Genomic DNA, 255,052 nt, shown 5'->3' on the forward strand with positions numbered 1-255,052 from the left:
ACCACATGGTGGCTCACAACCATCTGATTCCCTCTTCTGGCAAGTAGGAATACATCACTGTGTACATAATAAATCTTAAAAAAAAAAAAAAAGTGCCAACACAGTCAGCAAGCCTAGTTATGATGATATTTTGCAAGCAGACACAGCTGATTTTATGAAGATGACAGTTGATTTACTCATATGATAAGGCTGTAGAAAATCTTAATGCTTTTTTTGTTTGTTTTTTGAGACAGAGCTTCTCTGTGTAGCCCTGGATGTCCTGGAACTCACTGTGTAAACCAGGCTGGCCTTGAATTCAGAGATCTGCCTGCCTCTGCTTCTGCCTCCTAAGATAAAAATTGGGATTACACCATGTGGTAGGCAGAGGCAGGATGATCTCTGTTGCTGGAGTTTTCTTTCTGCCAGGTCCCTCTGCTGCTTTTCAGCCCCAAATAAATACACGGACCCTATATTAGTTATAAAATGGTTGGCCGATGACTAGGGCTTCTTATTGGCTAGCTCTGTCTTAATTATTAAACCATGACTACTAATCTAGAGAATGCCTGGTGTGTCCTATCTCCCCGATCTCTACGTGGCATCTCTTTGTAGTCCCTCTGGCTGCCTTTCCCAGAATTCTCCTAGTCTCCTAGTCCCGCCTATTTTCCTGTCTCTATTGTCCAAACTGTTTTATTCATCAACCAATAAGAGGAACATATATACAAAAGGACATCCCCTATCAAATCTCTGTGAGTTCAAGGCCATCGGTCTACAAATCGAGTTACATGACAGTCAGGATTACAAAGAGAAACCCTGTCTCAAAAAACAAACAAACAAACAAAAAACCAAACCAACCAAACAAACAACAAAAAACCCAAAACCAAAAAAAGAAAGAAAGAAAGAAAGAAAGAAAGAAAGAAAGAAAGAAAATGGTATTAAAACTTTGTGTCACTAAGTCTGGCTAATGCATTTTTTTCTTTTAAAGAAACAGCATCACTGCCAGGCTCACATCTGTATTCTCATCATCAGGATGCTGAGGCAGGAGAATCTTGAGTTGAAGGCCACTTAGGGATACATAATGAGTCCATTTCTTTTAAAAATGTTCATTATGTGTGAGTGCATGTCTGATGGCAAAAATGTGGAGGTCAGTTTTTTTCCTTCTATCTTTTATGTGGGTTCCAGGGGTTGAACTGATGTCATCAAGCTTGTATAATAAGCACTTTACCTACTGAGCCAATGTCATTGGCCTGGGATACTATATCTTAAAAGCCAAAAATACCAAGCCAGGCAGAGGTGATGTTTGCCCTTAATCCTAGCACTTGGAGGCAGAGGCAGGTGGATCTCTCTAAGTTTGAAGCCAGCCTAGTCTACAGAGTGGATTCTAGGACATACAAAACAGAGAAACCCTGTTTTGAAAAACCAAAAGCAAGCAAACAAAAAAAGGCCCAAAATACCAACCAGCACCCACATGAGATTTTTATGGAAGGTAATGTATGTTATACATTTGGTTATATATATATATATATATATATATATATATATATATATATATATGCATATATATATATGGTTATATGTAATAATCATTTTATTGGAGAAATAAAAACACATTGTACAATTAAAATATAGACAAGTCTAGCATGGTGGCACACATTTGTAGTCTCAGTACTTGAGAAGTGGAGACAGGAAGTCAGGGGTTCAAGAAAATTTTACAAAGTGAGTTTGATGTCCTACTTTTAGGGGGAAGAAAGATATAGACAATCAAAAATTAATTTAAGTGGCTGGAGAGTATGCTCAATGGTTGAGGACAGTAAGCTATATGGCTAACCTGGGTTTGGTTCTCAGCATCTACATGGCAGCTTACAATCTTTGTGACTCCAATTTCAAGGGATCCAATGCCTGCTTCTGGCCTCCACAGACATCAGGAATGCATATGGTGCACTTACATATATACGGGCAAAATGTTCATACATTTAAAATAAATATTTAAAAAAATTAATTTAAAGCCTGCCAGATTCATTTTCCCAAATGGTACAACATTTTGTCAAACACCCTGGAAGATTTTTGTTTTTATTCTTTTTTCTTTTGGTTTTTTGAAACAGGATTTCTCTGTGTATTCCTAGCTGTCCTAGAACTAGCTCTTGTAGATCAGACTGGCCTCGAACTCACCAAGATCTGCCTGCCTCTGCCTCCTGAGTGCTGGGACTAAAGGTATGCACCACCAACACCCAGCTCCCCTAGAAGATTCTTTAAATATGAGATGTACAGGTGACTGGAGAGTGCATTGCTTTTTCAAGGGACCTGAGTTTAGTTCCCAGAACCCACACAAGAAGCTCACAACTAGCTGCTTGTAACTGCAGCTCTAAGGTGATCTATACCTTCAGTCTTTGTAAGCATCTGCACTCACATGCATGTACACACACATACACACGTACATAATTAAAAATAATAAAAGTTAAGGTTAAAAAATATGTACAGACTACATGACCTGATCATTCTGGTACTTTCCCTGGGTTAATTGAAATTTATGCCGTACTGGGTCTTCCTCCACAGGGAGTCCCTGGCTTGGAATGGCAGTGAGTGTGTGGAGCCTTAAGAGCAAAACCTTTGGCTCTGCCAGCCCCAAAGTTTTGGGCCACCCTTGCAGATATGGCAATGACAGATGAATATGGGAAAAAGAAGGCAGAGAGAAGAAGATTAATTTAATCTGGTCACAATGGGACAAATAGAGAAAGAGGTTCAGTGATCCCATGTCCACCTTTCCAGTATTGACATGAACATTGGGTGTAAGAAAGGATGAATGGGCAAGGGAAGAGGTGATCATAACTAAACAGTCCTTTCAGGGTGTGTTCTGATTATCAGGTCTCATCGTTTGAGGGGAGCAATCTGGTTCTCATGTGTCTGCTCCAGGGTGTGGCCTCACATGCAGGGAGGGTTACAGCAATGACTTATATTTCGACCTTCACCTTTGCCTGTAAAGAGTCAATGTTCTTTTCAGCAAAAGTGGCGCTGCTGCTTCTTTTTTCTTTTTCTTCTTCTTCTTTTTTTTTTGTGTGTGCTTTTTTTTAGGGGGGGGTTGTGTCTGGCCTGAGATTGATGTCAACACTTCTGCTTCAGTTTCAGTCTCATGTGTATACAACTGTGTGTGCCTGTGTTTGTGGAAGTCAGAACTTGACACCTTAAAGTGTCTAGTGTCCTCCTCAATCACTCTCCACCTTATTTTATGTGTATGTGTGCATGTATGAGAGAGTCACTTTTCTGACTGAAGCACCCTTCCCAGCCTCCACTTGCTGTTTTTAAACTGTCTCTCCACTTGGTCCAAGCAGGAATGTGTATATTTTCCATCCAGTGGTTCTACTTGGACTCACAAGCCATGGAAGCCATAAATATTTTTCTTAGCATTGGCACACAACAGGAACACCTGCTCCTCAGAAATGCCAGCCTTGTGCCTGACTGAGAACACCAAAGACAGATGAATACTTACCACAACATCCCTAAATAGAAAGGCTGACACTCACTGGAAGTGCCTCTGAGAATGTTAGCTGGCCAAAGGCAGTTCCTAGTCCTTGCATTTGATGGAAGTGACTTTATCCTTTGCATGCATTTTCTTTACAGAAGTGTACAGTTCTTACAAGAAAACGAGATTATAGTTTGGAGAGGGAACCATATCACATTCCTTTTCCCAAAGCCAGCAACACAAAGCCTCTTATCATGCTGGGAATTTTGCCATGGGGATGACTCAGGAGACTGTACACCTGGAAACAGAGTTCAGTTTTTAGCTTTTGCCAAAACTGCTTATGAAACCATACTTATCTATGGAACTCACGAATGTAAAAAGTGGTTCATACTTTCTCCTTGTTCTTGCCCGAATGCACCTCATTGGATCCCATCTGGCCTAGTCTACCGCTATGCACCCCTGACTTTGACTCCTCTGATGACTAAGGCATTGGGTGGCAAACTGGCGATCAGCACTGGATATCAAATTTTAAAACCTGTGTGGAGCAGGTGGGGTCAGTTAGCTTGGGCTACGTGAGTTGCTGTTTCAAAAGGACACCAAACAACAAATGAAAGGAAAACAAAATCTGTGCCTCCGCACCTCACAGTGCGCTCCTGTGGAAGAATGTGTGAGCGCCTCAGATCCTAGCCTTGTCTGGAGTGACTCTGGGCAATTCCTCACCTGGCGCGGCTTCAGAGCGCTCCTATGCTTCTATTTGGTGGTAGCCCTCCCATTAGTATTCTGTTCTGTGCTATCAGCTTGTGAAGGAGTCACACAGGAGAGACTAGCGGTTTCTCTCGGTTATGGGCATATTTGGTTTTCTGTTCAGCAGTGTTTTTCCAAAGCCTATCTTCACGTGCCTTTCCCGCGACATCACACTTCGCTCGCCACACCCGCGCAAGTCAACCTGACCTTCTGAACGGGGGAGATCACTGTCGCCCCTAATTTGCGCCCGCTTCGAACCCACATTTATAGCAACTCATGGGGGGCGTGGTCAGACTACAGGACGTGGTGACGTCACGCGCGACGGAGGGCGGGCCGGCGCCGGCGTACCTCACTGGGTCCCTCAGCTCTGGCTCTCAGGCTTCATCCTTCACTGACCGGCCGGTACCTGTATCCCACCGCCCGCTCCCCGCCGCCGGGTCCTCACATCGTCCGGACCGAGCCGCCGACATGGGCCCGCGCCAGCCGCGCTGCGGGGCCTGGAGCCGCTAAGGCGCGGTGCGAAGATGGGCGAGGGCGGAGCAGGGCCCGAGCGCCAGCGCCAGCAGCCCGGGCGCCCCGCGCGCGCCCGCCCGCGTCGCCGCGGGGATGCCCGCGCCCGCCGCCGCGCCCTGAGCGCCTTTGTCTGCCTCCCGCGCCGCTCGCATCATCCCTAGTTTAGCCGGCGCCGGATCATGGAGCTGAGCCAGCAGACCTCTCTGTCGGACCACAACGAGCCGGCGTCTGGGCCCCATCGCGGGGTCAAGGGGCCGGTGGGGCCCGACGCTCCTCGCGGCTGGTCAGATGAGCCCGAGGAATACGCCCAGCTTCAACGGTGGCCAGAGGGACCCAACGCGCCAATCTGCTGGCTCGAAGAGGTAGAGGAGCCTGACGCTCCTAGCCTCTGGGTCAAAGAGCCCAACGCCCCTCGCTGCTGGTCCCAGGAGCCCGACGTATCCTGCCACTTGTCCAAGGAGCTGGAGGAACCCGACGCCCCTCGCTGCTGGTCCCAAGAGCCAGACGCACCATGTCACTTGTCCAAGGAGCTGGAGGAACCCGACGCCCCTGGTTGCTGGTCCCAGGAGCCCGATTCATCCTGCCACTTGTCCAAGAAGCTGGAGGAACCCGACGCCCCTCGCTGCTGGTCCCAAGAGCCAGACGCACCATGTCACTTGTCCAAGGAGCTGGAGGAACCCGACGCCCCTGGTTGCTGGTCCCAGGAACCCGACGCCCCTGTCTGCTGGCCCCAGGAGCCAGACGCACCATGTCACTTGGCCAAGAAGCTGGAGGAAACCGACGCCCCTGGTTGCTTGTTCCAGGAGCCCGATGCCCCTGTCTGCTGGCCTCAGGAGCCAGACGCACAGTGCCACTTGGCCAAGGAGCTAGAGGAGCCCGGCGCCCCTGGCTGCTGGTCCCAGGAGCCCGACGCCCCTGTCTGCTGGCCTCAGGAGCCAGACGCACAGTGCCACTTGGCCAAGGAGCTAGAGGAGCCCGACGCCCCTCGCTGCTGGCCCCAGGAGCCCGACGTACCTTGCATCTTAGCCAAGGAGTGGGAGGAATCCGAATCACCGCGTCTCTTGGCAGAGGAACTGGAAGAGCCTGACGCCCTTCACTGCTGGCCTCAGGATCCCGATGCACCGTGCTTTTTGGCTGTGGAGCTGGAAGAGCCTGACGCCCTTCACTGCTCCTCCCAGGAGGCGAACGCAGGGTGTCTCTTGGCCGAGAAGCCGGCGGAGCCTGACGCCCCTCACCTGTGGCCTGGGGAACCCGATGTACCGTGCCTCTTGGTCAAGGAACCAGAGGACCCCGGTATACCTCGCTGCTGGCCCGAGGAGCCCTATGAACCAGATACACCCAGCTCACCGTGTTTCTGGGGCAACGAACCAGAGGAGTCCGATGCATCTTGTTGTAGGTCGGAGGAGCCCCAGGTGCTGTGCCTCTGGCCGGAGGAGCAGAACGCAACGCGCTGTTGGCAGGAGGAGCCCGATGCATCTTGCTTCTGGCCAAATGATGGAGAGGAACCCAAAGTTCCGTGTCTCCAGTTTACAGAACCAGAGAAGCCCAAAGTCCCGTGCAGCTGGCCGGAGGAGCTGGAAGACTGCTGCGCTACGCGGGGCCTACCCTTAGAGCATTTGCCCTCCGAGAGCGAGCTGCTGCAGGCATGTCCCGGACCACCCTCGGACCCAGGCCAGGCGTTGTCGCTGTCCAGCGAGCCTGGGACAGCCCAGGAGGAGGGTGCGCGCCTTAGGACGGTATTTGACGCCCTGGACAGGGATGGGGATGGCTTCGTCCGCATCGAGGATTTCATACAGTTCGCCATGGTCTACGGGGCGGAGCAGGTAACCAACTGACTACGGTTCTGGTCCGGAGAGGTGTTGCTGATTTCTGTTTAGGGTAGTTTTCCGGAATCCCCTCTTCCCTCTTAGAGGAAGGTATACCCACGTGTCAGGTGCCCCCTCCTCTAGCGTTATACTTGCTGCTTATTTCTTAGAACCAGGAGTGGGACACCCTCTTCAGTGCCTCGCTTCTGCCACCCATGTTAGGACATCAGAGGCGAGGCTTGTAGATGCCTCTTGAGTAGTTAGCTTACTATGTATTTCCCATTTGTTGTACTAGGGTTTTGTTTGAGAGATAGTGCAGTTAGAGGTCAGAAGTACATAGGAATTAAAAATGGCTGGAGATGTAGATGAGTGGAAAAAAGATTTGCTTCATGCTTGCGACCTGGAGCTCAGGATTTCTGCTCTACAGTAAAGTGAAGTCAACAAGCACAAAATAAATCTTAAGCTGGACATGGTGGTGCATTCTTGTAGTCCCAGCATTTCGAAGGCAGAGATAAGAAAGGATTGATGCAAGTTCAAGACCAGCTTAGTGCTCTACATAGTGAGTTCAAGACTAATCCGGACTACAGAGTAACACTCAGAACACACAGATGCATGCACACACTAGAATATACGAGTTCTGTACTATGATCAAGAAAAGGGAGCCCAAGAGTTTCATGGCACATGCCTAATCTAGCTGAGCCATCGGGGCCTTCACTTTTACAGGAGAGGTGAGATGCATTGCAAGGTAACAGAGGCACAATTCATGTGCAATGGTCCCACACATCTACTACAGCTCCTGGGGAAGCTGTTCCAAGACCAAGTCCTTGTCCCCTTCAGCCCTTAATTGTTTGTGTTGAAGATGACAGCAGGGCTGTTTGCTCTGCTAGTAACCCAGAAGGCATCAACTAGGTTATGTGATCCCCTTTATATATTGGTTGGAAGTCTCTGAGAAGACATCAGCTAGGCTACATGTTCCCCTTTATTTTACTTATTGGTTGGATGTCTCTAATTTTCATCTGTTTGTTCTCATGTTATTCATGCAAACATTTGTTAAGTGGGTGTTCAAGTACATTTGCATGTTTGAACTTAATGGTCTCTAAGAAAAGAGATAAAAATAAGCTGGATGTGGCACACACATCTGTAGTCCTTGCATTCAGCATTCAGGAGGCTGAGGCAGGTGAATGTCAAAATTGAGGTCAACCTGGATACTTAGCAAGGCTGTCTCCAAAAACCAAGGGGGAGAAAAAAGCAAAGTTGATATATTTCTGTTAGTCATAATATTAAAACTTCTCTACTGTTCTCTCCATAGAGCAGTTGGAAAGAACTGGGCACTGGTTAACTCAGGGCTCCCTACTAAGGACACCTGGGGCCAGCCAGCTTCCTGCAGGCATTTTAACATTGAGCTCTCTTGCTGGCCTTAATCCATAGAGCTTAGTTTTTGTAGTACTTCCCTTCTTGTTCCTGGCCTGGAGAAGTCTTTCCAGTGCTTGGCAGTTGTTTACTGGTGTGCTGTATCTTCGCTTTAAACTTATTCTTGCCTCTAGATCCAGTCCTACTGAGAAGGCTATGCCAGGCCAGAGCTGCATATGCTCCTTGCCATGACCCTACTATTATGTTTTCCCTGTATCATTGCTATAGTCCTTTGAGGTGGTAATTAGGCAAGCAGTTTTCACCCTTATTTTAAAGGTAAGAAGCTAGAAGCTGGGAAAGGCTGTATAGCTTACCCAGGCCTCACTAGACTAGGGCTGGGGAGTCTTTCTTTTTTAGCTCTTAACCCACAGATGGCTAGGTGTAAAGGTTTGGGGTATTTCTGCCTAATTTCAGTTTAGTGAATTGCATACAATTCTCTTTGAGAAATATCTTTGGTCATCACCTCCCCAACTTGATTACTTTGGGAAAAACTTGGCTACACTTCTTGCCCCTCCCTTAATCCTCCTCCTTAAAGGGCCTCACCTTGTAATTCTGGCTGTCTTGGAACTCACTACGTAGGCCAGGCTGTCCTCAAGCTCACAGAGATGTACCCGTCTCTGCCTCCAGAGTGCTGGGATTAAAGGCGTGAGTCACCATTCCCAGGGCTGCACATTCTTGAATACAGACTAGAAATGGGTTAGAAATGGGTGGAATTTGCAGTTTGGGAAGTCCTGATGGCCAAGGGTTTGTTGGGATAGAGAGTGGAGGGAAATATTCTAGGTCCTTTTGTCTTTTTAGCAGCTCATGAGGAAGAGATGTTAGGTTGCCTTTGCCTCCTGGGGTTGTGGAGGAGAGTTCTTGCTTTCTGTGAGTGGTCTTACTGTTTGGAGCAGATAACACATAAAGGCATGAAAGTTAATCTTTACGTCAGTGTAAAATGAGGTCTGTAGCTTTCATGACTTGCTGAATACGTTGCAGAGGAGCAAAGACAGGAATATTAACCAATAATGCAGAAGTTTAGAGAAAAGCAAAGCTAGCAGTCCCTCAGTATCTGTGTTTTGAAAATTTTAAGATAAAAAAAAATCTTGAATATACATAGTAGAGAGAGCTGGTGAGTATTGCCTCTTGAGATGCCCCCTAGAGTTCTCACTCAAGGCCCAGTAGCGTTAGGATTCAACTTACCTGTGAATGTCCCTCCACTTCTTTTTAAAAGATTTACTTTATTATTTACTTATTTGTGTGTCTGTGTGAGACATACATGCAGGTGCCTGCAAACCTGGAGTTCCAGGGGCCTGTGAGCCACACTTGACATGGGTGCTGGAGAGTGAACTGAGTCTGTGGAAAAGCAACAAGCCTGAACCATCTCTCCAGCTCCTCTCTTTATCTGTGAATGAGTCTGTATTTATCTAAATAAGGATTTTTTTTTTTTTTTTTTGGTAGGAGTGGAAACAGGGTCTCACTCTATAGCTTTGCCTGGCCTGGAACTCATAGATTTACCTGTCTCTGCCTCCCAGGTGCTGGATTAAAGGTGCTTGCTTTCATGCCTAACCTAAGCTATGGGTTTTTGTTTTGTTTTTTCTCTTTTATGTTTATTTAGGGAGTGAATGAACTAGTATGCCAAGTGCTTGTGTGAAGGTCAGAGGACAACATTCAGGAGTTTGGTTATTTCCTATATTTGTTGTCAGGTCATCAGGTTTGGCAGTAAGCACCTTTACCAGCTGAATTGTCTCACTACCCTATTTTTATTTTTTATTTTATTTTTATTTTAATTTCTTTTGAGACAGGGTCTCAGTGATAGAGGAGGGCGACCTTGAGCTTCTAATCCATCTGCCTCTATCTCCCAAGTATTGGGGTTACAGGTGTGAGCCACTGAGCTGGGCTCCAATGTCTTTTATGTAATTTGTGTATGAAGGTAGCACTTTTAATTATTAAGCAGGTTGTCTGAATTTTTAATAGGTGCACTCCCATTTATAATAGAGGTGGCTGTCATGTCCTTCCCTGTCATGGTGTGTGTGTCTGGATCTGATTACCTCACCTGGTGGCAGATCAGGTGTGGTGTAATACCATCCAGTGTCATTTACAGGGATCTGAAGGTGGGAGGATGGGGGCACGGTAGGACATATAGCTTATAGCTTCGTCTCTTTTTTTTCTTTTTCGTATTTATTTATTTATTTATTTTTTATTTTAGGAAGGGTCTTAGGTATCCTAGACTCTCCTTCAGCAATCTTTGTAGTAGAAGATAATCTTCAACTTCTGATCCTCCTGCCTCCATCTCCTGAATGCTGGGATTCTAGGTGCGCGTGCCATCACACCCGGTTTTATGGGATGCTGGTGTTGAACTCAGGGCTTCTGAATTGTGAGAAGGTATTGCCCCCCCCCCCCCCCTTTTTCATTTTTGTTTTTCTTTTGGCTTTTAAGATAGGGTTTCTCTGTGTAACAGCCCTGGCTGTTCTGGAACTCCCTCTGTAGACCAGGCTGGCTTCAAACTCACAGAGATCTGCCTGCCCCTGCCTCCCCCCCATCCCCGAGAGCTGGGACTAAGGTGTGCACCACTGCCATCCCACTCTCAGCATCTACTTTTTAACAACCACTGATCCTTTCCAGAAAACACTACTGGTTGGAGCCATGAGTACTCTGATTTTGGAAGGCATGGTCTGCCCTCCATAGCACTTGCAGAAGAAGATGGAGAAGTGAACTTATTTCTGCAGTGTTCCTGCACTTTTGCCAGTGGAATTTGAAGGCCTTTGGGGTGTTTGACACCATGGTTAATTGCTCCCCTGTTCTTCCTGGTCTCTGTCCTAGCCTTGGATTTAAGTGTATGTGTAGGAATGAAAATGGGCTTGTGTGGCTCGACTTGATGGCCTGCACCTTTAATCCTATCATTGGGGAGGCAGAGGCAGATGTATCTCTGAGTTTGAGGGCAGCCTGGTCTACATAGCATGTTCTAGATCAGCTAGGGCTACATAGTGAGATCCTGTCCCAAAAAGGAAAGAAAGAAAATGGGCATGTGTGAGCTTGGATATGTGTGGAAGCGTTTCTGTGTCGGAGTGAGCTATATGTGTGAGTGACTATGAGTGCTTGGGGAAATGTGTACTTCTGGGTCTGTGTAGACTGAATTGCTAAAATCAGATGAAGTTCCTGTTTGTTCTTGGATAACAGATAGCTTTGTTAGCATCTAAAAAAAGAACTGGCTTGTATTCTAAAAGTAACACATGCTTATTATTAAACAAAGCTCAGGAAAACAGTGCTGTAAAATATAAGACAGTTTGGGCATGGTGGTGTACACCTTTAATCCCAGCACTTAGGAAGCAGAGGCAGAGGCAGGTGGATCTCTTGAGTTTGAGGCCAGCCTGGTCTATAGAGCAAGTTCTAGGACAGCCAGTGTAGTCAGGGTTACACAGAGAAACCCTGTCTCAAAAACAAAACAAAAAGTGTTATTTGGGGCTGGAGAGATGGTTCACTAGTTAAGTACACACACCACTCTTTCGGAGGACCCAGGTTTGGTTCCCCATACCCAAACTGAGTGCCTCACAACTGCCTGTAACTCCAGGTGCAATGCCTCTGGCCTTCACAGGTACTGGAACATACATGTACATACCCACACACAGACACTTAATAAGTAATACAGAAGCCAGGTGTGGTGGCTTTTTGATGTAATACCAACGTTAGGGAGTCTAAGACAGGAAAACTGATGTGAGTTCAAGGCCAACTTTAGTTAGAGTGAGACCCTGTTTCAGTCCCCACCAAAGGGAGAGGGACCCCAAATATAACTGAATGTGTGACCAGTCTTCCCTACCCTGAGATTATTACATATGAACACATTTCCTTTCTAAATTTTTTAAATGAAAATTTATTTTATTTTTGAAGCTGTGAGACAGTGTCTCTCTGTGGATTGATGGCCTTGAACTCATGATCCTCCTGTCTCCTTCCTGAGTGCTAGGAGTATAGGCATGTGTTACCATGTTAATTTTTCCTGTTTTTTTGAAACTGAAGTTTACTGATGTCTGGTGTGTGTGTGTGTGTGTGGGTGGGTGTGGGTGTGGGTGTGTATGTGTGTGTTTAAGTGGTTTTTTTTTTTGTCTGTTTTTTTATTTATTTAGTTTATGTGCATTGATGTTTTGCCTGCATGTATGTTTGTGTGAGAGTGCCAGATCTTTTGGAACTGGAGTTATAGACAGTTGTGAGCTCCCATGTGGGTGCTGGGAATTGAACTTGGGACCTCTGGAAGATCAGCCACTGCTCTTAACCACTGAGCCCCATAAGTTTTATTTATTATTTTATGTATATGGGTATTTTGATCTCCTAAGCTTCTTGCCTCTGCCTTCCAATATGTATTATGAGATAAAGTACATATACTGCACATATATATGCTATAATATAGATACGAGGCATATGCTATAATAATCATAGGCATGTGCTACCATGCCTTGCCATCTCATTGTATTTTGCTGTGATAGGTATCATTAGATAGTCAGACTTCTTGTTGAGTCTTCTGGCTTATTCTCCTACCTTTGATACCTCTGTAGGCTTGTAAAGAGGTGAAATCCTTCACTATTGTCATTGACCTAATAAGTGGAACACTGTTCCTAAGGGAATTTTGTTTTTGTTTTTTTTTTTTTTTTTTTGATTCATGTTAGCTTTTATTTCTTTTTTTTTTAATTTATTTTTATATAACAAAGTCCATTTAAATGAAAACAAACATTTATAGACAATATTTGAGAATTTGGGCGTTGTTCTTTCTAAACTACTTCCTGATGGTAAGGGGCGCTGTCCTAAGAGAATTTTGTAGCTGTTTAGGTTACAGTAAGCAGCCTGCCAGTAAACTGATTACTCAAACTTTTTAAAGTTAATGGTAATTTTAATTTTCTAACTGATTCAGCACCAATAAAGTAGACAAAAAATGTCCAGAAAGATTAACATTTCCTCTGAAAGAAAACCAGCCAACAAGATCATCTTTCTCACCAGTGGTGGTGGCAGGAGGCAGAGGCAGGCGGATCTCTGAATTCTAGGCCTGCTTGATGTACAAAGTGAGTTCCAGGACAGCCAGAGGTGTTACACAGAGAAACACTGTCTCAAAAAAAAAAAAAAAAAAAAAAAAAAAAAAAAAACCCAAAAGATCACCTTTCTTACTTAAGTTCAGGTTGTGGGAGAGAGAACAGAGAAAGCTGACTTTCTGCTTCTCCGCACAGGCTGGAGTTACCACCTCCTACTTCAGCCTCCCAAGTGCTGGGATCCTAAGCCTGGGCCACAGTGTTTGGTTTTTCAATGCTTTCTTGATGCTCATTGGCCCTGTTGAGTCTGATCCCTGATTATGTTAGTGGAGGAACTTCAGATCTTTTGTTTAGTTGACTTTGCACCTAGGATGGAACTCAGGACCTCATATTGAGACAGGGTTTCTCTGTGTTGTTTTGGAGCCTGTCCTGGAATTGCTCTGTAGACCAGGCTGGCCTCAAACTCACAGAGATCTGCTTGCCTCTGCCTCCCTAGTGCTGGGATTAAAGGTGTGGACCATCACTGCCCACTGTATTTGCCTTTTGTTTTTTGAACAAAAATTTTTTCCTTTTAACATTTTTTACAGATTTATTTATTTATTATGTGTACAGTATTCTGCTTGCATGTATGCCTGCATACCAAAAGAGGGCATCAGATCTCATAGATGGCTGTGAGCCACCATGTAGTTGCTGGGACTTGAACTTAGGAATCTAGAGACGAGCAGTCAGAACTCAACCTCTGAACCATCTCTCCAGCCCTGAACAAAAATTTTAAGAGATTTATATTGTTTTCAAATATGTGTGTAAGTCTGTGTGTAGTTATATGCATGTGAATGCTAATGCCCAAGACCAGAGTCATAGCGTACCCCTAGAGTGACAGTTATAGAGTTATAGGCTGTTATGAGCCACCTGACAATGGTGGTGGGAATCAAACTCTGGTCCACTGTAAGAACAGTAAACACCCAGACAAGCTTTCTCTGTGTGACAGTTCTGGCTGTCCTGGAACTCACTCTGTAGACCATGCTGGCCTTGAACTCACAGAGGTCCGCCTTCCTCTGCTTCCCCAGTGCTGAGGTTAAAGGCATATACATCACCATCCAGGTCCCCCCCCCCATTAACACTTTTTAACCACTGAGATGTCTCTCCACCTCTACCTCCTCTTTTAAGATTTACTTTATTTATTATTTATTTAAAATGTGTTTGTATGTGTCTTCCTCACTGATGTCAGAGGGGTCAAATTCCCTTGGGCTGGAGTTGTAGATGGTTAGAACAACTGATATGGGTGGGAACTGAATTCAGTTCCTTTGCAAAAGCAGTGCAGTCTCTTAATTGCTGGGCTATCTCTCCAGACCCATTAGTATATTTTGTCTCTGTGTATGTGTGTTTTCAGTAGTGCTGAAAAAAAAAAATGGCCAGTTTTGTTTATCATAGGAGAAATGCAAATTAAAATCTCTTTGAGGGCTGGGGAGATGGCTCAACAATTAAGAACACCAGCTACTCTTCCAGAGGATATGGGTTCAACTCCTAGCAAACCTATGGTAGCATACAACTGTCTGTAATTGTAGTTCCAGGATTTTAGACATCCTCTTCTGGCCCCTTTGAGCATTAGGCACACAAGTGGTGCATAAGCATATATGCAAGCAAAACACTTATAAGGTAAATAAAATTTTAGCCGGGCAGTGGTGGTGTTTCCCTTTAATCCCAGCACTCAGGAGGCAGAGGCAGGCAGATCTCTGTGAGTTTGAGGCCAACCTGGTCTACAGAGTGAGTGCCAGGACAGGTTCTGAAGCTACAGAGAAACCCTGTCTCTAAAAACAAAACAAAAAAGACAAATAAAATTTTAAAAAGAAGTTAAGGAGAAATGGTTGATGGTTAAGAGCACTGGCTGCTCTTCATGGTGGCTCATAACCGTCTTTATCTCTAGTTCAGAAGATCTGATGCCCTCTTCTAGCTTGTATAGGCACCAGGTAGGCAGGTGGTACACAGACATACATGCAGAAAAAGCATCCATACACATAAAATAAATAAGTACACAGACATAGCCAGGTGATGGTGGTGTACACCATTAATCCCAGCACTCAGGAGGCAGAAGCAGGCAGATCTCACTAAGTTCAGTGCCAGCCTGGTCTACAGAACAAGTTCCAGAACAGCCAGTGCCACATAATGAAATCTTAAACAAACAAACAAAAAAACCCTCAACAAAACCCAAAAAACAGACACATAAAGTAAATACATTTTAAAAAATTCCTTGAGATGCCATTTTCCATCTGTCATGTTATCAAAAGTTTAAATCTTGGAATGAAGCAGTGCCTTGGCCATTAAGGGCTCTTCTTGCTGTCCCAGCGCACTGGCCACAACTACCTGTCAGTCCAGCTCCAGAGAATCAGCTGCCCTCCGCCTCCACATGTATTGCACTCATGTGCATATACCCTCCCATGTACACAGAGCAGCAATTATCTTTTTTTTTGGGGGGGGGGTTTCGAGACAGGGTTTCTCTGTGGCTTTGGAGGCTGTCCTGGAACTAGCTCTTGTAGACCAGGTTGGTCTCGAACTCACAGAGATCTGCCTGCCTCTGCTTCCTGAGTGCTGGGATTAAAGGCATGGGCCACCACTGCCTGGCTGCAGCAATTATCTTTTAAAATGTAAAGATTGCATCTGTCCTGAAGCTGGCACCTTTCCATTGGCACATGCTCATGTGGCACAGGCCCACTGAGCAGAACCTAGCATCTACTCTGCAACCCAGCACTGCCATGTCTAATGACTTACCTAAGTGATTGTCCACAGCTTTAAATCTATTATAAGATAAAGGGGGAAAAAAGGAAATCTAAGAATCTACCTACCCAAGGGAGAGCTCTGCAGCTGCAAACTCTCAGGAGAATTCTTGTGAACAGGTAGAGAGGAAGTTTGTTTATTTTTGGAGGCAGGGTCTCATTTAGTCCAGTTAGTCTCAAACTTGTTATGTAGTTGAGGATGATCTTGAACTTCTGATCCACCTGCCTCTACTTCTGAGTGCTGGCATTTCAGGCATGTATCACCATGCCTGTGTCAGTTTACATGGTGTTGAGGCTCAAATCTAGGGCTTCCTCCATGCTAGGCAAAGTGCTGTGCCAACTGAGCTACTTAACCAGTCCTAGAAAGTGATTTGTAGGATCTGTTGGTAGAGAAGAAAATGTAAGTTGGTATGTGAGTATAAGGCCTGAAGGATTCTTCTTGTCAGAGGTACCCAGAGCAGCTGCATTGTAGAGACACAGTAGGATAGCTTGCCAGGGGTTCCTTGAGGGGTTTGAGGTAGAGATGGGGTGGTTTATTGGGGATAGAGTTCAGTTGGGGAAGATAGGTGTGAATGGTCCTTGCATAGAGTGCACCAGACTTTGGTTCAGTTCTTGCACTGCAAAACAAACACACAAACCAACCTCCCACCATATGTCAGCATAAATGGCTTTATAATTTTTGTTTTAGGTTTTGAGAGAGAGAGAGAGAGAGAGAGAGAGAGAGAGAGAGAGAGAGAGAGAGAGAGAGAGAAATAGGGTCACAGATAGCCCAGGCTAGCCTCAGATTTACTCTGTGGCTGAGAATAACCTTGGACCTTGATTCTCTTGTTTCTACCTCCCATGTCTGGTTTATGTGGTGTTGGGGAGCAAACTCAGGGCTTTGTGCATGCTAGGAAAGCTCTCTACCAACTGAACTACTTTCTGGCCCTATAAATGGCATTTTTACCACCCCCCCCAAAAAAAAGTGAAAAGAATGCTTTTTCAATAAGAGCTGGGCAGGAGCTGGGTAGTGGCAACGTACCTTTAATCCCAGCACTTGGGAAGCAGAGGCAGCTGGATCTCTGAGTCTGAGTTCCAGGACAGCTAGGGTTATACAGAGAGATCCTGGTCTCAAAAACAAAAGACAAAACAAAACAAATCAAAGAGAAACAAGAGCTGAGTTGGCAGGTTTCTGATTGTGTAGGCAATCTAGTGCCATTTCACTTCTGGAAACCTAAACTTCCTGGAAAAAAAAAAAAAAAGAAAAAAAAAAAAAAGCAAAGAATCTGAATAGTCTGTGATTCTGATCTTATACCTCCCCACCCCACCCCCCACTACACCCCACCCCCAGCCCCAGCATACCAGGAGCACTGGAGGAACCACTGTCACCCTGCAGGGCACTCCTGCAGGAATATGGGCTTGGCTTTTGTGTGACAGGTCCACATAGGGATCCTTTGGGACTGCTGGGCCATGGGGTAGGTGGGAGTGTTGGGGATGGGGAGACTTAGCCAGTCTGAGCAGGCAGCTCCCTAACCATGCTGCTGTGCCTTCTTGGGCTAGCTTTGAAATACCTATGTAAAGCTTTGAATACATTTGTTCTTTGTAGGTCCTTCCACCATGTACTATTTTAACAGCCCCCCGCCCACAGTGTATTTATTCCAGTGCTCACAAGTAAAGAACCCTTCCCTTAGCCCCACAGACTCAGGTTGTAGTGGTACCCTCTGTCCTCACTGTACGGAGACCCCACAGTCCAGACCTTATGTCCACTTGCATGCCCATTTGTCCCAATGGGGTTTTTGCTACTCTCTGGCCTGGGCTTGCCACCACTTCTCTCTCTCTCTCTCTCTCTCTCTCTCTCTCTCTCTCTCTCTCTCTCTCTCTCTCTCTCTCTCCCTCCCTCCCCCCCTTCCTTCCTTTCTTTTTTTCTTTAGGTTTTTCTGAGACAGGGTTTCTTTGTGTAGCCCCTGGCTGTCCTGGAACTCACTGTGTGGACCAGGCTGGCTTCAGCTGCCTCCTGAGTGCAGAGATTAAAAGCATGTGCCATCACTGCCCCAGCTTATATTTCATTTTAATTTAATCGTGTCAGGTGATATACTTCACATGGCAGTTAAGAGCACTTGCTGCTTTTGCAGGGGCTTCAATTTGATTCCAGCACTCATGTTGGGCAGTTCACAACTGCCTATAACTCAAGGTCCAGGGGGTCTGATTCCCTTTTGAGGCCTCTGTGGCCAGCTATCCATAGACAGACACACATACACATAATTGTAAAAAGAGCCCAAATCCAGTGAGGGCTATATCATAAGACTCCTGTCTGTAAAAAAACTAAAGCTCAGTGACAGCCAAGTGGAATTATGAATTAGTCTGGGGCTACAAAACCTAACTTGATAATGTGAAATGATAAGATGAAAAATATCCAGTAAACACAAATATAAAATGAGAAGTGACCTCACCACTGGCCTGAGACTAGAAAGGATGGAGGGAGTCTGCTTCTTGCCTAGCTATTTTCCAGTATCTGACTAATGGGATCCAATGGGGGAAGGACACATGTTCCTATAACCATTGGGACAGAGGTGAATGGGACATAGAGAACGTGTTCAGAAGAACTTGAATGATGTAAGCCAACAGCCTCTGGAAAACTCCAGAGAACCTCAGCATTATGGAAGATGAAGAGGACTGGGCAGATGGGCTCTCAGAGTAAAGAACATGGGTGTATAAAGCCACAAAGTTGAGTCTATCAGAAAAAACACAGGTCCAGCTGGGCATTTGTGGGGTCCTTAGGAGGCAGAGGCAGATCTCTTGAGTTTCAGGACAGTCAGGGCTACACACAGAGAAACCCCACCTTGAAAAGTCCCCCCCCCAAAAAAAAAAAAAAGAAAAGAAAAGAAAACCATAGGTTCAGCACAGTTGATGAAGCCACTGAGTATCACATCTTACAGAGCAGAGGCTTCAGACAACCAGGGGTGCTCCCAAATAGGACACTGGACATAGGAGCTAAGCAAACACAGGACCAGGAGCACAAGGTAAATCTACTAGCCTTTAAGCAGTATCTAGGAAGAGCTACTACGGCTGTACTTCTTTAGAAGGTACCATCTGTTTGAGAACAAGCTTCTTGGGTGGCTTCAAAGTAAACTGAGATGTGAGGCTGGCTGCTGTACCTGCTCCCCCGATGGTGGATGGTGCAGCAGAGCTGTGCCACCTGGCCAGCTTCTCTGCATGAGCTGCTCTGTATGGAGCTGATACCAGCAGGTGTCTGTGATGTAGTGCCCTTTCGTGTGTAGATGCAAGAACCATTCTTCCTGTGTACAAAGTGGGTGTTAAATTTAAGGAAACAAAATCCCAAGTCTCTCTGACCTTGGGAAAGGCCTGGGCTTTATCAGCTCTGCAGCTGCTGCTTCCTTCACATGGTGTCTTTATGTCTGTGGGACATTCAGCAGTGTCCTATGTAGGGTAGTGAGTAAGACTGCCCGGTCCCTTTTCTTTAGGCAGCAGGCAGGTTATCGTAATGCTGGAAGTTGGAGGTAATTTGGAGGTTGTATAACTGGGAACCTGACCTACTTAGGAAAGCTCCTTTCTACAGGGGAGCAAGTGCTTTGCTTTTTATTTCTGAGGCGAGAAAGGGTCTTGTAGTTCTTGCTGCCTCTGAGTTTCCCTGTAGCAGAGTCGATGTTGAACTCTTGACCTCCCTAGCACTTGGAATCCCAGCATGCACCACCACACCCTGGAGGCAACTTGTGAACTTAAATTTGAGAGCTAAGTAGTGTTAGTAAGGCAAGAGTGAGAGGGGAAGGAGTCTGTCACCGTGGAGCTGCTGCAGCTGTGTAAAAGGGGGTCTCTGTGGACATGCAGGGCAGTAAGCTGAGGGAGGCCTTCTCTGTGAGGCAATCTTCTCTTGCCTCACCTCTACCTGCCACAGGAGTTTAGACACCTGGGTTGAGTGAGGTGCCACAGTTGGCAGTGTCACATTCCCCAGCATGCTCTAGGTGGTTGGGTTATAGGAACTCTGTTGCTGAACCAGAATTGTGTCCTGTGGCTTTAGTCAGTCAGTTCTCAGTTCCCTGGAGACAGCATCTCTACAGTCTTGTCCTGCAGATGAAGTTGCTGGGCAGGTCCTGCCCCTGTGTAGCTTAGGCTCAGTTAGTTCAAAGCATTCTCAATAAGAAATGTTGGGGGCTGGTGAGAGTGCTCAGTAGATAAAGGCAGTCTGAGTTCAATCCTTGGTACTCAGATAGTAGATGGAAGAGCTGATTCCAGCAAGTGGTGTCCACACTCACACTGTAGCAAGAATTCACCCCCTCAAGTGAATAAATAATGTGATGTTAAAACATTAAGAAAAACCAGAATGTATCCCTGGTGCACAAAAGGACTTTGGGAGCACACTCCCCATGGAGGGATATTCCTTTAGCCTAGAGACAGGAGGGAGGGCCTAGACCCTACTCCAAATGACTTGACAGAGTTTGGTGATCCCTCCTGGAAGGCATCACCCTCCCTGTGGAGTGGGGGGGGATGGTGGTATGGGAGGGAGGGAGAGGGAACTGGGATCGATAGGTAAAAAAATAAACAAACAAAAACAAACAAAAAAAAAGTTAAGAAAAGTTAATCCCAGCACTCAGGAGGCAGAGACAAGTGGATCTCTGTGAGTTCGAGGCCAGTTTGGTCTACAGAGCTGGATTCAATTCCCAGGACCCATAATACTCTCATGGTAGTTCACAACCATCTGTAACACCAGTGGATTCAACACCCTCTTCCGGCCTCCACAGACACCAAGCACACACTTGATACACAGACATGCAGGTAAAACACAAATAATAATAATATTATATCTTAGCCAGGCATTGGTGGCTCATGCCTTTAATTCCAGCACTTGGGAAGCAGAGATAGGCAGATCTCTATGAGTTCGAAGCCAGCATGGTCTAAAGGGCTAGTTCCAGGACAGGCTCCAAAACAATACAGGGAAACCCTGTCTCAAAAAAACCAAAAAAGAAAAAAAAAGTGGCTGCATGTGCTTTGACTTGGAGAAAATATTTTCTCCTCTCTTTGGAGCTTTTCCTAACTCACAAAGGGTGTGGTATCAAAAGGAGCTGAAGATTGCTACAGAAGGGTGAACTCTGCCCTGATGGGTGGTCTGCTTCTTGTTTCCCTTCCTCCAGGCCTTAGGACTCAGGTATCTGGGTGCCTCTGTGGGCTTCTTCAGTGGGAGGTAGCATGCCATGACAGTCAGGGAGCCATGAGAACTTCTCTTCTGTGTCACTGGGTTTTCCAGGTGACAGCATTTGCTAGACTGTCCTCAGGCAGAGATGAGATCTGCCGAAGGTATTTTGTGTTTGTGCTTAGAATGCCTGAATCTCTGCCTTCGTTTTGTCTTTCCTTTACTGTGGGTCACCTGATCACTTCTGCACCTTAGGCATGTTAATCATTTAAGGAGTGTCTGTCTAACCTATTCATCCTCCTTTGACTTGAAGGCGCAGTAAACAAGTCATTGTTCTAAACTTGTAGTCAGCATGGATTTCAGGAAGAACAGAATCTTAGATCTCCTATCCCCCAATGAGGGCTGTTGTCTATAAGAAACAAATGATACACCTTCATGAGGACAACTGTATGTACCCTTGAGCAGAAGTGATCAGGGTTTCCCATCTAGAGATTAACAGTTTATCAGGACTAGACCACCTTGGAGGATCTGAGCAAAGACAATGATGGGCCAAAGATAGATGGAGATTTGACTAACTGCTTAGTTATTCCTACCTCCTGGCCTCTATTTAAGCCTAAATTTCATGTTAATCCCCTGCAGATGGAGTCACTGAATGCTTTTATTCTTCCTCCCAGTGTGCCCATATTAAATAAATCTCCACTTTTCACCATTACTAGTCTCTTTCATTGGGACATGAGGGCAAAGTATTTGAGCCCAGATTGTGGCTGACCCAGCTGAGACTTTGACCCTAAAAACTCTGATCATGTCTATGAGTGGCCTCTGGGCAGTGGCTCAGATTTCCCCTGCTGTTCCTTCAGGTGGCCTTCCTACACAAGAGAACAGTCATGATCTTTCTTTGTTGGGCTTTCCCCAGAGAACCCCTTTCTCCACCCACATTCTGATCCCTTATTCTTCTCTTGTTTACTGAGTTAATGTCATCCTAGTTCAAGTTGATCCACTTTATACTAGAGTCTAAAGAGAAAGGCTGAGGTTTTCTGTTGTGACGTATCTACCAGAGAAGACTGCTCTGACATGGGTTTAAGCTAATAGAAATTCTTTATTAGCCACCAAGTGACCACACTGGGTATTTGTGATCCCATTGTAGCCCCTAACATTTCTCAGAATAAGCTTTTCAGAACGAAAAACACTCTGAGGTGACATACTTCAGTTAACAAGAACAGCTAGCCAGAACCAGACTTACAGGAGCCAGAAAGCAAGGTTAGTGCATTTAGAGACTTTCCCAGAGCTATGGACTTTGGTGGATTAGGTCTTTGTTTTCATTTTGGCAGGTGGTGCTACACGATGAGTTTTACGGCCTGGTTGGCACTTCCATCATGGAGTCAGTTGTGCTAAGGTCTGGGGATCCTTTATATTTTCTGTTCTTGGAATGAAAAGCCCTTTATGAAGTAGTCACTCTATCTTTATAGCTCATTGACTGCTGAGGAAATTAACTAGCTACCTGGTGCCTGGATGTTCTTGGTGCCTTAGTTCTTTTTTTGTATTTTGTTTTGTTTGAGAGAGGATCTCATGTAGCCCATACTCACATGTAGCCTGTGCTCCTGATCTTTAGTCTCTGCTTCCTGAGTGCTGAGAGCCACTTTCTCTGGCTCTGGTGCCTTTCTCTTCCTTTTAAAAGACATTATTATTATTATTATTATTATTATTATTATTATTATTATTATATGGTTTTTCTAGATAGGGTTTCTCTGTATTGCTTTGGAGTCTGTCCTGGAACTAGCCCTTTAGACCATGCTGGCTTCGAACTCATAGAGATCTGCCTGTCTCTGCTTCCCAAGTGCTGGAATTAAAGGCATGAGCCACCAATGCCTGGCTAAGATATAATATTATTATTATTTGTGTTTTACCTGCATGTCTGTGTATCAAGTGTATGCTTGGTGTCTGTGGAGGCCGGAAGAGGGTGTTGAATCCACTGGTGTTACAGATGGTTGTGAACTACCATGAGAGTACTTTGGATCCTGGGAATTGAATCCAGGTTCTCTGGAAGAGTAACTAATGCTTTCTCTTCTCTTCTCTTTTCATGACAGGGTTTCTCTGTATATCCCTTGATGACCTGGAATTCATTCTGTAGACCAGGCTGGCCTCAAACTCATAGAGATCTGTCTGCCCCTGCTTCTCGAGTGCAGGGATTAAAGGTGTATACCACCAATGCCTGGCTATTTTCTATTTTATTATTTATTTATTGGGTTTTAGAGACATGGTTTCTCTGTGTAACAGCTCTAGCTGTTCTGAATTTGCTCTGTAGTCCAGGCTGGTCTCAAACTCAGAGATCTGCCTGCCTCTGCCTCCCAAGTGCTGGGATTAAAGGTGTTCGTTACCACCACCTGACTTATTATTTTTTTTTAACAATTTTATCTTATTTCTGAGTTTTGCTTGCATGTATTATGTGAATTGTGTGCATATATTGGATCCCATGGAACTGGAGTTACAGACAGTTGGGAATTGCCATGTAGGCACTGCAAACCCAGATCCTCTGGAAGAGCAGCAGGTTATTTTTAACAACTGAGCCTCTATCCAGTCCCTAAAAAATATAGATATATATCTTTATTTCTGTCTTTCTATTTAATCATTTGTCTGTCCATCCATCCATCCATCCATCCATCCATCCATCCATCCATCCATCCATCCATGTGTTTGTCTGTCTGTCCATGGGTCTATGCTATGCTATGTGAGTGAAAGTGTCATTAAAGGCCAGAGGGGCATGGATCCTACAGAGGGAGAACAGAAGGTGGGGTGGCACAGTAGCTCAGTGGTAATGGCGCTTGCTGCTAGGCCTGACAGAGTTTGATCTCCAGAACCCAGATAGTGGAAGGAGGTAACCGATTTCTAAGTCTCTAGCATTCACGTGGTGCTGTGGCATATATGTGTACTCACAAGATGTAATTTTAAAAGTGAAGACTTAAAGGAGGTGTTAGATGATACCTTTAGCTGCATTTCAAGTCTTGTTGGTAAGAGAAACCCCATTTGCTATTTTAGGGCAAGTAGTGATTGCTTTGTAGCTAGTTCTGCTGAAGGACAGGGACAGCTGGGGACCCTTCACCTGGGTGTAGATGGGTTCTCCAATATGATTAGCCTCTTTTCAGGCTCTTGGAGTGGCGTTTTTCCATGTAAGACAGTGTTTTACCCTTACAAAGCCTGGTAAGTTCATCCTCAAGGCAGTTGGCATGGTGTGTCCCTGCCCAGTGATCCAGGGAGCTATTTTTGTACTGAGAGAAGCTGAGCTGCAAATGAGCACATTCAAGTGTTGGAAACCTTCTGGCATTTAACATACCTGTCTCACTTTCAAGTTTAAGTTTAGGAATAAGCACGTATTGCCTTTAAGTTGCCAAGAAAGTAGATTTGCTCTAATGATGTCATTTTCCCTAGTAACACTTGGTAACCAGTTTGGTTAGTTGTCTTTGTTTTGTGTTTACAGAGCCTGCCATTTTTATTACAATTCATTTTATTTATTGTGCATGTTGATGCACATGTGTGTAGAGGTAAGAGGATACTTTCTAGGAGTTTGTCCTTCCACTGTGTGGGGTTTAGGGACTGAACTGTGCCTGTCCTGTTTGGAGTCAAGCACCCTACCTGCTGAGCCACCAGGCTGGTGCCTAATTAAGATTTCTGTTTGTTTTGGTTGTTTCAAGACAGAGTTTCTCTGTGTAGCCCTGGAATTCTCTCTGTAGACCAGGCTGGTCTTGAACTCAGAGATCTTGTGGTACCACTGCATAGATCTGCTCTGTATGTAGCCTTGGAATTTGAGTGAGTCTTCATGTGCTGGCTAGTTTTATGTCAGCTTGACACAAATTGCAGTCAATTGGGAAGAGGGCCTCCCAGTTGAGGAAATGCTTCCATAAGATTGGTCTGTAGGCAAGTCTGTAACATATTTTCCTGGGTACTGTAGGAAAGCAGACTGAGCAAGCGGTGGAGAGTAAACTAGTGAGCAGCACTCCTCCATGCCCTCTGCTTCAGTTCCTTCCCTGAATTCCCTGGATGATGGAATTGAGCCTTCAAACCAAGTTGGTTTTGGTCATGGAGTTCATCACAGCAGTAGAAACCTAACTAAGACACTTACTAGCTTAGTCGCCTTAGTACCAGGATGACAGACATATCACTCTGCTCAGCCAAGAGACAAGTGTTTTTTGAAAAATACTAAGTAGACCTCAAAACCCACACAATTCTTCAATGACCTTGAAAGGATAATAATCAACTATATGGTAAAACAAAAGACCCAGGATAGCCAAAACAACCCTGTACAATAAAAGAACTTCAGGAGGCATCACCATCCCTGACTTTAAACTCTACTACAGAGCTATAGTTCCGAAAACAGCCTGGCATTGGCACAAAGATAGACAGGTAGAGTAATGGAATCTAATCAAAATTCCTGATATTAACCCACACATCTATGAACACCTGATTTTCGACAAAACAGCTAAAAGAATACAATGGGGGGAAGAAAGCGTCTTCAACAAATGGTGATGGCACAATTGGATGATGGTGTGTACAAGACTGCAGATAGACCCATGTCTGTCGCCATGCACAAAACTCAAGTCCAAATGGATTAAAGACCTCAACATCAATCCAGCCACATTGACCCTCTTAGAAGAGAAAGTAGGAGGTACCCTTGAACAAATTGGTATAGGAGACCGCTTCCTGAACATAACTCCAGTAGCACAGACACTGAGATCAACAATTAATAAATGGGACCTCCTCAAACTTAGAAGCTTCTGTAAGGCAAAGGACACAGTGGGCAAGGCCAAATGGCAGCCCATAGACTAGGAAAATATTTTTACCAATCCTACAACTGACAAAGGGTTGATCTCCAAAATATACAAAGAACTCAAGAAACTGGCCAACAAAACACCAAATAACCCTATTAAAAAATGGGGTACAGAACTGAAGAAAGAATTCTCAATAGAGGAAATCAAAAAGGCTAAAGACACTTAAAAAAGTGCCTAACATCCTTAGCTATCAGGGAAATGCAAATCAAAACAACTTTGAGATACCATCTTACTCCTGCCAGAATGACTGAAATTAGAACCACCAATGACAACTTATGCTGGAAAGGATGTGGAGAAAGGGGAACACTCCTCCACTGCTGGTGGGAGTGCAAACTCGTACGGCCATTTTGGAGATCAGTATGGCGGTTCCTCAAAAAAAAAAAAAAAAAAAAAAAAAAAAAAAATGGGAATTAGTTTACCACAGGACCTGGCAATCCCCCTCTTAGGCATATACCCAAATGATCCACATCCATGCAACAAAGACATGTGCTCAACTATGTTCACAGTAGCGTTATTTGTAATAGCAAGAACCTGGAAGCAACCTAAATGCCCCTTAACTGAAGAATGGATAAAGAAGATGTGGCACATCTACACAATGGAATAGTACTATTCCATAATGAAAATTCGCATGAAAGTAGATGGAACTTGAAGAAACCATCCTGAATGAGGTAACCCCGTCACAAAAAGAGGAACATGGTATGTACTCACTCATATACAGATTTTAGAGCAAAGGATCACCAGCCTATAATTCACACCACCAGAGGAACTAGGATACAAGGTGTATTCTAAGAGATTCATATACAATCCCTCACAGAAGCGGGAAGGGACAAGTTCCCTTCCCAGAGCACAGGGGAGGAGAGGGGGGCAGTGAATGGAGAGAGAACTAGGAGAAAGAGAAGGGGAGGAGAGGAAAGCACATGCAACTAGGAAGATTGAGGATTGAGTCAGGGTAGGAATAGAAGACAGAGAGAGAGAGAGAGAGAGAGAGAGAGAGAGAGAGAGAGAGAGAGAGAGAGAGAATATAAAAGAGGGAGCCATTATTGGTTTGAAGAGAAAACTGAACCTAAAGAAAGGTCTAGAGACCTACATGACTGACTCCAACTAACAATTTGTGCAACTGTGGAAAGGCTACCATAAATGCCCTGATAATGAGATCGACAACTAACTTATCCACCATCATGGAGCCCTCATCTAGTACCTGTTGGAAACAGAAGCAAACCACCCATAACTAAACTAGAATCCAGATGCAGAGAGAGAGGACAAGACCAGGTTGCAGAAACACATAGAGACAGCTGACCTGAATAAGGAGCTAACGGGCCCCCAGACTGATAGCTGGGAATCCAGCATGGGACTGACTCAGACCCCCTGAATATGGGTCTCAGCTAGAAGGACTGAGCAGTCTAAGGGACCTCAGACAGTGGAACCAGGATGTATTCCTGGTGTACAAAAGAACCTTGTGGACACATCTCCCATGGAGGGACACTCCCTTAACCTAGAGACAGGAGAGAAGTCCTAGTTCCTATTTCAAATGACCTGACAGATTTTCATGACCCTATCAGGATGACATTGCACTACATGTGGAATTGGGGTGGGGGGATGGGGGGAGGATGGTCAGGGTGCATGTGAGGGGGGAGAGAGGTTAAGAGGGAGGGAGGGAGAGGGAACTGGGATCGACATGTAAAATAAAAAAAAAAAACAAAAACAAAAACAAACAAACAAAAAAACCCCACAGCCCCAGCATCTGAAGGAAGGCTGACAAGGAGGATTCTGAATTCCAGGGAAGCCTGGGCTGTATAGTATGATAACATCTCAGAATACTAACCAAGTCTGAAAGGCTTTTTTTTTTTGTACTCATGGCTCCAAAATTCATGGAAGTAGTAAGTCTGTCCTTGCTCCATCTCCTTTTCCCTTGTTTAATGTTTAAGAGATGAATGAATTAGTTACTTTTCTGTTGCTGCTGAAAATAGCATGACCAGGGCATCTTAGAGAAGCGAGTGTTTATTTGGGCTTACGATTGCAGAGGGTTTGATGGCAGAGTGACAGCCTGACAGCAGGAATAGGAAGCCGACAGCTACTATCTTTTACTGAATGCACAAAGCAGAAAGTACTGGGGTGATGTGAGGCTTTAAAACATCAAAGTCTGTCCACATGACCTACGTTCTCCAGCAAGACCCTACCTCCTAAAATCTATCCACCAATAGCTGGTCACCAGGTATCCAAGCATCCAAGTCTGTGGGGGACATCCTCACTCAAAGCATCATAAAAGATAACATTTTTACACCTATGCGCCTATCCTTTCAGCCCCTTGGTGGCAGAGTGTACTGGACAGAAATGCTGGGTAGGTTGTTTAATAGCTGGTGAGAATTGGCGTAAAACCGAGAAGCAGCAGGGCTCTGTTGTTATCGGCCTCTTCAGGTAGGAGCAGTTCCCAAGGAGGGAAGCTGGACTGGCCCTCTCACCTCTTTCCTGCAGCTTGTCTGAACTCAACAAAAGGCTTTCATGCCGCTTGAGGAGTGTTACTTTGGAACTGAGTTTTTACCCGGCAGACAAACTATCAATAAACTACACCAGGGGAGCAGTGACCTTAAAGTAACCAACAGATATGAGATCTGATGTGATCAGGAGGTCTTAGGTGTGCTAGTGCCTTCTGGCCCTTGGTGGATACCAGGTTGGCGCAGCACAAGGTGCCTGTGGTGAACAGCAGAGGTCTGCTGTGTGCATGCTGTGCTACTTTGGCAGCTTGTTAGAAGGAATGGTGGGTGTAATGAGATGGGCTGGCTGCAGGCTTTGGTGTGTGTGTGTGTGTGTGTGTGTGTGTGTGTGTGTGTGTGTGTTTAGATTCACTTTTTAGCCAAGGATGGCCTTGAACTTCCTGATCTTCCTTCTTTCTTCTTTTCTTTCTTCCTTCCTTCCTTCCTTCCTTCCTTCCTTCCTTCCTTCCTTTCTTTCTTTCTTTCTTTCTTTCTTCCTTTCTTTGTTTCTTTCTTTCTTTCATACAGGGTTTCTCTGTGTAACAGTCCTGCCTGTCCTGGAATTCACTTTGTATTTGTAGACCAGGCTGGCCTCAAACTCACTGAGATCCACCAGCCTCTGCCTCCCAAGTGCTGAGATTAAATGCATGTGTCACCACTGCCTGGCTGCAGTGAGTTTTCCTTAGAGAGCTCTAGCATCCAGAAAACTGGCTAGTGTATTTGTTGTCCGTTTATTTTCAGATTAGTGAGTTGTATGTAGCCTCTGTAGTAGAAATGGTATAAGTTCTGTTATTTTCCTTTTTGGAACAGTGGCTTTCTGTCTTACAGAGTCTGTGATTATCTTGTTTGGGGTGCTGCGTTTTATTTTTTTTCCTTCTTTTGTATTGATTATTTTTTGAGAGTCTCACATCATGTACTGTAGTACCTATGACCTCCCCTCCTCTCAAAAAAAAAAAAAAAAAAAAAAAAAAAATGGAAAAAGAAAAAAAAAAAGGAAAACCAAACAAAAACCCTCAAGGAAAAGTATGTCTTTCTACACCTGTTCCCCCACCAGATGCCATCATCTGTGAAGCTATGTAGTGGCTGGTGAGGGGCTGGCTAGCCTTCCTGCTCCTAGGTCTCTGAGGGGCCAGCACTCCCTCAAGCCTGCTCCATGTCCATGCTGTTGAGGGAAGGGGCCAGCTCTCCTGTACCAAGGCTGATCCAGTGCCAGTTTTCCTGCACCCAAACCACAGCTGGTTCTGGCCTACTAGAGGAGGGGCCAGTCTCCTGAGGGGCAGGGCCAACTCAGGACAGCCCAGGGACATCACCTTTGCTTTAGTAAGCAGCCCAGATCACATATATCCACATGGCCTTTGGTGGTAATACTGGCTACAGACTTCAACATGGCCCCTGGCTGCATCCACTCTTGAACCTCAGTGGCTGCTTGACCCATGGGCCTCAACATGACCTCCAGTGACTATACATGCCTCTCACATCCAGAAGGCACCCTGAGGCAACAAAGCTTGAGGACGTCACCAGGGCATCAGGTAGTGGCAGACTGTATATGTCTACAAGGAACTTAGGCTTCCTTGTGACCTGGGGCAGCAACATGGACCACAGACACCAACATAGTCTCCAGTGGCACCACGTACTGTGGTGGACCTTTGAGGAGGTCTAATGCAGAATGTGAAACCTTTCCTCATCTTGGGACTTTATGGTTACCCAAAGCTCCTAGTTAATGATTTCCTTAAAAGTGTTTGGCTAGGGCTTCAGAATGAACACTAGAGTACTTGGTGTTCTGTTAGTAGCTTTGCTTTGATATTCTTGGATTTTTCAAGGACAGAGTGGCCAGTGTGGTTCTGGATTGGATAGCCCTTCAGGAAACAGCAGGGTTCTGCAGACTTCTGTGCTTAGGAAGTCTTGAAGTAAGAAGGGAGATATTTGTATCCAAGAAATCAGCTTTTGGGACTAGAGAGATGGCTCAGCAGTTAAGAATACTGCCTGCTCTTCCAGGAGACCCAGGTTCAGTTCCCAGGCTCACATCGTAGCTTATGACAGTCTGTAAATTTCAGGCCAAATAGCCATATATATACTTTAAAGATTGTTTTTTGTTTTTGTTTTTGTTTTGTTTTTAACTCAGTTGGTAAATAGACCATGAAGCTCAATATCAACACTGAGCCCCATGGGTACCATTGTGGAGGTAACTTGGTCTCTGGCTTACGAGCCTTGCACTGTTGGGGTTAGTCACTCTATTTTGAGTCTGACTTGAATTTGCATGTGATATGGTGGCTGGCCTGATTTGTTTAGGGTCTCTTCTCTGGTGCCTGCAAGTCTAGATTCTTGAAATAGTGTCCTGCCTTTTGGGTCTGGGGCATGTGATGGACTATTGAATACTCTGTGTCCTGCTGGAGTCCTCAGAGGTAGTTGTGTCTTTGCTACTGTCTGCCTTCTTTTTCTTCTTTTCCCACATGCCTGCCCTTCCGAGTTCTGCCACTGTCTCCCTACTGGGCACCCTCCCATCTGCACTTAGACCATCAGTCCTTGCATTTGTAGCACTGCCATTGGTTGTGAGCTCTGACTATCCTTGGTGCTGGCTTTGTTGTCCTGCTCCTGCATCTTGTGTCCCTATGGGGCAGGTAAACTCTGTTCTTGCTCTCCTGTTTTCAGCTGTCTAGTGACTTGACATTCCTGTTCTTTTTGTTTGGTTGGTTGGCTTTTTTTGAGACAGATTTCTCTGTGTAGCCCTGACTGTCCTGGAACTCACTCTGTAGACCAGGCTAGCCTCCAACTCAGAGATCCGCCTGCCTCTGCCTCCTGAGTACTGGGATTAAAGGTGCGAGCCACCAACACCACCACCCAGCTGACACTCCTGTTCTTATTTGGCTCACCTAAGGTCCCCTAGATGCAGCCTTGAGGGAGAGGTATGAGGAGGAGCAAAGATGATGCTTGGTGTTTGTTGGAAGTGCCACGTGTGGTGTCATTACCCTATCCTCCCAGGCCTTGCCCCACCTCCCTAACAGTCTGTGTAGTGTCCTCTCCTTGCCCTGGTTGGCAATAGAATCTAGTTTCCCTGCTACTCTCTTGGGCAGGGCTTCTGTGAGATATGCTGGTGGCTCACTGCTTTGCCTTGTGTGTCAGCCACCTCACAGAGGAGGCACTGTCACTGTCTAGGCTTTGGATTGATGGGGATGGCTTCAGCCAGAACCAGTGCAGCTACAGGGTTAAAACACACTTATTCATCCCTAATTCATATGTTAGTGTTGGTCACTGTTATATTGCTGTGAAGAGACACCATGACTCTTATACAAGAAAGCTTTTAATTGGGAACTTGCTTACAGTTTTAGAGGTTTAGTCCATTATCATGGTGGGGAGCATGGCAGCATGCAGGCAGGTGCTAGAGAAGTAGCTGAGAGTAGGGAGAGGGAGAGAGAGACTGACTGACTGGGTCTGAAATGGGCTTCTGAAACCTCAAAGCCCATCCCAGTGACACATCCCCTCCAACAAGGTCACACCTATATGAGAAGGGGGGCATTCTTATTCAAACCACAACTATCTACCATCCTAGAGGCTTCCTTTATTGTCCTTCCTCCACTAGTGTTTCTTTAGTCAGGGTTCTACCCTCCATCTTGTCCCCTTCCTGCATTTTTAAGCATTTCTTTATGGAAGAATACATACCCAGATAAAGTGGGGAGAGCAGTGGCCCCCCCCGCTCCTGCTTTCGTAACCTAGTCATGTAAATTCAGTTTTGTCTGTACTCGTCCCACATATATGTAATTTAATATTTAATGCTACATATTTATTTAATATAATATATATCTGTTCTAATTATTATTAAGTTAATATTAGTATTGATAAATAATATCTAATGTATTAAATATAGACATTGAATATAAAATATGTTTATAAATATAATCTATATTTGTTTAACTTTGAGATTCAAGGTCTCATATATCCCAGACTGGCCTCAACTCACTATGTAGCCCTGGATGACCTTGTATTCCTCCTGATCCTCCTGCCTCCACTTCCCAAGTGCTGCCTTTAAAGGTATGTCCTACCACTCCTGGCTGGGCATGAAACCCAGGCTTGCAGAATGCTAGACAAGCACTCTACCAATTAAGGCACAATCGCAGCTCCAGCATTTTGAAGTATCTCCAGATATATCAGCAAGTATATGTAGAAACCAGTACTCTAAAATATTGCCAAATCTGTGAAATTAACAGCAGGTCCATGTCATCCATATTCAGTGAGAACTTAGGTTTCTGCCACCTTTAGGTTTGTGCTTGAGTGGAGGTCCCAGGTTAGCTTTGGGTGTCTCTTTCAATCGCACTCCACCCCCCACCCCCACCCCCCAGTCTCTCTGAACTTAGAGCTTGCTGATGCAGCTGGACTGGCCTGCAATCCCCAGGGTTCCTCTGGTCTCTGATTCTCATGCTGGAATTATAGGTGCATGCTGTTGTGCTCTGCAGTTTTAAAATCTGAGTGTGGGAGAGATCCAATTCAGGTTCTCGTGCTTGCATGTCTAGCCCCCCTGCCGTTTCCTATTGAACCAGCTTGCCTGGTCATCTCTGTGGTTTTGAACTGTTTGGGTCCTTATCCATTAAAGTACCATGCGTCTGTCTTCTTGAAATCAGTTGATTTTCTGTCTCTCATGGGCTGAATTTGCATTCTATTGCTTGGCTGTAATGTCTGGTTCTGAGCCCTAGTCTTGGACTACCTGTTGAGGAATTGGAAGTGGTGCTATTAGGACTCTGGTACTGGTGTCAGTAATTAGGATAGCGCCACCTGCTGCTTGGTGTTGTACTGTGTGCTCAGGGCAGCCGGGCTGCCGCCGCCTTTTGTTTAACTGGTTTTCACAGTGAACGGATTGGCTTGTCTTTTTCCGTAATTATGACCTGAGACTGAAGCATACCTGATGTGTTTGTTGCAGTTGTCATTCTTGTCTGAACTCTTGTTTTGGAAGGTTCTGGAAGGAAGCGTCTTCACAGACTCCCGAGTCCTATAGATGTGCTGCAGCAGTCTTAGATAGCTGCTCTGTGGCAGAGCGCCACACTCAGCTGGCACTTTTCAGCATCACACTGTCGATCTTGCCTCTTTCAGAAACACCACTCTGGGGCGTTTTCTTCCAGTTCTCCTAATGTTCCAGTAGCTTTCTCTCACACAGTGCCTTTGAATGAATTCCAAACCATGACCACAGCTGCAAAAAGTTAGCCACAGTCCCTTCCCTTCCTTTCCTTTCCATTTTCTTCTTTTCAAACAGTCATATAACCCAGACTGGCCTTGAACTTGCTCTATAGCTGAGGGCAACTTTGAACTCCTAGTCCTCCAAGTGCTGGGATTTCAGTCTTTCTCTCCCCATGCCCACAGTTGGTTTTACTTTTTATTTTTTTCCTCTTTTAAAAAAGTATTTATTTATTTATTATGTATACAGTATTCTGTCTGCATGCATCCCTGCAGGCCAGAGAGGGCACCAGATCGCATTACAGATGGTTGTGAGCCATCATATATGGTTGCTGGAAATTGAACTCAGGACCTCTGGAAGAACAAGCAACCAGTGCTCTTAACTTTCTGAGCCATCTTTCTAGTTCCTTGATTTTTTTTTAATTATTTTGTTTTGTTTTTATGATACTGGGGATTGAACTCAGGGGCCTTGAACATGCTGGTCAAGTACTCTACCACTAAGCCATACTCCTAGACTTTTATTTATTTGCTTGTTTGTTTTTTTTTGAGACAGATTTTCTCTGTGTAGCCTTGACAGTCCTGGAACTTGTTCTATAGACCAGGCTAACCTCAAAATCACACAGAAATCCACCTGCCTCTGTGCGCCACCATGCCTGTACCATCTTTTAATTCTTTCTTAAAGGATTCCAGCTTTTAGAAGCACTTAGAAATAAATGCCTGTTACTTGACACTGCTCTCCAAAAGCTTAGTGGTAATCCAGCTTTCTCCCTTAGGGAGTCACTTGATTTTTATGTAATGTTTAAATGATTTTTTTTTCTTTTGAAGTCCAAAAATTTCACAGACTAAAAAGTCTTGAAGTAGGTCTTTGATGTCTTTAAGTACCTAGGATTGTACTTTCAACACATAATTAATTTAAAAAGATCTTATTTTTAAGATTATGTATTTGACTGGGCAGAGGGATCTTTGAGAGTTCAAGGCCAGCCTGATCTATAGAACGAGTTCCAGGACAGCCAGGGCTACTTAGAGAAACCCTGTCTCGAAAAATAAAATAAAGATTATGTATTTGTATGTATAGCCATATGTATGTGGGTGGATGCCCCTCAGAGGACAGAAGGCATCAGATCCCTTAGAGATGGAGTTACTGGTGGCTGTGATCTACTTGATATGGGTGCTGGGAATTAAGCTCAGCTTCTTGGAGCAAGGAGCACTCTTAACTATTGTGCCATTTCTCCAGCCCTTCAGTCTTAATTTTTAATTACACATATTTGTGTGTGTGTCAGTGTGGTTAAATGCATGTGAGTGTAGGTGCTGGCAGAGGCTAGCAGGCAACAGATCCCCTGGAGCTAGTGTTACATGGGACAAATTTACATCTCCTACAAGAGCAGTATGCTCTTGTAAACACTGATTCATCTCTCCAGCCCTAATTGTCTTTTGTTTTTTGAGACAGGGTTTCTCTGTGTATCCCTGGCTGTTCTGGAACTTGCTATGTAGACCAGGCTGGCTTTGAATTCAGGGATCTGCCATCCAAGTGTTGTGGGCTTTTTTGTTTGTTTGTTTGTTTGTTTGTTTGTTTTTTAATCTTAGGGAGTTTTCCTTGAGTATTTTTAGTTTTTGTTCTGTTTCTTTGCTTTAATTTTCTTCTCTGGGACTTCTGTTGGATCTTGTTTGCCTCACTTCAAGATTTATCTTAAAATAATAAAAAAAATGTTGTTGTATATTGTGTCTGCATGTGTTTCCATATGTGTGTGTGCAGGCTTGTGTGTGCCATGGCATGTATGTGGAGGTCAGAACAACTTGAGGGAGTTGATTCTGCTTTTGCACCGTGGAGCTTAAACTCAGGCTATCAGGCTTGGTTACAAACGTTTTTACCTATTGAGCCTTCTTGCTGGCATATTTGTCTTTTTCTTTTGATGCTTTTTTAGATCCTTTATTATTTCTAAGAGCTTTGGAATAGCATTTGTATACCATGAAATTGCCAACGTTCTATGTGCAGTCAGTAAGACAGGTGCAGCTGTTGGCATAGTGTAGTTTTTATACTTTTACATCCCAGCAAATGCCTCCCAGTTGTTAGACTCTTCATCATTTTGCAGATCTTCCAATTGCACTCATTCTAGAGGGCAACATCTTGCATTTTTAATTCTCATCCTCTGCATGACTAAGAATGTTAAATGTCTTTTTATGTGCTTATCAGCCATTTGTATGTGTGTGCATGTACAGTTGTGTATGTATTTTTAAGACAGGTTTCATTGTGTTGTCTAGCCCAACTTAGATCTCCTGGACTCAAGTAGTTATTCTGCCTCAACTTCCCTCAACTGGGACTATAGGTGTGTGTTTCCACACCTAGATTATGTGTTGCTAATTTTTTTTGTGTGTGTAGGTGTTTGTATGTGCATGTGTATATGTGGTTACATATGTGTATGGAGGCCAGAGGTTGTTGTTGGGTACCTTCCTTAATCACTCTCTTCCTTATTCCCTCCCCAACTCTCTCTTTCTCTCTCTCTCTCACTCTCTCTCTCTCTGATGTGTATCTGATGCCTGTGTGTATGTTGTTGTGTATGCACATATATGAATGTGGAGGCCAGAGAAGGACTTTGGGTGTTCAATGTCCTGCCTATGACTCTTCACCTAGACCCTTGAGGCAGAGCCTGTCCCTGAATCTGGAGTTAGTCTGGTGCCAACAGACCCCAGTGATACTCCTGTCTCTGCTCTTCCAAAGCACTGGGGTTACAGGTGTGTGCAGTCATGTCCCAACTTTTTACATGGATGCTTGGGATTTAAATCCACGTCCTCATGCCTGCTTAGTATTTGTGCCTGTGGAGCCATCTTCCTGGCTCTACCACATCAAGTTTCTGAGACAGGGTCTTTCACTGAACCTGGAGCTCACCAATTTGGCTAGATTGGCCAGTGAGCCCCAGGATCCCTGTTTCTGCTTCCCCAGTACTGGGATTGCAGCTGCGCACTATTGCACCTTACTTTGTATGTGGGCGCTGGGTGCTGGTATGGAACTCAAGTCCTCATGCTTCCATGGCAAGCACTTCACCAACTGAGTCATCTTTTCACCTCTGTTTGTAGAAGTCTCACTATTTATGTTTTCTTTTTCCTTTTCAATTAGGATTCATTTGTATATTCTAGATTCAAGTCCTTTATACATGATTTGTAAATATTTTTACTTCGTCTTTGCCATTTCTTTTTATTTTATTAATGTTGTATTTGAAGCAAGCAGTCCCCCCCCCCTTCTTTGATTTGGGTCTTTTTATAGCCCAGCTTGTTGTGTAGCCCAGGCTGGCATTGGTTTTAAGTAGCCCTCCACTATTCCCTCTGTAGTGCTATATCCTGCTTGCCAAAGTTTTGTGTTTTGATGAGATTCCACTGATCCTTGACAATATAATCATGTCTTCTTTCCAAAAAGCTGTGTCCATTGTAGCATGCATGTGTGAGTTATCTTCCTTTTGAGAGAATGATGTCAAGGGTCTGTCTGCCTCGGTTATTTTCCACAAAGGCACTGCTACTGTTCAGAAAGCTCATGTGAGTAAGAACATGCTAGACAGTCCCTAAAATGTCCAACTCCTAATTTTCCCAGCAGGGGAGCTCAGTTGTCGTCTTTCTGAGAACCAGGGTGTTTTTCCCAAGGTTAAGAATACTCACAACTCCTGGCAGATTCCTTCAGGATGGTCTCTCGCCTGTGGCTGGAGCACTTGCAGTGGCTGCCTCTGCTTCCTTGCTCAGAAGTGTCAGTGTCTCTTGAGCGCTGAACTGTGTGAGCAAGCTGCTTTGTAAATGGTGAAAGAGGTCAGTGCCCTTTGTCCCCTGCCAACTGTGGAGGCTGTGGGTAACACATTCTCATTTGCCCATTGCAGGTGAAGGACTTAACTCAATACCTGGACCCCAGTGGGCTTGGTGTGATCAGTTTTGAAGACTTCCACCAAGGGATTGTGGCCATCAGAAATGGAGGTAGGTCAGTTGGCCTTCACTGTACCTCACCTTTCTCCTCTGTGTTCTGTAACTATCCATTCTTCCCTAGCTACTGTGTAACTCTATGTGGGCTGATCTGAACTCACAGACCCACCTGCCTCTGCTTCCCAACTGCTGGGATTAAAGATGTGGGCCATAAGGCCTGTCTCAGGCTATTATTCTCGGACTCCCAAAACATTTGGTATTCAAGATGTTCTCTTCCCTGTGTTCTTGAAACCCTGCCCTCCGCCATTGAAAGGCTCCCAACTGCTTATTTACAGTGTGGAAAGCTACTTTCCTTTCCCAACATTTCATGAGGAAAAATTTAAAAACAAAACAAAACTGAAAAAGGGTATAATTATTATATTCCCCACCCATTCGGTACTGAGAACAGCTTGCTGTGTGTGGTGTGTGTGGTGTGTGCCCCATTCATCCCTCCATCCATTGTCTACAGTCCATCTTTTCAGTGGCATGCATTCAGCTCATTATATTATGCTCTTCCCACTAATGCATCCTGACCATCATCTAAAGTTTAGCATTTGTTCAGAGGCTTTTGTTTTAAAGCAAAAATGTACCTACTGTGAAATGTACAAATCTTAAATGTAGCAGTTTGAGTTGTGACAGTTTCCTGAGCTTGATTCTTAAATCTCTGATAAGACTGTCATGCCAAATTCCTCCCACCTTTTTTTTTTAAGACTTATTTTATTTTTATGTGCATTTGGTGTTTTGCCTGCATGTATGTATGTGTGAGGATGCCAGTCCCCTTGAACTGGAGTTATAGACAGTTATGAGCTGTCATGTGGGAGCTGGAAATTGAACCCTGGTCCTCTGGAAGAGCAGCCAGTATTGTTAACCACTAAGCCATCTCTCCAGCCCTTCCACCTTTTTATCAGCCCTATGCTGTTTTCTGCTTCTGTACATTAATTCTTTAGTTTTCACAAAAATGTGTCCTGTATATGTGTGTATTTCTTTTCCTCGGTATGCCTCTTAGATCCACCTGTAGTTTGCATGTGCCCTGGCTGTTTCCTGATGTGGAATGGTGGGCTATTGTGATGAGGCATCTCACTTATATAACTTTTGGGATGTTTGAGTAGGGTTTTGCAAAATGTCTGTGTACAAGCTTTTGTGTAGATACATGTTTTCCTTGTGTCCTGTGCTTAGGCTCTGGGTGTTTGGCCATGTGCTGGGTATGTATCTTTAGTGTCTTCACAGTGGATATGCCATTTTACACTCACCAGTTAGTCCATCTATTGTGTTTTTGACTCAGATTCTGCAACTATGAAAAGAGCTTTTCAGCTGAGTAGCCCGCACTTTTAATCCCAGCACTTGGAAGGCAGGTGGATCTTTGTGAGTTAGAGGCCAACCTGGTATACAGAGAGAGTTCCAGGACAGCCAAGGCTACACAGAGAAACTCTGTGTCTTAAAAAAAAAAATAAAGCAAACGTGAAAGTAAAGAGCTTTTCATTTCTCCATCACTTGCCATAAGGTATGGGGTTGGTGGTGCTGGGGTATATTAGCTGCAGGCTTGTGCTGCCCCCTTGCACATCAGGTCTTGCCTCAGAGGGTCTATAGTCACCAGATGAGATCAGCTCTGAAGATGTCCTTGGACCTCAGTTCTTAGCAGCTGTCTTGTCTGTTACCACCCCAAATTATTACTGACAGTGTGACTTAGGACTGGCTTTCTAAAATACTGAGTCCTCAAATGGTTCCAGAGAAGTTGTTGTGTTTTGTCACCTGTGTTTCTCACCCATAAATCTGTTATGGAGCCAGCCCCTAGGGATAATGTGAGCCAGCATCAAAGTAAGACCAGTGGATGGTGACAAGGCAGACAGATGAAGCACCACAGTTGTCTAGGCAGTAGGCAGAAGCGTAGACTACCATACAGGCCAGCCTCTCTAGGGAGGAGCAGGAGAGAGAAGGAAAGCATGAGTACCAGGTGAGGCCCCGATCCAGCTCAGCAGTGAGCCAGCCTGTGATGGGAGGAATGAACCAGGAAGCAGGGCCATAGTGAAGGTCCAGTGACTTTCCCAGTGGATAGGACTTGGGGAGGGGTAGGCAAGTAAATGAGCAGAGTTGAGAGCAGGGACCTTGCTAGGGAGTGAGGGATGAGATAGAGAACACCCAGTATAAATGTAGTCCCCAGTCCCCAGACTGAGCCCTTTGAGCTGACTATTGGCCCAAGTGATAAATGACAAGTCATTAGATTTTCTTTTCTTTTAAGATTTTTTTCAGTTATATGTGTTTATGTGTATGAGTGTAGGTATATATCTGTGAGTTCAGGGACCCACGGTAGCCAGAAGAGGATGTCAGAACCCCCGAAATCCCTTCATGATTTTTTTTTTTTGAGGGAGGTGGGGGGTGGAATGGTCCAAAATAACTTTATTTATTTTTAGTTACTTCTTTTTTTATCCATCAGTTTTTTTTTTTTTTTTTTTAAATCTTGATTTTTTAACTTTTTTTTTTTTTTTTTTTAAATCTTGGCATTAAACCAGGAATGGTGGCAACTGCCTGTAATCTGAGTATTTGGTAGGCTGAGGCAGGATGATTGCCAAGAGCTTGAGGCAAGCTACATAGTGATGTATGTAGTGAGTTTTTCATAGTGGATTACAGTGTGTGTGACTTTGCTTCAAAGACACCCCCCCCCATACCCTGAAACTCATGGGAAGTGTTTGGGAATGTGGTGTGAAGTGAGACAGCAGAGTATTGGGCTATTTGTCACCATCAGCCTTTCACATGGGTCCTCTAGCCACATGAAACATGTAACAGCTGTCTCTCTCTCTCTGAATGTTTTGTTGGAAATGGGCAATTCTTTGTCATGACTGCCATCTTATTATAGATATGTTGCATAATGTCATGTTTCCTTTGGAACCACAGAGGTGCAGAACACTTAAGCTGATCAGTGTTACCCAGTCTCTGCTTGTCAGGCTCTGAAGTTTGCTTTTTACCATCTAACCAGTATTCCTAGTCCTGTCTCCACAGGTGGAAGGGAGGTATTTTGTTTGTACTCTCTGCCCCAGGCTGCTCTCAGTACTGTCGGGGTGAACCAAGGGAGAGTTGGCTGGTTTGCTCAGATTCTGGTAGTTGACTGCACAAACCTCTTTGAGCCGAGAGGAACGGCAACTGGGGCTATGGGTAGGTGGGAAGACTCTACATAATAAGAGATGTCTGTGTGGTATGATTCCTCCATGGCTGCTAGTTAGTATGATCTGCTGGACCTCAGTTAATGTGGTGAGCTTTCTGCTGTGGGTATCCTTGTATCTTGATTTGGAAGGTCTCGCCTCCATCTTCTGGCCTAGTATGCTCTTCAGGGTCAGCTTCTCGCTGTATGAGGGCTTGCTAGCTGGTGACCATGACTCTTCTGAGTGCCCAGGTCTCAGTTTAATGACTAAAGGAGCATGTAGATGTTTTTTAATCTCTGGTGACAGCAAACAATAGTCTGAGAATGGCTTATCACCCCAATCCTAGCCCCAGTATGTCCGATGAGACTCATTCCTGAACTTACCGTGTCCCCCTGCTTTTCCTGTGCTGATTAGAACAACCGTGGTGCCCTGTGTCCTTTCCACCGGGAACCTTGGAGGTACTTCTTGGCTCCTGCCTGAGAAGGCAGCAAACTGGGCTCAGTGAATCTGCCTCTTCCCAGCCCACTCTCTTCTCCTGCCTTCTGTGAGGAGCCATTTCCTGGCCTATCTTTTGGTAGACCCTACTGGTTAACCCAGCCCTGCCCACCCTTGTGCTGCTTCAGTCCATTTTCCTGGGATTCTGTTTTGTTACTGCTTTGGTTTCCTTTTCATTGTTTTTTGAGACAGTATCTCACTGTCTCAGGTTGGCCTGAAACTTGCTATGCAGAGCAGTCTGGCCTTGAATTCACAGAGATCCATCTCTTCTACTTCCTGAATGCTAGAATTAAATGTTGGTGAGGTTTTGAGACCAGTTCTGTAGCCCAGATTGGGCTCAGACTTGCTATATAGCCAGGGATGACCTTGCACTTTTGGTTCTTCTGTTTCCATCTGCCAGATGTTAGAATTACAGTTGCGCTTTACCACTCCCACCTAGGCTGTGTTGTTTGAGACAGTCTTACTCTGCAGCCTTGGCTGGCTTGTTTATTCACTGTGTAGCTCATGGTGGCCATGAATTCACAGCGAGTCTACTTACCCTCCAAAGGGTGGAGTGACAGGTGTGGCACACCCACCTCTGAAAACATTACTTTGTAGAGTTGTAGCAGATAAATAGAACACAATTGTAGGCAAGTAATACAATCCCTGAAGCAGGGAATAAGTAAGTGTGTGTGTAGTCCCAGCATTCAGGACTGGGGTGTGTGTGTTTGTTTTTGAGACAGGGTTTCTCTGTTTTAGCCCTAGCTGTACTTGCTTTATAGACCAGGCTGGCCTCAAATTCAGAGATCTGCCTGCCTCTGTGAGCCTTCTCCCCCTGCTGAGATTAAAGGCATATGCCACCATCACCCAGCTTTGGGGTTCATTTTTTTATTTCATCATTTTTGCATTCTTTTTTCACTTTGATTTAATTAGGAATATAAATCTCCCAGCTAGTTGTTAGAAATAGTTTGTCAGGTTTCAGCTTGATACCACATGGGGGGACATTGCCTTGAGTTCAGCTTGTACAGAACAGTCGCTGGATCTGGAGGCTGGTCTGGGCCTTCCGGGTGGAGTCCTTATGGGAGGTGGGCTGTGGGGAGCTGCAGAGACTAGGGTAAATGAGGCAGACCTGGTTAAATCTTCTAGAGACCAGAACGGAGTCCTTTGCCTTTGGTGCTGGCTTTTTTATGGGAAATAGACAGATGATAAGGTGGGAGACTAGGGGGTGTGGGAGTGAGTCAGGGGTGACACCAGGCAGGGGGTATGTACCTGATATGTTTGGTGCTGTAGGGGAACTGAGGTCAGAAGTAGAGGAATGAGCAATGGAGATATCAGCCGTCCAATGGTGTAGTGGCAGGACTTGGCCTTTTCTGTGACAGCAAACTTTATGATTCTCCCCCAGCCTAGGCCATGGGAAGTGCTCAGTGGGACAGTTCCCTGCCTCAGCCATGCCACCAGGACACTGAGGGAACTACCCAGTACACCTCCTGATTAGAGCGGAGGCCTTACTTTTCTGCCTTTGTAATTTTGGGGTTTCGTTTACATTTGATTAGGAAGATACAGAATAGAATAAAAGAAGAAGTCAGAGATTATTTTGAATTATGTCATAGCATTTAGAAGAAAGGGAGTCATGCTTATCTGAACTACTTTTCCAGTGAAGTTCACTTCAGGTCTTACTGTAATGTACTGGTGTAGCTATGGACCGCCTGTATTGCCTGTCAGCCTCATTCTACATTGGGGAACAGCATAGTAAACCACACAGTATATTGACCCAGTTTGCAGGGAAGCACAAGGCACCTGCTGTCACAGCCACAAGCACTATTCCAGGAATAGAATGAGACAGGGAACTGTTACAAATAGGCCAAGGCCTAGCTCATACATTCCTAGCTCTGGAAGGAGAAGATAAATGCACATTAAAAATTTCCACTTAACAGCTAGCTGTGGTGATGCACACCTTTAATACCAGCACTTCGGAAGCACAGGCAGGTGGATCTCTATGGGTTCGAGGCCAGCCTGGTCTATATAACAAGTTCTAAACCAGCCAGAGCTACATAGTGACACCCTTTCTCAAAACAAAAAATTTCCACATAAGGAGACTAAGGCAGGAAGATCTCAAGTTAAGGCCTACCTCAACAACTTAGTGAAACCCTGTTTCAAAGTAAAAATGAAGGGCTAGGCCAGACAGTGCACACCTTTAATCCCAGGCATCCATAATCCCAGGATTTAGGAGTCAGAGGCAGTCTGAGTTGGAGGCCAGCCTCATAATGTACAGAACTAGCTTCAGGACAACCAAAGCTACACAAAGAAACACAGTCTTGAAAAACTTTTGAAAGGGTGTGTATTGGGGGGGGGGGTGCTGTAAGATGGCTTAGTGGTTAGGAGCATTGCCCTCGGACGCTCACTGTGCTTCTTCAGTGTGTCCTGTCCTCAGTTACCCACGTCTGTTAGTGTCCCCCTCTTAGAACCTGTTGGAGTTTTATGGTCTACATCAAAATGTGAGCCGTCTCTGATCTTCTGTGGCCTGTTTAGAGGAAGCCAGTGCTAGTCATTCGAAAGCATTTCTTCAGGATCGTCTGGGGAAGGTTGACTCATACCTGTAACCCAGTGCTTGAGTATGGACACAGGAGGCTACATGAGCCTAGGTTTCATGAGACCTTGCCTCAAAAACAAAAGGGGGGTGAGATTTTTTTTCCTTTTATATTTTATTTATTTATTTAGTTCTGTTTTGTTTCAGGACATTGTTTCTCTGTGTATAGTCCTAGCTGTCCTGGAACTCCTTTGTAGACCAGGCTGGCCTCAGGCTCACAGATCTGCCTGTCTCTGCCTCTCAAGAGGTGTGGGGCACCACCGTCTGGCTATGTTAAAGATATTAAATAACCAAACTGTAAGTCAGTACACTCCATGTAACAAATTACATAATAATGGGATGTTGGTATAGGTGTCCTTCTGTATCCCTTGCTGGGCACAGTGCCCCTGAGCATCTTGGAGACCATAGGTGTTGGCACCTCTTTCCACAGAGGGAGATTCAGGTGTTTTGGAATTGAAGTATTTAGAAAATGTCTCTGACATTGAGTTAGGTAGTTGGTGCTCTTTAAAATTTATTTTCTTATTCTGGGCATTGGTGCACGCCTTTAATCCCAGCATTCGGGGAGGCAGAGGCAGGTGGGGAGGCAGAGGCAGGTGGAACTCTGTGAGTTCAAGATCAGCCTGATCTACAGATCAAGTTCCAGGCTCCAAAGCTGCAGCGAGGGGCTGGAGTGATGACTTAGCGATTAAGAGCACTGGCTGCTCTTCCAGATTTCCTGAGTTCAATTCCCAGCCATCACATGGTGGTTCACAACTATACAACCATCTGGTGCCCTCTTCTGGTCTGTAGGTACACATGCAGGCAGAACACTGTGTACATAATAAATAAATAAATCTTTAATGATTAAAAACAAAAGCTACAGAGAAACCCTGTCCCCCCCAAAAAAAAAACAAACCTAAATAAATAAATAAATAAATAAATAAGATTTACTTTCTTAGGTGCTGGAGAGATGGCTTAACAGCTAAGAGACTAGCTGCAGAGGACCTGGATTGGATCCTAGCACCTACATGGAAATTATAGCCATCAACAGTGCTAGTTCCAGAGGACCTCATGCCCTGTTCTGGTTTCCACAGGCACCAGGGATGCATATGGTGTTACAAATATTCAAGCAAACAATAGATTTAGAACCATAAAAAAATATATCTTTTTTAAAATGTGTCTTATTTAAAAAAATAAAAATGAATACAACTTGCTGGGGCATACACCTTTCATCAAAGTACTCTGGAGGTGGAGGCAAGCAGATCTCTGAGTTCAAAGCCAGCCTGGTCTATATATCAAAATCTAGGCCAATGAGTGCTATACAGTAAGATTCTGTCTTGGAAACAAACAATAGCAGCAGCAACAGCTCATGGGGGCTAGAGAGGCGAATCAGCAGTTAAGAACATTTGTTGTCCCTCCAGAGGGCCCGAGATTGGTTCCAGCATCCATTCCAGATGATTTATAACTGCCTATAACTCTTTAGGAAAATCTAATCCCCTCTTCTGCCCTCTATGGGCATCCACACACCATATTATACACATAAATAATAAAAAAAGTATGGGCATGGTATTACATACCCTTAATTTCAGCACTCAGGAGGCAGAAGTAGTGGATGGATTTCTGTGAATTCAAGGCCAACCTGGTCTACAGAGCAAGTTCCAGGGCTACACAGAGAAACTCTGTTTCAAAAATAAAGACTTAAACCAAACCTCATATTTTGAAATAGTCTCACTATATTATTTATTGGGCATGAGCATGCATACATGTATGAACATATACATGTTATGGCATGCATCTGGAAGTTAGAGAATAACATTTGGGACTTGATTTTATATTTTGACTATGGGTTCCAGGGATCAAACTCAGTTTGTCAGGCTTGGTGGCAAGTATCTTTTTTTTTTTTTTTTTTTAAACACAGGATAAACAGAGGAAAATAAAACTGGTGAGTGTAATACCTGGACACTGCATTGCTCAGTGTTTCACCAGACAAGATGTTGGTAATGTTGAGTGGGGTTTTATGTAGCCACTTTTCAAGGCTGTATGCTTTTGCAGAACTTAGTATCTTGCACTTTTCCTTTCAATGTTGTTTCTTTAATTTAAAAAAAAAAATGTACACACCAACTTCTCATCACCCTAGCGACACAGTTGTCTATCCCGGGGATGTGGTTCTGTGCTCCCCCTCTGCCTCCTCCCCTGGAATCCTCAGCTTGAGGTACACTCCCTCCCTTAGTTGCTGTGACTCCCCTCCACCCGTCTCATGGCAGCTCAGCCTTGGAAGTGTTCTTCCTTAGGAGTCCTAGTCACACACTGTACCTCCTCCTCGGACCCTCCTGGACAGCTATGGGTGGCCTGCTGAGGCCGGGTCTTCTCTCCACAGATCCTGCCGGCCAGCCATATAATGTGGAGCCTGTTCAAGATGAAGAGCCCCCCGCCTGCGCCGATGAGTTTGACGACTTTGTCACCTACGAGGCAAGTGCTCCCCTGACTCTGACCTCCCCTTCTCCCTCCTGTGTGGTGCGGTGCGGCTTCTGCTCCCTGGGCAGCCACAGCTGCTTTCACAGGGTACTGTGCCTTGAGCATGTGGGTGGGGGCTGTGGGGGAGCTTGGCTGTGGCAGAAACCACAGACTACCAGGCTCTAAATGTTCAAAAGTCATCTGTTGGGCAAGTTATGGAATAGAGGTTTGTGGGTAGTTAGGCTCTGTGGTGTCCGTACTGTCACCTTCTACCAGGCAGAAGTAGAGCAGAAGACCTTGAAAGTTTCTCTTTGTGAACTAAAAACAAACAAACAAACACAGTTGTCTGTATTTGGGAACATTGACTAATCTGTCTCCTGCCCTGTTTCCCTTACTGTCTACTCCTAGGGAAAACTAGGGTTGTGCTGTGTGGTGTCTCTTGTGACTGAGTTTCTTGTCATCTAGCTGAGGATAAAGTCACAGCCAAGAAAGGCAGACCACTGTAACTGCCCAGCAGACTGGAGAGAGCTTAATCTCCTTTCTTATGGCTGATCTACAGGATTTTCTTTACAAATACACGCAGCTGTTGTCCTGGTGTTCAGGGTGGCTGAGAGACAAGGTCCTTGAGCCCAGGAGTCCAGGCTGCCCTGACAATTCAATTAGACCAATTTGAAAACATGAGTTATATCTGAGCCCCTGATGTGCTGATAGCAGTGGCAGCTGCCAGCATTTCAACCTTCTAAGTGCTATAGGCTGGTGAGATTGAAGGTTCTTGGTATCAAGTTCTCAGAATATTTGCTCCTTTGTCACATGAGGGGCGGGACCCTGCAATGTCTAATAAATTCCTTTTGAGGACTAATGTACCACAAAAGTCAGACTTTTTAAATTCTAATTTCTTTTAAAGACTTATTTTTAAGTGTGTGTGTGTGTGTGTGTGTGTGTGTGTGTGTGTGTAAGTGCACATGAGTGCAGATGCCTTTGGAGGCCAGAGACATCGGCTTCCCTGGAGCTGAGTTAAAGGCAGTGGTAAGCCACACAGTGTGGGTTCTGGGAATCAAACTGTGTTGTGTAAAAGAGCAGTAAGCACGCTTACTTCTCTCTGAGCACTCCAATTTCTATTTTAGATGGAAGAAAGATTTCTACTTTTTTGTTTACTTTTTAAAAATTGAATGATTTCGTTTTTTTTTTTTTTTTTTTTGTTTTGTTTTTTGTTTTTTGTTTTTTTGGAAGGTTTTGAGTTTTCAGTACATGGACCAAATAGTGCAGAGGGTTCTGTATGGTGCCTTGCCACAGAGTTCCCGTTACATGCATGCTCGCACTGGTGGGCCACAGCTGAGGCTTCATTGTTGACAGACATTCTCAGGGTACACACATAGATATGTCTCAGTGACAGCATCACAGACCGTTGTCTCCCACTCACCGTCCCCTGTGCTCTTCAGTGCCGCCTGTGCCCCTGGCTGCCCCTGGGTTTTGCAGGGTTGTGTTTCTGCCTTCCTGGTGCTCTGAGCTACATTTTCATACCCGCTCTTCTCAGCTGTGGTCATGTTTCTTCCATGTCTTGCTTTTCAGAGTTGTAGATATAGCTTTCAGAACTAGATACTGCTATGAACTTACAGAGAGTTTGCCCTTTAAAACAAAACAGCTAGGCATGGTGGTGAAGGCTGCAATCCTAGTGCTTAGGAGGTGGAAGCAGGAGAACCAGATATTCAGGTAATCTTTGGTGACATTGTGAGTTCAAGGCCAGCCTAGACTTTATGATACCCTGTATTTTAAAAAAGTGTCACCAATGGTTGTGGCTCACCCTTTAATCCCAGTACTCAGGAGGAAGAGACAAGCAGATCTCTTGAGTTTGACGTCAGCCTGGTTTACACTGTAAGCCCCAAAACAGCCATAACTGCCTAGTGAGACCATGTTTCAAAAAACAAACAAACAAACATCTTTTTGTTGGTTTGCTAGTTTTCTGAGACAGGGTTTCTTGGCATAGACTTGGCTGTCCTAGAACTTGCTTATATAGACCAAACTGGCCTTTAACTCAGAGAGATCCACCTGCCTATGTCTCCCAAGCGCCGAGATCCCAGCTTCTAACATCTTTGTAAAGTAGAGATTCTATGTGTCAAATCCAGATGCTGTATTTGGTACTTAGAGATGTTAGTCTTTTACTGGTTTGCTTAAAATAGTTCCTGTTAAACCCATGATTCTGGTGGAACTTGGTGTGTGTAAGCACATGCAGGCAGAAGTACATGAGGCATTGCTTGCTCATAAGAGCTTCCTATGAGGGCCTCTTATTAGCTATCCTAGCTCCTACTACCACTTTCTGGAGACCCCTTGTGTGTTTAGCTTGTAACAGGAAACTATTAAGTGAGGGGTAAGAATTAGGGAGCTGAGTTAAGTTGCTGTTGAGAAGAAAGCTCATTGTCCAAGAATCTGAGCAGGCTGAGGGAGGACAGGTGGATAGAGACCACTTATCAGGGTTTCTGGAAGGGCAGTGAGGAAGTCACCCAGAGAACAAGCAGGACCAGATGATAAGGGTGTTCCAGAATTGTTCTGGCTGTGCTTTCTTTGTACCTCCCTCCTCTCCCACTGCTGAGAGCTGAGGAGACCACTCTTCTGCTGAGAATGTGTCTTTTGTACAAACTCTTATCAGGAAGGCTAAAGTGTACAACAAGCCGCTGTGCTTTGTCCCCCGCCTGTTTGTTAAGGCCAGCAAGGACACTTTCCGGACTTTGCTTCTCCCCACCTGGCCAGCAGCAGCCTAGTGGAGCGTGTCTAGGAGCAAGTTAAACTTTCTCTGAGGTGGTGATATGCCTTCAGATGGGCACATGGATTCTGCAGGAACACCAGCATGGCTAACAAACAGGAAGGGGAAAGTCAGTGAAGAGAAGCCAGCGACTTGGTGAGCAGTGACACATGATGAGGTGGTCATCTCCAGCAACACCCTCTTCCCAGAGCCTGAGCTCAGAGACAGGCCTATGAAGGTTCTTGGCCATCATCTGAGGGTAAGGAGAGACCTGAGAGTGTGCTGTGCCTGGATTGTGTCCAAATTCTGTTTTTGTGGAAAGGCAAGCTTGTGGAGGGAGGAAACATAGCTTGGACTGTAGGAGCTGCCAGGCAGTGCTAGCCATACTTAATAGCCTGAACTAAGGATCTCATCTGTCTCTTGGTACCTTAGAGATTAGTTACTTAGTGAATGTAATAGCACTTTGGGACGTTTTCTTAAGGCACTTTGATATTAAAGTAAGTTCATCTTTACTTTGGTAGTATGTAAGATTTTTAGAAGTTGGTAATAGAGTTGTTGTCTTCTGGGCAAAGCTAGGTCCTAACTGACTGGTAGATGTAGCCCAGTGGGTGAGGCTATGACTGCCTGCATTGTGTGTCATGACCTGTGCAGAACTACTGTGCTCTAAGGTGGGATTTTTTTGTGTCTATTTTGGATGGCCTTAGGAAAACAGATTTGCTGCAGGGCCCTTCTCACAGTATGGCTGGCAGAAGACCAGGGTCTCAGAAGTTGGCAGGGGCAGGGTCTGAGCTGGGCACCTGTCCTCCCAGTGCCTTGGAGTCTTCTTTCTTTGTGGCTGACTTACATCTGGTAGACTGTTAGCAAGCTGAGCCTTCCTGTTTGTGTCCCACATTCCACAGAGGATCCTGAGTGTGTTTTACAGTGATTGGGGATGGGACCTCTTGACCTTATTTGTTTACTTTGAAGTTCACACATGAACCGTGTCCCGCTCGCTGACTGGGGTTCTGCAGTTACTCCCCAGTGCTGCAGAAGGGACTGTTCCTTTCGAAATGAGTTGAGATTGTGTTGGACAGTCTCCCCCCAGGATCTGTAGTACAGATGGAGATGCTCACATTTGCCTCTTTGCCCTTGTGTTGGTAGAGTTGATTCTGTTCTGCCATCCTTGACTTGTCTGTGCTCCCATAGACACCACCCTCAGTATCATGAGAATTCCATGTGAGGAGTAGTCTTCAGCCTTCATACTCTTTCCATCCCAGGAGGAAATGTGTTGACTGCACTGAGAACTTGTTACACTTATTTCAAGTGTCAGAGCTGTGCTGGAAAGCTTGGGTGTACATGGCCAGGGAGGAACAGTGAGCACCTGGTGTATGTACTCAGGGGTTGGCTTTAGAAAAACAAATCACTACATTAATGGGGAGTTACAGGTTCTACAGTGCAGGTAAGGAGGTTACCATTTGGGTCCTTGGGATCAAACTCCAGTCATTAGGCTTGATGGCAAGTGCTTTTTACTAGATGAGTCAGTCATCCGTTTTTTGTTTTGTTTTGAGACCAGGCTGGCTTCAAACTCAGAGATCGTCTCCCTCTGCCTCTCAAGTGCTGGGATTAAAGGTATGTGGCACCATCGCTTGAGGATACTTATTTATTTATTTGTTTGTTTGTTTATTTATTTATTTGGCTTTTTGAGACAGGGTTTCTCTGTATTGCTTTGGAGCTTGTCCTGGAACTAGCTCTGTAACCCAGATTGGACTCGAATTCACAGAAATCCACCTGCCTCTGCCTCCCAAGTGCTGGGATTAAAGGCATGCGCCATCAATGCCCAGCAATATTTTTATTTTTTTAACTGAAAATTCATACAATATATTCTGATCATGGTTTCCTCCCCCCCTCATCTCCTACCAGATCCTCCCCACTTCCCTACTCATCCAACTCCAGGTCTGTCTCTCTCTCTCTTCAGAAAACAAATTAAAAAAACAAAACAAAACATGAAAAAGCACAGAAACATACACCCTGAGACACACAGCAAAAAACAAAACCCACAAAAACACAAAATCAGAAACCATAATATACAAGCAAAAGGCCAGTAAAATAAATTTGTACAAAAAAAAGCTATATGAGAAAAAAATCTGCAAAAAAACCCCACCATAGGTTTGCTTTTTAAAACGCTGCCTCAAGGACTAGAGAGATGGGTCAGTGGTTAAGTGCACTGGCTGCTCTTTTGAGGACCTGAGATCAATTCCTAGCACCCACATGGCAGCTCACAACCATCTCTAAAAGAATATGATGCCCTCTTCTGGTCTGCAGACATACATGCAGATTACTCATACATAAATAAATTTTAAAAAATTAAAACCTGGGTAGTGGTAGCTGCACATGCCTTTTATCCCAGTGCTAAGGAGGCAGAGGCAGGTGGATCTCTGTGAGTTCAAGGCCAGCCTGGTCTACAGAACGAGTTTCAGAAAAACTAGGGCTGTTAAACAAAGAAACCCTTGTCTGGGGAAAAGAAAAAGAAAAAAGTAAAAAAACAAAACAAAACAAAACAAAACAAAAAAAAAAAAAAAAAAAAAAAAAAAAAAAAACTTCCTCAAGCTGGAGAGATGGCTCAGCAGTTAGGAGCACTGACTGCTCTTGCATCAGATCTAGGTTCAATTCTCAGAACTCAAATGGTAGCATATAAACATCTCCCAGGATAACCAACAAGCATACATGTTGTGCAAATGCATGCTTGAAGGCAAAACATTCACAGACATAAAACAAAAATATGTCTAAAGCTTATTAAAGTTATCTCAAGGTCACTTTCTGTTATAAGCAGCAACCTACTCTGAGGTCTTCAGAAGGTCCTGCCCATTAGTGTTGGGGCCTTGTTGGCCAGCTCATGGGTCTTGTGCTCCCTTTTTTTAAGATCCACTGAGCATTCTTGTGCACTAGGAACAACATTCATTCTTTTAGAAGTTTTTGCTTACTACTAATGAGCCATGTCTAGTCTTTGTTTCTATTCTTCTTAGAAATCTGCTGGGTTTTCTTAGTGCCTGGGTAAGTGACTCTCAGCTTCCCTTTATGGACCATCAGGAGTCTGTACAGCATGGTGTCCTGTTTGTCCACCATCTCCTGTAGGCCAGGCCTTGTACAGTTGCCTGTACCTTGCCTGCTATGCTAGTCTTTCTGAACTGGCTTCTGCAGGATGGAACCCTGGCCTGCCTCATTCATTCAGGAGAGTGCTGTTTAGGTGCATGGGTAAAACAGAACTAGATTGCAAAGGGCTTTTTTGTTTTGTTTTGTTTTGTTTTTTTTTAAAGACAGGTTCTCACTCTGTCTGCTTTAGCCTGGAGCTTAGTATGTAGATCATGCTGGCCTTGAACTCATAGAGAATTGCCTTTCTGTCTCCTGAGTGCTAAAATTAAACGTGTGTACCACCATTGTTTGGCTTTGGTTTTATATTTTGACTTGGCTGCTTTCTACAAATTACTTAGTATTGATGAATTTTGTACCCTCTGAAGGCTCCTCAGTCTTGTTTCCTTCCTTACTGTAAGAAGTGTCCACCTGCCTGGTGGTGGTGGTGGTGCATGCTTTTAATCCCAGTACTCAGAAGGCAGAGGCAGGTGTATCTCTGTGAGTTCGAGGCCAGTCTGGCCTACATAGCTAGTTCCAGGACAGCCAGAGCTATTACACAGAGAAACCTGTCAGGAAAAACAAACAACAACAACAACAACAAAAAAAATTGTCCACCCATGTCATCCACTGGAATCCTTAAGATGCATCCTTATATCTCTGGTCACATGCTGGTAGTGGTGGTCAAGATTGGAGCTGGCTTCTCATCATCCTAAAGGCTTAGGTCTTCTGAGATGTCTGCTGGCTCAGGTGGGTGCTGTTGCTATTGTCCTCACTCACACTCCTTGGAACACCAGACCTCGGGGATAAAGGTCATCTTTTTCCTGCTAGAACTGCAAGTTTTCTGAAGTCCTATTTACACATTGTTAACCTCAGAATCTTCTGAATATGAAATGTCAGAGACTTGCAACTTTGTTGTAATTAAAATTGAGCTTATAAGTAGAAAATGCCCTCTTAGTTTTAAGTTCATTGATATTATTTAAATTCTGACTGTCTGCCACAAGTTGGGCCCTGTGCTGTGTTCTGTCCATAGGAGAAAACAGGTGTGATTGCAAAAACAGACACTGAACTATAATAGTTGCCTACATGATTGACAAATGAGTATTAGAAATTGTATCTTCATTTCACATTTCAGAGCAGTAGTCTGGCTGGGTGTGGTACATGTCTTTAATCCCAGCACTGGTGAAGCAGAGGCAGGTGGATCTCTGAGTTCAAGGCCAGCCTGATCACAAAGAAAGTTCCAGGAATCTAGGCTACACAAAGAATCCCTGTCTTGAAAAGCCAAAACCACAGAATTAAAAAAAAAAATCCAAAACCAGCAATAGCCTAAATATGATATCTTAATTTGATTTTTATTATATTTATATTGTTATTAATTTTATGTGTGCTTATGGGGGGAGTGTCACTGTGTTTGTGAAGGTCAAGGGACAGTACCATGTATACTGTGTCTTGGGATGGTGCCTTTTTTCTCACTGAGCCATTCTGCCAGCTGGTGACATCTTAATTTCAAAGGCACAGTCTTACACTGTTGTATATTAACTCCTTGACTATAAGTAATACCCATGCTGAAAGCCACATAACAGGTGATTCTGTTGGGAATATTTGTGATTCCGGTATGCTTTGTACCTTTTAGATATATTATTATTCAACTGATTTTAAAATGACTGCACTTTTGTTTTTGAGACAAAGTTTTTCTGTTAGCCCAAGCTGGCCTTGAGTTCATCGTTGTCTTACCTTGCCTTCTGTGTGCCAGGAACATGGGTGGGCTCCACCATGCCCATCTTGTTGCCTATTTTTGTCTTTTCTTTTGTAGTTTAAAAATAAAGGGCTGAGGTTACAGCTAAATGACAGAGCATGTAAGGCACCTGAGAGGCCCTGTGTTTAGTCTGTGTGTATACACATATACTGAATCCTAACATCAAGGTTTAGGGATGTGGTTTTTATTTTTGCTAGTACCATGCCCTCTATGCTATATGGCCTTCCTAGCTGTTCAAGCTAAGTGTTGGTTTTCTTTCCTAGGCCAACGAGGTGACAGACAGCGCATATATGGGGTCTGAGAGTACCTACAGTGAGTGTGAGACTTTCACAGATGAAGACACCAGCACCCTGGTGCACCCTGAGCTTCAGCCTGAAGGGGACGCAGATAGTGCTGGTGGCTCAGCTGTACCCTCAGAGTGTCTAGACACAATGGAGGAGCCTGACCACGGTGCATTGCTGTTGCTCCCAGGCAGGTCTGTACCCATGCTATGTGTGTGTCTATGTCCCCGTGTCTCTGTGTCTCTGTATGTATATCCACATGTCTGTGTGTCTTTTGCATTCCCTAGACTATGCTGTATGCAGTGGTAGAACCATCTGGGCCATATGTAGCTTCCTACTGTCTCTGTGGAGCTACACCTGTCTGGTTTCTAGCCAACTGACATTTCCTTATGCTTCTCCTGCTAGGACACTCCTGAATTTATTGTCCTATCAAATTGGTAGGGCATTATAAGAGAAACTATAAGGGAAATTATAAGGGATAAACCTTAATTCAGTCTTCTGATATTTGGAAGCACAGGTTTTTGTTTTGTTTTGTCTTTTTTAAACAAAGTCTTATAAGCCAGGTGGTAGTGGCATACACCTGTAGTCCCAGCATTTGGGAGACAGAGTTTCTCAACATAGCTCTGGCTGTCCTGGAACTCGCTCTGTAGACCATGCTGGCTTGGAACTCACAAAGATCTGCCTGCCTCTGCCTCCCAAGTGCTGGGATTAAAGGCGTGCACCACCACTGCCTGGCCTTCAATGATGTGGCCCCCAGTTGCTAAGACTGGCCATGTATGTGAGTTCCATGGGTGTCAAACTGGAAATTCCAATCCTGTTGGAGCACTGTGGTCGGCTCTCTTGACCTTACTGGTTGCCCTTGGCATTGTATATCACTTTACTGTCTCCCTTATCCCAGAAGCACAGTTTCTTTGAAGTGATGTAATTTCATATCTGTTATTAAATGGATTAAGTAGCACCATTACTAATCATTTCACCTGTTTCTGGGTCTGTTCTGTTTCATTTTAGCAGTATGGGTCCTCCACTGATGCGACTCGGGCTTATGGCATACTGAATAGTATGCAACCCATCAGATGCCTATGGCAGTGACTAAGAATTGCTTCTGTCTGTCTTTTGTAGAACCCACCCTCACAGCCAGACTGTCGTCATGGTGATTGGCAGTGAGGAACATTTTGAAGATTATGGTGAAGGCAGTGAGGCAGAGCTGTCCCCGGAGACCCTCTGTAATGGCGAGCTGGACTGCGGAGACCCTTCTTTTCTCAGCCCCAGGTGACACCTTGCACTGTGCATGGTCCACTCCTTCTCCATGCCTAGTTATGGGGAAACTTCTCTGTGGGGTCCTGTGTCAGTTTATCTGCTGCTGTGTAGTTGAACATCATGGGGAGGAGTATTGAGTCTGCCCCAGAGTGAAGGCTAGCTGCACCCCCTCTCATCTATTCATTGCAGTATGCTGCAGACCCTGAAGCATCTGCTGAGCCACTGTAACCCTAAGCTGCTGGTCACTGGTCATTTCATGGCCGGTGGCTGGCTTGGAGGGACTGTAGAGTCTTAAACCATGCTCTGCCATGTCCTGATATCCCCCCAAAATTTTCTGAAAAGTTCTAGCTCTGAGTTAACCAAACTATGGCATCTAGTAGACAAGACCTTGGTAGCCCCTGCTGAGCACTCAGTGTGAGGAAACCCAGGCCTGGCTGGTCAGCTCTTTCACACTGACCACATCTCCCTTTTGCTTTCTAGTTCCTCATTTTGTCCACTTCACCCTGGTTGTCATGGCAGCACAGAACTGTGGAGCCAATGCTAGAAGGGCTTTCTGTAGGCTAAGCATGAGCCATTCCTGCTCATATGCCACCTGAAAATGACACTGGCTGTGAAGTGGGCTCTCTGAGTGCATCCTGGGTGCATGGTCCTCCTGGAGAGAGTCCTAGGGACTTTGAGTTAGAGGTAATGGGCTTGGTCCAGAATTTGGCATTTCTGCATCAGTGTCTGTTGGGCATTCTCTCCTGTTTGTTTAGTTTGTCCCATCTCCAACTGGTGTTTCCAATCTAAAGTATAATTTTCACACTACATTTTTATGTATTCCTTTCTACCCTTTTTAAAATTAATCTTCCAGGTTAGTTTTCTACAGTCCGTGGGTCCTTCTCCAGGGATGAAGCTGCTTCCCTGACTTCATGCCCAGGAACAGATATATCATGTTCCACCAGTGAGCTAAGAGCTTGTTGGAATCACAGGAGTTTAGCTAGCATTCCCAGAAGGCTAGACAGAATCCTGAGTTTTTAACACAGATCTCAAAAGCACAAATCTGCTGATGCACCTTTTTGTTTTTTTATTTAGAAACAATCATTTTACATATCAATTCCCTCTCTCTCCCATCCTCCTATGCTCCCCAACCCCCCCCCCCCCCCCCCCCGCTCCTCAAAGATAGTAAGGCCTTCCATGGGGGATTGTCAAAATCTGTTACATCATTTGGGGGAGGGCCTAGGCCCACCTCCATGTATCTGGGCTGAAATAGTATCCCTTCATAGGGATTGGGTTCCCAATGTCCATTTGTGCACTAGGATAAATATTGGTTCCACTGTTAGAGGTGGACTGCCCAGGCCTCCTAACTGATACCCACATTCAGAAACATTACCCTTTACAATAGCCACAAACAACATACAATATCTTGGGGTAACTCTAGCCAAACATATGAAAGACCTGGTTTTTGTCTTTTGAGACAGCAAGATTGTCTCAAAGTAACAACAACAAAAACCTAGCAAATAAACTAACCCTGGTGACACACTTTGCTGTCACATTCATGTGATTTCCATGGGGGAGAAGGCTGGGTGTGCATCTCCCTTCCTGTTAAGGAGAATTTTGTGTTATAGCTCTCACTGCTTGGTTTTATATGCTGCCTGGCATGGGGGAATGTGTGGCGGTCCTGGCTGCTCCAGGTGGTGGATATTCCAGGCTCCTCAGGTGATGTGAGGAAGGGCTCATGGTAGTCCCCAGAGCACAGCCAGCACCCTGGACCATTTGCTGTCTTTCTCTACTTCTGTCCAGCACCTTTCGCTCTCTCCTCCACCTCATGCCTGGCAAAGACAACTTAACAGGGCCTCCTCTCTCCTGACTGGCCCTCTGTCTTTCTAGCTCCAACCCTCTTGCCTCAAAGCTGCGCAACGTCCTCACTGATGAGGTCTTTGAGTTTTACTGTAGCCAGTGCCACAAACAGATCAACCGCCTTGAAGATCTTTCTGCCCGCCTGACTGATCTTGAGATGAATAGGTAATGTGGAGAACCTGGTCTTGCTCTGTGCTCCCAGGGAGACTCCCACTGCAATGCTCCCCATTGGGTGTTACCCAAGGTGCTCTTGCTCTGGTCACCTAGTCTAGCAAGGCACTCAGACTGTGGGACTCTTCTTGCAGACCCTATCCCTGCATGCCTTGACCTAGCTTGCTGCTCATGTCCCTTCTCTGTTATGCATGTAGCAGCCTTATATGCTGCTGTCCCTGAAGGGGGGAAACAGCCTAACATGTAAAAGAGGATACTTGAGCATTTTACCAAAATTTTCTTCAACTGAGTCATGGAGGCAGAGCTGGGGAATTTAAAGATGGTTTTTTGAAAACAAATTTATAAGTAGTTTTCTGGAATGCTAGGTTAGTCATGATCACCTGTGCTCAGGGACCGTCAGTCCTGTAGGGTGGCTGTACATTCAAATGCAGATGACTTGGCATTGCTGCTTTGCTCTTACAGGCCTTGCCTGTTGCTCCTTTGCCTTCTCTTCTGATTATCTCTCATCTCTGCCCTTTGCCCCCTGCATCTCTGTGAGCAGTCCCAGTAGATCCAGCATTCCAGAAAGTTCCCTCTTGCACCTTCACAAACTCATAGGAAACACCTTTGGGTTCTTTGTTCATGTCAGCCTGCCTCGACATCCCATTGGCTCAGTGGTGTGGTGGTGGGGAGCTTGAAGAAGGTCAGCAGAAGAGATGGGCTGCATGTGAAGCTGTGGATGGCAACACTTCCTAAGCAGAGGTGGCAGGTGACCACACAGGCAGAAGTGTTGGCTGAAAGGAAGATAGATCATCCCGGTAGTGTAGCATGCTTAGAAGTCTGTTAGAGGCTGCACCTCTTCTGCCCTGCCACTGCAGGGCTTTAGCCAGGGTAGGTCTACAGCTCTGTGCTATTCGAGCTCCTATCCTGGGGCCCTTGACATGTTATCTTTTTTGTTTTGTGTTCTGTGCAGTATCACAAAGCTAGATAGAAGCCTTTAGCCAACACCCAGTGAAGTAGGGAAAGATCAGAGGGAACCTGGTGGGATCCTGATCACAATGTAGAAGCCAGAAGTATTCTTCAAGGGCATGTCTCTGCAAGACTTGGGGAGGGGAGAATCTGATGTCTGGTGATTCCAGAAACCCTGGTGGCTTCCATTGTAGAGGACACAGCTTTCACTTGCTGGGAACTGATGGTGCCTGCTGTATTCTTCCTGTTGGTGAACTGTCCTCCTACTGATGAGCAGGTGTGATTTATAGAAGATTTTGCTGTGCTAAAAACCTGCCTCTGAGATGGCGATGATCATACCAGTTAGACCATGTAAGGCAGAGGTCAGACTAGTATGTGGCTCAGCATGACTGGCTGGAGTCTTTCATCCTAAAAGGCTCTGCCTAAGTGTACAGACTTTTAGCTTCAGTTAGGACACAGCTGTCAAGTACTAGTATCCCAATACTAGTGAGAGTTGACTTGTGCCTCCTGGCCTGCATGGATTTCCTCAGGATAAGCTTTATGAACTCACCATATAACAATAGGGTTTACATTATGTCTCAGGTATTTGCCTAGTGGGCAACATAGCATTCCTGTAGCTGTTGTTTTCTGTGGGTACCTGGGAGCATCTATAAAAACAATGCATTTTATAGACCAAAAAGTCTTATTCACTCAGAGGTGTAACTTCAAAACTGTAAACTGTTACAGGGTTTGCTAGTCCTGAGACTGACAGGTAGATGGAGCAGTCAGTTCTTAATGTGCAGAGTGTCCATGATACGAAGATAAAAGCAGATTTGTACTAAAATGTACGGTGCTACTCAAGAATCCAGCCAGGAGAGGGAGCCATACAGTAGCTGCAGAAGGACCCAAGCTGTGAGGGTAGGAACACAAGGTGCCACCAGTGCATGACAAGAGCTCTGAGGAGTCATGAATAGTAAGCACCACCCAAGAGATTCAAATCCCACTACCCATCCAAGAGAAGAGCTGTGCCCTTCAGCAGCCCACAGCCCTGTAGAAACAGTGTGGCAAAGACATCTTTAGGGGCTTTGCTATCAGCACCAGCTCAGCTCGCCAATGCCCTCTATTAGCAGAATGTAGCATCACAAATGAAAATGCATCCCAACAGTGAGTGAACTTCCAGAGCCACCTCAAAGTATGATTTTGAACCCAGCTGAAGTAATAAAGGGATGACTCTTGAAGTAGATTGCCCTTGAAAAAGGGAAAGGAAGCTGGTGAGCCTGCTGTAAGCCAAGAGGTGGTCCTTGTGCCTGAACACAGGCCATGTTCTGATTGGCTTGAGAGCCAGAAGAGGCATATTGGGCCTGCTCTTGCTGCTGTAGGTGGTCCATGTTATTGCTGCAGGATGGCTCCTGGAAGGGTCTCTAAATCCTCACCATGTAGATATTTGGAGTGTGAAGTATCAGAACCCAAACAAAAGCGATTACAGGCCCTCCTATCATAGAAGGACCTGTGTGGTAGCCAGTCAACTGGGGTAATGGCTTCAGAAGCACTTGGGAACCTGACAGTAGCCAATGATGTGGACCCAGGTGCTGTCAGCTGGTGGGTTTAAGCATTGGGCTTGGTCTGGTACTGTAGCCTGCTTGGTTTCTTTTGAGGTCTTAGGGACGGAATGATGAGATCTGTGAAGACCTTTATGACAGGGGCTGTGCATGTTCTCTGACTTGCAGAGTGGGCATTCTGTGCATGTGGCTTGTCTGGGACAAGGGCTGCATGCCTGTGCCCTGGTATCTCCCCAGCCCAAGCTTCCTGTTTCCTCTTGTTCTTCAGTCTGCTCCCTGACACTATTTTCCTGTTTGTTTGGTTTTTGCACAGCCCAGCCAAGCGGCTCTCCAGCAGGAAGGTGGCAAGGTAGGCAGAGCCTCGATCACTTGCTAAAAATCTTATGAAATACTCTGGTAGTCATCGTTTCTGAAAAACATTTAGAAAATATTCCTTTCCAGGTTTTTTTTTTTTAATTCAAACTTCCAAGTTATATTTCATGTTTTGGGATAGAAAGTAATTGAGGGGAGAGGTTACAGAAGGGATTTCTAGGTCTGAGGGTTCAGATATAGACCTGAGGCTTATAGCAGCTTCTGATGTTCCCTGTGTCCGTACATACTTCCTGAAGAGCTGCAATGGGCTGCATTCTCCCTGTGGCTGCTCTAGGAGTCAGTCTCGTAGAATTGTCTCTGGGTGGCCGCCTGCCCAGCCTATGGTCTTGTCAGCCCAGTGGCTCACATGAAGAGGAGAGGGGAGGGGTGGAAATGGTCTTGCTAGAGTATTGGGTTTTTTTGGTTTGGGTTTGTTTTGTTCTGCTTTGTTTTCAAGACATGGTCTCTCTGTGTATCCCTGGCTGTCTCAGAATTCACTCTGTAGACCAGGCTGGCCTTGAACTCAGAGATCTACCTGCCTCTGTCTCCCAAGTACTGGGATTAAAGGCGTGTACCATCACTGTCTGGCCTTGCTAGAGTTTTAAAGGCCAGCTTTTGTTTTTGGAGTTTGGCTGCTGTCGGCTTCCTGCTATAAAAGGTGAGTTGTGCTTCTGTCCTCTGGTTGGCCCCTGGACAGTCTTCACTGAAGTCAGTGTTCAGGTTTAACATGCTGATGCCCTCCGTATGGCCAGGCTCAGCCAGTATTACTTCCTCCCTAAGACAAGCCGAGTCACTGATCACCTTCATGCTCTCCCTTGTCTTCTGAGTCTCTAGCCTGTCTTCACCGTTTAGCCCTGTCTTGGGGCCATAGGGGAGCATCCCTCCTGTTTTGCACAGGGTGTCTCCTGGCTTCACAAATAGGGTCTTTGCATGTCTCCCCACACCCTGTGAATTCTTTCTTTCAGAGATTGAGTTCCCAGCCCCAACCTTCCTTCTCCTGACTTACCTCTTTTTGTTTTGCATATCTTCCTGTGGCTTCCTGAGAAGGGAAGGAACAGGGGATGAAATTCAAGACCTTGGGTGGGAGTTTCCTCTGGTTGGTTTGGGTCAGGTTGTGAATTTTCCTTAGATTTTTCTGGAGTCATTGGTCACAGCCTATGGTCCTGAAGTTGCTACTAAATCTAACTTCTTTGTTTCTTTATGACTTTTCTCTCTGTGGAAGCTTTGAAGATGTTTTCTTTGCTTCTCAAGAGACATTTAGCTGGTTCTGGTACTGCATATCTATATTCACAACTACTAAGAGGCTGAGGCAGGAGATTCAACTTAGACTGTATCTCAAAACTTTTTAAAAGCTCTGGGAATGTAGAGTTCATGGCTAACATGTGGGCTTTGAGCTTACTTCCCAAAATCATTTTAAAAAGAAAAGAAAAAGATAATAATTTATTTCATGAATCTTGTTGCAAGCTTTCTTTCATTTATTATGAGTTGCTAAGTAAAGGTGAACCCTCTAACCTGGAAGCTAGCTACTGGCATCTCATAGATTTGTCTTCTGTGCCTTTACATCCCCTCATCCTGGAGCAATGGCCTCCTGGCTGCTTGGGGTCTACGGGGAAACAGTATCTGCACTTCACCTTCTCTGGTTGTCACCTCTTCAAGAAGGGCACTGAGCTCATAGTAACTTCACAGCCACCCAGCTGTACTTCTTTACAGCTCCACAAGCAATGGCTTGGCTGCCCTGCTCATATCCTCCTGAACAAGCAGTGGTTGAAACAGTCAGAGGTGAGCTGCTCAGCCTCCCTTGCTAAGATCCTGACAAGGCCAGGGGCAACTGACAGGCTCTGTGTCTAGAGAAAATCTAGCATCAGAGGTATCTCATGGCTTGGGAAGGCTGGGCAGTGAAATTTGATCCTTTGAAATGGTCTCTGAGAATGTATTTTTCTTGTCTAATGTATTTGTTGCATCAAAAGTCAGCTTTCATGTTCACAGTTAACTTATGAATCAAAAGTACATTCTGTAATGTACTTAAAAATGTCAAAGCATGCATGCAGATTTTTTTGTTTGTTTTTGGAGACAGGTTTTCTCTATGTAGCTCTGGCTGCCTTGGAATTCATTCTGTAGACCAGATTGGTCTCAAACTCACCTGCCTCTGCCTCCCAAGTTCTGGGATTAAAGGCATGCACCACTACTACCCAGTTTACATGTAGATTTTAATCCACTGCCATTGTGCCCATAATTTCATCCCAAGAATTCTCAGGAAACACAAGATGGCTGTTCTGTAATTCATGTTACAAGATGTCCAACCATTTATACATTATGGCTAAGATGGATATTTTGCAGTATCCAGCTGTGACTCTGTGTCCTGGCTGTATCCATGAAGCTGTTCCCTCCCTGTCCCTGTTTATGGAAATGGCTCTTCTCCCTGAAGCACCTGGCACAGAGTTGGCCCAGTGGGATTCACAACAGGGACATGATTTCTGTTCCTTGAGCAAAATGTTCATCTTGTTGGCCACAGTCCCTTCTCCTGGAGGTTCTTGAGTGGAGTTGAAGGAAGAGCTCCTCTTCTTGGTGGGGATTATTAAATAAGCCACACTCCACATTCTAGACAACCTCAGTTTCACCAAGAGGCCACATGCTGGTGCTCAGGGACAGCACATTCCTTTACTTTAGATAGGCCCAGGCTTTGGCCTCTGCCTGAGGTAGCCTCTAGGGTCTAGAGTGGGCAGATTCCTTTCAGGGAGTGGCATGACATTGAGGTCAAAGTCCTGTTGAAGAGCAGTGACTGACCAAGAACGTAGCGCTGATCAACACCCTCTTGAGAATCAGAGGGAAGACTAGAGCAGGCAATAGAAGAAAGTGACTCTGTCAGTGTGCATGGGCTTATAGTCCCCGGGGTAGAGGAGCTTGCTTCCTTTGCCCCCTAAAATATTCATGAGGAAGGGGGGAAAAAAAGGAAATGTGCAAGCTCAGTCAGTGAGAAAGGAAACGGCTCCATTCACTGATAAAATGAAGTGGCCACAGCTGAATCCTCAGTCTGCTGAATCCTCAGTCTGCTGAATCCTCACCAAAGCAATCTATAAAATACCCTTGTTGAAAATGCACAGAAATCCCTTACTTGCCTGTAGATTGTTCCTCATTTCATAAGAGAAGGCCGGTGAGCGTGAATGCGTTCTCAAGGTCACACAGATCTGACCATCAGGCCATCAAGTCTAGAGCCTGACCCCCAAGTGTGGGACAAACTCAACACACTGCTTTACTGCCACTTCTGTACAGGTGCCCTGAAAGGTGTGTGAACTGCTGCTAAATTAGACTTACCACAACTAAGCAAGTTAGTCTGCAACACAGTGTCCATTTGCTCAACACCTGCCCAGGCATCTGCATCTAAAGAGTGGCCCCTGCCAAGAGCACAATGAGGGGCCCTTGGGGTTCCATGAGACTGCAGGATTGGTGCCTGGGTCTAGCCTTGACCACTGGCACTGGTGCCCCAGAGGACTGCACCTGGGTTCTTCCCTAGTTCATCTGTACTAAGTTCCACCTGAGTGACTCACTGGGTTCACAATGCCCTCAGGATCCCTAACTTTCAGTACCACAGAGAGCACACTGGAAACCAACAAAAGGCAGAAGCTGGGTGTGGTGGCACATAACTTCAATCCTAGCAGAGGCAGGTAGATCTCTGAATTTGTGGCTAGCCTTGTCTACATGGTGAATTCCACACTAGTCAATCAACACAGCAAGACATGTCTCAGAGCACAAATAAAATGTGTGTAGAGCTGGGCACCGTGGCCCACAGCAATCAGGAAGCTAAAGCAGGAAGATTTCATATTTGAGCCCAGTCTGTTATATAGCAAGAAAGACCTCTTCTCAAAAGAAAAAGAAAATCATACACATGTAGGTATATTACACAGGAGTCAAGATTCTACATTAACATTTGATGGGCCTCTGGTGGATTTGAGATTATTTCATATCATGGTGAAGAATGATGTGTTTTATTGCATCCTGGTCCAAAGTACCCTGTTGTCCCCTCAGCTGGCAGGGGAAAGGTTATGCTGACAGGCTCCAAAGAGTGCTGGGAGGACTCAAGCTACAGAGCACAATCTGCTTGTTCCTAGCCCCTTGGTAATGCTGCCTGGCCCAGGGACACCCTTTCTTGGAGCTTTGATCAGGAGAACAATACCCCCCCCAGGAGTTGGGGGGGGGGCATGTGCTCCATGATGCTGATGTCTGCCTTTCAGAGATACTTGGAAGTACTCTTGTTGGAAGAGCTTGTTGTTTGTTTTTTTCCATTCTTCCCTCTGCTATTGGTTCTTTTCTGTAGGTATCTGCACCAGTCAGGGACTCTGACCATGGAGGCCCTGGAGGACCCTCCTCCGGAGCCTGTGGAGTGCCCAGAAGAGGATATTGCTGACAAGGTAGGTGCTATGTGCTGAGAACTGGGAAGAGATATTAGCTAGCATTACCAGAACGCAACAGGGGCTGAGGCCTGTCCTGTGTGCTCTGTGAGGTGGTGGGAGGTGCTTGGGAACACCTGGTCTCTTCTTCGCACTTGAAGAATATTGTTGTCACAGCTCAGTGGAAGTGGCAATAATGTCATCTGGTTATTTAAATCCTTTGTTCAGCGTTGGTTCCCTCAAATGCCTATGTCATAAAAGAGAGGTATTTCATAGCATTTGGGCAGAACAAGCCACAAGGAATAGAACCAAACCAGAGCCACAATATTTTATTATATTTATCTATGGTTATATATGTATATGGTTACACTAATGCCACACTAATGTGTGGCAGTCATAGGCGGTTCTCTCCTTCAACCATGTGGGTTGAGGGATAGAACTCAGGTCGTGAGGATTGGTAGCAAGTAGCTTTACCCAGCGAACAATCTCAGCAGATTGCCATTAGTTACTGGGATTAAATTGTGCCAGGTTCCTTCATGTTAGTCATTTCAGGGGAGCACCAAAGAGATTCCAGAGATAGTTTGCTTGGTATTAACAGCTTCAGAAAATAGAGCCCATGACCATCATGGCTAGGAGCATGGCAGCAGGCAGGCTGGCATGATACTAGAGCAGCGACTGAGGGCTCACAACTTGAGAAACAATCATGAGGCACAGTGAGCTAAATGGAAATGGATGGGGCTTTTAAAAACACAGAGTCTGCCCCCCCCCCAGTGACACACCTTCTTCAACAAGACCACACCTCCTAATCCTTCCCAAACATTTCCTTCAGCTGGGGAACAACTATTCAAATATATAAGCCTATAGTGGTCATTCTCATTCAAACCACCACATTTCACTCCTTGGCCCCATAGTTTTGTAGCCATATCATAATGCAAAATGCATTTAGTCCATCTTCAAATGTCCCATCATCTTTCACAGTCTTAATATAATTTTAAAGTTCAAAGCCTCTCTGAGTCTCAAAGTAAGCATTCTCTCTCTCTCTCTCTCTCTCTGTCTCTCTTTCTCTCTCCCTCCCTCCCCCCCCCCCAATCTCTGTTTTTCTAGACAGGGTTTCTCTGTGTAGCTCTGGGTGTCCTGAAACTCACTCTGTAGACCAAGTTGGCCTCGAACTCCCAGATCTGCCTGTCTGTTCCTCTAAGTGATTAAAGTTGTGTGCCACTACCACCTAGCTGTAATCTCTTAATCATAACCCCATATAAACACAAAAAAGAAATTATATACTTCAGCATGGAATAGCACAGAATATATATTACCATCCAGAATAGAGGTATCGGGGTACAATGGGGAAATACTGAACCAAAGCAAGACCAAAACCTAGCAGGGCAAACTCCAAATCCTGTAGCTCCATGTCCAGTGTCAAATGGTTTTGATGACTCCACCCTTCCAACCTTCCTGAGTCAACACACTTCTCTCTCTTGGACTGGTTTCCTCCATCTGCAGCTCTCCCTGGCAGACATCTCATGGCTTTGTCATCTCCAACATCCTAGGTCTCTAATAAAATCCAGGCTTCACCTTCACAGCTTCCCTGCCACATGCCTGGCCTGAGCTGTTCTCCTTAATCTCAGAGTGAAATTCCATAATCCCTTTACTCGTGCATCATTTATAACTAAAGCCAGAAGCATGAAGTTGGGATGGAACCTGGTCTCCTTAAGTCACGTTACCTTTCTGTAAGGTGTACGGTTTTTCCTCTGCCGCTGGTCTGGTCCTGCCGCCGTGCCAGGCGGGACTAGGAGAAGGAGGAAATAGGAAGTAGTAAGGAGAGTCAGGATGGAGTGTCCTGGAGAGAACAGAACTGCCATTCCTCCGCTCTTGGTAAGACCACATGGAAATACATAGAAATGGGTTAATAATTAAGGCAGAGCTAGCCGATAAGAAACAACAAGCCAACAGAATTATATCAAATACAGAGTCTCTGTGTGTTAATTGGGGCTGGTGTGGCGGCAGGACAAGACCAGGCGGAGGTGGGAGGAAACAAAAACCTACTCCTTACACCTTTCCTGTTGCTTTGTAGCAGAAAAGTCCTCAGGCATTTCCTTTTTGCAAGTTGGAAGCATAGCTGGGAAGGGATGTGAGGTCTTGCTCTGAGGTCACCCCTCCCTTTATTCCATTTCTCATCAGGCCTTTCTTTATCTCTCTCAGCACAAGCCCTGGCTCTAATGTTCTAATGTTAAGTTTCCTGATTTTCTTTTCCTCTTACATTTTGTATTTCTTTTTGCCCCATTTTCTCTTTTTCCCTATAGACCTGCATAAGGATGATAGCTAACAACCACACAGTGGAGTCAATATTAGGCTGTCTGAAGTCTCCTCTGCCAAAACAATTAGTTAGTTTTCTATTTAGCCTCAGGCAGATTTTTAGAATATGGGTAAAGGTTGGCCACATTCTTTGCCAAAATACTGTAAGCCCACTTGCTCATATTGTTTCCCTTTGAACCTTGTTGATCTGGGCTTCCATAGTCCACATTGCTTTTAGTATTGCTGTCTTTCAATCTCCTGCTAGGACTGATGCTTAAACTCTGCATATAGCATTCAACACTTTTGGAATCCAGAGTCCTAATGTCTTTGACATTCTTCCAAAAACCCAGCATGGTCAGGCTTATAACAGAAATAGCCTACCCCCGATACCAACTTCTATCTTATTTTTCTACCTGAATAAATTAGGACATGACTGCTCCAAGGTATGGTTGAGAAGAAGGTTTTTATTGTACATACGAGGGAGAGTACAGCCAGAGGACTCTGGAAGAGTGCAGAGCAAGGAGAGAAAGTAGTAGACTGAACATGGCCAGCAGACTGAAGCCAGTTGTCTCAAGTTTATTTTAGACCTGACACTACTACTGTGATAAAAAAAAAAGCATGACCAAGGCAACTTATACAAGAAAGAGTTTATTTGGGGTTTACAGTTCCAGAGGGTTAAAAGTCCATTGCCATAATGGCAGGGAGCATGGTAGCAGGCAGGCAGGCAGGTACTGGAGTAGCAGCTGAGAGCTCACATTGTAAAATAGCCATGAAGGTTCTACAAGGGAACAGAACTTATAGAATGATTCTCCCTCCTCTCCTTTCCTCCCTTGCCCGCCCTCCCTCCCTCCTTAGAATAGTTTACAGTCTGTAATCCAGCTAGTTCAGCAATGACCATCTACCAATAGAAGGTCCAAGAATCCAGTAGTTGTTAAATCCACAAGGCTGGATGTCTTATCTGGTCTTTAGTATAAGCCAGAATCCTGAAAAAGTGGACTGTGATGCCAGTGAAGGATGGACTTGCTGGCAAGTTTGGGGGCAAGCAGGCAAAGCACAAGCTCCCTTCTTCCATGTCCTTACAGAGGCTGCCGGCAGAAGGTATGGCCCAGATTAAATTTGGGTCTTCCCAATTCAGGTGTTTTATTTAAGAAAAAATCCCCAGTGGTGGTACATGCCTTTAATCTCAGCAGTTAGGAGACAGAGGCAGGCCAGCCTGATCTATAAAGCAAGTTCCAGGATAGCCAGGGCTGTTACACAAAGAAACTCTATAGACCAGGCTGGCCTCAGATTCACAAAGATCCACCTGCCTCTACCTCCCAAGTAATGGGATTAAAGGGGTATATCACTATTTCCCAGCTGATGTTTATATTTCATGTAGAGAAATTGGGGAAAGGAAGCATAAATATCTATATAAGCATATTCGTAACAAAATAGGGCAGAAACACTAATTGTTTCTTTAACTGGTCATGTGCCCTTAGCTGGTATTTATAGCTACCTATTTATTTCCTCCACCCTCAGTAAGCAACCTTAGCAGGACATTCCTGAAGGGTCTGTGCTCTTTGCATTCTGCCTGGGCTAGAGTGTTGTAGTTTCTGATTGACTTTAATCCTAGGACATGGTAGCACCACAGACACCCGAAACAATCACCTACACTCCACACATAATCCTTTTTTTTTTTTTTTTTTTGAAGCCAAACCTTATCCAGCTTTATTAAAGATACTTTCCATAAACAATCATGGTATTTCAGGCAGGACATGGGCAGACAATCATTAACAGTTTGCAAGAACTTCCAAACTCCCAGAAAGCCACTATAAAACCCAGTGAAGTCTTCATTCAGTGCTTTGAGTGAGGGTTGACATTTCACATTAAGGATATTGTTTAACAACTTTTCACAAGCTGACCCTGACTTTCAGAAAACGAAATGAAAACGGCAGAATTATCTATCATTCTGAAGATCCACAATCTTGTCTAGAAAAGGAACCGATGCTCCTTTGGGGATAATTATCACTGCAAAGTCCAGATTGCCCAGTAGACCAGCAAAACCAATTTTAGGGGGTCAGGTTCCAGCAGGCTCTGGTTTTAAGGGAGTTAAGTCTATGTTGATGGTACAGGGGGAAGAGGATATAAAACATGAATTTAGTTTTCCCATACAAGCCATTTTGTGCCATGGTGGCCACATATGTCAACACCAGGACGTCTCTCCTGAGCCAAGAGGAGACCTTTAAATTGTCAAGGAGAGATGCTTTCATCAACCATCATCAATCCATCTTAGGAGACATTTTGCTAGTGACAACATGTTCCTCCCCCCCCCCACCACCAAAACAATGAAGTGTTCTGTGTGCTAACAACATAGCCTAAAAAAAAAAAAAGGTAAAACAAGATTCTGCATTTTTATACAACTTGATAAAAAATAGTATTTCAAACTGTACAGTCACCAGAAGTACACAGTTATCAAAATGCACACATCTCACTTGGCATCTCCAGCACCTTCAGCTTTCTGTGCCTGGTCTGTTTTGGCATCTCCATTTTCTGCAGGATTATTTGCATCCTTGCCAGCATCTGCTTTCCCCTTCTTCCCCTTGGGTACCTTCTCTCCCTTCTTTGCAGGGGCCTTTTTAGGCTTGGGCTCTGGCTTTGGAGGAGCAGGTTTAGCAGACAACCTCACGGATCTTTTCTGTGGCTCGTCTTGGCTTTATCTCCTTTAGTATCCCCTTCAGCCTTTCTTTTGGGCATGGCGGTGGCAGGGGACAGCGGCACTCGGGTTTGGTCCAGCCGGGGGTCTCTCTCGCTGCTTCTTCACACTGCTCCCACATAATCCTTCTTACCCCCATTGTGGGGAAGCATTTCGGTTTCCCCTTGGTAATCTGGATCAAACCTCTTCTAACAGTGCTCTTCCTTTTTTAGTCTGTTGGCTTAAGGGCATTGGGGGTCTGCTGGATCACATAATAATAACTGTAGGATGAGTTCAGGGACTCCTTGGACCTGCTGTGAGTCAGGCTTCAGAAAAATTCCATTAATCACCTGACTTCCATAAGCCCCTTCTCTAACTGAAGGGGCCACAATGTTTCTTGGGGTCTCCTGGAAACAGCATCAACTCAGAACCAATATCCAGTAGACCCTGGAAATTCTGATTATTTCCTTTCCCCAGTGTACAGTTACCCTTGTAAAGGGCCATAGGTCCCTCTGGGGAAGGACTAAAGAAAGGCTAACATTAAAACTCTTGGGTATTTTATCAAAGTCCTTCCTCAGGGAACCTGGTCATCTCTTCATTCAAGGGATTCTTGGTCTGCAAATTGGCTCAAGTTTGGAAATTGGTCCACAGGGCTAGATTCACTTTGTCCACAATCTAATGTAACCTTTCATTTGAGAATTTTTTTTGTTTGATCTTTTTAGATCAAACCAAAATGCAGTAGGCTTCTTACCTATTTTCATGCCCGGAAACACCAGGATTGATTAGCCAATACCAAAGCTCTGCATGTGAGTCATGCCACGATAAAAGCCACTTTGTGCTGACCATTACAATAACTAGATCACCTTGCCTTTGGCAATTCATTGCTGCCAGCTGGCCCCTGCTACTTGTGGGCCCAGTTAAACCCATTATATTTAACTCTGCCAAGCTGAGTTCTAGCATAAGGGAAAAGGTGACAACAGAGCTCTTAAAATGTGCCGGGCCCCCTCTCACCGTTATTCAGTTAGTGATGGGCTGTCTTCTGGGCCTTCCCATTAGGTTTTACATAGTGTACACACTCTTAGCATTACAATTTCTCTGAGCCTAAAAATCCCTTCATCAATATTAAGCCAAGGGATATCAGACATCTCCAATTTCTTTTCAGTAGGCCATCTTTTGACAAATGCTTCAGCCAAACATTCAAACACTTTTGACACCTTTTTTTAACTGTGCAAACTTCCATATTAAACCTAGAATTCTCACTCAATGGGACATATCAACAAACAGCCTGATCCAGTTTTATGCTCCTTCTACCATTACCCTATACCCTTAAAATCCATTGCACAAGCTGGGAGGTGGTGGTGCACGCCTTAATCCAGCACTCAGGAAGCAGAGGCAGGCAGATCTCTGTGAGTTCAAGGCCAACCTGGTCTACAAAGCTACACAGAGACACCCTGTCTAAAATAAATAAATGAATGAATAAACAAACAAACAATCCATTCTCATGCATATTTCCCAGACTTGTGAATGAATTAGCAGACTCATTAAGCTCTTTAGTAGTATGATGTACCTCATGGACTACACTCTCTACCTCCCCTCTAGAGCCTTCTTAGCCTTAGGTCTCATTATAGGTCTAGAGGCAACTTTTGGCTGGCCATGGGGGACATCAGTACTGTGCTGTCATTTCCTTCAGACTAAGTCACTGCTGGTTTAGCAGACAGTGAAGGATTAATTTCCTAAGTCAAAGGCAGAATAGGCCATATTTCTGAGTGTTGGGTGGGTGTGCATCTTCTGCTGAGGTGAAGAGAATACTTCCTCAGGGAAGACAAATCCCTGAGAACCCGAGGGCTCAAAGTCCTCCTGCACATCCCCATCCCAAGTTACCCGATCTCACTCTTGACCAATTAATCCCTTACTTTGACCGCTGACACCCCCTGGGCTGGGACTCATAGGTGTGCTCTGCTACTTGGGTTTTAGTTCATTTCAAATGTAGTTAGCTAACAAACAAAAATAGCCATCACACCAGCTATTCAAATACATGAGCCCTTTGAGGCTATTCTCATTGTTAACTCCACAGAGAGAGAACGATACCATGGGCTTGCCTTGTATACATTGCTGCAGCCTAGCCTGGAGCCTCACTGTGGCCATGTCCCTTTGTCAAGGACCAGTCTGAGTCTAGTGGCAGGGTGGCAACAGCAATCCTAACCTGGTTCCTCCTGTACCTGTCTGTGCCTGGCCTTGCCTTCCCCTGTGCCTCATCTCACCATATCTTACCGCTCCCTTCACTTCTACGTACCTCAGTTCACTTCCTTGTACACCTGCCTTTCTTCCTACTGTATTCATATGATTTCCACCTAGGTTTCCCTAGCCACCTGATCTCCTCTTTACTCTGCCTTGCATTCCCCTGTGCCTACTTTGTCTTGGTACCCTACCTGGCCTCCCCATTAAACCTGCCTTGGCTCCTCCTATTTCTGCCAGGCCTCTTCTCTGCCATGCTTCATCTCTCACAGCTCCCAGTCTCACCTTTACTCTCTCCCCTTCTCAGCATCTTCAGGGTCTTACATTGTATTCTGAGGCTAAATCCTTCCTCTGCTTGTCTCCATCCTTCCTCATAATACACTTCCCCCTGAAGGAGGAAAAGACTGAGACATGGACCTTTCTGTCCCTACTGTCTCCAGACATCTGTACCATCTCTATGTGTTTATCTGGCAGTTGAATCTCACAAGTGATTGTTTGGCTGGGTGAGCCTCATGGTTCCATGCACAAGCCAGAAGGTACTCTTGGATTCCCAATGACATTTCCCTTATTCTGTTGAGTCAACTGTGACCCTGTGGGAGCTGCACTGCTGTGGGTTTATGAGATAGTTTGTAAGGACGAGACTGGCTCCCACTCAGCATGTGGTATGGGAGTCCCCATGCTGCCTTGCAGATGTTCCATCGGGGCCCAGCTTCTGCCTCTTTCTGCTTGTTCCTCAAGCCTTCATCTCTCTGCCTAGGTCATCTTCCTGGAGAGACGGGTGTCAGAGCTGGAGAAGGATAGTGCAGCTGCTGGGGAGCAGCATGGCAGGCTGAGGCAAGAGAACCTCCAGCTGGTGCACAGGTGAGTGTGCCTGTGGCCTGGCACTGCCCGTAGCCATCACAGCATCACTCTGGGTCTGTGTATTCTCTTCCTCACCAAGCAGCATCTGCAGAGAACTAGCTCTTACCATTCAGGTACTGGGTGAGTGCCAGGTATGGCCAGAGGACTATGGAAGGTTGACACATGTGACTATGGAGTCGCTGACACATGCATAGACAACACACATGTTCACATGTGCTTGCATATACACAGAGACTTTAAGACTTTAAATTTTTAATACAGGGTGTTGGAGAGATAGCTAAGAGGATCCATGTTTGTTTCCCAGCACTCACATGGCAGCTCACAACCATCTGTAAATCCAGTACCAGGAAATCCAACACCTCGTCTGGCCTCCACAGACACTGCACACATGTGGTGCACAGACATACATACATACATGCATGTAGGCGAAACACCCACATGAAATAAAACAAATCTTTCCAAAAATTAAGCAATAAATAAATCATGGGGAGAGAGGCTCAGCAGAGAAGCATGTGCTGTAGAATGCTCTGTGTTCCAAACAGACCCTCAAAGTGGAAGGGTATGACTGTACCCACAGCTCATAGGTCAGTTTTCTGTTTTGTTTTGTTTTTTTTTCCTTTTGTTTTGCTTTTGTTTGCTTTTCCAGAACAGGGTTTCTTTGTGTAGCCTTGGCTGTCCTGGAATGAACTGTGTAGACCAGGCTGGCCTCAAATTCACAGAGATCCACCTGCCTCTGCCTCCTGAGTGCTGGGATTAAAGGTCAGTTTTCTGAAGTACTTGGTACTCTTCATGAAGCTGACCCAGGGTCCATCTGCAGGCAGTTCATAGTATGGGAGCCTCTGATGACTGTTTTTGAGAACCTACCCTGGGGGAAATATTCCAGCCGTGCCATTGGTCCTGTGTTGAGGCTCTTGAGGCTCTTGCTCCCCTCATTCATCCTTCAGTAACTGTGGGAGGCAGACGCTTTCTCTATTTTCCAGATGAGGAAATGGAGTCAGTGTAGCTTAAATGATTTTCCAGGACCTCACAGGACAGCAGTTAGGGGCAGTGGGGCAGAGGGCAGAGCCCTGTCCTGGGGGAACAGGTAAGGAAGGTCCTGTGCAGGGGCATGGCCTCTGCAGACCTCAGCTAAAAAGTAAACTGAACAGGAAGGCAAGTTGCATGGTTTCCTCACATGGGCAAGGCAGAACGTGGCACCATTGTTGTCTGAATAGAGCAAAAGAAAAGAGTCAGGAATGTAGTAAGTTTGAAGCGAGCCTGGGTCACAGTGACACCCTGTTTCAAAAAACAAGAAGAGGGGGGGGAAAGAAATGAAAAGAAACCAAGGAGATGGAGATGTGGCGTTTGCTCCTCTTACAGAGGACTTGAGTTCGGTTTCCAGCACCTGCGTAGCAGCTCACAGCTGTCTACAACTCCAGCTCCACCATATATTGCCTCATGGACACAAGGCACACATGCATCACAGTTACATACATGCAAGCAAAACACACATGCACATAAACTAAAAATAAATCTTTAAAAAAGAAACAATAAGGAGCCAGGTCTGGGGTTGTGTGCCTGTAATTCCAGCACTTTGGAGGTGGGGGTAAGGGGATCAGGAACCCTTGGAGATGTGTTCCTGAATGTGGCTGACCTTCCTAGGAAGGAGCCTGTGCTGCTGTTCTTTGCATTCCCTGAATGTCTCCAGGTGGGTCTCATAGGCTTTTGTGCTGAGCATCAACTTTCAGTCTTTAACTCTCAGAAGTGGGAGTGTGTGCAGACAGGTGTGTGTGTGTGTGTGTGTACACAGATTGAGGCAGTTGGTTCCTTTTTTTCTACCGTGTGTGTGTGTGTGTGTGTGTGTGTGTGTGTGTGTGTGTGTGTGTGTGTGTGTGTGTACACAGATTGAGGCAGTTGGTTCCTTTTTTTCTACCCTGTGGTTTCTGGGACTCAAACTCAGGTAGTTAGGCTTGGTGACAAGCACCTTTACCTGCAAGCACCTTTACCTGCCAGGCCGTCTTGCCAGCCCTTCAGGGGAACACTAAAGCTCTGTCTACAGACTCTTCTCTTCTGTCTTAACTTCTTTTGGTCATGGTAGATATACTTGAACTTTAATATTCTTCATTTTCATAACCTCTGATGTTATCACTCTGTCCCTTACTGGAGTCAGCTAAGAGTTGTGTATATGCTGAGTTGTTTTTTTGTTTGTTTGTTTTGCTGTTTTGAGGCAAGGTTTTTTGTGTACTCCTGGCTTGCTCAGTAGGCCCCACTGGCCTGGAATTTAGAAATCTGATTGTCTCTGCTGGGACTAAAGGTGTGCCCCTCCACACCTGGCTTTAAGAGTTGTTTTTTAAATATGTTCTTCCCATAGCATGCCACTCTTTGAGTGCCAGAACAGGCTCCAAAGCTACATAGAGAAACCCTGTCTTGAAAAACAAACAAAAAAAGCATGCCACTCTTATTTCCTCACAGCACCAGACATAAGGTTTTCCAAACAATAGATGCCTGTATGATGTGTTTGTCCATGTGTGCTACCAAACCCCTGTGCTGTCTGGTGCTCTTCACTGGTCTTCATTCACAGAGGAGCTAAGGTGTACACGCTGGGACTCTGGCTCCTTTCACAGCTGTGGACGGGGCTGGCAGTACTTCTCTCAGGGATTATCCCTAACCATCCCCCACTTCTGCAGGAAGCTGGGGAAGAGGTCAGAGTCTCAAGCCTTATCAGGGATCTTCTTCAAGTGATCCTGGAGGGAACTAGGCACATAATGAGTCCTCTCAAGGTGCAGCTCCACTACAGCCTTTAGGGTTCACATGTACCAAGCAGCTAGACACCCCTCAAGTGTCACCACACCTAACTGTGCTGCCACTGAAGTCTACACTTTTCTCAGCAGTGTAGACCTGATATCACAGTTGCTTTCTGCACACTGCTGTGGTCCTCAGGCACCAACACTTTCTGGCTCGCTCTTCAGGCCTTACTTGTCTGAGTTTGTAGTGGCCTCCCTGGGACAGCTGCTACCTGGTCAATGCACAGTGCCTCAGAACAAACTTGGTATACCTTACAGATAAGCTCATCTCCTCCCCTTTTCCCTTAGAGCCAATGCCCTAGAAGAGCAGCTGAAGGAACAGGAGCTCAGAGCCCAAGAGAGGGTCCTGGAAGAAACCAGGAAGCAGAAGGAGCTCCTGTGTAAGATGGAACGTGAGAAGAGCATTGAGATCGAGAACCTGCAGGCCAGGTGAGCAAAGCTCTGGAGCAGGCAGCAAAGTCCATCCCTCGGGGAGCTAGAAGGAGAAGCTTCATAACAGAAAGGGGGCATTCACATGGAAGGATGCTTAAAATTTCTTATTTATTTGTTTGTTTTGTTTTGTTTGACATAGGGTTTCCCTGTGTAACAGCCCTAGCTGTTCTGGAACTATCTCTGTAGACCAGGCTGGCCTATACTCACAGAAACCCACCTGCCTCTGCCTCCTGAGCATGGGGATTAAAGGTGTGCACCACCACTGCCCTGACAAAACTTCTTTTTTAATTTTTAAATTACATTAATTCGTTGTGTGTTTGTGTGTATGCATGTACAAGTGTGAAAGTCAAGAGGACAACTTGTGGGAACTGGTTCTCTCCTACCATGTGGGTTTTGGGCATTAAATTCAGGTTCAGTTGAACATAAGACCAGCATGAGAGACCTCATTTCCCCATCTATCCCCAAAATATCAACTTTTATTTTAAGAGAATTTGGCAGAATTACTTTTGTGTTCATTTGGAACTGACACCTTGGGTGTTTGGTACATTAACAGTAATACTCCAGGAGAGACTGATAACGAATATATCCATATACACTTAGACACTGCTGGAACTGTGTCAAAGGGACACTGGAGCCAACTGAAAGAGCTTCCAGTGACCAGAGCTGTGAATGGCAATGGAAACAATCCCATGGGAGGATAGGGTGTAAATGATATGGGCAGGAGTCCTCAGCCACACCGTCAGTCTGTAGGTAGACGACAAGAGTCCTGCTCCCATAGGAATACAAATAGTGCTTGCATACTCCCCTCCAGGAGCTTGTGTGGGGTCCCTCTCTGGAGGTATAAACTGAGGACCACCAGAGATACATACTTAGTAGATATAACTTAACCAAGTGGTCCATGATGGTAGTGGGTGTCAGGAGAGTGTGACAAGGACCTCACTGTGCAAGAATTTTCCCTAGGCATACCTGTCCCCCAAGTCTAAACACCAAAAACTAGTCTGAGATGCATTTTGCAGAATGTATGTTCAAGACCACAGTAAGACAGTCTGGGAGGATAAGGTTAATGTGTGAAGACATAGGATTTGGTGGAATGTATGCACTGATTAATAGTGTGACCCAGCTGAGTACAGCTTGTGATGTGGCACAGTGACAAGTAGGAAAACCAAAACAGACAATCTGCACTGTCTACAGTTTTTAAAGCCATCATGACCAGTGCAAAGTAGCGCACACCTGTACTTCCAACATTTAAGAGGTAGAAGCTAGAGGGTCAGGACTTCAGGGTCATCTGTGTCTACATAGGAAGGTTGAGGCCAACCTGGGCTTCACAATTTTTGTTTCTCAAAGACAAAAACATTCAAGAAAAAAGCTGGGTGGTGGTAAGGACTGGCCATGCATTTGGGATTATTGTGGGTCACAAAACAGCTCCCAGGAAATGAGTATTCCTCTAGAGCTAGGCCTTCCTTGTCTTATGGAGACACATTTTTAGAGGGAACATGTCCTAATCTGTTTTTGTGTCCTAGGTTGCAGCAGCTAGATGAGGAGAACAGTGAGCTGCGGTCCTGCACACCTTGTCTGAAAGCCAACATCGAACGCCTGGAGGAGGTGAGCTGCTGGCCTGGTGCTTGTGAGGAAGTCCCTGCCCAGAATGAATACTGTCCTCTACCCTCTCCCTGACAAATCAGTATGGAGCCAGAACGTGAGGTCATGGTCTTCTAGGGGTAAGGGTGGGGCAGGTTAGTAACTCCTGTTGTGCTCAAATGTGAAGGGGCTGCTGTTAGACATTTGGCCCCACCCAGCCTTTCCACTCTTCCACAGACCTGGGATCTGCAGGCCCAGAGCCCACACTATCTACTCATGTCTGAGTTCACAGGAAGATGGTCTTAACATACCACCAGCAAAGGCAGTCTGTTAATTTCTCTTCTAGTCATTGAAAGAGAGGGCAGCCCTCTAGGCACCCTCATAGGATGCCTCTGGTAAGGTCTGAAACCAGAATATTTCCAGCTGGCTTAGGCTCTGACTCCTCTAAGTCAGAGGAAGAGCGGAACAGGAGCACCTCACAGATACTGGACTAAATCTTGTCCATATGAAGGTCCTCTGGCCCCAAGGTAGGGCAGCTTTGATAGCATGTCAGGGAAGCACAGTCATAGTCCTGTCATGAACTGAAAGTGGGAGCCACAGTATCTGTCACTTGGACTGGGAGATCGATGGTGTAGAGCACAGGTCATTGAGTTAGGCTGCATATACTGGTAAAGCGGTGCCATTGAGTACCTGTCATGCTGGTGTCTGTTTTTGCAGGAGAAGCAGAAGATGCTGGATGAGATTGAAGAGTTGACACAGCGGCTCAGTGAAGAACAGGAGAATAAGAGGAAGATGGGGGACAAGCTGAGCCATGAGCGGCACCAATTCCAGAGAGATAAGGAAGCAACTCAGGAGGTGAGCAGGGCCATTTGTCCTCCCCCATGTCCCCATATTGTCTAATGCTGCCTGCTCCCTGGTAGAGGCCAGGAAACCCTTTTGTTTCCTAATGCTCTGGGCACTGGTATGCAATAGCCTCTCAGAACACAGGTCAACACCCTCCCAGGAGAGGGTGATTAGGCCAGCTATCGGGAGCCCACCTTGTGGTTGCCTCACAGCTGATCGAGGACCTCCGCAAGCAGCTAGAACATCTGCAGCTCCTCAGACTTGAGGCAGAGCAACGACGGGGCCGCAGCAGCAGCCTGGGCCTGCAGGAGTACAATAGCCGTGCACGGGAGACTGAGCTCGAGCAGGAGGTCCGCAGGCTCAAACAGGTGTGTTCTGCCTTTCCACCTACCCTTACAGAGGCTCATAAGAGGGGACACCAAGCTGAGGTCCTTCCTGGCAGCTCCTTGTCCCAGCAAGGAGCATAGCCCAGTGTGACACTGCCATGCCCCCCTAGGACAACCGCAACCTGAAGGAGCAAAATGATGAGTTGAATGGGCAGATCATCACCCTCAGCATCCAGGGTGCCAAGAGCCTCTTCTCCACATCCTTCTCTGAGTCACTGGCTGCCGAGATCAGCTCTGTCTCCCGAGATGAGGTAGTTTGTCCTGCCTTTGTCTGTTTGTTCTGCACAGGTTCCTTCCTCTTGTTGTACTGACCCTTTGCTTTTCTGCAGCTCATGGAAGCAATCCAGAAGCAGGAGGAGATCAATTTCCGCTTGCAAGACTACATTGACAGGATTATTGTGGCCATCCTGGAGACTAACCCATCCATCCTAGAGGTCAAGTAGGACATCTTAGCCCAGTTTGGGCTGGTTATAGACTCCACAGCACCCCAGAGTGGCTGAGCCAAGAGCAGCAGGTCCTCCAGCTTACCAAGCCTAGAGTATACCGGGGCCCTCATGAGGCTGGACTGGGAGAGTAAAGATAGGGGCTGCAGAGAACAGTAAGGAGGAAGACAGGGAAGTCGACAGCAGATGAGGAGTGAGGCTGGGCTCCTTGGATGTCAGGGAGCCAGGGCCTCCCACCACAAGCTGGCCTAGCCAGCAACACCCATGCCTGCTCAGCAGAATGCAAAAGTAGGGATAGTCTCTCAAGCTGGGAGGAGCCCCTCAATGACTCTCTGACAAACCCCTCTTCCTGCTATGCAGCCTGTTAGGAAGAGAGGGAGAAAATGAATCCCACCTCAGTTGCTGCCTCTCACTCATGTTGATATGGTGCCACCCTAGCTTGGCCATTCCCACATGGTATGCAAGCTGAGGACCCACAAGTTGGATATAGACATGGTAGTTCTGGGAAGACAAGCAGGGCAAAGATGGCACATGTGGGATCTGGCCCGGAGCCACAGGCTACCTACTCTCCTTGCGCTGCTCAAGCCTTCTCCGACCAGATGGGCTTCCATTCACCTTTGGACCCAGGGCCTCCAAGCCACAGACATTCTCTGTCTAGACTCTCACACAGTAACTCGTCAGCTCTGGTCCTCTCATGGGGGCTAGGACAGCTAGTTCATGCTGACTGTGGACTCACTTCCTGGACTGGTGAACACCCAGGTGCAGGTGCTGCTTCTCCTCAGGTGTGGCCTACCCTGGCTCCTGGGCCCACACCCTCCTCAGGCTGACTTTACTGCCTTGGGAGAAGTTGACATTACCCAGACAATAGTCTCCGCCTCTGAAACAAAGTTTTCTTCTCTGCTGTTGACTTCAAGTCCCTGGGTGACCCCCGGGAGTCATTTTTCTGGTGGGTAAGTGGGTGGAGTAAACAAGGCTCTACACAGACCCAGAGCCCAAGGAAGGCTTGCTGCTTGCCCCCCCCCCCCGCCCCGCACCAGTCACGGAGTGCACCAGTCACGGAGTGCAGTGTCCATGGGCCTGAGCCTGAGCACTAGCCCAGGAGTGTGGGCACACCGTGTGAGACCACATCATAGGCTGTGTGAGTGTGTGTGTGTCTGTGTGTGTGTGTATACATACGTGTGCATGCATGAGTGTGCACACAAGTGTGAATGTATGTAAGTTGTGCCCACACATGCTGCCCTGCATCCCTTCACTGCCTATCTTCCCCTTGCCTACCTTCTACACTACGGTTTAAGATGTTGCCTCGTATTGTACATTTTGGGGAAAGCCTTGTGTGTAAATCAGTGTAAACTTGGAGGAGAGATTTTTCTATCATGTAGAGTAGGTATTTTTTATAGATTGAAGGTTGATCAATTTTTTAATACTTTCCAGAGAGAAAACTATCTGTGTATACATATGAAAAAAAAATATATATATATGTATAATATATCAATACTGGAGCCCTGCCTTTCTGTGCCCAGGTCCAAGTCCTGTATAAGGGCTTGTTGCCTGTCTCTGCTGTCTGCCCTGCAGTGCTCACTGTAAACATGGGTCTCCAGGAGACACTGGGAAACACACCAATCACCAACTTGCTCACAGCATCTGCTTCAGCTCCCTGAGAAGTAGCTCTTCCTCCAGGGTATGGAAGGATGGGAGGCCAGCAGGATCCTGTCCCATGTGTTAGCCACAACAGATTAAAGCTGTTACTGCACACAGAGGCCGGCTCCTTTCTCCACTGGGGTTGTGGGGTGGGTGGTTATGGGCCTGGCCTTTGTTTCCCTCGGGGTTTCTAGGGAGGTGGCATTGGTCATTTAAGTATAGACCATGGGACACCCTTGATTTTCTGCCTTGATCAGGTTGTGCCCACCCTGAGGACCTAGGGTTGCTCTTCTAGGCTAGGCTACTTCCTGGGCAGAGTCTGGATCCTGAAGGGAGTAGCTCTGCTGAGAGTAACTTCTAAAGGCAAGGCCTCAGTGACCTCCAGGGGCCCTTTACATGTAGGACTGGTGCCCTGAATACAGCCCAGGAGGGCCACAGTGAGCCTCAGTTGAGGTTGGTAAATGGACAGAGCGGGAAGTATATATGTGGATATCACAAATCTCGGGCACAGTGCTCTTACTCCTGGGCTACACATCCTATGTCTGAGAGGAGTTGCTGTGTAGTGTGGTCAAGGATGAAATATTCAGAGCAAAGAGCTATAGAGAGTGGAAGGAGGAATATCCCCAGGAGGGGCCATCACAGAACACCAAAGCAGGCAAGAAAATAGGCAAAAGCCAGCAGGCAAGTGCGGCTCAAAAGTCAGTCTGAAGGGCTAAAGGACTTCTGAAGACTTGTGGCATGTGGTCACTGATACCACCATGGAAGTACTAAAAGGTGTCATCGTAGCAGCCTGTTGCACTCCCACTCAGGTTCTAAGCCACCAGCAAGCCCATCTGTTCCTAGGAGAAGCTAGAAGCAGGGAGGCCAACACCACAGCCTGGTGGGTCTTCAGTTTGACTTCCAATTAAGTGTGGTCTAGTCAAGCCTAGTGGAAGATTCTGAGGGTATTGAACCCCAGAAAGACAGTTCTCCATTTGGGATATGGTGGGAGGTGATCACATGGTTGAAATGGGTTGTTCTTAGAAATATTCCAGAAAGAGCTGCCCAATAATTTCTTGTAGGGGGCCAAATGCCTAGAGGGTAATTCCAGAAGTGGGTACCCTAGCAGGCTCCTCACTATACCTCTATGGAAGAGGGTATAGAGGGAGTGGCCATTGGGGCTTGCCAACTCTTGAGCCTTCAGCAAGCAGAACTCACTTCCCAAGGCAGATTTGTCTCCAGTTGGCTCTTGGAGTTGCTCTTCTCTTTCCAGTGTTGGTCAGTTAGCCATTCAAAATAGCATAAACAGCCAGGTGTAGTGATGCATGCCTTTAATCGCAGCACCCTTGGAGGCAGAGGCAGGCAGATTTCTGTGAGTTTGAGGCCAGCCTGGTCTACAAAATGGGATCCAGGATGGCAGGGCTATTTCACAGAGAAACCCTGTCTCAAAATAAAAACAAAAATGAAGCTTGGCATCTGTAAATTTAAATTGACACCAGCCTCCCTGACCACCCTGGGAATACCCACTATTGGTGAACCCAGAAAGGTGCCTTACTACCTGGTTAGAACCCAGGGCAGCTGCCTAGATCTGTCTGCCCTGCTCTGAACGTGCTGGCATTTTGGAACCCAGAGCACAGCAAGAATTTTAGCCAGGAACCTCCATTTGCTTTTTTTTTTTTTTTTTAATTATTTTTACTTTAAGTGTATTGGTATTTTGCCTGTGTGTATGTCTGTGTGAGTGTGTCAAATCTTGGAGCTATAGATAGTTACCTGCCATGTGGGTGCTTGGAATTGAACCCAGGTCCTCTGGAAGAGCAGTCAGTACTCTTAACCACTGAGCCATCTCTCCAGCCCCTCCATATATGTTTATTATGAGGTTGGTGTTCTGACTTATGTCATATATCACTCGTGGAAGTCAGAAAAACTGAAACCTGAGTTTTAGGCCAGTTGGCTGAGCTGCCAGTCATGCTTAAGCACATGAAGATTCCTGGGTGTTGATCCGTTGGGGATTTCTGACTAATAGCTTCTGAATCTCACTAGACATACTAGGTAAGCACTCTCACTGAACTATATCTGCAACATGCACCTTTATAACCTACCTTTTTTTCTGGGGGAGTGGGGTGAGGAAGGAGAATTGAGACAGTTTCTCTGTGTAGCCCTGGGCTGTTGTGGAACTCTGTAGACCAGGCAGGCCTCAAACTCAAGAGAGATCCATCTGACTCTGCTTCCCAAGTACTGGGATTAAAGGCGTGCACCACCACCACTCAGCTATACCTTTTTGCTTTATTGAGATAGGGTCTTATGTGATTTGTGTTGTCTTCAAACTCACTATGTAACTGAGGATGGCCCTGATCTTCCTGTCTCTACCTCCCAACTTTGGAAATCATAGGTATGTTCCACAGTCTCCCCACCCTGATCCCTGACAGAATCTCACTTTTTAGCCCTGGCTGGCTTCAAACTTACAAAGATCTGCCTGCCTCTGCCTTAATATAAATGCTGTGATTAAAGGAATTGACCATCATGCCTCATCCCTCTACTTTTTGAGACAGCCTATTAATCATGCTAACCTTGAACTTAACTTTCTGGCCTAGGCCAACTTTGAATTTGTGACCCTCCTGTCTCAACCTCCCGAATAAGTCTATGCACCTAGGCCTTTTTGTTTTATTGCTATGTCTCCAAAGCCCAGAACAGTTCAGGGTCACACCTGCTCAAGACTCTGGTTGTTGATCTGTGATTTTTGTCCCTGCAGAGTTTTCTCTGCCCTTTTTGACTCCTATCAGCTGCCCTGTTGTCTAATGACTCATCAGTGTTCTATTTTATGGCCCATACTACACTAGCATAAATCAGAGTTCACCTAACAACCTGGGATGATCCAAAGTCTCCTGCTGTGTGATCAGTTAATGGGATGCATCATGGCACTGAGGATGATCCATAGTGACCAGAGATGCTGCAAATCCTGACCTGCCATCTTTGCCATTCCTCTAAATCAACCATGAGCCTCACCTTCTGATGAGTTGTCAGTCTAGTCAGTCTTCTGGATGAATGACCTATCTTCCCACGATGATAGGCCTTGCCTCTAGTTTCTCCTTGTCTCCATAATGCCTGACTCGCTAAAGAGGTATTGGAGTAACAGCTCATTGCTGAGTTAGCAGTAACTTCAACCACTGTGTCAGTGGGTTCAACCCCAGCTGCATCTCTTGGAGTGCTCAGATGCCAGATTCTGGTCTAATGTTGCCAAAATGTGCTGTCATCCACATTTAGACACAGGTGTCTCCACGTGCATCTTGGGTTCAGTAGCCTCTCTTTGGCTTGCTGGCTTCTGGAGGATGAATGATTTCCCAGAAACATGACTAAGTACTTATAGGCCCTACCTAGTCAGACTCAGGTGTTTTGAGTGCTGGGGCAAATGTCACCCAATACAGCATCCAGAGTGCAGGGCATCCAGGGGCGGCTTTTTGGTGTCTGTCTGATATGTAGTGCCTTCTCTGCAGCCTGATTCTTAGTGCATCTTGGAGGTTGCAGAGGAAAAGCAGCTAGGAGTAATTCAGTTACTTCTGGTAGCCAAAGGGACAAAAAGAGAAATAGCTTGTGGGCTCTTGTGAACATCACTCAGGGGGCCTGGGAAGATGTTTCTCTAGGAAAAGTAATGTGTTTATCTGGCACACATGAGTAACCAGGGGCCTCGGACCCGAGCAGTTACAGCACGATTATTACTTCATACAAGAAGCCAGAAGTCGCTGAAGGGGTTGGAAGAATGGAGAGCAAACCATGCAGTAAGCCTGGGCTGGATCACCTTCTGACACAGCGCCTCAGACAACTGCCTCAGACCTTGTACAAGCATAACCCAGACTATCAACATCGCCTCTAAAGCACTCAGGCAGTGAGGAGCTTTGCCCAGAAGTCCCTCGCAGAGCATCCTGGGAACTGTAGTCCATTGTTTCCACAGATCCAACTCGCCTCATTAAACAGGCATGGGGTTAACCACCTGAATCGGTGGATTGGGCTGCTCTTGCGGCGTTGGGAGGGCGAGATCTCTGGGAAAGGGGTCAGTGAATACGGCCGTCCGTAAACTACAACTCCCAGCGTGCTTTGAGCGACGTCGCTCTGCCCTGTGGGAAACGTAGTCCCGGCGCGATTCCCAGCGCCGCGTGCGCCCCTGACGCGCCTTAGCCGCGAGCCCCGGCTGGGCGCCACGCTACGGAGGAGGCGTAAGGCGTACCGGGTGGGCCGGGTGGGACGGCGGGCGCTACGGAGGCGGCGTAAGGTTGCCGGGCCGAGACTGGAGCTTCGGGACCGAAACGCGCTAAGCCGGCGGAGCATCGCGGCCGGCGCGAAGGGGCCCTTGGTGCCCTCCGGTAGAAGTTGTGGGTCAACCGACTAAGGGCCGGCACCAGGGCCGCGCCCGTCCAGCCCGACCGCGAGCGCTGAGGAGGTGCCGCCGGCTCGCTAAGGTGAGTTCCACGGTAGGCGGCGGGCCAGCCGGCCTAGGACTCCGAAGAGTTCGACCTCCCAGCATCAACCCGAATTCTCCATGTCTGCCTTGGGAGCAGCAGCCTGGCTTGTGGCACGCTCACGAGGGGAGTGAGGGGTGCTGGTCGTGTGGGTCACTTGAGGCCAGCCCAGGAACCTCAGACGCAGGCGACCCTCAGTGCCTGCCTGTCCTTGAGTGCCCTCTTGTCCGGGACTAAGCGTTGGCCCACACTGTATGAGGATGTACATAGTGGAGGCACGGTCTGCAGAAATCTGCAGCTACCTGGGGCAGCAGCAGAGTAGTGCGCAGGGCATCCTGTGTGTCCTCCCACCCCACACTTCCTTCTGTTTTTGTGGGCCTGTCAGTAGGCCGGGAAAGTTAGAGTGGTCCCTTGACAGCTGTGGGATTTTCTTTCCTTTTTTTTTTTTTTTTTTTTGGTTTGAAAAGGGGACCCTTTTAGTTCTGATCTGGGAACCCTGTTGTGTGACCAGATGGCCCTTGCTGCACTGGCCCTCAGGGTCCCTGGAGTGCCTATAGTTTGTTACTAGACACTGGTAACAGGACCGTGAAACACCTAGACTCTAAAATAGGATAGCTTCCTGAGCTTCAGGACTCTAAACACCCAGGCCCAGAACCTGGGAACCTTCGTGGGTGTTTGGGGCTGGCCCTGCAGCTCAGCAATACATGATCAGAAAGAACCTCTTTGCAGTAAGGAACTGTGAGTTCTGCTCCTCCTGTGGCAGTTTCCCCTGTCTTAGTCTGGAGAGCTGTAAATCACAGATGTGGAGCTTACCTCGAGTGTCTCCTGGCTTCCAGGCTGTCAGGGATGCTTTCAAGACCACTGTTCTGTAGTTTAGGACAATTGTGTCTTGCTGAACAGCAACCTTGTTTCCATGAGGTAGTTCATCCTGCTTCTTTTGAAGTCCTGCTCCAGAGAGATGAGCCCATTTCTTTTCCAACATCTGAGAATCCCTGGAACTGTTGAATGGCAGACAAGTCAGTGACCTCGAGAAATGCAGATTTAAATTTTGTTGGATCCAAGGCTCAGATACTGTACAACTTTATGGTGATTTAGCTATCAAAACCTGTGCTGGTCAATAGTGTCTCAGAGCCAGGCCCTGGCCCCACAGTCTCAGCTTGTCCTCCAGAAGAAATGGGTTCCTTTGCTCTGCATACTTGGATCCAGCTGTGCCCTGGTTCTGACTCTTAGGGTTTGCCTACTCCCAAGCCTTACTGGCCCCTGTTGTACATTGCTCAGGCCTTGGGGCAAAACAGGTAAGCTCCATTTTGCAGATGAGGAAAACTGAGACTGTAGGACATCCGGTTGTCAGGGGAGGGGTAGGTGGAGTTCTGATTCCAGATCACTTCTCCTTCCACACTCACTGGTGGCACTTGAGAGAAGAGCCCTTTTGGTGGTCTAAAAACCTGTATATAAGCTGTTGATGAGCTGATCAGTTAAGAGCCTGAGGAAGGTAGAGTAGTTCTTTGTCCAGCTCTGCTGACTTTAATGTTAGCACTGCCTCTCACTGCCCTAAACAGTTGCTGGGGCTGAAAGGCAAAATTAAATGGAAAACAAAACAAAACAAAAAAGATTAGAAATAAGTGATAAATGAAAAAACCTTGAGCCCTTTAGAAAACACATGTACAGAAACCCAAGATCACTGGTGACTTGTCACATTATTTTGTCCTGGTTTGAACACTGCCTAACTGGGAGACTGGATGTGAGAAACACAGCTATAGTTTTAAGGCTCAGGGCTCAGGCCTAGAAAAGGGACACTTCCTGTTTCCATCCCCACCCCTAGGGATTGTTCTTTTTCCTGGCTGTGCATCTCTTGACTACCCTGTCCTTCTGGTCCCCACTTCATACTGGCTATGTCACCTGACAAGCAGGAGCATCCTGAAGTGCATGAGCTCCTGGTTCCAGAAGCTCTAACTAGTCTGGTAACTCCTCAGGCTGGATGTAGTTTCTGCCATTTGGCCTTTCCACATCCCCAGTATGTGTTGGCTGTCTGGAGCCATTTGACCCCTATACCTCTGATATCATTCTGGCTTATCCCCAGAGGTCTACTGGGGGCACCCCAGCTCCCTGAGTCCCCCCCCTACTCAAGTCGTGTGTGTGTCTTTTTTTTTTTTTTTTTTTTTTTGTTTTTTTTTGTTTTTGTTTTTTTGAGACGGGGTTTCTTGGTAGCTTTGGAGGCTGTCCTAGAACTAGCTCTGAAGACAAGGCTGGCCTCAAACTCACAGAGATTTGCCTGCCTCTGCCTCCTGAGTGCTGGGATTAAAGGCATGCACCACCAAAGCTCGTCCATGTGTGTTATTTCTTGACAGGTCCAACTCAGTCCAGCCCCACACTAAACAGGTAGCCAATGAGCATGCTCAGTTGATTGTTAACTATTGGTAACCTTGGGTCAATTGACCCAAGTTGAAGAGATCTCCTTATCTAAAAGGGCAGCATGTGATCTCTGGGTACAGGCACCTGGCCTCATCTTGTTTCTTAGTCTGAGAAGTAAACTTACCAGCCTATGACCCGTGTATAAGTGTCACTGAAAGGAGGCAGAGGAGGCTGTGGGTTGAGAGTGTGCTTGGAGACCTGCTTAGCCACACGATTATCACATTGTGGGTCATGGCATGGCTGTGTGGAAACCTTGTGACCAGTGGACCAAACAGCATCTTGATGTGGGCAGCATGTTGCCTCCCAGGATGGGCCTACTAGGAAAACAGTTTTTAGGGGTGAGATTATAGGAGAACAGGAGTACTCTGGTACCAAAGTGTGAAAATACAGGAATGATAGTGTAGGACCCTAAGGTAAGTCATCATAAGGTGCTGGACTGTCTGACTATTCTTTTGTACTCTTCTGCACAACTGCCATGTGGGAAACCAGTGATGTAGCCAACCCTCTGTAAGGATTCACCAGGCACCATGACAGGCTTATTCAAGTCTCCATGTTAGGAAACCAAGTGTAATACTTGCATTGGCCTCAACCCTCTTGTATTGACAAATGCATAGTCATGGCTCTGCTACTGCATATCCCATGTCCCAGCTTCCCTGATACTGCTTTCCTCCCTCCCCAGGTGGCTAAGCTGGAGGATGGCCTTGGAGAGAGCTTTGGGATATTGAAAGGAAAACATTTTGATAGTTACTGCTTGAAAATGTCAAGGTGCAGCCATACCAGCTGCTCACAGTCAAGATGGGAAGGCTATAAAGTGCTCCTTGCTACAGAGGGTGCTCCCATGCCTTCCTCCGTGGTTCTTAAAAAGTTGCCCTTTGGGTTTAAAGAACTTGCAGACTTTCTATCCCTTTTTTGATCTTGCTGACCATATACCATTTGATGGGAAAATCATTGAGTTCTACAGCCCCTACTCTTCTGCAGATGTGGAAAGGCCAGAGCTTAGTAGGGAGGGGAGTGCTGAGAGACGTGCTGTGGCCCCTCATGCTCCTAATCCAGAAGTGAGATTGAGGACCCCATATTTCTTGTTCTGCTTGATGTCAAGATCACCAGGTTCCCTTCTACCTTCTCTCTCTCTCTCTCTCTCTTGTTTTTTGAGATGTTTCTCTGTATTGTTTTGGAGCCTGTCCTGAAACTCACTCAGACCAGGCTGACCTCAAACTCAGAGAGATCTGCCGGGCTCTGCCTCCTGAATGCTGGAACTAAAGATGTGTGCCACCACAGCCCAGCTTACCTTTTCTCTTAAAATTGTATCCCACATTAAACAATATTAAACTTGTGAACTAAAAACTGAAATCCTTTCTGGCAGTACCATTTTGAAAAACATAATTTCCCTTTTCATAATGTATAATGAAGGTGGTGTGCAACTGCAGAAACAGAAGGATATTCGGTGACCATTTCCCTGTCCAGAAGGCTAGCATGTAGATGTCTCACACTATCCTTGCCTCAGAGGCCACATGTAAAGTCACAGCCTCAAGAACTGCGATAGTTCACCTCAGTAGGATCAGTGTGTCTCATTTGTTCTGAACAGGCCTACAGCTGGAGGCCCCACTAATGTTCTGAATTTGTGTGTGTGTGTGTGTGTGTGTGTGTGTGCATGCATGCTGAGGCAAGGTTTCTCTTAGTAGCCTGGCTATCCTAGACCTATTTTGTAGACCAGACTGGCCTTGAAATCAGGGATTCACCTGCCTCTGCCTCCAAGTGCTGGAATTAATTATGTACACAGCTATGCCCAGCTCCAGCCTTAGATTTTTACTTCTGTCTGTGAGCTGGAGACCAGGAAGTATTTGGCTAAAATGGAAAAAAATCTAGAAATCAAGGGTTGAGAACTACCTTGTAACATTCTGGCTTCATTTCCCATTTAGGAGAGTGAGAGGGAAGGTTTAGGACAACACCCTTCTTCCTAAGACTTTTTCCTACACTTGGCCCTTAGGTGGATTTTCATTTTCAATAGAACCTCTGCTTCACTTTATGAATTCAGCTTGTACCTGCGCGCAGGTGGAGAGTGATGGCCACTGTCTCCAGAAGTGCAGGATGAGGACACAGGAGTGTCCTGCCTGGCATGGCAGCATCTGCCATAGTAAGCAAGTGCTGAGAGAAGCAGAGCTTTGCAGCTTGAAACAGTGGTTACCTGTTGCAGTTGGAATGACTGAATAGTGCCAGGACCTGAGTCCAAGAAATCTTGGTGGCACTCTGCTGTTCCCCTGAGCCCTACCCCAACCTGGGCACAGTTCCCTGGCAGTACCTAGACAGTCTAGGCTTCTTTGCAACTACTGCTGATCTATGGTCCTGGAGATGAACTCTGCCAAAGGGCAGAGCCAAGTTGAAGAACATCATGACAAGATCTTGAATAAACCCCTCTGTTGTCCTTCCAATGTAGGTAGTCCACAGGCCTGTTGCCATAAGACTGGTTGGTTCCTGTGATGACGGCAGTGAAGAGCCAGCAAACCATGTTGTCCCCTGTGGTCTCTGGCTATGGAACAGACACAGCTTTTTAAAGGAAAGGGCAGCATATGCTTAGGTGGGGCAGTAAATGACGTTCTCCTAGTGGCTCTAACTGGAGCACTGTAGAAGAGGGCAGGGCCTGAGTCACATGGCCAGTCAGACTCATTTGCAGACTTTGATTTATGTGGATAATCCCAAAAGTTGTATTTGCCATTCCTGCCCAGAGTCCAAACCCTGATAGGAGGAGCATGCTGTCTTAGTACTGCAGTGGTCAGCCTGTTCAGAGGCCCTTTCCCAGGGCAGCAACCCAGGTGTGGGCATGCTGGCATCTCATCATCTGGGTGGCCTCAGGTGAGTTAGTTATCGAGTGCTGTGGCTTGTTTGTTGGCTTGTTTGATGGAGCAGCAGGGTTGAAGTGCATATTTAGGTGGGAGAGAGGAATCCCTTTTTCTGGGCCACTGTTCTCTGTTGACCAGCCTGCTGCCATGCTCTACCAGCTGGGTTCTCTGGCTTTGCACAAACTGTTTTTGGGAAAGCTATGCTAGTGGTCTTTGGCCTTGTCACTTGAGCCTCATACCCTCCTGGATGTACCACCTGAGATATCGTGTCTCCCCTATGGCCTGCCAATGACTTCTACATGGAGTTCTTACACTATAGGGTATCTTGGCCAAAAAGAAGCTCAAAGAACTAAAGATGGTCCATTTCTGTGAAGGTACTCCACCTGTCTTCAGGGAATGCTGTTCAGCCAGTTCTCATAGGGTTGAATCCTCTCCTAGGGTAGGTCCTAGCCCAGTTTCTTGAAGGGAGGATTCACTTCCTATCTCCAGGCCATTTCCCCTGGAGCTGGCCTCAATATCAGCTGTCTGTTGACAGAGCTGCTTCCCAACAGTGGTTTATTCTCCGCTTCACATCTGGACTGGCTGCCTCCTGCCCTGGTGGGTACAATGCTAAGGTATGGTGGCTAGCTCTTGGTGCCAGGTGGGGTTAGGACTGCTGCTCTCTCTTGCCATCCAGCGTGTCAAGAGAGAAGTGACATTGGGTACTGCAGCTAAAATGGGAAAGGAAGGCCCTTTGTAAAATTACAAGAGGAGGGGCTTGTGTGGTAGGTACTCAGTTGGTGTGGGAAACCCATTCTACTCTTATTTCACTGGAGTTGGGCACCTTGCTCAGGGCACTCCCAAATGGGGAGACAGGGAGACATTGTACTTCATATACCAAGAGCCCTAGAAACACAAGGTCTCCCTGGCCTTGACTTGGTGATATCCCCAGATTATCCTTCTGGAAATGAGGCATCCCACAAGTCCTGGAGAGCTCTGGGCAAGAAGTACTGACTAGGCTGTGGCAGTGTGGAACAAAAAGACAGGTTATACCAAGGGGCCCTCACAGTGGGTTTGCAGCCCTTAGGTTTGTGAGAACTATGACGGTCCCCACCCAGCCTCCAGCCCTGATCACCCATGAGGAGAAACCACCGGTGGGCCTGTTCTACCTGAGATGTACTGAGTATCTCACCGCCAGGTGGGCTGTCATGGTCAGCACTGCTCACTGGCCCAAGGTGAAGCTGGGGACAGCAGAGAGAGGCTGTTGATCTGAATTTGGCTTCCTGACTGAGAGGATACCCATGTGTGCCTCCATTCAGAATCCATGCGAGTGTCATCCTGTCTCTCGTGTTTGTCCTGGGTGGATATTTTCCAGCTGCCCTCAGCATATACAGAGAACATGTCAGACCAGGGCTGGGGACATGCTAATACATCTTGATAATTAACACTTTGTCTTTCAGAGCAGTGGCAGTCCCACTTCCTTGAGGCCAGATCTAGGCCACTGTCCCATTTAAAAGTAGAACAGTTCCCAAATGCAAATAAGGGAGGAACTGGCTGGTAGGTCTTGGAGTGGGAAAGGCATAAACCCCTGGGCTGAGAGGATGGGCAAACCCATCTCTCAAATCTTGTGATCCATAGTACACCCTGGCCCTTCTGCCTCTTGTTGGAGGCTGGTGTGGTTACACTTAAGCCATGAAGCAGTGAGACAGTGTCTGGGGCAGGGATCTCTGAGAATCACTATTTGCTCTGCCCAACGTCCTCGGACAGCCTGACTTACAGCAGCGGTCAAAGGGTGTTTGCTAAGCACACACTGGAGTAAAATGAGGAGCAAGTGAAGTGCTTTCACCAGTTGGGAGGGGACTTTGTCCACCAACAAGCCCTGTAAGAGAGAAAGGACAGCCCTTGAGGTGCCTCAGGCCTGCCACCCAGAGAAAGAACCATGCTATGTTCTTGTGAAGCCCTCTCCTTCTTGTTCTCTTTGAAGTACAGCCTAGGCAACCAGAATGTGAACAAAGACTAGATCCACCTGTGTTGGCATTCTTCAGTGCCCCTGCCTGTCACCACATGGTAATTATACTGGTATACTCTGGCCTAGATGGGGGAAACCTGGGAGAGGCTAGCCTCATTCACTCAAAGAAGGTCCCAGTGTCCTTGGCAAAGTGGCGTGGGCGTGGTAATTGCTTCTATAGAAGGTTGGCCAAACCAGAGAAACAGTCAGGCTTCTAGCTGGGGCTGCTGCTGGATCCCCCTTCTATCCTTTCAGAGGTCTCTGAGTGCAGTTGTCAGAACCCAGAAGAAAGGCATGTAGAACCTTTTGCACAGCTGCCTATCATACATGTGGAGTTACCAATCACCAGAGCTGCAGAAGGTGCTGGGGCCTACAATTGTGCAGAAAAGCCAGCAGAGGGAAGGTAGGGTTCAAGAGGCACACATGTATAGTTAGGTGTAGTAACACATGCTTATAATCCTACACTTGGGAGACAGTGGCAGGAGGATCAGGGGTAGTTTTAGGCTAGCCTAGGATTAGGAGACCCTGTCTTAAAACAGAGCTAGTTTCAGGACAGTCAGGGCTTGTTACACAGAAAAACACCTTCTCAGGGGCAGGTGGAGATGGGGCTTGGGGGGTGGGGAGGAACCTAATTCTGTAGACCAGGCTGGCCTTGAACCCAGAGATCCACCTGCCTCTGCCTCCCAAGCACTGGGATTAAAGGTATGCATCACCATCACAAGGCTTGTTTTGTTTTCTAGCCATTTCAAGTATGAATTAAAAGCTTTCAAATCTCATCGGGTCACCAAGCCAATAGGGCCAGTCCTTGGCAAAAGCAGCCCCTCACATACTAACTCAGAAGTGGTTGGGAAACACTGCTTCATGAGAGAAACAGCTGGTTCTGATTGAAACCTCATGGTGAGGGGTTGCAGAACTACCTGGCCCCATGGCTGGCTGTGTTGGAGAGGAGTTGGACTTGATGTTGGTGGTTCTCTCAAGTCTCAAGTGCTGACTCAGAGGTACTACCCAGGCTATTACCTATCATGTGGAGCTTTCCCCTGAGCCCGAAGTACTTTGTAGGTGTGTCTCTTGGCTCTTTCTGTCAGTCTCCCTTCATCTACACCCTATTTCCAAGGTCAGTGTTATAGAGGCTTACTCAGAAGCCAGAGAAAGTGCTGTCAGTGGATGATAGGAAACCCAAGGGGTAGGAACTGCCAAAACCAAGACAAGTTTGTGATCTACCTGGTCAGAGGGGACCTGCACACACACCAGTTACCCTGTGTGTGTTGGTCTCCTAACTGCCAAGTCCTCCCCATCCCAAGGATCACCCTCAGATGTATTTGGTTTCATTGCTACCCCCTCCTAGCCGGCAGGCTTGAAATGGTTCTCCCTGCAGCACAAGCAATCTACCCTCCTCCTCCCAGACATGGACAGTTTCTCAGGTTCCCTGGCATTCTCCAGGCCTAGGGTTTGCCTGGTAAGTGTGTGTTTACACAGCCAGCTGCTGCCCTTCTAAAGGCACAGTTTGGCCCTGACCTCTTACATCTTCAAGTACCCGACGTGCCCTCAGGTACTTTGTTTTTTTCCTTTCCTGTGTGCTAAATGTCTCCTTGATAGTTTCTTCTGTAATAAGGTAAAACTGTTTTCCTAATTGAGAAATAAAGCCCCTTTGAAGACTAGAGACAAGTTTGAAAGGGATGATGAGTCTTTCAGATTAGGATGATAACCTGAAACCCTGATAATGATGCAAGTCAGGGAGCTGCTGCTCCATTTGGTACTGGCCTTTGGCCTCTGGCCTATATTCCCTTGTGGGGCTTGTCTATGGGATGTGCCCTAAAGTGCTGAATTCTTTAAAGTCATGCCCAAGTACCTGAACCTCACTTTCCCCTTGTGTACCCCAGGCCACTTGGCATGCTGGGAAGCTTTCCCAGGGCCTAGAGTTTCATCTGTGTAAATCACACTGTTTCTTCTCTCTTTTTATTCTGTTTATTTTTGTTGTTGTGTCACTGACCAGCCGGCTGCCCTGTCTCTGGTGTGGGCACTCTCCTCTCTCCATGCTTCCGTTCGCGTGCCACCGGCCAGAGGTGACCAGGCCCCGCTCTCTACGTGGCCACTGTCAGGGGGGCCATGGGGAGCTCTGCCTCCTCCCTGGCTGCCGAGACGGAGTCAGACCACGGCTTCCCTGGGGGGCCACCCTACCCAGGGCCCCCGGCAGCAGCTGGCTGGTATAGGAGCGGCCCTGGGGAGACTGTCTGGGGAAGTGCTCTGGTCACCAGACAGCACCCACGTCCCCGGGCCCGAAGGTAAGCAGGTGGGGAGGGGAAATCCTGAGGGGTCTTAGGCAGGAGACCTTTTTTTCAATGTCTTCCTCCTTGGCACAGATGCTTACTCAGAACAGGGCTTTCTGTTTATCAGTGCTCTCTAGCAACTCACTAGCTGATCTGATCCGGGGTTATTGCTGCTCTTGGCTGGAAGGTCTGAGACTTCCCTTTGCCTGAGGTTCTGCTATGGCCCACTGTTCAGTAATACTTGTCCAGAGCCTGCTGAATTCCTATGAAAGCTATCTGGAGATCTCCTGCCTGGGAGGTTGATGACTTCAGCCCTTGTAGCTACTATGCATTAAGAGTGCTGGCTTTCTTCACACAGTTGTCAGAATTGAACATTGCCTCCCTTACCCGCCTAAGGTACCTATGCTTCAGTATAGGTTCCTCTAGAGTTGCCATTCTGTCTGTAGGGAACCACAGGGGGTCTGCCTTTACCTGCAAGTCTTTTCTAAGGCATTTATGTCATTAACTTCCTTTTGGAAGATATCTGGAACCCCCTAAACATCCAGTGTTCCACCTCAGAGAAGATGCAGACCTAGTAGCTCTGTTCTAGAATTCCAGGTTAACACTCTGATGTGTTCTTTACCCAGAGACTTCCACAAACAGCTCACTTGCCCATCTATTGGGCATAGGAAGATAACTGGTCATAGAGCGCAGACAAGAGACTGCCCTCTGAGGTGCCTTTAACACTAAGATCTGAGCTGGCAGACAAATAACCTATAGGAAATGCTAGAAGGAGGCACTGAAACTATATGAGTCTGTAGAGCAGAGTCACTATAGTTGGTGGGGGACTCAACCATTGGGAACTCATCTCAAGGTACAGAGATGGGACAAGCAGAATAATGGAAGGGACCTCGAGCAAGTGAAGGTGGTGCACTGTTTCTCATGTGCATGAAGGCATTACAGTGCCTCCTTTCCCCTTAGTACTGCAAGATGCTACAGACAATACCTCCAATGCAAGTTTTAATTCATTTAAGCAGTTTTCTCAGAATATGACTTACACAATGCCTTAGTTTTCTATTGCTGTGATAAAATACCATGGACCAAAATCAAACTAGGGGAGGGGAGAGTTTATTTCAGGTTATAGTTCCACAGCACAGTCCATCACTAAAGGAACACAAGGCAGAAACCTGGAGGCAGGAGCTGATGTAGAAGCCATAGAGGAGTGCTGCTTGCTGGGTTGCTCCTCGTGGCTTGCTCAGCTTGCCTTACAGCATCCAGGACCATCAATACAAGGTGGCATGCCCACAGTAAGCTGGGCCCTCCTATATCTATCATCAACCATGAAACTGTACCACAGGCTTACCCACAGACCAGATAGTGGGGGAATTTTCTCAGTTGAGGATTCCTCTTCCAAAATGACTCCAGCTTGTATCAAGTTGACATAAAACTCCACACACACCATCAAATTCACCTGTTATCAATATATGTTCAGGTCAAACAGTTCATAGCTATGGATAAAATCCTTATGAGGTAGTTTGAACCTGAAAGAGATTCTGTTTGCTGTCATTCTGGCCCCAGGTAGCCACTAACCTGCTTCCTTAGGTACATTTACCTTTTCTAGCAATTTCATATATGCCCTGGGTGTCTGACTGGCATCTTTCACTCAAGCATACTGGCCTCAAGGTTCATCCACATTGCAGCATGGACTGACCTCCCTCCTTTACGTGCTTCAGTGGTATTCTGTTGTAAAAATAAGCTACCTTTGGTGTGTCTGCTCATAAATAGTATGCTCTTTCCACTTAGCTTTTTTGATAGTGCTGTCTATAAACATTCACACTAAGGGTTTTTATGTGGGCATATGTTTAATTGTTTGGGGCATATCCCTGATCTGGAGCTGCTGTGTTTGTGGTGAGTTTGTACAACATCTGAGAAGCACTGCTGTCTCAGGGGTTGGCCCACTCACATTCCTACTAACAGCAGGGTTCTAGTGTCCCTGAATTTAATAATGCTTGCTATCATCTGTCTTTGACTCTAACCATCCTGCAGGGTGTGCAGTGGAGCTTTACTTGATTTAATTTGCATTTTTCTGATGGCTGTTAGTGTTGTCTCATGTTTTCATATGTGTGTGTATGTATGTATGTATGTATGTATGTATGTATGTATGTATGTATCTCCTAAGGAAAAATGTTAAGTAGAATTACTAAGCACACATTTTGGCTTTGTGTGCTGAGGCTATATGTTGGACTTGTTTTCTCAGTCTTGTGTCAGTAAGCAGTGCCCCAGCAGAGAATGTCACCATATGCATGTCACATGGGTGGAGAGCTCTCCTACTTTTATATTTTTCTAAGTTCATGTGTGTAAATGAAAGTTCAGGGTTCATTGTTGTTTGATTTTTAAGTGAGTTGCGGGGGCATGAGTGGTTGCTCAGTATTGTGTATTACACCTCTAGCTGCAGAATTTGGCAAGCTGAGGCAAGAGGCAAATTAAGATTGCTGAGAGTTTGAGGCAGCCTTGTCCATATAGTGGGTTCCAGGGCTGCTGAGTAAGACCCTGTCTCAAAAAACACAAGTAAAGGCACAAGATTTAGGAGGTTATAGAGGGGGCATGGTGGTTAAGAGCACTTAACACTCTTCCAGGGGACCTGGGTTCAGTTCACATTGTAGCTTATAACCATCTGGAACTCTGCTCCTGGGATTCCAGTGCTTCTTCTGACCTCTAGGGCCTGCAGTATGTGCATGGTATATATACATACACTCAGCAGACACACATGCACATGAAATTAATTATATGTATATCACAAGATTTTTGAGGCAGATGGATCTCTGAGCTCAAGGCCAGCCTCAGCCATGGCTACAGAGACCCTTGCTCTAAATAAATAAATCACAAGATTTTTAAATCCAGAACAATGGGCAGGCATGATGGTGCATGCCTATAATTCCAACACTGTAGAGGCAGAAGCAGAAGGATCAGGAGTTCAAGCACAGCTTGGGCTGTGTGAAAAAAAAAAAATGAAGACATCCAACACTGTTTGGCTGGACATGTTCATCTGAGAGAAAATAAGGAGGTGGGATTAAGAGGAGAGAGACTCAAGACTTGAGGATGTGTCTTCACTCCGTATTACTTCAGCTTTCTGCCAGACCTTTCCCCTGAATTGATGTCCCCAATATGTACTAGTTCTCACTAGGTCTAGGACTTAAGTAAGCAGCTGGCATCTAAGTTGAATCAGAAATAAACAGTGTTAATGATCTGGAAGAATTTATACGGATCAAAATTAGAGAGGGGATGGCCATCAGAGGGTTATTGGGCTAGAGAGATGGCAGGAAAACAGGAGGCAACACTACTCTGTGGCCCCTCTTCAGGACTTCTTCCCCACATAGTATGTTTACACTCACAAGAAGCATCACAGCACAAGCATGGGAAACAGGCAGCCTTTTCCCCAGCACTTATAGGGCCGTAGGTGGGAACAGAGAAGCATGGGGAAGAAACTAGCAGCCATAGAGAGGCATGGGGTGTAAACTAGCAGCCACAGCAGCTCCTCACACCCATCAGGACTGCCACGCACCCAGCATAGCTGTTACTCTCCTTTTGGATGGCATTCATTCTGTAGATAAAAAGACAACTCACACCACCTGAGCTTATGTCTAGTCTTAACCTGGCTGGTTAATAAGTAGACAGTTGATTCTGGCTTTAGCTGCCTGGGGACAGACAGGGAGAACACACCCATTCAGAAAGGCTGAGCAGGCCAGGCTGTCATCAGTCCAGGAGAATAGTATGATACATTTTCCTAGAAAGGGAGACACTACTTTTGCCTTTATAGAGGCCCTCAGGACAGTCTACCCTGTGCACCAATTAGGGAAAAGAAACTGGCAAGGGATAAAAGGTACCAAGCCATGTGGCTAAACATAGATAAGAATTATGGGTTAATTTAAGTTGTACAAGTTTGTTAGTAATAAACCTGATCAATAAGCCAAACAGTTTATAATTAATATAAGTTTCTGTGTGTTTATTTGAGACTGAATGGCTGCAGTCTACAGAAAACCAGTATTATTCATAATTTAAAAAATGGCAATAAAAATTTTTTTAGAAAAAAAAAGAAACTGGCATGGGTAAGACATGGAACTGCTCTGTTGGGCAGGGACATCCATCTTTTAGTTTTATTGTTCTTCCTAGTAGTTTTATTGGTTCTTCCTAAGGGAAGAAAGATTTCTGCCAAGTCTACAGCAGGGGCAACAACCTCTCACTCCCTGGGTGCTCATTTCCTGATTACTCAGGTAGACTCTTGTAGCTTTGGAGCCTGTTGCCTCCCTTTGCATGATGTCTGAGTGTTGATAAGCCCAGGAAGCTGAAAACAAAGCCAGTGTTCTGAGTGGACTTCCCTGGCATTGCCTCAGTGTGCTCTCTGTTGTGAGCCGGTGTCTTGAAGAGTTGAAATTCTGTGAGCTCATGTTCCATGATTTAGGAGTGTTTGTGTTGAGAATTCTAGGAAACTAAGTATAAAAACCCTTTATAATTTCTTTTTGCTTCTGGATCTAGGATCTCATGCATGCTGGGTAAGCACTCTGCCACCTAGTGACACTCTAGCCCTCGTGCTGAGAGTTCCTCAGGGGTTTTGCCAAAGTCTGTATACAGATTGCATTGGGTCTTCAGCTCTGCACAGGCTTTTATCTCAGACTCTAGTGGTTTGGCCTTACCTTCAGACTTCAGGTCTTGAGCTCTGGGTCCCTTCCCAGGCTTTGCAGTATAGGGCTGGTCATGGACAATGGGCATTAGCCAAGTGAACCAAGGAGGATGGTAGGTAGGGGTCCTGCCCTGTGAGGTTCACAGCACACAGATGACCAAAGATGACCAGAGCTGCCCTGAGAGTCCTTGGTCTTGACAGGTTTTCAGATTACAGAAGACCCATAGCATGGCCTCTGACAAATTTGTCACTTCCAGGAACAAGTTTATCTTTAGGCATTGTTGTGTCTGCAGCTGTTCTATATTACAGATGGAGTCTACTAAGAGTTTCCCATGTGGTCCCCTGGCCACCGCTCATCCTACTGACAGCTGTGCTTTAGGTTCATCTGGGCTAAAGCCAGACTCTGTTTCCTGAGATGAATGAGCACCTAGACTTCTGTAGTTTTTTTGAAATTTGTATTAGTCATTTTTCTCCTTGCTATAACAAAATAACCTGACAAAGCCAATTTATGAGAATAAGGATTTATTTTAGCTTGCAGTTATTTGTTTTATTTTGTTTTTAGTTTTTCAAGACAGGGTTTCTCATAGTACTAGAACTCACTCTGTAGACCTGGCTGGCCTCAAACTCACAGAGATACATACGCCTACCTTTGCCTTCTGAGTGCTGGGATTAAAGGCATGCACCATCACTGTTCGGCTAACTTACAGTTTTTGTGTGTACATATTCCATCTTAAAGGGAGAAGTTTTGCTGGTAGGAGTCAGGTATACCTCAGAGGGACCAGAGTGTTCCACCTGCCTTTGCCTCTGGAGTGCTGGGAATATAGGCATGTGCCACCACACCTGGCTCATGCCAACATTCATGTCAGTCTCTTAACCATGAAATTTATATAATTCCAATATACAATGGCACTCCAAACGAGAGGAAATGGGGCATAGCAAGGTAGAAATCTGAAAACCCAAATTCTGCACCTGTGGCATGTTGCGACATCATCTAGACTCCAACAGCCTTGAATAGTCCCATTTTCCACTTCTGCTACCTGTACCACATATAGCCATTCTCTTTTAGGCCAGCTCCCCTCCATTCCTGCAGCTTTCCTCAGCAGATACTCTATGGTCCTGGCATTTCCAGTGTCATTGCATCTTGGAGTTTATCTTCACAGCACTGTGCCTTCTCAAGGCCTTGCAGAAAATCTAACTAAGTATTCAAATACATAAACCTATTGGGCCATTTTCATTCAAACCATCACAGAAGGTATATAGTTCATTATATAAGGAAAGTATGGCCATAGGTGCATGAGGCAGCTGGGTGTGTTGTCTGCAGTTAAGCAAAGAGGCTCAGTATTTCTCCTTTTTTTCCTTTTTTGAATATTAATTTATGTTGTGTGTATGCACGTGCATGCATGCATGTCATGGCTTACCTGTGGCGGCCAGAGGACACTTGATGAGAGTTGTTTCTTTCCTTCTACCATGTGGGTCCCCAGTTGTCAAACTCGGGTCATCAGATTCAATGGCCCTCCTTTTCCCCCTTTTTCTTTAATCTAGGATCCCAGTCTATGGGATGGTGCTGCACACACACACACAGAGTATAATAGGACATGCTATTAATCCCAGCACTGGAAGAGGTAGAAGACTCTGTAAGTCTTCCCTCTTCAGTTAACCCTCACTAGAAACACCCTCAAAGATACTGCCAAGTGTGATTCCAAATCTAGCCCAGCTAACAGTAAACATTAATTAACTATCACAAGATTTCTCAGTCTGTGTGGTCAGCAGCCTAGGGCTGAATCAGAGAATGCCCCAAGATTCCCCTAGGAGTAAGTATCTCATGAGGACTGACATCCCACAGTAGGTTCCTGGGAAGTGAGTGACCTGTCAAACTCACTGTGGCCCGCCAGGACCCCCTGGGATGCCCATCTTGCTTATGCTGTGAAGCTGATGTGCAAGTGGGGACAGCAATGCTCTCGTATGAGAGAGGTGTCAGGGGCAGCCTCTGCCGGCACACTGTGTTCTGTCCTTAACCATGAGCCCTCTCCAAGTAAAGGAACTGAGAAGAGAGGTCTGATGGCCTCCAGGCTCTGAGCTGAGCCTACTGCACCTGCACATTTGCTGCCCTGGGGCTCTCAGAGCCCCTTCTGTCGACTTGGGCCTTGCCCACTATGGACGAGGCTGTGGGCAGCTCAGCAGCTTCTCCACATGAGCCTAAACTTGCTACCTGTCTCACCTAGAGCTACCCAACCTACACAGTCAGGTGGGATCAGAATCAACTCTGGGCCCCTAGGCAAGTCATATTTTGGAGAGAAGAATTATTTTTTGTGTTGTTTTGTTTTTTCTGAATAAGAGTGTTTTCCTTCTTCCTGAACCAAAGGTTAGAAGGTCATGTTTCATTGTAAAAACCAGTTGATTTTTGTAGAGGTAAAACACCTATAGTCAGTTCAAAAGATGGGTATTATGGAGATGTGTTTGCAGCTTGGCCCTGTCATGGAGCCCAGCACCCTTTTCTATCCATCTGAGGGACCCATCCTGGGAGGAAGCAGTCAGGCCAGGAGCCCAGGAAACCAGCATCCACACAAGCAGAGATTCACTCCATGTCCCAAAACCCAGAAGTATGTCAAGTTCTTAGGATAATGCAAGGTGTGCACTTCATAACCTCAACCTCCGTCCAGGCTCACCCTGTGTCTGCCTGCTTTGTATCCTTGCTGTGTTCAAGTCACCTTTCCAAGAAGGATCCACACAGCCTTCTGGTACTCACTGCCACCCTGCTACAAGCCTAGTAGTATGGAGTGTGCCAAATCCATAAGGAACAGGCCTGAATGCCCAGTCACAGGCTCTGATTCTGCCCTGAACTGGTGCTCAAGGGGTCTCCCTTGGTACCTGTGGATGCGGAGGGCTACAAAGCTGAGGATTCACATTGGGAAAAGGCTTAAATTGTTCTTGACTGATGGCTGTCCCCAACCTGTTCCTCCTGAGCATGTTCTAGAACATTGTTGACCCTTTGTTGGCCACACTTTCCACATTGCTGGCTCTGCAGCCAGGTAGGCATCTCCCTCAGTCCCAGTCACCCTCCATGGAAAAGTGGTGTCCTGTTGTCCATGGGACATTGTGACTTTAAGCGTCAAAGGAGCCACACTAATCAGGTTCTTCCCTTGCAGCCACACACATTCTCCTGGGTCTATGGCCACAGTTGGGGAGTGGTCCTGTGCGCGCTGCACCTTCCTCAACCCTGCCGGCCAACGCCAGTGCTCCATCTGTGAGGCCCCCAGGCACAAGCCAGATCTTGACCAGATCCTGCGGCTCAGCGTAGAAGAACAGAAATGGCCCTGTGCACGCTGTACATTCCGGAACTTTTTAGGCAAAGAGGCTTGCGAAGTGTGTGGCTTTACCCCCGAGCCTGTTCCTGGAGCCCCTCTGCTACCCATAATCAATGGGGTCCTGCCCAAGCCACCCACCATACTGGTGGGACCAAAGGGCAACTGCAAAGAAGAAGCAGGCCCTGTGCGGACAGCAGAGCTAGTGGCCACGGAGCCAACCAAGGGGCACTCTGAGGAAGAGGAAGAAGAAAAGGAACAGGAAGATGAAGGGGAAGGGGCAGAGCCTGGCAGTGGTTGGGCATGCCAACGCTGTACATTGCATAACACACCAGTGGCCAGCTCTTGTTCTGCCTGTGGGGGACCCCGGAAACTGTCATTGCCTCGAATCCCCCCAGAAGCCCTGGTGGTTCCAGAGGTTGTGGCCCCTACTGGCTTCCATGTTGTTCCTGCTCCATCCCAGCCTATCCTCCCTGGGGAAGGTTCTGAGGCTGATTCTCCTTCTACCAGCCAGGGTCCCACCTCCACTGACCAGGAGCCCCCCAGAGTACTACCTTTCAGCCCCTTCTCACCCACCCTACAGAACAACCCTGTACCCAGAAGCCGCCGGGAGGTCCCCCCTCAGCTTCAGCCACCTGTGCCTGAGGCTGCTCAGTCCTCGACATCCACAAGCTCCAAAGGGCCCCCACAGGGCCCTGGTAGAGCTGCAGCTGGGGCCTCCCGTCTAGCTGAGTTGCTCTCAGGCAAGGAGTTGCTCTCAGGCAAGCGGTTGAGTGTGTTGGAGGAGGAGGCCCCCGAGAGCAGCCCTGCCAGATGTGAGTCATGCAGTGATGTCATTGACCTGACTGGAGACACTGTGCGCTACACACCTGCCAGTCCCTCCAGCCCTGACTTCACCACCTGGTCTTGTGCCAGATGCACACTTAGGAACCCCACAACAGCCCCCAGGTGTTCAGCGTGTGGTGGCTCCAAGCTGCATGGTTTCCAGGAGCACAGTGAACCCCCTACCCACTGCCCTGACTGTGGTGCGGACAAGCCTGGCCCATGTGTTGGTTGCTGTGGACGAGCTCCCTCAGCACACAAGGCTGCCCGTCTCTTGCCTGATCGCCTGGGCCAATGGGCCTGTCCTGCCTGCACCCTGCTCAACACACCTCGGGCCAAGCACTGTGCAGCATGCCATACACCACAACTTCTGGTGACCCAGTGCCGGGGGGCTACACCCCTGAGGCGCAGGGAGAGCATGCATGTGGAGAAGCGGAGGCAGACAGACGAGGGCGAGGCCAAGGCACTCTGGGAGAACATAGTAGCTTTCTGCAGAGAGGTAAGTAGCCTCTTTTGTGAGGCTGAGAGCCAGCTTGGCCCAAGGTAACATTTACCTCTACTATCCATGTTACACTCCCTCAGCTCACATACCTTGGGAGGATCCCAGACCTCCCATGTGTGAACCCACAGAGAGATGAGGATTACCATGAGGCTGCCTACACAGGGAACCATGCCCTGTTAAAGTTCAAGGCTGGGACACCTGGTGTTCTGTTTGAGCTGCAGAGCCTGAGCCCTGGGTGGCTTCACCCTTGGGTCAGCTGAAAGGACAGCTGGAGCTGTGCCATCCTCCCAGGCTAACATGCTCACTGTGGCCTGCTTGCCACTGGCCTGCAGTGTCACCATGGCCACTCAGGATCATCCTGATGGTGAGCCCTTCAAACCATTCAGAGTTGCCCTAGCTGGTCTAATATGCAAGAGCCCCACCCCAACCTTCTAAAGCTATCTTGGGAGGGTGGGGTCTTTGCCCCAAAAGGTAGAGTGGAATTCTGGGCCTGAGAGCCCCCTGTCCAGCCTGAGTGTCCGGCCATGATTCCTGCAGAATAGTGTGAACTTTGTGGATGACAGCTTCCCCCCCGGGCCTGCGTCTGTCGGCTTCCCAGTGGGTGACAGCGTCCAGCAACGAGTGAAACAGTGGCTGCGGCCCCACGAAATCAACTGCTCTGTCTTCAGGGACCACGGCACTCCGTGGTCAGTCTTCCACACCCTGAGGCCCTCTGACATCCTACAGGGGCTGCTGGGGAACTGCTGGTGAGGCTCCAGGTTCCTGCCAGACAGGCTTAGGGGAGGATGGGGGCTACTGGTCCAGTTCTGGGGATGTTATGAAGTTGCCTGGCTCTATCCAGGTTCCTGAGTGCGTTGGCAGTATTGGCTGAACGTCCTGACCTCGTGGAGAGAGTGATGGTCACACGTAGCCTGTGTGCAGAGGGTGCCTACCAGGTGCGGCTATGTAAGGATGGCACATGGACAACAGTGCTGGTGGACGACATGCTGCCCTGTGATGAGGCTGGCTTTCTGCTCTTCTCACAGGTGGGACAACAAGGTGGGAGGCAGGGTCAGAAAACCAGGCAGCCTATGACTCTGATCCTTCCCCCCAGGCACAGCGGAAGCAGCTATGGGTGGCCCTCATTGAGAAGGCGCTGGCCAAGCTGCACGGCTCCTACTTTGCCCTCCAAGCAGGGCGTGCCATTGAAGGCCTGGCCACACTCACCGGTGCCCCCTGTGAGAGCCTGGCACTGCAGGTCAGCTCCACTAACCCCCGAGAAGAACCTGTTGACACTGACCTCATCTGGGCCAAAATGCTGAGTTCTAAGGAGGCTGGGTAAGGTGGTCACTGCCATAGTCTGTGGCATTGGGAGGAGAGAGAGGTGGAGTAGTGGGAGAAGTTGGGGCAGTACCCTCTGACTGTGCCTGCATCTAACAAGGTACTCTAGTGCAGCTAGCATAGCCAAGAAGTGTAGCTAGTACTCCATTTTAGGTAGCCACCGTGAAAAGGCTATATCCTGCCCCAAGTAGTCACATGGGAAGAGTCCACAGATGGACCCTGAGGAGTGGGAGGAGGTGTTTTGAGACATGTCATCCCAGTTGGTGTTGTGAACCTTGACACCCCTTCCCTCAAGGCCTAGAAGAGTAGACCCAAAGAACTACAGAAGCCCTAAGCTTGGAAAAGGATGTCAAAAATCCCTGCTTCTGGCTGAATCTGGACAGTGTGCTACTGCCCATCAACCATGTCAGGCCTATGCCTTCAGAAATCAGCTTGTTCTAGCCCAGGCAGTCTTGAGCTCATCCAGAGTGGGCCAGTACTTCCTGAAAGCATATGTCATGTGGGTCCCACATTCAAGAAGGGCCATCTCCCCTGATGTCCATCAGTTCAATCAGCCAGGGTCACTCTACCCACACAGGTTCCTTATGGGTGCCTCCTGCGGGGGAGGTAACATGAAAGTAGATGATGCAGCTTACGAGAGCCTAGGTCTGCGGCCCCGCCATGCTTACTCCATCTTGGATGTTCGTGATGTTCAGGGATCCAGGTAAGGGTCCAACTGGCTGAGGGTGGGCAAGTGTGTGCACACAAGGCACATAGTGCTGTTTCTCAGTCCTGTGATCCACAGGCTCCTGCGACTCCGGAACCCATGGGGTCGCTTCTCCTGGAATGGCAGCTGGTCGGATGAGTGGCCACACTGGCCAGCGCACCTGCGAGCTGAGCTCATGCCACATGGCAGCAGCGAGGGTGTTTTCTGGATGGAGTATAGTGACTTTATCAGGTACTTGGATGCCCTCGTCCCATGCCCAGATCCTCAAGGAACTAGTCTAGGTAAGCAGCTTGTCTTTGTCCCAGCTGCTACAGGCTTCTGAATGGCAGCTCTTGGTCTGGCCAAGGAATTTAGGTCTATATGAAGCAGGGCTTGTGTGTGTTATGCTGCTCCCACGTGTCAGTTTGCTGTCACTGGAGAGGAACAGTTTAAAAGCAGAAGTGAATATATTAGCATACATATCTGTAACCCCAGCACTCCAGCCACTAAGGCAGGAGGACCCCAAGTTCCTGAAGTACATAATGAGTTCCAGGCCACCCTGGGCTATATGAGACCCCATTTCAAAAACAAAACAAAACTAATTTTGCTCAAAACTTACTAGGCTTCAAAGATTTCAGCACATGAAGCTGACTCGGTTGCTATACATCTGGTAAGGCAGAAAGAAGGGTATGGCAGAGCCAAGTTGCTCACCTCTTTACCTCCAAGAAGCAGAAAACAGACAAAAAGAGGCCAGATATATTCTTCAAAGACCAGATCTCCAGTGTCCTACTTCCTCCAACAGTCACCACCTCTTGATAGCCTGTTCATTCAGCTAGGAGCTCATCAGTGGCTCCCCCACTGATGAGGCCAGTTCCCTCCTGATTGTGGTAGAACCACCAGCTGGAAACCATATACCTCACACGCAAACCGCAACAGGGCGACAGCCTAGAGAAGTGCTTCCTGCTTAGGGGTCCTTTCCTGAAGAGATAGCAGGGAGCTAGTGGTGGAGACAACTAAAAGAACAATGAAGCACGCAGACTGCCATGAGTGCTGAAAGCTGAACAACAAAGACCCATAGTGTGAGGACTGCATCCCAGAGCTGGGGCATGGGGCTGCACTATGCTCAGACGCCCTTTTTCCTCACTGTCTAGGTACTTTGACTCCGTGGACATCTGCAAGGTACACTCAGATTGGCAGGAGGTGCGGGTTCAAGGATGTTTCCCAAGCACTGCCAGTGGACCAGTGGGTGTGACAGCACTCACAGTGCTGGAGCGTGCCTCACTGGAGTTTGCCCTTTTTCAGGAGGGCAGCAGGTAGGTTGAGCACTATACCAAGCTAGAAGCTCATGGCTGTGGTCACATGAGCAGCCAGCCCATTATCTCTGGCCCTCAGGCGCTCCGATTCAGTAGACAGCCACCTCCTGGATCTGTGCATCCTGGTGTTCCGGGCCACTTTTGGCACTGGTGGCCGCCTGAGCCTGGGCCGCCTGTTGGCCCACAGCAAACGTGCTGTTAAGAAGTTTGTGAACTGTGATGTCATGCTGGAACCTGGCGAGTATGCTGTGGTGTGCTGTGCCTTCAACCACTGGAACCCTGCTCCACCAGGGCCCCCTGCCCAGGGTAAGGGCCCCAGCCAGATGAGGCCCACACCCACCTTCCCACCCTCTGAGCCCCAAAGCCCACCCACGGGAAAGCTACTGGCTCCCTTATCCACAACCCCCACAGCCTCCAGCCCCTCAGCAGGGGTCCCCCGAGGTGCCCCCGAGCCACCCGGCCACGTACTCGCAGTGTACAGCTCCAGGCTGGTCATGGTGGAGCCGGTGGAGGCGCAGCCAACCACACTGGCCGATGCCATCATCCTGCTCACTGAGAGCCGGGGCGAGCGGCATGAGGTGGGTGGGGTCCTGATGGGGGAGGGCAGCGGGTGGGCAACCACCAGCCCTGGCCCACCCACCCTGTGCCTGTGCCCAGGGCCGAGAGGGCATGACCTGCTACTACCTGACTCATGGCTGGGCGGGGCTCATCGTGGTGGTGGAAAACCGGCATCCCAAGTCCTACCTGCACGTGCAGTGTGATTGCACCGACAGCTTCAATGTGGTGTCCACACGTGGCAGCCTGCGCACCCAAGACAGTGTACCACCCTTGCACAGGTGAGTACCTGCTGGTTTTTCCCCCTCCCTAGGCCCTGCTCTCTCACTGGCTCTCATCAGCCCTCTCCTGCAGGCAGGTCCTGGTGATCTTGTCCCAGCTGGAAGGCAATGCTGGATTCTCCATCACCCACCGCCTGGCACATCGAAAGGCAGCCCAGGCCTTCCTCAGCGACTGGACAACCTCTAGGGGAACCCACAGCCCCCCACTCACACCTGATGTGGCTGGTCTACATGGACCCCGGCCACTATGACTACAGTTCCCTAGGGCAGGGGCAATGTGCGGATCCACCCACTGCCCTCCCCTACACGCACTTTATGAGGGAGACCCCCAATGGAGGATGCTTGAACCAGAATCTCAGGACCCTGCCCAGGGAGCCACCGGCTACAGGGTGCAGCCTCCCCTGGGCCTCCCTCCCCCTCTCCTCCACCAGGCCTCCCAGCTGCCATGCAGAATACCTCGAGCCGGGTGGGCTTCATTCCAGTACTTCTATCCTGAGCCCTGGGGACAGCTTCAGGTGGCCAAGGCCCCAGTGGGGCTGCCCTTCCCTATGAATATGGGGCCACTTGATATAGAGAGGCAGCCCAGATATCTGTTCATAGAACCAAACCTGGGGGGTTCGGAGGCCACGATCCTGCCTTGAGAACCTGGAAAAGCCTTTGTGGGGGCTCCGATCTGCTGCTTCCCCCTCCCCTTGGTTTGTTCCCAAGCCCAGCTTCCTGCCTAATGAGCAGGGTCCTGATAGCCCTGGCACATGAGTGGCACATTGCAGGAAGCAGATGCCTGGTGGCCATCAGCCAGGGCTTAAGGACAGCTGCCCCTCCTGCAACACTATGCAATTCCTGGAGCACCTGCCAGGATCGAAGCCATGATGGGGTGGCAGGTCAGGAACCAGACCCAGCCCTGCTGTTTGGAGAAGCACTTTGTCCTTAGCTTCCCTGGCCACGATCAGCACTGTCCCATGGCCTCAATCTGTCCACAAAGGATACTCCCTACCCAGTCCCATCACAGGCACATGTAAGGTGTGACTGACTACTCCCTCCCCTAGAGGAGGGAGACAAGCTGCCCACCTTCCCAGCATTCCCACAGCTGCTTGTCAAGATCAGAGCCCTTATCTGCCACATGGACGCCTGAGTCATTTCCTGGGCCCCCCACCTGGTTGCCACTGTCCTGCAGCCCCTTAGGTAGTGAGCAGCTCGCATGCCCACTGTCCTTGCCTCCATGGGGTTTCCAAGGGTTTTTGTATCTAGAGAAACATTCCCCTCCCCTCTGGGCCCCCTTTTACTCTGAGCTGTGAATATTTTTAACCCTGTAAATAGGACCAGCTCTTGGAACACAGAGACTATTTTATCAGCTATCAGTCCCTTCCTTGTTCGATGACTCCATAGGCCGTTTCCACTCAGGCTCCAAGGACCAAATAAAAGCGTTTTGTTTTGTAAGGGAGCTTTCAGTCTTTTGTCACCCTGTCCCTACACACACAAAACCAGGCTACCCCAAAGGCCAGTGTGGGGGTCTCCTGGATAGAACTGTGCAGAAGAGTACCAGGGGTTGTAGGGTGACAGTTCTCACTTCTGCCTTGGGTCGGCCAGACTCCTGGTGAATATCCAGGTGAGACAGACTGGAACCAGACCCTAGGCTTTTAGCCCCACAGCCAGGTAGGACCAACATGATGGGCAGGACAACATGTGTGCAAGTATTTTTTTTTTTTTTTCTCCCTGCACTGGGGGGGATGAAGCTGTCTGAATACATCAGTCACCAAGAAGGAGCAGATGGAGCCAGAGGGTGAGTGGGACTGTAGCTGCTGCTCTCTTGGCTGGTGTGCCGTGCCCCCCCCCCCAGCTTGGTGCAGGCTGGGCCCATCTCATATCACAGGTGACGTTAAGCCTCTCAGCCCATCTCTGGCCAGCAGCCCAGCGCCCCTTCAGGAGCTAGAAGATGCCCCTGGGCAAGCGGGGGCTGGGGGTTCACGGCCAGAGTGCACTGGGTAAGAGGCCTGTCACAGGCCAGCCCATCGAATGTGAAAGCAATTAAAGCCACCAGCAGTGTTCGCTCCGGGCGGGCCTCGGGCAGCGGGGCAGCTGCCACAACACATCTCACCTCACCGCCCACAGTGCCTTCCCTGCCCCAATGCGGCTGCGCACCAGGCTGGACCTTCTCTTGCAGTGAAGGGGCAAGACCTGCACCTATGCATACTTCGGGCAGGAGCCAGCTCTGGGTACCTTTGGCAGCTAAAGATCAGTTCCTCTTTCCTCTGCCCTACTCCACCTGGCACCCACCACACTGGCCTCTGCAACTCCAGCCCCAGAACAACTCAAGAAAAGGCAAGACTATGGTGTCAGGGCAAGATGGAGGTCCAGCTGTTGCATGCTCACCCTTCCCTATTTACCCCAGCATATGGGATAGGGGGAACAAAAGGGTATTCAGAGGGGAGTTGTACACATAAGCAAAACTTGGTAGGGGGCTAGGGTTCCTCAAAAGGCTGCTGAAGGCTTGATTCTGGTTAGGGTAAGTGGCCTGGAGGAGGGAGGTGGACAGACTAGTCAAAGCAATAAGTAGACTTCACACCATAGCATCAACATGCTAGGCTAGACTGGGGTGGATTGTCATAAGCTGGAAGTCACAAAGGCCAAGAGCAATAGTCACTAAAACAGTGGACATGAGAGTTGAGAGGCTCTGCCCCCTTTTCTCTGTCCATCTCATCCTCACTTCCCACAGGGTTTCCATGTTTCTTCCAAGTCCTACCTTTCCAATAGCCATCAACATGTTCCTGGCTTCCCCCAAATTCCTGGTCCCTATTGGCCCTGTGTCCCATGGCCCTTTCTCCTGGACCTACTGTCTTCATTGCTAGCCGTTACAGCCTTCCCAGAGTGTGCAGTAGCATGTTCTCACTTGTGAGGCATCCCTGTCAAAAGCACTTAGTGTACAAATTAGCCATGGCCTCCCTGCCTCCCTGTGCACAGCTCTGGGCACTGGGCTGACAGTGCTGCAGCTCCCGGCCCTCTTCCACCTGCCCGGGGCACACAGCAGCCTGGTGTGGACCCCTGGCCACTGCTCCCAACCGTCAGGAGGTCCCTCCCTGCTGATGAACCAGGAATCTCCTGAACCCTAACTTTGAGTTAAAAGGAGTGTCCACCAAGGGTTCATTCAGCCCAATTCTGAGGGCTTCAAAGCTGAGGCCCAGTCCTTGGGCTACTCCAAGAGTGTCAGTCCCCAGTGTTGAGGGCAGGAAGGGCCTGGACAGAGGGCCAGCTCACAGGCCCCCCACTGCCCCACCCGCCATCCTGCCTGCCATTCAGGCAAGGAAAATCATCTATGACAGGTCCAGGAAGGCTGGCCCTGGGGGCCGCAGAGCAACGCACACAGCTCAACTTCCCAACATATGGCTGCTGTCGGCCCCAGGCACTGCTCAACCAGTGCCAGGCTCAGAGACCGGGTGGGGGCGTGGGCAGCCTGAGCTTGTCCCACCCACCTGGACAGGCAGACTGCTCCCTCTAAAGGAAGAGGCCTCTGCCCAGCTGGAATGTTCCCATGAAGGTGAGTTTACAAACACCACCACCACCCACACACAAACCACACCTGGCTCACATCCTCCAGGGATCACTGAAGTCTCATCCATCTCGTTGCCCAGCACCTAATGGCAGCCCTTTCCTACCCCAGGTTGGTGGATAACCCAGAATGTCCCAGAATGGACCACTCGGATCCCAGGAAGAAGATTCCTCAGACTTGTGTATGGGCTCTACCCAGGTCCTAACCTATGGAGCCTAGGCTTTCCCTATGCAGTTACCAGGTCCTGTTGCCTCCCTTCCATGTATCCACGGTGACTCCCTGGGGCCATCAAGACCTGCAGCCTCCAGCTGGCACAGAACTTCAGGCACCATCCTATCCCTGCAGTCAAGTCCTCAGTCTGCTCCCCCTAGCCTATAGGCTCCAAGACACTTTGAATGTGCAAAGATGTCTCTTCCTCTCTGGACCAGGGATTTCACGTGGACTCTGGATGCTGCCGTGTGTCCTGTGCAACATGAGCCACGGGCAAGTATACTGTGTGGCATGCTGGGGCTTCAAAGTTGCTGCCATGTATGTGGGTTTGAGACCCTGTTTAGCTCTAATCTCTGTCCACTCTGCCCACTGTGAAGTACCAGCCAGCCCCATACCTGTCTTGGTGAGGGCTGCAATGCTGAGGAAATGAGAAAGTACAGAGTCCAAGAACTTCATCCAGCTCACAAAGCCCCCTCCCCCAGAACTCAGGGCCAGTGCTAATGGGGGTGACAGGCAGGCAGCCATGGGCAGATCAAGCAGAGGTTAATGGCCGAAAAGCCTCCAGCTGAGGGTAAAGGAAAGACCCACACCAGGAGAGACCATCAAGCCACTGTCCTAGTGAAGGACACTATTAGGGCCTGAAGCTAAGACTGGGACTCTCTAGAGAGGAAAGGGATACTGTTTAGGGAGTGTGGGCAGGATCTCAGGCTTAGGGTGACAAGCCCAAACACAAAGCTATGGAGTCTCGGCCACCCTTCAGGAGGTGGAACCATCTCCTACAGCTCATGGTTCCCTACTCCTAGAGGGGTGGGTAGAAGATCCCAGAAGGGGCCTGATTCAAGACAGGAGAGGAAAGGGAAATCATGAGAGGCTGGATGTGCCCGAGAGCCCCGTCGGCAGCAGTTGAGGGGCTATCAGGCACACCAAGCTCTCCAGACCTCCATGAGCAAGGTGCAGAGCTCAGGAGTTCCCCCTCTCGGAAGCCCAGAGATACATCCAGGTGATAGAAAAAACTTAGGGTCATTTTTGGATATGGTCTCTCCCTCCCCTCTCACCCAAATTTCTGAAAAGCCCATGAAAGGTGGTACTGCTGGGCATATATATGGGCCTCTCCAGTTCCCTCCTGCTTTTCCCATTCTGGGCATCAGCATGTTCTAGCCATCTCCCTTCTCTGTGCCTCCATAGAGCTGGCCTAAGCAGTGATCACCCCTAGGGCTATCGACCTCATGCCTGAGATGCTACATGGCATGTCTCTCTGGGTTTCTCCTGCAGTCACCTGAGCTGCACCAGGATTTGCTCCCTGCACACTGAAGCCACCCTGCCCCTAGTATTGTCAGCCTGCCCTTGGTGTTATCAGACAGAAGCTGTTCTACAATTCCCAGAAAGGGCATGGCTGGGCTGGAAATACAGGGCTGTCCTTAAGAATAAGGGGCCCATGCCTAATGTCCCCACTCCCCTTGTCTCAGAGTGGCCTGAGTCTGCCATCAGCTCTAGTTAGTGCCCATGAGGAGCTGGACCCCTGGCCCCAGGACTTCTGGCACAATGGCTGCTCAAGCTGTCTCTCAGCCCCAGGGCACCTGCATGGTCAACTGCTTAGCTGGGCCAGGCAGGCAGGAAGGAGTGTGCTGTACCTTCCATAGCACTACTTCCAGCTCTGGATGTCCCTCAGTTGGGGGTGGGCTGCTTTGGAGGAAGGTGGAATGGAGACAGGAGCAAACTAGACTGGAGAGGCCCTGCTCCTTGACCAGTAACCCTTGAACTTTGGCCAACAGCTGGGCCTTGGCCATTATGTCTGCCATGCAGACATGAGGACCAAATCCAGGTTCATGGGACCAAAAATACTGAACCCTCGGTGTGGTGCTGCCCACCCTATGACTATCCCCATGTAGTGACCCAAAGTCACTGGAGAGATTCCCTTCTTCCACAAGTTCTACACTGGAGAGATCCCAGGAGCCAGTAGCTGAGTCCTGTGCTCCCAAGAGTCTCTTGACCTCTGTGCCTTGGCAGTACAGCCTGGGGTAGAAATGACCCTTCCGTGCTTGAAATGCCATGCAGCACGGCAGCACACCTCTGGGATAAGGTGTCCTACCCACTCACAAGCAGATGAGAAAGACAGAGAGAGACAGAGAGAGAGAGAAAGTCAGAGAGAGAGAGAGATTGAGAGATTATCTGTTTCTGCCCATGCCACGCCCACTATCAACATGCACCCCTCTGGAACTCACCATTTAGGCAAATTCCTGGGACCTGGCTAGGAAGTGTGACCCCAGATGTTAAATTGTGACAACCCAGGATCAACTTTGGCCACAAAAACATTAAAGACATTAAAGGGAAGGGAATTCCAGCATTTATAGTATGCTGGGCATTCCAAATACTCCTGAGTTCTTTGTCACCTCACGGTCCTTCTAGGAAAAGCCACCAGTGTGTGTGTGTGGGGGGGGGATGAGACCCTTTAGACAGTGGACACAGGCTCTGCTTCTGTCCTGAAGCAGGCATGAACCTCCTAGGAAATGGCGAATAAGGCTGGGAGTGGCATGATGAATCCAGGGTTTGGGGGTTGTTAGTGTATTGTGGCCATTAGGTCACAAGCGTGGAGACGCCTCCTGTTTGGAGTAAAGGAACCACACAGGCATTCTTCTGACTTGCCTAGGGGAAGCTGGCAAGGGCTCATAGGTTCCACCGCCTGAGCTCTGGACTTGGCCCCTCCTGGTCCACTCTGGAGACTCCCTATCCTAGGGTTCAGCCCCCAGGTCCTGGTTTGGGTGGACAGGCGGCTGACAGGGGCCAGAGCCCTGACGGATGTGTGCTGACGCCCCCTCTTGCCGTTGCGGGGACCCGGGAGACTTGGCTGCCTCTGCGCACCCCCGCGGCAGCCTGCAGGCGTCGGGGGCGGGGACGGTGCCAGGAGCCCCTCACTCGGCCCGCACCTGCGCGCCACTCCAAGCTCTTGCAGCACCGTGGCGGGTCCGGCCTCTCTCCCTTCAGGGGCTGTCCCGGCGCGGGCGCTTACACTGAATGTGCGGGGCGGCGTGCAAGGAGGTGGGAGCCGTCTGCGGCTGAGGCTGTCCCGCCTCCCTTGCCCAGCCTGGTCGGAGGTCGCTGCATTTGGGAGCTCGCGCAGTGGCGCACGCGCTTCGCTGCCAACTTTGGTGGGCGCCCGGGTGTCGGCGTCGAGGGACTCGGAAAGCGGCAGCGGCGGCGGCAGCAGCAGCAGCATCACGGATTCGCTATCGCTTCCAGCTCTGGACCTCAGTTACCCCGCGTTGTCCGCAAGTGGGAAGTTTGCCCCTCCACGGGGCCTGGCGCACACTTGGCAGACGCCTAGGCTCGGTTCAGCAGACGCGGTAAGGCAGACAGGCAGCACTTCCAGTGAAGTTGAGGCTCAGGCTCCGTATGAAATGCTTGTGATCCCAGCACCTTGAGGGATCATCAGGGCGGTGCCCGCGGCGGGGGGGGGGGGGGGAGGAAAAAGGAAGGTTTTGGGGTCCCAGCTGTCCACCTCAGCTCCTGTGCCCATCCCTGTAGGGTACTGAATCCCAAGAGGGTTAATGAATGGGTGGGCTGGCCCCTCCAGCTATTAGTTCTCCTGACCAGGCACACAGCCAGGGTGTCTGGGAGCACATGCCAGGTCATAAGTTGGAGCTGGGACTGGGTGGCGGCAGGATGAGTGTACCTTTGTGTATGTGTGGTGTAGGGATGTGCACTGTGATGGACCAGTGCCCAGCATCCTCTGGGGCTTGGAGAGGTCAGCACCTCAGGTGCCTGACCTGGAGGGAAATTCAGGAGCCCCAACTCCTGGGTTCAAGACCCCAGGAGGTCCCCCAAGTTCGGGCTGGGAGGTGGGTTGAGCGGTAACACCAATCAGCACAGCTGTGTGGCTCCCAGGCCTGGGTGATCGATGGCCCCCGCACAGACGCCTCTGTTGCCTGAGCACACATGCCTATCTGTCATCACATCTTGCAGGAGGGGGTGGGATGCAGGCAGAAGAGGCTGCCTCTGTATATGCCAAGTCCAGGCTGGGTCTGCAAACCCTTAGGGAACCCCTGACCCTTTCCTGAGTCAGCATTCATTTCCCAACCTAGAAGTCTCCCTCAGTGTTTGCCCCATCTCCAGAGCCCAGCCTGGCCATGTGGACTCCCCTGTATGGTCCCAAGCCTTTTGGCATGCAATGCTTTTTTCACCCTTCTAGCTGTGCACCTAAGGTGCCAACCTGATATTTGGTGAGAATAAAGATGAATATCTACCATGGGCAAAGGGCAATGACCAGCATGCAAGAAAGCTGAGTTCAGCAACTGCCTTCCACTCCCAACCCTGCTGTTCAAATCATGAGACTCATGTGCGTCTGCATATATGATGAGTCTATGACCAAGTGTGAGTCACAGCCACGTCTGCATGTGTGTTCCAGCATAGTCTGTACTGAGGGTATACCCTTGTGAACAGCCATTTCCATTCTGAGTGGGAAGTGGTATGGATGTGTGTGCCCTTGGTGGCACACCCTGTGCCTGGTTAGCTCAGCCATGCAGGAGCTGTTCCTCCGGGCATAGAGCAAGGATTCCTTGGGAATCTTGCACGCTTGTATGCACACACCCAAAGCCTATGTGCATATGCACCATGCACAAGCACAAGTGCTATGATAGTGGACAGCCCAGGTGGTGGCCCAGATGGAGTGAAGAGAGGCTTCTGAGCCAGTGTGCAGGACGTGAGGAGAAGAGGGTCTTGGCTGAGCACAGTCACTGCAGGCTCAGTCACTGACCTGCCTGAAGCCACCCAGATGGAGCTGGGTTGAGCAGGTGGCTGTGCCATGGGGCCGTGCTGTAACATCCACTCCCCCCCAGCCTGGGTTGGGGGACCTCATGTGTGGCTGACCCCCCTGAGAGACCTCCAGTGTCTACTTGACACTCCATTAGCTGGCTTGGGCATACATACATGCACTCACACACACACACACACATTCGCACATGCGGTGTTAGTCAGATCTCAAGTTTCTGGTGGTTTCTAATCTCTGTGCTTTGCTCCCGTTTCTGGCAGGGGCAGGTGGCTCAACCAAGAAAGTGTCTCTAGAGGGCCATCAGACTGGTGGCTCTGGTCACACATGGCTGCTTTCATTCTCTTACCAAATGCTCAGTGGGTACCTGCCTGGTGCAAAGAGCAGAGACTAAATGGGGACCAGTTATCTCAGGAACTGACCTTCAGGGCCAGCTTTACCCCAGCAGTGAGATTTGCACAGGGTCACTTGGTAAATTAAATACAAGATATCCAGCCAAACTTAATTTCAGAAAAACAATAAATATTTTCTTAGTACAGTTTCTAGGTCCTCTTAGACCACCCTTACATTACAAACTTAACTTATGTCTACCTGAGTTCCCGGGCCTTCATCCTCCCCCCCCCCTTTATTTTCTCCTTCCTTCCTTCTTTCTTTTTTCTTCCTTTCTTTCTTTCCTTCATTCCTTCCTTTTTTCCTTCCTTCCTTCCTTCCTTTCTTTCTTTCTTTTTGTTTGTTTGTTTGTTTGTTTGAGACAGGGTTTCTCTGTCTCTGGCTGTCCTGGAACTTACATTGTAGACCAAACTGGCCACAGACTCATAGAGATCCACCTGCCTCTGCCTCCAGAGTGCTGGGACTAAAGGTGTGTGCCACCACCACCTGCTTCTTCCTCCTCCTCCTCCTCCTCTTCCTCCTCCCTTTCCTCTCTCTCTCTCTCTCTCTCTCTCTCTCTCTCTCTCTCTCCGTGACAGAATCTCACTCTGTAGCTCAGGATGGCTTGGAACTCATAAAAATTCCCCTGCCTTAGCTTCCCAAATTATGGGACTACAGGCAGTGCCACCACATCCCTCCCAATAGAATGAAAGGTCTGCAGTACAGAGGCCAGCCTTGAGACAAGGCAAACGGGAGCTTCCTGTGCTCTGATGAAGGGACCCCTAGTGAAGAGGAGCAGAGAGTGAGAAGGCCTGGTGTTAACTGGGTCCTTTTCTCTCCTATCTGCAGGTGGCCATGGTGCCCAGGCTTGCCTGCTAGTAGGCTGCCATGTCTCAAGAGGCAGGTTCATTCCGAGTGGGCACTGGGACAAGGGCACGGTCACGGAAGCCCAAGAAGCCACACTACATCCCACGGCCCTGGGGGAAACCATACAACTATAAGTGCTTCCAGTGTCCCTTCACCTGCCTGGAGAAGTCACATCTCTATAACCACATGAAGTACAGTCTATGCAAAGACTCCCTCTCTCTACTGTTAGACTCTCCCGACTGGGCATGCCGCCGTGCACCACCCTCCCCCAGGCCTCGGGTGCCAACCCCCAACTGCTCCACAGACTTCTCAGACCCTAGTAGCCAGCCTGACAGCCTTTCCCAGCGTCGTTGTGGCAGGGGCCCCAAACTTGGACCAGAGGAGTCCCCAGGGTCACTTCCCCCTCTGGCTAGAGCCATCCGGAAGGGTCCAGGCCCCAGTAGTCTCTTGGCAGAGTCATGGAAACCGGGGCTGAGTAGTGGTCTGATGAGTGGGGCTCTAGGGGCCGTAGCTTCATCTGGTTCTGAGAGTAGCGTCCCCTGCTACCCACCACCTACCCAGGGAGAGTTCCCTGAAGCCCAGAGCCTCCATTTGTCATTACTGGGTGTCAACTACCCTCTTGGCCCAGGCCTCTTCTCCTATCTGGGGCCCTCACTGGCTGCTGCTGCTGCCCACATGCCCTTCCTGGCCTCAGCAAGCCCCTTGCTGCCCCCTGCAGCCTTCCCAGCCCCACAGACAGCAGAGCGCCCAGGCCTGGCTCCCGGCCTGTACTACCCGTTGCTACTAGAGCACAGCCTAGGTCACTCAGCAGGCAGGGCTGCCCCTGCCAAGTCCTCTATGCCCCTCAAGGGGCCTCCTGGAGCTCTAGCTGCTCCTAGGCTGCTGAAGGTGCCTGTGCCAGGGCTGGGGGCACCCTGGCCCCATGGCACTTCCAGAGACCCAGGGCATGAAGGAGAGCTGGAGCGAGTGGCTCAGTGCAACCAGCAGAAGAGGCTGCCCCCGGGCAATATGCCTGAGCTCCCAAAGGCCCCCTTGAACCTGGCAAAATTTGGCTGTCAGAACAGGTGGGTATCAGGAGCTTTGGGTCTTGGGTTGGGGGTGTTAGGGGTGGGCTGGGTGGGAGATTAAGCCATCTTTAGCTTACTCACTAGGTGTAGAGACTCCAGGCCACAGAGGGACCGGATACCAGAGTCCCTTTCTTATTTCATTTTTCTTTTTTCTTCTGGGTGTCCAGTTCTAGACTGGGGCCTCTTCTTTTCCCTAGGGTATGGTGACACTGAACAGAAGACACAGGCTGGGGTTAGGGGGACTTTAGGGATCAGGACAGACTTTTGACTGGTTTCTACTTCTCAGCCTGCCAACAGCCTCCTCCCTGATATTCTGTCCTGAGGATAAGGAGCCAGGTAACCCTGAGGCCCCAGGCTCTGAGGTTCACCTTCTGCAGCAGCCACAAGGCCAAATGCTAGGAAGTCCGGGTCCAGTGGGAGAGGACCTGACCCAGGCCTTTGGTGACTATGCCAGGGTGGAGCAGTGCTTGGGGCAGCTGGCACCAGCTGGGGATCTAGCCCCTAGACCTCTGCGGGAGCAGCTTGGCAAGATTCGCCGTGAGCTGTTCACCATCCATCAGGCACTGGCCCGGGCAGCTCGGCCTCTGGACACGCCCCTGGACCTCTCAGTGAAGCGGGTGCCTACCAGGGGAACTAAGGCACCTGCAGAATCCTGGGGGCTGCCCGATCCAAGCCCCATGCTGGCAAGGGGGGCCTCTAAGTCCTCTAGCATCCTGGGCCCTGTACTTGAGCCTTATTCCAGCCATACCACCAAGTGTGAGGCTGACTCCAGTGTTCCACCTCCTGTCCTTCCGCTCCAGGCCCCTGTGGACCATGCGATTCCTGGTAGTGGCTGGGGTAATTCTCTTGGGGCTGGCAGCTCCCAGACCCCTAAAGATACCCCAAGCTTGCAGATCCTCCCAGGCACTGAGGTCTGTCCACAACCACCTTAATGTGTGGGCTCCTCTCCCTGACCTGGGTCCCATTTGTCTGGGCCTGTCCAGTGTCAGTGTGCATGTGTTTTGGACAGATCTCCCCTGTTCCCCCCACCAGCCCATGGTAGAGGCCATATGGACATAGAAAGGTCATGATTTATTTATTGAACAGAGTTAGTTGTGAACATTAAAATAGAAACAATCTTCAAACACCTTCCTTGGGTCTCTGTCTCTTTTTCTGTCCCTGCACAAGCACCCGGGCAACCTCGAGAATGTGTCCCTGGCCTGAGCATCCCAATGAGCAGTGTCTTTGACACCATGGGGGGTTCACCTTGTTGTAGACTTGGTTCTTCCAAAGAGTCTGATGGGTGGGCTGGGTATACTTAATTAAAGGAATCAGAGGAGAGCGGCAGAGAGGCAGACACGTCAGGACGACCTGGCCTGCTTCAGCTCACTGGGGATGGGCAAGGACCCTGCTCGTCCTTGGGCCTGAATCCATCCAAGCAGCCCAATGCCAGCTTTGCCTGTGGTGGCCAAAGCCTCCTGCCTTCCATGGCTCCAGGCTGCTCACCCCGTGTGGCCTTCCTGGGCCCCCCGCCAGCCCCTGCAGCCATGATAGGCATCGGTGGCCTTCACAGCTCACTGCTTCCCTCCCAGTACAGCCCTGCTTGGCCTTCCACAGACCAGGGTGGGAGACAGCCAGGGAGGGCTCCAGGGGCCCCCCAGCCATAGCGAATTACTTTTCTCCCTGGGGAGCTGGGCTATAGCCTCCATGCCCACCCAGGAATGCCCTGAAGTACAAGCTGCCCTCAGAGGAGGCACTGCTCTCACTGGGGCTGGATTGGCCAGGCTAGGGCCAGACCAAACAGGACCTTCAGCTGCTCCATTAACCACCTACCTAGTGATAGCATCAGGTAGCCACCCCACTGTGAGGCATTACAGGTGGTATTGGGCTAGAGTTCTGGCTGGCCAGATCAGGGGTGCTGTGCGGCTGCAGGCCAAATGCTAGTGAACACCACTGACCTGGAAGCTTCCTGGGGAACTGCTGGGGGCACAGCCAGAGGTCCAAGGAACCTAAATCTGAGGCAACTGCCTCTCAGCACCCCCATATGCCTAATGCGTCCTGGATTCTGATTCTGGGAGGCAACTTCACCAGCTTCACTAGAACATAGACAATGCCAGCTTGACCTCCTGGTGGAGGTGGCAAGAGGGTGACCAAGGTTTGGTCCTGACACAAATGCCCTGCCTAGAGGGGTGGCCTATATTTGTAAGAGGACTATGGGTGCCTTCTGTGGAGGGAGGGCTTGTCTGAGAGACATTCAGCTATGAAGGGGCAATAGGAAGTGTCAGGAGTATAAGCACCGCCAGTGGGAAGATATAAGCAGGAGGGTGCAGGCCCGGAGGCCAGCCCAAACAGCCCCTCCTTCCCTCCCTCCTTGCTTAACTTGTGCTTGCAGGGGCACAAGTCTGGTGACCCCTCCCCCTTCCCCCTCCCACTCCCCTATGCATACATCAGGGCTGTCTCCAACAACAGAGGCTTCAGTTAAAGCCCTGAGGCCAGGGCAGGAGCCTGGCCCTAGGTAAGGGATATCCTTGATCTCTGTGGAAGGAGCAAGTGAAGATCCCTGGGAGGCTGGGGTTTGTCTGTCTCTCTAGTCAAAGCAGGGGAACTGTGTGTGGTAGTGGTGGGGGTGTGACACTAACAGGAGTTTAGGCCACTCCTCCGAAGGGGTTAGTCCCAGGGCTGCAGGTGAGTTTGAGAAATTCTGCTTATCCGTCTCCCCTCACCCTCCCTCCCAAGTTGGGACACAGGTGTGCCTGTGATGTGGACCTTAGAGCAAAACCTTTGATCTTCTTGAGTGGGTGGTGCCTCTCAGACAATTTTTGCAGACAACTTGTCATCTGGGTGACTGTTGGGCTTGGGGATAGGGTGAGCACTCAGAAGTGGGAGGAACTGAGCATGGATACAGCTCGGCCTTACCCTCCACCTCTCACCTCTGCTCAGTTCTTCACTGGCACAATAGGATGGTGCCAGCACCAGCACCCATCAGCTGCCATCAACACACATGGGTGCTACAACTCGTTTGCAGCTGCACAGAGGCTGGGACGACTGACTTGCTGCCCTTGGTCTCCCGTCTGTCCTGACTCCTTGTCCTCCTGGGCCACCCCATCCTCCAGCCACCTACACCCAAGGGCCTGATCTCAGGCTGGACCAACTTAGAGATGCCAGTTGCTCCTGGCAGCCCTGGCTGCTGGGGCAAATCCTGGTGCCAGCAGGGGCTGCAGGCCCCCCCCCCAGGCCTGCACTGCTCCCCAGATGACCTGTTCTTGATGGCTGGTGTTGTATCCTATGTGCTGAGGGATATTCCACTTGTCAACTACCCTGCCACATGCCACTTTTGTTCCAGAGAATGTGGCTGTGACAGCTTCAGGGCTTGTGGTGGCCAGTGACCTCATCCATGGGGCTGTGTGTGCTCTTCCCCGGAACCCCAGGGCCACTGGGTGACTGTAGGCACCTTCTTGTTTCCCAGAGGGCTGGCTGTGGATGCCTTTGGCCACTTCCTGGTAACAGACTATTTGACTGGAAATGTACAGTTTCATGTTGGGACCAACTTGGGAGGTCCTGGCTCCATGCTAGGTCTGGAGGGTCCCTGCTGGGTAGGTCCAGGGCCTGATGGGGGCCTTGCTGTAAGTAAAGAGTTTAGGGATGTGCAGCTGTTTGGCAGTGCCCCCCCCCCAGCCTCTGGCTTCCCTGGGAAACTTTACTGGGTATAGTTTTGGCATCCAGCAGGAGTGTGCTCTGACTCAGAGGGTATCATTATTGTGGCTAATGAGAAGAAGCACCAGGTAACCCTGTTTCTCCAGGTTGGGCCACACATCTGCTTGCAGTTGGAGGGACTAGAGAGGCCCTTGGGTATGGTCTGTGCTCCCCAGGGCCAACTGGTGATGGCAGATGCAGGGGACAATTGCTTCAATGTATACCATTATCTTGGAGAGATGACCTGAGGGCAGGACAGTCCTGAGTCCTTTGTACTATCATGGAAGGTTAGTGGTCTCCTTGGGGGCTGCTTCGCCTGCTTTGACACCTGACCTTAGCTGGCCTTATGATATCGTCTTGGCAAATGCTCCTGTCTACTTAGCAGCCATGAATCACCACCTCCCCATGAGGCTCTAAACTGAGCCATCTCCATGTCCTGCTCACTATGTCCCTGGACCTTCATACCTCCTATCCCCAAGGGCCACCCAGTCCCTAGCTCTGTTAGCTTGGGTTTCAGGAGTCCTGAGCTTTGAGGTGACACTTGCAGCTACAGATCCTGGGGTACTGAGGCCATCTGCCAGCACATAGCCAGGCAATATCTCTTATTGGGTGCCCCAACTTCTACATCCTAATCAGAGGCAGGCAGGCAGGCAGGCAGGCAGGCTGGGAGGGTGTGGCTAGGCTGGGCCCAGCAGCTTGGGGCATGGGTGTGGTCTCTTAGTGGCCCCCTAGCCTCAGAGACACCCTCATTCTTGAGTCTCCAGCAACAACTCTAGGCCCAGCAGAGGTAAGGAGTAGGAAAATTAGAGGGGCAAGCCCTTGAGGTGTCCTGGAAGTGATACATGTTAAGGGTGGGGGGGGGTCTCAAGGTCATCTCCTGCGCATGTCCCAGTTTGAAATATGTCTTCAGTTTCTCTTGATCCAGGTCCAAACCACTCTTGAACTCTTGGGTAGGGTACTAGGAAGATTCTGGGTGGCACAAGTTTCATATGCTTCCATTCAAGACAGGAAAATGGTGGCCTTTCTTCTCATGCTACAAATGAGGTGTGTGTGTGTGTGTGTGTGTGTGTGTGTGTGTGTGTGTGTGTGTGTGTAGTTTACCAGTCCGGATCATGTGGGAAGGAGCAAGAAAAAAGTGTTTGCTTCTGCCCCTTTGGGGGGTGTAGGGTCACACACCCAGCCACACCTGTCACCGCCCCCAGATTATCCCAATATGCCCTGATCATTATGTTTTTGGGGGGGGGGTTAATGGACAATGTAAGATCTTTATGTGTAAGTAGTTGCTCAATAAACATTAGTTGCTGCGTTTTTACAGATATTGTCCTCGGACTAAGCGGCCCAAATATGTCAGCTTGCACCCTACTTGCAGTGAAGAGAGACAGGACAGATGGGAGGGCCCGGGGCTTGGGAGCCTAGGCAGGGCATGAAGGTGAGAATAAAGAGACCTGGGTCCCTACAGGCTGGTTTAACTCGGTCTTTTGGGATATTTAAGGCGGGAGTAGGTTTGATGGCAGGAGCAGCGCGCTCGGAACTCTAGGGCTTAGTTGGTGGACAGCCCGGGCACGTTTGGGGACGGACCGTCGCGCGGCAACGCGCGGAGCCGGCGGAAATGGGGTCGGTGTCCCGCGGCGGGCCTGGGGGCTGCGAGCACTTTCCGTCCTCCCGGGCCCGCCAGACGCGGTGTCCAAGCCAGTCCCTTCCCTACCGCTCGGGGACGCGGCCCGGGGAAGCAGCCGGTGAGCACTAGGGGCGGCGGGGCCGGGAGAGCAGGAGGAAATCCCGAGGCCGCGCAAGCCTCTTGGTCCTCAGCCTGTCTTCTAATACTCTGAGATGGGAAATCCGGAGGCCGGAGTGGAGGGAGTGGCGGCCACCCCGCAGCTGATCTCCAGCCTCGGCGGCACCCGTTATGGGTCTGGCCTGCAGTCTGGAGCTTGAGGGCCCCGAGCGGCCTTTTCTCCCCTCCAGGCGGGGACTAGCTGGAAGATTCCTGGAGCACCGGCAAAGAGGCTTACACTTGTCCTTGATCGGAAACAGATTTACTCCCTCCTTTTGAAAAAGGAAAGCATTTACAAAGGCAAGAAAGTGTTTCTGGGCACGTTCTCTTAAAGCTCAGATTGGCCTCAAAGTCCCAATGCAGCAAAGGATGACCTTGGATTTTTTATTTTCCTGCCTTCACTTCCCGATTACAGACATGCACCACCACCACCACCACCACCACCACCACCACTACTACCACTACTATTACTACTACCGATTTCTGATGTTCAGGGTATTGAGTCTCGGGTCTCCTGCAGGCTGGGCAAGCACTCTACCAAATGAGTTACATCTCCAGCCAGAAAAGTGGTTTTTGTTTTGTTCTTGGTTGTTTTGAACATGTAGTAAATACGAACCCTGGCAGATTCACAAAGAACAGTTTCAACTACGATGTGTCCCTGGTCCCTCAAACCTGGTCATGCAGGGGAGGTAAGCAGTAGTTCTGCTTCTGCTGAAGTCTGGAGTTCTATCAAGAGACTTCCGAAGGCCTCTTTCAGTAAACCCATCTGGGAATGGCTGTTGCAGAGGGCATTGACTGCTTCCTAGCAGAGACAGCTTTCCCAGGTTTGAGCTGTTCTTTTAATCAGTATCTTTAAACATGTTCACACTGCCCAGGTTTCTGCTTTCTTTCTCCAGCCTCTCACCTTCTCTTGTATCGATTGCCTGCACTTTCATCTTTTTCTGCTTCTGGGATCCCAGCAGCCCAGTGCAAGCACACTTCTTTACAGTTTAGTGGTTCTCAGGCTGAGGTGGAAGTGAGGGTGGGATTTGCCCCATAACTACTTGAGTTCTTTCAGTACCCCACAGATCAGAACAACAACCTGTACCTTCTGTCTTCTTTCCTTTGGCCTGAGATGCTTTTTGGTTTGGTTTGCTTTTTTTTTTTTTTTTTTTTTTTTTTTTTTTTTTTAGTAAACTGTAAATGAAGCATGCTTTACAAAAAGAATATACACAAATTATGTGTGCAACACATTGAATTTTTACTCATTGTGAACAGACTCAAAACTAGTGCCCCCCCCCCAATCTGTTTATAATCAGACCAAGAGAATTTTTCTTCCCACACTGTTGTGAGGTGAGCATTTCCCCCTAGTTTCTGTGAAATATTCCCCAGGACAGTCAGATGGCTATTTCACTGGGTTGATGTATCCTTACAGGGTTGTTTGCAGAAAAGCTTGGGCTGTGCTGAATGGACCCCTGTGACACTAGAGCTCTTACAAGCAAAATCAATTGCTCTAGCCCCCTCATTTGGGGGAGCTGGATGAGGGACAGGGTTTTTCTGTATTGGCTTGGCTGGCCTCAGTCTCAGAGTCTGCTTGTCTCTGCCTCCTGAGTGCTGGGATTAAAGGTGTGTACACCCTCACCACCCAGGTTGCTCTAGTACTTTTTACAATGCATTACTGACCTCATGGCCCTCTGGAGATGGTTCCCACAGAAGGGACCAGAGAAACTGGTTCTTGATACTGACCCCAGGGATTTGGCTAGGGCTGGTGTTGGGCATGGGGGTTTCTCTCTGGACACCCACCAGTTGCCTGCCTTCTCCAGGCCCTTTGGAGTTTGTTTTGCTAGAGTTTACTTGGAGTTCTATGGAGAGGCTACCTGAGACTTTTTTACCTGGAAGTGGCTGTTGCAGAGAGAGCTTGGTTGTTTATTTTTTTTTCAAGACAAAGTTTTCCTGTGTAGCTTTTGGAGACTGTCCTGGGACTCACTCTGTAGACTAGGCTGGCTTTGAATTCATAGAGGTCCACCTGCCTCTGCTTCCTGAGTGCTGGGATCAGAGGTGTGCACCACCACTGCCTGGCTCCCCTGTTTTAAGACAGAGTCTCATTACATTGACTTAGTTGTCCTTGATCTCACTCTGTAGCCCAGGCAGGCCTTGAATTTGCACTCCTTTCTGCCTGAACTGTTCTCTGAACCCAAAGGCAGAAGGACATGCTCCCTACTAAAGGACAGTTTCTTTCTGAGTCCTAGGCCCTAGACTCAGCTCTAGGACCAGTACTATATGTGTGCATCTGGTTTTCCTGAGCCCCAAACAAGTTTGTTTGGTTTGCTTTTACTTTGATTTTTTTTTTGGGGGGGGAGGTGGGGATGGTATTTGAGATCAAACTCAGAACACTGAACATGCTAGGCAAGTGCTCTACCATTGAAAACTATCCTGAGCAGGAAAGATGGCTTGGTGGTTAAAAGCACTGGCTGCTTTTCCAGAGGACCTGGATTCAATTCCCAGCACCCAGGCAGCTAACACCTGTAACTCCAGGGTTTCTGACATTCTTACACAGAGATGCATGCAGGCAAAATATCAATAAACACAAAATAAAAAATAAATTATATAGAAAGAAAGCAAACCATTCCTGGCTTTCCAAAACAGATTTAATATATTTTTTAGGTTTATTTACTTTATGTGCGACGTTTTGCATGCATGTATGTATGTATGTATCTGCACCACATGTGTGCCTGGTGCCCATTGATCTGCTAGAACTGGAGTTATGGGTGTTGGGAATCAAACCCAGGTCCTCAACAAAGGCTAATCCATCTCTCCAGCAGCCTGTCCCCCCACCCCCATTTTAAACTTTTATCTTAATTCTTACTTAAGTAAATCCTGTTTGTTGCTATTTGAAACAAGGCCTTATTTTGTATTCCATGCTTCTCTGGAATTCACGTGTAGGCCTGGCTGGTCTTGAACTCAGTGACCTTCCTGCTTCAGCCTTCTGAGTACTGAAACTATAGTCAAGAGTCATCCTTTCTTCTTTTTCTTCCTCCTCCTCCTCTTCCTCTTTTTTCTTTTGAAGGCTGGCCTTGAACTCCTGGAACTCCTGCCTCCTCCTCTCCACTCCTGGAATTACAGGTATGCCTTACACAGCTGGCTTCTGGTTTGTTAAAGTTAGGATTTATGTACATGTTCTTACTGTGTCCTTTTGTATATGAAACTCATAAGGAAGGCTTTCTCATTAGGTCCTTAAAGACCTCAGGCTCAGCCCCCCTGCTTTTATCAATGGCATCTGTCTGGGTACCCTCACTTTGCCCCCTTCAGACTGTTTGTTTTAAAATGTAAGGGAGCACTAGCCTGCCATTGCACATATAGTGCTACTCCCTGGGCCAGTGCTTGGAAGAATTTAGTCTCTATGAGATACATAGCCACCACCAAATCTGGAACCATGCCTTCCCAACCTGTGGCTAGGTGAATGGTCCATAAACATGGTACAGCATCTAGAAGCCACAGGGGCAGCAGCTCTAAATCAACACTTTCTTTTCTCTTCCAGGGCCCCTAGCATGGTGCTCAAGGCCTTTTTCCCCACATGCTGTGCCTCGGCAGACAGTGGCCTACTAGTGGGACGGTGGGTCCCAGAACAGAATAGTGCCGTGATCCTGGCTGTGGTGCACTTTCCCTTCATCCCCATCCAAGTCAAAGAGCTCCTGGCCCAGGTGCACAAGGCCAGCCAAGTACAAGTGGCTGTGCTAGGCACCTGGTGCCACCGTCAACAGGAACCTGAGGAGAGCCTGGGGCACTTCCTAGAGGGCCTGGGTGCCATCTTCTCCCATGATCCCTGGTTGCAGCTATGCCGAGAGAGGGGTACCAGGTTCTGGAGCTGCAAGGCCACTTACCATCAGATGTCCAACACTCTGAGCACACCCACTGAAGACCAGGTCATGCTCATCTTCTATGATCAGCGCAAGCTGCTGCTCTCCTGGCTGCATCCACCAACAGCACTGCCTGACTGCCAGGCTGGAGAGACCATAGCCAGTGCTGGAGGCCTAGCTGACATCTTTGACACAGTGGCACGCAGTGAGGTGCTCTTCCGAAGTGACCAATTTGATGAGGGCCCGGTACGCCTAAGCCACTGGCAGTCAGAGGGTGTGGAGGCCAGCATACTTGTGGAGTTGGTGAAGCAGGCCTCCGGGCCTGTCTGCTTGCTGCTGACCTCCCTGCTGTCCCTGTTCTCAGCTGCAAGTGCTTGCAGGTAGGTGCATCAGACAGGAAGGATTGAGCAAGAAACTGGTCCTATGAGGCCCATTGGCTCTCCTTTCAGTGTGTAGTGACATTAACAGCTACAGTTCTTCCTGAGGTGCATGTCGTTCAGGGACCCAGTTCTCACCTTACCTTCTCTCCCTTTGCATCTCAGAGGATGTCCTAGTAGAGGCTGCTGTTCCTGTGTCCCTCTGGGTTCAGCATTTTTTTTCCTGGACACTGAATGTGAGAGGCCCATCTGTTCAGGTAGAGAATGAACCATAGATACTTCAAGTATCTAAAAAAAGAAATCTGATAAATACAAAACTGTGTCATTGTACCTTTTAAAAAATGTATATGTATGAATATTGGCCTGCATTTATATATGTGTATCATGCACATCCCTGGTCAGAAGAGAGGGTCAGATCCCTTAGAACTGGAGTTACAGATGGTTCTGAGCCACCATGTGCATGTTGGAGATTAAGCCAGCATTTTCTGTAACAGCAGCAAGTCCCCCGAATCACTGTACCATCTCTTCTGCTCTTTTTACTGTTTTTTTTGTTTGTTTGTTTGTTTTGAGACAGGGTCTCAGCTGTGTAGCCTTAGCTGGCCTGGAACTCACTATGTAGACCTCAAACTCTGCCTTTCTTTGCCTCTGGGAGTGTTGGGATTAAAAGCTATATCTGCCCAGCTAGGACAGAGTTAACACTGCCCTGCTTCTCTGTCATCCTGATGCGGTTCCTCTCTAGGCCAGTCAGTTGCCTGGGGTGGTGTCCCCCACCCAGGCTCTCAGAATCATGGGTTGATGGTTTGGTGAGAGATTTGGAAAAGTCCTTCCAAGTCCTGGGAATGCTGGATAGCACCATAGTTTAGCTTGTGAATGAGAGCCTGGGAGCTCCTTTCTCTCACAAATGTTCTCTCAACTCTGCCTTTCTTTTTGCAATAAGACAGTTTTTATATATCTCAGGCCAGTCACAAACTTGCTATGTAGTCATAGATAACCTTTAACCTTGTATTTTATTTTAAATTTTTTATTTTTTTAATATATATACATACATATATGTACACACACACACACATATATATATACATACATACATACATACATACATACAGTGTTTGTCCTGCATGTTTGCCTGCACACTAGAAGAGGGCACCAGATCTCATTCTCATTACAGGTGGTTGTGAGCCACCATGTGGTTGCTGGGAATTGAATTCAGGACCTCTGGAAGAACAGCCAGTGCTCTTAACCCCTGAACCATCTCTCTAGCCCGAGGTTTATTTTGGGGGGACACTATAAAGTTCTGGCTGTCCTGGAACTCTCTATATAGCCAAGCCTAGCCTAGAACTCACAGATTCATCTCTGCCACCAAAGTGCTGGGATTAAAGGTATGCACCACCATGGTACTGGGCAAGCAGTCTAGCAGCTAAGCTATTTGTTTCTAGCCTAAGATGATATTTTTCTTTATGCTGCTGCCCATACTAGTGTCTGGTATGGGATCTGGCTGACCTTGCCACTTTCCAGGGACTCTGGGGACCTTTGGATACTTTCCCAGAAAGGGAGCCCTGGGTAACCTATGTAGATACACTTTAAGTTTCAGAAGCTGCTGGGTATTTCGATGTATGGTGTAGACTTTGTGGAATTAATAAGGAGGAGGTGTATGTGGGCCCAGGTGCCATACGTCAAGAAGGTCCTAGTGTTCTTTGTTATCTCCAGGGATTCAGAAAAGTGAAGAAATGCTTGTGTATTGATGGCAGACAGACAGCAGCCTACCCATCAAGCAAGGGGCAGTGATTATGATGCTGGTGTACAGGCAAGGCTATCATGACTTTGTGCCTTTCTCAAACAGCTCCAAGTCTCTTGTGAGCCTGGGCTATGAAGGGATGACCTGGAGTCTGAGAGTTTCATATGGCCTGTGAGAGGTCACTATGGTTGACTATTTGAAAGAGAAGGCTCTATTGAGTACAGTTCTTAGAACTGACTCAAAGCTGCACTGTGGAAGAGAGGCCTCTAACCCTTCCAAGGACAAGTCCTGCTCTTTCCCCTGAGTTACACACGGCTGTGCACATCCCAGGTGCCCTTAGGTCCCTTCTGCCTCCAGCAAGGGCTCTGAATGGGAATAAAACCCCTGCTGCTGCTGTTCTTCTGCTCCTCCATTCATGTCCTGGCTCACATGAGTGCGGTTGCTGTCAGGCACTTCCATGGTTCAGAGACATCTCTCACTGTGAGCATCTGTGGGAATATCTCCATGCCTCCTGTGTGAGGAATTTAGTCTTCTGAGAAGCCCAGCAGAACCTTTCTGAGCTTGGTCACCATTCAGTAGGCAGGGCGAGTCCTTGGTGGGTGGGAGATGACCTAATCCCCACTTTCGTGTCCCCCCCCACTCCCAGACAAGGTTTCTCTAGCTGTCCTGAAACTTGTTCAATAGACCAGGCTGACTAGAGACCTTCCTGTCTCTGTCTCTTGAGTGCTGGGATTAAAGGCATACATCACCACTGCCCAGTTTTGTTTTGTTTTTGTTCTTGAGGCTGGGTAGCTCTGGCCAAGCAACTCAAAGATCTTTCTGCTTCCTGAGTGCTGGGATTAAAGGCATGAACCACCACTCCTGGCTCACTTTTCAGCCATTTTGAGACTCTTTATATTGGCTGGCGAGCTCAGGTATGCCTGAGGCACAGAGAGGTGGTATGCTTGACCATGTTGGCCTTCATACTTGCCTGGGCCTTGCTGAGCTTTGGAGTGGAACCAAAGGGCTCAGGCTGAATGGATCTGATCCTTTCCTTCTAGAGTGAGGGACCTTGGCTGGAAAACTAAGGAACTAGGCTGGAGCTGTCAGTTTCAGCCCTTATATTCTCCCCAGGCTATGGAAGCTGTGGCCTCTTGCCTTCATCAGAAGCAAGCTTTCCACTTGTGAACAGCTCCAGCACCGACTGAAACACCTCTCCTTCATCTTTAGCACAGAGAAAGCCCAGAGTCCTATGCAGCTGATGAGGTATGATTTGCTTTACAAGGAAAGGTGGTGTGGCCCATCCTCTCCTCCACCTCTGCTCTGCATTGTGCCTCCAGCAAGGCCCCTAGTGGGTCACAGGCTGTGTCTAGCTGTGTCTCAGCTGCTTTCCCTGACATTTCTTGCAGGAAGGCCAACATGCTGATCTCCGTGCTACTAGATGTGGCTCTGGGCCTGCTGCTGCTCTCTTGGCTCCACAGCAATAACCGAATTGGACAGCTGGCCAATGCCTTGGTCCCCGTGGCTGATGTGAGTAGATCTGGGTGATGCCCAGCTTCCTGAGGGTAGGGAATCCTCCTGGGCAGTGCTTTAGCTGGCAGGAGCAGTTTTCCCTGTCCTCACCCTAGAGACACAGCCCTTGGCCCAAGCCTGAGGCCATGGCCTTAGGACCTCTTGGTACCTGTGTCTCCTAGAGCAACATTAGCCAAGTGTCTGCAGTGTCTGGGGACCACTTGTGGTTGAGGTTTTCATGGGTCCCTTTTCCATGCTGGGCTCATCTTCCAGATAAAAGTCATCCTTAAGGCACCTTGGTGCTCTGGGCTGTTGGACTGGCCAGACTCTACTCCCAGATTCCTCTTACCCTGGAAACAGGCACAGGCCTGTCCTCTGTGTTCCCAGTATTCCCCTGTGTGGTGTGCACAGCACATTCATGCTGGTTCTTTTCTGCTTTTCTGGCCTCCTCCACCTCTTCACTTCCACGCAGCCTCAGAACTTTTCAGTTCTGCATCTTATCTTCAATAGAGCCAAAGCCCTGTCTCTCCTATGGAGATGTATGCCAGGTCTGCTTGTTGCCAGGCCGGGTACCTGGGAGCAGCAGTGGGTTCCTCTCAGCTACCTGAATTATGAGGTATATGGAGGGTGTCCCAGTAGGAAAGAGAAGCTGTGGTTGGGCGGAAGGGGTTAGGCTGTTTCTATATTCTGTTTCTTGGCCAGCTTTGTCTGAATCCTCTTTTTTTTGCAAAATTGAAAAATTGGTAGCAAGTGGCAAGGAGAGGTCTTGACCAACAGCTTCAGTGTTCTCAAGTTTCCCTGTGATGTTTGAATTGATTCAGGGTCAATCCAACCTCAGCCATACCCAGGTATCATGGGCTTAGGGCCCTATGGTTCCAGGGCTAAAATGGCAAAATAGCATGAAGGAAGTTCTCAGGTTGAGGTAGATGTCTCATGGGGACACATGCCCAAGGAACTGGTTTATATACTTACCTGTTGGAAGATGTTTGAGAGCAGGATCTTAGAGATAAAAATCATCTGTAACCAGCGGTCAGGGATCCAGTGGCCAGACAGATTTGGGAAACATTGCTTCTGTGCAATGTTAGATGACAATGAATTGCTGGGCATGGTGGCACACACCTTTAATCCCAGCACTGGGGAAGTAAAGGCAGGTGAATCTCTGTGAGTTCAAGGCCAGCCTGGTTTACAGAGTGAGTTCCAGGACAGCTAGTACTACATAGTGAGACCTTGCCTCCCCCCACAAGAAAGGACAATGATTCTGAGACTTGGAAGGAAGTGGCTGCCCTTCTATAGTGGAGCTCATTATGGACAATCCTCCACTCACCCCTGACTTCAGTGTGACCATGTCATCCCTTTCCTGACCCTTGTTTTTGTAGCGCGTGGCTGAGGAGCTCCAGCATCTGCTGCAGTGGCTGATGGGTGCTCCTGCTGGGCTCAAGATGAATCGGGCACTGGATCAGGTGCTAGGCCGCTTTTTCCTGTACCACATCCATCTGTGGATCAGTGAGTGCCTGATGGGCAGGGATGAGAAGCCCAATAGGGCTGGAGGAGGAGAACAGGGAACCCTAGCCAGGCTCCATCTCTTCTGCCTTCATTCTGGCCTCCCATTTATATGAAGCAAGTCTGTCAGGCCAGCTGCTCAAATCAAATTCTGGGGTTAGTGGCTGGATCTACTCACTGGTGTCCTGAAGTGTTAGGTATCCATTCTCAGGAACTGGGCTCACTGAGCCTTGCTGGGTACTACTCATGGCTGAACTCTATCCTGCAGGCTATATCCACCTTATGTCCCCTTTTATTGAGCACATCCTGTGGCATGTGGGCCTCTCAGCCTGCCTAGGACTGACTGTTGCCCTGTCCATCCTTTCGGACATCATCGCCCTCCTTACCTTCCACATCTACTGCTTCTATGTCTATGGTGCCAGGTAGGTATATATTCAAGTGTAGTTTTCTAAGCCATGGGCAAACAACAGGGTCTCAACAGATGTGTGAGGTATGGTCCTCATGTGTCTTACAGGCTGTACTGCCTGAAGATCTATGGCCTCTCCTCTCTCTGGCGTCTATTCCGGGGGAAGAAGTGGAATGTTCTGCGCCAGCGGGTGGATTCCTGTTCTTATGACCTTGACCAGGTACCTACAGCTTTGAGCCTGCTGACCTTGTCAGGGCAGCTCCTTGGATACTACCAGTGACCAGCCTACTGCTATCCTGCAGCTATCCTCTGACAAGTGGCCTGGGGGAGGTGCTGGCAGACCTACATACTTTGCCCAGGTGGGCATAGGGCTTGCTTTGGCTTATTCCATTTGTTTACCCAGACCTGATAATACACTTTTTCCTAACCTCATATTTGCCTGTGTACACTGCTGGCCATATCCCCACAAGCCACCAGGTGACAGTATGTGGATATATCCCTCATGGTAAAGGGATCATGCTGGCTCTTGCTAGCTCAGGGGGTCAAAAAAATCCCAATTGCAGTTTAAAGATGGGTATGCTTGGCCAGTGATGGAGTGACCTCCCCTGGTCTTGGTCTTGTGATACCAAGTGTGCTTGTTCTCCACAGCTGTTCATTGGGACCTTGCTCTTTACCATCCTGGTCTTCTTGCTGCCTACCACCGCTCTGTACTACCTGGTATTCACCCTGGTGAGCCCAGTACCTCCTGCCCTGGGGCCTACAGAACTTGAACTGGTCACTGCCTGAGCCAGTCACATGGGAGATGGGCCATCTCCCTCTTCAGATCACATCACCATGGCTGTTCTGAACTCTGTGGGAACTATGTGCTGGTTTTAAAGCAGGTGGATAGAATCATAGAGGAACCCTCCTCTAGTGGTAAACACCAGGCTGGACAGTATGAGATAAGTGATCCCCAGACGGCTCAGGCCCTCCCTCCCTCCCTCCTTCCAGGTCTGACCTGTAAGTGTTGAGAATGTGGGTACACAGGCTCTGACTAGGAAGGGGTGCCAGCTGTTCTGCTGCCACTTCTTTAGTCTCCTTGTCTCCTTAGGGTGGAGTCTATGCTTTCCCCAGAGCCTCTTGGGCTGTTCTCCTTTTAGGCCTGTCTGATGTGTAGCTTCAGTCCCAGTCAGTGGCCCTGAATGTCACCTTTGCTACAGCTCCGGCTCCTGGTGGTCACTGTGCAGGGCCTAATCCATCTACTTGTGGACCTCATCAACTCCCTGCCGCTATACTCCCTTGGCCTTCGACTCTGCCGACCCTATAGGCTGGCTGGTAAGTGTTGGTTGCTGGGTGGCTGGCTTCTGACAGATGGTACAGCATACCCACAAGCCTTACAAAAGTACTTGTGCCAACCTCATGTGTCTCCTGCCTGAAAGAATTGGTATATGTGGCATGGGTGAGCAGAACAGAGCAGAGCAGAAGATAGACATGGCCCTGGGAACATGCTGTCTGCTCTGTCTACCTGAGAGTAAATTTCAGAGACATAAAGACCCGAGGCCTAGCCGGGTGTTGGTGGCTTACACCTTCGATCCCAGCAATTGGGAGGCAGAGGCAGGCAAATCTCTTTGAGTTTGAGTCTACAGAGCTAGTTCCAGGACAGGCTCCAAAACAATACAGAGAAACCCTGTCTCGAAAGAACAAACAAACAAAAGACCCGATGCCTCATCCTTCCTGAATTCTTGTAATGTGCAAGGCTTGCTGTAGTGTCTGTGTAGGGTATGGCTCAGAGAAGTCTAGATTATAGGCTATATGTCTGCTTTTTTGATGACCCTCAACCTTGGAAGCAGGCCAGAAATGAGGGCTGCTAGACTGTTATAGGCTCATTCTACACTGCCTTTAATCATCACCTATCACCCAAGCTATCCCTGTGAATCTCTGCATTCTGATTCCAGAGTCCTTGAGGGAAATCTATCTCCTTTAGGCATGAGGTTGTTTGTCTCTAGAACTTTGGATGCAGCGCAGCAGGGACCTTAAGATTACCTGGCATAGCCAATGTTTATCACTGGTTCAGGTGATTTCTAAGGTGACAAGTATGCCCATTTGACTCTTCCAGCCAGCTTAGAGTCATTTGATAGGGATATGCAGATTCGTTGACTTTGAATCAATATCTAGGTTTGCCTGCAGGCATCACCACGCTACTGAATGCCTATGAAACATTTTCAGAACATCCTTCTAGCTAATTTACTCCATTAACTTCAGGAGGCCCAGGTCAGAGACTCATTTACCATGTTGCATACATACCCTCTGTCTCCACCTCTTCACCTCAGACATAAAGACATGTGGGCCACAGTAGACCCAGATGCAGGCATCTTCCTCCCTAGCCTGGAGTCAATAGCTTGTCCAGGCCACTTTAATTATGTCCAGCAGTCCATGGTTCTGTCCCTTCTCACCTCACTGGCTTCAAAGAAGCTTCATTTCCTGTTGTTTTTTGAGACAGGGTTTCACTGTGTAGCCTGGCTGTCCTGGCATTTACTCTGTAGACCAGGCTGGCCTTGAATTGAACTCAGAGATCTTCCTGCCTTTGCCTCCTGAGTGCTGGGATTAAAGGCTTGTGCCACCACTGCTCAGCTATTTCCTGCTCTTTATAAGAACTTTCTTCCTGGGAATTTCCTAGACTGGAAGCCCAAACTATAGGCCAGGGGTGCTTTGGGTCCCCAAGTCAGCCAGACACAGAAGCCATATGACACCCAACAAAAAGGAGGAGAAAACCATGTGTGCCTATACAGATCTGCTGCCACCTGGGTGGGCTCAAAGGGGATAGGGAATGTCCTTCTGTATATGTGTTTTTCTTATTGGTTGGTGAATAAAACACTGTTTGGCCAATAGAGGTAGGAAGACCAGGAGATGAGAATTCTGGGAAAGTTAGGCAGAGAGAGACCACAAACAGATGCCATGTAGAGACCAGGAAGATAGAACACACCAGGCGTTCTCTGTTAAGACCATGTAGAAATACGTAGATCAGTAGTTATGGGTTAATAATTAAGACAGAGCTAGCCAATAATAAATTGGCCAACAATTTTGTAATTAATATTAGTATCTGTGTGTTCATTTGGGGCTGAGGCAGTGGTACCTGGTGGGACAAGAAACTCCAGCAACAACCATCTGCAACAGCCTTTGCTAACTCACAGAGGGACCAGTGAGGCTAACTGGGGGTGGAGATTTGCCACCTTCCTTCCTAAGTGCTTTGCTTTCCTAATAGCTGGTGTGAAGTTCAGAGTTCTGGAACAGGAGACAGGCAGGCCCCTCCGCCTCCTGATGCAGGTAAGAACTCCCTCTGCTCTTCACTGCTGCTCAGACCTGGGATCCCCTTCCCCATGTTCTGCCTATGTTCTGGGACAGCTGGGTGTCAGACAGAGGTCAGATACAGGTAGAAGAGGCCAGTGGAGCTAAGGGGTAGATTACCAGGCATCTGAGTATCATAACCACTGTGTCTGGAGCTTCCTCATCAGGGTCGGGAACACCTATTATGGTCTACATAGCTGATATCTAGTCTGGCCTGTGGGTGGGGTCCCCTTGTCTTGGGCCATGGACATCATGATTTGCCCTGGGCCCCTTCATGCTCAAGGTTGTGATGAAGCAGAAATGATTTAACAAAGGCCTCAGGACAAGCAGTCATTTCCTGTTGGACTTGGACCCCTGTCTCTTTCACTGTTTAAGTCTAGTCCCAGTGAGAGGGAGCAGAACAAGTTTTGGGTTGACCTGCCAGGTATGAGTTGTACCTTGGGCCAAGTCCAAGTGTGGTGTTTTTTGAGCACTCAAGCATCTGTATGATCCTCCTCCCAGATGCAAGTGGGTCCTAGATAGGGCATTACTGACCCAAAGGGACATTGAGCTCCCTTGTTACCATCCCTCAGGATATCAAAGTGCCGTGTGGCCTGCTTCTCTGAGGATCGGCTTGGCTATCCCACAGGCAATGTTTGTCAGGGTCTAGCTGGCCTCGCCCTACAATTGCCTAGCCAAAGATTCCCCAGAGGGCCAATCAGGCCCAGGGCGTCAGTCCTCAAGACCTTCCTATATAGACACAGCTGAAGCACCGATGACTTCCTCCCTACTAGTAATTACCCTTCCTTGCAGATAAACCCCCTGCCCTATAACCGAGTGGTGCACACCTACCGCCTGCCTAGCTGTGGCTGCCACCCCAAGCACTCTTGGGGTTCCCTGTGCCGAAAGCTGTTCTTCGGAGAGCTCATCTACCCCTGGAGGCAGAGAGAGGACAAACAGGACTGAGGAGCTGGACACAGCCATCACGCTTACTCTACCAGGATAGGATAGCACTGACCATGGCTTTATCTCAGGTCCCACATGGGCCAACCAGACACTCTGTGTGCTGATTATAGGCAGGCCTTACCTTTGAGTTGCTACTCTGGCTCTCAGGCCCTGCCAGCATCAGTCCTGCACTCCATCTCTCTAGCACAGTGGTTCTCAACCTTCCTAACGCTGTGACCCTTTAATACAGTTCCTCATGTTGTGGTGACCCCAACCATAAAATTATTTTTGTTGCTACTTCATAACTGTAATTTTGCTACTGTTATGAATTGTAATGTAAATATCTGTGTTTTCCTATGGTCTTAGACGACCCCTGTGAAAGGGTCGTTCAACCCCCAAAGGGGTCATAACCTAAAGGTTGAGAACCACAGCTCTAGCACCAGCTGTGTGGGGATCCACCTGGTTTGTTGCAGTCATTGCTCTAAGCCTGATTCTTAGGAGTGCTCAGACTCTGGGATATGCTGGCAGGTCTCCTTGGCTGCTTTGGGTGGGAGTACTCCTGGGTACCTATGCCTTCCACAAGCCTCAGTAGAACATTCCCATCTGGGGAACTGAGGCAGCTGCTGTTTCCCTACCCCAGCAAACTAATCCCTCACTCTGTAATTCACTGGGTTTGCTTGTTGCCGCTCTGTGGAAATCGCTTTGCAAAAATGCTGCTAATAGGCTAGGGTGTTCTTTCCTTGAAGTCACACCATGAGGGATAATTGGATATCTGCTCACCTGACTGCCCTGCTCTTGCTTAGTGCCCCATGTGAGGATAGGCCCTTTGGCAAAATATTCTTTCTTCTCTCATTGACTTCTTACAGGACCAGACAGCTCCCGTCTGGACAGACACTTGTATGGCTCAGTGTGTGAATGACCTTGGGGAGGTGGAATGGCCAGTGTTCCCTTCCACTTAGTAGGGTACCATGTGAGCTAGTCCCTAGGGGGCAGGAAACTTTACTGCCTTATGGTCTAGAAGTGTCCACTGTGAGCAGGAAGGTGCAGCCAGCCCTGCCTATCTCTTAGGGGCACTCAGGACTATCCACACTGGTTTGTCTGTGCCTGTTTCCCTTTGCTATAGGCCACAGCAACTTTTAAGCACCCAGTGGAGGGTGTTGATGAAGATAAATCTTGACCCTGTGGTGACAATAAAACTTTTCATGAATTTGGAGTACCAGTTTGGGTGTGATTCAAGTCTGGCCAGGCTCTAGGTGTGTGGGCTAGGTGGAGCATTGTGTTACTCCATAATGACTGCCGTCATTTCCTGCCCAAGGCCTCTACAATGGCTCTGATGGATGGCTGTGTAGCCCTAAGCCCTTGAAGACATCTTAAATAGGTGAACAGACCTAGGGCCTCAGGGTTTCTGGCTATAGCCTCATCCTGGTTCCAGAGGCAGGCATACAGTCTGGTAGAGAAGTGGGGTGGAGAAGATAAGGGAGTGTCTACTTTGAGCTCTGAGTATGTGGATTCCATACAAGACGGAGTACTGACCTGGACTGACAAGGTTTCTCTTTGTAGCCCTGGCTGTCCCAGAACTTGCTGTGTAGACCATGCTGGCCTCAAACTCAAAGATCTGCCTGCCTCTGCCTCCCAAGTGCTGGGATTGAAGGCATGTGCCAACACTGCCTGGCTTGAACAGACTCTTAACACCTGCAGTCTTCAGATGCCTCCAGGCCTGTTGTCCTAGTTATGGAGAGGAAGCCCTCAGTTGCTTCCTAATCTGGGGCTCCTCAAGGGATCTGTAGAGGCTAGCTGGGAAGTGCCAATCACGCTGGATGAGCATGTGTCCATCCAGAGCTTGCTGAAAGTGGCTTCTGTCATTTGCCATACTGGAGGTTAGGGTTAGGTAGGCCCCATAGCTATCTCTTGGTTCAAGTGCAGAGTCTTGGACCTGGGTTTCTTGGTAACTCTTTGGGACTCATCTGCACATAGGTTACCACTTCCTGTGCCTGCATCCCTTCCCACAGTGCCTGGCCACCCTTAACACATCCTTTAGCTGCCTTTTCTCACTCCTCCACTCCTGGACTCCCATCAGGAGAAGGTACTGGTCTCAGCCCAGCTGGCTCTTGTGCAGCCCTGTCATGAGATGTGCCTGGCAGCTGTCATTCTGTGCAGCAGAATACTGGGCTGTCTGCCCTTCTGGGGACCAGTCAGGACCTGGCACCAGAGCTGGCTGAAGGAACACTGGCATTGGAGCTACAAGAGTTGCCTCTTGCAGAGAGCTGTGTCCGTGGAGGTTTTTCTGAAGATTCTTGGCCATAGCTCATGCATTTGTACAAGAGCTATTATCTGTGTGGACATTACCTTTGGTAGACAGGTGCCTAGTGCTATCAAACTGGTGACTCCACAGGAGCTGTCAGGGTTCCTATCACAAGCTGCCTTCCTTTGTAACTAAAAACTTGTCTACAGACATTTGGGACACAAAAATAGCCTGCACTTCTCATTCTTTCTCCATTAGCTACAATGTCCATCCACATGTCTGGGTCTGCCTATTCTGAGAAGTTTGCTGCCAGGGTAAGGCCAGGACTTCTGAGTAACTGAAACTTCTCTTTTGAAATGGGGGTTCATGTATCTCAGGCTGGTCTCAAGCTGGCTATATAGCAAAAAAAAAAAAACCAAAAAACAAAAAACAAAACAAAAAAAACCTTGAACTGCTGATCTGCCTGCCTCCACTTCTTTTTTGTTTGTTTGTTTGTTTTTCTTTTGTTTTTCGAGACAGGGTTTCTCTGTGTTGCTTTGGAACCTGTCCTGGAACTTGCTCTGTAGACCAGGCTGGCCACGAACTCACAGAGATCCGCCTGCCTTGGCCTCCCCAGGAAAGGCTTGTGCCACCAACACCCAGCTCTGCCTCCACTTCTTGAGTGTTGGGATTACAGTTATGCAACACACAGTTTATGCAGTGATAAGGATCAAACCCAGGGTTTTATGCATGCTAGACAAACTTGCCAACTGAGTTTATTTTCCAGTCCAACTGAAATTTTTGTGGATACTTCTGAGTTTCCTTGGCATGGGGTTGCAAGGCCCAGTCTGTGCCATTACATGATTTCCGGAGCTCTCTGAAGATTTAGGGTCCTACACAGGGTGGGGAAGTTCATCTTAGTTTGCTCTCTTTAATTACAAAATACAAGAGACCACATGCTTTATGGATAGAGATTCATTTGGCTTATCTGGAGGCTGTGAATCCAAGAACACAGTATCTGGTTGTGGACCTTTTTGTCAGCATGGTACCAGACATCACATGATAAGAACAAAGCAAGTGTGTTAGCTCAGTTCTCTACTAAAGCCACTATTGCCACCATAGGAGCCACCCTCCCTTTTTCATCTAATTCTTAACCACCCATGAATCCCACCTCACAAATTGTGAATATAGTCAACACCTGAAATTACTTGCCACAGGATGTCTGTGATGTATAGTCTCTGGAAAGGGGGGGGGTGCTGGGTGTCTCCCTACCATCCCTTCCAGATAGTCTCAGCATCCATGGATGAACATCGCTATTTGAAGCCTTACATCTATGAAAAAAGGCTCTCACAGAAATCAGGGGTGACAGCCATCAGAACATAGGCTAGGTTCAGGTCTGGATACAGTGGCCTCTACAGGGGAGAATCTCCCTGATAAGTAGATTCTGGCTCTCTAGGGACTCTGTCCTCAACTCCCTGTCAGTTGAAGGCCAGAACTTTCTAGGTTGCTGTTGACCTGTGGATGGGTATGATGTTTCTTACTAATCTGCTGTGGCCCAGATTCCAGTGAATGGCTACTCCTGGGAGGTCTCTCTCTCCTGAAAAATAGGTGCAGGTAATAACTTCTGGGATTCTTTGGAGATAGTCCTGCTAGAAGGCCTCAGTGTGGTTCTACACTCCTGGAGCCTCCACCCTTCACACCAAGACCAAGAGAATAGGAGGAAAGCCTGTCCCTGAAGGCAGATGAGGAGAGCTCTGTTGCTATTTCCCAGGTACCACCCCCTCACAGAAGCTTCCCTGAATACTGTGTCAAACCAAGTGGCAGTGTCCACAGGGTAAAGATGCAGATAAAGGCCATGTCTCAACTTTGGAGGGAGATAATCACTCAGTGTGTGACTGCCTTGAATGAAGGGTACCTGCTGCTGGAGGCAAGGCCTAGGACCTGCAAACCCTTGGGGAAAGTAAGAAAGACAAGCTCTTTTTATGTTTGTTTGAGACAGGGTTTCAACATTCTGGGGCGGGGGGGGGGCTGAAGCAGGACTGTCTCAAGTTCAAGACCTGGCCTACAGAGGCCTGGCTGGACTCTCTCTCTCTCTCTCTCTCTGTGTGTGTGTGTGTGTACGTGTGTACAAGATTTAATTATTTTTTTGAGACTTCGAATTTATTAAATAGCTGGCAAGATATAACCTGGAATTACTAAATTCCAATTTCACTTTTTGAACATTTGATCTGTTACTTTTTAAGCATCAACAGACTTGGTAACTGCCTGATGCTAACCTGACATTAGGTTGACAACTCTCCATCCACTGATCTGTCTGCATAATAGCAAGTTCTTTGTGCCTTTTGCTCTTCTCTTGAGGGGTTGTCCATTGACCTCCACTCTGTACAATCTGGGAAAACCAATCAGTGGAGATGACAAGAGTAATGTCAATGAAGTACATTGGAGCTTTGCCTGCATATATGTCTCTGTGAGGGGTGTTGGATCCCCTAGAACTGGAGTTAAGCTATCATGTGGGTGCTGGGAATTGAACCCAGCTCCTCTGGAAGAGCAGCCAGCAACCATTCTTAACAGCTCAGCCATCTCTAGCACCTTCCTTTATAGCTAGTGTTTTTTTTATGGCCCAAGCTTGTTTTGAACTCATGGCAATCCTCCTGCCTAATCCTCCTGAGTACTAAGGACTATAGGCATATGACAACCTATTAGGGAGGAGGTTCTTGCCTGGTCCTGTTCCATGCCTTCCCAGCAGTCAGAAGAGATGTCAGCTGTGAACATGCTCAGTACTCCATGAGCACCTGATCACTGTGATAGCACCCTGGCTTTTCCTGTACAGACTTGTGTTTCAGAAAGTGTGGACTGTCCAGTGGTCATATGAAGAAGCAGCACCTGAGTTCCAGGGGAAGCATCTGAGTCAGCTTGGCTGGCGATTTCTCATTTGGCCTCACGTCTCAACTTCCCAAGTATCCAGGGTTATAAACTTGTGCATGTGCCGTCAACAGCAGCTTATTATCTTGTTTTTGTTGTTTTAGTTTTTTTTTTATTATTATTATTGTTGTTTCTTTTCGAGACAGTTTCTCTGTGTAACTGCCCTAGCTGTCCTGGAACTAGCTATGTAGATTAGGCTGGCTTTGAACTCACAGAAATCCACCTACTTCTGCCTCTAAAGTGCTGGGATCAAAGGTGTGCACCAGCACTGCCAGGCTGTATGTATGTATGTATGTATGTATATATATATATATATATATATATATATATTTTTTTTTTTTTTAAACAGGATTTCTCTGTATAACAGCTCTGGCTATCCTGAAACTCACTTTGTAGACTAGGCTGACCTTGAACTCACAAAGATCTGCCTGCCTCTGCCTTTGGAGTGCTGGGATTAAAGGCATATGCCACCACTGCCTAGCTCTTATTCCTTGGCTGACCTGGAACTCTGTAGACAAGGCTGACATCATCCTCACAGAGACCCATCTGCCTCTGACTCATGGCCAAGTTTCATTTCTTTTTTCTTCTTTTTTTTTTTTTTATTAAAGAATTTATTAGCCAGGCAGCAGTGGCACACATCTTTAATCCCAGTATTCAAGGAGGCAGAAGCAGGAGGATCTATGTGTTTGAGGCTAGCCTGATCTACAAACCAGGTTCCAGATCAGCCAGAGCTGTTACACTAAGAAACACTGGAAAAACCAAAACCAAAAAGGGGGAGATTTATTTTATGTGAAGGGTGTTGTGGAATATTATTTTAATTAGGCAAAGATGTGTTATATTTATTTATCTGGCATTTGTTTCATTACATAAAGATGTGTTGCCATTTCACCTTACCTGTTTAAGGCACCTGACTGGTCAAATAAAGAGCTCAATGGCCAATACCTAAGCAGGAGGTAGGGCTTCCTACCTAGGCAGGGCTTCCGGGCAGAGAAAATAAATAGGGGGAGAAATCTAGGCTGGAAAGGAGAACAAGAGGAGGAGAAAATAAGGGAAACATCTGGGGCAAGAAGCCAGGAAGATGGCAGCCAGCCAGAGAAGCAGTGAAAGTAAGATATACAGAAGAAAGCTAATAAGCCCAATGGCAAAAGTAGATAAAGATAAACAGGTTAATTCAAGTTAAGAGAGTTAGCCAGAAACATACCTGTTAAGCATTCTAAACTAGTAAGTCTCTGTGTCATGATTTGGAAGCTGGTTGGTGGCCCTAAAGAAAAAGCCTGTTACAGAAGGGTGCTTTGCCTGTTCTGTATGTCTATGATCATATGTGTGCCTGGTGCGTGTGGAAGTCAGAAGACGTAGGATCCCCTGAAACCAGAGTTACAGACGGTTCTAAGTCATCATGTGGGTGCTGATGTTGGGAACTGGAAGCAGCAACAAGTGCTCTGAACCGCTGAGCTAAGTCTCTACCCAGCCCCTCATTTTATCTACTATCTGTATGTTCAAGAAGTGCACGGATAAGTAAAAACTATTCCAAGGTGAGTGTATGTGTGTGACTACCGCATACGTGCCCATGGTGTGTGGAGGTCAGAGGACAATGTTCAGAAGTCAGTTCAGGCCTTCCAAGCTGTTAACACAGGATTTCTCCCGTTCCACCGCTTGCTGCTTATTTCAGGACAGCTAGTACTCGAACTTCTGGACAAATTCTGTCTTTACTTCCTTTCTTAATAGGAGCCGAGGTGGGGGTTGGGGGTGATTGCAGATGGAAAGCCACAGGAGAGAAAGAGCGAACTCATATCTTAAGGCTTACCTAGCGAGCGCAGTGGTCTCAATTTGTGTTTACTTTTTCAATTTCTTGCAATTGATTATATGGCTTGTGAATGCATTCATGAAAAACACTGTTCGTGGCCTTCCAGCTTTGGAGCTGGTCGACAAGAGTGCACCTGCGACAAGTTACCCCCTGGAATCGCCTGATCAGGGCTGACGGTCGCTGGATCGCGCCTCCAAGATCCCCACTGACAAGGATGTCCCCACAATAAAGAACCCCTGGAAGTGCAGCTCTGAAGCAGACTTGAGCAGTCATTGGTGGGCCTAAGCTCTAGGCAGTGGCTCCGCCCACTCCACAGCTAGAAGGAAGTCCCGCCTCCTAGAACAGCGTACCTGGGAGAGCCTCGCCCCCCGCCGCGTAGATCGCTAATTGGCTGCCCCCGCCCTGCCCCCCGGGGAAAGCGAGTCCGAGATTAAACATCCAGGTCGCGTTTCTTCCCTTTTGGGTCTCTGTGAGAGCAGCCACCACCGCCCGATAGATAGCCTGGCCCACCCAGACTCAGTCATATCGCCTAAGGCTGGAGCTATCCCTATCCTGCTACTTGTCCATGAAGGGGAAGGGGTAGACTTGTGCAATATTTGACTCTTGATTGGCGAGAATTAGGAAAGGGGCGGACCTAAAAGGTTATGATCGATGGGACATGGCACAAATGCCTTAGCACCAGTAGCCAATAGGGATGGCAAGGGGGCGGGAGACAGATCCGCGAACTGGGCTGCGATGGCTCTGAGGCAGTCTGTAGGGCAGTAGGTTCAAGACGGACGTGCAAGGGCGACCAATGATTCAGGAAAATCAGGGACAGTGTCCAATAGTCACAGTGAGGAGGCGGGGAATATCCAGCCTCCGCAACACTGTGTATGGGACTGACTTGACGGACAAGCGTATAGACCAACAGTGGTTGGAAAGAGGATAGCAGGAGACCAATAGTAGTGGCGAGTGGGTAGGGCGGGGCGACCGGGGGCTAGACGGCGCTGTGTGTGTGGGAGACGTGGGGGCGGGGCGACCGTGACGGCCAGGCTGCTAGGCCAATGGCCCAGGGAGGGCCGGCTGAGGGTGGCCAATGGCGGCTGCGCATCCCGGGGGCGGGGCTGCGGGGCTGCGCGGTGCTGTGCGGGAAGCGGCGGGCGGAGGCGGCGGCGGCGGCGGCTAGAAGGCTGAGGTGAAGCTGGCGGCAGCTTGGCGGGTGCACTGGGGGCGGTGGCCAGAGAGCGGGAGCCTTAGCGTGGAGACCGCACGGCCGCTCACCAGCCTTCGCCCACAGGTCTGGCGGCGGCGCCGTGGGCCGCGGTGCGGCGGGCGGGAGGATGGGCACCCAGGGCAGCCCAGTGAAGAGCTACGATTACCTGCTCAAGTTCTTGCTGGTGGGCGACAGCGACGTGGGCAAGGGCGAGATCCTGGAGAGCCTACAAGACGGCGCAGCCGAGTCCCCATACGCCTACAGCAACGGTAGGCCGGGTTTGGCGGTGGGCGCGCGGGGCGGGAGTGGCCTGGCGCGGGCGCGGGCGGCCTCTGCGCGTGTCGCTGCGGTACCTTCCAGTCCTGCCTTAGAGAGCTGTCGCCGAGCGGGCACGGGCCGGGGTGGCGACGACCGTCTAGTAAGAGGTCTCAGTGGCAGGTCTTTGGAATCCCTTGGGGCTTGGAATGGGCATGTAGTAGATACCGCACGGTGGGCCGGGTCCTCACTGCATTGCCCCTGAGCTCAGGGACAAGGCACCCTGTGCAGGGAGAAAATACGTTGGCCGCTATATGTGATTCTTGTTAACTTCCGGGTGCGTGACAAAAAAATACACAAGGTAGATTGCATCACTGACACTTGCCTGAGCTTGTCTCTTAATTTAGGTATTTAAGGTAAAATTGTAGTTAACAGTGGGTGGGAATGGATCACAGACTACTGAGGAAGCTGCTGACTCCAGAGGAATTAATGTCCAGTGGGCCTTTCACTGGATTCATTTTAACCTTCCTGCTCTCTTCCTGGGTCCCATTTGTCTGCTTCCTTACCTGATTCTCTGGGATCTTGTTAATCCTGTCTTAACATTCCGAGCACTGGTGGTTTTGAAAATAACAGCTGAGAGTGTAAGCAAGACATCTCCCGCTCTTTGGACTTAGGACTTATCAAGGGTGATGGCCATCGGGACCTTAGTGGAGGACCCTCCCTTCTGAGCAGTGTTGGATTTTCTCTGTACCTCCTCCCCAAGCTCCTGCTCTCAGTCTCAGTCTACAGTAGACATTTTCAAGTGCAGGAAAGGAAGAGCCATGGTTTTATTTTCTGGAGTATGTGAAGGGACATCTGCACTAGCCAGGACACCTTGACTGGCATTTGACTGGATGTCCCAGGGTGATAGGCTTTATTTAGGCTTGTTTTCCAGCAGGGAAGTCTGGAAAGGGGTGGGCTTGGCTTTGGAAGTGCTTAGTGTTAACCTGTGCTTTGGAGAGTCAGCTTGTGGCCCCCTGCCCCAATCTGACTAGCTCCACCAGTTTCAACCACGCGTGTACACACAATCTCCAGTTGGACTCTTTCCTCATCTCCTGTCAACTGTACATTGCCATATTTCCCGTAACATGCTAACTGAAGTGGGGCCCATAGCACATAAAGAGTATAGAAGTGTGAGACCGGTTGTGGGCAGACTATCCCAAGGTACCATTCACCAAACACCTTTATACTGCACAAGCTGTAAGGCCAGGGCATGCTTGCAGGTCCTTTTGTGGTTCCTGCAATATGGAGCAGAGGGGAAACGACTCAGCAGTAGAAGCATATTTCTTGTGTCGGGTTGAAATGCACACAGCACATTTCAGAGCATTGGATCTGAATGGTCAGAGCATTGGGTCACTGATTTGTGCATTCTTTACTGAATGAAGTTGGTGGATCTGAGAACACTTGGGCCTCCACATAGAAGAGGCATTTAGAATAGATAAAATAGTTGGTTCTGAAGATTGAGCACAATGTGTTTGCTGTTGAAAGAGCTGGACTTCTGCTTCTTTTAGAGGATAGGTGAATGTTTCATTTTCCTCATCATTAAAAATCTTCAGGCTGGGTGGTGGTGGCACATACCTGTAACCCCAGTACTTGGGAGGCAGCAGCAGAGGGATCTCTGCAATTTCAGGCCAGCCTGATCTACAAAGTGAGTTCCAGGTTAACCAGGGCTACAGAGAGAAACCCTGTCTCAAAAACAAACAAACAAATAAATAAAATAAATAAAAATCCAGAATCCCCCCCAACCAAACCAAAACAACAACAGCAAAACAAACAAACAACAAAAAACAAAAAAGCCTTTCAGTATAGGAGCTGGAGAGATGGGTCAGCAATTGAGAGCCTTAGCTGCTCTGGAACAGAGGACCCTGGTTCAATTCCCAGCACCCATGTGGCATCTCACAACTAACTCCCAGATCTGACACCCTCAATACAGACATATTTTAAGCTTTAGGTTTTTTCAAGGTTTCTCCACCTGGGAAGGGGCCTGCTGCTCCACATTGGCCCCTGATTGTCTTGATCACAGCTGGATTATTTACCTGTCTTAGTCTTGTCTAGCTTGTTCCTCAAGTGTGAACATCAGCTCTCTGACTTCACAAACATGTGAGTCATCAAAACAGCTTTTTTTTTTTTTTTTTTTTTCTTTTTTAATTAGCATTGGCACCTGAAACAGTGACAATATACTACTGTGGCCACATGCCTAGCATCTGCAGGAACTACCCCCCAGGTCTGGTGATGCAGATGCTTAGATGTATATGGATGGATTTGCCTCTGGTTCTAATGTGTAGCCCCAGAATGATAGGTCAGTGTTGGCCTCAAGTCAGCCAGCTGGATATTCACCCTTGAGCCCAGGAAACATTATTGCTACAATAACACAAGACTGTCCTTGTTCGTGTTGTGGGCTTGAACATCCTCAGTTAAGACAATTATATCTTGCCCTAGCTCTGGCAAAGATTCCTAAGTGTTAAGTCCTTCAGGAAAATCCATTGTGGTTTAAATGCTCATAGCATGAAAGATCTACATCTGTTAATGAGTCCTTGGGTGTTGTTTCATTTCTCTGTTCCTTTGGGAGTTAGTGTTTATAGAAGAAAGCTGCAGAGTAAAGCCATTGTCCTTTGAGCCCAGGGAGTTGGAAAGAAGGCAGATTACAGGACAAACTGGTATTGGGTTTTGCCATGAATGTTGAAAGTTGATGGTTATGGAGATGTCTGTGAAATCAGATGATGCATGCTTCTTGAAAGAGTTAGGATAATGTGTGCCTATGTCATAGCTCCCTGCTAGAGTCAGTGACCCAGAGGCCAGCAGCATTTATGCCAATCCTAGTTCCTTGTTTCTTCTCATTTGGGTTGAAGTCTATTTCTTTAAATGACAGGTTCAAGGGGAATTTTTAAATGTTTTATTTTATTGTTATTGGGGTGTGTGTGTACTCATGTACATGCTATAGTACTCATGTGGAATTCAAAAGATGCTTTTGGCTAGACATAATGGCACATGCCTTTAATCCCAGCACTTGGGAGGCAGAGGCAGGTGGATCTCTGTGAGTTTGAAGCCAGCCTAGTCTGTATAGTGAGTTCAGGACAGCAAGAGCTATATAGTGAGACCCTGTCTCGAAAATACCAAAATAAATAAGTAAAATAAGGGGGAAAAAAACCGCTTTTGGAAGTTGTTTCTCTCTCCCACCTTTATGTGGGATTTGGGGATCAAACTCGATCAGGCTTAAGCAGGAGTGTTTTGCCTGCATGTATGTCTGTGTGCTGTGTATATGCCTGGTCCTCATGGAAGCTAGAAGAGGACATCGAATGTTGTGGGACTGTAGCCACCACATGGGTGCTGGGAATTAAATTCAGGTCCTTCTCAAGAACAACAGGTACTCTTAACTGCAGAGCCAACTTTCCAACTCCCCTCAAGGGGAATTTTGTTTTGTTTTGTTTTGCTTTTTCAAGACAGGGTTTCTTTATGTAATAGCCCTGGCTGTCCTGGAACTCACTCTGTAGACCAGGCTGGTCTTGAACTCATAGAGATCTGCCTGCCTCTGCCTTCCAAGTGCTGGATCAAAGGTGTGTGCTACCAGTGTTCAGCAAGGGGAAATTTAAAACATTCTTCTGCATTGTGTTTTCCATTTTGGACCTGCCTTTACACCATACACTCCATGTCTTATCCATTGCTTTACCTCCAACACTAGCATGAACCTTGCATATACCCATCTTGCTTTTTTAGTCACTTGTTTCTGAGATAGGGTCTTGGTATGTACCCCAAGCTGGCTTGCTCTTGATATCCTTCTGCCTCAGCCTCCCTAGTGCAAGAATTACAGATCCCCTGTCCCTGACCTAAATGTGTATTTCTGAGTAAATGAACAGCCTGTGTACAGCTTCCTTATACTGACTAGTAGTACTTGGTGCTGGTTCACATGATCACATGGTAACACCTCACAGTCCTTTCTCTTATCTGTCCAAGGCCGGACGCTTTGGTCTAGATTTTACTGTAGGTACTGTGGGGTAACTTATGAGGGTGGTGGCCTGCCTTTCTTATGTTAGATGCCAGTTTTTCTGGCAGATTTTTGATCCAGGAGGAATAGGACGGTCATTGTGGTGTAACAGCTAATGCCTCCAGTGTGTGGTTTGTGATAGGCATGCTGCTGAGTGTGTCTCTCTCTGTTTGTCATTTAGTCTTCACCAGAACCATGATTCCCATTTCACAGATGAGGCTCTGAGGAGCACAGACTGCTGTTGTCCTGGGTGGTAAGGTCACTAGGTTCCTGGTTGGCTCTTTTCTAGGCTTCATTGGCAGGGAGGTGGCCAGACCTCAAACAGTGGAGCAGCGGCACTTTGTGGTTTGCCTCTCTTTACCTTCATTGTGCCTGGGGTTGCTAGACATCCATTGCTTCTTATTTGAGATTCACACCTTGGAAGACCTGTCCCAAATCCTACCTGACCCAGCTATCATCTGGGAAGCCACATCATCCTTGTTGAGAGTTGTCACTTCTTGACATGTCATTATTATTTGTCACAGGCCCTGCAAGTGGTGACTTGCCTGTCCCATTCCCAGAGAAGCATATTGTCCTCCACTATGCCTGAGAATAGCCTAAGCCTTCTCATTGTGCTTGTACACACCATCACTGGCGCTGGGCATTGGTTCATATTCTGCCCTGGGTATGTAGGTCACCTCCTGGGGGGGGGGGCGGTTAGTTACCTTCTGGTTCTTTGCTATAACTAGTCCTCTTTCTTCACAGTGTATGTACCTCAACCTCATCATTTCATTCATTGTTCAGTCATATATGTCTGAATGTCTTACAGTGGACCAGGCTGTAGGTCAAGAATTCAGGATACAAGGCACAAAGATTAGATACAGTTTGCTTTTATTGAATTTTATTGTTTTTTGAGACAGGGTTTCTCTATGTAGCCCTACCTGGCCTGGAACTCACTGTATAGACCAGGCTGGCCTTGGACTTGAAGTGATCATCTTGCCCCTGTCTCCTGAGTGCTAAGATTACTACACCTTACTAGAATATTTAATTGTTTTTTGTTGGTCCTTAGCATTGTCATAAACAAGACCAAATGACACAGCAAATGCTCAAAAGCAAATACCCATCTGCTTCCTGGTAGTACTGTGTGGTCACTTGGGATTGTTATGTTGCATATATAATGTCATCTTTTCCATCAGTGTGATTGTTTGTGGCTTGGAGGTGATCTAAATATAACAGCATTTCAGGAAGGAAACTGTATCAGGGAGTTAAGAAGTGGGTGGGAAGGACATGAAGGGAAGGAACTGGCCCTTGGCAGGTCCTTTTGCCTCCTGTTTTTTTTTTTTTTTTTTTTTTTTTTGATGATTGAAACTAGAAAGGTGTGAAGCAGCCCTCACTCAGCCTGAAACTAGGACACATTGAACAGGAAGCTGTGGAACTGTACATTGGCCAGAGCATTATCATTTCTGCTACCAAAGAATGCAGGGAATGGTCTTCAGCATTTTGTATGCTGGTTGAGAAAAAGCTGAAGACAACAAGAAGGATGGGAAGGTAGGTGGTCAGGCTGTTTGGCCACTAGCTTGTAAAACAGGTGTTAGGGACCAGCCATGAGAAGGTGGTGGGAAGCAGCATCCACAGGGATAGATGGAAAACTAGGCCCTATGAGTCCCATAGCAATGATGGTAAATGAATAAGGAAGGGAAGCTCAGATTTTGAACATCAGGGATAGAGGAGGTGTCCTAGTCATCAGCCAGCCTGGTAATGAATGACAGGTAACTCTCATGTGCACCAGTACATGACTCTTGCTGAAGTCAGAATATCAAATGCAGCATTTATCTGTAGACATTTGTCTTTCAGAAAGTAGAGAGAATGGGAATGGTAGAGAAGGGAAGACTTGAGCAAGAAGATAATGGGGCAGCCAGATGATTTGTAGCAGAATACTACCTGCCTAACAAAGTGCCAGACATTTAGAACTGGGGTTGGAGGTGCTGGAGAGATGGCTTAGCAGTTAAGAACACTTGTTCTTTCAGGGGTTTGATTCCCAGCTCCCACATGGTGGTCCAGCCATCTGTAACACCAGTCCTAGGGGTATCTGATCCCTCTTCTGACATACATACATGCAGGCAAAACACTCATACACATAAAAATAAATTTAATAAAATAAATATCAGGTGGGAAGTGATGTGGGCAAGATGGAAAATACTTAAAGTGGCCAGTTCCCCAGAAGGCAGTGTGGTTTCTGGAGGGGTTTCATAACCAATATATGCCATTGGTGTTGTGCCAGGGATGTTGTGAGCTGCAGAAAAGGCTATGGTTCATCAGAGTTAATGCCGTGTCTCTGGATAACAAAAGAAGCAGAACAGCCCTAACTTCTCGTTGAGGTAGTCCTGAAGCCAAACTATACAAACCTAAATCCTTGTGTGATGACACATGCCCTTAACTAACCCTGAGAAAGGACATCTGTCCTGAGAGGGATATTCAGCCCAACGTCTGAAAAAGAGCAGGGGATAGAACTGAGTACTGGACTGGGACAGGTAATTTCAAAGAGTTGACAGCCAAAAGCTAGACGTTCTGGGCTAGTGAGTTAATGTCAGCCTTGGAGGAAGAGCCATTATGATAACCATGTGTTTGTGTGCCTAGAGGCCAAGCTGTTGTTTCTGCTTGGTGTAGGGAGTGTGGGGACAGGTTAGGTTGGATGCTATTGCTGAAGTGGACCTGGTTCCTTCCACCTGTGTACACTGTTGTGCATTACTTGGTGCTTGTGGGCATCTTTCCATTCATTGTCCTTAGACAAGAGTGTTGTCTCTTAACCTTTTGGATCTGCATGACACCTAGATGGGAGGGTAGTTAATAGGGTAAATGCATCAGGATTCAAGAACTTTTAAACTTGTGTGAAGCTGGGTGTTGGTGGCGTACATCTTTAGTCCCAGCATTCCACAGGTAGAGGCAGGCGGATCTCTGTGAGTTCGAGGCCAGCCTGGTCTATAAGCAAGTTCCAGGACAGCCAGGACTACACAGTGAAACACTGTCTTGAAAAACAAAATAAAACAAATAAACCTATGTGAGTAGGTTGCAGGTGCAGTGACACTTATCAGGGTGGCCAAGACTCTGTTCTTTAGGTTCAGAAAATCCCTGCTTAAGGAGTGGAGAAAGCTAAGTCACTGTCCAGGCTGCCTACTCTGCCCTGCCCCATGCCACCACTTTGCTCAAGGAGTGTGAGTCAGCAATCTTTCAGGCTTGGATCTGCCATACCACTTGTCAGGACCCATAAGCTCTCGGAGTGGATAGAATAGGACATTGACAGATGGAAGACATTGAATGGTGGTCCATTCTGGATTCTTTGACGTCTTCTATACCCACTGATTCCACCCTGTAGGAATTGTTCTATCAGTGGACGCCAGTGATGTTCCTTTACCTTCTTAGTGATGAAGTGATAGCCTTCTGTTGCTGCCTCATCTCCTCCCTCACTGCTTTCTTCCTGGTGGTGCTCACATAGTGCCCTGCTTGTGGGGTCTCTTTGGACAGTTCTGGGTTGTGTCCTGACCCCTGCTTTTGGTGCAGTTGATTCCTTAAGTACATGCTTTCCCTGCTTAGCCTGGAACTAGCTTGGAACTTAGCCAGAGAGCCTGGCTCTTCTTTCGGGGATAGGCATTATGCCTTTTACAGGGTTTCATATAATCCGGGCTGGCCTCAAAGCTCCATGTATAGATAAGAATGGCATTGAGATCTTTGTTTTTGCTGATTTTCAAGACAGGTTTTCTCTGTGTAACAACAGCCCTGGCTGTTTTGGAACTAGCTTTGTAGATCAGACTGGCCTCAAACTCACAGAGATCCACCTGCCTCTTCCTCCCAAGTGCTGGGATTAAAGGACTGTGCCACCATGCCCAGCTTGGCCTTAAGCTCTTGATCCTCTTGTTTCCATTATCCCAAGTGCTGGGGTTATGGGCTTGTCCAACTACAGCTAGCTTATTATGCTACTTTCCTAGGTGAATCTTATTAAGTAAATAGGGAATACTTATAAAAAATACTATTACTCATAACAGCAAGTGCAGTGTGTACAAAGCATAGGAATGGCAAGGTGAAATCTATCTAATCTTGAGTTTAAGAAATTGTTTCATTGAGTCTTTTGAAAGGACTTTGGTCCTAAGATTATTCCACAGGTAGTTAAACACAGTTGATCATGAGAAGTGCATAATATTGAGGGTGTTGCCTGTGTGAACAGAAGGGCTAGAAGTTCAGTCAGAAGTCTGCAGTATTTCTGGACCTTGAGTCTGGGAAGGGGCTCTTGGGGAGCACTCAGCCCAAGGCCTGCTCTCCTCCACACTTAGCTCTCTTTACAGGGCTCTCTCCCTGTTGCTGGAGTTTAAGCCTTCTTTAAAATTCTCATTGTTTAATAAATATTTTCTCACTGCTCACATGAAAGATAGAGATAGTAGCTCCCACATTTTGTAGAGCTGGCTTGGCATTTAAAACTCATAGAACCATGAGACTGGAGAAATGGCTCAGTAGTTAGGCTTGCACATTCCTAGAAAAGGAACCAAGTTCAGTTCTTAGTACCCACATCAGCCAGCTCACAACTGCGTATTACTCTAGCTCCTAGGCATCCAGCTCCTAGGCCTTTGTGAGCCAGCACCCACATACACATAAGCAAACCACAAAATCCCAACTCATGGCATTGAAAACTTTGTTGTTTTAGAGGCAGGATATTGCTATGTAGCCACGTTGTCCTTAGATTCATTATATAGCCTATGTTGGTCTCAAAATCACAGTAGTCCTTCTACCTCAGCCTCCCTAGTACTAGGGTTACTAAGCCTAACACAAAATTTGATTTTACTTTCCATATCTATATGTTACATAATGATATGTAACATATTCATTAGGTGTGGTGGCTCGTGCTTTTTTTGTTTGTTTGTTTTGCTTTGTTTTGTTTTGTTTTTCTTAGACAGGGTTTCTCTGTGTAGCTTTGGAGCCTGTCCTGGCACTCACTGTGTGGACCAGGCTGGCCTCGAACTCACAGAGATCTGCCTGCTTCTGCCTCCCAAGTTCTGGAATTAAAGGTGGTTGCCACCACCACCTGGCTAGACTTTTTATTAAAGGTGTTAAATTAGCCACAAATAGGCAAAAGTAAATCTGCTCAGTAGCAAAAGTGTTTAGAACTCAATGGTCTAACCACCTCATAGCCAGAGAGGCTAAATGTCAAGAATCAAAAGATACATTCTAAAAACCTACACAGGGCACCAGGGGACTTGAGGCTTTTGAGTTTAAGAGTAGTGCAAACAAAGCACTTCTCATTTTTTATTATTAACACAAGTAAAACATAAAGTGACATTTACAGTTCGATTATAAGCAAATACAAGTATAGCGAGAGAATGCACCTGCTGTTATGTCTTATCATCTTTGCTCATGTGAAAAGAGCCAAGAATATTCCTCCCAGGCCTTTGCCTTTCCCACAGAGATAATGTGGACATGGCAAGGCATTCCCTTGTTCTTGCTTTCAAGTACATTCACTTATCAGAGTTTATGCAATTCTTTCTGGAAGGCCACCTTGTAGGAAGAACATTTGCATTCTGCCCCATCCGTAGTTCACAGTAAGTTCACAGCTTTCTTATACAGGCTCCCACACACAATTTAAAGGTCCTGGAACTCATGGGAACCAGATCAGTGTGTATGCACACTAAGGTGTCTCAGACCTGTGCTGCCGGGACAGTATGGTCATTGGAAGTATTTCCCTGTTCCAGGGCAGCTAACCAGGACCACATGTACAGTGTACAGAGAGGAGACACTAAGGATAGAAAGAGGTTGAACCCTGAACTCAGATGAAGGGTGTACCATAAAGCTTGTCAGACACTAAGGCCGGTGACTCACAGAGCTCGAGGTTTGTGGGTGTACTTCTAAGGGAGCAGCCGTGTATCAGCATCCCAGAAATCCTTCTCTTTGGCTAGTAATTAGGACTCTGTCCTATGGAAGTAAACGCTAGTTACAATAGAGAGAACCAAACCTTTTGTTTTTAATTAAAAATGAAAAACAACCTGAATGCCTCAATGGAAACATGTTGTGCTTATATTCATAAGGTGACCTATGCAACCTTTGAATGTTCTTTGTTTGTTTTGTTTTTTTTTTTTTTTTTTTTTTTTTTGAGACTGGTTACATGCTGGAACTCTGTAGATCAGGCTGGTCTTGAACTCAAGATTTGCCAGCTTTTGCCTCCTGAGGGCCAGAACTATAAGCATAAGCACCACCACCTCCCGGTTGTATTTTCTTTTAAAACTTTGTCGTTGTTAAAACCATGGATGTGGAACTTCAAGATACAGTGGTTGATTGTGACTATGTACTGTATAGATGTAAAGTGAAATGAAGTTTAATGAATGAAGCTTATGAAGTTGATGATGGCTCTGTGGTTTGTTGTTAAAATGATCATGGTTTTTGAGTGTTTTGTATTTCACTGAGCTTTCCATGTGGAGTGTGTTTGCTCTTAGTAGACAGAAGAAATCTGGTTTGGTGTGGGTTCTGCAACAGTAAGTAAACGTTTTGACACTACAGGATCCCTGTATACAACTCCCCTGACATTCTTTCCATTGTCTGGCATTGGCATTATCAGTATAGAAGATATTTCGGTGCCTATTAGCATCTTCCTCCTGTCCTGTACTTCTGCAGGCATTGGTTTGCTTATGACAGCAGATGCATATGTCCCTATTTCTGAGGGACATCTGTTAGGTTCAGTATGTGCAGAGTAGCACATTTCCACAATATGGCAGGTTCTTCCATCAATACTCAGACTTTGTATGCTTGCAACTCAAATCCCCGCCTCTCCCTCTATGTCCACTGTGCATCCTGGCCCATCTTGGCAGTCTTCTCATTTGAAAGGACTAATCTAAACACAGATCAGTATCTTGCATATATTTATATTTGTTTATTTTTATTATTATTTTGGTTTTTCAAGACAGGGTTTCTCTGTCTCTGTGTGACAGTCCTGACTGTTTCGAAACCTGCATTGTAGACTAGGCTATCCTGGAACTCAGAGATCCACTTCCCTGTTTCCCCAGTTCTTGGTTTAAAGGTGTGCTTCAACACCTGGCTATGGTTTTAAGATTTTTTTTTTTTATTTGTTTTTTTCTTTCTCCTTCCTGCTTCCCCTCCTTTCTTCCCCTCTCCCTCTCTTTTTTTCTTTTGCTTTCTTTTTGTTTGTCTGTTTGTTTGAGATAGTCTCATTGTGTAGCCCTGGCTGGCCTGGAACTCACTATGTAGGTAGTGTCAAACTTAGACTTTCACTGATCTCTGTTTCCTGAGTGCTGAGATTAAAGGCATGCCCACCAGGACCAGCTCTCAATTTGATTTTATTGACATAGTTTATATTTAATAAAATGTCTGGCTCAAGGACAACCAACCTATGGGTTGTGACCTATGACAGATCTGTCTCAAAGTATTTACAACTCATAACAGTAGCAAAATTAATTATGAAGTAGCAGCAAAAAATTTATGGTTGGGGAGGTTACTACAACATGAAAAACCGTATTAAAGGTTTGCACATTAGGAAGGTTGAGAACCACTGCTCTAGGAGCTATGACAGATGTAGATATCTGGCTCGCCATTCCCCTTATCAAGATAAGTGTTTGTATCCCAGAAGGTTCCCTTCTGCCCATATGAGGTTAGTTACTGCTCCTACCAGTCTACAGGTTACTTTTGCCTGCTCCAGAATGCCATAGGTGAATGTGTTTCTATATCAGTAACCCTACCTCACTCCCCTAAAAAACAAAAAAAAAAAAAAAAAAAAAAAAAAAAAACCCAAAACATAGGATTTCTTTATGTAGCTAGGCTGGCCTCAAGACTCCCCAGTGCTTGGTCACTTACTTTTTGATCCCTTCATGACACAGATCAGGAGCTCCTGCCCCTGATTAGTAATGTTTATGTGAAAGAACCCAGTTTGTTTTTATGGTTTTCTGCTATATACTTCGAGCTATTTTTTGTTCTGAATTAAAAGGTATTAAACACAGCCACAATACACAAATCCTTTTGTGGATATGTTTCAGTTCTCTCAGGGAAGTACCTACAAGTGAAGTATTGTTTGAGGTTGTAGGTGGGTCATTTTAAAGACATCCACAGCTTTTTTGCCATTTGTGGTACCTAGTGTTCTCTTTAGTGGAGCATGTAAGCTCTGTTCCAATGTCTGATGCTGTTGGCCTCTTTATCTACTACTCCACCTCACTGAGGTAAATTTATATACAGAAAAATTGGGATTTTGTTGAATGTTGACCAACCAGAACCGTGTGTAACCCCATGCTGTCTGACCACCCCCTAACTGCCTCTAGCCCCAGCAACTGTAGGTCAGTCTTGACCTTACTATAGACCAGTTTATGTTTCTTAGATTTAAGCAAAAATATATATATACATGGAGTCTTATCCTATATATATATATTTTTTGTCTTGCCCTTTTCCATATTAAGATTCTCCCATGTTGTATGTGGTATCCTTCTACTGTGTGACATCCTGTGTGTGAATACTGGAGCAAGTCTGTCTCTTTTGTAAACAATGAGTATTTGGATAGTTCCCACATTTGAATTCTTCTAAGGAGTGCTCCTTTACAGTTTTTCATAAGTGGTCTGGAGAGATAGCTCACCTGTTAAGTGTGTGTACCGCTCTTCCAGAGGACCCCAGGTGGCTCACAACCTCCCGTAACTCCAGGTCCAGGGGGAGCCAATGCATCTGTCCTCTGAGTATACTAACATTGTGTGTAATACCACATACAGTTAATTTTTAAAAAGTAAAAATAGAATTCATATGTGGTTTTGGTGAATATGTGTGTGGGTTTCTGTTAGAGCAGTACTAGGTTGCAAGTCATTCATGTATTTATCAGCCCAAGAGACTACTAGTTTCCCAAAGTATTTGTCCTACCTGGAGGACATTCCTCTGCATCCTGCTTTCTTCTCAGCCTTGCTAATGGGTGGGAGCCTGTTTCTGTGCAACAGCTAGAGAACAGTTTCTATCCTGTGCAGACAGTTTATGTTATTTAGTTATTCCCCAAGTCTGTAGATTTTTAGTTTGTATCCAGTTTGAGTATAAAGCACAAAACCAAGGTGGATACCCATTTGTAACTTTATACAGCTGTAGCTCTTTTACTGTTGTAACAGTATTACAGAGCTGGAGGTCATAACAAGGCTATCAGTTCCCTGAGTTGAAATCAGTATATTGGCAGGGAACTGAGTGTGCCTTGGTGGGAAAGTATTTATTGAACATGTGAGAGGCCCAGGGTTTATCCCTCGCACTACCACAACAAAAAACAAACAATCAAAAACACAACAAATGGGTGTTTGTGGCACATGCCTTTCATCCCCAGCACTCAGGAGGCAGAGGTGGGCAGGCCTCTGAGTTTGAGGTCAGTTTGGTCTACAGGTTCCAGGACAGCCAGGGCTACCCTGAGAAACCCTGTCTTGAAAAACCAAAAAAATAAACAACAACAAAAAAATCCAAACAAATAAAAAACAAGGTGATGGCAGCTAGCATTGGTGATTAAGTCTGTAGGAGGTTTCATTTCCTTGCTCACTGGGTTATTAGCAGAATTGGATTCTTTATGGTTGTAAGACTAAAGTTTCTTTTCTGATTGCAAACTAAGTTATAGAGGGTGCTATCCTCAGAGCTAGCAAGGGTGGGCCAACTCCCTCTCAGGTTTTGATTGTTCCTTTTCTAACTCAGCTGGAAAAAGCTTCTAAGTAGTCTTCCTCCACCCACTTGTTTTGTTTTGTTTTTTTGGAAACTGGGGTGTCTCTGTGTAATAGCCCTGGCTTTCCTGGATCTCACGCTGTAGACCAGGTTGGCCTCAAAGGCACAGTTCTGCCTGCCTCTGTCTCCCAAGTGGTGGTATTAAAGGTGTACACCACTACTGCCTAGCTATGCCTTAGTCATAGCTTAATCCCAGCTTCTTTGTCCTTTTTGTACTGTGAAGAAACTAGGAGTTAAGGTGCATCCATACACGGGAACTATTACTCTTTGGCCACATATTTCAAAAAGTTTTCTTTCTCTTTCTCCTCTGAATTTTGTTTTTATGTTTTTATTTGTGTGTGTGCCCACACATTTTATATAGGTTCTCACTGTGTAACCTGGGCTGACCTCAGATTTGTCCTGCTGCCTCAGCCTCATAAAAGCTGTATCACAAACATGTCCCACTATTCCTAGCAAAGTTTGCTTCAAGTGAAGAACAACCTGTATGGCATTGGAAGAAAAAGAAAACAAAACACCAAGCATGTCTTTCTCAAACTCATGTTTACAACAGAATAAACCATCTATTAAGTCTCAAGAAAAGTGTGTACAGAGATTTAAGAAAACTTGCTTCTGTCCACATATGGGGCTGGGGTGCAGAAGCAAGATTGTCCCATATTGCCGGGCATTGCGGTAGTATTACAGCCTGCAGGTTGTGGAAGCACAAGAGCTTATGCCTGCTTTGGGAACTCTGTAGTACAGGTATAACAATCCATGCTGAGACTAGTTGCCAGAATTTCACACTCCACCATTGTCTCTCAAAAGACTGCTTCACAGGGTTCTCAGGAAGCCATCTTAGACCATTCTCTCAGTCTCTGTATACTTTTCAGGTCCATTGGTTAGGTTAAAGACAATTGTGTTTTAGATATTTTGTTGAGGTGTTGCTGTGTCCAACTTGTTTTTTGTTATGACCCCCCTTTTTAACATAAAGTTTCTTCAATAGGTCAGGAATCTGGGCACAACTTGGGTGGTGCTCACAGGGTAGAGCCTCTCACAGCCAAACCAAGCAAGGTGTTGAGCAAGCTAGGTCTCATTTGAGCCTTGACTAGAGAACGATGCCTTCCAAGATCAACTTCTTGTGGATTGTTTGCTACCCTTGGATCCTAGCCATGTGGACATTTCCTTAAGGTGGTATATTAATTATGTTTTGATTGCTGTGATAAAACTCTCTATGATCAAGGCAACTTACAGAAGGAAAGGTTTATTTGAGTTTATGGTTCTAGAGGGTAAGAGTCCATTGCCACCACAGTGAAGGTTGAGTGGCAACAGGCAGGCATGGCAGCTGGAACAGCATTTTAAACCACAAGCAGGAAGCAGAGCCAACTTGAGACTGCACAAGTCTTTAAATTCTCACAGTTCATATTCGGTGACATACCTCCTCCAACAAGATCACATCTCCTAAGCCAAGCAGTGCCACCAACTGGAACTAAGAATTCAGATGCCCAAGACTATGGGGGACATCTTATTCAAGCCACCATAGGTTGCTTTCCTAAGCCAGCAAGTCAGAATCCAGTCTCACATAATGCAGGGGGTACCCACTCATTGGCCTCATTCTGTCTTTCAGAGGCAAGTTTCAGGTTCCACTTACTCTCCAATAGTGTGAATCCAAGTAGGCAGACTGTGATCCATGCCAAGATTGACTGTTGTGAGCAGCATTGAGTCTGGGCTCACTGAATATCTGTAGATTCCCTTTCCCCCTCTAAACCCTTGACACAGGCATTACTTTAGCCTTGCCTTAGGCTGCTCCTGATAGCCTTTGTAGAAGGGTCTTGGGGCCCCAATTTCCAAAGGGCCCTGTGCTAGCCTGGATTGCTGGTATAAAGTCCTGCCACACTCTGCATGTCTACCAGTTACATAAAAGGCCTTTTCTGTCACCCCACCCCCAAATTCCTCTTTTGATCTTTTGTCTACCTCTGGACACATGGCCAGAGCCTTTTTTCTTCCCTGAGAGTGACACACCAAGAAATAATCAGCTGCATCCAGTGATGTTTCTTTATATCACTCTGGAAATGGTTCTGAAGTTATGTAGTCTATACTGTGATTAGATGGGGTGTAGTGCTGCACCTCCTAGAAGTACACTACAGGAAACCAGCAGCTGTCATGGGCACTTGCTTTACAGTGAGAACAGGGGTTCTGTTCCATGTCTGCATGTGAAGGCTTCTAGCCCTCTCCAGAAAAGTGCAGTCACAATAGGGAGCAGGTTGGGAAAAAGAGCAGACCTTCCCTGAATACTGGCTGTGTGGTCTAGTTGCAGAAATATGCAAATGACAGATATTAGTGAGCATTTTTTTTGTTTTCTATTTTTTAAGATTTATTTTTATTTTGAAGTGTGTGTGTGTGTGTGTGTGTGTGTGTGTGTGTCTGCCTGTCTGTCTGTCTGTCTGTCTGTCTGTTTCTGGCTATGTATACTTGAGTTCAGGTACCCATGGAGGCCAGTAGAGGGTGTCAGATCCCCTAGAGCAGTTTTAGGGGTTGTGTGCTGCCTAGACAGAGGTGCTAGGAACTTGAACTGTCCTTTGTGAATCAGCAAGCTCTTTTAATCTCTCCAGCCTCTCCATTTTACTCTTAATCTAGTTTAGTGTTAGTATTTTTCCATAAGGATTTGAATCTTGTAATCTGAAAAGTGAGATATTACAGTATTGGGTGATTTTCACAACTCAAAATGTTGAATATATATAAAAAATACTTAATCCTGTAACAGAAGAAGAGCACATAAGTGTTGTCTGCAGGGACCTTGCACTGATATGCACAGTTTAGATGGCTGCATTGAATCTGGCCCAAATGTGTGGGAAAATAGCCCACTTTGATCCCTAGATTGGATTCTGAGGTTGGAGTCTGATAGCCAGGCATGTATAATAGGGTGGGTCTTCACTCTGGCCAGTCCCTGCTCCAATGAAAAGAAAATCTAGTCTTGTAAGTTACATAACCAAAAGAAAGCTCTGTGACCCAGTCATAACCACTCAAGTACTTGAGTTTTTAGTTTTCTTTTTTATGTATATTGTTTTTCTCCTGAGCAATTTGTAATTCCCTGGGGTAAATCCAATGCCCAAAATTCTCCTTGCCTTACCAAGGTGCTGGAAGAGGGAAAGATGTGGGTTACAGTTTCTTCTGGGTCTGTTGGGTGGTTACAGCCTGCCACAAAGTGGCTGTTTGCTGGAGGATGTTCTTGACAGACCATGTGACAGTGGAGCTACTATGCAAATGGCCATCCACGCCCAGCACCCTTCCTCCTGTGTGTTACCCAGGAACAGCTCACAGTACCCAGCCACCAGCTATGAATCTTCAGTGTCTTATAGCTCCTGGAGAATAGTTTCCAAGAACAAGACTGTGTACCATGGCCCAACCCTGAAAGTCATTGTTTAAAACTGTCCCATTACAGAAATATTTTGATATTTTAGTGACCTACTTAATTTTTTTGTTTTTGTTTTTATTTTTATTTTTGGAGACAGGATTTCTCTATGTAGCTTTGGAGCTTGTCCTATGTGGACAAGGCTGACCTTGAATTAACAGAGATCCACCAGCCTCTGCCTATAAGTACTGGGATTAAAGATGTATGTTTTTTTTGGGTATGAGTATACATGCTATGGCTCATGTGGGAGGTCAGAGGACAACTTTGTGGAGTCATCCTCCCTTCCATCTTTACATGGTTCTGAGTTTCTTCAGGCTCTCAGGCTCATGTGGTAAGCACCTAGGCCCACTGTGCCACCTCCCTGCCTCCAGTCACTACTTGAGTACATAAATAACCCTGGCAGTATTTGGGTGATGATTTACACCTCTTCAGCACCTGAAAACAATACCTGCTGTGGAGTAGGAATTTACAGAACTCTGCTGTTAAGTGAATTGCTCCAGTCTTCCTTCCTTCCTTCTTTCCTTCCTTCCTTTCTTTATCTTTCTTCTTTTTTCATCTTCCTTCCTTCTTCCTTCCTTCCTTTCTTGTTTTTCGAGACAGGGTTTCTCCGTATTGCTTTGGAGCCTGTCCTGGAACTAGCTCTCTAGACCAGGCTGGCCTCAAACTCATAGAGATCCTCCTGCCTCTGCCTCCCAAGCGCTGGGATTAAAGGTGTGCACCACTAACACTCTCTTAAGAATGGCCCCCTGAGTAAAGTGTCTTGAAAAATATAAATTTGGGGTCACCCAGATGGCTCAGCAAGTGAGGGCACCACCAAACTTGAATTTGATCTTTAGAACCCACATGATAAGACGGGCAATAGTAGCAAACACCTTTAATCCCAGCACTCAGGAGGCAGAGGTAGGTGGATCTCTGTAAGTCTGAGGCCAGCCTGGTCTATAGAGCAAGTTCCACGACAGCCAAGGCTGCACAGACAGACCCTGTCTTGAAAACAAACAAATAAAACAAAAGAACCCACTTGGTAGGAGAGAACTAATTTTCCCCAAGTCATCCTCTGACCTCCATGTGTGTGCTGTAACATGCTTATGTCCTCACCCCTCATATATACAAAATTAATAAATGAAAAAATTAAGCATAAATATGTAAGATGAGAAGCTGTTGGTTTAGGAGGCAGGATATGTAGCCATAGCTGAGTGAGGGGGGTGGTCACAAGGATTCTGCTGAACTCAGCAGGTGCCCAGAGGCTGGCATGTCAAAGTCCCACCAGAAGACACAGGAGGCTTATTCTCTTAGAGAATAGAGCCACGGACACCAGACACCACCGGGTGCATGAGGGCTGAGAGAAGCAAGGAGCTAATAACAGAGTCCTCTTAGCCCAAGTCCATTCTAAATGGAGGAACTTGGCATCCCCTGGCTCCAGCACTGGCAGACTGGATCCCAAAGCAAGTGTCTGGTCTTCCCTGCACAACTGTCAGTTCAAAAGAAGTTCCAGAAACACCCACAGTACAGCAGCAGCAGCTCCACGAGCCCTGGTTCTCAAGCCAGTCACAGAGCCTTCTGCAACTTCTGAAGCTCCTCAGGGGCTTTTATAGGGAGCAAAGGGATAAGCAAACTCGTCAAAGTGTATAGAAAAGAACTCTGGGAACAACAGAGAGCTCCAGATGTCTCACCACACCTCTGAGAACAAAGACTGGGTTCCTGCCCTGTTGGTGGGATATCCAGACCCCAAAGAACTTGTAGAAATTACAGATCAATGGATATCATTTAAAAAAAAGGCTGGTAAATAAAATTAAGTTACTCTTCCAGAAAATAGAATATAAAGGCGAGACTGATGGGGGAAGATGAGAAACCTGTATAGTTATCTTATACTAGTCACTCTGACCAGCACAGGTCAGGAAAGACAGGATCTGAGCATGTGGAGCAAGGCAAACAGATAAGGATAGCACCCAGCACCAAGGAGGTGGCCACTCCAATCCCCAAGTAGAGAGAGGGGTTAGAGGGGAAAGTTGGGAGTTTCAGGGTACTGGGCAGGTGTCAAGGGTAGCTTTGTGAGATTTGATCTCATATAAACTTAAACAAAAGTCCCACTCTGTATGGTAGACAGAGCCAGGACTTTGGTTTTACTCTCAATGAGTGGAACAAGTGTTATAACCTCCTTGCCCTCAGTTACCCTGTCTGGTATGCATCTCATAAGGTTAGGGGCTGGAGAGATGGTTCAGGAGTTAAGAGCACTGGCCTCCTGAGTTCAATTCTCAGCACTCGAATGTTAGTCAGCTCACAACTGTCTGTAACTCCAGTTCTCTGGGATCTGATACCCTTATACAGAAATAAATGAAGACAAAATACCAATACACATTTGTTAAAAAATTGTGTTCAGGTCTGCCAAAGGGGCAGCCCTTTGGCTATGAGGACAGAGCCAAACCGTTAGGTGAGGCTTTCAGATCCAGTGGGTCGACAGACCGCTTAGAGAAGCCTTAGCACAGATATCTGGGGCCTGAGGGGCAGCTGGTCCTCCTTTGGGTTGCGTGTTTTGAATTAAGCTGTGTTGTCTTAGCTGATTAAAAAGAAAAATATTTTTAAACAGAAGGGAAAATGAATGGTGCTGAAAGTGTTAGCATAGATAGGCGTCCTCCCGACACCCACCAATCGCTTACAGTGGCATTCAGACTCAAGGTTGCCGATGGCCCTGCCAGCCTGTGCCCTACATGCCCGCTGTCTCTCTTGTGTCTGGTTCAGGCTCCATTCCAGGTCACTGGTCTGCCTCTTCCACCACACTCCTCCCCCTCTATGTACCCTCCTTCTCAGGGCCTACTTACCCTCAAGCCTTGGATAATTGCCCCTTTTAGAACACTTCCAAGCCAGGGGCTCCTTCCCTGGTAATCTTGGCATAATACTTTAATATGAATTGTCATTAGACCCCTCCAAGCATTCACTTCTACTGGACTATGCTCTCTATGGTTGCTTAGTGCAGAGTGCCTTCAGAGCTGTGTAATGAGCAGTGGGATTAGTGAGGTCCTCGTCAATGAACTGGGAGCTAAGACATTAAAATCACCCCATTCTGCTGGGGAGAAAGCTCAGGGGAGGCTGAATTCTTGAATAGCCTTGGGCTCATCCATGCTAGAAGACTAGATATCTAGGGAGAGATGCTTTCCAGGATGAGGAGAACAGCTTTCACTTTCCTGATTTTGTAAAAAAAAAAAAAAAAAAAAAAAAAAAAGGGGGGGGGCGCTGCTGGAGGGTACTGATGCAAAGCCACCTGCCACTGACCCTGTGGCCTCCTCAAGCCACAATCCACCAGGCAGCACCTGCACTTCCTGGCCGGGAGAGCTGAAATTCTAACTCAGTGGGTGCATGTAATGAACATTCACTGGTAATTATGAAGTACCATGTAGCTAAACTGCCCCTTTTCTCTTCTTTTCTCTTCTTCTTTTTCTATTTTTGAAACAGAATTTCTTTGTATAGCCTCAGCTGTTCTGGAACTTGATCTGTAGACCAAGGTCTCAACTCACAGAGAAAAGCCTAACTCTGCCTCCTGAGTACTGGAATTAGAGGTGTACCTGTTTTTTTTTTTTTTTGTGGTTGTTGTTGGGGTTTTTGGGGGGGGGGTTCAAGACAGAGTTTCTCTGGGTTTGGAGGCTGTCCTGGGACTAGCTCTTGTAGACCAGGCTGGTCTAGAACTTACAGAGATCCGCCTGCCTCTGCCTCCTCAGTGCTGGTATTAAAAGTGTGCACCGCCACCACCCAGAATGACTTTTTTTTTTTTTTTTTTTACTCAATTATTTTTTTGAGGCAGGGTCTGTCTATGTTGTTCTGGAATGATACAGACCAACCAGACTGGCTACAAACTCAGAGATCAGCCTGTCTCTGCCTCAAGATTAAAGGTGTGTGCCACCACGATCATCTTATTATTGATTGATTGATTTTTACTAAAAGTCCCACTCTGTGTTAGGACTTGTACCCAGGCCCTTGTGTATGTATGCAAATCACATTTTACTGCTGTGCTCGACCCTGGGCTCTACATTTAAAAAGCTGCTGAATATTGAAAGCCTGATGAAGGGAGGGTGGTTCACTGATGACTGTCCCACGTTTCCTGGGTGAGCACAGAACAACTAGTTCTTTATGGAGCAATGATTAGAGAGCAGGCCCTTGTTCCTCCCACCCCCAGGTTAACTCTTCTCTTGAGATGCTTGACATGGTTCCCAGAGTTGCAAAGCATCCCCATGTTAGAAGTGTTCCTCCGGGTCTACTGCTAGAATGCTGCAGATATATTTCCTTCTGAAAGGCAGGTATGTTGGCTTGGGGGGCCTTTCAGTGTCACACAGTCAGCTGGGTCAGTGGCAGAGACACCTCAGAGCCCAGCCGAGAACAGCGACAGTTTCATCAGTTGTTCTTTATGTTGCTGATAGGTCTAAGTAGTCTCTTTCAGGTATCCACTGTTGCAGTTGCTGCGCTCTTGGTAGGCGTAAGTCCACAGCACCATCTAGGGGTAGTTTAGTAGTCAGGCAGTTGCTTTCCTCAGGACTAGGATTGGAGAGTCCAGGTGCTGATTGGCTGGCTCTCAAAGAGGCCAATAAAAAGCCAGCACAAAGTGTGTTGATGCACATCTTTAATCCCAGCAATTGGGAAGCAGAGGCAGACAGATCTCTATGAAAGATCTCTTGAGTTCAAAGACAGCCTGGTCTACAAAAGTGAGTTCCAGAACAGCCAGGGCTCCACAGAGAAACCCTGTCTTGAAAACAAACAAACAAACAAACAAAAAAAAAAACATGCAAATAAATGAATAAAAATCACTGCAGTAGTATTCCCATAAGCTTGTCTTGGAAGCTGCAGTTGCCAGCATTGAACTTCTACCAGAGAAGCTTATGGAAAAGTGGGGGATGAGTACAGGATCACTGTGAGTTGGCCCAACTGTCAGTCCTGTTGGTGTGCATGCAATACTCCTACCTATTATCATGGAAGTAGAGGAGTCAGAGGCAGGAAGATTGCTACAAATTCAGTTACATAACAAGTTCCAGGGCCAGCTAAACTACATAGAGACCCTTGTCTCAAAAAACCATGTCTTAACCACATTTATCAAGTAGACAGCTCAGTAGTAACACATGTTTGTACATTGGTACAATTAGTATTTTATTAGCACTTCCACCTGGCAGAATAGAAAGGTCCTCATTTCTCTATACTTCACTATGTTTTGAGTCTAGCCATCTAATCCAGTATGCAGAGGTTAGTACAGGATATTGATTTTGTTTCCTGATAGCTGCCAATTAATGCCAATTAAACAAACAATTTCTTATGTTTGTTGACCATTGCTGTGTATGTCTTTCATAGGGATAGGGCTGTGTCCATTTTGAGTTGAAGGACTTCTTTATAAAACTCTGTCTTAATAAGATTTATAATTTTTCTTCTGTATTTTGCAATTTTTTCACACTGTTGTAGTGTCCTTTAATGCATAAGAACTAAGTTTGGGTGCAGTTACTAGTTCACCAGGCAGGAGATGCTCAGAAGGAGCTACTGATGCCTAAAGGGGATGCTGTGTTGTAAGGGAGACACAGCACACAGGCACACAGACATCAATATACACCCCCAGGATGTGCACTGGGTATGCAGATGCACATGTGTATCACTTTCTGTGAGAGTGGTACCCATGCATTTTAAAATACCTAGTTCCAAGTCCTCTTGAAACAAAGTTAATTTGTTCAGTTTTAGACAGGGTTTTCTGTAGGTTAGGTAGCCTTACATTTACTGTGCAGAGAAAGGTGACCTTGGGTTCTAGATCCTGCATCTATCACCCAGTGGTAAATTAGAGATGTGTATCACTACACTTGCCTTACAAAATAAGAAACTGATGTCTTTAAGGTTTAAAGTAGAGATAAGAGAGAAGAGTCATTGTTCAGAGCCAGCCTGGGTTACATAGTAAGTACCCCACCCCCGGAAAAAAAAAAAAGGTTTGCGCACCACTGGTAGAACTGATAAGGCCTCAATGTTTCATGTAAATTAAGTGTCTAGTGCCTGCAGCCGCCAACATCTGTTGGGCTGACTTTTTTTTTTAATATAAAAATGTGAAAACATAAAGCAAACACTCAAGATAAACTAAGGATAAGTTCTCTGTAGGGAAGCAGCATTTTAAAAATTACTTTGGTCCTGTGTGTTGGTTCTCATCTGTAATCCTTGGGTGTTTAGGTGGGAGACTAAGGCCATCCTGGGCTACATCTTAAGACTCTTCTTCTAGAAACCTAAGTAGCCAGAGTGGTGACACACACCTTTAATCCCAGCACTCAAGAGGCAGAGGTAGACAAATCTCTGAGTTGGAGGCCAGCCTGGTCTACAGAGCAAGTTCAGGATGGCCAGGGCTACTCTGTCTCAAAAACAAACAAAAAAACCAAAAAACAAAACAAAACACCTAAGTATAAGTAAATCCCTTCATCTTGGTGATGCATCAATGCATGAGAACTATGATAAGTCCAAGAATTAGGAAGTACGTTATTCTTTGAGAGTTCAACTGTAGAATCTATAGGAAGGACATGTCACAGTGGGAGTGAACCATTTCCCTCCAGGCATTCTTTACCCAGAGCCATTAGAGATATTGGTATGGGCTGAGTATATCTGATGCCCCATCTGCCTTGCCCATGGCTGCCATACAATGTGAGCTAGGCAAGTACCCTGAGAGCCATAGCTGAGGGCAATGAGCACCCTCCTGCTCCTGCTTCCCTAGGGGCCATTGTGGGGTTTGAGGAAGTTTTTTTTTTTTGCTTTTTGCTTTTTGCTTTACAACACAGACTTGGGCAGGAGGAGCTCACAGTGAAGCCAGTTGCTGATGGACACTCTCAACTCTGTTTCCTCACAGGAATTGACTATAAGACTACCACCATCCTACTGGATGGACGGCGCGTCAAGCTGGAACTCTGGTAAGTTGTTGATCTAATGAGGACGTGGAAGCCAAGTGAGGAAGCATCTTATTTGCAATAACCATTTAAATAGACCCTGTTCACACTGAATTTTTCTTCATGGTGAGAAAAACAAAAAGCCCAGGATGTTTTATTTTAAAGCCTCCTCCAATTTTACCCATTAAAAAAAAAAAAAAAAAAAAAAACGTGTTTCCATGAAGCTGGAGAGATGCTCAGAGGTTAATAAGAGCACTTGCTGCCACTCAGGTTTGGATCCCAGCACCCAAACTCAGCTCACAACTGTCTGTAATTCAGTTCCAGTGTATCTAACACCTATTTCATGCCTCTCATGGGCATCAGGCATGCATGTGTTGCTCATACACATAAAATTAAAAATGAAGGCTGGATTGGTGGTGCATACCTGTAATCCTAGCACTTGGAATGCAAAGGCAGGCAGATCTCTGTGAGTTCAAGGCGAGCCTGTTCTTCTAAAAAGTGAGGTCAAGTTAAGCCAGGGCTGTTAGATAGAGAAACCCTGTCTCAGAAGAGAAAAAAAGAAGAAGGAACAAGGTTTACAATTGCCTTTAATTCTAGTCAGTACTTAGGAGATAAAGGCAGGCAGAGACCTTTGTAAGTTCAAGGCCAGCCTGTTCTACGCAGCAAATTCCAGTCAAAACTACATACACAGTGAGACGCTGTCTCAAAAGAAAAAAGAAAAAGAAAAGAAAAGAGGACAGGACTGAACCTTTCATACTGGGCCTGCTTGTACCTGCTGCTGATCCTTCTATGTGTTTCAGGGATACGTCGGGCCAGGGCAGGTTCTGTACCATCTTCAGATCCTACTCAAGGGGCGCACAGGTAAGACCAGCACCATTGTGTTATCCGGTAGGTGCCTCTCCTGATTCTTTCTGGATCACTATCCTTCTAGGTCTCTAAGTGCTTTATTCCCCTTGATGTGTTTTGTTTTCTTACAGCGCTGGGATGGAGCTCTGGTCCTTGTGCATGATAGGTGGGGTTCCACTACTGAGCTGCATCCTCAGCCCTTTTCTTTCCTAGTGTTTTGACATCCACACATCAGGTCTCCAAAAGCCCATCTGTGTAAGTAGGGTACTCAGCTTTGGAGTCTCCGTTCCAGACTGCCTATGTGGGAGGCAACAGGGTCTCTATTGCACCTACCTCTAGTATCCTTGTGTGAACTGTTGCTGTTCTCATGGTGCCTCAGGATGTGCCCTAAGCTTGACACAACCATTGCAATGGCCTCTCTAAGCTGTTGAGGTGCAGCTTACCCATCTGTTTTACTAGAAACCAAAGGTGTCCCCCCAATACCTGCCTCACACATAGAGTTGTATACCTCCTAAGGAGTGTGAATGGATGTGGAGGATATCTGGGCTGCATCAAAGCTAGAATGCTGAAGATTAGAAATGTTAAAGATGGGCTGCAGCTGATTCTCTGGACAGGAAATAGGCCATGGGGATCTTGTCTTGGCTATAGAAGAGTACTATGCATATACAGTATGTTGCATGGTGTGACTAGCTATTCCCTGTTCCCTGGGATCTCCTACATGCTTGCTTTCGGGTTTGTTTGGGTTTTTTTGTTTTGTTTTATCGCTCTGATACCAGAGGATGGGGAAGTAGTTGAGACCTGTGTAAAGAGAACTACTTTAGATCCTGTGCTGCTTCTTTCTACATGAGGGTGTGAGTAGAAGTTCATTTCCATTGTGAGGCATTCCAAACTTCTGGGAGAGCAAGAGAACCGACCCCAGGCTAATACCTATCTCTAGACAGCCAGGAACAAAGGGACAGACCCTGACTGGAGAAGCATAGTCTGAAGTCTAGATACTTTCAGAAAAAAATGAAAAAGTGAGGAACATTAGGATAAGGATGGATTTTACAGGCCCCTCTTCACTTTTCTTTTAAAATGTGTATTTTTATGTATATGGGTGTTTTGCCTGCCTGTATGGATGTGAACCATGTGTGTGCCTGGTAGCAATGGAGCTTAAAAGGGGGCCTCAGATCCCATGGGCCTGGAGTTACAAGTGGTTCTGAGCTGCTATGTAGTTTCTGGGAACAAATCTGGACCTTTTGGAAGAGCAGTCAATGTGCTTAGACACTGAGACATCTCTACAACTCCTATCCCCAATTTTTGAGAAGATCACATACTGCATAGCCCTCCTTCTCCAGCCTTTCAGCTGCGGGAGTTACATACACAAGCCACTACTCTCTGCCTCATTATTCTTTTAAAAGAGGAAGGATGGCTATGTTTTACATTATTATTGTTGTTGCTGTTGTTTTGCATTGAGAGAAAAAAAGAGAACACACACAAACACCAGGCTGTCCTGGAACTCACTCTGCAGACCAGAGACCAGTCTGGCCTTGAATTCAGAGAGTGCTGGGACTACAGGTGTGCATCACTACTGCTTGGTTTGGTTTTTCAAGACAGGAATTCTCTGTGTAGCCCTAGCCATCCTGTAACTCTCTATAGACCAAGCTGGCTCACATTCACAGACTGGCCTGCCTCTGTCTCCTGAGTGCTGAGGTTAAAGGTATGTCCATCAGATCTGACAAACCATCTTTTGTTTTGTTTTTTCCAAGACAGGGTTTCTTTGCCTGTCCTGAAACTCACTCTGTAGATCAGGCTGGCCTCGAACTCACAGAGAGACCTGTCTCTTCCTCCTTAGTGTTGGGATTAAAGACAGGCATCACACTATCTGTCCCTGACAAGCCATCTTGACAGGACATGTTTTCCTGCTCTTCTACCCTTTGCCAACCCAAAGAGGCCTTCTGGGTTCCTCAGGGTCTGGGTCTTGCACTGGCTTCTCCCTTGCTTTTGTCACTTGTCACATGTAGCACTGTCCTGTGGCTGCTGCTGAACCCCTTTAATCCTTACCAGTGGCCAAGCTGGAATGTTTTTATATTTGAGTCCTGAAGTGGCCTCTTAATCAATACTTCTGTGCTGCCTCCTGGGAGAGAGTGGGTCCCCCTGGCTTGGTATATGGAGGTACTAAGACAGGCCTGACAATGTCTGCTGGTGGAGCCACACCAGTGCCAGCAGGAGGTGCTGTCCACCTGGGCTGACTTGGGGTTACTTCCATTAGTACAGGAAATGTGTGGTTGTATGTTATGCCCTTTAAGGGCAGAAGTGGGTCTGTTTATATGGAAGAGTTTCTATGAGAAGTGGTAAAGGATACACGCAGATAGGTCATTGCTGAGGAGGACGTCAGCATGCCACTTGGTACCTGGCAGGTTCGTGTGTGTGTGTGTGTGTGTGTGTGTGTGTGGTGGACAGGCAAGAGAAATTCACTTTGGCTCTTTCTACTTTGGGAGTTTGAACTGCACAGATACATTATATGTGCTAAATGCTTATTTATGTACATTTATTATTTATTTGAGGAAGAGTGTGCATTAGTGGAGGTCAGGTGGCAAGTTTTGGCAGTCAATCCTCTTCCACCATGTGGATCACCAAGATCAAGCTCAGGTTGTCAGGCTTGGCAGCAGGAGCCATCTCTGAGGCTAGCCCTGAGCTGATCTCTCTGCCTCTACCTTCTAGGTGATAGGGTAACAGGTGTGTAGAACCATGACAAGGTCTCTGTCTCTCTCCTTCTCCTCCCTCCCTCTCCCTTACTCCTCTCTCCTCTCTCCTCTCTCCTTTCTCTCCTCTCTCTCTCCTCCAAGGTCTTACTATGTAACATCAGCTGGTCTTGATCCCAAAGCAGTTCTCCTACCTCAATCTCCCAAGTACTGCATTTAGAAACATGTGTCAACAGACCCATCTTAATTTCTAGGGTTTTAGCCAGGCTGTGGTGATGTACTTCAATCTCAGCACTTGGGAGGCAGAGGCAGGAGGTCTTTGTGAGTTCAAGGCCTGCCTGGTCTACAGAGCTAGTTTCAGAAAAGCTAGGGCTATTACACAGAGAAACCCTGTCTTGAAAAAAATAATTTTAGGGATTTTTGCTTGTTATTTTCAGACAGAGTAAGACAGAGTCTTACTATGTAGCCATGGCTGGCCTGGAACTTGATAGATGGGGCTGACCTCAAACTCAGAGATCTGCCTGCCTCTGCTGCTCCTGAGTGTGAGATTAAATGCCCCCCCCCTTTTTTTTTTTTTTTTTTTTTTTGTTTTGGTTTTTGCAGACAGGATTTCTCCCCCCTTTGTCTCTCTCTCACACTCACACACACAACACACACAGGGCCTCTATAGACATCTCTGGGTATGATGATTACATGGGTATATTTCTTTGTCAAAAACTCATCAATGTCCTTGTCTCAACTTAGATGTTTTCTGATATAAAAATTAAAGAATAGGGAGATGGTTTAGTTAGTAGTACTTAACCATCCAAGACCTGAGTTCAGTTTCTAGCACCAATGTAAAAAGATGGGCAACTACAATGAACACCTATAATCCCAGCAATAGGGAGGCAGAGCCAGGATTTCTGAGTTTGAGGCTAGCCTGGTCTACATAGTGAGTTCCAGGCTATATAGTATCGAAAAATAACAATAGTTGTAACAGTAAGGAACCTACTCTTAGGCCTAGTTCCACTTCTCAAGATATATCTTACATATTAAACTGAACAAAAACATTGCATATGGATGATCAGGCAGTGGTGGCACATGCCTTTAATCCCAGCACTCTCTGAGTTCAGGACAGCCAGTACTGTTACAGAGAAACTTGTCTTGGAAAAAAGAGAGGAAGAGGAGGAAGAAGACAGAATTGTAGGAGAGTCTTTTTGTCTTTTGCACTTTCTCTTTGAGACACAGTTGGTGGCTTTGGAGTTAGTTCTAGTAAGAACTTCATTTCAGTTCTCAGCTGTGTTGTCTGCAATTTATCACAGATGGTTTTCTCTAGGAAATCCACAGCAGCTATAGTTTCTCTACTCTAACCGTCACTCATACACTGTCCCAATAAGGGCCTGACCGAGTGCAAAGCTGGGAGTGATTTGGCTAGGAGGGGTAGTCAGGGCAAGGGTTCATCTTCCAGGAGTGGGCCTTCTGCTCACTTGTTTTAAATATAATACAATTCTAGAAATGGCAAAACGTTAGGGTCAACTGTACTTAGAACTTTTTTCTTTTGTGGCTTTTGCTATGCCCTGTATAGAATTCAGAGCTTTACAAACTGTATGCTGTGCCACATTTTCTCCCTCTCTCCCTTCCTCCCTCCTACTTTTGTTGTGCCAGGGTTAGAATTCAGGGCCTTATGTATTTTAGGCTACAACTATGCCACTAAACTATGTTCTAGCTGTCCCCTTCCACCCCACGCCTCCCCAAAAAGAAAACCTTCATTGTTAAGGCATGCTGAGATGAGTCTCTTGGGGGTGGTCTTTGGCACATCTCTGAGTAATCCTCAGGAGTTGAATTGCTACAGGCTGTGATACTATAGGTGGGACCATGATCTCCAAAGCCTGGCCTCTCTACAACAGATGAGAGCTTTCTTTGTGCTCAAGCAACAGGCTCACCCTAGATAATGTGTTTATTTATTGATTTAGGAAGGGAGTAGAGACTTTGTTAATTGTTGGTTGGTTTTTGTTGTAGGTACTTAGTTACTTTAAGCTTTTATGAAGAGACATCATGACCAAGGCAACTTCTTATTACAAAACACTTTTTATGTTTGTTTTTTGTTTTTCAAGATAGGGTCTAACTATATAGTTCTGGCTGCTCTGGAACTTTCTTCATAGACCAGGCTGGCCTTGAACTCAGAGATCCACCTATCTCTGCCTCCCAGGTGCTGGGATTAAAGGTGGGCACCACCACCTAGCTAAAAGAACACATTTATTGGAGGCATGTGTTTCAGAGAATTAGTTCTTTATCATCATGGCAAGAGCATGGTAGTATGCAGGCAGGCATGGTGCTACAGAAGTATCTGGGAGCTTTACATCCTGATCCATGGATAGGTGGAAAGATCAAGACAGACAGACACTGGGCCTGGTGTGGACTTTTGAAACCTCAAAACCTACTCTTAGCAACTCACCTCCTTCATCAAGGACACACCTCCTAATCCTTCCTAATTAGTTTATCAACTGGGAACTAAGCATATGAGCCTATGGGGGCTATTTCCATTTAAACAATCAGTTTTTTGAGTCAGGGTCTTGCTATGTATCTCTGGCTGGCCTAGACTTAGCTATCTAGACTAGTAACTAGAGTAGTCTCGAGTTTGCAGCAGTCCCCCTGCCTCAGTCTCCCGAGTGATAAGATTATAAATATGGATCTCCACCTCTGCTGTGTTTAGTTATTATAAATATTAACATTTTTCAGCTGGGTGGTGGTGGCACACACCTTTAATCCCAGCACTTGGGAGGCTGTGGTAGGTGGATCTCAGTGAATTCAAGGCCAACCTGGTCTACAAAGCAAATAACAGGATAGCTAGGACTTTTAAACACAGAGAACCCTGTCCCAAAAAACAAAACAAAAATTAACACTTTTCACCCATTGACCTGGCTCCTTGAGGTCAGGCCATTCCATACAGTTTGGTTTTTTTCAGTGGTATCTGACCTCAAGCTAGGTATGGGCCCCTCTAGAGAAGTTCCTCCCCAGCTGCTGTTAGTCACATCTTGGGAAGGGTACCTTTGTCTCAGTAGGACTTGGGAAATGGCAGTTCTGTTTTCCTCCTTCCATTTCCTGTGGGAAGAGGGGTGGGTGGACTTAGATTGCTGAAACTCTCATATAGTCAACTCATAGTATGAGAGGCAGGTTTGTAGTGTGTTAACGCTGTGTGGTGTGCTCAATATTGCCCCTGCTGGAGAGTTCATGATCTTAGTCCCGCTAGGATATTTGAGTCAGATGGAGACAGCCCAAAGCTGAGCTTCCAGTAATTGGTCTCTAAGGGATGTGGCAAGGAAAGGCCCTGTAGCAAATCCTGCTTAACCTGACTGGGGTAGCTATCAGTGACTACTGCTCCTTGAGTGACTGACATTCTGCTGTACAAGTTTGGAGTTGAAAAACTCAGAGCTGCCTCCATTTAGCCCCAGGTGCCCCTAGGGCCGAGTTTGCTGATGGACTGACTTCCAGAATGCTTAGCCCTCTAGTGAGTTGTGTGGCTCTTCACAACCCTTCCTCCAACCAAAGCTTAGACCTGTGTGTGGAGACTTAGCCTTTTTGGCTTTTGAATGATTTCAGAGTAATGCCTGTGACTGGCCTGGATTTAAACAATTGTTAAAATGTCAGTTCTGCCCCAGCCATGTTCTCAGGGGATGGACAGGATGGCATATGTGGGATGGGCCAATTTAACTCACAGCAGGTCCCCTCCCTGGTGCTCTCCTGTTGGGTGGCAAATGCACTTCCCACCTGTAAGTCATGGCCTTGCTAATAATCTGTAAAGTCTTCGGAGCCATATTCCTAGCCCTCCCTAGGATTTGTGACTACTCCTATCCAGGGCCTAGACATGCCAGTGGATAATCTCCATCCATATAACTCACAGGGAATCCTCCTGGTGTATGACATCACCAACCGTTGGTCCTTTGATGGCATTGACCGGTGGATCAAGGAAATTGATGAGGTAAGCATGGGTTTGTGCCTATCTAGGAGAGACTGTAGGACCAAGGTATAATTGGAGCATGTCTGGTTGTGCTGCCCACTGTAGCCTTTTCCTACCCTGGGAGTGTTGTTCAGCAATAAACAACTGGACTCTGCAGTTTACCTGGTTCTGACCTGGTTTTGGACTTGCTTCACTGCAGAATGCAGACACTAGGAGCTCTGCCTGTGGCCAAGGGGTGGGGGTGGCATGTGATTGTACCTCTGCTGAATTCTGAACCCCTCCTAAGCACGCACCTGGTGTTCCCCGGATCCTGGTTGGGAACCGGCTGCATCTGGCCTTCAAGCGGCAAGTCCCAACGGAGCAGGCCCGAGCCTATGCGGAGAAGAACTGCATGACCTTCTTTGAAGTCAGCCCCCTGTGCAACTTCAATGTCATTGAGTCCTTCACTGAGCTGTCTCGTATCGTGCTTATGCGGCATGGCATGGAGAAGATCTGGAGGCCCAATCGAGGTGAGACTGAGACTTAGTTCATCTAGGATGCTAGCTAGCGGAGTCATGGGGGCTGATGATGGAGCTGTAGGCATCAGTAGTAGATTCAGAGTATAGGTAGTCTCTTAGGAGTTGCAGTTGGCTAGGCGGTGGTGGCAACATGCTTTTAATCCCAGCACTCTAGAGGCAGAGGCAGGCAGATCTCTGTGAGTTCAAGACCAGCCTGGTGTACAAGCTGCACAGAGAAAAGAGAAACCCTGTCTCAAAAAAAAAAAAAAAAAAAAAAAAAAAAAAAGCTATAGTCACATGGACTGCCTGCCCAGACCTAGAGCAAGTGATCTCTTCTTTTGCCATGCTTTGAGAACAGAGCTCTGCGCAGTCACCTTTACTGCTAGTGGTCACAGAAGCAGTATGTGCAATTCAGCAATGTCCATCACTGTCCATCATCCTAATGATGGCCTTATTCTTGAAGTACTTTCTAGTAGGGCCACTGCTAGGCACAAAGATGATCATAATGTCATCCTAAAATGAAGCCACAAAGGAGAATAGGGTAACTAAATCCTTCTCCTGAGCCAAAAGACTTCTGCCAAATATAGCCATGCAAGACTGAGTTAACCTCCAACCAGAGCAATAGCAAGGCTGCATTCCAAAGTTTGTCTTTCTCCTTACCCACCCTCAGTCTCGATAGAGCAGCTCAACAGACTGGCCTCTCCCGGCAGCACTTTGTAGTGTTTTCTTCTCTAAGAAGGCAGGAGACAGGAGCCACCCAGTGGACAGATAGAGGGGCTTCCAGGAGCCCTGAGCTGGTTAAGCCACCAGGAGTTTTAAGACTCAGCCAGGCTATATAGATAGTCTGAGGACCATGTACCTCTTAATAGGTCCCCTCACAAAACCTCATTACCTTTCTCTTCCTCCTCATTTTTACCCTCTCCTCACAGTTTTCAGCCTGCAAGACCTCTGCTGCCGTGCCATTGTCTCCTGTACCCCTGTGCACCTCATTGACAAGCTCCCATTACCTGTCACCATCAAGAGCCACCTCAAGTCCTTTTCCATGGCCAACGGCATGAACGCTGTCATGATGCACGGCCGCTCCTACTCCCTGGCAAGTGGGGCCGGGGGCAGTGGCAGCAAGGGCAACAGCCTTAAGAGGTCCAAGTCCATTCGCCCCCCTCAGAGCCCACCTCAGAACTGCTCTCGGAGCAACTGCAAGATCTCCTAGCGGGACCTGTGGGTTCTGCCTGTTCAGACTCGGGGCTTATGCTGGAGCACTTGTCGCCAGGCACTAGGCCCTGCTGTGTGCAGGAAGACTTGGCTACACAACCCTGCCTGGGTCTCTCCAGGCTTTCCTCCACATCTGAGCTAGTGGAGGGAAGGAGCATGCAGGAGAAAACATGCTCCACAGACCAGGCAGCAGGGCTGCTGGTGCTACGGGGACCAGGTCTGAACCAATTCTGGACTCCAGGCTGGGAGTGAGCCTGGCTCCCCTTATTTATACAGAGAACATTTTACCTGTTTTGTACATTTTTAAAGGGCTGTCAGGGAAGCCTGGATGCCCCTCATAGCCACATCAGCCATTGGGCAAGCTCAGGATGTCAGGGAAGGAGGGATGAAGCAGTGATGGAGGGTTTCAGTGTTGAAGCCAGGTGACCTTTGGATTTATAAATACCCTTCCTGGGTGTTGATGTTGCTCAGAGTCCAGTGGGGAACAGATGGGGCCAGGGTATACTCCAGATGCTTCTGGCAGCAGTCTTTGGTGGCTTCAGCTCCTGTTTCTGACAACGGTGGTCCGTATGCTGGACATAGGTAAGATTTCTGCTCCTGAGGCCTAGGAGAAAAATTAGTTGCACCTGGGAACCCCACTTGTATCCCTCCCCATTGTGCCCTGGCACTTTGGGTGATGTTTACTATATACTCAGCATCTCCAGGTTGAGGAAGAGCTTTCGGTAGACTCAAGTGCTTGATGGCCTCCAGTGGTCTCTGAGCATTGGGCACAGGGCCTAGGACCCCAGTATCCAGCAGCTTGTACTCATCATCCTTGACTGTGTTTCATAGCTGCTCCTTCTGCCTATAAGTTCATGTCACTGGAACCTCTTTAACCCATTTCTTAGTGACACTCTCTGGAACAGCAGCCCCAACCATAGGGGTAGACATCAAGCCCCTCCCTAGGGACCCACTAGATGGAGCAACTTCTGAAGCCATGGACTGTTCCTCCACAATGCTCCTCCTATCCCAATCTGCTCTAGTCAGCCTTTTCCCCTGTGGGGATGTTGTCCCCAGTGGATGTCCTGTGTGACTGCTTCCCTGTCTTTGCCTGGTGACACAGCCCTCAGGCACGCTGGTGCTTAACTCTACCTCCTGCCCTCAGGGCTTTGGCCATAGCAGGAGCCATGACCCCTTACTGGGGTCCTTCTTAGTGCACATTTCCTAAGACCATCTTGCCATGGATGTTACTAGGGTACTGGTAGACACAGTGCCAGCCTGCTGTTCTGGAAGATTAGGTTAATGCCTGTAGGGACAGGACTGTGGTTGTGGGAACTGCCTGATAAGCAGCAGCCCCTGGGACCTGGCCCAGAGGCTGGATACAATCAAGCATCACCTTTCCCCACCAGTCCTGTTGCTGTTGATAGAGACCTTTTCTCTGGAATCGCAAATAGAATGGTGTAGACTTTGAGGACCTGGATTGGCCTGCGTGCACACCATCAACACTACCCTTGCTGCTGTGGACTCCACCATTCCTGGGTTCTTTGTTCTTACTTCTTTGTACAGTAAATGTACTTCAGCAGTGAACTCGTCTTTCTTTGTGAACATCAGTCTAACTTGATTGGGCTGTGGTTTGTTGGGGGTGGTGAGGGGTGTCTGGAAGTGTGCTCTGCCATAGGAGCCACCGCTTTGTGCCTGCCAGAATGATCCCAGGCTTTGTTAACTGTCCCCTGCAGCTGACCTTGGTGACCTGCAGCTATCCATCCACTGGGTTCACATTCCCAGCTGCAAAGTATCCAGGCCTGGTTACAGGTCACACTGTTTCATGGGGTCTGATTCTGGCCAGGCTAGCATCAGGCAGCCGTACTATTCACAGAGCCTTTGCTCATAGCCCATAGCAGACCATCTCACATAGTTTACCAGTTTCAAGACCATCTGCAAGTGGGACCTGGAGTTGGTATCTTTTGAAGGAAAACATCTAGCAGTTATGGGGTTCTGCAGGGCCCTGCTCAGCTAGGTTTGTGTCTGATACACTGGAAGGCAAAGCTGAGTGGGACAGTACAGTTCACTTTAAACATGGCCTCTGGCTTAAGTACCACCTGCACTTTTCCTCAGGAGCATCCCTGCCCCCTTATCACCAGGAGTCAGAGCTCACCCACAGCTCTTTTGTAAGGCAGCAGACACTGGCGCCTGGTAGTCATCTCTTGATCTTCTGGCCAGACCAGGCTCTTATTACCCTGCCTCCTGGGTCAGAAGGTCAGACAAAGGGTCGCACAGACTTTTTCCTTCCTGCCTCTGAGAAAACCACTCCCTGGGGACCTCTGGAGCCACAGAAAGGGTTTGGAATGGAAGATTCCAGGCAGGCCCTTTGTCTTGCCACCAGCTTTGATCTCCCTGCCCTCCCCCACGGTGGAGCCTCTAGTTCAGTTAAAGAATGGATGCTAGCCCTCATGATGGGTTGTTGGGGCAAGGTATTAATATACTTAGATCCCTGAGCAACATCTATCTAGGATGCTTGCTCTTGGCCATCCCTTGAGGCAACCACATACCTAGCCCTATGTGTGGTGGGTTCTCTGTGCCCTTGTTTATACTGTTATACTGTGTACCGCAGTCACTGCCATAAGACTATCTTTGGTCAGTGCACATAGATCGTCAGTTTCCACCCAGGCAAGGTAGCATTTTTTTTGTTTGTTTGATTTTTGTTTTTTGGAGACAAGATTTCTCTGTAGCTTTGGAGTCTGCCCTGTAACTCACTCCGTAGACCGGGCTAGCCTTGAACTCACAGAGATACACCTGCCTCTGCCTCAAGAGTGCTGGGATTAAAGGCATGCACCACCACCACCTAGCTAAGGTAGACATTTTATTTTGTACTGCCTTGCCTATTTGAGGGAGCTGAGTGACATAGCAACTTGGCTATGGGAGGGTACATCCTGGTGAATTGTGCCCTCACCTGGTAAAATGGCCAAAGCCTGACAGGGTTTTTTGTTGTTTTTTGTCTTTGTGTTTTTAGAGACAATGTCTCCTTATGTAACGAGGCTGTCTATGTAGCTCTGGGCTGGCCTCAATCTGGATTCTCCTGCCACCACCTCCTCCTCAGCGCTGAGATTACAGGTGTGTACTTCCATGCCAGGTATCCTAGCAGGGTTTTTGTTCTGTGCCAAAACCTGTTGGCAAGTGTGACACTTGAAGGTCCTGAAAGAACAGGACCTCTACCACTTGCCAGGTGAAGATGTGTCTTACCTATACTTATGATAGGTACCATCCTTGGTAGCCTTTGGAGAAAACCTAGGCTAGTAGTCAGCTAGGGCTGGAGACTGGCTGAGGACAAAAGCAGAAACCTACCAGCCCTGCCCCTCCTCCCTAAGTAGATAGTGGGAGGGTCTTTAAGGAGACTTTGATCCTTGTTGGGCTTCAGCTTATGGGGGGGGGCTCGGATTACAGCATCCCCCTCCCTGATTTAGCCGGCCCTTCTCCGCCCCTTGGTGACCCTAGTGGTCAGTTGCTCTGAGCTTCAGGGCCTCTAGCCCCTCCCCAGCCTTTCCTCTTCCATTCCCAGTCCTATGCTGACCAGAGCCTGGGAGCCACCCACATTGGTTGGGAGGGGGTCAGCTAGTACTTTGTGGAGAGGTTCTGAGAGACCCTAGAATACCTAGTCACATTGCCAGAAAGAAGCATCAGCTGTGGGCTCCAGCTTTTAGGGGGTGGGGGCCCAGAGAGTCACAGAACAGGGTCCTTCGTGGCAGGGGTAGCAATCTTAGTCCCAGGACCCTATAAGGTGGATGCCTGTAGGGAGTCCTGGCTCCAAGAGTGGCTGGTGGCCACACACTCCTACCCCCTGGCCCTGTGGTCCCCATGCCTGCCCCACAGCCACTCCTGCCTCTGCTCTTTGTCTTCGGGCTCATCCATCTGACCTCGGAGACCAACCTGCTGCCAGAGCCTGGAAGCCACCCTGGCATGTGCCCCAACCAGCTCAGCCCCCACCTGTGGGTGGACGCCCAGAGCACCTGTGAGCGTGAGTGCGCCAGGGACCAGGTGAGCACTGGCATCTCATGGGATCCTGGGCCCCATCCCAGCTCTTTCCTCAGTGGGGGGTGTAGACCCCAACCCTAGGAGCCCGCTTTCTACAAGGTTTCTCCATACTTACCTGGATTTGAGGCCATGACCTGTACAAGTGGTCAAGGATACCTCCCCCCTCCAGCCACCTTTATGCCCTCACCTGTCTGAAGAGTAAAAACATCTCCAATCCCTGGACTGACCCATCCTCACCAGCTCTGTCTCTAACTTGCCTGAGCACCACTTTAAGTCATGTGGATCCAGGCCTCTGACCTACCCCTGCAGATGGTACTGCCCTGCCCTGCCCTTCCTGTGGTCCTTTTTTTATATCCCAGACTGGGAAGGGGACAAAGAGCTCCCTGAGTGGCAGAGCAGCTGCTTGCATACTCCTCCATCTGCACAATGGGGGGTGCTAATAAGGCCTGCTTTTTATGGGGGGGGGGTGAATAAGGTGACACAGTGTGGCCTTGCTCATACTGGGAAGCAAGCTTTGGGAGAGGCAGCCATTTCTCCCAGGGTAGAGAGCAGGGTAGTGCATGGGCAAGACTGGGAAGGGGTCAGGGCTCCACTAAACTGCCCCTGTCCCTCAGGACTGTGCAGCATCTGAGAAGTGTTGCACCAATGTATGTGGGCTGCAGAGCTGCGTGGCAGCCCGCTTCCCCAGTGGTGGCCCAGCTGTACCTGAGACAGCAGCCTCCTGTGAAGGCTTCCAGTGCCCACAACAAGGCTCTGACTGTGACATCTGGGACGGGCAGCCAGTTTGCCGCTGCCGTGACCGCTGTGAGAAAGAACCCAGCTTCACTTGTGCTTCTGACGGCCTCACCTATTACAACCGCTGCTACATGGATGCGGAGGCCTGCCTGCGGGGCCTCCACCTGCATGTTGTTCCCTGCAAGCACATTCTCAGCTGGCCACCCAGCAGCCCAGGACCACCTGAGACCACTGCTCGACCAACCCCTGGGGCTGCTCCCATGCCACCTGCCCTGTACAGCAGTCCCTCACCACAGGCAGTACATGTTGGGGGAACAGCCAGCCTCCACTGTGATGTTAGTGGGCGTCCGCCACCTGCTGTGACCTGGGAGAAGCAGAGTCATCAGCGGGAGAACCTGATCATGCGCCCTGACCAAATGTATGGCAATGTGGTTGTCACCAGTATTGGGCAGCTCGTGCTCTACAATGCCCAGCTGGATGATGCAGGCCTATATACCTGCACTGCACGAAATGCTGCTGGCCTGCTACGGGCTGACTTCCCCCTCTCTGTTTTGCAGCGGGCAAATACTCAGGACAGGGACCCAGGTGTCCAGGCCCTGGCTGAGTGCCAGCCTGACACACATGTTTGTGTTGGGCCCCCCACCCCTCATCATGTCCTTTGGCGCTTTGACCCACAGCGAGGCAGCTGCATGACCTTCCCAGCCCTCAAATGTGATGGGGCTGCCCGGGGCTTTGAGACCTATGAGGCATGCCAACAGGCCTGTGCCCGTGGTCCTGGGGATGCCTGTGCACTACCTGCAGTTCAGGGCCCCTGCCAGGGTTGGGAGCCACGCTGGGCCTACAGCCCACTGCTGCAACAGTGCCACCCCTTTATATACAGTGGCTGTGAAGGCAATAGCAATAACTTTGAGAGTCGGGAGAGCTGTGAAGATGCTTGCCCTGTACCGCGCACACCACCCTGTCGTGCCTGCCGCCTCAAGAGCAAGCTGGCTTTGAGCTTGTGCCGAAGTGATTTTGCCATTGTGGGTCGACTCACAGAGGTACTGGAGGAGCCTGAGGCTGCCAGTGGCATTGCTCGCGTGGCCTTAGATGATGTGCTCAAAGACGACAAGATGGGCCTCAAGTTCTTGGGTACCAAATACCTGGAAGTGACATTGAGTGGCATGGACTGGGCCTGCCCATGCCCCAATGTGACAGCTGGTGATGGGCCACTGGTCATCATGGGTGAGGTTCGTGAAGGTGTGGCCATGTTGGATGCCAACAGCTATGTCCGTGCTGCCAGTGAGAAGCGAGTCAAGAAGATTGCAGAGCTGCTTGAGAAGAAGGCTTGTGAACTGCTCAACCGTTTCCAAGACTAGCTTTATCCATAATTCCCACTCCTGCCCTCCTTCCTGTGGGATTCATAATAAATGTCTGCACCTGTGGGATTCATAGCCTCTGGTTCCCTTCTAACTGCAGCCCCCATCACCTGTCTGTTCAGTTGGAGCCCTGTGAGTAGATGGAGCTCCAGTTTCTGTTTGAGGTGACCAAGCAGCACCAAGTCCCTCTTGGGGGCCCTCCTACAGACCTCCAGGAAACAGGGAAGCTCAATCCTGTTTCAGCCACCTCCCACACCCTCAGACCAAGCCCCTCTTACCCTCCTCCAGGATCCCCAGCCAGCAGTGTGATATAGATGCCCCACAGTGGGCTGGAAAGTCTTTATTTCAAGGCCCACTGGACCCAGGTTCTCTGCAGCCCTGTGGCCACCAGACTAGGAGGGGTTAATTTATCGAAAGAAGTGATTCAGTGAGGGAGGGGCTGAAATCTAGTTTGTACTATGGCAGAACCCTTGACAAAGATGTAGGCACATGGGAGGCAGGGAATAGTCTATTCTTTCCGGAAAATCAGGCACTTGTTGTTGGCTGGCATGTCCACCTGGAAAAATGCATTACTGGAGTGGCCCTTAGTCACAAGGAGATTACCCACCCCAACACCGCCCTACCTACCATCCTCTCCAGGACCAAGCCACTGGCCTGGCCTAGTTTCTCCAGGAGAGCTGTGTCACGAAGACCCCACTCTGGGTTCCTGCATTCAAAGAGGGAGGGCAGAACTGAGGGCAGCATCCAGGCCACCTGCCCTCTGAGCCAAACCTCCTCTCACCCAGGTCTGACCTGAATCTGAGGGTCAAGTCAAAGTCCACGTTGCTCTGGGGAGAGATCTTCCCATTGACTGCAAAGGGCTGTGTGAACAAGGAGACACGGCGCACAGGCCCAAGGTCAGTCGTTCCCATGGGACTGATTTGCAGTCTGGGATTCAGAATGTGCAAAGAACACCCTCTTTCTGCTCCCAAGAAAGAAAAGGGCAAGAACCCAGCCTCAGGGCAACGAGAGACTGGAAAACACCTAAGGCTGCTAGGGACCTCTTAAAAGGTAGGGTGAGTCACTCACCCCATAGGTGATCAGCACAGCTTTGGTCTTAAGCAGCTGTCCTGCTGCTTTGAAGAGTCCCTGAAGAGAGGGAGGCAGGGTAAGCTGGGCGCTTGAGACTCAGGCCTTCCTGCCTGTAATATGAAAGCTATGCTCCACAGTGGTCCTCACCTCAGTACAGTTCAGGGGGCTGATGTGGATCATATTGATGCAGAGCAACAGGTCCAGCGATTGCGGCGGTATCCCGCCCCATTGCTTCCACTCCCAGGTGACGTCCAAGTACAGCGGGGCCTTCACATTGGACAACCCTTGGGTGGTGGCGGCAATGCTGTGGAGGGCAGCGCATGAGCGAGGAACCCCCCCCCCAATGACCCAGTGACTCGGGGGCTAAGTCCTTAGGAACATTCAGTGGGTAGCTTTGTCGGCCCTGCAGCTGGTCGCCTCCACTTTCTCAGTCCACCACCCAGACCTTGTCCCGCCCTGTCTTCCCTTCCGCCAGCCCCGCCGCTCGCTCAGTCCCAAGCCGGCGCAAGCTGGAGACACCGCGCCGCCGCACCTGTCCAGGCAGCGCTGGTCCACGTCTGAAGGCTGCCACTCGGCGTGAGGGAAAGCATGCGCAAAGTGCGCGGCATGCTGGCCGGAGCCCGAGGCCACCTCGAGCACGCGAACGCCGCGCCGGGCAGGATCCATATACTGGCGGAGCACGCACAGGATGGGCTCCTTGTTTCGCTCAGCAGCCGCAGCCACCATCATCGTAGCGGTGCTGCCAGCCCAGCTAAGAATGTGCGCGGCGCATGACGGGAGATGTAGTCCAGCTTCTGTGCAGGGCACTACGGGAGTTGTGGTCGTACCGATCAGTTCAGGCTCCTGCTACAGGGTAACGGCCGGTGCGGACCCACTAAGGAGTTGAGGGGTCTCCAGCATGGTCCAGCGGCTGGGCTTTGGCTGTAGGTATCGAGGATCTTGCGAAGGCCTGTGGTTTACTGGAGTTTCTAAGCTCCAGCACCTTGTCAGCACCAGTGTTTTCAGCGTGTCTGTCACACTAAAAGTTTGTTACGTTTGTGCCACACCTTTTTATGGAAAACGTTAAGATCAACAGAAAAAGAGACATCTGCGCCGCCCGGGAATCGAACCCGGGTCGCAAGAATGGGAATCTTGCATGATACCACTACACCAGCGGCGCTGTTGAGCGACGGGATAGTCCACATGATATACGAAGGGTGACGTACACTGGCCAATGCAAAGCATTGCGCATGCGTCTTTTCTATTGCGCTACAGTTTTCAGTTGGCAAAGGTTTGCAGGACATCATAGCCCACCAAATTCCAAACAAAGTGCTGCTGGCGTCCGAAGGAAAGGAGAAAAGGTGGGGAACGCGAGGTTTATAGACAGCCGGGATTTTGTTCTGCTCCGTGGAAACCATAGCAGTCGCGAGCCCTTGGAAGCTAAGAGGCAGTGGTCAGGCTTTGAGGGCGTGGTCGTAAATCGTGGCTACACAGTGGAGCTTTGAGGTCCTAGTCGCAGGACTCCAAGTCTGGGACAGACTGCTGGAGCTCAGATGAGCTTTGGGTGACGCTGAGACAGCTGGCACCAGCTCGAGGTCCATGGATAGATAACACGAAGCGGTCAATGACAAGTGAAATGTAATGCTAGAATAGACAAGGGTAATTTACTGGTGATCAACTGGCTCGCGCGCGGGTTTTGGGGGCATCCATGTCACAGAGTGTCTGGATTTTAAGAAATGCCCCAGGTGTTCATTGGCAGTTGTCAGTAGCTAGTTCAAAGTTTACATGGGCTACTCTTGCTTGGGGCTGCTGTTGAGATGTCGGTTTAAAGTGTGTCCAGTCAACAGGGGTGGCTGGGGGTGTGAATGTGGATATGGTTGAATAATCTGGAAAGAGGTCTCAGTCATTTACTAAAACTATACAAGCCCCCCCCCCCAAATAAAATAATAAAACCTTCACTTTTTTTTTTTTTTTTTTTGCAAAGATTGACCCCAGGTGTAAATAAAATAGTATCAGATCCAGAAGTCACACAAATATTAGTTAAATCCTTGGCTTCTGAAAATACTAATTCAGAGGCTGGGCATTGGTGGTGCGCGCCTTTAATCCCAGCACTCAGGAGGCGAGGCCAGCCTGATCTACAGAGGCCAGTGCCGGGACTGGTTTAAAAACAATACAGGGAAACTCAAGTCTCCCAAAAGAAAAAAGAAAGAAAGGAAGGAAGAAAGAAAGAAAAAAAATGCTAATTTAGAATGCTCTTTTTGTTCGTGTTTTTTGTTTTGTTTGTTTGTTTGTTGATTTTTTGAGAAGACAGGGTTTCTGTAGACCAGGCTGGCCTTGAACTCACAGAGATCCACCTGCCTCTGCCTTGGCAAGCAAAGTCAATTCAAAAGGGATTATAGGTAAGGCGTTCCTAGAAACAATGTTTCTTTAGAGATAATTCAAAAAGAAGACACCAGCCTTCTGGAGTATGCAGAAGGCGTGGCAAAGGTCAGCATTGGGTTAATGAATGCATATCAACAAGGGACAAACAAGGTTCCCCTTGGTGGGAACCACCTTAGGGACCTCTCAATTTCAAGTCTGCTGTTTCAGGTCAGCATCTGTAATTACACATTTATTAGAAACTTTGTCACAGAATGGTGGTGGTAGGCACCTTTTGGAAATTGTTTCCTGTTTATTCAAGTAATAATTTATCCTCTGATGAGGTTAAAGACTAAATAGTTGTAGTTGTGTGTGTGTGGTTTTTTTTTTTTTTTTTTTTTTTTTTTGTTTTGTTTTGTTTTGTTTTTTTCCAGTAAGGGTTTCTCTGTGTAGCTCTGTAGACCTGGCTGGCCTTGAACTCAAGAAATCTGCCTGCCTTTGCCTCCCAAGTGCGGGAATTAAAGGCATGTGCCACCACCTAGATAGTTATAGTTTTACAGTTTTTTTTTTTTTTGTTACTAAATTCAGAAAATAAGCTCACAAAAGAGATGTAAAGTTTGTAAAGGTTGAGAGACATAAAAGCTTAAGTTGTTTATCTAAAAAATGTTTTAAGGTCTAAAAAATAATTTTAGGTTGGTAATACAAGTTTTAATAGAAAGTGATTTAGGTACAAAACTTTGTACTCATCCCTAAGTCCTAGAAAGCCTGGCCATGTTCAATGTTGGCCATGGTCTGGACCCTGTAAGAAGGACTTTCCTTAGGTAGACATGGGGAGCAGAGTTGTTGAGGCTGGATTCCTTTTAAGATCAGAAGTGTCAGCTCTTTTTGGCTGATTTTGGCTTTTCCAAATGAGTTTATCTTCATTACCAAATTATCAGGGCCCTTGAGAGCACCAGGTCCTGGAGTTTGTGTTTGTTAGGAACATAAAATACTCTGGTCCTCCCACACTCCCCTAGCCTTGGCCTTTGTCCTGGCTCCCCTCTTGGGGTATGGCTTAGAGCAGGGCTTGGGCAACACTTGAGTGAGTGTCCAGTTCCACTACATTTCTCCACTACCAGTGGCTTGTCTCAGCACACCCTGAACTGAGCAGGACTCTGCTTCTTTGGTTGGCCTAGTCCATCTCTCTTATGGCTCTGGCTGTGATCTTCCATAACCTCCCCCTCAGACATCAGCCACTGGTACCCCACCAAGGCTCCATCCTCAGGTGGCAGTAGTCTACTGCACCTAGGAAGACTTCACTAGTGAGACCAAACCTCAACAAGCTGTCTGCCCCTCCAGCATGTCCTGCCATCTCCTCAGCTTCCTGATCCTTAGGGACCACTAGATTTCTTCATCCCATCCTCATCTGCCTATGCCCCACCCCCAAAACAAGCCTGCCTCAGAGCCCTCCCCCCTTTTTTTCCTGAGAGCTCTCTAAGGGCTTCTGCACCCAACCTTGGACTTCTGGTGCAGCTGTTTTAACTAGATATCTCTTCCTCTAGTTAGGGCCCACATTTAAGCAAAGACTGGGTTTTTCCACTGATGATGTTGTTTGAAGCTGGGCTTTAGTCTTTAGGTAGTAGTAGTCGGGGTTTCAAGTTCTTTGTAGGGGACCTGTCTCCAGAGAGTTCCTGTCAGTGTTATGTATGGTGTGTATACACCCCATACCAGGGCTTTGTACCTCCCTTACTGTGTGTGCTTCGTTTTGGTCCAACTGATCCTCCCTGTCCCTGCCCTCAGTATGGCTGTCATTCCAGGGAAACCTGCAAAAGCCAGCATGAGCCCCCAGTACCTTATCCTGCCTCCCTACCATGAATGAGTGATTAATAGCAGCATGCTCAAGGCCACCAGATTCAGGCTACAGTGGCCTTGGAAGGACTGGCAGTTTGGTGGCTAGTGGGGGCAGGTCAGGCATTTTGGAAGTAGGAATGAACAAATTTAGCCAGGAAGTGGCCCTTTCTTTCCACACATGCCCAGGCCTTGACTCCCTGGGCAGGGACAGGGCTTAGGGTGTGGGTTGGGGTGGGGAGGAGAGGCAACCTCTTCTCACATCCCCACTCAGCCTTTGAAGCCACAGGCCTGGTACTCAATCCTGAGGATTGAAACATTCCCTTCTGGATGGAGGAGGGGAAGCTCTTAAGACTCAAGAAGCAAGCGAAATTTGAGAATTGAGAAGCTTGGGGAAAGCCTCCTCCGCAAAGACTATACAGTCAGGAGCCAACTGCTGCTGGAAAGGAGACTCTGAAGTAGCCCTGAGAAGGAACAAGTCCAGTGACCCAGTTTTCAGGAGCTGTCACCCACACTGTGGTGGCTTTCCCAGAGGGCTCTGCTCTTATATGCTCAGTAAGTGACCTCAAGAAAGTCACTGGCTCACCAGCTGGGCTTGGGCGGAATTCTTTCTTTGGGCTATCGTCGGTGTCCTATCTTGGCTGCATAGTCACTTCTCACTGCCTCCCTAGTGCTTGTCACACACTCAACTGAGTCTTCCCAGGGCTGGAGAAGGGAAGGCCTTTTGTTCTCCAGCCTTACTCTGGATAATGTAAGGCCAAAGTGCCCAGCACAGCAGCTTGGCCATCTTTGGTGTAAGTCCTCTGGAGTTCCACTGGCAAGCCACATAGGTATTTTGGGCTATCTATCCGGGGATTAAGGGGGATCAGCTACCCACCTCACCCCTTCCTACTGTGCTTCTTGCTTGAGTGGCCCGAGACTTGACAAAAAGACCTGCCTCCCCCAGTCCCTGGTGCCAGCAAACTGATCCTTTTCAAATGTGGCAACAGTGTTCTTCAGGCCAGGTGGCAGTAGCGCATGAAGACACATTTCAAACCCTCATATGATAGTTCTCAGCTCAGCATTCATTTCATATGAGTCATTAAGGACAGCTGGAGGGATAGGGCTGCTTCCACCCATGCTGGGAGATTCCCTTCCATCATCATATACTAGGAAACCCTATGGCTCTCCCCACAGACCTGATGGGGCCCTGGTTTTTAGCTTCCCCAGTAGCTGGGCAAAGGGGCCACCTCCAGGAAGGCTCAGGACATAACCTTGAGGGGAATGTTAGTACATTAGGGTTGGGTACCTCCCTGAGTTTTATACCCTCTGGTCTTCCTCTGGGTTTTGGGCTTTCAGGCTCCCTGCGGGTCAGCTTTGATATTCTTCACTGGGGAAAGTCAAAAGTCATGGAACTTCATTCTACATAAACACACCTTTTTCATTTATTTATTTATTTATTTATTTTCTTCTTTAGGCTTTTAGAGGCAGAGTTTTTCTGTGTAGCTTTGGAGCCTGTCCTGGAACTAGCTCTTGTACACCAGGCTGGTCTCAAACTCAGATCTGCCTGCCTCTGCTGGGATTAAAGGCCTGTGCCACCACCGCCTGGCCACCTTTTTACTTTTAGATCACTCATTCTAAGCAGACCCAAGACAAAGATGATCCCCATCAACCCAGGCTTGTCCAAGCACTTGGCTGAGAGGCTTCAAATATGAGCGAAAATACTGTTGATTTCAGAGTTTGCACAGGGTCTCTAGCTCAGAGAACTACCCCAGCACACAGAAGTCCCTCCCCCACTCGAATAGCCTCCCTCCCCAGAAATATCAGACAGACAGACAGACAGACACACACACACACACACACACACACACACACACACACACACACACACGCACGCGCGCTTCAACCTGAAGTTGGCTTACAGTCTGGCATACAGTCTGGCTTACAGACTGGAATACAGTCTGGTGTACCCCGCCTCTGGCTCAAATCTAGTGTCTTGGCCAATTTTCTAAAGGATTGTAAAGGCTACCAAGTGGGCGCGGTTCCTTTAAGGGCAGGGGGCGTGTGTGGGTCGCTCCGCCCATCTCTGGCTGTCCTCCATCCTTAAAGGGGCCGGGCTCCAGGGACCGCAGAGTGAAGCTAGTGGAGGCTACCTGATCTAGCCGCTGCCAGGGGCAGGCGGTACGGCGCACCATGTACACCATCACCAAGGGGCCCAGCAAGCTGGTCGCGCAGCGCCGCACAGGTGCGCAGGGCGGGCGGGCAGGCGGGACGTCCTGACCGCTGGCCCGCGGCGGCTGACGCGCCCTCCGCCCGGCCCGCAGGTCCCACACAGCAGCAGGTAGAGAGCAGACTCGGCGAGCTCCTGAAATGCCGGCAGCCCGCGCCGCCGACCGCTCTTCCCGCGCACGAGCAGCCCTCGGCACACTCTCAGGGACCCTGGCCCCTGGCAAGGTGAGCGGGGCCGCCCGGCAGGAGGGTGACCTTGGAGAAGGTTGGTGAGGACCACGCGTCCTGGCGGGCAGGGGGCGGGGCGCAGGCGGCTCGCGCGCTTAGGCTGGCTGGCTCCTTCTGGGCCCAGCTGTCGTGCGTGGACCCTGGTTGCCACGTGGGGCCTTGGGGGCTTCCTACCTGTCAAGGGCCGCAGATACCCAAGAGCGAGGGACCTGGCGACCTTGGGCCGCTAACTTGGACCCCTTGGGAAGCAGTCGAGGTCAAAGTTGGGGAAAGTTGCCCAAGGCGCTGGCCCTCAAGGTCTTCAGGCCCTGTCCTTGCAGTAAAAGCGCACGTGTTCCCCTCTGGCCTTATCAGGTCCCTGCCCTTCACTGACACCCTGGGGCACTGGAGCCCTCCTCCCCAGCCAGTGTCAGGGCCAACTGTCAGACCCAACAGTTTTCCGACTTTCCGAACCAGCAGTGTGCCCAGGGCCCCAGGGAAGCTCAGCCATGGCTTATTTGGATTTCAGCTACTGTGACCTGGAAGTGATCCCACTCCTTCAAGGCTGAACCTTCTACTTCTTTGGCTCAATTTACTGTTTCCTGTGACAACAGACTTTGCTCCTGATCTCTGCAGGCATGGGCTCAAGACTCTGGTATAGGTGGCATGTGATCAGCTAAGGGCCCTAGGCTCTCAGTAGGAGCACAAATTGAGGATAATCTGTGAGGAGGCCAAGAGTTAGACTAGCCTCAGCTGGAGAGTTGGTGGCAGAGTCTACCCCTCTAATCTCTCAGCTACTGGGCTTCAGATGCCATAGGTGGGAGACACCTGTGTGGGCTGTGTTTGGTACTGTCTGGCAGAGTTGTGGGCTTCCTGCTAGAGAGGCATGTTGGCAACTCCGCTCCATTCTGGATGTTGAGTTCTTGTCCAAAGGTCTGTCATGCCGACAGGATGAGCAGGGCCTAGGGGGCTTCCTGATGATAGCAGTTTGTCTCTGGGAGGTGTGCAGGTGTGTAACCACAAAGTGGTCACCCAGACAGGGAACCTGGAGCTGGAGTAGCCTTGATGACCAGCTCATCTCTTACCTGGGAGACCACCATTTTAAGTCCTCATTGTTGGGGGACAGCAAGGACAGGTTTATGGCAATATTGGGGGTGGTATCCAGGAGGAGGACAAGGTAATGACATTCTCCAGAACTCTATAAGCTGCAAGGGATGGACACCACCCTGGCTATTTATTCCAAACAGGAAGTTAAACTGATATAGAGGCTTCAAGTCACCCATCAACAGCCAGTTAAAGCACCTGAAGCCTGAGGGACATTGACTTCCAGTACTTCTGGGCTCTGGGAGCTGAAGAGACAGGGCAAGATGTTCTCCCTGCTTCCTATGGGGCTGGTGGGGAGTTGCTCCTTCCTGGTCCCTGGACTGGTAACTTCCTGCTCCTGTAGGGCTCCCACAAATACATCTACATCTCTCTAACCCTGTATCTTCTCAAGGCCACCCTTTAAAGTCACCTATGTCCACCATCTTCCCTGTCTTGTTTTTCCTGGAGCTTTTCTCAACTACCATGTCTCTATGACCAGCTCTAGGAGGGAACATGGGAGGCACTGGTCATCCTCCTGTTCTCATTTGGCAAAACCTTTCAACCCACTAAATAGTTGTGTATAGGTTCTGCCGGTGATGGTCAGGTGGTACCTCTGACATTCTTTTTCCTGGCAAGAGACAGAAGGAGAGACTCAAGATGAGATCATGTGCCCCCCAGAAGCAGATAGAGGAATGTTCAGGGACCACTAGGCAGAATAAAAGTGGGCCAGAGTCAAAGTTGTGAGCATTCTGGGGACAGAACACTGCTAAATCTTGAAATCGATCCCCTTCATTGTGTGACACAGGCAGGAAGTTTCTCTTCCCAGGCTGAAAAATGGGGGTAGGAGAGTACATGAGAGGAGGTCTGTGGGCACTATGGCCTGGCACTACAGTCACTGCCTCCAGGAGCGGGTACAGGTGCACTCTGGGACTGGTGCCCTTTCCCCTACAGAGCCTTGTCTTACATAACCATGGCCTCCAAGCAGGGCTGGGGCAGGGCTTAGCTTTGGGTTTGTAGGCCTTGCCCTCTGGGGCAGGGCCACCACCTTGATCCATTACTATTCACAGCCCCTGGCTGGGATTTCCTTCTTTTAAGAATCAGGTAGGTGTGGTAGTACACACCTCCCTGCATCCTGGTACTTAGGAAGATTTCTGTGAGTCTACACCCTGCTTCAACAAAACAAAAACATACATGCAAAAAGAATCAGTGTCCAGCCCTCAAGCTTTTATCAGTTAAACCCTTTTGGGGTGTAGGTGCTTGCAAGCAAAGGGGGATTTTCATTACAAATATGCCTTTGTGCCCTCTGGTTCACCAAAACCTCAGGTGCCCAATGGGTCTGGGAGAAGTCCTGCCTCCTTGTGGTCCCCACCTGCACATCTAAGATTTTTTGTAGCCACCAGAACCTGCCAGCTCTGGGGCTGGCAGGACCCTGTGCCCCTTAAGACCCTCCTCTTTATTTTAGTGCCCCTCTCACCTGAGGAGGAACCCAGAGCGGCGTGGGCCACCTGAGCCCAGGAAGGCGAGCAGGCCTACCGGGACCGCGAGTGCCTGGCGGAGTGGCAGGTGCAGCCCAGGACTCCGGCTCCCACCTCCTACTGTAGGTGCGGCCCTATTCCCTCTGTGGCCCCACTCCAGGCTTCATGAGCACAGGGCTTGGCCAGTTGCTACCAGCCAGCCAACTGGGATGACACATTCCTGCCCTGCCCTGGGCCTGCTTGGCTGGCAGGGGCTCAGCCACCCCTCACCCCTGAATATAGAATGCAGCACAGGGCCGTGGGGTGGGGGGCATCTCACTCAAGTTTTCCCTTTTTTCTTGCCTTGAGGATTGGGCCCTCCCCAGCATTCTGTGCTCATTTTTTGGGGGGCCTGGCGGCAGCCAGGGAAAAAAAAAACAAACCCTGATCCATCCTTGTTTGGTTTGTTTTCCAATAGTGGGGGTGTCATTGAGGTGACTGGGTCTGTGGGGCATCTCTAGAAGGAAGGGATGTCTGTGCCCAGTGGGTGGGGGTGGGCTAGAGTTCTGATCAGGCAGAGGTTAAAATCAGGCTACTGGAAGCCTGCCTGGCTGGGAGTGCAGAAGTGGAGTACTCTGTGGTACCCTGCCAAAGGTCTGGTTAGAGAGCTGGGGCTCTTTCTGACTTGCAGTCACTCAACCTTCCCTGGCCCAGGGGCTACAGGTGTGAGCTGAGCTGGAGAAAGCTCAGGGTCTGCATCAGAGAGGCCTTGTCCCATAGCAGCTAAGGGCAGCTGCTCAGTGGTTAGGAACGATCTACTTTGGGTCTGTGCCTGTGCAGGTGCAGTGCGTACATACTAAGGCTGCTCTTGAACCCTTCATAATAGCTCTTGGATCTGGCTGTGCCAACTGTATCTCTCTCCTACCTCTCACAGTCCAGGGCCAAGGCTTGTGTTCAATCGAGTGAATGGCAGGCGGCCCCTCACCACACCCACATCCCTCGAGGGAACCCAAGAGACCTACACATTGGCCCACGAGGAGAACGTCCGATTTGTGTCCGAAGGTAGTAAGGGACCAGGGGGTGTGACTCAGGCCACAGAATATCAGTAGTGTGGACCTGGCTCCGTCCTGTCCTTCCGCACTATAGCCTGACTCTTAGCAGCCCAAGGGCTAGACTGTTCTTTGGCTTTCTGCCTGGTCATTTCCATTCCTTGAGCTGGGCTGGAGTCCAAGGTGGCTACCAGATTCTGGGGTGGGAGGGATACCAGGGCCTGGTTCATTCTAACTGTCCTTCCCTACAGCCTGGCAGCAGGTAGAGCGACAACTGGATGGCGGCCCTGCCGATGAGAGTGGCCCACGGCCTGTGCAGTATGTGGAGAGCACTCCTGATCCCCGGCTACAGAGTGAGTCTCCCCGTGCCCCGCATCCCTAAAGAGTCCTCTGACCTTGACCTCTCCACAAGATTCTAGCCCTAGGGTCTTGGAAAGGAAAGTTTTGGCCCAGACTCCCCCATTTTCCATTGAGAGCTATACTTGGAGTCCAGGTTAGAAGCTGTGGTCAGCTGAAGGGCAGAGGTGCTATCCTTGGAAAGCATCATCACTGCCCAGCATCTATTCTACCCACAGACTTTGTACCTATTGACCTGGATGAGTGGTGGGCACAACAGTTCCTGGCTAAAATCACCAACTGTTCCTAACCCTGTCCAGGAAGGAACACTGCCATAGTGGACCCTTTGCCCGAAGAGGACCATGGTGCGCTGGTCCACCTTGTGGCCTGGCTGGGTACCGGCCACACCTGAAGTGCCAACATTTGGACTTTTGTACCTGTTGTTCCCTTGGCTTGGCTGTCCCAAGCTGCCAGAGCCAGAGGCCAAACCTGTCTAACCTCAATCCTGCTCACTGTGCCCAGGGACCAGCCCCTGGGGCTGGCAGGGAGGAGCCCAGGCTAATAAAGTTGAGAAACTGCCTTTTAGAGTGTCGATGACTGGGGAAACCTGGGGATGTGTGTTGGGTCCACGTGTCCACCTCTATTTCTCAGACTCTAGACTCCCCCATCCCTTTGTGATACTCAGAATTGAACTCAGGACCTCATGCATACAAGGCAAAAGTTCTACTACTGGCCTACATCCCTAGTCTTCTGTTCACCACTATTACTTGCTCCTCTTTTTTGAAGCAAGAGTCTCAATATTTAATCATGGCTGACCTGAAATTTTCTGTGTAGACCAGGCTGGCCTTGAACTCACAGAGATTGCTTGCCTCTGCCTCCCTAGTGCTGGGACTAAAGGCATGTGCCACCAATGTCCAACGTCAGCCTAGAACTTTTGATCCTCCTGCCTCCCCAGTGGGTTGCAGCATCCCCTTGTAACCACATCTTCTCTACTCTTGGAGTAAATAGCAGGAGTTAAAGCTTTGTCCAGATCTCCTTTGTTTTTATTTTTGAGATAAATGGCTGGCCTGAAACTCACAGAGTGCTGGGATTAAAGGCATGCCCTGTCATGCTGGGTTTAATTAGGGTGATGAGGCCCTTGACCAGCTCACTGTGGAAGTATGCAGAACCAAGCTCTTCCATTTTACTCTACTACCTCTTCTTGGCAATTGACACCAAAGTCAGACCCCAAGAGTGGGGTGATGCTGGCAAGGGATGCAAGGGTGCATTTATTTTCTCTGCTATTAAAGAAATAAAAAGTGCCGGTGGTGGTGCATGGCTTTAATCCCAATGCTTGGGAGGCAGAGGCAGGTAGATCTCTGTGAGTTTGAGGCCAGCCTGGTCTACAGATCTACAGAACAAATTCCAAGACAGGCTCTGAAGCTACAGAGAAACCAAGTCTCAATAAAACAAAAACAAAACAAAACAAAAAACAAGTGACCAGGCAGGATTTGAGTTTGAAGCCAGCCTGGTCCCAGGAAGTAAGTTCCAGGACAGCCAGGACTTCATAGAGAGACCCTGTCTTAAATGGACACCAACAATCTCAAGGACAAAGAACAGACTCAAACAAGGGTTTGAGAATTTACTGGTCTTTAAAAGAAAAACCCCAGGGCAGGAAAGCTGTAAATCTAATCTGCTTGGAAGGAAGAAGGAAAAACAAAAGCCTTGCTGTTGCAGATGAGGCAGATAAGGAGGTCAGGCACCTAGCTGCAAGCATCTCTGGAGGGAGGTGGCCCAGGCCTTTAATCCTTGAATTCTATAGGCTGACACTGAGTTCAAAACCAGCCCAGTCTATATAACAAGTTCTAGAACAACCAAGGCTACATAGATTCTGTCTCAAATAAAAAAGGTGAAAAAGAACAAGGAACCCAATACATTACTTGCTTTTTAGAAACATACTTAATCCCTGGCCAGTGTCTGAAAAAAAAAAAAAAAAAAAAAAAAAGTCATTCCATCACCCCCTACAGTGAGGCCTCAGACTGGCAGACCCAGCCTAAACTTCCAATGACTTTGTTGGGAGGGACTGCAGTAGGAAACAGGAATTCTAAAAAAAAAAAAAAAGTGCACTTTATTGTAAGGTGAACCCTAACTACTAGGGATGGTTCCCTAGCCAGGTCCTTGACATGATTAACCGGGGCATGTCTCTACTTAGAGGCAGCGTCCAGTCTTTACCCAGGGACTGAACGGGAATGGGATCCTAGCCCTGGACTGCAGGTACTGCCTCCTCACTCAAGCTTGTAGGCCTGGCTGGGGGATATTAGGAAAAGATGTCTCAAGCGTCTTTGGGTATATGGTGAACCTGTGCTGACTGTGGTTGTTTGGGAACCTAGCCCCAGCGGGCACTGGTAACTTGTTTTCCTGAGGCAGAGACCCAGAGTAACTGGGAGCTGATCAGGCGCTTCCACAGGGTTGGAAAGCATAGATGAGGCCCAGACTGGGTAGGTCGTGGACAAGGACAGTACTTGTCATAACCTCTCCTGCTCACATACAGAAAAAAGGTTCAGCCTCTCAAGTACGGAGAAAAAAGGTTCAGCCTCTCAAGTACGGAGGCCTCAGAGAGGGCTGGCGACCATCCCTACTTAAAACAGATGGCCTGGAGAGGGCTGGGCGTGGCCACAGAGGCCCAAACAGGAAGTGACAGCGGTGGAGTGCCCAGGGCGAGCCAATAGAGGCTGAGGAACTCCAGAGCCTGGAGTAGGGAAGTGGGTGTAGGAGGCTGCTAGGCAACCGGGTGTCACACAGCCATGGGAGTTCCGTGCTTTGCTTTGGCGGAAGTGACGCAAAGGTGCCCGGTGGCTGTTGCTAGGCGCCGTGATGCGTGTCTTGCGTAGGACGGCGTCAGCTGAGGCGGGAAGCGCGAGCTGTACTGCCATGGCCGGAGGTAGCTGTGCGCGCCTGGAGCGCTGTCGTCGGGTCTCGCGTCCCGGGTGTACCGGGTCCGAGGCGCCCCCTGCATCACTGACTATTCCTCGCGCGGAAGCCCGGCCCGCAAGAGGAGGGGGAGGGTCACGGCGCGCTGCCCAAGACCGGTGCTCAGGCGGCGTCCCTTCTGCAGCTTGGCAGCACCCCTTCCTCAACGTATTCAGACACTTCAGGGTGGATGAGTGGAAACGGTCCAGCAAAGAGGGAGATGTGGCCGTGGTGACGGTACTGGTCGGGGCCTTCCTGTTCCTCAGAAATCTCCCGATGGGCACTCTTTGTATCCTCCAGCTTTGCGCTGTTCGCAGCAACTCTTTCTTTTTAGGATAAGGTCCTGAGGAGCGCCGTGTATCGCATCCGTGGGTCTGTCTCTGCCAGCAACTACATCCAGCTCCCTAGAACTAGCACTCAGTCTCTGGGGCTGACTGGGCGGTACCTGTATGTGCTTTTCCGGCCCCTGCCTACCAAGCACTTTGTCATCCACCTGGACGTGTCCACCGAGGTGCTCAGATTAGAAGAAGGGCTGTGTGTTTAATGCTTATTCTCCTGTAATCTCCATCTAATGGCCTCACTCTGTCTCACAGGATGGCCAGGTCATCCGTGTGTCTTTCTCCAACCTCTTTAAGGAGTTCAAGTCCTCTGCTACATGGCTTCAGTTCCCCTTTGTCTTCGAGACTAAGTCGCCCAGAAGAGGTAGTGACACCTGGTTCAGGAAGGAGAGCGTGAAGGCCTAGAAAGGAATGGTACAGGCCCATCTGGGCTTGTGTGTGGCCCGAGAGCTGCTGGGGTCTGGGGCTGAGAGGGTTGCAACTATGGAAATGGGGAAAGAAAATGGTAGATGCTGAACTTGCACCTGTCCTGCAAACCTGGCAGGTGTAGCTCCTCCTAATGCCCGCTGGACCTACCTACAGCTGGACCTTCATGACATTCTGATATTCTACCTGAGCCGGCACTATGGCCACCTCAAGAGCATCAGGCTCTGTGCCAGTCTACTAGTCAGAAACCTCTACACCAGTGATCTGTGCTTTGACCCCGGTAAGGTCCACACTTCATGTCCCACCCTAATCAGAAGGCTGGGACCCTCCTCTGGCAGATGAGAGCCATGCATCAACGCCCCCAGTTCTAGAAAAGGCAATGGGGTGGACTGGTGGCCCACCAATACACTGGCAGATGCTTGGTATTGCATCTTGCCTGGGATGGGAAGGGATAGGACACACTCCTCTTGATCTAGAACAACCCTGATCATTGTAGCTGTCACTGTCACTGAGGCCCGGCGTGTAAAGTTGCCTGTCAACCCTGTGCCTCGAGAAATGGCCTTCCCAGTGCCAAAAGGGGAGAGATGGCATGACCATTACATTCATGTTCGGTGAGTGGTTCTGAACCTCTGGTGGTGAGGGGCCAAGTGACCTTCAGCCTCTAGATACTGATTTTGCCTCTGCCTGTGTTTGCCACCCATGAGGTTTCCAAGTTATGGCTCAAGAGCACCGTATGAGCAGGTTGAAAAGAGCTGTACCCCTCTAGAGGCAGGTAGGCTTGTGGCACTACATGGTGCATAGGGCTTGGTGGGAACAGGATTGGGGAATCCTAAGGGGTTCAGGAGTGTGGAGACTAACTGGTGTGTGCCTGGGGCAGCCTGGAGGTAGTGCAGAGATGGGCATAACTGGTGGTCATCTGAGATTCTAGAACCATATTTAAGGTCTATGCAAATGGCATCTGATCCCCAGGCTTTTCAGTTGTGAGGAGAGCTGCAGGGTCTAGGGTAGACTGATGGCAATGTTTGTTATGTGGTATCTATAGAATGGGTGAGGGGAGCTACCTCTTCTGCCTTGTACCTTTGCCGGCCCCTTGCTACTCCATTCTGTCACTTCACTCTGTTGTAATCTTCTAGGGCATGTGTCACAGTGCCTGCCTCATCCAGTGGTCTTTGCCAAATCTTTGCTGAGCAACAGGTCCCCTGTGGCCCAGATGTCTGGTCCTGTATTGGTGAGTGCACTTGGGAAAGGGCTAGGGAGTGGTGGCCCTAGGGTGCTGATGGTACATGTTCTGCTACAGCCCTGCAAGGTCCCCTCAACACCCAGGCTTCTTCCAGAGGTTAGCCTGACCTACAAGCATCCAGAGGTCTCCAGCATAGGTGCTGCCAGCATCCCTGGCCAACACTCTTCAGCCTGGGATGAGGCCACTGATGCACACACGGTGGTCAGTGGTAGACATGCCATTGCTGACAAATCATCTGGGGTGCCCATGGCCCTTGAGGACCTCGGCTCCTGTAAGGTGAGTGCCCATCTGAAGGCATTTGGGCATTAGTGAGATGAGGCCCCTGAACTGCATTCACAGTGGATGGGCTTCCAATCCTCCTTGCATTGATCAAGAGAACTTGCTGATGAATAAAGAAGGGATTGTTCCTGTTGCCAACCCTAAGGGTCACCCCAGATAGTCTGTTAAGGGACGGGACATGGTGTTTCTGGAGGCTCTACCACTACAGCTAGAAGATTGCTGCGCCTGCCCTCCACTCTCCTACCCTCCACCCTGTACCCAAACCTTTCCTTGAAAAGTAGCACAGCTGGGACATTTGGAGGGGATGGAGTGACTTCCTCAGATCTCATTTTACATTCTCCTATTGCAGCTTTTCCTCCCAGACCCAGTCCTGAGGCTGAAGGGAGTCATCGGTTTTGGGGGTCACAGTACCCAATGGGTGAGGTTTTAAGGCAGTTTCCAGGCCAGTTCTCATTGGGTGGCATGAGTGAGTTTTTGGAACGGACAGATTCCTAGTCCTGTTTTTGGGTACTTTCTTCCCTATGGTCCTTAAGAAGCCATGCCCTGCCCACATCTGTTCATTCCTGTGTGGACAAATGTAAGTCAGGTCATGGGTGTCCCCTATTTATCTGGCAAAGTCTGACAGGTAATGGCTGGATTAAAGGGCTCCCAAAGACTGAGTAGCTCTGGATTACGTCCTTTTTAAAAAATTATTTTATGTGTATGAGTGTTAGGCCTGTATGTATGTATGTATGTGTTCCAGGAGTGCCAGAGAGGTCAGAAGAGGGCACTGGGTACCCTGGAACTGGAGTTGTATAGTGTGAGCAGTCATGTGGGAGCTCTGTAAAAGCAACAAGAGCTTTACACTGCTGAGTCTCCAGTCCCATAAAGATTTGTTATTTTATGTGTATGTGTGTGTGTCTGGATGTATGTATGTTTACTGCATGTGTGCAGAAGCCCACAGAGATCAGAAAAGGACATCAGATCCCCTGAACAAGAGTTTTGGGCAGTTGTGAGTCACCATGTAGATACTTGGCACAGAACTTGAGTCCACTTCAAGAGTAATAAGCCCTCTTTACAGCTGTGCCATTTCCCCAGTTACATCTTCAGACCATCTATGAGTATGGGTTTCTCTGATCCAGACCAGACCTGTTGGAACTGGGTGTGATGTGGAATGTTGGCTCCAGCATATGCAGTGGGCTTCTAGGGGAAGCCTTGGTTAGAAAGGAGTAGTGTTTCCCTCCTTCCTGCCCACCAAGGACCCCGGGCACTCACCAGGCCTTTCTGGGCATGATCTCTGAGTCTTTGATCTTTTGCTACCAAAGATCACCAATCTCTCTTATGTTGAAGGGTCTTTAGTTATCTTCTCCACAAATACTTGTGATGGAGGTACAGATGTGTCTCTGGGTGGCCAAATGCTTGTCTGTGTGTGTGTGTGTGTGTGTGTGTGTGTGTGTGTGTGTGTGTGTGTTTGCATGCATGCATGCATGCAATAGCCTCCCCTTCTAAATAGCCAAGTGGGACTTGGCTAGGTTTCTGTGAGTAACTTTGGTTCTGGCCCTCACGTGCTAGGCGCTGTGGACCAAAGACAGCATGGCTGTTGTTTACCCGTGCCATGCAGTCATCATCGTTCTACAGGTTAATACTAGACAGCAGAGATTTTTCCTTGGCCACACAGACAAGGTATAAGCCTCTTGGGCCTGGGTGGGTGAGGTGAGCCTACAGGCCATATACCTTTCTTCTTTATTATACTTCTCCAGGTCTCTGCCCTGGCACTTGATGGAAATGATACACTGCTAGCCTCAGCCCAGGTGCAGCCTCCCAGCATGGTTCGTCTCTGGGACTTCCAGACTGGGGCATGCTTGTCCCTTTTCCGAAGCCCGCTGCACACCATCTGCTCCCTCAGGTGCAGTAGCCTTGGGGAGGGGGAGCAGTGGGAGTGGGAGGTTCCCGGAAATCGCTGACCTCATCTTCCATCTCTACAGCTTCTCATGTAGTGGGTCGCTCCTCTGCGGTGTGGGCAAGGACAGACATGGAAGGACGGTAATGTGTCAATAAAACTGGTGTACTTAGATAGTGAGCTCCATCCAGCCTCTGGTTTCTAAAACTCTTGTCTTTGTTTATTTCTGTTTATTAGAGTAGTGTATATGCCTTGCTTTAAGATGTGGCTAGAAAGATGACTCAGTGGTTAAGAGCACTGGCTGTTTTTTCAGAGCCTTCTGGGGTCACTTCCAGTATCAACAAGGAGGCTCACAACTGTCTGGGTCCCCAGTCCCAGGGGATCCAATGCCTTCTTCTGGCTTCTGTGGGCACTGCACATGCATGGCGCACAGACATAGATTTAGACAAACGCTAATATGCATAAAATAAAAATAAAATCTTTTTTTTTTTTAAAAAAGAGAGAATCAGACTGGGCAGTGGTGGCACATACCTTTAATCCCAGCACTTGAGACAGAGGCAGAGGCAGGTGGATCTCTGGGAGTTTGAGGCCAGCCTGGTTTACAAGAGCTAATTCCAGGACAGGCTCCAAAGCTACACAGAGAAATTCTGTCTCAAAAGAAAAAAAAAAAAAAACAGGGAGGAAGAGAGAAAGAATGAATCAAGATGGGCTGTGTGTGGTGGCACATTTTTTTGTTTGAGATAGGGTTTCTCTGTGTAACAGTCCTGGTTGTTCTGGAACTTGTAAGCTGGCCTCAAACTCACAGGGATCCTCCTACCTCTGCTTCTAGTTCTGGATTTAAAGCCCTAACACTGGGGAAGCAGAGGCAGGTGGGCATGTGTTTAGGCCAGTCTGGTCTACATAGCAAGCTCCAGGCCAGCTAAAGCTATGTACTCTAGATTTGTATTTAAATGTTCACTGTTATCAGAGTTGTGGGCATTTAGCTGCTCTGTGTTTCAGTGTAGGCTACTTATGGCTTTTTCCTCCTGAATGCTAGGATTCCAATCCTGGCCTCACATGTTAGATAATTGCCTTGCCACTGAGATAGATATACCCAGCCTCAGTCAGGTTTTGCATATATCGACAGGCAGCTACAGATGCAGACCCGATGTCCCCAGATAGATCTCTTAAGTCAGGTGAAAGCCTCTGGCTGTTGAGAGGCTGGGGCCACAACTAGTCCTTTCAGTTCAGGGCAGAGCCAGGCAAGGATCTCACAGGGCTTGATGTCTGCAGCTGGAGTTCATGGTGGGTTTGTTGCAGGTGGTGGTGGCCTGGGGCACAGACCAGGTAGGCCTTGGTGGCGAGGTAGTGGTTCTCGCGAAGGTGCATACTGACTTTGATATTCAGGCCTTCCGGATTGCCTTTTTTGATGAAACCAGGTGATGTAGCCAGACTATATGATACTGGGACAGGGTTTGTTGGGCCTTGAGCCCCTCTGCTCCACATTGCTTACTCTTCCATGCCTACAGGATGGTGTCATGTGGTAGGGGCAGTGTGCGGCTGTGGCGACTGCGGGGTGGTGTCCTGCGCTCCTGTGCTGTGGACCTAGGGGAGTACTGTGCCCTGGAGCTCACTGACCTTGCCTTTGCACGGGTCCTGGATGGCCACCTGGCGCCCTCGGCCAGCATACTGTGAGTCCCTGCTTTTGTTGTTACCCATTCCACCCCAGTACCTTGAGTACCGTGCCTCACCTGTTACCTTCCTTGGGCAGCTTTGTTTGTAGCCATAGCGGCCACATCCTGGAGATTGACCATCAGCGTATGACTGTGCAGCATGTCCGCCGCTTGCTGCCCACACAGCCCCCTGGTGTTCCACTCACTGAGAAGCAGAACTTCAGCTTGGGTAGGTGGCACCCATCCCTGGGGGAAGTGACATCACATTGAGGTGCTGATGCCTGCCCTTCCCAGGGTCTGGCATTGCCATCAGCAGCCTCAGCGTCTCTACTGCCACATGTGCCGTTGGCTCTGAGGATGGCTACCTGCGACTCTGGCCCCTGGACTTCTCCTCAGTGCTCCTAGAGGCTGGTGAGATTGCAGATGTCTATCTATCTATCCTAGCTTGGGGTGTGCTGGCTCTGCCATAGGGGAGGTTGGGATCCTCTGGATCTGGTTTTGGTAACACTATTCTTGAGCTGGACAGTGAGCTGTGAGGTCAGGGGGTTGTCCCGAGTCTGGCTACCTATCAATACCAGTGCTGGCTGTAGGCTGGTTTCACAGGGACTCTGGGGGCAGTAGCTAGTGAGCAGGGTACTTTCAAAACCCTGGAGACTTTGGCAGAAACAGAACAGGTGGTCTGTGCCCTGGGGACCTCAGGGTCCATGTAGTGAGGTATGAGCTTTCCTGGAGTTAGCCCCAGAGGCTGCTGACCCACCCTTCCCACAGAACACGACGGCCCTGTCAGTTCAGTCTCCTTCAGTCCCGATGGCCTGCATGTGCTGTCCACCACTGCTTCAGGCCACCTGGGCTTCCTGGACGTCCCCTCCCGGGAGTATATTGTGCTGACACGCTCTCACATGGCTCCAGTGCTGGCACTTTCTACAGAACAAAACCGGGGTCAGATGGCCACTGTGTCCCTTGACCATACTGTCCGAATCTGGGACCTGGCTACCCTCCAACAGGTGGGGAGTGGCAAAAGGTAGACAGGGGATAAGTCCAGATGCCATACCAAAAGGCAAGGGGGGGCCACAGGGAATTTGGTTCTCCCAGCCCAATCTCTGGAACTTAGTTTTAAAACCACACTGGGTACTCTTGTCTCTTGGGTTCTCTTGGCCCCTACCTACCCTCCATGGTGGCCTTTTCCCTCCAGCTGTACGACTTCTCGTCCTCTGATGAAACCCCTTGTGCCGTTGCTTTCCACCCCACATTGCCAAACTTCTTCTGTGGCTTCAGCAGTGGGGCTGTACGCTCCTTCAGCCTGGAGAACTCTGGAGTCCTGGTAGAACACACGTGAGCGCCCCAGGGGGGCAGGGCTCTCTGACACTATCAGTGAATGTGGAAGCTGAGGAGCTATGTGGGATCCCAAGTGGGGAGGACCCTTCGCAGGAAAGCCAGTGCCTCCATGAACTCCATCTTAGCTCCCAGGACTAAGGTCAGTGAGTGTTCCATGTGTGGTACAGGCGTCACCGAGGGACCATCACCAGCCTGGTCATCACACCTGACGGCAGATTCCTGTTCAGCTCCTGCTCTCAGGGCTCTCTGGTCCAGTACAACTGTGCTGTCTCCCGATGCTGCGTCCTGCGTGTGGCAGGTCAGGCTCCAAGCCACTCACGTTGCTTCCAAGGCACTGTGGAAGCCTGTCTTAGTTAGCTTTCAATTGCTGTGATAAACGGCCGTGACCAAAAGCAACTTGGGGAAGAAAAGGTTTATTTCACCTTACAGCTTAGAGTCCATCCAGGGAAACCAAGGCAGGAACGTGTGGGTAGGACCTGAAGCAAATGCCATGAAGGAGAGCTGCTTACTGTCTTGGGCCCCATGGCTTGCTCATCCTGCTTTTTCACACAACCCAGGACCACCTGCCCAAAATTGGTACTGCCAAAATGGGCTGGGCCCTCCCACATCAGTCATTTATCAAGAAAATGTTCCACTGGGTGTGGTAGTACACACCTTTAATCGTAGCACTCAGGAGGCAGAGGCAGAGGTAGGTGCATCTCTGTGAGTTCGAGGCCAGCATGGTATACAGAGCAAATTGTAGGATAGCCAGAGCTGCTACACAGAGGAAACCCTGTCATGAAAAATCAAAGGGAAGAAAGAAAGAAAAAGAAAGAAAGGAAGGAAGGAAAGAAGGAAGGAAGGAAGGAAGGAAGGGAATAGGTCCTCACAGATTTGCTTATAGGCAAATCTTCTAGAAGAATTTTCTCAGTTTTCTCAATTGAAGTTCCCTCTTCCCAGATCACCCTTGCTGTGTCAAGTTTACAAAAATATCTAACCAGAGCAGGGCCATCACCTCCACATTCAGGACCTATGTTATGCCATGTGCCTCTCACCAAGGAAGGGTCTCTGAACCCTCCTCACAAGCCAAGGATCAGTAAGGGTCTGTGCCTACCCTGCTGTGGAAGGTGGGCAGCCTGGGCACCAGGAAAATGTTTGGGAGAGACCTGATCAGAGGGCATCTATACCTCTGGTGATCCACCTTGACTTATGCTTGCCAAGTGGTCATGTGATCATGGCCTGTGAGAACTGGTGAACTCAAGTCCAAGTTCTTTGGAAGATGTAGAGGGGCAGTGTATGCTGCAGGGGAGATGGGATTGAATGTATCCCATCACACCTGCTGACCCACTGCCCTGTGCTGCTACAGCCAACATGGTATGTCAGGATGGCGGCCCCAACCCTAATGTTCTGGCAGTCAGTGGAGACAGCTGCCGGTTGGCCTTTGTGGGCCCCTCTAAGTGCATGGTGACAGTCATGGAGTCAGCCTCCTTGGATGAGGTAAGTGTGGGACCTCCTAGTTCAGGGGTTCTGCCTGGCTAGATACAGAGTATGAAGTGGTCCAGGAGTACGTAAGAGGCTGCAGTTGCTCAGGAGCAGTCCCAGGCCTATCCACCATGCTAAAGGGGGTCCTGGGCTCACCATGATCTCCAAAAGGTCAGCTTTCTACATGAGGGTTATGTCTGGGTACCCAGGTAGGTAATCCTGAAGCCACTTCCCTCCCAAGCTCTGGGTGGTACCCTCTAAACCTGGAGATGGAGGCTAGTGGTCTCTTGTCCCCCAGCTACTACATGTTGATATCAGCACCCTCAACCTGGCCAGCAACCACCTGGACTGGGCTGTGGCTGTTTGCTTCAGTCCTGAGGACTCAAGCCATCTGCTGGTGTCTACATCCACTAACAAGGTTGTGGTACTGGATGCTGTATCAGGACACACTCTCCGGAGGGTGAGTCATGGGACAACAGGCAGTTGGCCTGCCGACGCTTCCCTGTCCCTGCAGCCACCACAAAACCACCACAGTGTCCACTGTGCCACCACAAAGGGGCATCTTTGAGAATACTTCATTCTAGTTTTCCAGTGCCCGCTCCAGAGCCTGCTCCTCCCTGGCTCTTAGTGTGGATGCTCATTTGCTGCTGGCAGCCACTGGCCGGACCATTACAGTGTGGAATTATCCACCACAGCCAAATTCCAGCTGCCAGGTATGTGATCTGGGCAGCAAGAGGCTGCCCATAGGTGGTTGAGGAGACTCCTGGAGGACCAAGTGAGGGAAGGCAGGGACTAGAGGATAGAAGGTGATGTGCAGAGCCCTCTCCCTGCTGAGGCCCAGTGCTACATGGGGATACCTAGATACTGGGAGCACAGAATCCTAGACATGCTCAGGGTCCATGTACGATGTGATGCTTGCTGTCCCTAGGTCTACATTGGCCACTCGGAGCCTGTGCGAGTTGTAGCCTTCACACCTGATCAGCAGCAGGTCCTCAGTGTGGGGGATGCCATCTTCCTCTGGGATGTTCTGGCCACTCCTGAAAGGCAAGTATCCACCCTTCACTATGTCTGCATGGGCCTTTTGCTGCCCAGCCCCTAACACCGTTTCTTGTTCTCAGTGACCAAAGTGAACCCGGGGCGCCCCCAGTCCATGAGGCCGGTGAGTGACCCAGGCTCAGCTGGGAGAAGAGGTTAGAGCAGTGATAGTTGGTGTGGGGCTGACACTGGGTTGGGCAGATGGAGTTATCTCCTCTCCCGTGCCTGATATGTCTGCATTCACCACCAAGACTGCCCCCCAATAGACAGATCTTACATGCCTAACCCTGATAATGGTCTTTCTATCTTTAGACTCCAGTGTAGGACAGCTGGAGGACTTGGCATCTGGGACCAGTGGACTCCCTCGTCAGCAAATACCCATACCATCTCAGGCATCACCACCACCATTGAGTATCCGTGACAGGCCCCTTGAAGGCAGCACTGGTAAGGGTTGGGGTCCTGGGCAGGTGTAGGTGCACACTGGCTCAGTCTGTTCCTTGGTGCTGATTCTGGGGTGGTGTCAGGTAGCTGTTTTCTTGTTTTAATTCAAGACAAGAGTCTCACTGTGTAGCTCTGTAGACCAGGCTGGCCTCAAACTCCCTGAGATCTACTTGTTGGAATGAAAGGTGTGCACCACCATGTCTTTTTCCCTCTCCTTGTCGGCCCTAGGCACCTTCTCCACATCAGATGAGGAAGGACTCTGCGAGGAGGACCGTGTCTCTGAGACATTCCCTCAAGCCCAGGCGCCAACTCCACCCGTGCTCGTGGAGAGGGAGGCCAGTGGAGCTGGGGATGGTCCTCGGCAGGCTGCAAAGGGCTCTTGGGCACCAGCTGTAGTTCCTTATCACCCCAGCCAGACAAGTAAGCAGGTGGCCAGGGGCAGGGACTGAGGCCTCCGTCAGGCCAGTTTGGGGGCTTGTAGAAATATTTCCTCAAAGATGAATTGAGGTCGCCTCCAGGACTCTGAGGAATCCTGGTATACCTGCAACTGGGCGGAACACAGCTCTCAGCCTAGCAGGGTTGGGGGGGCTTTTTGTCTGGGGAGGGGTCTCAGATGATAGTAAGCAGTTCAGTGTTTGTTCTATGACCTCTTTTTTCTCTTGCCAGGTGAATGGAGCCTTCAGAGAGTAAAGACTGGACTCCCAACCCGTCCAGATTCTTACAAGCACTTCACAGCTCGATTTAAGGCCTCTACACGGGTCAAGGTTGGCAGCACACCATGTTGCTACTCAAGGGGTTTCTAAGAGTACTTACTCCTTTCTGGTGAATGTGGGCCCTCAGTCTTCCCTGGGCTCTCGTTTAGGTCTTGTTACCAGAGGGGTAGCTTTTACTCCATCCTGCCCCCACATACACGCAACCAGCTGGTGCTCTGTTGATCCTGTCTCTCTCCAGTGCTGCCTCTCCCTGACTCCTCCACACTGCAGGATCATCAAGTTCCTATGGCTTCCATGTGTTCCACCTGGCCCTCTACTTATACCTTCAGTCCCTTAATTGACCATTGTATATCTCCAATCTACACTACCTGTGTAGCTTTGGGGCCAGCTGTGCTGATTGCCAGCTTTCTGGGTCTGCTTCCTTGTAGAGTGTCTCCTTCCCTCCCGTTGGCAGGGAGCAGCTACGACTGAAGGCTGTTGTGGGCTACAATGGGAACGGGCGGGCCAACATGGTCTGGAGGCCTGATACAGGTAGAGTTGCTACAGTGTTAGTCTCTTCCTCTAGGGCAGGTCCTCCATAGCAAATGAACACTGGATGTTAGTTGAAACTTCTAGAGTGCAGGGCACTGCACATGCCCTTGTTATGCCAAGCCCCATGAGGTCTGACTGCCAGCAGTCACAGGGACATTGGCATTTTCCTCGCCTACAGGCTTCTTTGCCTACACATGTGGTCGACTGGTGGTGGTGGAGGACTTGCATTCTGGTACCCAGCAGCACTGGCTTGGCCATCCCCAGGAGATTTCTACTCTGGCACTCAACCAGGATGGCCAGGTGCATACACTACCCATGTATAACAGAGCTTGGTTCTAGCTCAGTGTGAAGGGCACCGTCCCAGTTTCTCCTCCATTCAGCAAGGGCAGGCATACATAGCTGCCTTCCTCCACTGACCACTCACCCTTCTGCTTGCAGGTCTTGGCCTCTGCCTCCTGCTGTGGCAACGCAGCTACCCGCTGCCAGATCCGCATTTGGGATATTCCCAAGGGCCTCTGTCGGCACCTCCTTTCCCACCATGACACAGCTGTACAAGCTCTGGCCTTCTCGCCAGATGATGAGTTCCTTGTGACACTGGGTAGGTGGACTTGGGTAAGCAGAGAAAGGGCAGACTTCCGAAGAGCTCTGGTGGCTGGACTCTGCCTGGCATCATTGTTTTGTGTCCCCAGGGGACTATGCTGACCTCACGCTTGCCCTGTGGAGCCTGGCCACCTATGAACTCCTGTCATCCACTCGCCTCCAAGAGCCTGTGCATGGTGTGGCCTTCAACCCCTGGGATGCCAATGAACTCACCTGTGTGGGCACAAGTGCCATTACTTTCTGGCTCCTGCAGCACCATGGAAGAGACAGCAGCTTTCAGGTATCAGGCTGATAGCTGAGATGTTTCTTTTCTTTCTTTTTTTTTTTAATTTTTTTTTTTTAAATTTTATGTGCATTGGTGATTTACCTGCATGTATGTTTGCGTGAGGGTGTTAGATTCCCCTAGAACTGGAATTACAGTTATGTGCTGCCATGTGTTTTCTGGGAATTGAACCCAGGGCCTCTGAAGAGTAGCCAGTGCTCTTAACTGCTGAGCCATCTCTTCAGCCCCAAGGTGTTTCATGGGCAACTTCACAGGATGGAATCTGTTTGCCTCAGGACATCATTGACCCACAGCCACCCTTGTGTTCTGTCAGGTACACCGGGAACCAGTCCCTGAGGAATTGGGGGCATCTGAGTTGACCTCACTCTGCTATGGGGCCAGCCCCCTGCTCTACTGTGGCTCCAGCTCTGGCCAGGTCTGTGTCTGGGATACTGGCACTGGCCGCTGCTTCCTGGCCTGGGAGGCTGATGAAGGCGAGATTGGTAGGTGCCCAACAACCTCTGTGGCCGTCCAATTGTACTAGCTGTCGCAACCTGGGGGTTGGGCATCTCATACCCACCCTGTCTTCTAGGAGTCCTGCTGTGCTCAGGTTCAAGACTGGTCAGTGGCAGTAACACAAGAAGGCTGCGCCTTTGGGCTGTGGGGATTGTGCCAGAGCTGAGGCGCAAGGGCTCAAGTGCCAGGTGAGCTGCCATGGGCCTCTGTCCTGCACCATTTCCTTGGGTCTCGGTAGCAGTCTCAAGTCCTTGATGGTTCCTGCAAGCCAGTACTCCTGTAGCACAGTTCTCAAGTGAGGGTTGCCCTACATATCTGTCATCAGCTGGGTCCCTCCTTGAGAGTACACTCAGGCATAGCATGGGCCTTGCAGGCTACAGACCAAGAAGAGACGGGCCCCTGGGTTCTGTAGAGTCTTGGTTCCTTTACCTATGAGAACACAGCACCAGATGGCTGCTGTTTTCCTCATCACCTGGCATACTCAGCTGGCTCATGTCTCCAGCTTCAAGACTTCTTTCTCCTTTTCTTTTAGATCCAGTTCTGTTTTCATGGAACGTGAGCTGACCCTGGATGGGGCTGTTGTGAGTGCCAGCTTTGACAGGGGCATGGACATGGGTGTAGTGGGCACCACAGCTGGCACTCTCTGGTACATCAGCTGGACAGAGGGGACTAGCACCCGCCTCATCAGTGGCCACAGGAGCAAGGTAAGCCTGCTAAGCTGTTTAGGAAGACAGGATTTTCACCCCAGGCATGGCAGGCTAGGGTAGCAAGCTCACTTACTACCCTCCTCTTTCACCCTAATCCTCCTGGCTTCAGCTCATAGTAATGCTTAGGGAGACTCAGGTGGGCCCTCTTGATTCCAGGCATTGTATATGTCTGTTAGGGGCCTGACCTGACTGGCTCTGCAGCATTTTTCTAGATCCTTGCTAGTGTTCCTAGCAAGATTTTACTTTCCTTTCCTTCTTTTTCTTCTTTTTTCCTTTTCTTTCTTGTAACTTGTTAAAAAAAAAAAAAAAAAAAAAAAAGAAAGAAAAGAAAAAAACACACACACACACCACCTGCTTAGCATGTCTCACAGGTGGCCTCTGCTGACATCATCAGGGTCCCATTGTGGAGTCCAGTTGGCAGGAGGCCCTAGCAGGTTCTGGTTGGATCTCCTCAGATGCAGTTGGAACTAGTCTGGATGTTTCAGGTGTGGTCAGATCTAGGGCCAGGCCAGTCAGTTGATGGGAGTATCTGCATTTATTCATGCCTGACAGTCATGTGATAGATTGTGCATGTTGCCTGTATTGGGTTCCCTTCACTGTCCACCAGATTTCCAGGTTCATCCAGCCTGTGTGTCAGTGGCCAGTCTCCTATTGTTCAAATAGCCAGCGTGCTCTCTATCCCACACAAGTTTGGGTCTTGAGCCCTTGAGCTGTGATGGGAGTCCTGATTGCTTTCCAGTACCAAGAGTTGATAGGAGTGCCAGACCCAGAAGCCATGATATGAACATCATGAGCCCACTGTTCGTCAGCTGAATGGAGCTAGAGATGAGAACTGAGACCCCTGAGCAACTCCCAACCTTGAAATTCCTTCGTGCGATGTCATGCATCAGTTTGCACTGAATTTCATTACTTCATGGCATCTGTGCTACCTTCCTCCAAAAGTCCTAATTCTCAGTGGTTTTCTCACAAGATACACATCTGTTTTCTCCATCAAGACATTCAACAGCCTGAAGGGGGAAAAAAGCCACAAAGCCACTCATGTCATAAGCCCTGGAGACAGCCAAGTGTCTTATGCTTTTGCTTTCAGTCTGTAGCCTGCTGGAGAACGTGGTCACATATATTTTAGGTTCTGTAAATGTTTCCCATGGGTTTCCAAGTCCCGCCTACTGATGGGGTCATCCCCAGGTATAGGGAAATACTATGAACCTTTACGTGGAGATGGTTGGGCCAAGTGGGTAGCCTGGTCCTGGAGATCAGGGTAGGAAGGGCCCATCTGAGCATCCCCTCATCCATACTGGGGTCCTACAGGTAAACGAAGTGGTCTTCAGCCCCAGCGAGTCTCACTGTGCCACGTGTGGTGAGGATGGGAGTGTGAGGGTGTGGTCTTTGGCCAGCATGGAGCTGGTGATCCAGTTCCAAGTGCTGAACCAGGTAGGTGGGAAGTTCCGGGGGGCAGACTTAGTGTATGCTCAAAGTGGAGCCCAGATCATGTGCTGTGCTCCCATGGGCTGAAGCTGGTGCCTTTTTTACCTCCCTGGGGAAAATGCTGATTTTTTTTCCCCCACCATGGGACACTAGAGCTGCCTCTGCCTTGCATGGACCCCCCCATCCTGTGGACGCCCAGAGCAGCAGCAGGTGGTGGCAGGCTACAGTGATGGCACACTTCGAGTCTTCAGCATCTCTCGTACTGCAATGGAGCTCAAGATGCACCCCCACCGGACTGCTCTGACAGCCATTGCCTTCTCCACTGATGGTGAGGAGATGGGGTCCCAAAGAGTGATGTGCCAGCCTCATCTAGCCTACATTACTCTTCAGGGCATGGGCTAAGCTCACAGGGTGATAACATAGTCTCCATCTGGCACAGGTCAGACGATCCTATCTGGAGACAAGGATGGGCTTGTGGCTATAAGCCACCCCTGCACGGGAATGACCTTCCGTGTACTCAGTGACCACCGGGGTGCTCCAATCTCTGCTATCCAGAGCACAAGCAAAGAAGTAAAGCAACCTCAGGTGATGGTGGGAAGAGGTCTGGGTGCTATGGGAAGTCTGCAGGTTCTCACATCCTTCATTTCTCCCAGTATGGAGACCTGGGGGTAGAGGGTGTAGACCTGTGGCTGGCTGCAAGTGGAGACCAGCGAGTCAGTGTATGGGCCTCTGACTGGCTCCGGGACCGCTGTGAGCTCCTGGAGTGGTTGAGCTTCCCTGCACCTGTCACCTCAGAGGTAAGAGTTCCAGGGGCATATGGGTGGGAATTGGGACCTGCACAACTCAACACACTATTTCTCACAGGCTCTAGGCCTCCTGCCCCCATCTCTTGCTGCCTTCTGCCCTTGGGATAGGGCAATACTGGTGTGTGTGGGCCTTGGTGCACATGAAGAGGTGGTCTTCTACAGTCTCCGTCAAAAGCAGGTTTGTGCATTCATAATAGGTACTGCATTGTAGGTGGGCATAAAGGGCTGTGCATCGCAGGATCATAAGGCCATAGAGCCTGGGCTGTGTTCCCAGCAGGAGTCCCCAAAGTCACCCTGCTTGCTGTCCTCCTACAGGTGGTGCAGAAGACACCACTGCCCTTCTTTGCCATGTCCTTGAGCTTGTCCCCAGGAGCCCATCTCATGGTGGTTGGCTTTGCTGGTGAGTGTTCATAGACACCCTTGTGCTGTTTGGGGGAGTGGCTAACTGGCTTCACCTCTGTGCCTTGGGGCTCCCTCTCTTTTGAAGAGTGTGGAGACATAGCCCCAAAGAGGGCCTAAGCTCAGAGGCAAGGTGCAAGTTACCAACTAACTGTAGCACATGCACTGAGACAAATAGGGCAGCTTTGATGGCCTTCAGCCATAGCAAGTTTGGGGGTATAGAGACTGATCATGGCCTTGACTTCTCTCAGCAAGATTCCCTGGTGCTAGCTAGCACTGAGTCAGGCTGGGAGCACAAGAGGACTGGGCATCCCTCTGGGTGCTGCCTGTCCCTCTCATCCTGTCATCTACCCACAGAATGCATGCTGAGGCTCCTAGACTGTGTGTCAGGGACTGCCCAGGACTTTGAAGGCCATGATGACTCAGTACACCTGTGTAGATTCACCCCATCTGGCAGACTGCTCTTCACAGCTGCTCACAATGAGATCCTCGTGTGGGAAGTCACCAGCCCCTGAACTATTGCTAGGAATAGGCAGAAAAGCCAGGCTGTGGATTACTGTGTGCTGAGCCAGGATGGCTGGGGCAGGCTTCAGAACTACATCATTTTGCATGTGGGTGACCTGCAAAGATTTAAGGAAGATGAAGGTGTGGCAATGTCTTAGAGTGTGTGAGGACATGGATTTGACCCCCCAAACCATTCCCTCTTCCCCCAACACACACACACACACACACATAAGACTGGGAAGGTTTTCCAGATGAAGGTTGTTTTATTGTTTTTATTATGTACAGTTTAAATAAAACCTGGCATTTGCTATATTGATACATTGTTTTTTATTGCTCCATAAATTGCATCTCTGAATCACTTCAGTCCTGAGCTCAGTCTTTGCCCCTACCCCCAATCATGTCCTTTGTCTAGCCTTTCTCACCACTGGCCTGTTCACCAAAGAAGCTTGTTGGGTCCAAGAGAACTGGCTGCATCACCTGCAGCATTAGGAGCACCCATGTGGTGGCGCCGACGCGTAGCTCAACCACTAGCTGGAGCTGCGCGGGCGGGATCGGAAGTTTGGACGAGGGCGGGATTAGAGACAGGAAGTGTGGGGGCTTGAGCGGGTTGAAGGAGAGGGTTGAGTTGGGATTGGGTCTAGTTGGTTCATTTTGGGCCGGGAAGGGTTGGTTTGAGTAGCTGCTGCGGGCGGCAGCCATGCGGCGTGACGTGCGCATCTTGCTGCTAGGCGAGGGTAGGTGCTGGGATCGCGGGCAAACGGGTAGGGTCGCTGTGACCTCCGCCATGCTCCTGACTACTGTTCCCTCTCTGCGTGCAGCCCAGGTCGGGAAGACTTCTCTGATCCTGTCGCTGGTCGGCGAGGAGTTTCCCGAGGAGGTGTGCGGGCCGGACTGGACACTGGGGCGGATGCGAGGCTCTGGGTGGCTGTGCTCCGCAGTCAATTCCGACCCACCTGTTGCAGGTTCCTGCCCGCGCGGAGGAGATAACCATCCCAGCCGATGTCACCCCGGAGAAGGTGCCCACCCACATCGTGGATTACTCAGGTATCTCCAAGTGCTGCCCCCTCAGCCAATTTGTATTGGGCCTTCAGCCGGTCTGCAGTCAGCTGGACAGCCTCTCCGCATCGCTTTCTTTTTCCTTCTAGAAGCGGAGCAGACAGAGGAGGAACTTCAGGAGGAGATCCACAAGGTGCGTGGAGATCCTGAGGGCCCGTGGGTATTGAGCACCATTCATTGGTCCTAATTTGCTGCTACCTAGTCCTAATCGGCTTCTTCTGCCGAGCTGGATTAGGTGACAGGCTGTGCTTGACCCTGTTAATTCTACTGTGACCTTCAGCACTGAATGCTATTGGCTTTCCCAGATCACAGCTTTCTGGGAACCAGGACTGGACCAGTACCTCCATTAGTTGCAGAGAGAGAAGGGACTTCCCTTCTTTGCTCCTGCCTAGGGTCTAAGGGGAGCAGATACATGTGTCTTAAACTGCTTCTACTTAAACACTATACTGCCTTTCTCCAGTACCATGGCTCTGTACTCCAGTCTGCTGTCCAGGTTCCCCAGGCTGTGGTGGGTGCCATCTTAATTAGGAGTTAACCATTGCCAGAGTTACCGTGTTCCTGAATGCAGTCCTTTAGCCAGTGCCCTATGGGTGCAGGCAGTGCCTCCTTGCCCTTATCCACAGCGTCCTTGCTGCTTGTACTGAGCTAGAAAGTGAGAGATCCTGGTCAAGACTGTACCCTGCATGTGGTGGGTCTGTCCTAAGCACTTAGGACAAGGATGTGCTGACTACAGCCATGGTGCTAGTGTCTGATGTCTCTTAGGGAATGCTGGCAGGGAGAGGCTTGTTTGGTAAAGGTGGGCTTCCCAGTCTTCATTGCCCATCCTGCTGTGAGCTCCTGGGGCAGACTGGAGTGCCCCATGCTGTTTATAGTGAACAGGCAGCCTCTGGTTACCATGTGTCTTGCTTTCGTTTAGGCCAATGTAGTGTGTGTGGTGTACGATGTGTCTGAGGAAGCCACCATTGAAAAGGTGAGCAAGAGGGGAGCTCCTTGTCCGTTCTCAGCCCCTGCTGCTAGTGCCTGGCTTGGTTGGCTGCAGTTAACCTGGGCAGTACATAGTGGCTTTTGTTCCCCAGTCCTCATTCTCAGCTTCATCTCTGTTGAGCCTTTCAGGGATCCCCATACCTTTGAGCTAGGGACCTGCTTGGGGAGATTGCAGCTGTTGGGATCAGACAAGTCCCTCTCTGTCATCCTCAGTCTCCCACCAGCTTCATCCACAGGACCACAGCTGGCTTCCAGCTCAGCTCCACTCCTAAAGCTTGTTCAGCCCCAGGTTGGGGAGCATGTGTGCATTCTTCCTTCACATTTGGACCCTGTCTTTCAGATACGAACCAAGTGGATCCCCCTGGTGAATGGCAGGACTGCAACAGGGCCCAGGTGACCAGCAGGGCCTCAGCTAGGGGGACTAGACCCCACCTGTTCCCCATCCCTGGTGATCATGGCCTCTCTCCCAGGTTGCCCATCATCCTGGTAGGCAATAAGTCAGACCTGCGACCAGGGAGTACCATGGAAGCTGTACTACCCATCATGAGCCAGTTTCCTGAGATAGAGACCTGTGTAGAGGTGAGCAGGGAGTTTGAGTAGGTCTGTGTTAAGACCCTGCAGTAGCTCCCTAGGTCTGTCTTGGATCCCTCCTTGATTCTGTCCCCACCCTTGTCCAGTGTTCAGCCAAGCACTTGAGGAATATCTCAGAACTGTTCTACTATGCCCAGAAGGCTGTTTTGCATCCCACGGCCCCGCTTTATGACCCTGAGGCCAAACAGGTGAGTAGTGGGTGAGGGATACACACGTACTTCCCCAAGACTCATTCCAAGGTCTGTGTGGGGCGATGGACAAGGAGAGCAAATGAATGGGAGCATTGGCAGGGTGAACAGGGAAAGGGCCACTTGGTGTTGTGTCCCTGCAGCTAAGACCTGCGTGCGCCCAGGCTCTCACACGCATCTTCAAGCTCTCAGATCAGGACCTAGACCAGGCACTCAGCGATGAGGAGCTCAATGCCTTCCAGGTGTGGTCCTACCCCAAGGCCCTAGCTACCCTCATAAGAGAGTAATCATGGGCAGCTGACTGATATGAAGCACTTTCTTACCGGAGGCAGAAGTCCTGCTTTGGCCATCCCCTGGCCCCACAGGCCCTAGATGATGTGAAAAGGGTGGTATGCAAGAATGTGGCAGGTGGTGTACAGGACAACCAGCTGACCCTGGAAGGTGAGGCAGACATCATCTGATGTCCTTTTGTGTGGGGAGTGGCTGGGCTGAGTGCTAGCCCTCCCCACTCTTTCACAGGCTTCCTCTTCTTGAACACGCTCTTCATCCAACGTGGCCGTCATGAGACCACGTGGACTATCCTACGGCGCTTTGGTTACAGTGACTCACTGGAGCTGACGTCTGACTACCTCTGCCCACCGTGAGTTGCATGTGGGTGGGCAGTGAGGTTTATACTCTTGGAGTGGGTCCTGCTCACTGGGACTGTCTGGGATCGGGGCTTCCTGTTGGATCTGTCTTAATCTTGTGACCTGGAGACTCCAGCTTGGCCTCTCAACACACACTCATAGCTGCTCCCCTTGTCTAGCCCTAACTGTGTGACCAGAGAGTTATGTTGGGGTGCCTTACTGCCCAGGCAGGTCCTGCATTGTGATATTTGAAGTGCACTAGACAACCTTTCACATCCCCACAGGCTCCATGTGCCCCCTGGCTGCAGCACAGAGCTCAACCACCGTGGCTACCAGTTTGTGCAGCGGGTATTTGAGAAGCATGACCAGGTGAGCACCACTACCTCACCTGCCCCTCAACACACCTAAGCACGTATCACCACAGCCCCTCTGCCTATAGGACCATGATGGTGCCCTCTCATCCACGGAGCTACAGAATCTCTTCAGTGTGTTCTCAGTGGCTCCCTGGGGCCGAGAACTCTCATACACAGTCCCCACTCAGGCTGGCCAGCTGACCTTACATGGCTATCTCTGCCAGTGGACGTAAGTACAGTCTGCTCCTGTCTGTCTATTCCTACCCACCCTTGCCTTACTCCCCTTAGCGCTGTGCTTCTCTTTACCCCCAGCCTGGTGACCTACCTAGATGTCCAGCAATGCCTTGCACACCTTGGCTACCTGGGTTACCCCACCCTCTGTGAGCAGGACTCCCAAGCACAGGCCATCACAGGTGGGTAGCTTCTTTTTTGGCCCCGGGCCCAGCTCCTCCTTAGTGGCCAACCCCCTCATGTGAGCTCTTTACAGTTACCCGTGAAAAGAGGCTAGACCAGGAGAAAGGGCAGACGCAGCGCAATGTTCTTATGTGTAAGGTGTTGGGAGCCCGAGGAGTGGGCAAGTCAGCCTTCTTACAAGCCTTCCTTGGCTACAGTCTGAAGGTGAGAATTGTGGTGGCCCCAGCCTCTACCTGGGAACTAAGGGGCAGGAGAGGTACCACAGGGAACTCTGGAGCCAGGAGATGAAGGCTTCTTTCCTACTTTCACACAGGAGGCCAGAGAACTCCCTGAGGGACACCCCATGCACACCATCAATACAGTGAGGGTCAGTGGACAAGAGAAGTACCTGATTGTGAGTGAGGGACTATATACCCTGTCTTGGAGGGTAGACCTGTGACACTCCGTGTCCCCTATTGTGCCTCCTGATGGAGCTGTCCCAGGGTGGCCATCGGGGGCCAAGCCTTGTGAAGCTGCTAAGGCTATTGTTTGTCCCAGTTGTGTGAAGTGAGCGCTGAGAGCCTGCTGGACACCTCTTTGGACACTACCTGTGATGTCGCTTGCTTAATGTTTGATAGCAGTGACCCCAAGACCTTTGTACACTGTGCCACCATATACAAGGCAAGTTCTGACCTAGGGTCCTATAAGGGGAACCCAGCCATAAGCTAGCTAAATAGGCCAACAAGCTCAGTTCTCATGTTTCTTTCCTGGCAGCACCATTACATGGACGGGCAAACCCCCTGCCTCTTTATCTCCTCCAAAGCTGATCTCCCTGAAGGTGTTGCCGAGCCAGGCCTGTCACCAGCTGAATTCTGCCGCAGACACCGGCTGCCTGCCCCCACCTCATTCTCCTGCTTGGGACCAGCACAGCCCAGCACAGCTGTCTTTACCCAACTTGCTACCATGGCCACCTTCCCGTGGGTACACCTAACACAGGCTTAGTGTGGGGTGGCTATCCCAGGGCTTAGTCTATCATCTGGGTACAAAGGTGTCAGAGCTGCAGGGTGGGGCCTTTGGCCCCGAGAGCCGTGCTGGGTGTCCTCCTTTGGCCTGGCTGGCCTCTGCTATGGACATGGGTTTTCAGTGAGCTTTTAGCACATGCCTTGCACATTCATCTCTCCACAGACACCTGATGCACACAGAGCTACACCCCCCCTCCTTTTGGCTCCGAGGAATGCTGGTGGCTGTCGGAACTGCAGTGGCTGCTGTCCTTAGCTTCTCACTATACAGGGTCCTTGTGAAGAGCCGATGATGAAGGACCCATGAGCCTCTCCTAATCAAGGCACAGCACACTGCTGCCTTGTGGGGGCCCACGTGGCAGAGGAGTATGGACTCTCAGCTTGGTGTGTAATAGCTATGTGGCTACAGGGTCCCCAGGGCTGATGTGGGGTACCTGCTCAGGGACTTCATTTCTAAACCTTGGCTTCAAAAACCTATTGCTCCATAACAGGGCTGTATTTTGCCCTGTCCTGCTAAGCCTGAGGGTACAGGTGGCAGGTGTGAGGCCTTAGCCTTGGAGGGAATATTGTGTTTTAGGGGCTCAGTTGTGGGTAAGGAAGCCAGGGACTGGGACCAGGAGTTCTCAGGGTGCTTCCTGGTTCAGTATGGCCAGTAGGCATGTGGGGGCAAGAGATGGTGGTCAAATCGAGGAGGGACCTGATAGTCACATAGTTCTCACCTTTCTGTATAGTGTGGAGCTTTACCCACACAGTACCAGCTGCTGAGAAAGTGGAATTGGGTTTCCTGATTAAACTTCACTTTTCCATATCTTGGATGTTGGTCTCTCAAGACGTTGTTTTTGGTTTGTTTTGTTTTGTTTTCTCTTAAATGCTTATCTTAAATGTTTGTTTTGCCTGCATATATATAAGTGTATTATGTATGTGTGTCTGGTGCCCACGGAGGCCAGATAAGTGTGTCAGATCCCCTGGAACTGGAGTTAACTGATGACTATAAACCACCATGTTGATGTTGGGAACAAATCCAGGTCCTCTACAGGAGCAGCAAATGCTCCTAAACACCAAGCCATCTTTTCAGCCCCTTAAAAATGGCTTTTCTTCAATCAGTCTAAATGTGACTTCTGTCTGTGTGAATTAGAAATGTCAGCTGACCCTCCTGTCTCCCTCTGTTTCTGGGTCCCTATTCTGAGGTCTCATTAGTCAGTGTTAAATGGCTGTGGTAGATCCAGTTGGGGTCTGCTGATCAGTAAAGTCAGGACCCACCAATGGGTTGGTTGTGTGTGATAGGTCCAATGCACATGCCTATTTCCTCCCTGGGGTGTAGGTGATTCCTTATTACCCACATGCCATTCTTTGGCCAGTCAGCCTGCCTGGCTGTGCTGAGAACCTAGGCTTTATGTGTAGCCTGACTGTTATGAGTAAGGGATAGACAGAGGCTAGATCCTGCCTGGCCAGAAGCTGAGGGGAGGATAGACAGTGAGGCTTAGAGTTACCCTGCATATGGCTACCAAGCACACTGAGACAGGCATCCGCATATCCAGATAACCAGTGTGCAATTTAAGTTGGGGCAGATAGGTACTCCCTGCCCCGGAATGTCTGCCTAATAAGGGTCCTTGAAAGGAGGAGTCCCTCCCCTTTGCCAATGTCTTGGCCTTCTGTCCCACTTTTTATCTGGACAGGATGCTTTTTGTAAGCAGCTATATTCTCTATAGAGGAACTGCCATTGCATCTCTGCAGCAGAAAGTTCCATTTTGAGTGATACTTGGAGAGGTGCCATGATTACATATCCCATTGGTCTGTCACCATCAGTCACTGTCCTCAGAAACAAATACCCTCTCTTATCCAAGCTGTGGTCCTACCTTCTGAAGGCTGTGTTTGCCTGGCTATCTATCCCCTGTGTCTGAGTCCGGTGCTTCTGCGCTGGAGGCCCTGCTGTCTCAAATCCAGTGCAGAGAAAATCTGGTTAGGGCTTCCAGCCTTAGCCACCAGTAGGGGGTAAGGGTGTGAGCAGTGGCAGTACCCTACCACCTGGTATCTGGGCTTGCTTTGCTGGACCTGGTGCTTCCTTGCTGGAACACTGCAAATAATAAGGACGAGAGTGTGTTTACTACAAGCATTTCCCAGCTCAGGAGGAAATCTGAGTGCGGTGGGGAGCAAATGGACCTTGATGTAATGGGGATGGGTCACAGGCCTTTTTTTTTTTTTTTTTTTTTTTTTTTTGTGAGCGAAAGCTTCCTAGAGAAGGTGCTAACTAAGCATGCTGAGTACAGAAATCAGAAAGGCTGCATAAGAGGGATATTGAGTGCTGCAAGTTCCCAGCTTCAGCCTCCTGGGAGAAGCTGCTGCAGCACCAGTGCAAGAACTGTGCACAGGCGGTGGTTCTGGGTCGAGCTGTTTGGTGGGGGACTTTACCCAGGATGTGCGTTGAGTCTGGGCGGCGGCGCGTGCGCGTGCTGGGTACGCGCCTGCTCTGCCCGTGTGCGCGCAGGACTGGCAACTCAGTGACGCTGTCTGAGCTTGGTGTGCGCAGAGCAGAGCAGGTGGAGCGGGCCGGCCGGGGCGGAGCGGAGCGGTCCGCAGAGCAGCCCCTCCCGGCCTCGGCCGACCCCGGCCCTCGGCCCGGCTCTATGGACAGGAGCTCGCTGCTACAGCTAATCCAGGAGCAGGTGCGTGGTGGGTGGGAGCTGGCACTGCCTTAGCGCCCTTCCAGCCGGCTCGGGGCTCGGGGGAGGAACCATGCTTGCAGAAGGCCCCACCAGGCAGCCACCTCCAAAGGCTTCCTGAAGCCTTCACGACCTTGGCTTCTGAGACTCACGACCCCACGAAAGGTCTGATTTCACTGGATTTCCACGGAAATCGGGGGAGGGAGGGAGGTGATTCTCGGACCCAAGTCCTCCCCCTTCTAGGACTGGTAGGGTGAATATGAGGTAGTGGAGCATCCAAACCAGGCGCCTTGCCCTGCCAGGGTCTGGGAACAAGCTGATTCTAGCAAACAGGCACTGACTGGCACAAAAGTCCAGCCTTCCTAGCCAGCCTGGCTCAGCCCTGTGGCTGGAGGTTGGCCCACCCTCTGCTCCCCCACCACAGCAATTGGATCCTGAGAATACAGGCTTCATCGGTGCGGACACCTTCGCTGGTCTGGTACACAGCCATGAGCTGCCCCTGGACCCTACCAAGTTGGACATGTTGGTGGCTCTGGCTCAGAGCAACGAACGGGGCCAGGTCTGCTACCAGGAGCTGGTGGACCTGGTCAGTGCCATGGTGTGTGGGCAGCAGGGGAGGGCCCCAGTCCTGATCAAGCACAGCACCCTGGCCAAAACTGGGTGGGCAGGCAGCTTACTGGGTAGGGCTTATGGACCTGGGCAGTGTGGAATAGGGGATCAGACTATTAGCAGCCATGTAGCCAATTAGGGCAGGGATTCACAGGAATGGTACTGTCACCTACACTAAGACCCCTTCCCTTCAGATCAGCAGCAAGCGCTCCAGCAGCTTCAAGAGGGCCATTGCTAATGGACAACGGGCGCTGCCCCGGGATGGACTGCTAGATGAGCCAGGACTGGGTATCTACAAGCGGTTTGTGCGATATGTGGCCTACGAGATCCTGCCCTGTGAGGTGGATCGCCGCTGGTACTTCTACCGGCACCGCAGCTGCCCACCCCCTGTGTTCATGGCCTCTGTCACCCTTGCCCAGGTGGGCCTGCCCACATGCTGCCCCGGGGCCTCCTGAGTCCCTAGTCTTGACCAGCTCTAACACTAGTGTCCCCAGATCATCGTGTTCCTGTGCTACGGGGCACGTCTCAACAAGTGGGTGCTCCAGACCTACCACCCTGAATACATGAAGAGCCCTCTAGTGTATCACCCAGGACACCGTGCTCGAGCCTGGCGCTTCCTCACCTACATGTTCATGCATGTTGGGTAAGTGAGCTTGGGGTTCCAGAGTCCTGTCTCCTCACCTCCCAGCACCTGCCCATTGACTTTGAAGGCTTAACTCCCACTTGGGGGGGGGTTTGCAGCTGCCTGAGGTAGTCTGGGAATAGTCAGGGCACACATCTAATTACCCCTCCCCAATGCTCCTTTGTGGCCAGGCTGGAGCAGCTAGGGTTCAATGCCCTCTTGCAGCTGATGATTGGGGTGCCCCTGGAAATGGTGCACGGTGTACTACGCATCAGCCTGCTCTACCTGGCAGGTGTGCTGGCAGGTGAGACAGGCACATTGGTGAGTGGGTCCCCTGCCTACCATACCTGGTGAGCTGAGGGCCAGCTGGGCCTTCACCTCTCCCTTTGCCCACAGGCTCCCTGACCGTCTCTATCACAGACATGCGTGCCCCTGTGGTAGGGGGCTCTGGAGGGGTCTATGCCCTGTGCTCAGCACACCTGGCCAATGTTGTCATGGTAATGGGACTGCCCTTCTGGGGAGGTGGGAAGGGAGGCCCACTGGACATGCTTCACAGCCTGCCTGTCTGTCCCCATCAGAACTGGGCTGGGATGCGGTGTCCATACAAGCTGCTGAGGATGGTGCTGGCTCTGGTGTGCAGTGAGTAGCGGGGCAGGTGGGGCGCTGGGAGGCCCTCTTCCTGCAGACAGGGCCCCTCCCACCTGTTGCTCCCTCTGCAGTGAGTTCCGAAGTGGGCCGGGCTGTGTGGCTGCGCTTCTCCCCACCACTGCCTGCCTCAGGCCCACAGCCCAGCTTTATGGCACACCTGGCTGGTGCAGTGGTAGGTGTAAGCATGGGCCTTACCATCCTTCGAAGCTATGAGGAGCGCCTGAGGGACCAGTGCGGCTGGTGGGTGGTGCTACTTGCCTATGGCACCTTCCTGCTTTTCGCCATCTTCTGGAACGTCTTTGCCTATGACCTGCTGGGTGCCGATATCCCCCCTCCACCTTGACCTGCTCCTTAGGGCCATATGGCTAGAGCCTGGCCTACAGTGGGTCAGCCACCAGGTGGGCCTGCATGTCTGCCCTCTATGAATGGACCTCTCAGGGCTGCTTTTCCCTACAGGGGCAGGCAGGCCCTGTGGTCTACCAGGTTGAGGCCAAATCTTAAGGCAGCCCTTGCTGCCCCTCCTAAGCCTTTCTGGGGGAGGGGTGCTACTAGGCCAGGGCTGGGTGGAGGTCCTTGAATGTGGCCCTAGAGGAGATCCCCTCCCTCCCCACTGATCCCCAGGACTTGCAGTCTGAGCCTTTTTGGAGAATGAATAAATATTTTACACAGCACTAGGTAGCTGTCCTAGGGCTCTGCAGGCTTGTCTGCCCCCTCACCCAGGCTGAATGGGACATGTCCCCTCCAGGATGGTCTGTGCTTCCTTTCCCCTTGAAACTCTGCACCTGGCATGACGTAGTGGCTTAACTCCTCTGGGTCGGGGCCAGAAGCCACATAGAAGGCAGGGCTGGTGGTAAGAGACTGTGAACTTCCAGGTCAGGCCAAGTTCAGCAATCATTTATTGTGCTCCAAGGGCTTCCAGTCTACTGTTCTTTCATCCCCTTTCTGAAGACAAGCCCACAACAGAGCCAGGTTCACTTGGCCTGGGCCCTGTTATTCTTGGCAGGCCTACAGTCCTTGTGGGAGGCCCAGTTGGGGTGAAGTTCAGGCAGAAGGTCGGTGTATAGCTTCCACCCCATAGCCCAAGTCTGCAATGCTGTTTTCACAGGAGGAAGAGTCTACAGCCCTAAGGTACTACTCGATGGTTAGGACCACATGGGGCCTAGAGTTACTAGCCACTTGAATCCTGACGAGGTCCTGCATGACCTCTCAGGCCGCTCTTGCATCTGGGCCAGAAACAGCAAGTAGTGTTTGACTGTGTACTGTAGGGCTAGCAAGCTTGGCACTGTTTCTGCCACCTCAGAAGCTCCTGCCACCAGGACCACTACAAAGAGTGACAGCGAGGTTCTGGGGTTAGCTTCTTGGGCTATCCCAACTTGGGCAAAGATGTTTCCTACTCACTCCGAGGCAGTGACAATGCGGAGCACAGATCAGCCGAAAGCCGAGTTCTGCTCCTCCAGCTCCGGGGGTGGGGTGGGGAAGTCGGCGGACATCGGCTGTAGCAGCAGCGGCTAGGAATGGGTCTTAAACAGACCTTGGGGTCAAAGGGTCCTAGGTGCATGCTTTCTCCAAGGAAACCTGCTGGCCCCGCCCTTGAAGAAGCTCCTCCCCATGATTGCCAAAAACGGAGTCCAGCCGAGCAACCGCAGCTTCATTTACAGCTGCCACTGCAGGTTCTTTCGTGTCAACATGTCACGTGCTTGCTTCTCAGCCATTAATGGCCGAAGGCAGCTCCTCCCGATTTCCAGGGAAGCTCTGCGAGGACCGTCTGGCCTGCCGGTCTCCCTCCCACTTCTTCCCTCAATTCCGTGGTCCTACCGGCGGTCTAGACGCTCCCAGGCTCCCACATGCACCCGCATGGCGGGCTAGGACAGCGGTCCAGTGACCGGTCCTTGGAGCCAAAGGCCGCTGCCACGTTCCCGAGCAGTGGGCTTGGGGCGGGGCTTGAACGGCGAAGGGGCGGAGCTTTGGTCTGAAAAGTGAGGATAGGTCCTGGTTACTGTGGGGCGGGGCCCGTAGAGAGCTTCGACCTAGCATCGCAGCACTTCGCGAACTGTCTCAGCAGCTGCGAGGCTCCGCCTTTGCTCACGTGTCCTCATGCCAGCCCCGCCCCACGCCGGAAGTTCCGGTGGCGGATCGCTGACCGGGCGGAGCTGATCGCTGCGCGGGCTGCGAGAGCTAGGTGGCCGGGCGCGGAGCCCAAGCCGTGCCGCGCGGCGCCATGAAGGGCAAGGAGGAAAAGGAGGGCGGCGCGCGGCTGGGCACTGGCGGTGGCAGCCCTGATAAGAGCCCGAGTGCGCAGGAGCTCAAGGAGCAGGGGAACCGGCTCTTCGTGGGCCGCAAGTACCAGGAGGCGGCGGCCTGCTACGGCCGCGCCATCGTGAGTGCGGGGGGCGGGGGCGGGGGCGGGGCCCGATGTGCCTCCCAGTTCTGTGATTCCGGGACGATTTTTCTGGCAGGCAGGACTCGGTGGCTAGCTTGTTCCCCGCTCACGGATTACTGTTGCCAAGCCCAGGACTGGTTGACTGGGTACTGGCGGGCGGGATGCTTGATTGAGGCAGGCTTAGGATGATTGAGGCGCCCAAGCCCAAAGCTGGGAGAGAGGTTCTGGGTAATTGCCACAAAAGCAGTTGGAGTTAAGAGAATATAACCAGAATCCAGAGCTCTGGCAACCCGGAAACCTCCAGTGTCTCAATTCTTGTCATGGACTCTAAAGCTGGAGCATTACCCCCCCCCCCCCCCCGATCATTGGTGGCTGTCATCTTCCTAGATAGAAGGGTCCATTTGATCCCACACCCTTTTATGCTGCCTGCCTTTGGTCCCCAGACCCGGAACCCACTTGTGGCAGTGTACTACACCAACCGGGCCCTATGCTATCTGAAGATGCAGCAGCCTGAACAGGCACTTGCTGACTGCCGGAGAGCCCTGGAGCTGGATGGGCAGTCTGTGAAGGCGCACTTCTTCCTGGGGCAATGCCAGCTAGAGATGGAGAGTTATGATGAGGCCATTGCCAATCTGCAGCGAGGTGGGCTGACAAGATGTCAGGTTGTGGGCACGTTGGGGCCAGGATTATTGGCGAGTGTAACTTAAAAGTGTCCACTCCTCCAGCCTATAGTTTGGCCAAGGAGCAGCGACTCAACTTTGGAGATGATATCCCCAGTGCCCTTCGTATTGCTAAGAAGAAGCGCTGGAACAGTATCGAGGAACGGCGCATTCACCAGGAGAGTGAGCTGCACTCTTATCTCACCAGGCTCATTGCTGCTGAGCGAGAGAGGTGGGTCTTCCCCCTACCATGCTACTTCCTCGGATTGACAGTCATCAGCACAAATGTTTATTGAAAGACAACCCTGACACACAGTGAGCCCAGGAGGAAAGAGGCCTGAAGTGGGGAAGGCTCTTGTCTTTTCTGGTCAGGACCATCACTGACTATCGTCTGGTTAACCTTCAGGGAACTGGAAGAGTGTCAGCGGAACCACGAGGGTGATGAGGATGATGGCCACATCCGGGCCCAGCAGGCCTGCATTGAGGCCAAGCACGTGAGGGTGCCCCTAGTCCACATGTGGGTCGTTGTGTGTGTGTTTTTGTGTGTGGCATGGAAAGTGCCCCAGCCTATGGTGGATCTGTTGGCCCATGCATGACATGAGTGCCCTGGTGGACATAAGGTGTGTGTGTCTGTGTGGAGGAGATATGAGTTGCCCACACATGGCACTCAACTCTACAGGATAAATACATGGCAGACATGGATGAGCTCTTCTCTCAGGTGGACGAGAAAAGAAAGGTGGGTATCCCTTGAAGCCCTTGGGCAGGTGCTGATGTGGTGATCCTTCCAGTTCCAGACATTTTTCCCATTGTGCTGTAGAAGCGAGATATCCCTGACTACTTGTGTGGCAAGATCAGCTTTGAGCTGATGCGGGAGCCCTGCATCACACCCAGTGGTATCACTTATGATCGCAAGGACATTGAGGAGCACCTGCAGGTAAGGGTCCGTGGGTCTGGGACTAGGACTAGAGGCATACTCAGGTGGTTGAACACTCTTGGCTCTGTTGTTGCAGCGTGTGGGCCACTTTGACCCTGTGACCCGGAGCCCTCTCACCCAGGAACAGCTCATCCCCAACTTGGCCATGAAGGAAGTCATTGATGCATTCATCTCTGAGAACGGCTGGGTAGAGGACTACTAAGGCCCCATATCCTGCCTGGCACCCTGGCCCAGGAGGGTCTGGAAACAGAAGCTCCAGTCCCTGTATATAGTTTGTGTCCCTGGGCCTGTCCCCATCAGTCCTTGCTGATGGGTTCTGAACTGCTCCCCTTCTCGGCATACCCCTTGCTGGGCCATGAGCCTTCCCTGTCCCCCTTCTGGGCTGGAAAGCGGGTAAGGGTGGGCTGAGGTTGCTGCTGCTGCCACTGTCCTGTAATAAAGTCTGTGAGCACTACGATAGCGTGTGCTGCTGCTTGCCAGTTGCCTGTTTGGCTAGCCAAGGAAGGTAGAAATAAAGACACTAGTGTCCAGATTGAGTGTGGCATGCCACCACCGGTCAGGGAAGTACAGCACCTGACAGAAAAGAGCACAGAGATTGGTTGGGGCTTTGGGGGTTGGCCCAACCCCCACCTACCAGCCACTGACTTCACCAGCCTGGATGGTACATTCCAGGGGCCGAGCTGATGGGGCTAAAGATGGGTATATTTCCTGAATCCAGGCCAATGTGGTCTTGTTGGGGTGGAACTCTGGTGTCTTCTCAGGAGGGTAGAGGAGCCAGCGCTGGAGGAAGAAGTGTAAGGTCACATGTGTGCTTTGAACTCCAAACTCCAAACTTCAGCTCCTACCCTTGTACCCTTGTACTGACCTTCCGACCATAAATCACCTCTGAGAAACCAGGCCCATGCCAGTGGAAGGGTACCCCAGATCCAGCTCCTGTGGGGTCAGTTGTGATGAACAAAGTATGTATGGATGGGCTTCCCCAGTCTGCTTTGAAAAAGCACCCACCTGCAATCCCAAAGCTGTAAGCAGGGGTAGTTCCCAGTAGACGAAATGGAGGTGGAGAATAATGCTGGAATAGTGATGCCCATTCAGTAAAGTTGTTGTCTCCAAAAAAGTACAGGGTGTCTGCCAGCAGGGAAGGTAAGAGGCAAGAATATTGGCAACAGTGAGTTCCCAAGTGTCCCATTCCCAATGCTGCCTAGGTCTGGCTCACCATTGCCTAGGGACGTGGGATCCTGGGGGTGCAGCAGCTGCTCCACATATTCCTGGAAGGGCAGGTCCACTACAAGAAGGGAGTGTTCCAGTTGGGACTGGTCAGTCCTGCCTTTGGGATGCTGGCAAACAGTCAGGCCTTAAAGGAGGGTGTGTTAGCTCACCTTTCTGGTATGAGTAGGTGTTGGCTGTACTCAAGCGAACAACGTTGTCCCCGAACGAGGCCAGCAGGTTTTCCCGAGAGCACAGGGCCCTGAACCTCTGGGATTGGAGGATAAAAGAACTGAGCAACTGGTCAATCAGGATTAGTTGCCCACATGGGTACAAATACTCACCGAGTTGTCCGTGAGTCCCTGTAATATGACCGGCTTGAGGAAGGCATAGCTAGAGGAGAAAAGGCAGTGTGTTAAACTGCAGGGGCCTCTCCTGCCCACAAGGAAGTGAAGGTATGGCTTCGGCAGCCAAAAGACCATGCTTGGGTGTGTGCCTAGAATCATGCTGAAACTAGGGGTAGGGACACATACTGGTGCATGAACTCAGGGTATGTGAGGTGTGCTCGGCGCTCCACAGTACAATGCTCCTCCTCTGTCACTGCTGCTGCAGTTCCCAGCCTGCTCTGCTGCCTGAGAGGACAACAGGTTAGTACAACCTGCCAGGGCTCTGAGCTCAGGCTCCCTACTGCCCCCCATTCCTGCCGCTCACCATCCCCCTTCGTCAGAACCGGGCAGAACCACAGTCACCATCGTCCATAGTACAAAAGGCAAAAGCGGCCTTGGCCGTCTAGCCGCCGCCATGAACATACGGGCGCAGGCGCGCAGCACGCTGGGAGTTCCGTAGACACTTGCGTAACCACGAGCCATTGGCCTATCGCCCTGACTGTAGCTATCGGCAAGCAACAACGAGCCCGGCCCCGAGAACTTCAACTTCCTTCGTACACACTCGCGTGCACACACACATAAGCCTCATATACACACACGCGCGCGCGCGCGCACACACACACATCCCTTAATCATTTCCTTAAGGCAGAGCGAAAACTCAGCAGCCATTGGCTATTACGGGTTACCATGGCTACAGTCCCTGCCGGAAGTTCCCTCCTGCGGCGCAATCAAAGTGACAAGTGGCTTAACAGCAGCTCCTGCTTTTTATTGGGTTAACAGGTTGTAGCCACCTTCCATCCTGGTACATGGGATGGGTAAGAGGCTGTGAGCCTTGTCAGGTGGACCTCAGGGTTGAGCTGAGGAAACTGCCTCAGCCTCAAGGAGGGCCAGGTCAGGAGTATTCGCAGAGATGGCCGCAGCCTGCAGGGCAGTGGGAGCTACCTTCCAGCCATTTCATGATGTGCTGAAGATGGCCGCCATGACTGCAGCCCTGGCACCACACGAACAGACCTTTAACCACATGATGGCAGACAGCACACATGCTGGCACAGCGGTGGCACCTGGGAAGGGGAATGCTGTTCAGCTGGGAGGTTCTGGGCTGCCTCCCTCACAAGTCCCCCAATCCTGTCATTGCACCTGTCACAAACCCAGCCACGGCTGCTCATGGGCCGCTTGCAGTGACTACAGTTGACATGCAGAGTGGTGGAGGCTTGGTTGAGGCAGCTAACTGCCCTGCTGGTGCTCAGCTTCACCACCTCATTGGACACATTCCAGAGGCAGAAGCGCTGCAGCAGGTCAATGTAGGAAGTGTACCAGTGCTCCTGGGGGAAGGAGACAGGCTCAGGTTAGTGTTTCCAGACAAACTGGGGTAGGGGGTGCAGCAGAAAGGAACAGGCTCAGATGAGGGGACAAGCGGCTAGTCCAAGGAGACCCTCCCCGGCCCATCACACACCTGGGTCTGCTCGTCGATGTCCTTGCGCACTCTCTCACCCAGCACAATGAGAACAGACACAGCCATCTGCACATCGCCCTGCTCAGCATAGAAGTGCAACATGTCCCGTACCAATACACTGAAGAAGTCAGGCGGCAGGCGGCTGTCGTATAGTGCATGTGAGACAGAAAGGAGGGAAGAAGAGGAATCCACTGGTGCCAATGAAGCTGTGTCTGCCTCATTGCCGCTCACATGCGGAGAGTCAGCCTTGTCCTGCAGATGTTCAGGCCCGGATGGTGTGTCCACAATCTCATGACGCAGTGGGAAGGCCTCCTGCGGCAGTACATATTCAGGCTCCTCGGCTGAGAGGCAGGGGTGGGGGAAGATTACCTGAGCCTAGGGTTCCCACTCCACTCAGCTCCTGCTCAAAGAGCCATGCTCCAGGTCTGACCCCTCTATACCATCTCCACCTCCCCCAGTCCCCACTCACGGTGCACATGTTCTGTGTCCAGTGGGTACAACTCGTCCTCCTCTCCTTCCACATCACCCAGAAGGTAGTCAGCAGGCACGTCACTCCCCTCAGTTTCCTCATTATCTGCCCAGCAGGGAAGGGAGGTCATTCAGGGAGTGGCGCTCCAGCCCTATTCCCATCATCATACCTGCCTACCTTCATTAGTGATGAGTGTAGCTGAAGAATCAAGCAGAGCTGTGTCACTCCGAGTGTCCCCTTTGCTGCGATCTAGCCGTGTCTCACTGCCCAGCCCTGGGCCCATATCCTTCAGATTGAAGCTAGAGGTAGGGAAAGCTTGTGGGTGGCCAGGTCCCCCAGCAATCCACCCTGGGGGGGGGATGGCCAAGGATCTACCTGTTCATGAGTGGTAGGCCACAGGAGCTGCCTTTGCCGACACTGTGGTTGAGATTGGCGGAGGACACCAAGCCAGGGCTACAGTAGATAATCCGTAGCATGGTCCATGTCTGTGCCACCTAGGGGTAGGCACCAACCACTCATAGGTCCTGGGCACCTAGCACCCAGGCTGGCCCCCATCTCCTGGGCAGAATCATATACCAATCCATGTCCTGAACCACCTCCACTGGGGAAGTTGTGGCACATGGAAAAAGCACTGTTTCCACCCTCTAGTAGCACACTGTGAGGCACCTGGTGCTAGGATTAGCAAGGGGAGAAGAGAGGTGGCATGCAGAGGCGGCTCCAAAACCAAGAGTGAGGCAGAAGAGGGGGCTGTGGGTACTTGACTCCCTAGACCTTCAACTGTAGGTTGACCCCAGGGTCTGAGCTATTCTGTCCCACCTGATCTTTACACTGTCAAATGCTTTGGCAAAGGCTGGCATTGTGACTGACCAAAGCAATGTGCTAAGCTCAGGGTAGTTGTGGTTCTAGTGCCCCACTACAGTAGCAGCAGTCTCTGACCCAAATCATGGCCCATGGAGCCCCAGCCCCACATACCTGGTTACGGCCAAGCTCCCGAGCCACTTTTGCATTGTGATCACAGAGCTCAGCTAGTGGCCGACCAGCCAGAGCATAACGCTCAGCTGTATCCACAAACCAGCTCATACTGCCACCACCAGACTCTGTCTCAAAGACACTGAGCGCACTAGAAGCCAGGCCAGAAAAAGGTTCAGCAGGATCTAACTTGCGCTTGAAGAAGATGGGGTGGCGCCGGTCACCAGTATACGGTTTACGCCCAGACTCAGCAGCCACCAGGCTCTCCTTAGCAGCAAAGGCCAGGTCCCCAAAGAGGCCATAACAGAGGCCCTCAGGGTTGGCACGCTCAACAGGCTGGCTGGCATCACGAAACAGGTGCTGGCATAATGTGCTGTCCTTGGAGCCAGAGAGTAGGAAAGAGGGATCATGTGGGTGGCGCCAGGCAATGCCTGTTGTAACATCACGGTGCTCTTCAAACATAGCAGCTGGCACGAAGGGCCGGCGTACATCCCATACATAAATGTTGTGGTCCACCATCATGGAGCATGTGGCGAGGTGGTGGCGGCATTCAGGCCGCCATTTAACTCGAGCCACTGAGGCGATGGTCTGCACACAGTGCATCTCCTTGGCACGATGTGTTGTCATGTCCCAGACCTTCACCATCTTGTCTCGTCCACCTGTGGCCAGCCAGCCCCTGTGGAGAAGGTCCCACTCAAGCTCTCAGTGACCTCTCCAGAGGGGGGAATGAGACCCTGCCACACCCCACTGTGTCTTTTAGCCTTCAGCCTTAATGCCCTCCTCACCCCCACACCACACCTGTCCTCTGGGTGCCAGTCACAGCAGAAGACAGGCCCATTGTGGGCTGTGAACATCCTTTCACATCGGTCGGGTCGGCGGATGTCCCAGAGCTGGACATTGCCATTCTCGAAGGTGGAGGCAAAGGTAAAGTAGTCTCGGATGCTGAACTGCACGTCGCGCACACTCTCAGACTGGCCTGTGGGCATTCATCAGGAGAAGCATGAGTGAGAGGGAGGGCTGGCCCTCTGTGGATGGAGAGCCCTTAAAGGGGCTAGAATGGGGTCATTCACCAGTCTGTGGCCAGCTGGGAAGCACAGAGGACTGAGGAAACACCATCAGAATCTGCCTAAGGTGGGTCTCTGAAGCCTAGGCCAGACAGAACATGCCAGGTATTTTCTGCACAAACTCCCAGGCCTCAATTCCCTGGGTTCTGTGAGCACTGAGTGTATATCAACCCAGCTGGCTGTCTACACTTCCCTGGGGCCAAGGCTTGTGAGACCATATGAATGGAAGAGGAGGTTGCCTCATTCTCTGCTCAATACCCTGCCAGTTGACCAAAGGGTTCAGAGTCCATATCCACCTTAGAAGACTACAGTATAAGGAGCCTGCAAGTGCAGTATCCAGTCTTCCCTGCCACAGACAGCTCAAGATCTCTCTCTCTCTCTCTGTGTGTGTGTGTTTCTGATTTTTCGAGACAGAGTTTCTCTGTATTGCTTTGGAGCCTGTCCTGGAACTAGCTCTGTAGACCAGGCAGGCCTTGAACTCACAGAGATCTGCCTGCCTCTGTCTCTGGAGTGCTGGGATTAAAGGCATGAACCACCAACTCTCGGCCTTCAAGATCTGTCTTAACCTACAAATTCTCCAAGGGTCTAAGGCACTGCTGGTACTTCATTTGCTCTCATTAAGGACCAGGGAGAAGCCTGTTGGTGGTGGCGCACACCTTTAATCCCAGCACTCAGGAGGCAGAAGCAGGCAGATCTCTGTGAGTTCAAGGCCAGCCTGGTCTACAAAGTAACTTCCAGGACAGCCAGAGCTGTTATACAGAGAAACCCTGTCTCGAAAAACAGAACAAACAAACAGAAACAAAAGAACCAGGGAGAGCAAGCTAGGGCTGAATACAGACAGCCAGGTCTACCATGAGAGGAGCCCTGCATACTTCCCACCTCACTGCACTCCTGGGCTGGGAGTCCTGAAGATACTAGTAGATTCACTGCAGTGGAGTAAGGCAAGGTGAGGGAAAGGAAGACTCAGCCACTCACTACACTGTGTTTGCAGACTCTACCTTCCCTATCAGATACACCCAGTCTCAATTCCCACCAGTCTAACCTCCTGCCTCTCCCCAACCAGCAGTGCTTGAGTTCATCCTTCACTGGGACCAGCCCTCTCCCTCTCTACCCACTCTCCCAGTTCAGCCTCTGAGAGTGCAACAGAGGATCTCTGATGAAGCACACTTCAGCCCGCTTGTAAGGTCTAACATCTACAGAAACACACATTTCCCCACCCTGTGTCTGTGGGCCTCACCAGAGAAGGTGCTGACAGAATCTTTCCTTCGGAGGTCAAAGCACTTCATGAAGCCATCCTGAGAGCCACTGAGCAGCACATGGGCCTCAGTAGGGTGGAAACAGACTTTGTTCACTGTGCGCTTGTGTTCTGTGAACAGCTGATCCTGCTTGTTTCGGGATGGCCGCCCTAGATTCCACGTAACTACTACACCATTGGTGGCTGCTGTGGCCAGCAGATTCTCATCCATCTGGTGCCAGACCACATCAGCACAGCTCAGGTTGAGTGAAGGCTTCCTGCCCACACGCAGATTCAGCTTCTCTACAAACTGCTCTTCCTCAATGGCGTAAATCTTGAAGATGCTTCGGCCTGCCACGACAACCTGGGCTGCATCACGGCACACACTAATGGCATTCGCTGGTGCATCCAGGTGGCAGTGCATGGTACGGCCTGTCAGTGCGCTGCCACTCAGGGCTGTGGTAACTCGGGACATCTTTTCCATGGCTACACAAGGATCAGGGGGCAAGAGGTCAGTGAAATGTGCTGGCCTGGTCAGCCATGGTGTCCTAACAGTTCAGGTTTGTTCTCTCGAACCTTCGGCCTGAGATGGTCCATCAGCCAATCACCAAATTCCCTGGAGTTCTCTAGAAGGCTCCATAGCTAACCTAAGACTCGTCAGCACCGTGTCTGATCTCCCCAGATTCTATGTAGTTAATCATCCATTAACAAGATCCTGGATGCTACTAGACCATTGATAGATAGATCCCAGTGTGTAGAAAAGTGGCTCCGTGCCTCCGAGGATTGAGGGGCTTCCAAGAGGAACGAACAACCGAGAGGAAAGGGTAAAGGAACTGGAGGGGTCCGGAGGGCTGAGTTTAAAGGCCTTGGGAGGCAGAAGAGAGACCACAGCACTAAGTATAGGTATCTGGTTGCACCTGGCAGCGGAAACTGCGGGACCAGAACCAGGTGCTGGGAAAGCTTTTGCCTCCGTCGCACACCAGACATTTACCGAAAGCACAATGTTCCTCAGCTACCGTAACGGAAGAGACTCGCCTAATTCCCGCCCATTACAGGAAGTAGTCCTTTTTTCATTCTTGCCTCGCCGGAAATGGGCACAAACTCTTAGCCCATATAATAAAGGTTCCGCGTTTGCGGGCGGCGCTTTGGCCAAGTAAATGAAGCAGATCATCAGTTCTTCCTTGGTGATATGTCTGCGTTTGTTTGCTTGCTTGCGTGCGCGCGCGCGCGCGCGTGTGTGTGTCTGATGCCGGAGATGAAGCCCGTACAGAGCCTAATGTAGTGTGCGTGTGCGTGTGTGATGCCGGAGATGAAGCCCGTACAGAGCCTAATGTATACAAGACAGGTTCTCTGTCAAGTGGGCTATTTTACTGGTCCCAGTTTATTTTTAATAATCAGAACTTAAACCTCTCCCCCAGTCTTGAAGCAAGTCATTTTTTCCTTACTCTGGCTTATAGTTTTTGAATTAATTTTTATTTAAAGTGAACATAATCTTATTTTACACACCAATTCCAGTTCCCTCTCCCTCCCATCTGCCCACCCACCGCCCCCCTGCAGCAAGTTATTTTCTAAGCAGTTTCTGAGTTCCTGCACTCTGCCCCAGTGCCAAATGCTACTCCGGTGCACTCAAACTTTCCGGATGAAACTCGGGTGCCGCTTCCCGACTGGTCCTGGGTCCATCATTTCCTGCTCTGAACCCCGCACAAGAGACCTGGTATCTTTTCTACTCAAGATCCCCTGGTCCTGCCTGTCCTGGTACAGCTGCCCGTTTCTTGGCTCCCCTTTTCTCAGCATGCTTCCTTCCCACTTCCCAGCTCCCTTCCCACTGAGCACTTTCCTTCCTCTTCCACAGTTTCTTAAGCTATGTAACTATGCCTTCTATCTATGCCTTCTACCTTTGCAGAATATGTCTCCTTTCCAACCTTCAGTACCTAAATGCCTACCATTTTAGATCATCCCTCCTTCCCCAATCTAATGTGGATTCCTTGGTCTATTGTGTTTTTTCCGAGACAATGTTTCTCTGTGTAACAGCCTGGAACTCAATCTGCAGACCTGGATGGCATGAAACTCACAGAGATGCACCTGCCTCAGCCTTTTGAGTGCTGGGATTAAAGGCGTGGGCCACCTTCCTCTTTCTATTGAGGATTTTATGTCTATTTTGTGTGGTTACACCTGTTTTGGTGGTTTCAGGGCCTGACAGCCAGTTCTATCAGTGGCAAAGTTTAGTCTCAGTTGCCCCTTATTTTTGGAGTGGGTGCAGTAGTCTGGGTCTTCTTGCACATGGTGATCTTTTATTTAAGTGTGTGTGTGTGTGTGTGTGTGTGTAGTGAGTTTTTTGTTTGTTTGTTTTTGTTTTTCAAGACAGGGCTTCTCTGTGTAACAGCCCTGGCTGTCTTGGAACTCACTTTGTAGACCAGACTGGCCTCAAACTCACAGTTCTCCTGCCTCTGGCTCTGAGTACATGCTGTGTGTGTTTTTATGTGTACCATTGTGTGTTTCCGGATCCATAGGAGATCAGAGGGCATCAGATCCCCTGGAGCTATAGTTACAGACATCTTAAAGCCATCTGATGTGGGTACTGGGAACTGAACCTAGGTCTCCTGCAAGAATAGTAAATGCTCTTAACCACTTCAGTGCAATTGCAGTATTTTAGAACATCACAATCCCTAATTTAGTGACCCTGTACAACAGACAAGGCTCATTTATACTCTTCTTAAAGGATGGTAGACTAGGTCCTAGATCTCTTTAGAGGAACATACATATTGACATCAGCCTCACTCTTCCATTTTGTGCATTCAGGGCATGGAAGAATTTCTGTTGGTCAGGTGCTAAGCCTCTGCATGTCTATGGAAGGAATGAGGAACTTTGATACATTGAGAGAGGCAGGAGAACCCAGAGACCTGGGTCATCCAGGGAAGATTTAATCCTTACAACTTGGTCTAGTGACCAAAAAACAACCCAGACTCGGGTTTTTACAACTTTTTTAATATATATTTTTATAAACAGGTCACGTGATAAAATAGCACAAGAAACACTTACCAAATATAAGGTTATATCTTCCGCATATACAGGAGAATGAGGTCGTTATGTACAATAAGAAAATGACTTTAGGGGTTGGTTGATTTTGTTTGTGTTCCTTTCTCCCCTTAAATTTTCCTCCTACAGTCATTGGAAATATCACAGCTTCAGTTGCATTAATACTTTGGGCAAATTGACAGCTTCCCCCTCCCTGTTGTGGGACTGTGGGAAGAAGGGCTGAAGAATCTGGCTCCTGACCACTTCAGCCTGGAGCCTTCCTGGCCAACACTTCAGGGGCAGGGAACTCTTTGGGCTGTTGAACTCTTTTTTTTTTTTTTGTCAACAGCATCTCTCTCTCTCTCTCTCTCTCTCTCTCTCTCTCTCTCTCTCTCTCCCTCTCTCTCTCTCTCTCCCTCTGGCTCTCTGGGAATTAGTTACTCTCTTCCAACCAGATAGGGATGTCCCAAGATTGATTATGGGTGCTGTGTCTCCTGGGGCTCAAGGTTGGGAGGGAAGGGGTTCCCAGTCCCTTCCTCAGCACTGCCAAACATATGCCCAGTCCCCTAGGATTTCCAAATGTCTTGGGACCTAACAAAACCTGGTCACAGCCCATTTGTACAGGCAGAGGTTTTGGAAGCTGGGAGAGGCCAAGGAGGACTAGAAAGGAGCCCTCCTTCCTTGGGGTGTGAAGGGTGTGCTGGCCACTGGGAGTTCAGAACGACATCAGTGCTGACCCTGACCCTTGGCCAGGCCCTCTGCAGATTCCACCTGAGGAGACCTATCCAGGGTGAAAGACAGTGCTGAGAGGCCTGAGCTCAGCTGGGGTAGAGGCTGGAGTGGGTGGGCTGCTCCCAAGGCCTGGCAGCCTTGTGGGTGGCTCCAGGTTGGGGTCTGTTGGGTGCCTATTCCACCCTTGCACTTGGGTGGATGGGCACCAGTTAGGCTGATATTGATTATTCCAAGGTCTGCATCCTCCTAAAGCTGTCCCAGCCTGGCCAGGGCCCAAGGATCTGAGGGCCAGGGGGGGAGGAGGAGATGGGGGCACAGAGGACAAGAACTGACCCATATGGCAACAAGGAAGAAGGGGGTGCCACTGGGTCAGGTGGGCATGGGGGAGTTGGGCTCCTCAGGGGGCCATGGCTTTGGCAGTGGCCTGTGACGCCTTATACCCTTGGAGGGCTCCAGGCAGGGAGTAGTGGAAGGTGTGGGAGGCCCTTGGGGGCTCTTCCAGGCCCCTGAGTCCTGGGGGACCAATCCCTCCATCCCCTTGGGCCCTGCCCGGGATGGGGGACAGCACGGGGGAGGCAGAGAGCAGAATGAAGTGGGGGAAGGCAGTGAGGGCTTCTGCACTCAAAGCATTCCCAAAGGACCTAGTCCTCCCCCCCCCCAGAAGGTGGGCGAGAGATGGCGGCGGCTGTGGCATGGTGGAGGGCGGGCGTGCAGTGCGGGCACGAGGGGCATGCACAAAGTCCCCGAGTGTGCGTGCGTGCGTGGGGCTGGCCCCTCTGCCTCTTGCCCCAGGCGGGGATGGAGCAGTGAAGCAGAGGAGCAAAGGAGGCACGGGGCGGGGTTTCCCTCAGCTTGCCCCGTATCCAGCGCAGGGCTGAGAAGTGGTGCTCCGGCAGGAATGGAAGAGGGGCTACTGCCCAGGGCGTGGCGGGTTCCCGTGTCCGGTGCAGAAGCCCGCGCTATTCAATGACGAGGCAGCGTGGCAGGTGCTGCGAGAAGTACTTGAAGAGCTCCGGTGTGGCTCCAGGGCAGTTGGTCAGCTCCAGCTCCTCCAGCTCTTGCAGCTGCACGAGGCCCGATAGCCCCGTGGTGGTCAGGAGCGGGCAGCCTGCAAACGCGGGGCATCGGGACTGCCGCTCAGCAGCTCAGCTCTGCCCGGCAGAAGGGCTGGACTGGGCTGGGCAGGAGGGCAAGGCTGGAGTGGGCAGTGGCCTGCTGGGAGTGGGTCTTACAATAGGCTAATGAAGCAGGACCTGTACTGGGCATGGAGGGGTAAGAATCTGAAATGATAGGCGGGACCTGCACCAGGGCGTGAACAGGACTGGCAGGGACTGCCTAGAGTTCACCCTTCCTCCCGTCCATTTCCTGGGACATGATTTGCCAAAGTCTGAAGTAACTCTATCTGCATAAGGGACCTCAGGAGAGTCACACTGAGTAGGTGTCACTGCCCACGAGGTAGCAAGGGTCTCACCTGCTAGAGACAAGAGTCGCAAACTCCTCATGGCTAACAGGTGCTTCAACCCGAAGTCCTGCACCTGGAAGGAAATGAAAGGGGGTCGTGTTAACTATTTTCACTTGCCTGGGACCTGGAGTCACTAGAAGGGCAAAAAGTGGGGGTTGGAAGCACCCTTGAGGGCCTTAGGGAATCAGAAGATCCCGCTTCATTTGACTGCCAGGCCAAACGAAGGGATCTGAATGGGGCCCAGTGTAGTTCAAGAGTTGTTTGGACTGGTGCTACCCCACCCCACCCTCCGCACCACCCACGGTGTTCTAAATTCCAGATCCCTGGGGGCATGGAGGTACCTGGCAGCACCATCGAAGGTAGAGGCTGCGGAGGGACGACATGGTGGACAAATAGCTGAGGCCAGTGTCCGTGATGCGTACACACCTGTGGTTGCACCAGAGGGGGGACTGCCCACCTTTAAATCACTTCACCCCTTCCCCACCTAAGTCCCTCCCTCCTTTCCAGAAGTGTTCCTACAGCAAGTCCCTGCCCACCCACCACTGCCCTACCTGGTCCCACCACTACACCTGCCCTCCCAGTGGCTTCAGGCTATGCTGAAATTGGGCACTCTATTCTCCATGGCCTTCCCCATCCCAGGAGCCCATGGGAATGGCACCACCCAGTCTTGGCTTCTAGTTCCTGGAGGTCCCACCAGTACCAGCCTGGAGTGTAGGGATGTGTGCACCTGTCCAGCACGAGCTCCTCCAGGCGGTGCAGGTCACAGGCCACGTATTCTAGTGCCATGTCAGTGATCCGAGGGCACCAGGAGAGGTCAAGGCTGCGCAACTTTCTCAGGTTCTCAGCTACAAGCTCCACTCCATCGTCAGTGACCTTAGAGCAGCCTGAGAGGCTGAGTGAGGTGAGGTTGGGCAGACTATGCACCACATTGACCACCCCATGGTTGGTTATCTCCCAGCAAGAGAGCAGGCGCAGTGTGTGGGTGCTGTGGCCCTGGCGTGCTGTGAAGTAGGCCAGTGCAGTGTCAGTCACGTGGTAGGCCTGAAGGCTTAGCTCTGCCAGGTTGGGTAGAAGTTGCGAGATGGCAGCAATGGCATCATCCGCCACATTGATGCAGTCACTGACACTCAGTGAGGTGATCCGTGCACTGAGGCTGGACCACAGGCCAGCCTCAGTGAAATCGTTACAGCCTGACAGCTCCAGGCGCACCACTCCCTGCATCTGCTCCAACATCACCTACAAGCAGGTACAGATGAGAGGTCAGACTATAAGCTCCCCCACTCATACCTGGTACCCATCCTGCCATGGGTAATGAGAGTTGTCTAGGCAGAGTGGAAGAAGCTTCTGGGAATCTGGAAGCAGGCGCCTTTCAGGTGGAGACTTGTGCAAGCATGCATCAAGCTGAACTCCAAGCAGTGCACTTAAACTGCCTGTTATACTTTGCCAATATTCCAAAAGAGAGGCAGGGAATGGGGGACCATGAGCCAGGGCCTGGCCAATGTGGGTGTTTGGAACAGATGATTTGAATATTAAAATTACAATTCAGGTCCTGGGGTAGGGGGAAACAGGGCAGAATGCCCAGATGCTCCTTCAACCCTGGCTCTTAGGAGACTCTCAACTGTCCACTCCCTCCCCCTCCCTCTGACATTCCACTCACCAAGGCCAGCTTCACTAGCAAGCAAGAACCCACATGTAATTAACTACTCTCCTGCCCCAACCTTGTAACCTTAATCATTTTCTTAACAAGTCCATATTTTCACTTTGAATTAGGCCCTGACAATGCTATCTTTGCTACTTTTTGTTCTATGTACACATGAGCATCCCCATTGGCCCCTTAACCTCCCATGTCCATTGGGTTGCTGCTGTCTGTGCCTGCCCCTCCAGCTCTGTCCACTTCTAGCCAATTTTTGGACACACCTCTAGGCCAGCGTCAGTGATGGTGGAGCGTTTGAGGCTCATAGCCTTGACTCCCTTCTTAGAGAGTGCGTAGTTGTCGATGAACTCACAGATGTCTAAGTCAGAGACACCAACTAGGCAGAAGCCCTCAAAGCCTCTAGCAGCGAAGCCCTGTAGATTCACAAACTCCTTCTCGCCTCCAGGCAGCACGTTGTACAGCTCCTTAGCATGCAGCACAGGTGTGAGGCCTGCCCAGAACTTGGGCTGGTAGAGCACACGCCGCCAAGCCTTGCACACCTGGGCTAGTATGCACTTCTCACATGCTGAGAAATACCAGAAGAGCCCATTAAGGATCTTCTCATCTGTGGCCAGTGGTGGCCGCTCCACTGGGGGTCCAGGCACTGAGCCTGGGGCTGGTCCACTGGCTGGGGAGCATGGCCCCCCTGCCAGAGCAACCCGAGACAATGGTGTAGCCAGGCTGGGAGGTGGAAGGGTGGGTGGGGGTGGTGGCTGGCAAGGGCGGTTCTTGGCAGCAGGGGTGCCCTTAGTGATGCTAGCTGCACCTAGGCCGTTGGGTTGGCCAGGCAGCTTCACCAGACCATTTCGAGGCAAGCATGGAGGCTTGGGGTCACCATCGATACCTGGGCTCGACATTTTCCTTGCACGTTCTGTGGATGAGACAGGAGGAACAAGTGAGTCTGCCATATCTGGAAGAGCTGGAGAGCTAGCCCTGTTCTCATCTTTGAGCATCCTCTCCCACAGCACTTCCAGGATCACTCAACAGAAAGGATCCCTAGCACGTGCCTTTTTCTTATGGCAGAAGAGGCAGGCTGACCATATTTACAGCTAGCCCAAGTATCCACATCCTCTCTCATATTCAGTGGCTCAGCCTGCACCGCTCACAGGAGCTTTCTGATGCTTTCATTTCCAATTCAAGGTTAGGAAGAGATGAGTCCTTAATTGCTCCCTCTACCTCTGCTCTCTTGATGCCCACTACTGGGACCTACCCTGCTGAGCAGGATTGGGAAAATTGAAGAAAAGTGCTCCAGAAGTTTTTGACTACTCCTTCATGGAGTGCCAGCAGCCCACAGAGTCACATATCAGCTCTCAAGAATCTGCGCTCCTATAGTAAGTTCTGGCACTCAGGCATCTCCCAATACCTGAACACATGCATTTTCATATTTAAAAAATTACCATTATCTGTGTATAAGTGTTTTGTTCACATGTATGTATGTGTATCTCATGGGTGCTTTGCATCTGTGGAAGTCAGAAGAGGGCATCTCCTGGTATTGGAGTTACAAGCCCCTAGATCCTCCGTAAAAGTAGCAAGTGCCCTTAACCAGTGAGCCACCTCTCCATCCTTGCTGGACACATGCTCTTTAACCATCCACCCAACCCAATGAGGTGTTGTGATATCTATTGTACAAACAAGGAAGTGGAGGCCAAGGCCAAGTGAACTGCTTGTTTGAAGCCATGGCCAGTAGTTAAGTAATAGAGTTAAAGTTTGGACCAAAGCTGGAGGAAGGTCATGGGGAAGGCCAGGGTCAACTGGCCATAAAGCAGGTCTTGATCACTACTCATCTCAGGCCCCCAGACTCCCAGGGCTGCAACTGGGTGGCAGAGTCCATTGTGAATGGACAGTATGGAGGGAAAGGGCAGTGAGATTATCATAATGTCATGACCATCTGCTCTGCATTCCAGATATAAATATCATGTCCACCACTGCCCAACATACAGAAAAGAGGTAGTTTTTCCATGGGTTTCTCTTGCAGATCCAAATGCAACACTCTGGAGTCCAAATGACCCCTACTTTGTTTTTTTCTTCTTCCTTCTTTCCTTTTTTAAACAGGGTTTCTCTGTGTAGCTTTGGAGCTGGTCATGGTACTCACTCTGTAGACCAGGCTGTCCTCAGAATCATGGAGATCCACCTGTCTCTGCCTCCTGAGTGCTGGGATTAAAAGCGTGCACCACCAATACCCGGCTCCTACTTTGAATGTGTGGTCTTGTCTAGCCACTGGTGGTTCCATTTCCTCAACATGAAATCTGGGAGGTAACACTACAGACTCCTCTTGGAGGGATTTGTAGTGTATGGTAGAGTAAGGATTGTATTTTTTTCTGAGTCCCAGAGCTCACCCAAGGGCAATGCATGATCTCCCTTTCTGTATGTATAGGCAATCCCAGAACTGAACTGGATCCACATGTGAGTTAACTTCCTGCCCTACAATCTCAGGGAAGTCAGCAAGTTTCTCTCAGTTCCTCTGTCATACACTCTTACCTGGTCCTCTGTTATACAATCATACCTGGTCTCTGTTATACACTCATATCTAGTTCTCTGTCTTCCTAGAACATGACCAACAACCCAGCTCTGTGCCTAGGGATGGCCATTGGCAGTTCACCCCAGGCCCTCAGTACTATCTCCCTATCACTCTCCCTCCTCGTATGACTCTGGACCTGGGTGGTGGACCAGTTTTTCCACGAGGGAGGTTTTCAGCCTCTGGCTGCTCTTTTGTGCTCAAGAACAGGCAATAACAGTTACACAAAAGCCAGTAGTACTGTAGCTAACACTCCCCAAATGCACACCAGAACAATCACATATTTCAGTTTCACAGCAGACATCCTTCTGTAGGGGTAACCACTATTGTTACCCAAGTCTTTAAACAACAAACCTGAGGCTCTGAGGAGGTACATTTGCATGCCATGGCAAGGGAAGTCTACAGTGTGGTTACTCCAGTTCCCTGAGAGCAATATAAGGAAGGGGGCCTGTTGTAGGACAGCAGCATCTATGATGGGAAAGGATGAGGTTCTTCCTTAAATTCTTGTCCAGCACCACCCACATTCCTGGGAACTGTGCTGAAGATGGAGAGACAGCTCCAGCCAGAATACCTGCCATATCTCTGATTCTTAGTCTGCATACTCCTAGACCGCCCATCTAGCCTCAGCCACTAGGCTTAGTAAACCCAGCGCTTTCGGAACCCCGGGAACAGTACCATGGACAGCGCCCGCGCTCATTGGGGTCAGCTAGCCTTTCTGCATGCACCAGACAGTGGAGCAGAGAAAGGACGATTGGTGGCTCCCGCAAACCCAGATCCACAGGAAGAGGCAGGGGGAGAAGCCGCCCGCTTGGCTAGGATCCGGAGGAGGCTGCGGAGGCGGTGCCAGGGGAGAAATAATCCAAGAGCTATGCCGATTTAGGCTGAAAATGCTCCCAGCCGCGGGTGTGCACGTGGAGTGCCTGAGTTGCTGGGGGCGTGTGGGGGGAGATGCACGTGGATGCCCCGGGCATTTGCGGGGCTCCTTCCTGCCCCTCGCGGCAGCTCTGGAACTCACGTTTGCAGTAGCACACGATACCCTTCCTAACCCCCAGACTTAGGCCAAGTAGGTGAAACCAGGCCTGACTAAATCCCTCATCTAGGCCCCTGCTTTTGGTGGAAGGCACATCTCCACAGAGGCAATTCTGCTGCTCCCCAGCATTGTGCTTGGTGGTGGTGGTGGGGGTGTTTCTCACTGCTTCTCCCACTTGGGGCATAATTAACCAAGCCCAAGAACCCCCTGTACTGTGGTTCAAAAATGGGCCCAAGGAAGGGCTGAGGCTTTCAGGGAAAGCTGAGCACACAGTAGAAGACTGGAACTTTCCTGCCAGGTAAGCAAGAGGTTATTGACTGGCTCCAGCAGAGATCTTTCTACCTGTCCCTGTTATTTAGCCAGATGGTGACCTAGGACCTGCTCCCATGTGTAGAAACAGATCTCATTATGTAGCTGAGGTTGGCCTTATATTTACAGCAATCCCACCACTATGGGGTTACAGATATGCACTACCATGTCCAGCGATAACCCCTTCTTGATGCTGCAACTCCTTTCTCCACCCAGGGTGGCTCCTTAGCCTGTTTGGAGTTGCTTGCTAGGAGGGGGAAGGATCAGTGGCTGCCTCTCCCTTCACAGATGAGTACCTTAGGAGCTAATACTGGGGAGATCTGAAATGATGGATGACTGGTTACAACACTCAGTCTCAGGCCCTGTGTTTGGTGCTCAGTTTGGAGTGGAATTCTGAGTCAGCTCTAGGCTGCAGAGGAGCTTGAGGTCCCTGAACCCATCCCATGTTAGGAGACACTGGCAACTTCCTCAGTTGCCATGTCTTCATCAGCACCAGCCTCATCAAGGGCTAGAGCTGACTGTGGTCTTCCAATTCCCTAGAGGACTCACTGTGGACATAAGGAATGGTGGGCACAACGGGGCTCCTGGGAAAGCTCCAGTACTTGGTGGTTTCCAGGCTAACAGTACACAAATCCTGGTGTATCCAGTCATTGGACCTTGAGTCCTCCAGCCCTGACTTCTTGCCCAACCAGACCTCTGCCCTTTCCTCTTCTCCTATTGCCCCCTCACCTGGCCAAATGATGGCCCCTGCTTGTTCCATGCATAGGTTTTCTCAGATGTAGATGAGTGCTGCCTGCCTCCATATCTAGGATCCCTTGTACTTTGGAAAAAGTACCTTTAGATGTCACCCATCACAGAGGCTGTCATGGCTATCTGTCTCTCCCCTTGGCCTGGTAAGTCCTTGAGGACAAATTGCATCATGACTATGTGGCTTCTGGGTACTTATGAAGGAATGAACAAGAACTGGTCGCCCAAACTGCCAGGGGTGCAGTTGCCTGAGCCTTGCAGGCTTGGCTGGTCAGTGGGGCAGGAGCAGCTCAAGAACTCAATTCCAGGTACAACCGTGGTCAATATTTCTAGAGGAGGAACCAGACTGGTGTCAGCACTTAACTCCCCAGTCCCAGTGAACTTGAGGTGCAGATATTGGGGGACAGGAGCTCTTGCATCTCTTTTTTTGGCTAAGCCCCCTCTGGAATTTCATGGCTAAAGAATATGGCTGTCTGTCCCCTAAATCTGGCCTGATCCCAAAGAAACAGGAACCACCAAGATGATGGGGAGAAGGCTCTGTCCTCCCAGCATCCTCTGCCTCATTACTCTCTGGAGCACCATTGAGGAAAACAAGGCTCAGAGAGGGGTCTTCTTGAAGCAAATATAAATACAACTTGTCCCAGGACTCCAGGGTTTTCTGATTCCCAAACCCTCAGACCAGGAACACATCTGTTGCATTTTACTTCTCTTTCTTCTGCCTCATTGGGTCCTGTGTCTTCCTGCAATCTGGCTAGTGGCCTCTGCACACAGTTCTCATCCAGCAGGGTCTCTACTATAATCCTGAAGTCCCAAAGGCTGCCAACTACATGCCCACCAATTTCCCACTCCTCACAGCTATCACTCCAGGGGCTTGCCCCTTGTCTCTGACATAGTCATTTCTGGGAGCACCAGGTCAGGATGGAGCCACCTTGGATGCTGATTCCTAGACTGTATGGGACCTTCCCTGATCATCTCATGCTTGAAAAAAATAATTCAAATACTCATATCAAACTCAGTCTGTGGTGATAGTCCCAGGACTGGGGTGACAAGCAGGGGCGCAGTGAGGCAACATGTTCTGTGACAGTGCTGTGACTCAGGCACATTCACATCCCTGCCACATTGCACGTGTCAACAGCAGCACTCTCCTTCCACCCCCTGCTGGAGCAGCCTCTGGAGGTGATCCAGGGATTTCAGGATGGGGAGCCCCTTGGCCCAGGGGGTACACAGGCCTTGAGAAGAGTCCACATTGATGCTCCAGCAGACAGAGGCTCTGCAACCAAGCTACAGGCAAATGGCCTCGAGGTAGCGTGGAATAGATGCCTGGCTTTAGCTTATCAGGTCTCTCCTGCTCTGGAGAATGCGACCTCCAAGAGATAGGCCCAAGGCTCCTCTAGACACCTGCCAAATGCAGCCCAGCTACGCTCTCTGTGGCCAGTTTGGCCATTGAACCACTAGCAGGGAAGGTTCAGGGCCTCGCTTTGCTGCCATCCCCACCTTTCCCTGTGCCGCTGCTGGAAGGTACATCAGTGATTCCCACAGGTGAGGACAGTTGAGCAGTGCCAGCCAGAGCCTTCTCCTCTGTTTCTGGAATCCACTTGCCTCAATCTTTCAGGACTTCCTGGGTCTAGACCCCTTATTCCCAGAAGCACTTGCTTTAACTTCAACAATGGGAGAGAGAACCTATTCAGGTGTCAGAAAGTATTTGGGAAAAGGGGAATACATATGTATCCAGGACTCAGGGGTAGGGGTGGCTAGGGAGTCAAGTAGTTAGGGTTGCAGGAAATGGGGCAGCTGGATCCTAGGCTATTTCAGTACCACCCATGTTTTCAGCCTTGAATCTCCCAGCCCAGTCCTCGGATCACTTCTAGACAGGACTCGGGCAGGCTTCTGACCTCGTCTAGCCAGCCCCCAATCGTTCCAGGCTCCCTTCCCAACCCCCACCTTCTGCTCTGAGGCTGCTGTCCAGCACCACATCAAAGTGATGGGCTGGAAGAGTGGGTCTTGTGTCCAAAGGAGCACCAGAGAGGCCTGAACAGACCTTGGTCAGTGGGCCATGATACAAGATGGCAGTGGAAGTCAGCCCTCAAAGAGGGAGCAGGTGAAGTGGCATCTGCCATCTGCTCCTGGGAGGTCAGCTGCTGGCTTAGGCTGGGAGGGGCTAGCAGGAGGGCTGCTAGGCCAGATCCAGGCCTCAACAGTGCAGCCTTCTCTCCTGGGATAAAGGATGGGGAGGATACCCCACTGACCTAACATCCCAGAAGGACATAGAAGCCCTGTTCAGCAACCTCAGGGTGCCCATTCCCCAATTTGAAGCCTTCCAACCTTGGCCAGGGTCCATTTCCTTCTTTATAACCAAAGACATGCCAGCCCACTCCCTCTGCCTCCCTGTGGGCGGCAGTTCTATACCAGCTCAAGTCCAGAAGGTGTTCAAGGCCCCTAGGCCACATATCCACATGGCTCCTCCCGTTTAATTGTAACAACACCTGTCACGTCCTCCAGTCCGAGGCTCATAGAACTGGAGAGAGGAGAGCCCAGAACCAAGCCAGAAGGAGTGGGGGCTGACTGCCTGCAATTTCGCGTCCTCGCAGCCACGGTGCTTCCTCGCAACCGGTTCCATGGTACCGACCCACAGCCTGACCACCTTGCTGATGGCGAGCGTGGTGCGATGAGGCCGGCTTCTGGGACTGGGGACTGTGGAGCGACCCTCTGGCCCAGCCGCCGGATGGAGAGGTGGGGAAGGGGCTACGATTACGTAAGCCCTGCTCAGGCGGCGGCGGCCGCGGCGCAGTCCCAAGTCCCCACCCCGCCCCCTCCTCATTGTAGCCTCCGCGGAGGCAGTGGCTCGACCTGGACCCTCCCCTCCCCGCAGCCTGGCAGCGCGCGCACACACCTTACCTCGGCCAGGGCTTCTGGCTCATGCCACGCTGTCCGCCGGGCGACCTCGCGTCATGGGGAGCCCAGCACCAGAATCGCCAAACGCGGAGGCGGACAAGGTGCTGGACTGGCTAGCAGGGCCCGACTGCACCCGGCGACCGGCGCTCCGCGCCAGGGCCCTCTCGGCAGAGCCCAGAGCGGAGCTCCCCGGTGGGAGAGGATCCGCCGCCCTGAGCCTCCCACCGGGGAGGCTGAGGCTGTGCCCAGATAAATAAGGCCGCTTTGCAGGGAGCCGGGCGGGCGCCTCCTCCCTCCCTTTGCCCTCCTCCCTGCGCTCCTCCTCCGCGCTCCTCCCCGCGCTCCTCCGCGGCCGCCGCCGGCGCCGCGCGTGCCCCCCGCCCGGCCCTAAGAACCGCGCCCTCGCGCGCTCCCGACGTCCGGACCAATCCCGGCTCTCGGGCCAGGCTGAGGTGTCGAGAATCCCGAGTCCCGCCCCGCTCCGCGCAGCGCGCTCCCGGTGCGGTACCGACGGGCACGCGCCAAGCACCAGCACCCGCTCAGCGGCCGGTGCTCGCACAATAACAAACCCCGCAAGCTGCGCATTTGGGAGGACATTCGAGGGAAAAGCAGGGCGCGCGGCCGAAGAACAACTTCGGGTGCTCGATCTGCACGAAGCGGTGGCAACCCAGAATCCTGCCTGCTGAAGAGAGCTGGTGTCCTTGGCGCGAGCGGTTAGCAGTAGAGTTCCGAATTCTACGCAGATCCGGCCCTGTGTGCTCTTGCTTGGATAGCCACCTGCGAGGAAAGGGAGAGACATCAGCACGATCGCAACTCCACACACACCCCTTCCGCATGGCAGAGGGCAAGCCTCTGGGATCTCACATCCCTTCCTTTCCTGCTGCTGAAGAACCCTCCTTCGTGGTGATATAGTCACACACCAGCAGAAACCTGCAAGCAAATAACTAAAGCGAGTGTCAATGAAAACACGACAGTGTAGTGATAGTAGGAAGAGGTTATTTCTGAGAATGTCACAAACTATTTGGGACAACCCCCCTCCTCGAGGGGTGAGAGACAGGGATCAGGAATGGTTCAAGAAGCGGTGTGCAAAGATCCTAAGGCCTTAAGGAGTTCTTCAGGTTCCCTCTGGAATGAAGTGTCGGTCAGGTGGTAGCAGTCCATATGTCCCAGGGCAGGTGGTTTGTATAAAGGCTACCGGATAGCCGGGCCTTCCAACAGGCTAATGGAACCCCAATCTGGGGTCTCTTGGGAACAGGGATAACAGATGTGGGGATAGCAGAGTAGCATCTTTGAAGGGAGGAGCTGCGGGGTGAAGTGTTCTCAAATTTGCCCAAGTGGCGTTGGGAAATATGGTCTCGTGGGACTGTGAGCAGGGGAAGTAAGCTGGATCCTGGCTGGTGTGTGTGTGTGTGTGTGTGTGTGTGTGTGTGTGTGTGTGTGTGTACCTGGAGGTGAGAAGTTGATATTAGAATCCTCCTCTACCATTCTTTTATGTTTTATTGTTGTTGTTTTGAGACAGGGTTTCTCTGTGTATCCCTGGCTGTCCTGGTACTCCACCTATAGACCAGGCTGGCCTGGAACTAACTGAGATCCACCTGCCTCTGCCTCCTGAGTGCTGGGATTAAAGGCGTGCGCCACCACTGCCAAGCTTTTACCCTGTTTTTGTTTTTGTTTTTGTTTTTTTTTTTTGAGACAGAATCTCTCACTTAACTTGGGGCTCACCATTTACATTAGCCTGACTGACCTGCCAGTCCTCAGGATCCTCCTATCTGCCCTTCAATGCTGGGGGTACAAGCGGGCACTTCACCCACAGAGCTTTTCCCTAACCCATCACACCCTCCTTTCTCTTTCTTTTTTCTTTCTTGGGGTGTGTGGATGGACAGGCAGGTTCTCTCACTGGCTTGGAACTAGCTGACCAAGTAAGCTAGGCTGGCTGGTCACTGAGCCATAGGATATGCCTATGTTGGCCTTTCCAGCACTGAAGTTACAGCCACATGTCACAAAATTCAGTTTTTTTTTTTTTTTTTTTTTTTTTTTTTTTTGGTTTTTCGAGACAGGATTTCTCTATGTTTTTGGAGGCTGTCCTGGAACTAGTTATTTTAGACCAGGATGGTCTCAAACTCACAGAGATCCACCTGCCTCTGCCTTCAGAGTGCTGGCACTAAAGGCGTGTGCCACCACCACCCAGCTCAGCTTTTTTTTTAGTTAAAAAAGTTTAAACCAACAATCAAACTCAGGATCTTGTGCTTGCAAGACGACTGATTGTTTTCTTTTTTCTCCCTTTCTTCCTTTCTTCCTTTTGCTTTTCAAGACAGAGTTTCACTGTGTACCTTTGGAGCTTATCCTGGAACTTGCTTTGTAGACTGGTCTGGCCTTGAACTCACAGAGATCTGCTTGCCTTGCCTCCCAAGTGCTGGGATTAAAAGTGTACACCACCACTGCCACATTGCCAGGCTTACAGATGATTTCTTTCCAAGGCTTTTTTTTTTAAATATTTTTAATATGATGAAGCACTGTTCTTACAGTGGGGTCATTGAGTCCAGCTTGCCATAGCCAGGATCAAGGCAGGCTTCTGTGTGGCTGGGACTGGAGTGTCACTATCTTGCCTGGATATGGATCAAACAAGGTGGATTGTCATGGGACAGAAACTGGTGTAGATATTGAACCACCAGAGGGTGTCCTTTCCACTTATCTAGTTATTGTCCTTAGACAGGTAGCCAGCCAATGGGTGGTAAGAAGGAACCTTGGGCAGAGTGTGCTGTGCTGTGCTGTGCTAAATGCCTTGGCCTGGCCTTATGATGACCACACCCAAGTGTGAAAGGTATGAGGGAGGCCTAGGCACACAGTTGCCCTGGAACAGGTCCCAGAAAGTAGTTCTGTTTTTGAAAAAACAGCAATGAGGACACTTAGAAGATTATTGAGCACTGATCTGGGGGTGGGCCTCTCCTGCCTCCTCACATCAAGGGACCCACCAGCTTCCCTCTACTTCTGCCATACTCCCCAGATCAGACCTGTTTTCTCCTTCATGACATCATCGGTTTTCTTCTTACTGATCTCTTCCCCTCCTTCCTGCCTATTTTCCTCAGGGGTCAGTTGGTATGCAGTAATGGCCCATCAGCCTTAGCCTGCTATCTTCTCTACAGTGATCTGTAAGACTCCGGTTCCTTGGTCTCCACAAGAGCCAGGAGTGGACCACATCCTCATCTGCAGCACCTCTCTTACCTGGAGCAGCCTCTGTCACCTGGCCCTGAATGGATCTATTTGGCTCTCAGATTTGGCTGTCCTCCTAGGAACTTTCATTTCCATGTCTGCCCACAACACTGGAAACTTCTCAGTCTGGGTCTGCTGGCTTTCTGATGGTATAGTTACAGTGGTATAGTTACAGAACCCCTAGAGGGCCAAGGTGGGGTTGCCTGGGCACCCAGAAGAGCACGGGGAGGGTGTGCACACACACACACACACACACACACGTTGTCCTGGGGACAGGGAAACTGGCTTTTGAAGACCCTTCATCAAGGATTCCTGATTGCTTTTGGAGAACAGTTTACCTGAGACAAGGTCCAACTGGTTGTACAGGTGACTTTTCGTTTCTTTGCAGAATAGGAGGTAGCGTGTAGGACCAGTTCAACCAGGATGCTCTCTCTTCTTGGGTTAGTGTTAAGGGACTGATATTGGGGACATCTATGAACTTGGTTCCTAAGGATACAAGTCTCTCAGTGGAGAACACTGACCTGGAGCATCCTCACCTAGAGGACTCCTCATTTGATGCTCTCTCAGTTGGATCATCTTTTAATTGAAATATAGGTAACTGGAGTACCCCTCATGTGGAACACCCTCAACTGGAGCACCTTTGAACGAAAACACACTTAACTAGAGA

General features: G+C 49.1%; 15 protein-coding genes and 1 non-coding gene across 35 annotated transcripts; 11 read left to right on the forward strand and 5 right to left on the reverse strand.

Annotated features, from left to right (window-relative positions):
* Positions 1-4,515: 4,515 nt before the first annotated feature.
* On the forward strand, positions 4,516-80,453 carry Rab11fip3 (RAB11 family interacting protein 3). Its single transcript, XM_051181053.1, has 15 exons — positions 4,516-6,513; positions 37,101-37,194; positions 45,731-45,822; positions 53,669-53,880; positions 54,806-54,955; positions 56,813-56,947; positions 59,753-59,788; positions 64,103-64,196; positions 72,131-72,234; positions 75,306-75,446; positions 76,970-77,051; positions 77,745-77,882; positions 78,083-78,238; positions 78,367-78,507; positions 78,586-80,453. Exons 1-15 carry the CDS (start codon positions 4,870-4,872, stop codon positions 78,697-78,699), a joined length of 3,333 nt encoding a protein of 1,110 aa, XP_051037010.1. The 5' UTR covers positions 4,516-4,869; the 3' UTR covers positions 78,700-80,453.
* Positions 80,454-84,497: 4,044 nt separating this feature from the next.
* Positions 84,498-109,144, forward strand: Capn15 (calpain 15). 9 transcript variants are annotated; one of them, XM_051181058.1, is made up of 13 exons: positions 84,502-84,767; positions 93,997-94,285; positions 102,074-103,550; positions 104,091-104,299; positions 104,395-104,578; positions 104,647-104,870; positions 105,451-105,576; positions 105,658-105,810; positions 106,710-106,871; positions 106,951-107,177; positions 107,283-107,449; positions 107,529-107,707; positions 107,781-109,144. In XM_051181058.1, exons 2-13 carry the CDS (start codon positions 94,110-94,112, stop codon positions 107,956-107,958), a joined length of 3,462 nt encoding a protein of 1,153 aa, XP_051037015.1. In that variant the 5' UTR covers positions 84,502-84,767; positions 93,997-94,109; the 3' UTR covers positions 107,959-109,144. The 9 variants fall into 9 exon arrangements, 7 of the variants coding, with proteins under 7 accessions (XP_051037013.1, XP_051037014.1, XP_051037017.1 ...); XR_007834274.1 differs by lacking the exon at positions 107,283-107,449 and having other exon boundaries at positions 84,500-84,767; positions 107,781-107,930; XM_051181057.1 differs by having other exon boundaries at positions 84,500-84,767; positions 104,091-104,239; positions 106,951-107,449.
* A 5,518-nt stretch (positions 109,145-114,662) lies between these two features.
* Positions 114,663-119,491, forward strand: Prr35 (proline rich 35). 2 transcript variants are annotated; one of them, XM_051181568.1, is made up of 3 exons: positions 114,663-114,802; positions 117,442-118,523; positions 118,813-119,491. In XM_051181568.1, the coding sequence occupies exons 2-3, from the start codon at positions 117,481-117,483 to the stop codon at positions 119,456-119,458; spliced, it is 1,689 nt and encodes a 562-aa protein (XP_051037525.1). In that variant the 5' UTR covers positions 114,663-114,802; positions 117,442-117,480; the 3' UTR covers positions 119,459-119,491. The 2 variants fall into 2 exon arrangements, with proteins under 2 accessions (XP_051037525.1, XP_051037526.1); XM_051181569.1 differs by lacking the exon at positions 114,663-114,802 and having other exon boundaries at positions 117,394-118,523.
* Positions 119,492-122,923: 3,432 nt separating this feature from the next.
* On the forward strand, positions 122,924-138,778 carry Pigq (phosphatidylinositol glycan anchor biosynthesis class Q). Of its 2 annotated transcripts, none has more exons than XM_051181063.1 (11): positions 122,924-122,985; positions 127,490-128,188; positions 131,034-131,165; positions 131,309-131,429; positions 132,788-132,914; positions 133,180-133,333; positions 133,426-133,537; positions 133,966-134,046; positions 134,517-134,631; positions 136,559-136,620; positions 137,434-138,778. In XM_051181063.1, exons 2-11 carry the CDS (start codon positions 127,500-127,502, stop codon positions 137,584-137,586), a joined length of 1,746 nt encoding a protein of 581 aa, XP_051037020.1. In that variant the 5' UTR covers positions 122,924-122,985; positions 127,490-127,499; the 3' UTR covers positions 137,587-138,778. The 2 variants fall into 2 exon arrangements, with proteins under 2 accessions (XP_051037020.1, XP_051037019.1); XM_051181062.1 differs by lacking the exon at positions 122,924-122,985 and adding an exon at positions 123,767-123,934.
* Positions 138,779-145,655: 6,877 nt separating this feature from the next.
* Positions 145,656-180,675, forward strand: Rab40c (RAB40C, member RAS oncogene family). The gene is made up of 7 exons (XM_051181064.1): positions 145,656-145,686; positions 145,789-145,973; positions 169,897-169,957; positions 170,734-170,794; positions 177,344-177,421; positions 177,687-177,909; positions 178,827-180,675. Exons 2-7 carry the CDS (start codon positions 145,832-145,834, stop codon positions 179,105-179,107), a joined length of 846 nt encoding a protein of 281 aa, XP_051037021.1. The 5' UTR covers positions 145,656-145,686; positions 145,789-145,831; the 3' UTR covers positions 179,108-180,675.
* Positions 180,676-182,403: 1,728 nt separating this feature from the next.
* Positions 182,404-185,308, forward strand: Wfikkn1 (WAP, follistatin/kazal, immunoglobulin, kunitz and netrin domain containing 1). Its single transcript, XM_051181065.1, has 2 exons — positions 182,404-183,120; positions 183,732-185,308. Exons 1-2 carry the CDS (start codon positions 182,941-182,943, stop codon positions 185,208-185,210), a joined length of 1,659 nt encoding a protein of 552 aa, XP_051037022.1. The 5' UTR covers positions 182,404-182,940; the 3' UTR covers positions 185,211-185,308.
* A 394-nt stretch (positions 185,309-185,702) lies between these two features.
* On the reverse strand, positions 185,703-187,111 carry Mettl26 (methyltransferase like 26). The gene is made up of 6 exons (XM_051181066.1): positions 186,814-187,111; positions 186,429-186,585; positions 186,279-186,338; positions 186,003-186,070; positions 185,838-185,916; positions 185,703-185,766 (listed from the first exon to the last, which is right to left on the reverse strand). Exons 1-6 carry the CDS (start codon positions 187,008-187,010, stop codon positions 185,719-185,721), a joined length of 609 nt encoding a protein of 202 aa, XP_051037023.1. The 5' UTR covers positions 187,011-187,111; the 3' UTR covers positions 185,703-185,718.
* Positions 187,112-187,369: 258 nt separating this feature from the next.
* On the reverse strand, positions 187,370-187,440 carry Trnag-ccc (transfer RNA glycine (anticodon CCC)). The gene has a single exon. It is a non-coding gene; the product is annotated as a tRNA-Gly (tRNA).
* A 5,073-nt stretch (positions 187,441-192,513) lies between these two features.
* Positions 192,514-197,362, forward strand: Mcrip2 (MAPK regulated corepressor interacting protein 2). Of its 4 annotated transcripts, none has more exons than XM_051181068.1 (5): positions 192,514-192,669; positions 192,749-192,878; positions 196,332-196,459; positions 196,698-196,799; positions 197,103-197,362. In XM_051181068.1, the coding sequence occupies exons 1-5, from the start codon at positions 192,618-192,620 to the stop codon at positions 197,192-197,194; spliced, it is 504 nt and encodes a 167-aa protein (XP_051037025.1). In that variant the 5' UTR covers positions 192,514-192,617; the 3' UTR covers positions 197,195-197,362. The 4 variants fall into 4 exon arrangements, with proteins under 4 accessions (XP_051037025.1, XP_051037026.1, XP_051037028.1 ...); XM_051181069.1 differs by having other exon boundaries at positions 192,515-192,669; positions 197,022-197,362; XM_051181070.1 differs by lacking the exon at positions 196,332-196,459 and adding an exon at positions 195,406-195,544 and having other exon boundaries at positions 192,659-192,669.
* Positions 197,363-199,613: 2,251 nt separating this feature from the next.
* On the forward strand, positions 199,614-216,596 carry Wdr90 (WD repeat domain 90). Of its 2 annotated transcripts, none has more exons than XR_007834275.1 (41): positions 199,614-199,968; positions 200,066-200,242; positions 200,325-200,433; positions 200,614-200,775; positions 200,992-201,106; positions 201,200-201,267; positions 201,629-201,723; positions 201,793-202,011; positions 202,364-202,432; positions 203,566-203,676; positions 203,754-203,899; positions 203,979-204,036; positions 205,193-205,311; positions 205,402-205,563; positions 205,644-205,774; positions 205,840-205,956; positions 206,314-206,549; positions 206,738-206,877; positions 207,048-207,178; positions 208,226-208,356; positions 208,640-208,801; positions 208,926-209,054; positions 209,270-209,385; positions 209,460-209,500; positions 209,689-209,820; positions 210,046-210,237; positions 210,484-210,581; positions 210,959-211,061; positions 211,240-211,361; positions 211,500-211,659; positions 211,751-211,941; positions 212,258-212,426; positions 212,516-212,627; positions 212,972-213,143; positions 214,455-214,577; positions 214,725-214,899; positions 215,011-215,141; positions 215,225-215,368; positions 215,486-215,555; positions 215,693-215,777; positions 216,134-216,198. XR_007834275.1 is itself a non-coding variant. In XM_051181072.1 (41 exons), the coding sequence occupies exons 1-41, from the start codon at positions 199,636-199,638 to the stop codon at positions 216,289-216,291; spliced, it is 5,664 nt and encodes a 1,887-aa protein (XP_051037029.1). In that variant the 5' UTR covers positions 199,614-199,635; the 3' UTR covers positions 216,292-216,596. The 2 variants fall into 2 exon arrangements, 1 of the variants encoding a protein (XP_051037029.1); XM_051181072.1 differs by having other exon boundaries at positions 215,436-215,555; positions 216,134-216,596.
* A 319-nt stretch (positions 216,597-216,915) lies between these two features.
* Rhot2 (ras homolog family member T2) lies at positions 216,916-222,305 on the forward strand. 2 transcript variants are annotated; one of them, XM_051181074.1, is made up of 18 exons: positions 216,916-217,014; positions 217,099-217,157; positions 217,243-217,324; positions 217,426-217,469; positions 218,253-218,306; positions 218,661-218,713; positions 218,791-218,899; positions 218,998-219,099; positions 219,243-219,341; positions 219,432-219,540; positions 219,619-219,739; positions 220,010-220,094; positions 220,165-220,307; positions 220,391-220,491; positions 220,566-220,696; positions 220,806-220,886; positions 221,030-221,452; positions 221,657-222,305. In XM_051181074.1, the coding sequence occupies exons 1-17, from the start codon at positions 216,978-216,980 to the stop codon at positions 221,198-221,200; spliced, it is 1,581 nt and encodes a 526-aa protein (XP_051037031.1). In that variant the 5' UTR covers positions 216,916-216,977; the 3' UTR covers positions 221,201-221,452; positions 221,657-222,305. The 2 variants fall into 2 exon arrangements, with proteins under 2 accessions (XP_051037031.1, XP_051037030.1); XM_051181073.1 differs by having other exon boundaries at positions 221,030-221,448.
* Positions 222,306-223,929: 1,624 nt separating this feature from the next.
* On the forward strand, positions 223,930-226,700 carry Rhbdl1 (rhomboid like 1). 4 transcript variants are annotated; one of them, XM_051181077.1, is made up of 8 exons: positions 223,966-224,153; positions 224,575-224,748; positions 224,954-225,178; positions 225,254-225,402; positions 225,573-225,685; positions 225,802-225,878; positions 225,960-226,020; positions 226,101-226,700. In XM_051181077.1, the coding sequence occupies exons 1-8, from the start codon at positions 224,115-224,117 to the stop codon at positions 226,370-226,372; spliced, it is 1,110 nt and encodes a 369-aa protein (XP_051037034.1). In that variant the 5' UTR covers positions 223,966-224,114; the 3' UTR covers positions 226,373-226,700. The 4 variants fall into 4 exon arrangements, with proteins under 4 accessions (XP_051037035.1, XP_051037034.1, XP_051037032.1 ...); XM_051181075.1 differs by having other exon boundaries at positions 223,969-224,153; positions 225,778-225,878; XM_051181076.1 differs by having other exon boundaries at positions 223,973-224,153; positions 224,575-224,736; positions 225,778-225,878.
* A 1,359-nt stretch (positions 226,701-228,059) lies between these two features.
* Positions 228,060-230,456, forward strand: Stub1 (STIP1 homology and U-box containing protein 1). Its single transcript, XM_051181079.1, has 7 exons — positions 228,060-228,406; positions 228,853-229,051; positions 229,135-229,300; positions 229,475-229,562; positions 229,748-229,804; positions 229,886-230,002; positions 230,079-230,456. Exons 1-7 carry the CDS (start codon positions 228,248-228,250, stop codon positions 230,202-230,204), a joined length of 912 nt encoding a protein of 303 aa, XP_051037036.1. The 5' UTR covers positions 228,060-228,247; the 3' UTR covers positions 230,205-230,456.
* Jmjd8 (jumonji domain containing 8) lies at positions 229,342-232,089 on the reverse strand. 2 transcript variants are annotated; one of them, XM_051181082.1, is made up of 9 exons: positions 231,917-232,089; positions 231,739-231,837; positions 231,550-231,598; positions 231,379-231,475; positions 231,216-231,284; positions 231,008-231,127; positions 230,868-230,935; positions 230,653-230,782; positions 229,342-230,575 (listed from the first exon to the last, which is right to left on the reverse strand). In XM_051181082.1, the coding sequence occupies exons 1-9, from the start codon at positions 232,072-232,074 to the stop codon at positions 230,559-230,561; spliced, it is 807 nt and encodes a 268-aa protein (XP_051037039.1). In that variant the 5' UTR covers positions 232,075-232,089; the 3' UTR covers positions 229,342-230,558. The 2 variants fall into 2 exon arrangements, with proteins under 2 accessions (XP_051037039.1, XP_051037038.1); XM_051181081.1 differs by having other exon boundaries at positions 230,648-230,782.
* A 252-nt stretch (positions 232,090-232,341) lies between these two features.
* Wdr24 (WD repeat domain 24) lies at positions 232,342-237,824 on the reverse strand. Its single transcript, XM_051181083.1, has 9 exons — positions 236,784-237,824; positions 235,281-235,458; positions 234,486-235,158; positions 233,889-234,007; positions 233,691-233,812; positions 233,514-233,618; positions 233,045-233,385; positions 232,729-232,913; positions 232,342-232,652 (listed from the first exon to the last, which is right to left on the reverse strand). Exons 1-9 carry the CDS (start codon positions 237,262-237,264, stop codon positions 232,484-232,486), a joined length of 2,373 nt encoding a protein of 790 aa, XP_051037040.1. The 5' UTR covers positions 237,265-237,824; the 3' UTR covers positions 232,342-232,483.
* A 1,920-nt stretch (positions 237,825-239,744) lies between these two features.
* On the reverse strand, positions 239,745-251,472 carry Fbxl16 (F-box and leucine rich repeat protein 16). The gene is made up of 6 exons (XM_051181084.1): positions 251,179-251,472; positions 243,907-244,553; positions 242,717-243,225; positions 242,331-242,415; positions 241,999-242,062; positions 239,745-241,635 (listed from the first exon to the last, which is right to left on the reverse strand). Exons 2-6 carry the CDS (start codon positions 244,537-244,539, stop codon positions 241,487-241,489), a joined length of 1,440 nt encoding a protein of 479 aa, XP_051037041.1. The 5' UTR covers positions 244,540-244,553; positions 251,179-251,472; the 3' UTR covers positions 239,745-241,486.
* Between the last annotated feature and the right edge of the window lie 3,580 nt (positions 251,473-255,052).

This window comes from Phodopus roborovskii, unplaced genomic scaffold (assembly GCF_943737965.1).
Source record: "Phodopus roborovskii unplaced genomic scaffold, PHOROB, whole genome shotgun sequence".
Classification (NCBI taxonomy): domain Eukaryota; kingdom Metazoa; phylum Chordata; class Mammalia; order Rodentia; family Cricetidae; genus Phodopus; species Phodopus roborovskii.

Excerpts from the sequence above, each read along its gene's own strand:
- Prr35 (XM_051181568.1), top strand. The coding sequence starts at position 117,481 with ATGTCTCAAGAGGCAGGTTCATTCCGAGTGGGCACTGGGACAAGGGCA. Across the intron at positions 118,524-118,812 it reads AAATTTGGCTGTCAGAACAG|CCTGCCAACAGCCTCCTCCC; the intron begins GTGGGTATCAGG and ends TCTACTTCTCAG.
- Mcrip2 (XM_051181068.1), top strand. The coding sequence starts at position 192,618 with ATGTACACCATCACCAAGGGGCCCAGCAAGCTGGTCGCGCAGCGCCGC. Across the intron at positions 192,670-192,748 it reads GGTCGCGCAGCGCCGCACAG|GTCCCACACAGCAGCAGGTA; the intron begins GTGCGCAGGGCG and ends CCCGGCCCGCAG. Across the intron at positions 196,460-196,697 it reads CGTCCGATTTGTGTCCGAAG|CCTGGCAGCAGGTAGAGCGA; the intron begins GTAGTAAGGGAC and ends CCTTCCCTACAG.
- Rhbdl1 (XM_051181075.1), top strand. The coding sequence starts at position 224,115 with ATGGACAGGAGCTCGCTGCTACAGCTAATCCAGGAGCAG. Across the intron at positions 224,154-224,574 it reads TACAGCTAATCCAGGAGCAG|CAATTGGATCCTGAGAATAC; the intron begins GTGCGTGGTGGG and ends CCCCCACCACAG. Across the intron at positions 224,749-224,953 it reads TGGACCTGGTCAGTGCCATG|ATCAGCAGCAAGCGCTCCAG; the intron begins GTGTGTGGGCAG and ends CCTTCCCTTCAG.
- Rab40c (XM_051181064.1), top strand. The coding sequence starts at position 145,832 with ATGGGCACCCAGGGCAGCCCAGTGAAGAGCTACGATTACCTGCTCAAG. Across the intron at positions 169,958-170,733 it reads CGCGTCAAGCTGGAACTCTG|GGATACGTCGGGCCAGGGCA; the intron begins GTAAGTTGTTGA and ends TATGTGTTTCAG. Across the intron at positions 177,422-177,686 it reads GGATCAAGGAAATTGATGAG|CACGCACCTGGTGTTCCCCG; the intron begins GTAAGCATGGGT and ends ACCCCTCCTAAG.
- Mettl26 (XM_051181066.1), bottom strand. The coding sequence starts at position 187,010 with ATGATGGTGGCTGCGGCTGCTGAGCGAAACAAGGAGCCCATCCTGTGC. Across the intron at positions 186,071-186,278 it reads CTGTGCTGATCACCTATGGG|CCCTTTGCAGTCAATGGGAA; the intron begins GTGAGTGACTCA and ends TTGTTCACACAG. Across the intron at positions 185,767-185,837 it reads GCTTGGTCCTGGAGAGGATG|GTGGACATGCCAGCCAACAA; the intron begins GTAGGTAGGGCG and ends GCATTTTTCCAG.
- Rhot2 (XM_051181074.1), top strand. The coding sequence starts at position 216,978 with ATGCGGCGTGACGTGCGCATCTTGCTGCTAGGCGAGG. Across the intron at positions 217,470-218,252 it reads TTCAGGAGGAGATCCACAAG|GCCAATGTAGTGTGTGTGGT; the intron begins GTGCGTGGAGAT and ends GCTTTCGTTTAG. Across the intron at positions 220,887-221,029 it reads GACAAGAGAAGTACCTGATT|TTGTGTGAAGTGAGCGCTGA; the intron begins GTGAGTGAGGGA and ends TGTTTGTCCCAG.
- Rab11fip3 (XM_051181053.1), top strand. The coding sequence starts at position 4,870 with ATGGAGCTGAGCCAGCAGACCTCTCTGTCGGACCACAACGAGCCGGCG. Across the intron at positions 64,197-72,130 it reads AAGAGGATATTGCTGACAAG|GTCATCTTCCTGGAGAGACG; the intron begins GTAGGTGCTATG and ends CTCTCTGCCTAG. Across the intron at positions 77,052-77,744 it reads ACATCGAACGCCTGGAGGAG|GAGAAGCAGAAGATGCTGGA; the intron begins GTGAGCTGCTGG and ends CTGTTTTTGCAG.
- Capn15 (XM_051181054.1), top strand. The coding sequence starts at position 94,110 with ATGGGGAGCTCTGCCTCCTCCCTGGCTGCCGAGACGGAGTCAGACCAC. Across the intron at positions 104,300-104,394 it reads GGGCTGCTGGGGAACTGCTG|GTTCCTGAGTGCGTTGGCAG; the intron begins GTGAGGCTCCAG and ends GGCTCTATCCAG. Across the intron at positions 105,577-105,657 it reads CGTGATGTTCAGGGATCCAG|GCTCCTGCGACTCCGGAACC; the intron begins GTAAGGGTCCAA and ends TGTGATCCACAG.
- Jmjd8 (XM_051181081.1), bottom strand. The coding sequence starts at position 232,074 with ATGGCTCGTGGTTACGCAAGTGTCTACGGAACTCCCAGCGTGCTGCGC. Across the intron at positions 231,476-231,549 it reads AGGGACTCACGGACAACTCG|AGGTTCAGGGCCCTGTGCTC; the intron begins GTGAGTATTTGT and ends CTCCAATCCCAG. Across the intron at positions 230,783-230,867 it reads AGGTGATTTATGGTCGGAAG|CGCTGGCTCCTCTACCCTCC; the intron begins GTCAGTACAAGG and ends TTCTTCCTCCAG.
- Stub1 (XM_051181079.1), top strand. The coding sequence starts at position 228,248 with ATGAAGGGCAAGGAGGAAAAGGAGGGCGGCGCGCGGCTGGGCACTGGC. Across the intron at positions 229,052-229,134 it reads CATTGCCAATCTGCAGCGAG|CCTATAGTTTGGCCAAGGAG; the intron begins GTGGGCTGACAA and ends CCACTCCTCCAG. Across the intron at positions 230,003-230,078 it reads ACATTGAGGAGCACCTGCAG|CGTGTGGGCCACTTTGACCC; the intron begins GTAAGGGTCCGT and ends CTGTTGTTGCAG.
- Wfikkn1 (XM_051181065.1), top strand. The coding sequence starts at position 182,941 with ATGCCTGCCCCACAGCCACTCCTGCCTCTGCTCTTTGTCTTCGGGCTC. Across the intron at positions 183,121-183,731 it reads GTGAGTGCGCCAGGGACCAG|GACTGTGCAGCATCTGAGAA; the intron begins GTGAGCACTGGC and ends CCTGTCCCTCAG.
- Fbxl16 (XM_051181084.1), bottom strand. The coding sequence starts at position 244,539 with ATGTCGAGCCCAGGTATCGATGGTGACCCCAAGCCTCCATGCTTGCCT. Across the intron at positions 242,416-242,716 it reads GAGGAGCTCGTGCTGGACAG|GTGTGTACGCATCACGGACA; the intron begins GTGCACACATCC and ends GTGCAACCACAG. Across the intron at positions 241,636-241,998 it reads GCGACTCTTGTCTCTAGCAG|GCTGCCCGCTCCTGACCACC; the intron begins GTGAGACCCTTG and ends CCGCGTTTGCAG.
- Wdr24 (XM_051181083.1), bottom strand. The coding sequence starts at position 237,264 with ATGGAAAAGATGTCCCGAGTTACCACAGCCCTGAGTGGCAGCGCACTG. Across the intron at positions 233,619-233,690 it reads TACACTCATCACTAATGAAG|ATAATGAGGAAACTGAGGGG; the intron begins GTAGGCAGGTAT and ends CCTGCTGGGCAG. Across the intron at positions 232,914-233,044 it reads ACATCGACGAGCAGACCCAG|GAGCACTGGTACACTTCCTA; the intron begins GTGTGTGATGGG and ends TCCTTCCCCCAG.
- Wdr90 (XM_051181072.1), top strand. The coding sequence starts at position 199,636 with ATGCGTGTCTTGCGTAGGACGGCGTCAGCTGAGGCGGGAAGCGCGAGC. Across the intron at positions 211,062-211,239 it reads GGTCTGGAGGCCTGATACAG|GCTTCTTTGCCTACACATGT; the intron begins GTAGAGTTGCTA and ends CCTCGCCTACAG. Across the intron at positions 215,369-215,435 it reads CTGCACCTGTCACCTCAGAG|GCTCTAGGCCTCCTGCCCCC; the intron begins GTAAGAGTTCCA and ends TATTTCTCACAG.
- Pigq (XM_051181063.1), top strand. The coding sequence starts at position 127,500 with ATGGTGCTCAAGGCCTTTTTCCCCACATGCTGTGCCTCGGCAGACAGT. Across the intron at positions 133,334-133,425 it reads TTCTATGTCTATGGTGCCAG|GCTGTACTGCCTGAAGATCT; the intron begins GTAGGTATATAT and ends TGTGTCTTACAG. Across the intron at positions 134,047-134,516 it reads ACTACCTGGTATTCACCCTG|CTCCGGCTCCTGGTGGTCAC; the intron begins GTGAGCCCAGTA and ends CCTTTGCTACAG.